The 262,902-nt window shown below is 34.3% G+C and overlaps 19 protein-coding genes and 2 long non-coding RNA genes across 34 annotated transcripts; 10 read left to right on the top strand and 11 right to left on the bottom strand.

Moving 5' to 3' along the window:
- The first annotated feature begins 214 nt into the window (after positions 1–214).
- LOC130656284 (TNF receptor-associated factor 3-like) lies at positions 215–4,781 on the top strand. Of its 3 annotated transcripts, XM_057459113.1 has the most exons (7): positions 215–373; positions 554–652; positions 1,071–1,097; positions 1,560–1,765; positions 2,082–2,235; positions 2,328–2,483; positions 2,685–4,781. In XM_057459113.1, the coding sequence occupies exons 3-7, from the start codon at positions 1,077–1,079 to the stop codon at positions 3,531–3,533; spliced, it is 1,386 nt and encodes a 461-aa protein (XP_057315096.1). In that variant the 5' UTR covers positions 215–373; positions 554–652; positions 1,071–1,076; the 3' UTR covers positions 3,534–4,781. The 3 variants fall into 3 exon arrangements, with proteins under 3 accessions (XP_057315096.1, XP_057315097.1, XP_057315098.1); XM_057459114.1 differs by lacking the exon at positions 1,071–1,097; XM_057459115.1 differs by lacking the exons at positions 215–373; positions 554–652; positions 1,071–1,097 and adding an exon at positions 1,109–1,399.
- Positions 4,782–8,347: 3,566 nt separating this feature from the next.
- On the top strand, positions 8,348–11,521 carry LOC130656285 (TNF receptor-associated factor 3-like). The gene is made up of 6 exons (XM_057459116.1): positions 8,348–8,374; positions 8,494–8,535; positions 8,686–8,890; positions 9,207–9,360; positions 9,505–9,660; positions 9,862–11,521. Exons 3-6 carry the CDS (start codon positions 8,694–8,696, stop codon positions 10,708–10,710), a joined length of 1,356 nt encoding a protein of 451 aa, XP_057315099.1. The 5' UTR covers positions 8,348–8,374; positions 8,494–8,535; positions 8,686–8,693; the 3' UTR covers positions 10,711–11,521.
- Positions 11,522–18,812: 7,291 nt separating this feature from the next.
- On the bottom strand, positions 18,813–27,273 carry LOC130657064 (uncharacterized). Its single transcript, XR_008985057.1, has 6 exons — positions 27,100–27,273; positions 21,992–22,016; positions 21,566–21,622; positions 20,905–20,979; positions 20,684–20,762; positions 18,813–19,249 (listed from the first exon to the last, which is right to left on the bottom strand). It is a non-coding gene; the product is annotated as an uncharacterized LOC130657064 (long non-coding RNA).
- A 2,640-nt stretch (positions 27,274–29,913) lies between these two features.
- Positions 29,914–31,352, top strand: LOC130657753 (tigger transposable element-derived protein 4-like). The gene is made up of 3 exons (XM_057460760.1): positions 29,914–30,441; positions 30,486–30,840; positions 31,285–31,352. Exons 1-3 carry the CDS (start codon positions 29,914–29,916, stop codon positions 31,350–31,352), a joined length of 951 nt encoding a protein of 316 aa, XP_057316743.1.
- LOC130656874 (protein N-terminal asparagine amidohydrolase-like) lies at positions 31,247–32,547 on the top strand. Its single transcript, XM_057459817.1, has one exon. It carries the CDS (start codon positions 31,522–31,524, stop codon positions 32,485–32,487), a length of 966 nt encoding a protein of 321 aa, XP_057315800.1. The 5' UTR covers positions 31,247–31,521; the 3' UTR covers positions 32,488–32,547.
- Positions 32,548–36,007: 3,460 nt separating this feature from the next.
- On the bottom strand, positions 36,008–54,016 carry LOC130656869 (calcium-independent protein kinase C-like). Its single transcript, XM_057459811.1, has 16 exons — positions 53,416–54,016; positions 46,128–46,185; positions 45,710–45,878; positions 44,806–44,840; positions 44,611–44,705; positions 44,074–44,191; positions 42,873–43,024; positions 41,377–41,592; positions 40,844–41,017; positions 40,365–40,456; positions 40,200–40,262; positions 39,456–39,594; positions 39,096–39,176; positions 38,713–38,820; positions 37,667–37,810; positions 36,008–37,471 (listed from the first exon to the last, which is right to left on the bottom strand). The coding sequence occupies exons 1-16, from the start codon at positions 53,764–53,766 to the stop codon at positions 37,328–37,330; spliced, it is 2,139 nt and encodes a 712-aa protein (XP_057315794.1). The 5' UTR covers positions 53,767–54,016; the 3' UTR covers positions 36,008–37,327.
- Positions 46,746–53,405, bottom strand: LOC130656875 (uncharacterized). Its single transcript, XR_008985016.1, has 2 exons — positions 51,040–53,405; positions 46,746–50,178 (listed from the first exon to the last, which is right to left on the bottom strand). It is a non-coding gene; the product is annotated as an uncharacterized LOC130656875 (long non-coding RNA).
- A 6,569-nt stretch (positions 54,017–60,585) lies between the features above and the next one.
- Positions 60,586–68,189, bottom strand: LOC130656872 (general transcription factor IIE subunit 2-like). 3 transcript variants are annotated; one of them, XM_057459815.1, is made up of 2 exons: positions 67,924–68,189; positions 60,586–62,036 (listed from the first exon to the last, which is right to left on the bottom strand). In XM_057459815.1, the coding sequence occupies exon 2, from the start codon at positions 62,018–62,020 to the stop codon at positions 61,139–61,141; it is 882 nt and encodes a 293-aa protein (XP_057315798.1). In that variant the 5' UTR covers positions 62,021–62,036; positions 67,924–68,189; the 3' UTR covers positions 60,586–61,138. The 3 variants fall into 3 exon arrangements, with proteins under 3 accessions (XP_057315798.1, XP_057315799.1, XP_057315797.1); XM_057459816.1 differs by lacking the exon at positions 67,924–68,189 and adding an exon at positions 67,553–67,655; XM_057459814.1 differs by lacking the exon at positions 67,924–68,189 and adding an exon at positions 63,479–65,126.
- A 1,439-nt stretch (positions 68,190–69,628) lies between these two features.
- Positions 69,629–84,780, bottom strand: LOC130656870 (fermitin family homolog 2-like). Its single transcript, XM_057459812.1, has 12 exons — positions 84,378–84,780; positions 73,740–74,346; positions 73,613–73,646; positions 73,360–73,428; positions 72,759–72,956; positions 72,543–72,608; positions 72,403–72,449; positions 72,124–72,248; positions 71,702–71,973; positions 71,036–71,098; positions 70,727–70,876; positions 69,629–70,490 (listed from the first exon to the last, which is right to left on the bottom strand). The coding sequence occupies exons 1-12, from the start codon at positions 84,526–84,528 to the stop codon at positions 70,149–70,151; spliced, it is 2,124 nt and encodes a 707-aa protein (XP_057315795.1). The 5' UTR covers positions 84,529–84,780; the 3' UTR covers positions 69,629–70,148.
- A 5,246-nt stretch (positions 84,781–90,026) lies between these two features.
- LOC130656871 (atypical kinase COQ8B, mitochondrial-like) lies at positions 90,027–103,924 on the bottom strand. Its single transcript, XM_057459813.1, has 13 exons — positions 103,666–103,924; positions 97,678–97,744; positions 97,277–97,345; positions 97,043–97,159; positions 96,390–96,475; positions 95,591–95,731; positions 94,381–94,462; positions 93,508–93,601; positions 92,804–92,945; positions 92,406–92,513; positions 91,160–91,225; positions 90,585–90,671; positions 90,027–90,304 (listed from the first exon to the last, which is right to left on the bottom strand). The coding sequence occupies exons 1-13, from the start codon at positions 103,879–103,881 to the stop codon at positions 90,032–90,034; spliced, it is 1,548 nt and encodes a 515-aa protein (XP_057315796.1). The 5' UTR covers positions 103,882–103,924; the 3' UTR covers positions 90,027–90,031.
- A 4,703-nt stretch (positions 103,925–108,627) lies between these two features.
- On the bottom strand, positions 108,628–125,034 carry LOC130656709 (ectonucleoside triphosphate diphosphohydrolase 1-like). Of its 2 annotated transcripts, XM_057459619.1 has the most exons (12): positions 124,932–125,034; positions 121,762–121,851; positions 117,746–117,846; positions 116,115–116,220; positions 115,633–115,774; positions 112,660–112,816; positions 112,284–112,478; positions 111,686–111,815; positions 110,643–110,788; positions 109,695–109,808; positions 109,416–109,541; positions 108,628–109,235 (listed from the first exon to the last, which is right to left on the bottom strand). In XM_057459619.1, exons 2-12 carry the CDS (start codon positions 121,781–121,783, stop codon positions 108,990–108,992), a joined length of 1,485 nt encoding a protein of 494 aa, XP_057315602.1. In that variant the 5' UTR covers positions 121,784–121,851; positions 124,932–125,034; the 3' UTR covers positions 108,628–108,989. The 2 variants fall into 2 exon arrangements, with proteins under 2 accessions (XP_057315602.1, XP_057315601.1); XM_057459618.1 differs by lacking the exons at positions 121,762–121,851; positions 124,932–125,034 and adding an exon at positions 119,902–120,265.
- Positions 125,035–128,039: 3,005 nt separating this feature from the next.
- LOC130656659 (RNA polymerase II-associated protein 1-like) lies at positions 128,040–152,883 on the top strand. The gene is made up of 26 exons (XM_057459561.1): positions 128,040–128,316; positions 135,782–135,877; positions 136,345–136,388; positions 139,895–140,282; positions 140,933–141,216; positions 141,513–141,731; positions 142,427–142,594; positions 142,800–142,955; positions 144,176–144,457; positions 144,684–144,832; positions 145,642–145,858; positions 146,241–146,312; positions 146,555–146,667; positions 146,953–147,148; positions 147,224–147,295; positions 147,407–147,481; positions 147,980–148,131; positions 148,651–148,791; positions 149,124–149,237; positions 149,415–149,578; positions 149,998–150,130; positions 150,338–150,503; positions 150,806–150,900; positions 151,577–151,658; positions 152,038–152,118; positions 152,361–152,883. The coding sequence occupies exons 1-26, from the start codon at positions 128,139–128,141 to the stop codon at positions 152,493–152,495; spliced, it is 3,972 nt and encodes a 1,323-aa protein (XP_057315544.1). The 5' UTR covers positions 128,040–128,138; the 3' UTR covers positions 152,496–152,883.
- A 1,904-nt stretch (positions 152,884–154,787) lies between these two features.
- Positions 154,788–158,702, bottom strand: LOC130657066 (uncharacterized). 4 transcript variants are annotated; one of them, XM_057460032.1, is made up of 3 exons: positions 157,994–158,702; positions 156,639–156,708; positions 154,788–155,699 (listed from the first exon to the last, which is right to left on the bottom strand). In XM_057460032.1, exon 3 carries the CDS (start codon positions 155,697–155,699, stop codon positions 155,148–155,150), a length of 552 nt encoding a protein of 183 aa, XP_057316015.1. In that variant the 5' UTR covers positions 156,639–156,708; positions 157,994–158,702; the 3' UTR covers positions 154,788–155,147. The 4 variants fall into 4 exon arrangements, with proteins under 4 accessions (XP_057316015.1, XP_057316013.1, XP_057316012.1 ...); XM_057460030.1 differs by having other exon boundaries at positions 158,017–158,701; XM_057460029.1 differs by lacking the exon at positions 157,994–158,702 and having other exon boundaries at positions 156,639–156,934.
- A 1,235-nt stretch (positions 158,703–159,937) lies between these two features.
- Positions 159,938–164,264, bottom strand: LOC130657065 (hatching enzyme 1.2-like). Of its 2 annotated transcripts, none has more exons than XM_057460028.1 (10): positions 164,103–164,264; positions 163,674–163,808; positions 163,218–163,341; positions 162,888–163,011; positions 162,373–162,427; positions 162,217–162,304; positions 161,369–161,499; positions 160,860–160,898; positions 160,140–160,250; positions 159,938–160,047 (listed from the first exon to the last, which is right to left on the bottom strand). In XM_057460028.1, the coding sequence occupies exons 1-10, from the start codon at positions 164,167–164,169 to the stop codon at positions 160,028–160,030; spliced, it is 894 nt and encodes a 297-aa protein (XP_057316011.1). In that variant the 5' UTR covers positions 164,170–164,264; the 3' UTR covers positions 159,938–160,027. The 2 variants fall into 2 exon arrangements, with proteins under 2 accessions (XP_057316011.1, XP_057316010.1); XM_057460027.1 differs by having other exon boundaries at positions 162,370–162,427.
- A 395-nt stretch (positions 164,265–164,659) lies between these two features.
- LOC130657331 (hatching enzyme 1.2-like) lies at positions 164,660–168,336 on the top strand. The gene is made up of 9 exons (XM_057460309.1): positions 164,660–164,774; positions 165,074–165,211; positions 165,431–165,554; positions 166,311–166,434; positions 166,723–166,780; positions 166,860–166,947; positions 167,437–167,567; positions 167,711–167,755; positions 168,190–168,336. Exons 1-9 carry the CDS (start codon positions 164,711–164,713, stop codon positions 168,306–168,308), a joined length of 891 nt encoding a protein of 296 aa, XP_057316292.1. The 5' UTR covers positions 164,660–164,710; the 3' UTR covers positions 168,309–168,336.
- Positions 168,337–168,678: 342 nt separating this feature from the next.
- On the top strand, positions 168,679–171,223 carry LOC130656993 (uncharacterized). Its single transcript, XM_057459944.1, has 3 exons — positions 168,679–169,766; positions 170,080–170,226; positions 170,594–171,223. The coding sequence occupies exons 1-3, from the start codon at positions 169,442–169,444 to the stop codon at positions 170,854–170,856; spliced, it is 735 nt and encodes a 244-aa protein (XP_057315927.1). The 5' UTR covers positions 168,679–169,441; the 3' UTR covers positions 170,857–171,223.
- Positions 171,224–174,109: 2,886 nt separating this feature from the next.
- LOC130656521 (glycine N-methyltransferase-like) lies at positions 174,110–178,458 on the bottom strand. 2 transcript variants are annotated; one of them, XM_057459396.1, is made up of 5 exons: positions 178,157–178,458; positions 176,058–176,185; positions 175,615–175,871; positions 174,951–175,078; positions 174,110–174,864 (listed from the first exon to the last, which is right to left on the bottom strand). In XM_057459396.1, the coding sequence occupies exons 1-5, from the start codon at positions 178,387–178,389 to the stop codon at positions 174,699–174,701; spliced, it is 912 nt and encodes a 303-aa protein (XP_057315379.1). In that variant the 5' UTR covers positions 178,390–178,458; the 3' UTR covers positions 174,110–174,698. The 2 variants fall into 2 exon arrangements, with proteins under 2 accessions (XP_057315379.1, XP_057315378.1); XM_057459395.1 differs by lacking the exon at positions 178,157–178,458 and adding an exon at positions 176,920–178,123.
- A 1,862-nt stretch (positions 178,459–180,320) lies between these two features.
- Positions 180,321–191,931, top strand: LOC130656520 (cilia- and flagella-associated protein 36-like). Its single transcript, XM_057459394.1, has 8 exons — positions 180,321–180,513; positions 181,854–181,918; positions 186,959–187,063; positions 187,451–187,565; positions 188,034–188,232; positions 188,640–188,742; positions 189,117–189,386; positions 190,291–191,931. Exons 1-8 carry the CDS (start codon positions 180,414–180,416, stop codon positions 190,558–190,560), a joined length of 1,227 nt encoding a protein of 408 aa, XP_057315377.1. The 5' UTR covers positions 180,321–180,413; the 3' UTR covers positions 190,561–191,931.
- Positions 191,932–196,228: 4,297 nt separating this feature from the next.
- LOC130656207 (mucin-16-like) lies at positions 196,229–229,946 on the top strand. Its single transcript, XM_057459036.1, has 19 exons — positions 196,229–219,497; positions 219,718–219,882; positions 220,009–220,299; positions 220,436–220,582; positions 220,662–220,835; positions 221,051–221,221; positions 221,552–221,661; positions 221,921–221,979; positions 222,188–222,330; positions 222,595–222,894; positions 223,490–223,777; positions 223,901–224,206; positions 224,452–224,918; positions 226,096–226,193; positions 226,366–226,522; positions 227,420–227,486; positions 227,998–228,269; positions 228,916–229,087; positions 229,361–229,946. Exons 1-19 carry the CDS (start codon positions 196,634–196,636, stop codon positions 229,882–229,884), a joined length of 26,775 nt encoding a protein of 8,924 aa, XP_057315019.1. The 5' UTR covers positions 196,229–196,633; the 3' UTR covers positions 229,885–229,946.
- Positions 229,947–234,670: 4,724 nt separating this feature from the next.
- LOC130657072 (large neutral amino acids transporter small subunit 4-like) lies at positions 234,671–242,392 on the top strand. Of its 3 annotated transcripts, XM_057460038.1 has the most exons (14): positions 234,671–234,825; positions 235,967–236,315; positions 236,478–236,524; positions 236,714–236,790; positions 236,961–237,056; positions 238,139–238,398; positions 238,485–238,607; positions 238,829–238,965; positions 239,133–239,270; positions 239,694–239,932; positions 240,040–240,113; positions 240,331–240,454; positions 241,007–241,150; positions 241,959–242,392. In XM_057460038.1, the coding sequence occupies exons 2-13, from the start codon at positions 235,969–235,971 to the stop codon at positions 241,133–241,135; spliced, it is 1,791 nt and encodes a 596-aa protein (XP_057316021.1). In that variant the 5' UTR covers positions 234,671–234,825; positions 235,967–235,968; the 3' UTR covers positions 241,136–241,150; positions 241,959–242,392. The 3 variants fall into 3 exon arrangements, with proteins under 3 accessions (XP_057316021.1, XP_057316020.1, XP_057316022.1); XM_057460037.1 differs by having other exon boundaries at positions 241,007–242,392; XM_057460039.1 differs by lacking the exon at positions 234,671–234,825 and adding an exon at positions 235,438–235,634 and having other exon boundaries at positions 241,007–242,392.
- A 2,969-nt stretch (positions 242,393–245,361) lies between these two features.
- Positions 245,362–259,229, bottom strand: LOC130656897 (large neutral amino acids transporter small subunit 4-like). Of its 2 annotated transcripts, XM_057459839.1 has the most exons (14): positions 259,081–259,216; positions 258,503–258,634; positions 255,425–255,773; positions 255,239–255,285; positions 255,001–255,077; positions 254,737–254,832; positions 252,129–252,388; positions 251,917–252,039; positions 251,459–251,595; positions 250,146–250,283; positions 249,616–249,854; positions 249,397–249,470; positions 248,472–248,595; positions 245,362–247,993 (listed from the first exon to the last, which is right to left on the bottom strand). In XM_057459839.1, the coding sequence occupies exons 3-14, from the start codon at positions 255,769–255,771 to the stop codon at positions 247,865–247,867; spliced, it is 1,791 nt and encodes a 596-aa protein (XP_057315822.1). In that variant the 5' UTR covers positions 255,772–255,773; positions 258,503–258,634; positions 259,081–259,216; the 3' UTR covers positions 245,362–247,864. The 2 variants fall into 2 exon arrangements, with proteins under 2 accessions (XP_057315822.1, XP_057315821.1); XM_057459838.1 differs by lacking the exon at positions 258,503–258,634 and having other exon boundaries at positions 259,081–259,229.
- Positions 259,230–262,902: the final 3,673 nt, after the last annotated feature.

The following is a 262,902-nucleotide window of genomic DNA, read 5'->3' on the forward strand; positions in this document are numbered from 1 at the left end:
TCTATAGGTTTTCCTTATTAGCACTCTCTGTAGTAGTATTCGTGCAGTAAACAACTTGTTTAAGTAAGGAATAAGTTAAGAAAAGAAACGTGACCCTGAGAACGAAGTTGGTGACCATTTAGCTGGACCCAATATTTAGCACGTGGAGAAGGGTTTTTCCGCTTGCTAGAAAATAATACAACATAATGTAATTTCAACGTGGAGCTGCTTATATAAGCAGATTTTTTTACACAAAACGAAGCATTTAATATGTGTAAAAATTCTTTACACCAACATTTCATAGCGATGCACGTCAGCTAATGGTTGGATGAAAATTTTTTGAAAAAAGAGAGAAAATATTGAAAAGAGGAAAGAATTATGTAATTAACAACTGGTACGTTTCTATCAGATTTATCTACCTGGTCATTACTGGCCATTTTTTCTTTAGTTTTCCAATAAAGGCGCATGGACCAGTAGTCAAGTGATAAAACAGTTATATTATAGTTTCTTCTCACAAAGGCAGTGTTTGTATACATTCTTCTTCGGTGAATTAATCAATCAAAACATTTTTTAGAAGTCACAAAGAAAATGTGTCATTTAAAGGTGAAAAAGAAGTTGGGTATCAGGTTGCTTCTTTACGTTAAAAATCTACAATTAGTGAAAATTTAACCAGGTAAATTCTTTTGAAATTTGTTGACATACAGTACGTTGATATTCATGGTTTTTTAAAACCCCCGTAAAAAATAAAGTACAGGCCTATTGAAAAATTCTGGAATAAATTCATACACTTGGACTTTAGAATGAACGTCATTTGATGTTGCATAATTTATTCATTGTTTAATTATGACGTATGGCTTAACATGTTTTTGTTTTATGGCAATACATAAATAATGTCACGTTGCCCTAAAAACGATCTAACAAAAAAATAAATAGAACACTCCACCGTGCCGTACAATTCACCAATTATCAAAGAAGATTAGCATTAAGAAACGGAGAGTGCAAATAAAAACAACAATTAATAATAAAGGTCTGTCCACATTGCGGGAATATTTTCTAGTCAGGTATTTTATATATGTATTAATATTGTTTAGATTTCAATGAAAATGCAACAAAATAAAGTATGTTATGAATATCACTAGCTTTGTAGGGAAAAGTCTTAAACCAACTGTACAATAAACTTGAACTAAGAAATAGTTTCTTCTTATTATGAACTTTTTAAATGTAAATAGGGAATAACCTTCTACGTCATTACCACGCATTTCTCGATAGTTCCAGACCTCTCCACAAATTATGCGTATATATTTATATACGTAAGACAACGTAACTTACTTTAAGCTAAGAGAGAATAAATTGAGTGGGAAAAAAGGGAATTTTCGCAGAATTCTATACAGAAATTTTATACAAAAATATACACAACCAGGTTCGTCACTTATACTTGAACACTAAAAAATCATCCCACCCTCCCTCGTTACCAACTTCCTTTTTAAACATTTCGAAACCTGCTTAGATTTGTAAGGTTGGTGAGGAAGTTTGTGATTGTATTTTTCAACCAATGGCAGCACGTGTATTTTATATTATAGAAAGTGAAGATGGTGTTGGAAAGCATCAGTCGTCAATCATCAACAGAAGCTGTAGTAGAGAGAAGACATAGTGGTTATGAAGTTCTTCTGGTTGATCCTTTGCCAGAACGTTTAAAATGTCCATTGTGTAAAAAGTTGATGCGAAATCCCATTCAAACATATCGTGGTGAACTAGCTTGTGAATATTGTTATCAACGCTATCAAAAGTATGTTGTTATTTTCTAATCGGTTTTTACATTATTTGTTTGTTTGTTTTGCTTGCTTGTTTGCTTTAAATTTTAATCTTACCTGTGCATTTCTTTGCTGTAACTCAGATTTTTTTATTAGTTTAACCTTCTACATACTTCGAACACACGCTGTTTGCCCTTTGTCAATTCCTCCCCTTTTTTGCATGTTTTATCTCGAGATTTCTCTAACTGTAAAAAACTTTCCTTTCGTTTTCATCTCGATACGGAGTAGCCCACTGTATTTTCTCAGGGGAAGGCTTTTTTGTATTGACTTATTTGTAATTATTTTTTACAGTGATATCAACGTATGTCCGATTGATCATGAAGCCACATCTCCAGAAAGCACACACAGGGATAAATTTCAAGAACAAGTTATCGACATGCTGCCATGCTATTGTACCAATAAACAGCGCGGCTGTGACTGGAGAGGAACTGTTAAAGAAGCCGAGGTAGAAAAATAGTTTAAAATGTTATAGAATATACTTTAGCTTTAACCAACATTTTAAACTTTTGTGCAATAATATTTGATTTTTTTTCTTAGAACCATCAGGCAGAATGTCAATTTGGGCCTGTTAAATGCTGTTTCTGTGGTGAAAATGTCCACGATAGAAGTTTAAAGAACGACCATTTGAAGAATTGTACTGCTTTAATTGAAAGAAAAATCTGCATATACGAGTCCATTGGATGTAAATACAAGGTAGCTACACTTCTAGTGAAGATTCTCACCTTTATTTTAATGCAATCTGACCATTTATCTTTTGTCACTTTACAGCAACCTTCTTCAAAAGTCTTTTTATTTCTGAAAGATCGTAACACATAATCACTTTCTTGTGCGATATTTATATGCAGCAAATAGCAATAGAAATCATTTTTTAAACGATTCAATTTGATTTTTTAGGTTACAAACGTTGAAGAACATGTCCAGCATCTCCTTAATGATTCATATCAACACGTATTTCTGCAGCAAAAAGAGACGAACAAGCAGAAAGAAATCGCACAACATCTAAAGGAAGAACTAACAAAGAAAACCATCGCAATTAAAGAAATAGAAGAAAATCTAAATGACAATGTTTCTTCATTAAAGGAGAAAATTTCCAAGTTGCTAAAAAATGCAGAAGATAGCCAAAAAGCATTTTTACATATAAACACTCAATTACAAAAACTTTCAAATCAAATGGAGCATATCAAATCTGCTGGTAATAATGATTTAAACAATGAAGTCAACACGAGTCTCATGACTGATATTAACGAAAAAATAGCAACTTTGGATTTGAAACAGCAATTAGGTGAAAACACTACATATGATGGAAAGATCTTATGGAAGATTGATAACTTTTCATATAGAATGCAACAAGCTGTAACGGGGAGAGTGACAGCATTGCACAGCGCTCCATGCTTTACAAGTAGATATGGATACAAATTCTGTGGACGCTTATACCTAAATGGAGACGGTATGGGAAAATGTTCTCACGTCTCCTTATTCATGGTGTTAATGAAATCGCAATACGACAATCTACTGGATTGGCCATTTAATAAGCATATGATGTTCAGATTGATCAATCAGGAAGATTACAGCAAAAGTATTCAGGAAAGTTTCCTTCCAGATGGAGCTTCATCCAGCTTTCAGAAGCCAACTAGAGAAATGAATGTAGCAGCTGGCTGCCCCTTGTTTGTATCAAAAGAGAAATTGCTAAATGAAGGCTTCGTTAAAGATGATGCAATTTTTATTGAAATATCTGCTAAATAATTTTAGGTTATTTAATCAAAAGAAAAGTAAAAATGAAATGTAAATGTAAATTAAAAAACAATAAATAGAACAGTAGTAATATTTGTAATTATTTAATAGAAGGTTTATATTTTAATATCTTTGGCTTAGTGTTTATAAAATACGATTATTAAGTTTTTGTTATATGTGAAATTTTCCACTTCAGTTTATTTTCAAAAAGGATGCAACTTTTAAATAAATTTAAGGGTCTGACTAACATTAAAAGTATGTTAGACAACCAGCCAAGGTATCCGGTTTTCCTGGTTCTACATCAAATTTTTAGCCAATAAAATTGCAGGAAACTGATATAGCAGTGAGAAGCATTTAAATTAAATTTTACAACGTATAAAAAAAAGAAATATTTAAAATTTTGATTATTGTTATTATATTAAAATGTATTTTAGATGTAATTTTGCTATTTTTATAGTAATTGATTTTGAATTATATTATCTTTTAATTGACAAATGAAAATCAAAAATAGGATGTTACAAAGTTTTAAGTACTTTGAATTTTGGAAAAAAACAAAATATTATTTTATTCTTTTTACAGTTGCTATGTATTCTTTCAAATGACATTAACAAAAAAACACTGAAATTTGTGTATTCTTATTTAATTTTTTTGCTTGTAAATAAATGCTAATGTACAGTGGAACCTCTCTGAGCGTAACATTCTTTTGTGATCATGATAAAAACGTTTCTTAAATTGTTTAGGTAACTTGCTTTAAAAGAGTTACCTGCACGGAAAATTCTTTTTTGAAGATAAGAAAAATGTTTCCTTTTTCTGAGCCACAAAAAGCTCTGACTTTTATATACATACATTGTTATATTATTATTTTTAGGTTTGCTATTTATTATCAACATTGTAAAACTAATTAAGTTATTAACCATTCTGCTACAGCACATTTTTAGTCAATAAAATCGAAGTAAATTGATATAGCAGTAAGAAGTATTTAAATTAAATTTAGCAACGTTTATAAAAAACGAAATATTTTAAATTATAATTATTGATATATTGTATTTAGATTTATTTTAGATGTAACTTTTGTTATTTTCCTACTAATTTTCTTATCTTTATAATCTTTCAATTGACAGATGAAAAAGGAAAAATAGAATGTTATAATGATTTGAGCACTTTAAATTTTGGGGAAAACAAAATTGTATTTTTATTACTTTTATAGTAACTATGTATTCTTTTAAAGACATAAACAAAAATACACTGAAACTTCATGTATTCTTATTTAATCTTTTGCTTGTGAATAAATGCTAATGTGCAGTGGAACCTCTTTGAGATTTTGCTACTTCCGAGACAGAGAAGGAGAAATCAGCTGTTCGTGAAGAATAATTTGTTAAGACATCCATATGGCGCAATCAATGTCCAAAACATGTTCCAGGATTACATTTAACAGCAGAAGTGACTTAAAAGTTTCAAATACAGATTAAAAGTTTGTAATCATTGCTCAAAAATTAAACGGTGAAAGAATATTATTTTCCTGCAGGCCTAAAATGCCCGTAAATTTCTTTATCTTCCGAAGCTCGATGAAGAGACAGCTGTTATTAAATAATAATTTCCTGCATACTTTTGCTGAAATTGTTTTGATTGATTAATCCAAAAATAATCGACTTGTTAAAGGGTTAATTGCAAATCCATTAGAACCATGGATAAGCATAACGAGAGCTGTTTAAGAACCGCTGCTTGTATTCTATACGAAATTTTATAATTAATCGATCCATCATGCGCGGTGTTTCACCTAATTGTTGTTTCATCTACAAAGTCGCTATTTCTTCGTAAATGTCTCATATCAGACTCATCATTATTTACTTGATCTGTTCCATTTGGTTTGAAATTCCTTGAAAAGAGTTTTCCAACGTGGAAGTGTTCTTACATAATAAAGAATCGGCAAGCAATTCTTGTCCTATTTGCCATTCTGATAGATGCATCTAAATACATTACATAATATTTATGCATAATTTTTGGTGATAAAGGTTTACCAATATTTAAGTTACACCAATATAAAATCTACATAATGAAAAAATATGATTAATTCATGAAACATATCTAGATTTAATAATGACATAAAAAGTTTTGAAACTCATGAAAATTTTAAACTGAGCCCAATTTGCAACTATTTTATGTGTCAAAACATTAGTATTTAAGTAACAAGTAACAACAACAGCACAAGCAACAAAATACCGGATTAAATATTACAGCAGTTGTTCGAGGAATATAACCTATTGATTAGAAGCAGATCGTACCTGTATTGGAAAATATTTTTCTCGGACTATGACATAGTCAGAGAAAAGCAAGTGGCAATAGCTAGTAACTAGCTAGTTACCCGAGAACAAAAGGAGAGGAGTCTTTGGTTTGGTTCTAAAAATAGACTAAATGTATTTAGCTCTTGATAAGGTACAACTCTTTTTAAAACTTTTCTTAGCTGTATATAAAGGCAAGTTTCGACATCATTTTAAATAAATTCAAAGTTATCTTCTTTTTTGCTTATATGTGAGATACTTCAAAGCCAGAAGGACGCATTTAGGAAATAGTTGCGGTCTTTACAATATATTTCCAAGTCCTGACTTTTACAAAACGCTAGCGCATGCAGCTTAGCAGCACCTGCGTCTCAGCCTGCGCACGTATAAACTCTGACATTAACTTGTAAATAGCTTTTTTGTATCCACATTTTGGATTAGCGCTATTTTTATAGGGTCATGGAATGCACCTCAAGGTTAGTAAGGTTAGGGTGCGCAACCCAGAAATTAGCCTATCTGATCGATTTAATGCGTAATTTTCTCAGCGTGTACAACAGATTTTAAAGTTTTTTTTCGCCCAAAATTAGTTTACCTGTTTATTACTGTTTAGTCAGAATTTATAATCTTATTCAAAACATCTTACTAACTTGTTTAAGAGCTTTTAATTTAGGCATTATTATAAGACTTATAAATTTGGGAATATTATTTCTTATGCAAATTGTTTTAGACACATCTTATTTTGTTGTATGTAATTTGGCAACAATAATTTTACAATGGACATCTCAAATGTTCGACCAAAGGATCAGCCATAAGAATCTGATAACCACTGTTACATAACCACTATTGCATTCAGTACTTTGTATGTGTTCAGGAAGATAGGGAATGTCCAAATGTTTATGTAGCTTTCCATTAGGATCCACGATATCTTGATCATATGTGCACCAGAGGGTAGTAACTAGTGCAGCCACAATGCAAGTAGCAAAAGTTTGACTGATAAATAAGTTAACTACACCTTTACCACACTACTTTGTAAAAGAAGAGTAAGTTATTGAAGTATAATTTTGTGAGTAATTATATGTCTACCTGCGCTATAGGTTTTTTCCAAAAAGAAAAAAAGAAGTAGTGCTAGAAAGATTTCTTCTTTCTTTAAAAAAAGAAAACGAGCTGCGTGGTCCATCCTCATCTCCAGGATTTGTTACTTGATTTCAAAGCTAACGCCAGGTCATAATGTCTAAAAGACACGAACCTACAGATCCTTCACAAATTGTGGTGCGTGCATTTCGTTTACGTAAATATAGACCTTCTCTATTATATTGGTACAATGCAGTTATTTACGGGTTTTTATTGTACCCTGCGGGATAATTTTCTCTTGCAGTACGATCCGCCTCAACCTCTGCGCGTTTGCGTGAATTTCAACCTTGATCACGGGGCATGTAAAGTTCTTTTGGTATCAAGGATGAAACGCGTAACTGCTGTTGTTTCCTCTGTCTTTTTTTAAATTACTTTCTTTTTACTTGTTTTTCATCTCACGTATGCGTTTTATCCTTCCCATAGGCCCCTGGGACAAATTTGCACGACGGGAGGTGCTGAGCTGAGGACCCGACCCATTCTACAACTTTGACGAGTATGTGTTTAGCTTCGCACCCGTCCTTTGTATGTTTACTCACGTGCTCGTGATGATCAACGCTGCAAATAGTCTACCGATAAGGGAAGTTCCTTTTGGAATCAAACTTGCCGAGTGAAACTGTAAACAACAAAACTCTGCTTTTTGGGGCATTGTTTTACGTTTCTTACACTTTTACATTTTTCCATGATGGGAGTAACAAAAAATTGCTGATCTTTAGTACCTGTTGAAAGTTCATCTTCAACATCCGTTACAAGTATTAAGAAACAAAATAAAAACCGCCCGGTAAATATAAAACCGATTTGCATGGTAGTTAACATCACAATCCTTCATTTGAAGCAATCTATTTACATTCGGAAAACTAAGAATGTGCTGTTGAGATATGAAAAATGGTGTGTCTGTAAGTTAATCAGGAAAAATCTTACAAGGAGGACACAGGAAAAATTGTTGTTCAGAGATAGAAAAAAATATATGTATAATTTAATCAGGTAAAATCTTACAAATAATGTCAATACATACAAATTACGGAATATTTTACACGTATTCTGTCAAGCGATAAAAGTAAAATCTTCTAGAGTAAGTATATGCCCTGAACTTTATACTGTCAAAGCCATGACGACACGCACAATATATTTGTTGTTTGAGGCTCAATTCATATGACTCATAATTCCTATTGCCTGGTTTCAGATAAATATATACTCTAAGAAAAAGACGCACTCCATCATATTGCCTTTGTTCCGGAATTATAAGGACATGATTGTAAATAACAACAGAGAGCGCAAACAAAGAAAAACATTTGATAGGAAATATTTCAAGTCAAAATCTAAAGAATTTTTAAACGACTAGGCATAATTATAATTTCTATTTATTAAATGTAAATAGAGAATTAGCTTCTCCGTCATTACTATATAAAATTATGCAATAAATTATTCGTCATAATGAGGAAATTTGTGGTTAGTTCCAGATCTCTCTATAAAATTAGTTTTGTATGTGTATATATATGCGTAATAAACTTTACTTAGTTTAAGTCAAGACAAATTAAGTAAAAAAAATTAAATATTTTTTTTCCTAGAACTTTATACAGACATTTTTACACAAACCTATACACGACAAGGTGCGTACATATACTTGAACAATGAAAAATCCCCCTCCTTACCAACTTCTCTCTTAAACATTTCGAAAACTGCTTAGAATTCCAGGGCTGGTGAGGAAGTTTGCAATTGTATTTTTTAGCCAATAACAGTTCGTGTATTTTATATTATAGAAAAAAAGATGGTGTTGGAAAGCATCAGTCGTCAATCATCAACAGAAGCTGTATTAGAGAGAAGACATAGTGGTTATGAAGTTCTTCTGGTTGATCCTTTGCCAGAACGTTTGAAATGTCCATTGTGTAAAAAGTTGATGCGAAATCCCATTCAAACATATCGTGGTGAACTAGCTTGTGAATATTGTTATCAACATCATCAAAAGTATGCTGTTTTTTTTCAACCGGTTTATACATTGTTAGTTTGTTTTATTTAACTTTATAATCTTACCTGTGCATTTCTCTGTTGTATCTCTGATCTTTATTAGCTTAAACTTTTACACATCTCTAACACACACTGTTTGTCCCTTGTTCAATCCCATCCTTTTTTGTTTTGTTTTATCTCGAGCTTTCTCTAGCTAAAATAAACTTTCCTTTCATTTCGAACCAGACATAAAGTGTCCCACTGTATCTTCTCTGAAAAGGAACCAAAAAGTTCTACTTTTTATGTATTCACTTATTTTTATTCATTTTTTTTATAGTGATACCAATATATGTCCGATTGATCATGAGGCAACGTCTCCAGGAAGCACACATAGGGATAAATTTCAGGAACAAGTTATCGACATGTTGCCATGCTATTGTATCAATAAGCAGCGCGGATGTGACTGGAGAGGAACTGTGAAAGATGCTGAGGTAGAGAAATCGTTTTAAAAATGTTATAGAATATACGTTAGCTTTGGCTAACATTTTAAACTTTTATAACCTAACATATAATTTTTATTTCGTTTTTTATTTAATCAACAAAAATTGTGAGATAATATTTGAATTTTTTCTTAGAACCATCAGGCAGAATGTCAATTTGGGCCTGTTAAATGCTGTTTCTGTGGTGAAAATGTCCACGATAGAAGTTTTAAGAACGACCATTTGATGAATTGTACGGCTTTAATTGAAAGAAAAACCTGCATATACGAGTCCATTGGATGTAAATACAAGGTAGATACACTTCTAGTGAAGATTCTCACCTTTATTTTAATGCAATCTGACCATTTATTATTTGTCACTTTACAGCAACCTTCTTCAAAAATCTTTTTATTTCTGAAAGATCGTAACACATAATCACTTTCTTGTGCGATATTTATATGCAGCAAATAGCAATAGAAATCATTTTTTAAACGATTCAATTTGATATTTTAGGTTACAAACGTTGAAGAACATGTCCAGCATCTCCTTAGTGATTCATATCAACACGTATTTCTGCAGCAAAAAGAGACGAACAAGCAGAAAGAAATCGCACAACATCTAAAGGAAGAACTAACAAAGAAAACCATCGCAATGAAAGAAATAGAAGAAAATCTAAATGACAATGTTTCTTCATTACAGGAAAAAATTTCCAAGTTGGTAAAAAATGCAGAAGATAGCCAAAAAGCATTTTTACGTATAAACACTCAATTACAAAAACTTTCAAATCAAATGGAACATATCAAATCTGCTGGTAATAATGATTTAAACAATGAAGTCAACACGAGTCTCATGACTGATATTAACGAAAAAATAGCAACTTTGGATTTGAAACAGCAATTAGGTGAAAACACTACATATGATGGAAAGATCTTATGGAAGATTGATAACTTTTCATATAGAATGCAACAAGCTGTAACGGGGAAAGTGACAGCATTGCACAGCGCTCCATGCTTTACAAGTAGATATGGATACAAATTCTGTGGACGCTTATACCTAAATGGAGACGGTATGGGAAAATGTTCTCACGTCTCCTTATTCATGGTTTTAATGAAATCGCAATACGACAATCTACTGGATTGGCCATTTAATAAGCATATGATGTTCAGATTGATCAATCAGGAAGATTACAGCAAAAGTATTCAGGAAAGTTTCCTTCCAGATGGAGCTTCATCCAGCTTTCAGAAGCCAACTAGAGAAATGAATGTAGCAGCTGGCTGCCCCTTGTTTGTATCAAAAGAGAAATTGCTAAATGAATGCTTCGTCAAAGATGATGCAATTTTTATTGAAATATCTGCTAAATAATTTTAGGTTATTTAATCAAAGGAAAAGTAAAAATGAAATGTAAATGTAAATTAAAAAACAATAAATAGAACAGTAGTAATATTTGTAATTATTTAATAGAAGGTTTATATTTTAGTATCTTTGGTTTAGTGTTTATAAAATACGATTATTAAGTTTTTGTTATATGTGAAATTTTCCACTTCAGTTTATTTTAAAAAAGAATGCAACTTTTAAATAAATTTAAGGGTCTGACTAACATTAAAATTATGCCAGACAACCAGCCAAGGTATCCGGTTTTCTTGGTTCTATATCAAATTTAAGTTTAAAAAAAACCCGAAATATCTAAAATTATGATTATTGTTATTGTATTAGGATGTATATTAGATATAATTTTGTTACTTTCATAGTGATTTTGTTAGTTTTATAATCTTTTAAATGGCAAATGAAAATTGAAAAAATAGGATGTTACAATGCCTTGAGTACTTTAAACAATTATTACTTCATAGTAGCTATGTATTCTTTTTAAGACATAAACAAAAATACACTGAAACTTCATGTATTCTTATTTAATCTTTTGCTTGTGAATAAATGCTAATGTGCAGTGGAACCTCTTTGAGATTTTGCTACTTCCGATACATAGAAGGAGTAATCAGCTGTTCATGAAGAATAATTTGTTAAGACATCCATATGGCAAAATCATTGTCCAAAACATGTTCCAGGATCACATTTAAAAGCAGAAGTGACTTAAAAGTTTCAAATACAGATTAAAAGTTTGTAATTATTGCTCAAAAATTAAACGGTGAAAGAATATTATTTTCCTGCTGGCCTAAAATTCCCGTCTGCTACAAAAGTGTGCTTGCTGTATAACGAACCTCGTCATATAAAGAATTCTACTCAAATGTTGACCGTGGAATTAAATAACAATATAAACCACCAAAACAACTTTGAAATAATTTTAACGATTTGTAAGTAAAGTGGCGAAAGATGGGCCCTCAAATAATTTGGAGAGGGCGTGATCACGAAAGTGTTTTCCCACAAAATATGTTAAAATACACGTCATTTAAATAAGCGTTGTCTCTTAACTTCAGGCTGTGATTATAGATACTTCAACTATTAACTCGACAAATGTTGAGAAAATTAGAAAGTGTACTGATGGGTTGACAGACCTCTTGCGAAATAGCATTTTAAAGGTACAAAAAATGGATAATTTAAATACTGGTGGTGGTGGTGTGATACTGTATGCTCCATGAACAGTAAGCTGGTTAAGTACAACCATTATTCTTTTATGTTTGCCCGTTTCCCGTATACAAAATTACCCCATTTCATAACCTACATACATTATAAGTGTGTCGTGATAAAGTCTATAAGTATTTGAGTTGGATGGCATGAAAGCGTGCACAATAGCACTGTTTTACTCGTTCCAGATCTCTCAAAATTTGTGACGGTTTATACATGTCAAATAAAATTTCAAACATATACCTTCTCAAACGTCGCTTACAAAACTATCATGTTCAAGAAATGATAAACTTTCCACAGCAATATATCTCTTTGTTTGCATGCATGTTGTCAACAAATTTTAAACACATTTGGAAATCGATACTTATTTGATAAATACTTCAACAAAGACGGTATCACCTGTAATATAAATTCCCCTTTGTGCCCAGTAACATCTTACTGGATATAAACAATAGGCAGTTAATAAATTCCTTTAGTTTTATCTGAAGCTAGATGAAAAGACTTCTGATATTAAATTTTTCTGGCCATTTTGATTTATTGGATAAAATCAATAAGAATTTTATTTTTTATTTTCAAAAAATAGGAGTAATAAAAATGCAAAACCTCGTTCCCAGGGCATTTTTTCGCTTTTTTGATATCCGAGACGGCGCTCTCGCCTTCCGAGATCGTCAAAAAGAAAAAAATGGGCCTGGGGACGAGGTTGTTCTTATTTAATTTTTTTGCTTGTAAATAAATGGTAATGTGCAGTGGAACTTCTCTGAGATAGCACTTGTCGCTCAGTCCAGGAAGCTATCCGTCTTAATACTTGAAGCAGTTCATTTTGTTGTTGCTGTGATAAGGCATTACACGCTGCGGAGTGTCTCAAATCAATTCTTTCGACAGAGTATCAGTGAACACTTCGCGACTTTCATCTAAGAGATATTGCTGTATGCGAGGGATAGAAAATAAACAAGACAAGAAGGCGAATTTGGTTGTTAATGAAAAAAAAATTTGTTAAAACATCCATATGGCAGTATCAAGAACATGTTCCAGGCATCACTTTTTAAAGCAAAATGTGACTTGTAAAAGAGTTGTTTGCGACCATTCTTACTTCATGCTTGCTGTATACAAAATAACCTGCATACATTATAACAATAAAAATATTTTTATCATATAGTAACATAAATTTTATCTTGATAACTTTCAGTCCATTAAAACTTGCAATAACACTAGTTTTAATTAATAATTTTGACGATCATTACATATCAAACAAATTTCTGTTTGAATACATGTTGTCAACATATTTGGAAACCGACACTTTTTTTAAGCTAGGAGGGTAGAAATAGAGAAGAAGAACCATCTTATTTTGCAGCTGTTAAGATCTATTGAAATTCTGTATTGTTTTTATTAACGATGAAATGAAATGCTCGTCTCGCTCCTCCGCTTCTTTTTTGCTGAAAATATCATCACAGCCACTTTCTCTTAACAAACTAAGCGCGGGAGAAATTAAACGGTGTAAATAATTTGTATCCTCGTGCATTAATAAACAACATGACTTGCAATTTACGCAGTGTGCAGTGTTAATGGGCCAAGCATCGAATGCACTATCATATTTACGATTATTACCCGTGTGAAAGGGCGGCATCAATATTTTCGAAAATCGTGCAATGTGATTGGTTAAAACTTACCTCATAGCGGGCAATATTCCACGGTATGGCCCGCTACCATAGCAACCGTGCTTATATTTATAATACGGTAGCATTAAATGTAAATAAACACGAAAAACTTACTTTATCTTTTTTTTTGTAGCTACGATAAAAACCTGTAATGTTCACACGATATTCGATTCAAAAAATATATTTTTACTTCAAATATCCATTCCATGGAAATAGTGTCTATGAAAACATCTACATCCTGCTTATAATGTTGCATTTTTTGTAAAATGCAGTACCCGGATAATAATCCATAAAATAACGTTTTATTTCGGGCAATACCTTGAAGTATTGACCTCTGTCACGTATTGCCCTCACAATATTGGGCATTACTTTGATGACGGTCAATATTCTCCGCTATTGCCCTCATAAACAGTTATTATAGGATTAAGATTTAATGATTGACAAATGAAAGACCCAAAACGAACAAGCAATACGAACATCAGTGGCGGATTTAGGGTATGTCAAGCTAGTCGGGTGGACGTACTTAAGTTTCCTCAAAAGCCTTGTTGTTGCAACTTCAAAAAAAGTATTTCGCTTAAGCACAAAAATCTTCTAGGGTGGCTTTCGTAATATGCTCTCGGTTGAATTTGGTATTCTTCGAACTACCAAAAGCGGTAATGCGACAAAACTGAAGCCGTAAAACAATTTCGTCGAGCATGTTCAGTGACAACAAAATAGGCATTAGCGCTATCGTTTTTTCTAGTGAAAATCCGGCTTTTTTCGGCTGGTCACCGCAAAAAAATAATTAAATATGCTCTCCAGCGTAGAGCAAGCCATGCGGTTTACAAAAATTTGTAGTTCTTAACAAAATGCCCCTTGGATAAAGGGTTAAAATACTTAATTGTTTTCAAAGCGTGCAGAAATTTTGACCTCAACACAGGGTGTGTAAACCGGTCACTTTATGAAACATGTCATTTTAAAAGTAAACCGGCTTAAATCTCAGTATAAAACTGGCTAATATATAGACCTGTCCCTGCTTGGTTTTCCACATATTCGCTTTAATGTATATTTAAAATGGGATTTTATGAAAACGCTCTTAAAATCTTAGTGACTTTGTAAAAAAATGGACTAACTTGTTTAAATTCCTGTATCCGCCCCTGAACATATTCAACAAAAGTACGTTGCCTTCTTACATATAGTAGAGTGTAGGTGTTGTTGTTCAGCTCCTATACGTTGGTTGAAGAAAAAGCGCCCTCCTTCAGGCTGTTTATTTTGCGGGAAAGGGTCATGACAAGAGGGCGTGTTTCAGGCGTTGACTTTCGGTGGAAAACTTTAAGGGTTCGTTTTCTTGATCTCTCGGCTTTAATTATATGTGAACAGAACTTCTTACCAAAGAGATTTCCATCATGTTTCCATCATGGATGGATCTCTCTCGTAATATTGCTTTCACAAGGACAAACTCATCCACTGGTGGAAGGTTAAATCTTGCTCGATGGTCCTACTTCCTTTTAAATTTATAAGCTAAATGTGTATTTTTTATTACAAAGAATGCGAAAAAATTTGCTTTATCTGCCCAGATTTAGGCTGGGATATTGAACGAATTTTTGCACTGCACTGGTTCAGCTGAACAGAAAATTTCTGAACTAAAGTATTAAAGGAAACTCCTGGTTGAGTTACTACTTGAATACGATGTACATTAGATGCTTAACTAACTAGTACACATTATCACATAATTTAACAGCAGACATTGCAACCATTCCCTGTTCATTGCAAATATTCCCTTGCTTTTTTCCCATACGACCCAAATTCTGAATTAGTTGTTACATCATTGGAATTTTGAGACTTCTTTTTAAACAGCTGTGTCATTATTTTTTAAACAGCAAACCAAACAACAATACAAACAACTACAATAGACCAGCTGTGTGTCCACACGGACACAGCATACCCACAGAACATTGTATTGGAAGTATTATTGGAGATAGAAAATGTAATGGTTTTGAAAAGGCGGTCACTTTTATTTGCTAAGAAAAGTGGTTTTTATATTTAGGTTCGGCTAAATTTCTATTCTGGCGTACGGGAATGCGTCATGATACTTGTTAAACCAATCACAGGCCAGTATTCAGATGAAGCAGCCATTATGAAATCTTGTACACATGCCAGTTTTTGTGGTTAAACCTTAATAAATTCAAGACTGGATTTTTCAAGGAATTCCTTTTTTGTATCTTAAAATCTTTACTATGTTTTAGATCTTTACCATTTTGTTACATTTTACGCCTTTTTGCTTGTAAGTTTTGTTCAATTGTGTGAAGGGTTGACTGTACACACCAAAGGAGCCACGGAAGAAGAGCATCCCGCGTGCAAAAATATAGGCAGGTTAAAAAGGCATATGAGAAAGGTGAGACCCGATACTCTATGTGATACCCGATTCCCGAGACCCAATACCCTGAAACCGATACCCTGATAAAAACACATTTTGATACAGTATTCTCTCCAATTAACGGACACCCTAAAAAGCGGACACCTCTGATTAGCAGACACCTTGTACATGCACCGGCCATTTTCCTGTAAAGTCTCATAAAAAACTTTCTAATTAGCGGACACTCAATTAGCGGACACTCTGATTAGCGGACAAATTTTTTTTTTCAATGAAATGGCAACTATAGGCTTTTTTTCTCTCCAATTAGCGGACAGTCCAAAAAATTAAGGAGCAGCATACAAAAATAATGAAAAATTTAATAATTTTAAAATATTTATTTTCAACATTTTGAAACCTTACAAGAAATGTAGACATGATATCGTCTATTTTTTCTCCAAGTAAAGTTTTTTTAAAAATTCTTTTCGTTAATTTAGTTGATATCATGTTGATATTTGTTTAGTTGTTGTCTTCTTTTTTCGTGTCTAAGTCCAGCACGGTACCCGCTAATTTTCTTCAAATTTTGAGCTTACATTGCAAAACTTTCCAAAAGGCGGACACCTCTAATTAGCGGACACTTTGTTCATGCACCAACAATGTCCGCTAATTGGAGAGAATATTGTATATATATTTCTTCGTTATACGGAAATATTTGTCGCACCAACCTCGTCCTAAGGGTCTTGTGGCCCCTGAGCCGTTATTACGGAGTGGCCAGGCGCGCTATATACCAAACATACCAACAAGGCAAAACGTCCTGCGAACAAGGTTGTTGTTGCACGTAACATGCAAATATGCTGCTGGCTCAACAATAGTTTTATATCGTCAGGAACTACAATGAAACTAGCATCAAAAAAATTATTTTGTCTCATCAAACATGAAATAATTAAAGTATAATAGACTTCTTAAATTCATCACAGTATGATTGTGTTTTCGTTGTAGGGTCGAAATAACTCCTTTTGGTTTACGAAAACGCGATACAATTTTGTATATTGTCCAAATTTTCCTCAACAACACCATAGCAAGTTGATACATTGTTGTGGGTTTAGTTGAGAAGGAGCAAGACATAACCATTGTTGGTACAGGTGGTGCTGGTTTATTAAGTGTTGTTGAAGGTGGAATAGGTTGCGTTGATGGTAGTATTGAAGATGTTTGTATTGAAGGCGCAGATAAACTATTGGTTGCGTTGAATATAAAGATGTGTCTGTCAAGTAGTTGAAACAATAGTAGGCTGCGATAACGGCAATGTAGATGGTGTTTGTGCAGAAGGTGATGGATCGATTGAATTTGTAATTGGAATCCTTCTTGACGTTAGTTAATCCTTTTCATATCATATAAGTCTACTAAGTTTCTAATATTAGGTCTCTTTTTCGCATTGCTTTAAAAATGGTTCGACCACATTCAACTGGTATGCAATAGCAGACAGTATGCGCACATATTTCAAAACTTTTAAGTTGAAAGCAATTTTCACATGTTAAAATGTTTCTTTTCTTGTTCATTTCAACTGTGAATGGTTGTTCTTCGTTTGTAGCGCGTTTTTTACATAATATGTATCGCCAATTTCTTTAATGAACGTACGCCTTGCTTCGAATAAACCAACATTTCATATCTGATATGTTTGGTTGAAAAAACAAAAAAATTATGAGAAAAAAATAAACTTTTATTAAAATAAAACATCGTCGAAAAAAAATTAATAATAAAAAAAAATCAGGGTATCGGGAGACAACGACCATATAATATTTTAACGACCATATAATATTTAGTCGGTCTAGTTCTTCCAACTCTCTGAGATATTATTGTCTCTTTTATTATATCTCTATGGTCGGATTGAACTCTAACACGAAATATTTGTGGTTTCTGTCAAAAGGAATACGAAAATTGGTTGTTGGCAGAAAAAACAGAAACCCAAAGATTTTACCGACCCGCTGAAACAGGATACTGTACCACATGTAAGGAAACATATCCAACATTGCATTTGCTACGATATTGCCATGCGCTACAAATGTACAAAGCGGTTCTTAAGAAATTACACGTTTGCCATTTTCTGACTGACGACATAAAGTTTGGGTCGCGACTTTTCAACATTTTATTTATGTTTCGACGATATCGGACCAAAAACAGTTAAACTGTACCGATATTTTAAGCTATAGCTACTAGCTAATCACTACACTAATTTGATATAGCTAGTCATGAGCTGGCTAGCTATGAAAACATGCCCTGCACAAAACCAAGGTGTATTGTTCTGCACAAATATTAAGATTACTTCAACTAGCTCCATAGCCTGGGTTACACGGCATGTTGAAACTTCAAAATAATACAGTCAATAATAGTTTTTTGCTCTACCACACGGTGACAACCTACTTTGAACATTTTGAAAGCATATCAAGATCCAGTTGTGGATTGCCTAAAGTCAACAAAATATTAACCCGCACAGGGCTAGTTAGACCTTGGAGGAAATAATTCGGAAGGGGAAACAACTTCATTTCTGCACGCTTTAAATGTATTGAATTTTCTATTGTTTTTAATTTCAAAAGAATCAGTGCGTGAGGTGCTCGACCGAGTCTTTTTCGCAAAAAATGATCAAATTCCATATTCTCCTTTAATAGGGGCTAACTTTTTTCTATTGAAATATGATTACTCCTCGTGACTACTAAATAAAGTTTTAACCGCCAAGGGTATTTCAAATCATCCTCGCTTCGCGCATATGGAAATATATATTATTGTTGAAGGTTTATCATTTCTTGACTAATGTTTGATTAGTTTACTTCAGTGACCGGCTAAATTATGTTCAAGAAATGATAAACCAACAACAATATGAATGAGAAACAGACAAACTATAATAATATCTTTAATGATGAAATATATAAAAAAAAAATTACAAAAACTGAACGTGCAAATGATAGCAAAAGAATTAAAACTGTTGAAAAAAAACTGTTGCAAGAAAGGAAATGAAAGGCATGTTGACAATTAAATTATCATAAATGCGTACTCAGAAAAATGCGCAATACAAAGAGCAATTTAAGCCCTAAATTCACGAGACAAAGATAATATGATTATTAGTATTGTTGCACCTTCTCACTCTTCGTGTTTATAAGGGGTTTAAAAATAAATAAATAAATAACACAATAAAATGTCAAACGAAATTTTTTACAATACCATCTTTCGTAAAACGATTTATATAACATCAGAAGGTTACGTAGTTAAATGTGCAACTTTTTCGTAACATTCGTCATCCAATCGTTTACCAGAAAATGGATTGTGAAATTTTCGTTTAAAATTCCTAAAGAAGTAAGAAACTGAATTAGGTGAAGCTTAATACTTGTATTTTTTAAAATACGTCTCAGGATAAACAATTATTTCGAAAGAAAATCAAAAATTCACGTAATACTTTTTGTTGACACAAGTGCGAAAATAAGGCCACCTTTTTATTGACGCGTTAAGCTTGGTTTCCACTAGTGACTAACGTGAAATAACACAAATTAATTTTTGAACATTTTTTCTCACTTTATGTTTGGAAACAATGGAAACATGTTTAATTTGTCTTATTTCAAACTAACCTTCTTCTTAATTCATGAAATAACGTGGACTTGAAATTTCATTAAAATAATACAACAGCAAAGGAGTACCGATATTTTTATGCAAATTTGAGTTGGAAAGCATGCAGTGCAAGAATTTGAGATAAAACATTTTAAAAATACTTTACGGTTTAGAAAAAAAAAATTTCGTAGATCGTTTCTTTTTTTATTGATTTAAATAAATCATGACTTTTACGTCATTTCTAACCAGAATTTAGTAAAAGGAATAGTACTCTCCTTATTTCACTTTTTTGAAAATGATTCTTATCTGGACTAAAGGTGAGAACGTTTGTTTTGTACGGCTATATTATGCTGAGGTTTACGGAAATTTTGCGCTAAGAAACACTCGAAAACGATGTACGATAGTCAAAAATAACTATGCATGTTTCTATAGAGTAGTAACTATTTTGACTTAAATATTACTTCCATTTTCGTCATATTTTTACCAAAAACAACATTTCTTTTTCAAAAATGTCATGCACGTGTTGGTAAAATTATTTTACCTTACTTTACGTTAGTCGCCAGTGAAAACCAAGCTTTATAGGTAACAGCTCTCACATTTTGGAATGCATATTAAAAACTTTTTATAACAAACAAAATCATTGTCATCTTTAATAAAATAAAAATTGAGCATATTGAGTGCCACTGTTTAAATGCTGCGGTCATAAGCCTTAAAAAAAACAGCCTTGAGCATTGTTACTGTTTTCCATATGGAAACACTAATTTTGGACGCACAACTTAAAGTATAATACAAAATAATGCAATACCGCTACAAAAAAAACGGGGGGATTTTTAATCATTTAAAGGAGATTCCAATCGGTGAAACTACTTAGGTACGGGTTTGGAAAGGGCTATAATACTGACAGGCACATTTTAACAGAGTTTTGGTCCAATTTTAACAAATGTACTGGCTGTAAAAGCACTAAAATTTTTCACGTTGACATATTATGCTTCTTTGTTCCCTAAAATTGTAAAATCCAAAAACACAACATTTAGACATCTAATTGAGTAAGGCAATCAAACACATTCTGGCTAAAGAAGCGAGAAAAGGGAGAGAGAGAGGGGGGTGGGTGGTCATTAATCTTACGCAACTGAAATTACTGCAAAATTACTAAAGCCATTTTAAAGAGTATTCATACCTGCCATTTACATGGTCGCCTTTATGGCAGCGACAATCTTTTCAACCTTTGCTTCTGAGTTTACATAACCATCGCCATTCTACATAAGAATAAGTGTCAAATATGGTGTGGAGTCAAGAAGAGCTCAGCCTTGTAGTATAAAAATTGAAACGCAAGCTCCATAGATTGAATAAAAAAAGTTACTAAAAATATTTCTATAACAAAGATAAAAAAAAGTATACCTTTTTGGAGTGTACGAGTTTTCCATTTACTTCAACCTCAAAGTAGCCTGTGACGTTAGGAGTAGAGTAAAAATCCTAAAAATATCATATATTTTCAACTTGTTATTTTTGGTACTTTTTAATACTTGGATTATAAGCAAAATTTAACTGACAAATTCCGAAGTTCAGTATTCCATTTAAAAATTCTACTTTGACATTAGAAACAGTAAAACAGACATTTGCAAGTAAAAAAAACTTTAAAATCCCTCAATTAGTCAAAACTTTTATTCAAGCAACCCTTCTTATATGCAAGCACCAATATTTAAACAACTGGTCCATCTTCGAAACAGCTTGAATGCATTGCAATTTTTTCATATTTTATTGTAAACCAGCAAGTCTTTCCACATTATTAAACTTTTGTGAACGAAGCATAAAAAATATTTTATATATCAATATAACATTACACAAGTACTTGGAAATACTTTTCAGTAATGTCCAAATGAAAAAACTTTTAAAAAATTGTAAAACCTCAATAAAGTCGTAAACATTGGAAAATTGATGTTAACCACTCTTTTCATTAAAATTCTATAATTTTCCTCCAGCCTATTAGCTGCAGTGATAAGTTAAAAATAGCAAAACAAGTAAATATATCAGAAGGTTAAAATATTACTAAATCACTTACGAACTCTAGAGAACCACTTGGAAAACTTTCCAACAGTTCATTCTTGAGTCGTTCGTACTACAAATAATGTAAATATTATCCCAACTGGTACAAAAAACAAACAAATTCACAAACATCATGAATTACAGATTTTTATAAACAACTGAGTTGCTAGGGCAGAGCATGCGACTAGGGCTAAAAGATGTGATAACTCGTGTTTACACTTTGAAAATCGGAAAACAAAATACTTTTTCAATAAAACACAAAGAACGTTTAAAAGAATTTGATTAAAAAGAACGCAGGAGTGTCAAGAAAAAAAGTGGAACAATGTGAAAAAAGTTTAGCAACTTTTAAGCAATCGGTAGTGATCTAGACGACCTCTAAGGTTGCCGAATATATACCAACTTGTTTTTTTTTTACAAAAAAAAAAAAATTAGTTTTACTTACCCTACTCTTGTAGCCTCAAGCTCCACTAAAAAGAAGAAAACTATTATAGAATTTCTTAAAAATGCAGTAAGTAAGCCTAGCTAGATGTCATTGCAACAATGTGAATGCACAATAATACTAAAATTACCTTTTTCAGGCATATAACCAGAGATCACCTGGAAATTAAATTGGTCTAATTCCCGTAAGAAAGGCTAACCTAGTCATTTTGAAATCAGAAAGTTATTGACATGAAGAAAGATTTCTTACAACCTGGCAAGGAAGTAAGTCTACATACAAGGTTTGCTTCCATATAGCCTGCATTAGTACAAAATTAAAAAACAATAACAACTTTGTTTTTTAGCATTGTAATAAAAGAATATGTAACAGGAAATAGAGCTGAAGAAATCCAACTATTTTACTGAAGCACTGGATCAGTTTCTTAAAACGATCAAACAGTACAAACAAGCTTCTGCTTGATGTTGACAGAATATTATTAAAGCCACACATAATTATTATAGAATAAGAACAAACCTTTTGTTGTAAGAAAGAACACAGAAAGGACCTACAATTATTCATCAAGAATAGACTCTTCAGTTTATACTGGTACTGGTATCAATTTAGGTCCTGCAAAGGATGTCGCAGACAACTATGCTATTAGAATACAACCTAAAATATTAATCCTAATTTCATGGTGAATATTAAACAAAAATGATTTTATAATCTACTAACAGGAACAATAATTGGCAATTTTTGTGTTTTTTACAAGTAATTACAATTTTAATAATTTTAAATAAAATATACGATAACGAGACAAAACATGCTATAAGCTTGTCCCAAGTCTTCTAATTCACAATTGGAGACCTGGGTAAAAGCTGCCCGTTTAAAAAACATTCTAGACTGTATACTTTTCCGACCATAGTGCTAGATTAGGGATGCCCAGTCTACAGTGATTAATGTGCAATAGACAAACATGAGACACAGGGACAAAAAATGCAAACAAGAGACCACCGTGACCAAGGAAATCCAGAGAAACAATAAAAGTTATGCCAAAAATTCTTTGAAAATTATTCTTAAAAATAGAAGAAAACAGCTATAAAATTAATTTTAATTCATTCCATATTTTTCATATTTCTAAACAATACCAATTAAGGCAATTATTAGCCAATGTTTTTCCATGTAGCCCTGTGTTTTCTGTACTCACATATTATATATGGAATTTTGTAATGCATAACACAATCTCATGCATTATCTTTGAAAAAGGTCGTGTCTGCTCCACTTGCGAAAAAGTCCATATTAATGTAGGGAAATCAATTAAGACTCAACAATGTTTAAGGCCTGAATAGTGTTTCCATGAAAGTAAATTTGCTAGAAAAAAGCTGTCTTTAATTATTACAAAAATCAAACCAACAAAATGTCAAGATCATCATCTTTAATAACACACATATAATAGAAATTAAAAGAAACTAAGAAAGGTGTGGATATACTATAGAAGCAAAGTTACAATAATAATAAAAATAATAATAATAAACTAGTCGTTAGCCTGTGGAAAAATCCACGGGTCCGCCCATCCTTTTTATAAAGAAATTAGGTGATCCTCATTAGAATTTGCCAAATATCAGATTAGATTGACAATGAAATGGTTATACCCTAAATAACCATTTCATTGTCAGAAGTCCCGATAATTATCATCAATATTGATATCTGAGAAATACTAGTCCGAGAAACTCTTACAAAAGTCAAAAATACTACTCTGCTTTTAACATAAAATATTCTTCATAAAAAGAAGATTAGTTAAATTTTTGTAATTCTTATACTGGGCTGCGGAGCCATCACTAAAGTAATACACTTTTTGTATACCAACATTGATGAAATAATTAGCATTTTAAGGCTTATAAAAAAAGAAAACACTGCTACTATATCATGGATCTCATGATCAATTATACAAGCATAACAGTGACTACACAGCTGGTTTGTTTTCGAATCAATGTAATAAATTACAAATTGATGTATGGCAGCTGGGCTATTATTTCAATGGAACCCTTGTGCTGCATCTTGTATTATAAATGAATAGTTTTTTTTTTGAAAAACCAATATTAATGCTTGGTTACTTTGATTTAAAATGACAAAAAACTTAAATATTTGAAAGAAATGAATATTTGAAAGTAACAAACACCTTTTAAATTTTTTGTCTAGCACCATCATGTAACTTGACTGTGACACAGTCCTTTTTCCTAGGACATAAACGGCCAACTTTATCATTTTCGTAAAAAAAGATTATCAGTTTTTTTGGTCGCTTCACTCAGTAGTCTGTAACATTGAAGAAACCGAAGTTAACAGCTTAATTGTGTTCTCTCTGCACTCACTCTTTTGAATTTTTTCTCTGATAGCATTCGTAACTCTATCACAATTGCTACAGTTTGATTTATGGCAAGAAGAGGAAGCAAGTTTAGGTTCTTTTAATGCAATAGCAAAAGCATTGTTTAATTTTTTGGCAACCAAGTTTGCTATTCTTCTGCCTTGAGTAATTACTCTGTCTCTTTTGATAGATCTTAGTGGAGTCAAACATTTCCAAAGATTAATTAACTAATTCTGTAGCTGTTTCAACTGACATATGAGCCTCTTTTTCAGAGCTCGTATTATCATCACAAATCTTCTCACTGAAAAGCTTTCTTAAAAAATTTCTGAGGCATAACTAAAACTACAAGGCTACTATTTCCAGCTAATACATGAACCTGGTTCAATTAACCCATCTGATTATCTTTCTCGTCATCCAGAGCAAAAGCAGGCTCCATCCCAACAAGAAAGTGAATTTCCTTTATACTTAGTCACAAATGCTGTCATGAGAAGTGATTCAGCTATTACCACTAATATGATTGTACAGGCAATGTTGGAAGATCCTACGCTTCAATCTCTTGTCATTGCTGTACGACAAGGATACATTGACAAGAGGCAAAAAGAGCTACAACCCTACGAAGCCATCTTTAAAGAATCAGTGTGGACGATTCAGGTATTATATTGCAAGGAGACAGTATCATTATACCGTCACAGCAACGACAGAAAACTGTACAACTAGCGCACGAAGGCCATCAAGGCATAGTGAAATGCAAACAACTCATCAGAAGCACTATGTGGTTTCCAGGAATAGATGCCATGGCATCTGTAGCATTTTGCAACCCGTGTCAAGCTGCAACGGATATGAAGCAACAAGAACCAATGAAAGCTTCTTCACTACCACAATCAGTACTTTACTACCACAATCAGTACTGCGCCATTGATCGCATTTTTTTCACTTTTTGGAATTCTGAAATATCTAGGGTCAGATAACAGCCCATCTTATAGTAGCACAACATTTGCAAACTGTGCCAAATACATGAGATTCAAGCATGGTCCGAAAATACCCTTAGCACCATGGACGAATGGCATGGTAGAGAACTTTATGCACAAGATTCTCAAGAACCTCTTGCAAACGTCTTTGCAGGAACACCTGAACTGGAGACACGAATTACAGCACTTACTACAGGCATACAAGGGCACTCCACATACAGTGACAAGTTGTAGTCCAGCAGAGGTTTTATTCAATGGCAGACAATACAGAACCCGGTTGCCTGCTGCATGCCGCGCTGAAAGGCTAAAGTTCCACACTAAAATGTCAGTCAAGCAGGAAGCAAGACAAACCTTGATAACAGAATATGCAGACCGAAAAGCATATGTTGCAGAGAGCAAGCCATTGGGTGATTGGGTTATGTATCACCAAGAGCAACAAAAGAAGAGTGATACGCCCTACTGTGGAATCCCACATTGCGTTATCAAAGTGGGATGGACATGTCATCACACGGCATAGCACCTTCTTTACGAAAATTGCCAATCACCCAGGAAAACAAAGGAGTCCGTAATTTTTTTACGAAATCAACATCTGTAGCAGACTGCAATATACAACCATTAACCTATGAAAGAGAACGTACAAAGACGCAGTAACCAGTGAAGATGAAAGTATGCAAACTGTGGAGTCAAGAAATTGCAATGGAACAAGATCTACATGTGAAAGAACGAAGTCATCTAAGCTAACAGAATACGAAGAGTCAGTCTTTGAAATAAAAAAGGGGAGTAATGTAGGGTTGGAGACTACATATATACAGACTGTTCTATATTTGTATATATAAGGCACTGCGTGAAGTGTATATAGCCTCTTTGTATTTAACTATATTACAAGACACATGTGTTATTTCTTTTCCTGCTGGTATCTCTCAATGTCTATGTATTCATTTAAAGGCATGGTATGTGGATCAGTTTTTACACTTTTTTTATGGACTTTGAAAGGATTGGAACGCATTTTGAAGTTGTTACTAAATACCTTAATATTGATTTAAATAATGATGAGAGATATCAGTAAAATTTTTAATGCAAGAACAAATTTATAGAATCTCTGCGTCAGCAAGGGTTAAGTCTTCTTTATCAGTAACACTTTTTTCTGCTTACACAACCAGACTGTAAAATTGTCCCAAATTTGCAGCTTTGCATTATTTAATTAAATTTACAAATTTATAACCAAAAATCTGTAATGCTTGAAACGAATCTGCAATACTTTAAAAAAAAAACAACTCTAATCTGTAATACTAAGAAACTAAAAACATTAGAATCTGCAATGTAATGAAATCATCAGATAGAATCTGTAATGGAATCAAATCAATGAAAATAGATTCTGTAACACAATAAAGTCACCAAAAATAGAATCTGCAATGTAATGAAATCACCAAGAAAAAGAAACTGCAATGTGGATCTGCAAAAGATATCAAACTGAAATTTCCAGAATGTGCTTAACTCATGGAAGTGACCAAATGGTGTAAATTTGAAACAATTTCGAGGACCTTTATTCCAGACACCTTTGGTGATTGACCCTAGCTATATATGCCTGCTTCAAAAGGCAAAAAATCGTTTCTCTCATAACTTCTCTGTTATTAGTATTAGTGTCACTGAGATAGAAAGAGAAATTTTAGTCAGCCAAACTATATTAAAAGCTAAAATTATCATGTATTCTAAAGCTTTTGTACAAAAAACAACTTTGATTAAGTGCTAGCTAAAGCCCTAGGAGAAAAAGTTATAAGTAGCTATAATTGGGAAGTTTTTCTTACCAATAAGTTATAAATATCTTTACAGCCATGTTGTGTTGTGTATGGGTGGACCTCAACTCACTAAGTTAAGAAGTTTAATCTTTGGTAAGAACAGTCCAGTTATTGGGCCATAAATAAAGTGCAGAATTTTGAACAATCGCTCAAGCAGCGCGTTAGCTAATTGTGCATCATGGCGCACCAATCATAACATTATTATTCAATCTCGTTCCCAGGTTTAAATGCAAGGGAGAAAGAGGGGAACACAGTTTTAAGACGAGGTTGGCCAGGGGGTGAAACTCATCTTTCGACTGCCTCGTGTGTAAAGCATCGCGGAAATAAGGATAAGAGCTTGTCATGTTTTCTGTTTCTCATATGTAACATGATCGTTGTGGGGGCGCAGCGCGCGAAAAACTAAATTTAGCATCGCACTTTTAAACCACGGTAGTAAAAAGGTCTTTGAAGCGAAAACGGTACTATAATCCGATTTATCCTCGAATTAGTGTTTCATTCAAGTACTTGATTCAGTTCTTCAGTTCTTCGGAGACATGGAATCGAATTCGAATCGAATTTATATAGTTTCACAACTGAAGAAAGAAAATTTGTAGTTTTAAGTTCTTGAAAAAAAAAAGATAGCTAAATATTAAATTATCGAAAGCTGCGTACTGCATAGTGTTGTGACGACCATTCCTACCTTTTTTTTGAGGGCCCATCTTCCCTGTTGGACCCCGTATTTGAGGAGTGTATTATTGGGTAGCAAAATTGCTTTTTCCGTAACGGCTGACACATTCTTCACTGCATGCTGAAAAGTTTCCTTTTCAAATTGGCTTATTATTGAGCGTTACTTTCTAACCTAGGGACAAGGTCTAAAAAACAGGTATTGACTTCCAGAAATTTTGCCCCATTGTGGATTCACCAAGGGTGCTTCAATGATGGTTAACAGAAGACTGGAGATTCGTAGATTTTCTGATGCCACAACTGTCTAGCGTACCCCATGAACACCTGTTCCGAACAATTTAAAATAAAATTGGCCTCCTCAGTAGTAGTAGTAGTATCTTGGTAGTTATTGGCGCCTTAGCTTACACTGGTTAACGCATTTTGTGCGGGGTACCGGGGTTTGATTCCCCTTTGACGACGAGTCAAGTAAAAGTCGACAAAAATTTTTTTGCTAAGACATTTTTCGTGATTGTGCGAGAATAGCTGCATTTTGGTTTTAATATTTTTGTAAAATTAATAAGGCATAACCTTCTCATAATACCCGAAAGCATTTTATTTGGTAAAAAAAAATTATAGCATAAGAATAATGGATTTAATGATGTAGTATTCTGAATTTCTTATGAAACTTTGCTTAATATGCGCAATGTGAAATATTAAGTTGTGCACGGTCAGGGAAAAGTACAATACAGTTGACTCTCTCTATCTCGACTACCCTCTATCTCGAACATCTCTCTATCTCGAACCAAAGTCTCGGTCCCTTGGACATTTGTGTAGGCTCTAAGCTATTTTCCTCTCTTTATCTCGAACCTCTCTATCTCGAATACCTCTCTATCTCGAACCAAAATCTCGGTCCCGTCTGACTGTTTCTCTCTCTATCTCGAACTTTTCCGGATTTAAGAACCTATTCACTAAAAATCGAATTAAAATGTTCCATTTTCGAACGAAAATGTTAGACGTTCGAATTCTAAAGTCACTCACAAAACATTGTTTACAGTGTTTTGAACCAGAAACCTTCTTGAGGTGAAGATGTCGGCTTTAAAAAGAAAACTCAATAACGTTTCTTTAATTCAAAAATGTCAAATAATTCGGGAAATCGAGAAAGGAATGTCAAACAAGGAGGCAGCAGAAAAATACGGGATCCCCAAAAATACAATTTCAACTTGGATGAAAAAAAAATATAAGATCCTACAAAGCTTGGAAGAACAAAAAACCGCGTCTGGTTCGAAAAAGGTTCGAGGCTGTGATTATGAGCAGATAGACAAGGCTGTTTTTAAATGGTTTACTGTTCAAAGAAGCCAAAACATTCCGATCGATGGCAATTTGATAAAAGAAAAGGCACTCAGTTTTGCTAAAAACTTTGATTGTTCAAGTTTCAAGGCTTCCGATGGTTGGCTGGACAAATGGAAAAAAAGGTAAATAACATAGTTATAATTTTCATTTCGTGTATAAAAACAACGTGATTACATATCAAACACTAAAATTACAGCTTCTGTTTTTTCAAAATCTCTACCATTGACTTTTGCCCGGATAAGCTTAGAACACAGGGGACCTGCATTCCATCACCATCTCCAAGATTAACTGCCTTTCCAGTAACGTTTATATCACATCTCCCAAATTGATCAGCACGGAGAAAATAAAATATGGTTTTAGCAAACTTTCCATTTTCTCCTAACGGCAAATGTCCGACTAGTTTCCCATCTTTTTTAACGGCTACAGCGTATTTGTCGACAGGGTTGTGAGGTTCCATTTCTCCTTGTAGTTTTTCTTGTTGGACTGGTGTCCATAAACTTTTGTAAACATGGTACCCTTTTATGTAAGATGTAATGTCAGTGGAAGACAAAACGACGAGTGGCATATTTTCAGTTAATTCAATTTCTTGTCCCAGTAAATTTATAGCCATATTGTTCATTACAGATTCTACTACACTCCACGTGTTCAACAACATAATTTGTAAACAGATAAGAATCGAATCGAACCAATCTTAAAATTTATGTTCGATTGTGTTATGTTCGATTAATATTAAGGGCTGCTTTACACGAAACATTCTTATTTATTTACTTTTTCAGGCACAGCATTTCCTTGAAAGTTATCGGTGGTGAATGTAAGTCAGTTACAAATCAAATGACAAGCTCCTGGAACGAAACCACGCTCCCAACCATTCTGTCGAATTACAAATTGGAGGACACTTTCAACGCAGACGAATTTGGTTTGTTTTACCAATGTCTTCCCGAGAAAACATACCACTTCAAAGGAGAAAAGTGTTCTGGGGGGAAGAAGAGCAAGTTGAGATTCACTGGAATGGCCGCAGCAAGTGCTACTGGAGAAAAGTTGCCAATGTTCGTCATTGGCAAATCAAAAAAACCTCGCTGCTTTAATAACATCAAACATCTCCCTTGCCAATACACATCACAAAAGAAAAGTTGGATGGATAGTGAAATATTTGAAAACTGGGTCCGGAAACTGGACCAAAAGTTTCGTGTAGACGGGAGAAAAATCGTTCTTATAATCGACAACTGTCCAGCACACCCATCGATCTCGAACTTAACAAACATCCATCTCGTTTTTTTGCCCCCTAACACAACGTCTGTGTTGCAACCGATGGACCAAGGTGTCATACGAAGTCTAAAAGCGCATTACCGAAGGAGAGTTGTACGTTTGCTGTAACTAAACAAACCATCATCAATTGTTTTAAGAAATCTGGAATCTCTTCTACAGGACAACAGGATGCTATTGCTGATTCGGATGACCCATTTAAAGATCTTCAAGAAAGTTTGGATGATTTAAGAGAGGCTGATCCATCATTGGTACCAAATGATCTCAGTGCTAATGATCTTGTGACCTTGGATGATGAGGTTATCGCAACCGCCCCTCAAATCTCTAATGAGGATATCATTGATGAATTTCGGAAATCTCAGGACGACGAAGCTGAAGACGATGGCAGTGACATGGAGGATGATTCATTTGATATAGTTGTCGAAAAACCATCAAGATCAAAAGTCGAGTGTAGTATTGATCTTTTGAAAGATCTAGCAATGTGTTGCGAAAAAGGCAATGAAATGCAAATGCTTATCTCCAAATTCGAAAAAAATGTATAATGAAGACAGAGTGGCATCACTTAAACAAAAAGACATAACCGATTTCTTTAAATGAAGCTGTAAATTTATTTTATGTATTTATTTTAAAAGAAGTCTTGTGCATTGAATATTAACATTTTAACATCTCTCATTGACCTCTAACAACTCCCGATACACTGAAGGTTAAAAATACGTTTTTTACGAAAAAATCCAATTTTTGTCAATTTTTCTCTATCTCGAACTTTCTCTATCTCGAACAAATTTTCTGGTCCCTTGCGAGTTCGAGATAGAGAGAGTCAACTGTAGAATAAAGTTTTGAATGAATAAGATAAAAAACTCGAAAGTTTCTTAAACTGGGGTTTTGTCCATCACCGGCCTTGGGTCCTGGGTCTTACTTTCCTTGCCTATAAATTCTTAGAAACGGCACCCGCCTCCCTCACCTGTTTTCGCTACTGCCCTGTATATCTTTGGGAACTGACTGACTAGAAACTGAACTGACGAGATCAGTTTCTACTGTCTACTGGCCAGTTAGTTACCTATAAAGTCACATGAAAAAGACTCACTAGTTTTAACTAGAATAGCTAGCTATGTCTTGAATGGCTAATAAATTCTCCGAAGTTTCTGTTACATTTTTTGTTATAACAATTTTAGCATCATGCCACTGTTTATTGATGGAATATTGATCACAAAAGACGAAAAATTACATGCAGAAAGTATATTAGAAAGCTTTCTAAAGCTGAAGGAAAGATCATCAAAATTTATGCTGGATATTGGATCAAGAAAAGTACATTTAACGAAAGATGATAGAACGTTATATGTGTGTCAACGGGAATATGCTACCATCTCTAAACACCATAACAAACAAAATTTTAAATTCATAGCCTCGGATGATGCAACAACGTGTCACATTATTGTTCTTAAAGAATCAAGTAGTAAATCGGTTAGTTTTGCACATTTTGATGGAGGTAACACAAAAGAAGGATTATATGGAATGTTGGATGAGTTAAGGAAAATATCGGATTGCCCATCATTGGTTGTTGAGTTGTTTATTTTTGGTGGTTTCATTGACAAGAAAAAATATTCAGAGAAGATATTTTCAGATTTGCTTTCTGTTTGTATAAACGTTCAAGATACAATACATTTAAATCTTGCTTGTGTATATTCTCTCAATAATACACTCGTCGATGGCCAATCCTGCCCTATTATATATGGTATAGCAGTTAACATAGAAACCTCTGAATTACTTGTTGCTAGTTCAACTTATCGTGGACCAGATGTAGTTTTAAGGGAGGTGAGACTAATGTATAGTGACATATCACCTATGGTAGGCATATATGATTTTAATGAAAGTATAGTATACATTGAACCATTCACATTTCACAGTCACCAATACGCAAATCAGTTGTTGATGTTACCAGACAGTAAATATTTACAGTTAATGTCAACATCACCTCATTGTGAACCAACCAATTTTGTTAAATCAAGTAAAAATGCTATCATATTTACTCTAAATTTTAATAACAGAATAGATGAATTATTTTGCAGTAAAAGACGGAATTACATTCTCGATGAAAATGGTGAATGGATATTGCAAGACCATAAGCAGTTAAAATTGTTTTAATAAGTAGCATTTATACTGTAAAAACACATTACCAAAACAGTATATATTTGTATCTTTTTACATTTACAGTTTCTTTTTAATTAGCAGACTTCTTTTGTAAATAAGATAACTTATCGGATCCACTGGTATGGTCTTTAGTATATGCCAACATCAGTGGTAGTTTTACAACTGGGGTGGGCAGTCCTCTTCGACTTGTATAAAAACCCCTAACAGTTTCCAAATGTGGTCAAAAAAAAGTTTTTAAAATTGTTTATTGAAGTAGCAGACACTGATTTCTCAGGTAGAATGTTCCATTCATTAATAACCTAAGGAATAAAGGAAAATTTTCTTTTATCCAGCCTACTACGAGGCTTCCATATCTTTTTTGAGATATTATCCACAATTATTAGATGATTGGGAAATTAACTTATTTTAGGCTTATTTTAAAAAATTAAAATTAGCAGTATCTAAGAGAGGTTGAAAGCTGAGGCATGTTCTTTATATATTGCATTTCATGTTTCCATGACACAACTTTTTTCTCATACACATTTCTTGTACAGATGAAATACAGCTATTATTAAAGAGACTTTATAATATAAACTAACCATAGTCTTTAATTTTACTAATTTTCACACACCCAGAAAAAAATCTTTTTCTCACAGGATTAATTTTCGCAAACCTAAAATGTGATTAGAAAAAATTAGATAATTTAAGGCATATCATGTATGCAAGTATATATAGGGTATACAAGGTAAATATATAATATGATTGAAGAAACTCAAAATAACAAAGAAGCACAAAATGCTCCTACTGCATAAAAAAGTTAAAACCACCCATAAATTATTACAATAAGGTATACAGAAGAGAAAATAGTGATGGCACTCTTAATTTTTATAGATCAGCTTATTTTCAATAACTTTTGTTGGAAATGAGATGTATGCTAGAAATTTTTTTGTTGCTTTTTCCCTAATAAAAGAAGGTGTGAACAGTTTTAGTCTTATTACTAAAAAGAGTTGGATTTTTTACATCTTGCCATCATTATAACACAGTAAAAATTACTTTTCGCACTGATTGATTTTCGCAGCTGGGACCAAAAAATACTATTCCCTGGAATTGAATTATCGTACTGAAACAGTTAGGTTACCTTTAAGTTGATTAATCTTCGTGAAGATTAATTTTCTCGAATTTCGTTAATTTTTATCCAAATTCTCGAAAATTTGTCTGCGCCAACCTCGTTCCCAGGGCAATTTTTCGCTTTTTTGATATCCGAGACGTCGCGAAGAAATGATTTCATTTCTTCTCGCAGTCCGAGATTGTCAGAAAGAGAAAAATGGGCCTGGGGACGAGGTTGTATCTGCGCGATTCTCCTGGATATGCATTGATGCGACTGACGGACTTACAGAATAGGACGCAATTATCAAACTTCATAATTTGTATTGTCATACAAATCCAGAAGCAAAACAACAAAATTTGTACAAAATAATACAACAAAATTTTCTTTCGTATAGAGGTAAACAAAAAGAAACATATCTAAGCATCTAGCCACACTACGCAATTAAATGAAAGTAGTATTTTTCTTGACTAAATGATAAAAAAAAGATAAAAAAACAATACAACAAAATTTTTCTCTTTTGAAACATATTACAATTTTCAACGATCAAATAATATCCTTGACTTTAATTTTCAAGAACTCTTGTGAAAATAAAAACAAGAACTGTCAAAAGGCACTCAAATACCTGTATTTCACTGCGTTTTTAGTGAAGATTACTCTGCTGCAAAGAACATTTGAAAAAACTATTTTGATCATGAAAGCCGACGAATATGTTTATACTATATTGTTGGAAGATAAAGATGAATGAAAATGCATTCTATTTTCTTTTTCATATTTTTTATGAAAACTTAATTTCGCGTAAATTAATTCCACGAAATTTGGAAAAAAAATAGTGAATTATCACAAAATAATTTCTGCGAAACTCGTCAATTTTATCCATGTCAAACGCGAAATTTTTCCCCTTAAGTATGTTACAAACATATTTCTTGACTTGTCAAGCAACATCTAAAGAATAAGGAACTTCAAATCTATTTCCCCAGGATCTGTAAATCATTTTAGAACCATATCAAGCACCTCTAAACGGGGAAATATTTTTGACCTGCAACGTTTTAGACAAGTTCTATATACTGTAGTCATGAATTTTTAAATGTTAATACAAAGATATCTGTCCAAATGAATTTAAAACTGTTTACTAACGAGTACCAATCTACTCCAATTTTTTCGAGTCATCGAATCAGTTTCAAGTTCCACGAGTCGTTGAAGTGATTCAAGTAATCAATAAATCAATTATTTAGGGTAAAAATTTTTGAGGGAATTTCTTTTTGCGTGTTTCGTAAGTTATCCTCACACTTGCAAAATTAAATTTCTCGCAAAAAAATTTGAATTTTCTGAATAAATTTTTACGAAAAATCTGTTTTTTTATTTGCGAAATTAAGTTCTCGCATTTTTTTTTCATTAAGGTAGTAAGCAAGCGAATCAGTTGAAGCCCAAAAACTCTTGATTGGATGATACGCCTGGGATAGAATGGCTATTTAAGCGATATTGTTGCTGGAAATCTGGGTAGAAATCGACCAGGATACAATCAGATGTCGAAACGCCAGGTTAAGCCACAAGTAACTGTGTTACCCCGTGTTGAACGCCCGGCAGAGCGATTAATAAACTGTAAACAATCCGATGTTCCGAATGGATGTTTCAGATTTTAAATTTGTCTTAATGAATAACACTTGAGAATTATTTTCTCTAAAGCCAGTAAATCTCGGTGCATTATCGACCCCATTCTTGCTGACGAAATGCTAGCTCTTACGTTACATTGTTTGGCCACTGGTCAATCCCTCAGTTATCAATTCAAAATTTCTTTAATTCGAATGTTTTAAAAAAGTTCGAATTGGAGAAAAACATAAATGTTGAATAAAAAACTGTCTAAACGAATCCAACATAAAAAATCGAAATGTTGGATTGGGTAGAACTTTTCCTAAAAATAATTTTCATCCACCAAGATTTTTTTTACTTTTTCCTTCTTCGAAATTTTCAATATTTTAAGTGAATGAAATGGTGGACTTCTAAACTTTTCTTTATTTTGTTGAGCCTGAACTAACTTAAGTGGCCAACCGCGGAAATAAATTTCTGCCGATAAAGTGTAATCGATCGTTCTTAACACTAAAATTCTCAATCTATAAAAAAATCTATAAGATCGGGGAAACATTCGGCAAATTCTCAATTTACAATAAAACCTACCACATTAGACCGACTACACTTTAACAACACGATTAGTGGCGTACTCACTAAACACGATGATTCAGACTAGTGTGTAACGTAGTCGAGGCTGGTCTACACAGATCACCTCTGGTATATGATCCCACTACGCGCGGATATATTTATATTTAACCCCTTCATCATGCTTCGGTAAGTATTTTAGGCGGTTTATATAGTTTAAAAGTGGGTTCTAGTGTCCACGTAGCATAACAAAAATGAACAATAATAACAAGAAAATTAACAACATATTTTATTCGTGTGTTTTTTATAGTAGATTCACAAGATTGAATAACCACTTTAAGCAAGCCATGAGGTTTAAAAATTTCCCAAAAACTTGCTCAAAGTACTTTTTGTTTATACATTTTTATACTTAACAAATAAAATAAATTCAAAAATCCATTTGCGGTATTTATTCCAAACTGATAAATAATAAACTGATAAATGTACGGCGCCGAAGATTTTAAATTCAATTTATTTATAAAAATAAAAGGGACAAAAAATTATATTTCATAGATAAAAAATAACATAACGGAAGAGTCTGTGTAATACGACAATAAAAAAGTTACATCGTGGTGTAGAAATATTGCAATGGTTGATAACAATGGGAAAATTTGATTTGCTTAGTCGACAAAAAAATTAAATTTACCTATCATAGCAACCTAAAGTAAAGTAAGTAAGCAATTTATTTTCATAAGACCGTTCTAGTCAAATATTTTCTCATACAAAAGAAAAAAAGAACAGGGGGGGGGGGTGGGGTTAGCATTCATACGTTTAACATACACCGCTTCGATAACCCTGAGTATTTACAAAATCCTTCTTAAAAACCGGTAGGCGTTAGGCGAGGATTGGGCGATGGAATAAAGCCGTTCGAATTTTGATAATACTAAACCATCGAAACAATGCAGAACACGGCACATCAACAGATAATTTCATTTAAAACTTTACAATATATACATGCTAAAAGAAAGTGTCGCCTTGAATTCATGACTTAATCATTTTTCCTATATTTTTAAGAGCAGAGTTTTTATTAAGCAAAATGATGGTACCATGCAGTGATTCATTTGAAATAAAGAGCTTATACAATTTTACGAAACTAAATTATTGGCTAGTTAATTCACTTTATTCTTGTTGAATAACAATTAAATATTCTTGCATTTTGAAGTAAATTTGTGATAAAAGCAATGTATCACAGACTTCATGAGTTACAAATACTAGCGAACCATAAATTTCTCAATTTGACGTATTACGCAGTAACTTATGCTTGGTTTTATTTTAAGTATTTCCAGATAGAACAAGTATGATTTAGTACCAATTACAGCAACTCACAAAAAGGCTTGAAGGAGAGATATTAGGCAATAGGTGAATATTCAGATGCTTGGATATCATTGCGTAGTGTTTTGCTACAAAATTATTTTTCTTCACTTGCATCCCATTTCTTTTTATAAAGTCAACTTTTATTTGCAGCGAAGATTGGTATCACGGCGTGGGTAAAAGATCGACGTACGTAATGTTAACGATGTCGAAACTTCAGCACGGGACATAAAAGGACTTGGATAGTTATACAAATGTAGGATTGACGTAGGAGAATCCAGAGAACTCGTCCTGATTGATACTGGTGATCACTTCTTGGTCTGTTGGAGTGAAACATGGGTTTTCTCGAGTGAAATCTGTGTCAAAATTCGCGACATCGGTACGCGATTTCTAAGAATAAAAATTCATGACGTGTTATTTAGAGTTTATATTAGAAGGGTGTCAAAATAACACGGCATCTGTAGTTTACAACTTTACAACAATTTTGAATTAGCAATAACAGAAATCTTAAAAAAGGACAACGAGTCCTACACAATCAGAGCAACCGTTTTTACACAAAAACCCTAACCAACATGAGCTACTTACAATTCTAGGTTGAAAAGGTGGTGGCACATGTCTGTTTTCAAGTTTCCTCCAGTCAATCGAAGCAAAGAAAGGGTGCTTATTAATTGCCACTTCCCCTATTCCTGGTACGCAACCCAATCTCTTCTCGTAATTTTTTGTTAACAGCTATAAGATAAAAAACGCATTGGTAGGGAAGCTTATCCGTGCTGGACGAACAAACCAAAGAAAATCTTTATCGTATGCACGCTCTTTGAAAGATGGCGTTCTCACGTTCTATCATTCGTTTGAGAGTCAAACGAAAGCATTTGTACTTTCATACTTTTAACTTGATTAGTACTTCTGGAGAAATTTTAAAATTAACGGTTTTTTGTTCTGGTTTGTTTAGAATCAACATCATTTTTTTGTAAAAACCGATGTCGATGTGTAACATTGTAAAACAGTTAAACCTTTTTATAGCGGACACCATCGGGACGTCTAAAAGCGTCCTATATAGAGAGGTGTCGTTATGTAGAAATTTTAGCGATTTGGTTTTGCTTCAAAAACCTGGTCCAGAGTGTTGGAGTATAGCGAGATCGACCGTAATTTGTGTCAAGAGATTGATTATGGAAAGAAGAGAAAAGCTAACAAAATATATTGTTCATATGGTATCTTTTAATCGAAAATTTAAAACAGAATCAAGACTTCATAAAAATACTAAGATTTTGCATGCGTCAGAGGAGATACTTCAGCATTTTTGAATGTGTCTAACATAAATCACAGACAAACTCAAAAATTGTTTAAAATACTCGCCGTCTAGGGATATTGGAAACTAGGACCTTAAAATGGCCTCCGTTAGAGAGGCATCCGCTATAAAGTGTTCTCTACATGGTGGAACAGCGTCCACTGTAGCGTTACATGGTGGAACAGCGTCCACTGTAGCGAAGTGTCCGCTATAAAGATGCCTGCCATCAGGAGATGTCACCATGTAAATAACAAGTCACAGGTGTACTGACAAACTTCCCTAAGAGTGTTGCAGAGGTGGCATTCTCTACTCGAGAGTCAGTAGTAGGAAGAAATTAAAAACTTACTCCTTTTAAGATAGATATAGCTTCTCGAGTTAACCAAACTGGATACAATATTTCATCGTGTAAAATGGTCTCGAATAACTCTTCCTCATTATCAGCTTCGAATGGAGGCTAAGAAAAAGACGGTTAATTTTCTTATTTTTAAAGTTTCATGAGTATATAGCTTTAAACCCAAGTAAGAAATAAAAGGAATGACAAGTGTTTGATAGAAGTTTACATTGATCCCTTCATGCTTAGTGAGGGATTTTGGCTCACTAAGGAGTGTTGCAGTTGGTTCAAAACCCTAGCGAGTTGCCAAGATAAAGAAAAAGGTCGTTTAGTTTGGCACCAAAAAAGGTAGTAGTACTCTATGACTGCTTACGATGAATAATTCACATTGCGTTTACCTGACCGGCCATCATTTCATACATAAGTACACCCAGGGCCCACCAATCTACTGATGTTGAGTAAGGGATTTCTTTAACTATCTAAAATAAAATAAATTGACCATGTCATGATGATGTTAGCAAAACACAACGAGCAAATATGATGTATAAGAGCACGTCATTTACTGGGTTTGAGATTATCACTGAATATTTCAGCCCTGAAATAGCTTATGCTTGTCAGAAATGTAATGTCAATAGGAACAAATTCAATAATTGTAATAGGTACCAAAATTGACAACGTCACCAAAGAACACGGATTTCGAAATACATAAAATTTAGGAAAAAAGATGTACAATTTGTTCATGTAGCATTTTAACTTACTTCAGGTGCGATGTAATCTGGCGTGCCACAGAATGTCGTTGTGACGCCATTATTAATCATATTATCTTTACACATACCAAAATCAGCCAGCTTAACATGTCCACCACTATCCAATAGGACGTTGTCAAGTTTTAAATCGCTGATAAAAATAAAAACAAATAAAAAATATTTTTTTTTACCATACATTATATTTTAGACATTGTACATACAGAGCTTCTTTTAGCGCATATTTAATTCTTACTTTTCTCATAACATTAGCTAAGTTGTGTTACCACAAAAAACTATTAAAAACACACTGTATAAAGTAACAAGAGAAATAGAAGTAACAGGAAGTTTTAACGTCCTTGGAGATTCCTTCCTAACAGCCGGCTTTTCCTCCCCTCCGACTAAACAATGAAACATTACCGCAAGAGATACGTATAGCATTGCTCAAACTTGGTTGCCGGTCACACAAGCCAGTTAGCGGTCAGTAGATGGCACCAAATGGGCCGACAAGACATTTAAAGTGTGCCGGAGTGGGGACTCGAACCTGAAGCCTTACGATTACAAGCCGCTAACACTACCTTATGATTACAAGGCGCTATCTCATTGGAAATATGATAAACGATCGCACGAAAATGGTTTACTTTGACATCAAAAACACCAGACACGGCATTATTTCTATTTTTATTCATATATTTTTTGCTGACTGATTTTCAAAGCACGAAACAGCAGTGCCTAACAAGTATGGTGGAAAATATATACCGATATATAACGCCTTGACCGTGGAGGAATTGCAAAGCTAGAGTGATTTCAGCAGCATAAAATCTAAATTAAAATAAAAAATAAGTAAATGTTTACAAAAGTTACTTAGTCACTGTGTGTTTTATTCTCTTTTTTAACAAATCAAAAAAGAAGATTTCATTGTACCGAGATCTGTTCTCATCAAATTTTCGTGCTCTTTGTATTTGAAACATCAAATCTCCGCCATTTACATATTCCATCACAAAAAACAGACGGTCCTAAAAAGAGAAACAATTATAGTAAAAAAAAAACAACACTAAACGTCAAATGTTTCAGAACTAGAAAATGTTTTGGTAATTACTATGCACCACTTTAAAATTGACAAAGTATTTTTTTCCCTGAATCGTTTTGGCGCAGATGAAAAAACATGTGCTTATATGCAATCTTTAACAATCCTTCTATAGTAATGACGCAGTCTTAAAAAGTGTAATATTTTAATTGACCTAAAGTTTCGTTAACTTTTTTTGTCTCTTCTCTGGTTTGAAAGCAATATTAAGTTAAACCTCTTAATACGCACTTGCGTACAACAGATGTTATTCCTTTCTTGATGGTACAACAGGTTTTTCTGTGTCAGTGACTTAACACTTAACATTTATAAAATGTACCTCCGTCTGAAAGCAGGAATGTAAAGAAGTTAAGTAGGGATGTTGTCCAGCGATGGTTAGTACACGTTTTTCAGTCAGTACACACTCCACATCATCGTCTTGTATAATATTAATCTTCTTCAAAATTTTTATAGCAAATAATTCATTCGAACCTTTCCGCTCGGCTAACATGACCTATAAAGCATTTTAAATGTAAAAAAAACTAAAAAAGAGGCTACGAAAGGGCACAAAGTGGGCGTTGTCGGGGTCATTCTTTCCGTTTTCACACATGGGGGGAATGCAATGGTGGACACATCAAATTAAATCATCAATTAAGTGACTTTCCAGTCATAGCAAATAAAACCCTCCCAACGTTTGTAATTGGTTAAAAAAAGAAATTGAGTTAAATTCAACAACAAATCTGGATTTCCACTTAAAACTATACTACTAAATCAAAATTACTATTATTATTTAGCTTTAACATGTGAAAATAAAAGGTGTTTAATTTCATTAAAATCATAAAAAATAAACGGATTGGTTTATTTTTGTCTCACCTTTCCAAAACTTCCCTTGCCAATAACTTTTAAGTAAGAAAAGGATTCTTTAGTATATTTCGTGTCTATGTACAGTTGCCTTCGTTTGAGGCCAGGAGAAATGTCTAATTCTGATATAGATTGGTTTGTATCGATGGTCCTGTTATCCAGCTTCTGTTTTTGCTTTGATGATGTTGGTGATGAAATGGAACCATTGCTTTTAATACTGTCTCGATCCTTAATAGACAAAAAAGGAAATAATGTTGATTTAAACTATTATTCTACCAAAATAGTATTTTTTGAAATGTAGTTAAAAAACAGATAGCAAGTTAACTCAACGCAAGTAAATGTCATGGGTAAAACATAATTATTGCCAATAAACAGCCCATTAAATAATCGCCTATACCCAAAACTCACCCATACACAAATCTAGGGTAGGGTGTAAAACATCTAGGGTAGGGTATTTAAAGGAAAAAATAAGTCGCTAACTCCTGATTGGTGCTTAAAAAAAATTCTCATTTTATCTGATAGCACTTCATCAAAGAAACATTTGGGCTAGTTTTAAACCCTTTCACTAAATGTGACAAAGACATTTAAGAAACAGCTCATTTAATTTAACTTTGCTTCAATTAAACACATAAAGATTTGTTAAATTTTGAAACTATTTCTTCGAGGTAAGATATTACTTCAAGAAACGTTTTTTTCAAGCTATTCCAATTTAAAAATTTGCTTGATAATTATTTATTATCACATACGATAAAATTGAACAATCCAGCAAAAAAAAGGGTATCACTCTCAAATTCTAAGTAGGTTTAATGGTCAACCGCCACTTAGCTGAGTTAGCTTTTTGCTGTCTAAAGAAACATTCCGTTTTACAATGGTTGTTGATTAAAACCGGTGTTTATTTCATTTGGAATAAGGGAGACAAGTGGATTCCCAGGGGGTTGTAGGGTGCAAAAATATCCTTATAACTTCTTTTGTGTTGGGTTGTAAATTGTAAAATTTGATAATGATGTCTCTCCCATGACAATTAAAAATCATGCCTCAATTTCAGCCTTTTTTGATTAAAAGTAGATCTATTGTTTGGCATATAATTCTGACAAGATTTTCTTGACAACACTTAAATATTTCGATACTTTAAACGATATCTGGAAAAAATATAGGTTCGACAGTTTTGATTAATGCTTAAGAATTTGGGCTTAACAGCCATTACTTATGCATGAAATCTTCTTAAACTAGCTCTGGGTGAGATATTAAATTTACCAGTTTTGCAGAAGCATATAGGGTTAAATAGGTTTTTACATTTTACAAGAGTTTCAGTATTTGGTTTCTAATTATTCTTGATAACAGCAATTAAAAAGGATTCTGAAACCAGTTAAATGTTAATCTATATACAGTTATATAGAAAGACCATACAACAGAACATTTGCATATAGTTGTTTGAAGTATTCACACATAAAAACAAATACAATTATCAAGCTACTTGGTAAATATTAGAAGCTATATATACCGCTTACCACAATTTTTTTCATTGAGATGGATGGTTTGATCAAATCATCAACAGTTTTATTCATACTGCTGTCAAGTAGTTCTGCTAGTTTTTTTTTATCAGTGCCACAATCATTCGCAACATTAGCTTGACATCTTCTATGCACATTTCTTTTACAAACTAAGAAAGTTGAAACATAGTTATATATAAGCGTAATATAATCCTTGTATACGTTTGTCACGCAAAATTGTAACTGCAACAGCGACACACACAAAATACGGTAAATAAAAAGCAGGCGAACCCATGGATTTAGGAACGGTCACTGACTAGTATGTATAAGTGTAATAAATAAAAGTTTATGCACCTGAATGATTTCTTTCATCCCTAAAACTTTTAGCAAGCAAAGCCGAAATATAAAAAACAGCCGTAAAAGGCTGGAATTCAAAAAATTTATATCACATTTTCAACGAAAGCAAAATGACAATGTTAATGTAAAATATATTATGGTATGGCAAACAGTTGTTAAGAAAATAGTATAACAAAATTTCGGTGTTATTTTGACAAATAAACTGGCTAAATTAAAAAGGAAAATGCAATGGGACGTTTGTATTTACCATAAGTACCCAATGGGTAACAAATAAATTCCATTTTCTATTTATTTTACACAAGGTTCATGATCAGTTCACTTGACAACTTAATCTGAGAAATAACAATGAAGGTAAACAACCTATATGTTCACTACATCGCTGGAAATTTAAAATAGTCTGTTAATTAACCTTGTTTTCACGTTAGAATGTCTCTGTATGTTGTTGTCTCTGTATTTTGTTAATAAAAATTGGATATTGAAGTTAGCTTACTGTATGTATTTTGGGAACACATAAATCTTACTAATGTAGGGGAGTTTAAGGTACCCTGTTTAAAAATTCTTAAGCAGGTAAAAATGTTTCTGCAAGAAAATACGTTAGCACAACTAAAAAATGAATAAAGAAGTGATTTTATAGATTTTATAGTAATAAAATTGAGGTAATTGCATTGTGTTACTCTAGGCAATATGGCAGAATCAATGTTACTAAAAACAACTTAAGAATGCTTGCAATCAAGAACAAGGTTTGATTTCTAATAAACTTTGATGATGTATAAAATATATGTTCTGCAAAAAGTTACTACACTACAAAATTCATACACAAAAAATAAAGGATTGGCTTAAAGAAACTAAAATACAAACTTACCCTCGCATTGCATTCCTTGTTTTATTATACCATATAACAGTGAACCACAATGCTCACAAAAGGTAGGTCGCTTGTAGTTATGTGTACGAAATCTATGTGGGATGTTTATATTAAATCTCTAAAACGTAAAATATATGTATTCAGCTAGGATAATAACGACACTAAGAAAAATCTACCATTAGTAATGTTTGGGTCAACACACAAGTGTGCACTAGAAGACAATTAAATTCTGTACTGCTCTGCGATCTTTTAGGACATAAATTATGTGTGTACATTAATGGATGAAGAAATCTATACGCTTTGGTGTGAAGTGTTACAGTTAAATAGGTAGAAAAAGATTTTCAAAGTGTTTGGAGCATAGCACAACTTGTAATCATAAGGTAAAGAAAGATAATTGTCAGTTTTAGCTTTGTTTAATGCAAAACTAATCCGCTTAAACTTAAATCTGCTGTTTCAGTATAAGTATATGTACATGAAAAGACATGAATTCCTCTGTCGGTATAGTGTTCAGTGGCAGCAATATGCTTAGAAACTTACTTGCTCCATGGTTTTGTTCTCTTGTGCAACTTTTACACCAGGACATTTAGACACAACTAGATGATGACACTTTTTGTGCGTAACACTACCACAAACTAAAAAAATGCTTAAAAATGTACAAGAATAATCTTCAAAGCTGTCTGGTGGTAAAGATAGATATAAAAGGGTGACAGTTAAACCAGTCAGATAATATACCTTGACATTGATAACCTTGTTTATTAAATAGTCCCCTAAAGACAAAACAAGAACGTGACATTACTTGCACTGTACTTTAAAATGAAGTGAAGGCTTGCAATGGGAAGAAATAAAACAGCTTACAAGCATTTAGTGAACACTTTTTAGTATATTTTGACTAACTTTAAGACAATGCAAAGTTGGAAACTTTACATACAAAACTAAATCGTAATTATTAAATGCCTTACAAAGCTTTACATCCATTGGTAAAGAGCAAAATTTGTTCATGACAAGCCTACTAATTGGCGTAACTGTCAGAAAGCCAAATTACAAAATCTAAAAATTAGCAAAGTTTGCTAAAAAATGATTAAAAAAACAGTTCATGTAGGCTACAAAACTTTAAAAAGCAGAACTTAAATTTTAAAAAAATTATTACTGCATCCCGCATTAACACTCCTGTGCTTTGAATTTTTGTTCTTTTATCTGACAAAAAGTGAAGGAGTAACTCATGCCTAACATTACTTAAGACAAAATATTCATCAGAAATATTAGAATTAATAACAACCTGAAAGTAAGTGACTTGACAATCAGGTATTACAATAGAGTATACAAAACATGTTTTAAAAGGGTTTTTAAACTTATAAAAGATGTTATTGGTTAATTTATTACTTTGTTTTTGCAACAGAGCAAAAAATTTGTAGTGCACTGAATGCAGTAAAACAGTACAATTAAGAAGGGACAAACAAGAAAGATAATAAAAATTGTGAATAGTTTTACTTTGCTTTCCAATTTCGTCTTTGTGTTATAATAAAATAATATCTTTTATCGTTTTGGCACAGTTTGGCACACAAACAAAATCAATTTCCCTATAAAATTGAAATTCAGGGCAACAAAGAATCACGGCAGTGGCAGGAGAAATACATACCATATAAATTCATTGCAATGTGAGCAAAAAGTAAACTGACGAAGATATGTTGCCATAAATTTATGTCCACTAATTTGATGTACACGCCTCCTGACAGCATTTCGTCTACCTCGCTTTCGTAAATACGAACTTTCTCTCTCACGAAAGACTTTAACAGGCTCATTTTTAACTATATAAAAAGAAGATACTACGTTATATTATTTCAAACACATGCCTTTTCTAGAAGTTGTTTATTAAACCTGTAATTATTACCAGAACAAATTCAGAGATTTAGATGTTAATGTTAAAAAGTTTATAACAATACAGTTTTTAGTCAGTGCAGCAATAACATGGTTTATGTAAAATAAAACAAAACAAGAATCACAGCTACAACAAGATAACAACAGCTTCAGTAAATATTAAATTTTACAAGTTTTACCTTGGCCAGCATTTAAATCTATAAAGACATGTAATTTTCCAGCTGGTTCAAGTTGTATCTAAACAATAACTTATACAGGATTACACACAGTCATAAAAAATGTATGCCATAAAAAGCTGATCAAGAATACAATATTTTTAGAAATGGCTATAAAAACAATGCGAGTGCATTGTTTTTAACACCCAAATATAAACTCGTAAAACCCTAAGGGATTTAATTATAACAAAAGACAAACGACTGCCCTCCCCCACGCAAAGGTGTGATATTAGCATGTAAGCGGTAGATTACATTCAGACTGTACTGTAGCTTTCGATTAATTGAAATTTAAATAGGCAGCAAATTAAAAACAGAACCCCTTAAGATTAGCAATGTGAATCAACAATTGCTTGTGAGGTTTCAGTTTGCGATAGCAAAGAACTGCTGTGGATGTTCAGGTCGATTTTATTAAAGTATAAGGGCTGTTACAAATCTACTGTCAAGTCTTTAAAATTCACCTGTACTTTGATTATAATGCACAAAATATATTATTTTTCAATTAAAATTAGAATAAACGTATAAAATGAATGTTTGCAGAGATCTTTGTGTAGCAGCTACCCACAAACTTTAAAACGAAAGTAGTAAAGTTAAATGCTTTATCATCATCATCATTCTCGGCCTAACGTCCGTTTTCCTTGCTAGCATGGGTTGGACGGGGTATATTAATGACCCTCTTCCAATCTGATCTAGACTGTGTTAGATCTAAACTCAACTTCCTCTGTATCAAGTCTGTCCTTATAACCTCCTGCCAAGTCTTTCTCAGTCTGCCTCTGGGCTTTGCTCCAGGAACTATCAAGTCTCTACACTTTCTTACCCAATTATCCTCCTCCATTCTTTCCAAGTGCCCCAGCCAATTCAATCTTATCTGGATAACATCTTTAATTCTACGGAGACTTAGCCTGCTTCTTAGCTCATCTGAACTCTTTCTGTCTCTCAGACTGGCGTTACACATCCACCTAACCATTCTCATACCATTCCTTTCTAAACGGTCAAGATCTTCCTGCTTCACTGCCCATGTCTCACTACCGTACAACATAACACTTCTTACACAGGCCTCATACAACCTACCTTTTACCTCAATTGACAGGACTCTGCTAGTCAACAAAGGAAGTAACTCTCTGAAATTTTTCCAAGCAGAACCTATCCTTTATGTTTAATAATATTAGTAACTCTCAGGAACTTCTTTCTTGTCAAACAAAAACTTATTTATAATAAATTAAGAATATAAAATAATAATCTGCAATAATAAAAGCATTACTTAAGTTTATGCATGGCCATAGAAGGCGACTAATCTATACATTTGACAAATGCTTTCTTTTTCTCTATGTTAGAAAAAGCACTTTTTGTGGGCAACTCGTCTTACAGAATTTCAGCGAAACTGCAGATCTTTCCTTTTTCTGTTGACAAATTGTTGACTGATTGTGACTACAAACGAGTTTGCTGTTGACAATTATATGCTAAAATGTTTTTATGATATCAAGGGCTGTGACAGTTTATTTAAATTTCCAGTACAATTTTGGGTGCTTTAAAAAGGTAGAATTTTGAGAAATTAATTTACGAAATTGCAAAAATGAAAAGGATTTGCTATATTCGCAAATAACAAACTATTTCTGTTAATTTAAAAAAAATTTCTTGCCAAATTTTATTATTTCTTTTGTTAATAAAAGGTGACTACACACTAATTTTCAGTTTTTACTGATAATTCAACAAGTTAAATTTGTGAGATCCTTTTGCCAAATGATTGGTGAAAGAATTCCTGAACATCACCTGTAAACTATAACATTCAACAATGAAATGAAAAAAATAGTTCTGTTTGATAAATTTACTAGCACATCTAATTTCTTTTATTTTAAATCGTGAGCTATATTTCAACAAGGACTTACACATGGCTTTTCAAATGCACTTTTCATGGGAAAAAACGAAAAGCATTTTCGAACAACTCATTGTTTGTGCAGCAATTCTTTGCAAAAATTAGACATGTACAAAAATAAAAAAAAAGGTATATAGTTGCTAATACATGCATCCAAGTTTTTTTAAGTAGTTGCAGTCTTAAAAAGCTAAAACTTTTTGTCCCCTTATTATTAAAGATAAAATACTGTTATAAATGATTTTCGAGAAAACTGCCACATCCCTTCTGAAAAATTCCCAAAAGCAGCAGTTATATGCAGATTTGACTGCAGCTTTGTTTTATTATATTATTATGTTATAATTTTTGTAGACTTTATGTAGGGTCTCTAGATTGGTTAAAACAGCCTTTGTTGTAAATTAAAAACTCAAAATATCTCTACTAAACTGTTGATATTTCCGAGTCAAACTACAAAATTTGTACTTCGTATGTGTTGTTAAAAGTTTTGTTCATTAAAAATTGAAATATGAGTTTGTTCCTGAGCAGGTCTTTGTAATTCAACTTATATAATTTTTGAAATTGTATTCAAATAAAACAATGCAACAACATTTGTTCCTTTCTTTATTAAAAAGTGGTTTCATATTCTTTATGAAAATATATCTTCTCTGTGATTGAAGACTCTAAATCAATTAATTTTCGGCATTCAAAAAATACATCTCTCTATTTTAGGCACCCAAATTTGATGTCCTCAAAATCGGTATGCCAATATTCAAATTGACCTGGATCAGCTCCCCTGATAACCTAAATACTATGCATAATGCTCATCACCTACTTTAAGATATAGGATATTTAAAGAAACCTAATCACCTACTTTAGAAATCACAGGGATTTTGAGTGCCCCCAAAAAATTTATATCTGTTTTATTGTATATAACCATATTTATTCCTTTTACATACAGAATCTATTTTATAACACGAGTTTTTAAATTAAGAAATACGTAACATCTGCTCACACTTAGGATAATGAAGTAAACAAACAAGAGAGAGCATTAAGCATAATAACATCGAAAAAATCCATTGGTGTTAAATAAATAAAAAAGATTTTTTTCCTGATAGAAGAAAAAATCTTCTATAGCCAGCATGAGTTTTATAGTAGTATATGTAACCGCACCTTCACTAGCACAAACAAGCACAAACGTTTATGCCAGTATGAGTAACATGTTGCCTACAGGTAGCCACACCCTGAAAGTTTAATGAAAATGTCAAACTTTAATCCATATAAAATTTGATTTTTTACCCAAGCAGGCACTTGATACAAAGCCTGTGACTGTCATGTTATTATGCATTAACGTCTTATATACATTAGCATTATGAATTAAATTCCAGTTTGATAAAAATACTTGATAGAAAGAAATATCTAACAGAAAATAATTACTGACACAAGAGTTTATAAAACTCATTCAATATCTTTATATTTTGGTTGATCAATAAGTTAAGTTTGTTTTTAGAATTTTTTTGCACATACACTACAGTCACATGTATATGTCATGTGCAACAGTCTCATGTCTAAATAAAGAACTTCCACATATAAACTTTTTTATGCATAAACTTAATTGCTTTCTGTTGTAAATGTGTGCTTGAGTCACAACAAAAAGATTTTGTTCACACATGTAACAGGTGTGTCATTGCATTAAAAGGGTTAATGATCACAAAAGCTATTAAAATCATACTGTTTTTACATACTGATTAAGTAGTAATTGTTTTACTTTCTATAATACAACACAACTATTTTTAGGAACTAAATATATCTCAGACCACATAATTTGGGGTGGCAATCTTTCCATTACCCGTAATCCTAACTTTTAGGTTGTGTGAGTAATTTTTCATTAGTCAGGAGTAATAATGTTTCATGAATATATTTGTAGGATTTACTTGTAAGGATTATTTTTTACAAAAAGAAAAGAAAATTCATTTCACAAGACTTTAGTGCCAGATAGTTTATATGATGGACATGAATAACGTGGTCATACCTACCTCGTCCCAAGCCCACATTATCTTAGTCAAACTACAGAAAAATGCAAGAGACGAGTTTGACCAACCTGCTCAGGGGCGTATAATGAGTTATTAGCACAGTTTTGTCATTCCAGCATGTGCGATTGCACTCACAGGCCTAAAATAGAATTGGGCGTGTTGCTTTAAGGTCTAAATAGCACACATTATTGCTTGTGCAAAAGTTAATTTTTATACGATTTATAAGAAAAGTAAAGTGCTAGAATTATAGCTACATAGGTAGATTATCTATTGCTAAAGCAGTAAAAATACAAGTGAAAAACAAGATGGACTATGCTTGTTGTAACACTCTCCTTCCACTCTCCTTATTATATATGATGATATAATACTGCAAGATTATTGTGAAAATACTCTGACCACACCATAAAAACTATAAAAAATTAGGCAGAATACGCTTGCACACTCTCCTCCTTGATGATTAATACATGAGTTTTTCTTCCTGTTCTTAAGAAAATACAATATTAAAATCTAATGTTACATATAAGACTGTCGTTAAATCGACCACTGTATGGAAAAATATGTGCAAAAAAACAAGGCAGGATATGTTTGCCCTCCTCTGTTATGATTTTTTATATGCCATAGAACTTCCAAAATCAAAATAAAAATTTTTGCTGCTTTCTTCACATAATAGTCTCTAAGCATACAATAGAAGTCAGAAAAACGTTAGAGCACGTACATTTATTTGGACACATAAACAGTAAAATAAGTTTTTTTCTTCCATTATTATTATTTTCAGTAAGTGTTTCATTATTTCTAAATTGATAATGAAAAATCAAATATGGCTATCCTTAGGTAAAATTGGGGCAACTCAGTTCCCCTGAAACGACGTGTTAACAGCCACCTCTTTATAACAACAACTTGCTCATAACAACCACTTTAAAATGCACCCTCTGATTTTAGTATTGGGTAAGCCTGCCTATTGCAACCAACTGCCACAAAATTTAGCTCCTTAGTTGCATACCTGTATATATATATATAACCACCACCAATATAAGATTGCTCACTGCTTTAGTACGTTGTTTTCTTGATAATTTGTTTGCTGCTTTGTTAACTGTAACATCAAAAACTGTCACAGACGGCAAAACTAGAGATGGTTGTTATAGAGAGGTTTAACTGTAAAACGTAAGACTTGTAACACATTGCATGTTATTGTTTGTGTATTCAAAATTACCCTTATATTCTTATATATTTTTTGTTTAACCCTTTACACTAAAATAATTAAATACAACAATGGGTTGCGTGAAGCTTACATAACCTTTGTTACAATCATGATAAGAAATAAACTTGTACAAAAAAAGCTATGTAATTCACAATAGGTTAACAGTAAGAACAAAAGTTATGCTATCGAAGGTGTGTGAAGGTGATAACTATTGGGCACATGTAAATTACATTTAATAATTGGTATTGTATATTTGTATGGTTCTTTGTTGCTTCTTTCTTTTTCACATTTAAAAATTCTTAGAACAACATCTATTTAGCTATCAATTAGTGATATAAAAATTCATTAAACTTATTTTAATAAAGCAAGATGCATTAAGTAAATAAAAATACAATACTGTTTCATTATCAAATTGAAACATATTAACTACAATTTATATTCATTTTTCATATCTTTGTAATTTCACACAAGAGCAATTTTAGAATTAAGCATTTTATATTTTTGTAGGCACTAAAACAGTTTTTTAAAAAACACAAGTAACAACAGAAATAAGGAATCCCTAATTCCGTTTCATGATACATGTATTTTAACAAACTTGGGAAAGCCAACAATTGCAATCAATCATTTATTTGCTCTTTTATGCAACCAAGAACTCATTTTCTAAAACTATAAAATAATAAAGAAATGTTGGTGTCTCAAATCTCAAATTCAAAAGCAAAGTGCTTTTGAATTTGAGATTTGTGTTTCCCCTGATGTATCAAAATAATGTTTATAAAAATCATATTCTTCCAAAAAGAAATGGGAGATCATAGCTTATGTATTACTCTTCGGTGCGCAATTTTAAAAAGTAAAAATCTACAACTGGTGTATTCCACAGGTCACAGGTCAAAATACATATATATCATATATTTTTAGCTTGTTTTCTATATTTTTTAAAGTTCAACATGCACAATCATTTTGGTAGCCCTATCGGTGATGCAGCGCCACAACACATAAATTTGACCTGCCCGTATGTCTCACTAAAAAGATTCCGGGACAAGGTTTAAAATTATCCACAGGCACACGATGATATAAGAAAATAAATTAAAAAATCAGAAACTGGCAATTATTCACACCTATATTGTACTTACAAAACCATTGTTTGAAGGTATTTGATAAGTATTTGGTATTACTTGTTTTACCAATCTTTTGTTTCGCTTGAAGTGACAATTAAACCTTGTCTCAAAGTCTGTATGAAATATTTCCACATTTGATCATTGGTGAATAAATACCTAATAACCTAATAAATACCTATACAAACTTTCAACTCAAATACTTCAACTTTAATATACGTTGCACAAACATAGAGCGTATATTTATATATTCTTATCAAAATATATAAAGAAAAAGAGAATAATTTTTCTGCATTACGTATTTTCTAATGGCACTGCATCACAAAACTTTAAATGGCTAAATTATTTGCAATGTCATCATCCTTTTAAATTTTAACCTGTGACCTGCAACCCAGCCGTAAAAACTCTTTCTGTTATTTGGCTTTGATATTTTTTAGACTTTTTAAGGTTCGAATATTCTAACACACCCATGAAAAGGAAAGCACAAGTTTCATTATGGAAAGGAAAGAAACGCCCCATAAATCTTCCTCCATTATGCTATTCTAAAGACTGTAATTGATTAAAAACTTTCACAAATTTATAGTTATGTTCATAAGGATGTCACAAATATTTGGTGTTAGAGTCACCCGACCAACACTAATTTTTGGTCGAAATTTTTTATATATATACTGAGTCTGAAAAACTAAAGTGACAAAAAAATATTATACGCTTGTTGTCTCCCCACAGCCATTACCCATTATTATTGTTGTGCTTCGCTTTAAAATGCGAAAAGGGTTCTGAGAACTAGTTGAAAAATGGCTGGATGGTTGGGTACAATTTTTCAAATTTTTGAGTTATCATTTGCCGACCAACCGACAGACTCTATTTTTGGTTCTAACACCAAATGACTCTAACACCAGATATTTGTGACATCCGCCTAATTCCTTTTTTACCTTCCTCTAGACAAGATCTCTTACGCATGCTCTAGTATTTTTTTGCCTGCTACGCAAATATTAGTCTAATGGTCTACTGCTTAAAATGCAAACAAAGGATGTCACATGCAAAATATAGAAAAGGACATGCATACCCATAAATCTTGTTGTCCTTCTTCAATGATTTCTTCTAAAGGTACAGTACTATTTGCTACAAAAGAATCTTCTCCAACTTTTGAACTATGAAATATCGTTAAGCTTAACATTTTTGCCTGGTGTAAGTCTGATTTGAAATCCTCCTCCCAAGCAGGAGAAAAAGTATTTATTTTTTTTGAAGTTTTTGCTATATTTTCTTCATCAATATTAACTTGCAAATAAGGGTCTATGGAAGAAACATTTAAGGTAGTAACAACTTGTGATCTAACATTCGTTTCTTCCAAGCCCATTGCCTCCAGAATTCGTAATTTCATGATGCCAGTAAATCCTGACCCTGAGGATCCAGTCATGATGACTTTTTAATCGCTGAGCTAGCTAGCTCTATATTTGTGAAGGTCGCACTATACGCCAGTTCCAAGCTATTTTGAATTAGTAAATACAAAGGACGAGATATTCAAAATATGAGGTACCCATACATACAAAATATAAAACAGTTCTTTCAATTAATTGTTGTGCCTTTCCCAGCTACCGTTTTGGGGCATTTCCAGCATTACAATCATTTGTCAACAAATACACGGGATGAGCTAACCACGTTAGGCGTGAATTCCCAGGAACCCACCATCAGCGCTAGTTTTACAAAAACTTTTCTTTGGTATCACCGGCCAGCCCGATTAAAATGGAATGTATAATGATGGCGATATCATGGCGGAGAGACTTTTTGAAATAGATGACATCATTTCATGACAGTTGACCAATAGGTGACAGTGCTACTTAAATAATAAAGAGATTACTTAATTCATAATGACAACAACATATGACGTTCTTTTTTTGTTTAATAAATTATTCGAAACAACATTATCATTTTCATAGTAGTGTAATAGTTACGTGGAAATAATATCCATTTTGCAAAGTATAACGGGGAAAACTACAGCCTAGGCGAGTTTCGGGTTGATGTAGTGTTTTAAACCTAATACGTTGGGGTTGATGTAGTGTTTTAAATCTAACATATTGAATTTGCTTTCCTAAAAGATTGCGAAAGAATCTTTTTTATTTTTTTGAAGTGTTCTTTTCATAAGAATCATTACGACTTAATTTACAAAATTCTAGAAATATTTTAAAAATAATAGCTCGATCAGTTGGACAGAATTTTTTTGTGTGTAAAATTCAAAATCTGAATTTTTTTTAATTTCACACTATTTTTTTCAAGCATACCTGGAAAATCAAGACGACGTTACTTTTTTGTTGTATACATTGCTGTTTTTATTAAGTATTCATTTGTTTAATCATCTTTTAGTGCGTGCCAATTTTCTAGGAATCGTGAACCTGGAACAAAAAAATACGATCCTTGTGCGTACGCACAGGTAAAGTTTTAAAAGTTCAGTCTTGTTTTTTTTTCATTGCATTTAGTTTAAAACAGCATATATTTTTCTCGTTCGCCCACACGTTTGTTTCTTCATATCGTAGGAGGAGTGACGTTTTCACAGGTCTGGATTTTGTGTGACGGTTTATGTACTGGTTGTTCTTTTTTTTTCTTTTTTAAAGATATATTTTTCTTCTCCTTTTTTTATAAATTCATATTTGACATCTAAAAACATTTCACTTATTTTGTTTATTAACATCCTTTGCATTTTTTCTTTTTACCCTGTGTTTATTTTGTTTCGACAAATTTGTAAGAAAAAACGTCTGTGCATCTGATAAATCCCCTTGTTTCTTAGGTCATTCCATTACCGACACAACATCCTTTCTCTACATGTATTGGACAAGGGTGTTGTGCCGCGTTTTATAATCAAACGGCTGAGTTTGGAATACCTGCCGCGTTTTGTAATAAAAACGTTTTATTTTGCAAAAAGTAGCTTAACTTTTTACGAATGACGCGGTAAAATGAAATGTATTGGCGATTCTGGTGCTGAGTTTCTGATGAAATCATATATTCTGATACTTCTGGTGCTGGAACTGATGTTTCTGGTTCTAATAAAATTAAGATTTTCTGGTGATTCTGGTGTTAGCGAACTAACAAAATAAAATGCTGTGGTGTTTCTAGCGTGTGAATTAATGATTCTAGAGCATATATTTGTGACAGTAATACAATAATATAACTGCTTTACCGTTCGTACCCTCGCCAATTCCGTCCATACTCGGCCAATGCAACCTAATGTGGATCACCCGAGCAGTGTATTATTCAACGTAGAGATTGACATAGTTTCTACGTTTGGATGTCAAGGGCTTAAAAGAATAGAACGACACAATTTTGAATCCGCATATACAATAGCATTTAAACTCGTCCCCAGCGCCTTTTGTCTCTTTTTTTAGAGACAAAAGGCGCTAGGGGGTAGAGTTTGAATAGCATTTGGATATTTTGCTGAAGGCTAAGAATATCATTGCAGCGTGAAAAGTTGATTGAGGAGATCAGTCAAAATAAACAAGATTGATTTAATTGATAATTATTCCTTGTTAAGGCTGTGGCTTCTTCTCTTGAAGAGATTAGGTGTTGAGTTATAGTTCTGCAGCCGTCTTGCTTTCTCGTAATTAATCTAACGCGCTGAATTAAAAGAGTAACTTTTTATTTTTATTTAAAATGTCAACCAATTTTACCAGAAAGTTTCATCTAGGACCATAGCTATCCAATGTATTTCTACAAGAGTTTTACCTAGGACCATAGCTATCCAATGTAATTCTACAAGAGTTTTACCTAGGACCATAGCTATCCAATGTAATTCTACCAGAGTTTTACCTAGGATGATAGCTTTTACTAAATAATTTCATTCATACCAAATTTATCGAATTCGGCAACAGAATTACAAAAACATCGCCAAAAAGTAGCTTTATTACAAAATAAGTCAGCTTCTACATTACAACATGAATAATTTATCACAAAATGCGTCAAATTTCTTATTACAAAATGAGTCCGGCTCATTTTGTAAAACCTGCTGCGTTTTATAATAAAACAAGACGTATGATATACGCAAACAACCTCGCGAATAAAGTTTACAAAAAGCTGTCTATCAAATTGGGATTTTTGTTACGAAGTTAGACACGACATATTTTACTATTCAGATACGCAATAATATTTGTTACACACTTATTTTTCAAAATTGATTTATGAGACCTTCCTGAACGGAAAATTTCTCGAACTTTTAATTTTCGATGGGTCCGTCTTGGGTGAACCGACTGACAGGAAGAAGAAAGACCACAAACCCACAAACCCCAAAATTTGCGAAATTCATTAGTTCAGTTAATTCTGCGTACATTCACTTTTAAAAAGTTTGGTGCAAACACCTTTATTTACTAGTTAGTTAAACAAGTGTTTTGAACACTTGTCTTATCTTTTTAAAAAAGAAAAAAGAAAAAAAAAGTAAAAATAATTACCAAGATGAGATTCGAACACACGACGACTCCCGTGTCGGTGCTCAGAGAGGCAAAAATTTCCATTCTTGTAGGACACATTTGCGTTTTAATACAAGCTCACGAGCTTGTAAAGACGTCATTTATTATAAAACATGGCAAATAGTATCCAATCTAAAATTAAAATTAAGATGAAAGTCCTAGTTCTTGGTCATTAAACATCGATTAGGCCTTAAATATCATTTCAGTGAACAATACTAGAAAGTTAATGGAAATTAATTATGAACTTTATTTTCTTAACCTACTTTATTTTAGACGTTTACAAACTACTGCATTCAATTTATTATTATTGATGTTAAATAGATACTTGGATATTTGGTTTAACATCCAACCTCGTCCCAAGGGCTTGTTAGGTTTTTTATATTTGAACGGCGCTAAGCCCTGGGGATGAGGTTAATTTAGCATCGCTATTCTCTCTTCTCTATCTGACATGGTAAATGAGAAAACTGACAGAAAATGGCGACCGATTTTTTTATTATTTTTTCCACAAGAAAGGCAAATTGGTATAAAAATTTTTATCCGAATACTTAAGTGCAATTACTCACGGTTTACAAAATTCGTAAGAACAAAGAATACGTAGTTTTAATTTTCTAGAAAATACGTATGAGCATACTTTAAAAAAGCATCCAAAGCTAAGCATTCATGTGTTTGCGTGGGAGAAATCAGTTTAAAAACACCCAACGTTTCATTATTCTGCCAAAAGTAATCTCGTATTCTGTTTAAAAGGGTTTACCCTTTCTTTTGATCAGTCAAAGCGAAGTCCTTTTCTTAACACATCGGCAAATTTCGATCATGTGAAAAAGTAAAATTATAAATTCGAGAACAACATCAGTAGTTCCCGTTCTTAGTAACTGTGATAATTAAATATTAGGGCTGTTGATGGGTTGTTCACAGGCAGCGCTGGTCCAGAACGTGGGATGTAATATATATCGTCAATATGTCGTAAATCTGTTAAATTTGTCATTTCTGTCAAGTGTTGAGGTCACGGCAATCTTATTGTTTTCTCTATCAAACATTTTTATTCATTGCACTTTTATTTATTGCAGTATACTTTTATAATTTCTAATTTAAGAAAGATTTTTCTCAACTGAAAGATTTTTTTCAACTTACTTTTGTAAAAAAATTATCTCATGTTACAGCAAAAAGACAACGTGCATGTTTGTAACGCATAAAACACCAGAATCCTAGTTCATCTTACTTCGCCAAAAATATTGCTTAGAGAGTAGAAGAAACCTAGACCGTCTCCTCGTCAGAAGTATTCACTAAAGCTGAGAAATATGCTTAAATAATTTCCCTGAGCCTAAATATGCCGACAAGCGTGAAAAAAATCATGTAGTTTTCGTGCATCTAATCTTCGCTTATTTTTTCCTCGCGCTCTTTTGTGATATCGAGTTTGCGCACATTTTATTTCGCACAATTTCACAACTTTCTTTTCGTCCACACTGAGCAAAAGGAGATAGTAGAAATTTGAAATAACTAGTCGTTTACCCGTGGAAAATCCACGGGTTCGCCCGTCCTTTTTATACCGCATTGCGTGCTTCTCGCTATTGCGCAGCTAAGCTACCATTTTGCGTGACAGACAGACGGACGGACGGACAGACGTATACGGGCATTATAATATAGATGGAATACAATCATTGAAGTTTGTGTTGAGTTTTTATTAAAAAGCATGAAAAGTTGAAGCGATGAACTAAATATTTTAAAGTTGGACGGCACACAAAATACACTAGTGCCCCATTATCAGTCTCGTCCGATGGATTTTGGCGCATCTTCCAAAAGAAGTATTTTGCACGCATCTATTTTTTGCGCTAATTAGGAACTTGGAACGTGCACCGTCTTAAGACTGGCCATGCCAATCTTCTGACAGTGACAAATGAGTATCCAGTCTTAAGACTGGACTGCCCAATCTATTGTCATACATGTCCAATCTTAGAACAATTGTGGAGAACAAAGAGAACAGTGACAATTTTAGACTGTATCTCTCAAAAGGAACTTTTAATTGAAACTTTTTTTTTGAAAAATCAAAAGGCGAAAAAATTATGATATCTATCTAAATGTGTGTAAAAAATTGAAACTATTCAATCATAGCTGTATAGCTAGCTGACTATCGCTAGCTAGCTAGCTAGCTAGCTAAACTTCTCATTTAAAATGAAGTTACCAGCTAACGATTTATCTTTATTTTTAAAATTTGTTCGCTACGAACTGTATATAGCTAAATGCCAAATGTATAATACGTGCTAGCTACAGCTAGCTAGCTACGATTTTTACCGTGCCCAAAAACTTGCCTGGTGAATTCAACAGTTTTTTGTTTTTCGTTTTTTGTTTATCATATACTCCAAATATGATGTTTATTGTGCTTGAGAATGGTTGTTGGGTCTTGCAAACAACAGAGCTAGTGTGGCACATTCCTTCTTTAAAATATAAAAGGCGTCTGAAGATGGGCCTAACATGGTCACCTGCCCAATCTTAAAACGCCTTGCCCAGCCTTAAGACTGGCCGGCCAGTCTTAAGACTTGGCATTTTTATCTCTAAAGATTGGGCAGTGTCCTGAGATTAGGTAGAACAAACCCACCCAGTAATCGCGGCCTCCGCGCAAAAATATGTACCCTATTACCCGCATGATCTTTTATCTAAAATTCTGTCGATTTTGAAACCTTTTGAAAGACACTCTCTTATAAAGCGCCATAGGCCTATAAATATGCCATTAAAATTTTAAAGAATGCGGGAATTGTGCGTTATTTCTGTATATTAAATCAGAGCTATTATTTGTGGAAAATAATAAAACAAAAGAGGGAATGGTTTGGAGGTTTTGTGTAAATATGTTATTAAAGGACAAGAACCTTTGCATTTTTTTATCAGTTTTTCTTTCTCTTAATTCCTCACTTAAAAAAGACTCCCGTAGAAAGGCCCAGTGGGCCTAAACCCGGGTATAAACCCATCGACTTTTAATCTGATGGGGTTAAGTAGGGTATGTGAAAATCGAGTGAATTAAGATAGATATACACATATATATTTTAAACATGTCTTATTAATATACATTTACTATGGCGAAAAGGAAACTACTCAAGATAGCATTAGTGATGCACTTGTCATTTTCTTGAAATGAAATATAGGTAACGTATGTAAAATAAATAAAGGTCAGAAAGTATAGTCGTTTTTTTGCTATGACAAAATAACATGCGCAAAATTGCACTTAAACCCTTCGTTTAAGATTTAGTTACAATTTTTTTACATCACAGATTAAGAAAAAAAACTTAGTGCTAGACCCGGTATAAAAGAAACTTTTAGAACAATAAAATGTAACTATAAATCGATGAAAGAGCAAGTATGTTTTTTCATTACTAGTGGTGGAAGCTTTAAATCAAATCACAACATAGAAACGAGGTTAGTGTAAAGAAAGCTTAAAAAACTAAATTTTTGATATGCTGTTTTGTGTAAGTATGAGCAAGATTAATAGTAAATATTAGATAGTAAATATTATTACTATTAATATTAGAAATTTTAATAAATAAATAATTTCAAAATACAGTAGCAAGCGACATTACACTTTTATTTTTTATCCAGAACGTCAATTTATCCTATATAAAGGACTCTCTCTTTCTCGAACTGGCTAAGGGAATGGAAAATTTGTTTTAGAAGAAAAAAGTCGAGATTAAGTGAGAAAATTAGCTGGAGAATGACAGAAGGGATTAAGGTGCGAGTTCGAGGTGAGTTTGACCTGGATTTACCGCTGTAATTTACACGATCAAAAAACATTTGGAGCACTCTGGGACTCACAACATTTTAAGACTGGAACATTACTACATAAGTACGTGTATAATGACGGTATATATATGAAACAAATAAGAAATGCAAAAAAACTCCGACAATAAAGTTTAGTAACAGAAGCAGGGCTACTTTATACCGCACAAGTACTTCATTACAACGAATATACTTGCCAGTCTCAGTAGAAAATAAATACACGAGTATACCATCACAAATCTTCATCTATAAAAGGTTAGGGCAATGTCCGAAATGTTTAACATCAGAAATGATGTGATGAAAAATAAAAATTGGTTTGTACTTCAAGAACAATTTTAATTCGTCAGAAGTTATCACTGTTATAATCGTTGTCAACGCCGCATTCGAAATTTGGCCGAAAAAATAGGGGTAAATTAGGGTAAAAAATTAGGGTATTTTTGCTATTCTTTACCCTATCCTCACTTTCAGTTTAAGAAATTCAACTTAATTTTCACCAAAATATGATTTATAGCTTTCCCATAGCGTAACATATTTTTATACATATTTCGAATAAGATTTCTATTATTATAATAAAAACATTCAATGTTTTCCTGACTCCGAATAATCCTTTAACATGTCTCCTCCTAAATGAGTGTTCATCAGTTTCATGTTCTTGCGACGTTTGTTACCCCGTTTCTTTTCGTGTCGCTTCTGTGTAGGAGCTACACCCTGCATGGACGTAATACCACTGCTATTCAAGTACCGTTCGATATCCGCTTCGGCTAACCCTTCGACAGCTACGCTTCTCCAATGTTTCTGAAACTCATCATCTACTTGCGAATGAAATGAAGAATCGTAATAAAATAAAATCGCTTTCTTGTCGTTACTTCGCGTTACAAAGGTCACTTTATCGCTAACCGCTTTTATAATTTCATCAGCGTTTGGCAATCCTTCTCGTATATCGTCTAACAGCACACCACCTAAACCATTTTGCTCGTGTTTTTCCAACAGTCTCACTAACGATTTGCGATCTCTCAGTGCATATTTTGGCTTAAAGGAGTAGTGTATATCTTTAAAAGCAATCTTGGGATTGTCTTTCAACGCTTCAGCAAGCCACTGTTTATTATGGTCTTTTATATCTGTGTTGTGGGTCAGGTCTAGTAACTGTTCTAATGTGTACACTTGAAAATCTCTATTCTGGTATTTACTCTTAAGTAAATCAACTATCGACGAGAGGATTGAAAAACGACTTTTTTGTTTAATTTGTGTGTGTATCTTATAATTGACAATTTGACTGGTTGCTTGTTTCTTTGCTTGCTGTAAAAGCTGAGGTGGTAACTCTGGTCTTCTCTTTTTCGATCTTGTTCGTTCTTTCTGTACGTTGTTTGCATCTGTCTTTACATTTCGACGCGATTCAACTACAGGAGTAGCTAAACTTTTCTTTTTAAATGCATTGAGACCTTTCAAAAGAGAAGGATCCATGATGTTGTTGTGAGAGCTAAAAAACAACAGCAAATTTATTGACATTCTTATTGAAAACCAATTTCCAATTAATACCTCCAAAAATGATTTCAATTGAGTCTTTTGTTATTAATTTTATATTTTCAATAACAAAAAAGGTTAACTGTACGTACGCTGGGAAGTCATTTATATCCATGAAGTCAAAGTTTCTTATTTTGTTATATAAATATTAATTTTGATAAGCACGCATCCTCAGTTGTGATCACTAAATATGTGTTTACGTATGGTATACTACCCTTTTTGGTATTCTCAGATCTAAGTTAACATGCTTGAAGAATGACAACATATTAGAATTCAGCACCAAACTTATGAAAACATGCAAATTTTCAAGCTAAAATAAGTATATATCCAACTCCCTCTATCAGTAGCCAAACTTTTAATATTCTATGAAGAAATGACCACACAAAAAAAATTGCAGTGTTGAATATTACGGTCAAAGATTTATATAGTAAAAACTTCAAAATATAATAAATCCTGTGGGCATATGGTCTTCCATTTTCCCTTCCTTTATAGTTTTAATGCTGATAAATCTAAATACGCCTAATCTATTTATACTTCTTAAATTTGACAGGGTGTCGCTTCGTAAAAAATATAAGAGCAAGCTTGGTTGACATTTTGAATAAAATTCGACCTTTTTGATTTATAATCCACTTTTGGTTTAACAGAAGAAGCTTTGATTAAACAAGAACTACAAGTATATCAATTAAAGCAAAGCTAAATTAGCAAAAACTCTCGAAAAATCTACACAATATGGTCAGGCATGAAGTTAGAAAACAAAGATTTTATGAGAAATTCAGCCCTTATACATGAAGAGCTAACCGCACGAAAACTGTGTTTTCCTTTAAAATCATAATGGTTACCCTAAAAATACGGACCTGCAATTAGCTTTAAAATACCATTTACTGACCGAGAGAATAAAAGGATGGTATGCGCTAAAAAACTGAAGTCGTATAACCAATGCTATAGTAAGCTTGCTTTATAGCCTGCCAGCCTGACTCTTTTCTCTTCTACTTTTTTCACTCCTAAAAGAATACACTGATCATGGAAAAAGTCTTTGTTCTCGTTTTTTTCTTGGCCCTGTTCTGCCTGCATTATGAACACTGCCCGGATTATGTATGGCAGCTTGCCTAGTTTATAAACAGGGCAGAAAATACATAATCAGGGCAGGCGGGCTTATGTACGACGACAATTAAAAAATATTATTTGGCATTTATAAAAACGAACATAATAGGTAGGCGTATGTAAGACACTTTTTTTATTATTCCGCACTTATGCCAACCGTTAAAATGTTATTTGGCACCTATAAAACGAACATAATCGGGGCAGGCCAGCTTATGTTTCTATATTATTTTTCACTTATGGAAAAAACATATTCAGGGCAGGCCAGCTTATGTGGGACACTTTTACGTTATTACTCACCTATAGAACAAACATGATCGGGGCCGAGGGACTTTTATAACATTCATGATCACCTCTGACAAGTTAATAGCCCTGGTGGCAAAGTTGTTGTTAAGATTTTCACGCAAAGTTTGCACACTTTTCTCCACAGCAAGTTTTTGTCTCTTTGCATTTTCGATCCTATCTTTCATATGCTTTCTTTTCAAAAAATTTTCAGTTTTAAATTAAGCTTTCTTTTTCTGGTCTTCCAGCTTTTTTTCTGATATGCAAGCTTACAACTTTTTCTCAATTCTGGTGTAATTGGAAACTCCCAAACTTCTTTTTCACTCGGTAACAAATGATCGTACACCAATCTTTGACTGATAAGGGTATTTCTTGCATGTTAACATCTGACACATTTTTGTTGAAACTAAAACCCCTTTCAGTATGACTTTGTCCATGTTGTAAGACAAATACAAGTCTAAATAGGAAATAGCCAAGTGTGACCTTGCAGAGTTTGCAGGAGAGGGGTTAGTAACTCAATTTTTTGTCAGACTTTGGGTACATAAGAAGTGCAGTAGTATTGTTGGAAGGTTAAGAGCTGACATTCAGTTTGTATGCAAGCGTTGCAAAGGTGAGGTTATAGAGAATGAAGTATTTCCAGCTTCAATGATGTACAACAGTGGCTCATTAGAGATAGTTGAGAACTTCTGTTTTTTAGGTGATATGTTGGGCAGTGAAAGGGGTGTTGAAAGAAGTGTTACTTGCAGGATAGGTTCTGCTTGGAGTTCAGAGGGTTACTTCCTTTATTGACTAGCAGAGTCTTGTCAATTGAGTTGCAAGATATATTGTATGAGGCCTGTGTAAGAAAGATATGTTGTACGGTAGTGAGATATGGGCAATGAAGCAGGAAAATCTTGACCGTTCAGAAAGGAATAATATGAGAATGGTTAGGCGGATGTGTAACGCCAGTCTGAGAGACAGAAAGAGTTTAGATGAGCTAAGAAGCAGGCTAAGTATACGTAAAATTAAAGATGTTATCCAGAAAAGAAGATCGAATTGGCTGGAGCACTTGGAAAGAATGGAGGAGGATAATTGGGTAAGAAAGTGTAGAGTCTTGATAGTTCCCGGGGCAAAGCCCAGAGGCAGACCGAGAAAGACTTGGCAGGAGACTATAAGGACAGAGGAATACATATGATACAGAGGAAGTTGAATTTAGATATAACACATTCTAGGTCAGATTGGAGAGGGTCATTACCTTGCCCAACCCATGCTAGCATGGAAAACGGACGTTAAGACGAGAATGATGATAATGACGATGAAATATGCTCCACAACTCTTTGTACTAGGGCTTGATGCCTATATAATCACCGTAAAATACATCAACTCGATCTTTCCTCATATCGAATGATAAAAAATTTTCTTAAGCTGTAACAACCTCCTTTTTCATAAACTGATCATATTGAAATTTGCATTATCAGCAACAGAACAATTGACAAATTTTAAAGAATACAATAGATCTGCTAAATAACCAAATCTTTTTGAAACGAGGGCACCATCCAGAGCAATTTTGTTTGGGTTTAGTGAGGATGAATTTCTCACCAGAGCATATTGAATTGGAGCTTATTCCAGAAGCTTTAGCAATAAATGGATAACAAACAATTGGCACTCTCCACAGAATTTTTGTTTCTTTATTTTGCTCACTTTGGCATTTGTTAAGACATCTTTAGCTGCAGCCCCTATGTCAATTAAAAACTCTTCCTATTGACTATTCTTATTTTTCAATCAATCTTCTTTCATAGATTTGGCAACTGTTTTTGCTCTGTCCATTTTCTCCTCTTTGACATCATTACAATTAAACGCTTAGAAACTTCAGTGAGTCCATCAAACATGAATGGCAACATTGGGTTGTTGGTTGAAATAAAACCAGAAAGGGTTTCACAATACCTGCAATAAAAGCAAAAAAGTGTAATTTTGCTGTCACCAGGACATCTTAATAATGAATGACTAAACTTTTGTTGTTTCTTGGCTTATTAGACTTAGAGACACCTTTCCAACACTTAACAGTTGTTACAACTGACTGCCAGACTTTCAATGCACGTTCAGCAACCTCTTTATCTTCTATCCACCGGGTTTCACAAAATTTCAGTGGGAAATTACACAAGCTTTCATCTTTTAAATATATATCACGATGGGCTGGTGATTCATTGAATATCTTGTACAGCTTTCAGAACTTTGTTTAATTTCCAGACTGTCTTCGTTGCACCTGTCTGGAAGGCACCATGAACATTGTAAAGTGAGCAGCTACCTGTTTTAAGAAAATTCTTGTGACTATTATCAACCATGTGGTTATTTACTAAGTTCAACACATTCCAGTTTGTACTTGGACCATCTATCGAAAGTTGAAGCAAATTTGCCAGATCTAAGCCTTGTATTAATGAAACTAATTCACATTTAAAGGCAGTGATACACAATCCGATTATTTGAATTCGATTTGTAGAAATCATATTAAGCTTTAAAATAGAATCGAAACTTAACAGGTGGCAAAGTGATGATACATGATCCAATCAATCGAATTCGATTTATAGAAATTATATTGAACATTAATATAAAATTGAACAGATTTTTGATAATTTCCTTTTGCTAAAATGTCTTTGGAGAGTGAAGACAGAGTTGAATTCACTGCTGTTACAGTTATTACACATTGTTGTTTTTATAGGAAACATGTTTATAAGAAACGTACAAAATTAAGAACTTTTGTCTAATTAATTCTTACAATTAATTAAAGAAAATGTTACAATCCTCACTATTGTGTTGTTAAGAAACGAAAAATGCTATATTTTTCATTTTTAAAACCAACTAGTCCAAATCAACTGAAAAAATAAAACTCAAGAAATAAAAACGCACCTTCATTCAAAACAATGATTATTAATGATGTAGTGCATACATTAATATTTCATATAATATATATAAAAATAAAAAATTATTAAACTCAACAAAATTCGAAAAAATAGCTGTTTTGTCAGGGAATCACTTAAAAATGTAGCAATTTAAAAAAGCTTCATGTTAGCATTTAAGTGACTGTAAAAGGATATGTTTCCCTTAACCTCAGTTCCAGGTTTCAAGAACAGAACTACATCATGATGTTATAATATTTCCACTGAATTTAATATTATATGAATATTATGAACAGGGTTCGAATTAGAACAGTAAAGTCGGTTCACAAAAATTTCAGCACTCTGTAACGAAGTAAACCACCATCTAGATGTGACCTGGGAACACCTTAGATTAATTACCATTTCTCTACAGCCGTTCTTTGCTCTTAAACTTTTAAAATGCGATCTAAAACAGCATTTCTATCGCCGTTCTTTGTTCTTAAGTTTTTAAAACACAATCTAAAAACGCATTTCTAGTGCCGCTTGAAAATATTTGATTCGCAATATTATTATTTTCTTCGCAAAGTGATTCGCAAAAATGGCATTTCGATTCGCAAATTGCGAACTGCTAATTCGAACCCTGATGAATGTAATATTTTACTGAGTATATATAACTCATAGAACAAAGTTTCTACACGAGGTTATATTACTTTCCTTGAACTTTGTCACATAAAACATTATTACAAACTAAAAGAGAAATATTTTTTCTGGTTTTTAAGGTTTTTTGGCTGATTTTTATGATATTCAAGGTTTTTAAGGCCACCTAAATAAATTCAGAGCCTTTAAGGGTTTTTGGGGTTTTTAGGTTCAACCATTCCTAGTTTTCAATAGTGTTCTATCTTGCAGGAAAAAATACGTCCAGACTTTTTTCTTTCGACATGCCTAGTTTTCAATGGTGTTCTATTTTTCAAAAAACATTTCATTCACAAAAGTTCAAAGAAAATACCAATCACAGCCTGCCTGGCCAGCCATTATATTAATTAATAATTAGGTCACCATGACATAATCAGAGCGAAAACAACATAATTGGGCCATGCGTACATAAGCCGGCCGTCCTGTTTATAAACAGGCTGTATTTGCAATCTGGGCAGAACAGCACTAGATAGCTAGCTTTAAGTGTCTTAAAATTTAATAACTGTTGTATTGTATATAATATAGATAGTATATAGTATTTAAATACTTGTGTCCTGGCTGAAACTTGCGTCAAATGATTCTATTTTCTTTCTCTGTCATAAAAGGATGATTTTGTGTACAAAAGTCATGAAGGTCATGAAGTCGTGAACAAATGAGGTTGTTTTGTTCTGCCCCGGTTGGCAGATCACAGTGAAACTTTTAAATTACAGGTCCATATTTTTCAGGGTAGAAAGCGATCTGAGGGAAAAAGTATAACCAATGCTTTACTTGGCTTTCTTTATAGCCTGTCGGCCTGACTTTTTTCTTTTCTACTTCTGGATCCTTTGTTCTCGTTTTTTTCCTTCCTAGAGCTAGCTAGCTAAGCTTTAAATGTCTTAAAATTTAATTGTTGTATTATAGATAGTAGTATTTACATACTTGTGTCCTTTCAAAGCGTCGGGCTGAAACTTGTGAAATGATCTAAAAAAAAACTGCTTCTACTTCCTTTCCTCTACCATAAGATTATGATTCCGTGTACAAAAGTCACGAACGTATGAGGTTGTTTTGTTCTGCTCCGCGTGGAGGTCTGTATTTTTCAGGGTTAGATTGTATGATTTGAGGGAAAACACACTGTTCACGCGGTCAGCACATCATAAACATAAACCCTTGGTTTTCTAACACCCAACCTGATATATTGTGTACTTTTGGCTAATTTAGCTTTAGGTTAATTCAGATACTTGTAGTTCTTCTGTGAGAGTTTGACCGTGAAACATCGGGGTTTTCCCTTAACCGAAAATTGTGCCACCTGACATTCCCACAGACAGGTAAATTTTCATGTTATGCCACGGGGACACAAGGCAACTTTTTCTGGCGATAATAATTAGATAGAGTAGCTTTTTGTTGCCCACAGCATTTTTTATTACTGGTAACATTATTTTTGTTTCCAGTAACAAGATACAAAATCAAATCGATTTGATTTGATTTTGTATTTTTTTAACAGTAAAGTGGGTCGACATTTCGTATTCAGCCAATCAGAACTGAGAAATTATACCAATTCTTTCCTTGTTAGATAGATAGATGTGCATATTTTACATGGCTAGCCTCACAAATATCAAGGGATATACCCTGTCTATTATTTCCAGGAGGGGCCATGGCTTAGATGGAGAGTCCTAGAGTATTTAATGCTCATTTTGAGCGACGCAGACCCAATTAGGGCCCGCGCTCTACTAGACAACTCCCGGCAACATCCAACGGCCCACACAGTGTGCCATCTTCCCAATTTCCCTCACATGGCTTGGGTTAACCCGGGGCTATGGTAACATTCACTCGCCCATGTTGAATCGCCGTCAAGAGGAATGAACCCCGGTCTCCCGCACAGAGTACGAGAGCTATAACCACTAATCTACGGCGCCACACCGCTAATCTACGGCGCCATTTGTTGTGATGGAATGTTACCTGTTGCACGATGTGTGGCGACAAAATATATTTTTTGGACGACTGTAACAAAATTGAATTTGTTATTATAGCTGATCGATTTGCTGGAAAGGTTCCTACTAAAAATAGCATAGTTAACTAAGCTTTCTTCGAGGTTATCAAAATTCAGTCCGATTTCCTTGTGGTAAAAAAAATCATACTGGCTAGCTAACTGAATTGATAGTTTTCCAAAATACAGGGCTAGTGAAGCTTCATGAAGACCACAAACCCGATACCAGGACTCTCTGTGTGGCGTTCTATTTTTCGTTTTACAATACCTGTGCCTAATTTTTAAAAGGTTAAGAAGCAAAAAAAAATAATTTAAAAGGACAACTACAAACGAGTCGGAAAAAAGTAAAAGAGGAAGAAAAATATTGTGAATGTCTATTCCTAATTGAAAAATGCGGAATTTAATGCCAGAAAAATTAGCGAGCCTTGATTCCGCATTCTTTTCTTTCCTCGGGAAACAGCAAATTTGTTATTGATGTCGATCACACACAAACACATCTACTCTATCCCAGTAAAAATCAGATAAGTTTTTAAGTTTTGATCTAGCTCGGACTAAAGGCTTTAATATTGTTAAATTGTGAATACATTTTGTTTTGGCCTGCTTTTGATTATTTCTGTCTGTCTGTCTGTCTGTCTGTCTGTGTAAAGAGATAAAACACAGTTTCTCAATAATTTTCATTCTGTATTATCAAGATATATGATTAAATCAAGTTTGAGAGAAAAATTCAAATTACAGTTTGATTAAAAATAATTATAAATATGTTATTATTCTTCGCAATGAGATAAGAGAACAGTCAATTTGTTTCGTGCACGCTGTACATGAATATGCATGCATATGTACAAAATTGACTAAGTGTTTACCAAAAGCAGAAATGACCACAAAAATACTTCGACTATATAAAAAGCTGTCTGTACAAAAATTAAAGAGTATTTAATGTACAAGAAAACACGAAGTGCTAAAAACAAACAAAAAATGAACCAATTACGGTCAACAATCTTCCATGTCCATTGTGAGTATTCTGCAGAATCACAACGCGAGACAACCGCTATGTCCAACTGTATTAAAAATTCATATAAAATGAATAAAAAGATAGCTAGCGCGTGAGTACCATGTAGGTATAGTCTCTACCGACCAACTACTAACAAACCAAAACATAAAAAGGGTGCAGCTCTTAACCTTGTTACAGAGCAGGTTTGGATGACCAGTCTTTGCCCTCTCCACCCCCAATAGTGTTCCAACCGCCTGTCAGTTTATAGAACATCTCGTCATCTAATGGAGCATTAACATCCTTGCGCATTGAAAGAAATATGTACCCTCCAATAAACTCGTGCGCCAATCTAATATCTCCACCTACTAGGGAGAATATGACAGTGTTGTTATCTCCTTCGCATGAGATAATCATTTCACGCGTTTCCCAGTTCACATTCCAATTCTTCATGGAGCTGTACCGCCATTGTTTCACGACTTGACGGGAGCTGACATCGAAACGGGTAATTTTGTTGGTCCCTATACCAACTATCTCCTAAAGTAATAAAAAATTTTTGTCAATTCAACAGGCCAAATAATCAAAATATGTTAGATGTTATTTTACAAAGTAACGCCGATAAAAGCCGGCGTGGTCAAGATCATTTTTAATTTGTTGGTGCAAGTTGACAAAGTAATTTCTCATAAAATCGTGCATATTATGTGGTGAGAAATAAGTTGCGGTGAGCTGAACTAATAATCTCTCTTCACCCTACTGAAGGTCAATCATCTCACCTGTTTCTTCTTAGACTCTCTAAATCTCGCATTGAATTTCGTAATACCAAAATCTGGTAGTGACTGCCACTGGCGAATGAAATTCATTTTAGTTTCTAAAAGGCCAAGCTTGGTAAACGACGAGTGTGATTCCAGAATCCGAGCCGCGATCTAAACCAAAAAAAGAAATTGTCAAATTCAACCCTAGCCTGCAATGTTTTCCTCACACAAAGTATCGTTTCTGATGGTACACTTCGCAAATTAATTTTTAAATATGCAATCGAATTTGACATTTGCCATCATCACTCGAAAAACTCCACAATTTATTACCTGTTTACTCTTGTACTTTGATAAAATTCTTTGTGGAACAAAGTCTTCTGGTTGCATTCCAGCCTGATATGAAAAACAAAAATATACAGATACACATAACCATCTGCTTGCGTTGCCATTATATTTCAACTGCTGTTTCGAGAGCAAAAAACAAAAAACCCAAGTGTACGAGTGACCCTCCTTCAAAGTGCCTGCGTATTTCGAGAATAAAAAAGCATAAAACCTAAGTGTACTAGTGCTTGTGTCAGTGGTGGAGTGAATGACCAAGCTGGAAACTCTTATAATGTGGAGCGGATAGGTTGTGAAATCTCCATTAAAAATAATAACAAGAAACATAGCTTGTGGCCAAAAGTTTATTCGACGTGAGATGAGCACCAACAAAACTCAGTTTTACTATCGCGTGTGGAGATTTATACAAGCTATAAATTAAATTCCTAAACAATTATTTACACATTCTTACACGTCATTAAGTCGTTGTGTATAATCAAAAAAGATATGCACATAAGAGAGTTCTTCAAGAAGATTAACAAACAATACTCATTGACAAGTTTTTGCATTCGTGTTGCTTATAGCAACATGTTTGTTGTGTTTATACTCTATTTCAAAGAAAGTACAGATAACCACTACTTATACGATAAGATCAAAACACAAACAAGTGACACATACATGTTCTCCTAAAGAGTAATCTGTATCGTCTCTGGCTAAACCACCATCACTTTGCATACTTAAGAAGGTTCGCACACCAGACATTTCCATTTCATAAGTGTTGTCAGCCATAGTTTTTCCCTTTGATGCGAGGCGACATGCAGCCATCCATTTGACATACTGTTCTGGTGAGTTACATCCAAGCTCTACTTCAAACATGTCAGGACCTGGTATTCTTAATTTGATATGATATTTATCTTTGCTGATGTTAACTTCCGGAAATACCTCACAACCTATAAAAGTGCAGGAAACATTAAAGTTACTTTAATTATTGGCCTACATTAATTTTTACAATTTAAAAATATTCAAGTTAATAAGGTCTCTCTTATAGTAACACCCCCATTTTGTCTGTTCAAAATGGTGACACGCAGTCTACTTTTTACCTTTTAGGTTGAATTTTTGTATCGGTTGAGCCATAGATTCTGATTGCTGTTTATAATAAGATATATGCGTATCTTTAAATAGAAAATAGTAGCTCTTGACACTTTTCATGCCAAAACTTTTGGACCTATAAAAGAAAAGTAAATAATTATGAAATACACAGATCGATGGTTTATATTCCAAATGACAAATCACTATTTCTTTCTAATCTGGTGGCATGCCTGTTTACGTTTAACAAATATAAAAATTAAATTAGGAACAACTGGTGTAACTTTGCTTACTTTATTAAGTTTAGATTGTCTTTCATTTCAGGGATATGTGAAAGAGCCTAAACAAAAAAACATTTATTAAACAAAATAAACATTTATTAGACAAAATAAACATTTAAACAACCACAACTTGTTTCTTTCACGGTACTTACTGGTCGTTGCGAAGGTTGACTAACTCCAGTAGACGTGTTTTGTTGACTTGTACCCTCCAATGTCATCTGCAACAAATAAACAACAGTATCAAGTAATAACCAAGAATATTGTCGCTCTAAAACTTTAAATCTCTTAGTAACAAAACTAAGTAAAAGGTACACTTTCAACTTAAAAGGAGCGGAGTGGCATTTGTTATGTCTGTAAGAACAACTCACCTGCAATTCATTGAGGGCTGACTCTATATCATCAACTTCTTCAGTGGCCGATGAGTTTTGTGGGTTTTGAGCAGCGACTTTTACTTGGAATTGTAATGCAGCAAAGGTGATCGCTTCTTCTTCTGTGCATTCGATTTCTTCTGTTAGTACTTGCCATTTAGCTTGCTCGTAAATTTGGTTGATTCGCACCTCATCAATCTTAAAACAATAATGAAATTTCCAAGAAAGAACATTGTATACTAGAATAAAATTCTGTGAATAGACCATTTTTAAAATAGACCACTGGCTTTAATGGCAGAGTTCGAAAGTTAGCCTTTTCAACTTTCAGGTTCTCCGATTTACTAATCTTTTTTCCAGACATTTTTTAAGACAATAAACTTTTGTGGGTAGGCCTTTGTGTATATTTAATTTACACATTTTTTAGCACCAATGGGTTTTTTCTCTTGTACCTGAGAAAGACAATACCAGTTTTGACACTGAGACACAATACAGTGTAATGATGTATAATGCTACTGAAAGTTATGATTCATTTTGAAACTTTTTTCTATATTTTTTCCATGATGGATGGGACTTATGTTTAGTTGCTAAATTCCAGGCTTACCTTGGGATTTAAGTCAAAGAAGTTGTAGTATTTAAACCTCAGTAACAAGTTGTCATATTCTTTTACTCCCTAAAAAAATAAATATTTTGCTATTAAATAAATAAACTAACCCAATATCATTGTGGACAAGATCTGTTTTGATAACAAGCTTGTTTTGCTTTTACAGCAACTGTGACTAGAGATATACATCTCACTGAAGATATGTTGTGTCACAAATAGCAGTTCAAATCAAAACACTATCTTTTTGTCATACCTGTTGCATAAGTGATTCAGAAGATGCAAACCAGCTGAAAAACAAAAACATTAAAGATTAAAATGCGATAAATGACAGGCTATATTTTAAACATAAAACTAGCAAAACATTAAAACTAAAAATTTACCCAGTATTAAAGGTTGCACGTTCTACGAGTGGTTTTCCGCGTCCAATACCATCTAGTTGTTCAGGGGTGACCGTATTGGGACTGTGAGCTAACATGGGAGACAATGCTGTGGTGTATGGGTTAAGAGCATCACTACTAGAATAAGAATAATCTGAGCCTGATCTTCCACCAGTAGAGACAGGTGAAGTAGTTGGTGCTGGAGTTGTAGGTGTTTGTAGTGTAGATCTATTAAGAGTACCATTTCCAACACTGCCCTGAGAACCTGTCTCATCTGAACCAACAGATCCAGAACCTTTTTTCCCTTTCCTTCGTTTTTTAGCAGTACCAGTTTCAAAAGGTCTCATTAAGGATAGTTCTTCTGGGTGTCTTATGCCAAGTTCTGCACATAATTCTGATACAGTATGAAATACATCAACAGCAAAGTTTACTCTCATATCTAATATCTGAAGATCAGGCATTTGAAGTCTTACACTTTTATGCTGTGGTGTGAATTGAAGTTGTGTGTCATAGGTCATGCCATAGGAGGCTAGGGATAGACGTGGTTTCTGCATCCAAATTTTTTTTTCAGGCCACCAAAGTGCATGATCAGAATAATCTGCTGTAACATCTATAAAGTAGTAAAGTTGAAAATAGAAATAGAAATTGAATAATGTACACAGGTTTAAGCACAGCTACATACTAAACACAAAAGACACAAAAACACAGAACCTTAACTTTGCTACTTTATTTATACTGCATAAATTGAGGTTAAAAGCTTATATTTTCTTTATTTTGAAAAATTTGCATACTTAATTAGAAAAGCCAATTTCAGTAAGACAAAAAGAATTTTAACTCTTTTAATTAATAAAAACCCAATTTTTTGAATATTTTACTATTTTTTTTGTTGTTGTTGTAATGCATAGAAGGCATGCAATCCAAACTTAAAAAGGACAAAAATTTAAATGTTATTAACCACCATCAAACTACATGTTGAAGCACTGGCATTTTTACCACCCCCTACCCCTTGTAACAAATCTAATACCACCCACCAACCCTTCCCCATTGTCATGTAATATTTCGAATCTTGAGACCTTGTCTATTTATTACCTACAGTACCAAAAACTTTCATGTAACAGATAATTAGACATAATTAGACTACTGCTCTAATATGAGCGAAATATATAGCAGGACTATTTATTTAGCACACAAGATGACATTTTGCATTATGTCTAGTAGAGTCGAGAAAAAAATTCAGATCAGACACTAAAATAACTAAAAAATGTCCATAATATATGAAAGTTCTCTGTTACATAACCAAAGTGCTTTGTCCCCTACCCCTCCCTAAAAAAAATAAATTCATAACAGTTCGTAACAAAAATAATCATACCCCTAACCCTGAGGTGTTACACAATTATTAAATGGCCCCTAGTAAATTTTTTTGACTAAAAATCTAAATGATCACATTTTGAACACTTCCTTCTCCCCTTTTTAAATTCTCTTCTTACCAATTATAAATTAAAGATAAAAATTATTTTTGGTGTTTCAATTTCCTTTTTGAGGTTAGGAAAACACACATCTTTCAGGTTTTGCTATATATGGATTTATCAATGAAAAACCTAACAAACAAGAATTCGAAAATTTTGAAAGAAGTCAATGACTCATAGCAAATTAAAGAGTATCATTAATATGAATTGCTAATTTATAAAAATTACTTTCCACAAAAATTATTGGAAAACAAAATTTCATAGCTTTTAGTACTATAAAATGCAGCCATGTATTATTCTTAATAAGGAAACAAGTATAAAAATTCATAAAATATATATTGCATCATTATATTTTAGTTATATATATTTTATGAATTTATATACTTGTTTCCCTATTAAGAATCATTGATTATAGTTTCAAGTTTGACATATATCGAAGTTATTGCCATTTGCTAATTATACATATTCAATACAAAACAATTAGAGAATCCACCCTTAACCAGATAAACTTTTTCTTTGGTCCAATGAGTCAGTATCCCAATGAAGAAGAGTCTATTTAGGAGTTGACTCACAAATGAGATGTATTTAAAAAACTTAAGTTTACCAGGTGTTGTCAAGTGTTCTATATGATAAGTGTGTCCATTTTCATAATCATGCAAAAAATAGCTAAAAAATAAAACGTATTCTCTAAACAACATTAGAGCACGATTTACTTAGGGTAAATTTACTTAGATTTTAACATATTTTTTCATAATTGTTGGTTATTATGCATAAAAGAGAAAAAAAAATTCATTGATTAATAAATTTTTAGAATCGCTGCTCATACAGTGCTGTTTTAGCCATTCCAGAGTATCAAAATCTGAAGAGTTATGTAGCATGTTAGGCCAAACCATGATAGGGCCTCCTTTGTCATTAAAATGTGGCCTCCAATTTTATGTAAATGTTAACAGTCCTGTCATTACACTTTACAATAAAGCCCTATAAGATTTTCAATGGTACTAAAATCGTGGTCAGAGATTACAACTACCGGACACAGAAATAGAAGAGGGTGCCGATAAGCCACAAACGCCCGCATATATAAGGGCAAGTTTGGTCGACTTTTTGAATTACTTTCCCGAACTGGCCCGGAACTTTCCTGAAATGCAATTCCTTGTGTCACACACCATGCGGATGTTCCTGCCGTATTGAAATTTATATTTATTATGTAATTTGTGTTGTCCTTGTGTTGTCCCGTTTGTGCTCTGCTGTAGAGTTAGCTCTGCGGTGGAGTACGAGATGCATTATATTCGTTAGTTTTGTGTTGTGATGTCCCGTGTTAATTATGTAAAAGAATGATTGTAATTTTGGTACTATTTTTAGTTAAATTTTCCCCTTGAGTCTGTTTTTGTTTTGCACATCTTGCACATCCTTTTTCTGTGCTAGCAGTCTTCAGCATGTAGCGACAAGGTCGGACATAAACTTCAGGAATACATTCGCTGTTGAGTGAATTAGTAATTTATATTCGCATATCACAGGAGTTGTCCTGTATCTCAGTTACATTATCAGTTGTTTTCTCTCACTTGTAGTTGGCTTGGCTTACGCCACTATATTTCTAGTAAGTGTTTATTTCTTATTATATTTTATGTCATCTTACATGTGTAATTTGTTGCTCAAATTTCGTCTTGTAATTTTATTGTTTAGCGAGTAAGATTATTAAATACTCCGTTGGAATCGTGTCTATAATTTCCAAGCACCTACAAAAGTAGAAATATAAGTAACACTGGATTCGTTGGAATCGCTATTCAAAAGGATGTCAGTAACGAAAGAGACCCGACCAGAGATTGAAGCATCTCCCGTTAATGATGACGAAGAAAGAAGAGTCGTCAAACTAACAGAAAAGGGAAGATCCTTTAAACTTCAGTGTCTGTTAGAAGAACGAGAAAGAATATTCAGGCGATTGATGAGAAGGTCGTCCGAAATAGACAACTTAGTGGGCTTCGGGAGCATAACGACGATAGAAGAAACGTTATTAAGATTCAACGACTTGGTAAAAAAGTTTGAAAATGTTCACGAACAATGCGTCCCACTCTTTACTGATGAAGAGAGGCGCGATGATCAAAATTGGTACGACGACAAAGACGAAAAAATATTTGATTTCAAACATCGTGCCATCAACCAAATTAGAGAGTTGAAAAAAAAGCAAGAATGTGAAAGTCTAAAATCGCACGATAGCCGAAAGGATAGAGCGTCTAGCAAGTCCCACACAAAGGCATCATCCGAATCGTTTCAAGAACGATTTAATAAGAAAGTGGAGAAAACCGAACGTATGAGTGAAGGAGATTTCAGAAATGAAAGACAAAGATTTGCTCTGGAATCGGAAGAGTTAAAAAACTTAGAGGAGGTGTCTCAACTCAAAGCACGTTTGGGTGTCCTGGACCGAAATCTGAAGCGCGTGCAAAAATGTCAACGCAGCCAACCAGATGTAGAGCGGTATCAACGCAGGATAGATGAAGGTATGAATTCGAGAGTTGATGATGAAAGTAGTATCTTGTTTAAGTTGTTAAAACTACAATCTGCACCAGAAGTTGACATTGAGCCATTTAATGGAGACCCACTAAATTTTAATTATTTTATGGCTATGTTTAAGGAGGTTGTAGAATCAAAGGTAGATGATCCCAGAGGCAGGTTAACCAGACTTATAAAGTTTACAATAGGTGAACCTAGAGAACTTATTCGACATTGCATACAGCACCCCCCTGAGGTTGGTTATGAAAACGCTATTGAACTTCTGACAAAAAGGTATGGGAATCCCCATATTATTCTAGCTAATTACAGAAAGGAAATAAGAGATTGGCCTCAGTTAAAGTTCAACGACGCAAAAGGGTTCAGAGATTTTTTCAGTTTCTTAATAAAGTGCCAGAGCATTGTAATTGGGAGGGACTGGAATGTGTTGGATACCCCTGATACCATATGTGCTCTCGTTTCCAAGTTGCCAGGTTCTTTGACGGATCGTTGGAACCGCAAGGTTATGATAAAACGTCATAAGCACCTTTCAGAACCTAGTTTAGAGGATTTCATTGACTTTATTGAGCAGGAGTCTACCTTGATAAATGATCCGCTATTTTCAAGGAACGCACTTAAGCAGTTTACTAACACAAAGGAAAAGTTACCTGATAAGAGGAAATCTTACAAAAGCTTTGCTATGAATACCAACTATAGATCGTCAAATGACATTAAAAAGCTGTGCCCTGCTTGTTCTGCTAAGCATGATTTAGATGACTGTAAATTGTTTCTGAGTTATACCATAGAGGACAGAAGCAAATTTCTTGGACGAAAAAGATTATGCTATGGCTGTTACGATCCAATAACCGACGAACACAACGCAAAATCCTGTCCACATCGACGCAAATGTACCATTTGTAAAGGAAACCATCCTACTGGCTTGCATGGCTTTAGATTTAGGAAAAGAAGTGACTCCAAGGATAAGGAAGAAAACAAAGAAAGCACCGAAGAGAAGGAATCTGTTAAGAGCAATGTCACTGGATTGTCAAAATCATGCAATTCTTTAAACGTTGGTGAAGTTATCAGTCTTTGCATAGTGCCAGTAAAGGTATCACATAAATCTACTGGTAAGAGTGTGACTACCTTAGCCATGCTGGATAATTGCAGCCAAGCTTCGTTTGTAACGACAGATCTAGTCAAGAGATTGGACGTCAGTGGTGCTGAAACATCATTAGCCATTAAAACAATTAACGGAACAGAAACTGTTAAATCTGAGGCAATAGAAGATTTGATAATTGAAGGCATTAGCACACAATTTGAAAATATCCCGTTCATGTTAACCAAGGCATACACAAGAAGAGAACTGCCCGTAGATAAAGATGATATAGCAACTACCGATAAGTTATCTCAATGGAAATACTTGGAACCGGTTTATCCACACTTTAGAATCCAGAAGTTTGATGTTGACTTGTTGATTGGCGCAAATTGTGCAAAGGCACTTGAACCAGTGGATGTGCTGCCCAGTCAAGATGGTGGCCCATATGCATACCGAACCATACTTGGATGGTGCATTGTAGGACCAATCAAGTCAGAAGGTAAAAATAATTATTCTATCAAATCTTGTCATAAAATTGCTGTGAACGACATAGGAAACAACGGAATTGCTAAGCATCATTTTGAATCAAAAAGTAGTGTGAAAGAAACTCATATTAGTAACATGCTTGAAAAGTTGTACCTTTCAGATTTTACGGAGGCAAGATTGTCGCCTCGCAGCAACATAGAATTTAATCTAGAAGAAATGTCAATAGAAGATAAAACATTTCTAACCATAATGGAGTCAAAAGCAGGCAAGGTTGGAAGTCATTATGAACTGCCTTTGCCATTCCGAAACAAAGACTTGTTGATGCCTGACAACAGAAACGTTGTGCTGAGAAGACTGATGCATTTAAAGGAAAGATTTATACGAAATCCGAAATTCCTAGCTGAATACCAAAGGTTCATGAAGAACATCATAGATAAAGGATATGCAAGAAAAGCCGTGCTACCTGCATCTCCTGGGAAGTCTTGGTATATCCCCCATCATGCAGTTTATAATGAAAAGAAGAATAAGATCAGAGTAGTCTTCGATTGTGGAGCAGAATACCATGGTAGATCATTAAACAAGGAATTGATCCCTGGACCAGACTTTACCAACCATCTTATAGGTGTGCTTAACAGATTTAGAGAAGGAACCATAGCAGTCATGGCTGACATCGAATCTATGTACTTCCAGGTGTTTGTAACGGAACACCAAAGATCGTTTCAGAGAATTCTTTGGTGGGACAAAAACGATAAAGAAATGACCAAACCGGTCGAATACGAAATGAATGTCCACATCTTTGGAGCGACTTCGTCTGCGAGTTGTAGCAATTATGCCTTGAAGAAAACTGCCTTAGATAATCAAGGCAAATTTGGAACTGATGCAGCGGAAACGTTATTGAAGAATTTTTATGTCGATGACATGCTGAAGTCAAAAGATAATCTTGGTGAGACCATTTCGTTAATGAAAAACGTCACTTCTATGTGTAAGGCGGGAGGTTTTAGGTTAACAAAATTTGTCAGCAATAATAAAGAAGTGTTATTGTCTATACCTGAAGATGATCGGAAAACGGGGTTTACTGATTGTGAATTATTGTCTGGAGATACGGATCTGCCGTCCGATAGTACGTTAGGTATCACATGGGATATCGAAATGGATTGCTTCAAATTTAAGATCGAACTGAAAAAGACGCCCTACAGCAGAAGAGGTATGCTTTCTATGTTGAGCACGTTGTACGATCCTTTGGGATTTTTAGCTCCATTTCTAGTCAGAGGAAAAATAATCCTTCAAGAACTGTGCAGCATGAGCCTAAATTGGGATGACCCAGTTCCTGAAGACAATTGTAATGACTGGAACATATGGAAAGACTGTATCCAGCCTCTTGAAGGATTTAGAATACCGCGATGCTTCAAGCCCAAAAAATTTGGTAAGATTGTTCATTCCTCGATCCACTACTTTTCTGATGCATCAGAGTTTGCATATGGCCAAGCTACGTACCTAAGAATAGTAAATGAAAGTCGCAGAGTACATGTTTGCTTGGTTATGGGTAAGGCAAGAGTCGCTCCTTTGAAATTCGTATCTATGCCTCGATTAGAATTAACAGCAGCTACTTTGTCTGTTAAGATAGCTTCTTTGTTGAGACAAGAATTGCGACTACTATGTATTAATGAATATTTTTGGACTGATAGTCAAGTCGTCTTAGGATATCTAAAGAATCAAACGAAAAGATTCAAAGTTTTTGTGGCTAATAGAATCGAGATTATCAGAAGCAACAGCAAAATCGACGACTGGAATTATGTACCGTCGAACGAAAATCCGGCCGACATAGCGTCAAGAGGATCAGATGCTTCGAAAGACAAACAAGTTAAAATGTGGTTTAGAGGACCAGAGTTCTTGTGGAATGATCAGTCTAGTTGGAAACTATCCAAACACGCCGCAGAAGTAGACGAAAACGACCCGGAGGTTAAGAAAGTGAAAGTAAACGCTTGCCTAGTCACAAATGATCTGATGAGCACGCTTGAAGAACGCATGTCTTGCTGGAAGAAAATAAAGCGTGTAATGGCGTGGATCCTTCTGTTTGCAGATAGAATCAAAACGATAAAACCCGGCGATGCATCCACAAAAGGTATCATCGACGTAGAACGATTGAAATGCGCTGAAAGAAAAATCATGCAACTGACTCAAGAAAAATATTTCGAAACGGAATTGCGAAATTTATTGTCTGGGAAAATCAATGTTAAAAACAAATTGTCGAAACTTAATCCCTTTGTTGATTCACAAGGCCTGTTAAGAGTAGGAGGAAGAATCGAACGATCTGGGCTAGATAAAGAACATGTGCATCCTATCATCATGCCGAAAGATAGCCAGACATCCATGTTGATTATTCGATATTGCCATCAGAACGTCGCACATGCGGGCAGAGGAATAACCATCAACAAAGTACGAAGTTATGGGATTTGGATCGTGAATATAAATGCTTTAACACGAAAGGTCATTCATAAGTGCACCATATGTAGGAGTTTAAGAGGACGTGCTGGAGAGCAAAAGATGGCCGATTTGCCAAAAGAAAGGTTCAACGAAGCACCACCATTCAGTTATTGCGGATTAGATTGTTTTGGTCCATTCTTGATCAAGGTAAGGAGAAGCGAGATGAAAAGGTATGGTGTATTGTTTACATGTTTGTCTAGCAGAGCTGTACACATTGAAATCGCAAGCAGTTTAGAAACTGATACGTTTATTTTGGCCCTTCGTCGCTTTGTTGGCAGAAGAGGAAACGTAAGGTATCTAAGATCTGATAATGGGAGTAACTTCGTTGGAAGTGATAATGAATTAAAACGAGCTTTTTTAGAAATGGATCATGAAAAAATCAAGTTTTTTCTAAACGAGTTAAACGCTGATTGGATATGGAACTTCAATCCACCAGCAGCCAGTCACATGGGAGGAGTCTGGGAGAGGCAGATAAGATCAGCCAGACAAATTCTAACCTCATTGCTAAAGACCCACGGTTCAAGTTTAGATGATGAATCATTAAACACTCTCCTCATTGAAACGGAAGCCATATTAAACTCAAGACCCCTAACAGTCGATACCCTCAGTGACGCGAATAGCTTCATACCAATGTCTCCATCAAATATCTTGACAATGAAGTCAGATGTCGTGTTGCCACCACCGGGAGAATTTCCGAAACCTGATGTTTATTCGAGGAAAAGATGGCGTAGAGTTCAACACATAGCAAATGAATTCTGGATTAGATGGAGAAAGGAATTTCTTTCAACCCTTCAGGAACGTCGACGTTGGAACACGATTAAACGTAATTTTGAGGTTGGAGACATCGTCATATTAAAAGACTCAACCATGTTTACGGTTCGAAATCGATGGCCGTTAGCAAGAATTGTGAGCGTCGTGTCAGATAAGCATGGAATAGTGAGAATTGTGAACATTCGAATGAGCGGATCTCGAGTCGTAATGCAACGGCCGATATCAAAGGTAGTTTTGCTTCTGGAAAACGAATAGTCCGATTCCCGACGAGGAGCCATTAGGTCATGTTGTATGCACGAACATGAGAGGAGCCATGTGTTCCTGCCGTATTGAAATTTATATTTATTATGTAATTTGTGTTGTCCTTGTGTTGTCCCGTTTGTGCTCTGCTGTAGAGTTAGCTCTGCGGTGGAGTACGAGATGCATTATATTCGTTAGTTTTGTGTTGTGATGTCCCGTGTTAATTATGTAAAAGAATGATTGTAATTTTGGTACTATTTTTAGTTAAATTTTCCCCTTGAGTCTGTTTTTGTTTTGCACATCTTGCACATCCTTTTTCTGTGCTAGCAGTCTTCAGCATGTAGCGACAAGGTCGGACATAAACTTCAGGAATACATTCGCTGTTGAGTGAATTAGTAATTTATATTCGCATATCACAGGAGTTGTCCTGTATCTCAGTTACATTATCAGTTGTTTTCTCTCACTTGTAGTTGGCTTGGCTTACGCCACTATATTTCTAGTAAGTGTTTATTTCTTATTATATTTTATGTCATCTTACATGTGTAATTTGTTGCTCAAATTTCGTCTTGTAATTTTATTGTTTAGCGAGTAAGATTATTAAATACTCCGTTGGAATCGTGTCTATAATTTCCAAGCACCTACAGCGGACATAGTTGGAAGAAGGAGCTTGAAGATAAAGGAGTTATTAAAGTTTATATATAAGTTATTTATCAGGTAAATCTTGTTATAAACTATCAAAAACAGTTCTTTTAGGAACTCGCTACCACATAGTAAGTTTGTTTTAATTTTTATAGTTTTTTGAATCCTTAGTGTCTGTGTTTTCTTTTTCAGGCATTGTTTGGGTCTATGCGGGTTTATTCTGGCAAATACTTATTCTTTCTAAGAACGTCGAACTCTCCCGAAACGACCGCACTTTTTACGATGTAAGTGGCTTATCGGCACCCCTGTCACAGGATTGTCATTGCGACTGAGTTTGGGTTTAGTTGCCATCAAATCCCATGCCTGCTACTATATAAAATTAAGCAAAGGGTCCTGTAATGATCTTAAAATGTCAACTATGCTTGCAGGAATTGTTTCAAGGCAAAGAGTCAGAACAGTTTTAAAAGATAGCAAATGCGCAACAAGAAATCTTAATTTGATGACAAACAAGGTTGGTAAATGCAATACTTACAAGACGTTCTAGCTACAACATACATGAGATTGCTGTAATTACTTTAATACATATACAATAATTAGCAGTTATCATGACTGTCAAAAGTGGTATAACTGATCTCGTACTTTGTGCGGGAGACCGGGGTTCAATTCCCCTTGGCAGCGATTTAATATAGGCAATTGAATATTACCGTAGCCCTGGGTTAACCCAAGACATGTAAGGGAAATTCAGTAGATGGCGCACTGTGTGGGTCGTTGGATGTGGCAGGGAGTTGTCTGGCAGAGCGCTGACCCTAATTGAGTTTGCGTAGCTCAAATAGAGCATTAAATACTTCAGACGCCCGATCAAAGCCATGACCCCTCCTGGAAATAATAGACAGGGTATATCCCTCGATATTTGTGAGGCTAGCCATGTAAAATATCTATCTATCTTCACATACCAACTAAAACATTTTATTTCCTTACCTAATTTCTCAACAATTTCCAGCATAACAAAACCTACATGACTTTCTTGATTAACTTCGATGCTTTTTTGAGTTTGTAAATCAGTAACATGGATATTTAAGGTGAATGTACGAGTGGTGCTCAACGATGCTAAAGTTTTATTAGCCGCCATTTTCTTACTGAAATTTTTCAGCCACCGAACGTTGATTGAAAAACTGTCACATAAATCTGTTATTTGCTCTGCCTTTACAATAGATTTATAAATGTCCCAATAATAAAGGGGTCTTTACTTATCGCTTTAATTTATAAAAGTACGACGTCTTCGTGTTTTAAGAGTTACTACTTTTGAAACAAGCTAAATAAAATCAAAATTTCTTTCCACTGTGCACCAACCCATTTACGGTGAGTTGTAAAATAATATAAAGGTGGTCATTTTGAATTGCATAATTAGGCGAGGCTCACTTAGCCTCATTTCCGCTCAGTCACCGAACACAAAATATGATGACATAATTATTCTCTTAGCCAATCATGGACAAGAATATTGTTATTTTAAATTCTCGTTTGCTTAAATTATTCACATTCTATTTATAGATTTGAACAATTTAAAACGCGTTGAAAACAACGACACAACAAGAATTATTTTTCCGAACACAGAGGCACTATCCGCAACGTATAAACTCGTCTCGCAGAAATGGGCTACACTTTCTGCTTATCAGAATTACATAAATCGGCCTAAGCCGTCAAGTCGTCAAAAATGAGCCTAAGTATTTTAAGTGATTCTTTATTACCTGCAAAATTTAGTAAGAAAGCCCTTTTTACAAATATCTTATGTCCAACTAGTCACAATTTTTGCCGTGCTTTTTGTTGATAATGTAATCTCCACTTTTTCACCACAATGTTTTACTTTCTTAAATCGCCAGGACGCAAGAGTGAGTTGTTTCTTCTTTTTGCCACTCATGTTATCTTATTCACTCTCTTTCAACAATGTGTTGATGTATTTTGTGTTTTCTCATTCAAGCACAACATTCGAAAGTTGCATATTCGATTTAATCTGTTCTGAAACTTCAGTGTGTAGACGAGTACAGACAAGTTACAGACGAGTGCAGACGAGTTACAGACGAATCGCAGACAAGTATATACGAATCACAAACGAGTTATATACGAATCACAAACGAGTAAAGAAGAGACCCATTACAGAGGAATCACAGACAAATACGAATGACTCAAAACAAATACAGACGTATATAAAGTTTATTTTTCTAATAAACGCCATTCTTCATCAAAGAAGCTCAAGCTAAAAACTGAATCTGAAATTAATTTGAACATAGCAATCGTTGAGTATAAATTCCACCTTGATGTTAAGCCACAAGGTTTACTACAGGATGATGGAAGAATGTCCTGTTTTTTACAGCTATATGCTGGACATCTAAATGGCAATATGCGGTGAAGTCATTAGCGAACGTAGCAGGTCCAGAAGAAGACACCCCTTGTATTTGTCTATCGATGTATCACGTTGTTTGGAAATGTTTGGCATTCGACCTCGAATTGGGACCCATAGCATTGCAACCAAAATTTCCAGGCACCTTCGTAGAAGAAAGGTGACATTTGACTTTACCAATTGTTGATGTGTGAAAAGTTATGGTTGATTTAAAACAAAGCTGTATTGCTGCTGCTGTGAGGACGCAAAGATTATAGAGTTGTTGTTGGAGGAGTTAAGAGTAGGACATTAAACGGGCTGTTAGAAGAATTGTGTGCGAGAGTGTGAGTTTGGAATCACGTGATTTCTGTATACGAATTTACTTTCGTTTTTATTTTAAAATTTATATTCAAAATTTAAAAGACGTAGTATTTGAAAACTTAGGGAAATGATTTTTTATTTAATTTTAACCATGTACATAATATTGGTGAGTATCTTCCAACCTTATTCATCGCCACATAAATTTTTTTGAAATACAGCTTGATCAATAGGCTAGAATGTCCTAACAAAGTTCCCAATTTTTGACCTAGATGTGATCAACCATTTCTTTGCGCCGTCTCGGATATCAAAAAAGCGAAAAATTGCCCTGGGAACGCGGGGTTGAGATGTGATTTAATAGTTTATCCTAGTTTTATCACATAATAGTTCAGCAGTAAGTGTGATTACTATGGCTAAAGTCAGAGTTTGGAAAAGAGGCATGTGCGGTCAATCCCTTTCGCGAGAAGGATTGCGCGGTGAATTTAGGTAACACTAAACCTTGGCCGCCTTTACGCGAGGGGCGACGTAGGTCATGACAGAAGCCATGAAATTCTTTAATAACCAATCCTAGACGGACCACAACAAAAACTATCGAGGATTTTTTATATAATGATATCCTTATTTTTTAAACTTTTACTTGTGGTGACGAGGTATTTTTTATTATTATTAATATTTTATCAGGAAATTCCTTATTAACATTTTGTCTGATGTCGTCTATAAAAAGGGATTATTGTCCATCTTTTAAATAAGTCAATTTGACAATTTATTCCATTAAGGTATGCTAGTATTTGATATGTTGTCATTTGACTTTAAACTTCTACGCCTTTGATGACCGCATCACAGTATTTCTCGTCCCAGAAGAACAAATAATGTAAAAGAGCTCCGAATGATGTTGGAACCTAAACGGGAGGATTTGTTATCTTTAAGCGATAGGAGGTATGTCTTCTTCATTTATCTCCTTGAACAAGTTTTAATATGATCACCCTTGATCTCAATGTCCAATTTTCGGACGAAGTGTTTTTTACGTCCGCTTATTATTTTTTTACGTCCGGTTATTCAGAATGGGCGTTAATCTTAAAGATTAACTTTTCTCAAAAACGGCTCCGGTAATAAAAGGTTGAAAAAGAGGTTGACTTCACTTCGAATTTTACTATTAATAGGCTTGTTAATAATTTAAATTTCTTTCTTTCAAACGATATTTTTCAGGTGTTTTTAAGATCACACTCTGGACGAAATTGAGAACGACCATTACTAACGTTTGTGATCGCATTGAAACCTCCTTATAGCGATCTCGATCTGGACTCCAAGAACAAGTCCGCTGTGGCGAGATGTCTGCTAAATAATGTTCGTCCCAAATTGAATTATATTGCTTCAAATAACTGCTCTGGCATGGTAGTGTACAGTTAAATCGACCATAAAGTGTGTCAAGAGGCTGATTTAGAAAGAAGAAAGAAACTGAAGATAATAAACTGAAAATATTGTATCTTTTATATAAAAAAGTAAAACAGATGTCAGCTCAATAGTAATCTTGTTACGAAGTCCGCTATAAACTGTTTAGTTATAAGAGTCTGACCGTCATTCTATTTCTGAGTGTCCGTTGTAGACAGGTATCTTCTATAAGGAGGTTTCACTATATGTATAGATAACCTAGATAACTGATTATGTATTTTTATACACATTCCAAATATCATTGAATAAATTATAACAGTTGATTTTGGCGCCGAGCTTCGTGCATAGAAGGAAGGCGCCAGACATTTTCCTGTGCAAGGAATACGTTTCGTCAGACGTATATAAAGTTTATTTTTCTAATAAACGCCATTCTTCATCAAAGAAGCTCAAGCTAAAAACTGAATCTGAAATTAATTTGAACATAGCAATCGTTGAGTATAAATTCCACCTTGATGTTAAGCCACAAGGTTTACTACAGGATGATGGAAGAATGTCCTGTTTTTTACAGCTATATGCTGGACATCTAAATGGCAATATGCGGTGAAGTCATTAGCGAACGTAGCAGGTCCAGAAGAAGACACCCCTTGTATTTGTCTATCGATGTATCACGTTGTTTGGAAATGTTTGGCATTCGACCTCGAATTGGGACCCATAGCATTGCAACCAAAATTTCCAGGCACCTTCGTAGAAGAAAGGTGACATTTGACTTTACCAATTGTTGATGTGTGAAAAGTTATGGTTGATTTAAAACAAAGCTGTATTGCTGCTGCTGTGAGGACGCAAAGATTATAGAGTTGTTGTTGGAGGAGTTAAGAGTAGGACATTAAACGGGCTGTTAGAAGAATTGTGTGCGAGAGTGTGAGTTTGGAATCACGTGATTTCTGTATACGAATTTACTTTCGTTTTTATTTTAAAATTTATATTCAAAATTTAAAAGACGTAGTATTTGAAAACTTAGGGAAATGATTTTTTATTTAATTTTAACCATGTACATAATATTGGTGAGTATCTTCCAACCTTATTCATCGCCACATAAATTTTTTTGAAATACAGCTTGATCAATAGGCTAGAATGTCCTAACAAAGTTCCCAATTTTTGACCTAGATGTGATCAACCATTTCTTTGCGCCGTCTCGGATATCAAAAAAGCGAAAAATTGCCCTGGGAACGCGGGGTTGAGATGTGATTTAATAGTTTATCCTAGTTTTATCACATAATAGTTCAGCAGTAAGTGTGATTACTATGGCTAAAGTCAGAGTTTGGAAAAGAGGCATGTGCGGTCAATCCCTTTCGCGAGAAGGATTGCGCGGTGAATTTAGGTAACACTAAACCTTGGCCGCCTTTACGCGAGGGGCGACGTAGGTCATGACAGAAGCCATGAAATTCTTTAATAACCAATCCTAGACGGACCACAACAAAAACTATCGAGGATTTTTTATATAATGATATCCTTATTTTTTAAACTTTTACTTGTGGTGACGAGGTATTTTTTATTATTATTAATATTTTATCAGGAAATTCCTTATTAACATTTTGTCTGATGTCGTCTATAAAAAGGGATTATTGTCCATCTTTTAAATAAGTCAATTTGACAATTTATTCCATTAAGGTATGCTAGTATTTGATATGTTGTCATTTGACTTTAAACTTCTACGCCTTTGATGACCGCATCACAGTATTTCTCGTCCCAGAAGAACAAATAATGTAAAAGAGCTCCGAATGATGTTGGAACCTAAACGGGAGGATTTGTTATCTTTAAGCGATAGGAGGTATGTCTTCTTCATTTATCTCCTTGAACAAGTTTTAATATGATCACCCTTGATCTCAATGTCCAATTTTCGGACGAAGTGTTTTTTACGTCCGCTTATTATTTTTTTACGTCCGGTTATTCAGAATGGGCGTTAATCTTAAAGATTAACTTTTCTCAAAAACGGCTCCGGTAATAAAAGGTTGAAAAAGAGGTTGACTTCACTTCGAATTTTACTATTAATAGGCTTGTTAATAATTTAAATTTCTTTCTTTCAAACGATATTTTTCAGGTGTTTTTAAGATCACACTCTGGACGAAATTGAGAACGACCATTACTAACGTTTGTGATCGCATTGAAACCTCCTTATAGCGATCTCGATCTGGACTCCAAGAACAAGTCCGCTGTGGCGAGATGTCTGCTAAATAATGTTCGTCCCAAATTGAATTATATTGCTTCAAATAACTGCTCTGGCATGGTAGTGTACAGTTAAATCGACCATAAAGTGTGTCAAGAGGCTGATTTAGAAAGAAGAAAGAAACTGAAGATAATAAACTGAAAATATTGTATCTTTTATATAAAAAAGTAAAACAGATGTCAGCTCAATAGTAATCTTGTTACGAAGTCCGCTATAAACTGTTTAGTTATAAGAGTCTGACCGTCATTCTATTTCTGAGTGTCCGTTGTAGACAGGTATCTTCTATAAGGAGGTTTCACTATATGTATAGATAACCTAGATAACTGATTATGTATTTTTATACACATTCCAAATATCATTGAATAAATTATAACAGTTGATTTTGGCGCCGAGCTTCGTGCATAGAAGGAAGGCGCCAGACATTTTCCTGTGCAAGGAATACGTTTCGTCAGGTGGCGGTACCAGTCTATGACTTAACATCACAGGGATAAGGTCTCTAATTTTTACAATAATTTTTTGTGCACCAAAGTCAAATATTTCATTTTTGGCAAACGGATAGCCAAGTATCATAACAGCATCGATATTAGCTTGAATAAACGCCTAAAAAATAATAATAGATCTATCGTTTGAACCTGAGCAAATATGGTCACTTCATTTTATTCTCAGACACATGAGGTAATTCCTTCAGGCAGGATTAAATGCGAGTTTATGTATCTTTCAAAAAAATGCCAGTAAAGAAGATTTCGTGTACTTTTTCGTGTTTAAAGAATTCAAAAATAGCGAATTTAACCGAATTTAATTCTTGTTGGAACAGAATTTAATTTTAAGAAATCATACAGAATCAAGAAAATAATTTTCTCTTAGCATTTTGAGTGCATACCTTGGATTCGTATCCAGTTTGAAATCCCAACTTCGTCAGCCCATTGCTGACAATTTCACGGTCGCCGATCGACGCTCCATGTATAACCTAGAAAAAAATTGTTGCCATTTAAGTTATTTAGTGGGAGGGTCTGGTACCGAAGAAATCATCGGTGAAAAAAAAATAAAATAAAAAAAAAATATTTTACGGAATTTCTTTAAATTATATCCGCTTTCAAAAGGTTTGATTCGAAATTCTTTAAATTTAAGATCCGTTTGCTTACTAGGCTCTCCGCAGCCTTTCTTATTGTCTAACAGCAGAAGTCCAACTTGATATGTCGATACAATCCATTTATTAGATAAACGTGGAAATAATTACTATTCTACACAAACAGTTGTAAAGAATAATAGGTAAGAAGTATATAAAAGTTTAAAATGTCTGCTTCTTTGAAGATTAATTTCGGACAAAATATACACGCAGGACCGAAAAAAAGTGTCTCTTTTAGTGTCCGGTTTATTGAGGCTGTCTGCTGTAAAGGGATTTGTCCACAAGTTACGTTGCGATTGATAGAACTCGTAACGAAGCAAACCTCTTACATTTATATAGGCGTCGACAAACGATTTCGAGTACTCTCGGCTTGCGCCAAAATCCAACAGACACAACTAAAAAAGAATAAAATTCTGATACAATACAATGAAACGATTTCGACTTGTAGCCAGAAGCATTCAATTTAAATTTCTGACTGATTGTTTGGAGAAATAGTAGTAGCTGTTACAATATATCAAATCAATACCATTGTTGTTTAAATGGAAGAAATGCTTGTACAGTTATTGCTAAAAATTAGATTTTGTTTGACATATTTTTGTAAGTGAATTTTTTTTGTTGTTAGAAAAAAGCCTGGTCTGTGTCAGCTGTTATCGTTGACAAATTTAAACCACCCAGGGGTCCGCGGACAATTTTGAACCACGTAGGGGTCCGCGGAAGCTACCAGTGTGGATTGGGTTCTTTTTTAGTTCAGTTATTTAGTTATTTTTTAACATATTACTTTAAATTTCATTCTATCTTTCGCATTTTAGATGAGCTGCAGAGTTAAAATTTTTTGTCAATTTCTAAATTTCTATCAGGATGTCTTTTTTAGAGCTTTTTGCTGTAAAAAATGACCATAAAATTTTTAATTTATTACATAGATTCATCAGATGAAGATTAATTTTTCGAAAACTCCCGTGATTATACTATACATATTAATTGAACACATTAATAAATAGTGCAACTTGAGAATATTTGAAGAGGTTTTAAAGGCATCGCCACGAGTAAAAAACACATTATTTCTATATCCATGTACCATTTTTACGCAATTTTAAAATAAAAATATTGACAAACCAAAATTGAGGAGGTTTGCGGAGAAAGTTGTTCAAAAATCTAATTTCGTAGGAGGGAGCAAAACTACTTCTGCTGAGGGAGCAAAACGTTCAAAACTTTAGGGTTGCTTAACCTCTTTTATACTACATGGGTGGCTTAAATTTTTTATTCCAGTGACAGGTATGCAACTGTGGTGTAAATAGATGACTTTCACCTGTCTTTATAAAAAATAATAATAATAACAGTTGATGCTATTATAAGAGTCACGTTTCAACATTCTCAGTGTTAAGTTGTCAATTCTGCAAACAACATTGTGTAACATTAAGAACATTACCCACATGAAATACTATTTTTAAAGTTGGAGACTGGTAACAAACGCAATGTGTGCAGGAGGGTAGGAATTAAGCACCAACTAACAACAATACCAAAGAACGCAGCAGATTTTCATATTCACGAGTTACTGTCAAGTAGTATTTTTCTCACCTGATCTGTGTGTTGGTTATAAAGAAAGTTGGACCAGTTTGGATCGGTTTGCATGAAATTAAATTCAAATAATTCTCTTAAACACAGCTTCAAGATTCCTGTGGATACCTGGAAGAAAAAATATACGTCATTTCCAACCATGTAAATGCTTAATCGAGACCAAGGAATGTGTAGATAGCTAAGAAATTTTGCGAAGTCAGGCGAGATCACCGCATATGTTTTACAACAGATCTTGTTAACCCATACACTGTTAGGTGAGCTAGCTGCACATTATACTTAAAGCTAAAAAATTTTGCTAACAAAAATATTTTTCAAAAACAAATGGATACATAAAAGCTACTCTTGCCTATTAGTGGCTAAAGCTGGCATGCAAATAACATGGTGATTAGATGCCATACCCTATTTCTTGTTTCTTGATCTAAATCAAAGACCGCATCCAGTGGAACACCTTGCATGAGCTCTGTTGTTAAAACTCGTTTCGTTGTAAGTTCTGGTATATAATCAGCAACATAGTATTCATCGTCATCCTCCAGTAGCTTTCTAAAACAGACAAGAAATGTTGATATATAAATGTTTTACTATGTAGAATAACTTGTTCGAAATTAATTGTTTGAAGATTCAAATAAAGTAAATTGTAGCCTTTATATTTATCTGTCAAGTAGCCTGAAGCTTAAATTTGTAAAAATACATTGCAATGCAAGCTCGTTGCAACATTATGTTGAAGGTTAAAACTGGGCAAGAAAGATTTGAGAATAGACAAAAAAAATCTTTTGTGGAGTTTAGCAAAGGAAAATGAAATATGAGCTTTTTGTTTGTCATGGTTTGCATCTTTCAATTTGAAAGACTCTTAGCAACCAAACAAGCACAAGAAGTCGACAAATATATTATCTCAGTTATTAATTGAACTAGCCCGGGGACCCGGCTCACAACGCCATTAGGCCACAAGTAAATGTGCGATTCAAAATAAAGCTGCTGGGCTGCGGGGATTTTCCGTGAGTCCCACTACTTGCGATAGCTTTTTTCGTGACAGACGGGTATTATAATATAGATAACCAAAAAAAATTAGAATAAAAAGAATATCTGAATTAAAAAAAATGCATACTTAAATCGAGCTGAACAGTCTGCTTCACGTAGATAATCCACTTCCCATGTTAATTCTTTGCGAGCAACATCTGCTGCTTGCTCCAGAAATAAACCTGCAATTAATTAACAACATATCAGCAGAGATGACGTAGTCGTAGCGCATTCGACTTGTAATCATATGGTTACACGCTCCATTTCCAACTCCGGAGTACTTTAAAGTTCAGTGTTAAAAATGCACTCCATTTGGATCAATCTACTGACTGTGAACTGGCTTGTGTTACAGGTAAGCAAATTAGAGCAATGCCATAAGTACCTCTGTCAAATGTCATTAGGGTGGAATCCCCAAAGATGGTCACATAATTACTACTAATATTATTATTATTCAATTTTCTAAAGCGTATTTACACTTGTACAGTCAAAAGAACAAAATATCTTTGCAAATATCTTTAATTTTTTTGTTTTCAACTCCAAATTTTTTCATGTCGGTTTTAAAACTGATGTAGTAGAGACAAAATGGTAAACCAAAAGATTGCATTAACACTTTCAGATCTTTTAGGTGGTGTGTGGGACAATACAAAAAAACGAATTGTTACTTTTAAAAAGCCTGTCAAAATGTTATTTTACTAGTCGGTGGCCCATCCACGGGTTCGCCAGTTGTTTATTTAGCGCATTTTGTGTCTCCCTACTGTGGTAACCATTCTGCGTGACAGACATATACAGGTATTATAACATAGACTAGTCGCTAAACCTAGGAAAAATTCACGGGGTCGCCCGTCCTTTATATATCACTTATTTCGTGTATCCGTAACGAAACGCGGCTTTCGCAGACACACTGACAGACGACGGCTAAAATAGAGTGAATAGACTTTATATATATAGATTTACTACATACCTTCTGGCAGGAGTTTTGACAAAACAAGTATTGATAGCAGTGTATCAATATCACTGTTGATACTTTCTGCCACTCCAGGATACTAAAGAAGGGAAAATAATCTGTTATACAATGCTTTCATTCAACACAAAGATTTTTGATCACCACACATTTGAAGTTGTTATTTTTACCAAAGGGTATGAATTACAAAGAAACATGTCCCTTACTAGCGACATTTAATACCTAGACAATGTCATGTAATTCATTTATTTATTTTTTAACCAGGACCCTCTACCAGTTTGTGTTTCTCTGAGGTAAGTCTTACGTATGACATGCCCATTAAACTCAATTTAAAAAAATTCTAACAAAGAAATATGCGTAGAACTAAAGAAAAATTAAAAAAAAAGAAGAGGAGGAGCTACAGAAAAAATAAAAAGAGAAATATGTTACATCTTAATTTGCGCTATTTAAAAATCAGATACATGCATTATAAACCTGTCAAATGTGCTTGTCAATGCTCACAAAATAGACTTGGTTTAGATTATATATCTAAAATCTTAAACAGTACTCTAATTATTGCAACAGTTGCATGTCCAGTGTTTTCTGGACTCGATGTGAATATATCACTGCCAAGGTGCATGCTATATGTAGTGCAAAAAGAATTTTAAAAGAACAAATAAATTACTTGTTTGTACGCTACTGTCTAAAAATATTTTTAGTTAAAGCTCTTAAAAGGTTAAATAATTTTTTTTTATTTAAGGCTGCTTCCATATTCCTGGCCAAAGAATACTTTTAATTGATGCTGTTTGGGAATTTGGGAAAATGGTGAAACACAATTTTAAAGTCAGTTGTTATAAAAAAGCATGTATCAGCACGACAAGATGAACTTTAAAGTTTAACTTTTTCACCGAAAAATTGTTTCAAATTGATGACAATCCTGAAATACAACATCTATATTATAATACCCGTATACGTCTGTCTGTCTGTCTGTCTGTCTGTCTGTCTGTCTGTCTGTCTGTCTGTCTGTCTGTCTGTCTGTCTGTCTGTCTGTCTGTCTGTCTGTCTGTCTGTCTGTCTGTCTGTCTGTCTGTCTGTCTGTCTGTCACACAAAATGGTAGCTTAGCTGCGAAATAGCCAGAAGCACACAATGCGGTATAAAAAGGACGGGTGAACCCGTGGATTTTACACGGGCTAACGACTAGTGATAATTAATTTTACAGAAACCTGAAACCTGAATTTTAACAGCAATAGTTCTCCCATCCAACGTTTCTCCACAATGAACTTGTCCAATTGATGCAGCTGCAAAAGGCTTATTATCGAAACTCTTAAATTTACTTTTCCATTCTGCACCAAATTCTGACGTCATAACTTTCTAAAAAGAATAAGGAAAAAATAAAAATAATAACATGGGTATTTTGGCAAGCTTCAAGCTTCTAATGATGTTACAAAAAGTGGTGAAGTAAAAATTTATTTTTAAACACACTACAACTGTTCGAAGCTGGTGAAAATACGTACATACTTTACAGGGTAGCCTCACAAATATCAAGGCATATACCCTGTTTATTAACTCCAGGAAGTCCATGGCTTAAATGGGTATTCCAAGAGTATTCAGATGGCTTAGAGTGTGGCAATATTTACTGTCTTGTATTGAAAGGGAATTGAACCCTGGTCTCCCGCATAAAGTGCGAGAGCTATAACCACTAAGCTATGGTGCCACTGATTATAATAATATAAAGGTTTTAGTTGTAAATCAAAATCCTGTTTTTGGTATTAATTTTCATCACAATAAAAGAAATTAAATCTGCTGCACAAAACAATCACATTGTTTTACTAATAAACCCGTTCTGGAAAAGCAACGTGTTTTTTTTTTATACCACATCACTATTATTCCTTGTTGTCATATATCATCGAAATTTCAGACTTGTATAATTCATTTTTTAAACAGATTCGATGTAAAGATTTTAGACAACATAGAAAATATCTCATATGGAATTAATGCTGTTATTCCAATCTAACAACGATTGCTGTACCTGCATTTGCCATTGAGGCATAAAATCAGCATTAGCCCGGACACGATCAAATATTTTTTGCACTTCATCAGGAACAAATGAGTTATCTAAATACAATGCAATGTATAATAAAATTTTCTAATAAGTAGTATATGTGCAAGGGTGACATTAATTGTTTTAGTGAATGCCACTGTCACAAACTTACAGAAAATATAAAATGTTTTTTTTTGTTTATATACGCAAATTAGGATTTGTGGAGACAACAAGGTTACTAGAAAACTTTAACAAAATCAATGTGCATTCCCAGCTTATTATAAGAAAAAATATTCATAGAAAAACGATTTTAAATCACTTGTATATAGTCGCTAAATTATATGGCCTAAAATATGTGACGTACACGCAATTTTAAGTTTATTGTTGTTAAAAAAATATGGTGAGAAATTATGGCATACAAAAAATGTCGAGGAGAAATAACATCACCGTTCTTTGTTTTCTAAATAACCAAACGTTATAATAAACAAATGTTATTAATACACATTGAAATAATGGTTGTTCAATTTTTACAGTATCTTTAGGCAACACTGCATTCATGAGTCATCATGAGCACAAACTCATCTCTCAAACAGGTTCAGTCAATTATACAATTTATAACATGTATATACTAAACTAGTTACCTTGAATGCTCATCATCTGGCCAAACTTCAGTGCAGCACCTCTAACTTTACACAAAGTAGTTACTATCCGCTCAACATTAGCTTCAGTTAGAAACGAATTTCCATACAAAGCAGTTCCTAAAAACGCAAAAATTGCTTCATAGAAAACCTTACACAGTACATATACAGCATATTAAAGTAAGCATAATATTCTTTTGTTGTTTCTGTGAATTTTAAAGTCATACCAAAATTTACCTGAACTTACGCCTAACTGTTTTCTTACACTTTCATTCAATGCACCAAAACCAAGTCCAGCTGCAAGAGCTAAAACACAAGATAATCAATCTTAACCTATTTGGTCTTGGGACTAAATCTGCCCTATTCCTGCATAACTTGTGATAAGCAAATAAAATACAACTCAAATTTCACCACAGTTGCAGTATGTCAAATGTGTTAGCTAATGTCAGTACTTTCATTGTGATGTTGTCATATGTCCAAAGTACCCATACTGTTCTTTATGATAGATAAATAGATAAATAAATCACAATCCCCTATAGATAATAATTCCAGCATTGCAATTCCAATTTGAGCTTTCGATGCAGAGTTGGAAGTTTGGTTTGATTTTGTTAACATAACAAGCATAGCAATGAACTTACTTCCATAACTAATCATGCGTGATATTCTAGAGGATGGAACAGCTATTTCTTTTGACTTCTCTGACAACTATATATAAAAGTAAAATAACTTCAATCCGACACCCATTGATGCATTCTGTTGCTTTACTTTTAGAAAAAAAAGTTGGTATGAAGAATATATAAATCATTCTGTATATCCTAGCAAATAAGTTTGGGATTAAAAGCTCACAAGCTTAGATATATACAATAGTATACTAGTTTACTTTAAACATTATGTTTTACAAAATATGAGAAACAAGTCTAACTAAGTGCCAAAATGAAGATACCTGTGCTTTGAATAATATAAATATTATCATGTCATGAACATGTGAGTTTATTATAGGCTACGTTTCGACAGCTAATTGTCTTCGACAAGCAATGATCGTATTCATCTTTGGCTATTTATTATTTGAAGAGATAATTAGAGGATCGAAATTAACCAGTCAGATCACAGCAATGAAGTAATTAACTTTTTTACGGATCCAGATGGAAGCAATAGAATAAAATCTTTCCATTTTCTAATGTTCGCTTTGTGCTACTTTTGTTCCGAACCATTTTTTGCACTTTTTCCTAAATGTTCACATTCCGAAGTGCAGGTATAATTCTGGACGTTGATAGGAAATACTATTGATATGAGTATTTCTGTCTATACTATTCATGGCTTCTTTTACTTTTCTTGCTGTCCAACCAGACTCTTGGTCTATGATCTTTTTATTGTCCCTGTCAATAACATGATCATTCTTCCCGCTATGGTTCGCAATTTCATTTTTGTCTGTAACTGTGTTGCGTACAGCTCTTTTGTGTTCTTGCACACATTGTTTAAACATTCGTTTTGTTTCATCAACATAAACAGCATCACAATCCTTACACGGGATTTCGTAGACAATACTACATTGACTCTCTAGACACATTTTGTCTTTTGGATGTTATAGTATACTACGTAGCGTGATTTTAGATTGAAACACTGGCTTTATTTTATGATCTTTCAATACCAGACGAAGTATGTTACTTGCCCTGGTATATGTGGCATACACACTGTAGCTACTGGTTCATTTTCGGCATCTTCCCTGTCACTGCTCTAATCAGTCCTGTTCCTGATTTTCCTCTCAACTTTTTTAATGGTCTGTCTCGAGTACCCGTTTGCAAGTAAGGCGTGGTTTATATGAGATAACTCTTTCTTTCAGTCATTCTCTCCACTCACTACATTGACTGCTCTGTCCAGTAACAAGGACACTCAGGTTTCTCATCTTGTAAATATGTGCTTACGTGATCAATCAAGTGCGCCGGTTGACCAGGTTACGCGATTGTGTACCGTACCTAATGTGCTCTGGGTACGCGATTTTTATCACAAATAATATTTTGACAATCATATCAGATCGTTTCAGGATTTTTTCTAATTGTTTCAAAATAGTTTCAAAATCCGTTTCATTTTTACGTAGTTTATACAAAATCGTTGCACAAATAAAATATGAAACATTTAATTTGTTTCATGATACGATTATGAAACGATGTAAAAAAATGTTGAAACGATTTCCATACGATAAAAGTCGTTTCAATTCGTATCAAAACTGAAATGATCTTGGAGACAATCCCTAAGAAAGGAAGTATATATACTGTTCTTCTCGTTTTCAATTGTAAATTGAATCTTTGGGTGCAAATTATTGATATGTTCACGAAATAATAATAATAATAATAATAATAAATATTTAAAGTGGCTAGCCCAGAAAATCACAAAAACCTATAGTTAGTGGATTGTTTCCACTGGGGGCCACTAGAACAAAAAAGAAACAAAAAATGATAAACCTTAGACTGCCTCAGCTCAATCAAACATAGTAACATTTATAATCTGTGAAAATTGAAAAGAAAAAGAATAAAAAACAAAAAATTAAAAAGTTAAAAAGTGATCTCCATTAGAATTTGCCAAATACATTCGAGATGGAAGTCTTAAACGAAAGCAGACTTCCATCACAGGTCACTTGGTCTGGAAGATTATTCCACACTTTTGCAGCTCTAAATGGGAAGGCTTTTTTGCCAAATTCCGTGTTGACCAAGGGAAGTGTGAACCTGTTTTTTGAAGCTCCTCTTGTTTGATGATTATGACAGTTTTTTGTCAAAAGGAATTTTGAGCGCATGTAATCAGGAGCAATGTGATTCATGGCTTTGAAAACTAATATGGCATCGTTTTTGATGAGTAAATTATTCATTGAATATTCCCTCTCTTTCCCAAGAAAGGTACGGACACATTTTAATCGTTTTTCTAGTTTTCCCAATCTACCTTGGGTGGCACAAGCCCATGCCGAGGAGCAGTAGTGGAAATATGGCATGACAAGTGCATTAATTAAAAGGTTTTTTGTGTGAGGTGTTAAACAGGATGCAATGGTTCTAATTTTAGAATATTTAATTAGTATTTTTCTATTTATGTCATTAATGTGCTTTTCCCATTGCATTTTTTGATCAAATGTTACCCCAAGATATTTAACTTTTTCGCTCCTCTTCAAAGGAATACCCATATAGTTGATAGTTTTGTTCTCAACTTTTTTTAACTGGCTGTGGTTGCCGAAAAAGATTGTTTCAGTTTTGTCCGTATTAATAGTCATTTTGTTATTATTCAGCCAGAGGTCGACTTGCGAAAGTTCTAACTCGACCTGGGAGACAAGGGTATCCAAGTTTTTATGAGACGAAATAATTATTGTATCATCTGCATATAGATGGTGGTAGTTTGAATTGATGACAGATTTTAAGTCATCAATATACAAAAGAAAGAGCAGGGGCCCCAACACAGATCCCTGCGGCACCCCAAAAGCGTCTTCATGAAGCAGATCTGATCCTGTGTCGTTTACAAGAGTCAGCTGCATTCGGCCCGTTAAGTAGGACTCGAACCAGTCAAAGGCAGCATCTCTGATGCAAAAACACCATAGTTTTTTTAACAAAATTTTATGATCAACAGTGTCAAAAGCTTTTTTAAGGTCAATGAGCACAGCACAAACAAAGTTATGTTGGTCGAGCTCAGTAAGAATAAAATCAGAGACATCGACTACTGCAGTTTCTGTGGAAAAGAGTTTTCGAAATCCGGACTGTCTGTCATTCAGGAAGTTGTGCTCAGAAATAAAATGAGACATTTGCTCATGCACTAACTTTTCAAAAATTTTCATAGGAATTGGCAAAATGGAGATAGGCCGATAATTAGTAGGATCTGTTTTATTGCCACTTTTAAAAATAGGCGAGACCCTTTTAGTCTTCCAACATTTAGGTACATAACCAGTAAATAAAGATTTGTTGAAAAGACTTGATAAATAAATACTTAAAACTGACGAACCTGCTTTTAGCAGTCGTGAACCAATTCCGTCCAAGCCTGTAGCTTTATTAAGTTTTAGTGAACTAATTATTTTTTCGACACTTTTGGTCTCAATACGAGCCCACCGAAAATCGTGTCCGCTAACAGGTGGATTAACATTAGTAGTGTCAGAAGAAAATTTAGAGGCTAGTTTGGCACCAACACTGACAAAAAATGAATTGAATGTGTTGGAAATTTCTTTTGGGTGAGAAGTTTCTGTACCATCGTTTTGGACTACTCGTTTTATCGAGGTAGTATTGCCTGACTTATCAGGAACCAGTTTTTTTAGGGTTTTCCAAAGTTGTTTTGGCCGTTTTTGAAAGTCCTGCAAAACGTCATTGTAGTACTCGTTTTTGAGTCGATTTTTGAGACCTATTACCTGGTTCCTTTTTTGTTTGAAAGCTTCCCAGTTTATGATGGATTTTGTTTTTGATGCTTTCCGTTTCAAGAAGTCTCTTTCTTTGATGGCTATTATTAATTCATCAGTGACCCATGCCTCAACACGGCCAGAAAATCTATGTGTTTTGAAAGGGGCATGTTTGTCAGCCACTGTTTTAACATTTTTATTCAGTTTCTCACATGCTTCATCAAGGTCATCATAATTATTAAAATATGACCAGTCTAAATTCCTGAGGTCCTTCAGAAAAGCCTCTTTACTGAAGTTCTTGTAGCTACGAACCTTGCATGTTTTAGGTTCAAATTTTGGCCTTTTGAATTTTCTGATCACATAAACTAAATTGTGATCACTGATGCCTAAATCCATGACACCAGTTTTAGAAATACAAGAACTGTTAGAAAGTATCAAGTCTATAAGAGTGCTACTATTTTCAGTAACACGAGTTGGCTCCGTAATATGTTGTTTTAGGAAAAGAGTGGAGCATAATTCCTTTATTTTGGAGGAAAGAGCATATTTTGAAAGCATGTTACAGTTAAAATCTCCCAAGATAAAAACTTCTTTTTCTTTTTGGGAGCTTGTTAAAACACTGTTTAAAATGAGTACACAGGTTTTCGGTACTCTGCAAATCACTACCTCCAGGTGGCCTGTAAACCCCACACACGTAAATAGGTTTAGTTTTTTTCAGGCACACTTTCACCCATAGTGATTCAACATTTTCGAAGTAAAGGTGTTTCAAAAGGTGGCTATCCAAGTTTTCATTAACAAAAATTAGAACACCCCCACCTCGTCTATTCCGATCATTCCTATAACAAACATAGCCATCAATTTTAACGTCATTGTCAGTGATGGTGTCATCAATTTTGGTTTCACAGATGGAGAATACATCAAGTTTTGTTTGATGTAGCAGAAGTTTAACATAGTCTAGTTTGGATGACAGACCATTAATGTTGAGATGGGCCATTTTTAAGCCCTTCCCATTTCTGATTGCCTCAAAATCAAAGTTTTCATCAATAGTAATATTGATGTTGTCCGGAATTTCGTCACCAAATGACTCCTCATTAGCAAAGGGCAAATTACGAGAAAGACAGGGACTGCAAACGAAAAACAGTTTATCTTCAGGAGTCTTCATAAATTGTTGATATTTTTTATCAGAAATACGCTCACATTTTTTATGAGCCCATAATCCACACTTGTCACAAGAAAGTGCTTTGTGTGTTTTTGCCACAGGTTTTAAGCATGAAGAACAGGGATACTTAACAGGACCTGGGTTGAGGCAGATGTCCCCTGACAAGAGGATTAAAAAATAGAAATACTTGTGCCTGCTTGGCTTAAGTTTTGATAAAGCCATTAAGTTTAATTGGAGAGTGAGCTGGCTTTCAGAAACTCTATTGCAGGCATCAAGTGAGGAGATAGAAAAGAAACTCCTATCTAGTCGACTCATTTCGTTGTTGTTGGGTGAGCTACTTTTGAACGAAGGTTTTGTATTGCTCAATCAATGAAATGCGTTTAGATGTGCTCTTTTTATTATCAAAAAGACGTCATCCACAAATCTTTTCCAAACTTTTGGAGCATTGTTAAAGCAGTCTCATTCTGCATATATATTTCAGCTACCACAGAGGATGTTGGGCCACCCATGGCCACACCGTCAGTTTGCATAAAGAAGTTGCAGTCAAATAAATACCATGTTTTTGTAAGCACAATTTGGACCAAGGGCATTAGTTTGTCAATAGGGATGCGTGTTTTGTTCTTATACTCATTATCATTTAGCAGTAATTCCCTTATGATATATAATGTGACCTTTATCGGTACATTTGCGTACAGTGAAGTAACGTCAAATAATACCATACACTTGTCGTCCTCGTCTTATGTTTCTGATAAATTCCGAAAACTCTTTCGCATTTTTACAGTGATCACTCTTTGTGTAATTGCTAAGAATGGAAGCTAGGTATTTTGATAAGTTATGCAAAGAAGTGGTAATATTTTTAAAATACCTGTGCTTTCTTTTCTTGAATGACACAAGAAAAAAGACATGGTGGTGATCACTCATAGATTTAATGTAAAAATGTTCTGTAAAGACTGATTTAATCAAACAAAGACTAAAATCTCTAAAGAGAGATACAACAGCCAATATATTTTCCTACATTAAGTCTTATTGTGTCATATCGCTGCCTTGCCATGTTTTATGTTTTTTAAAAGCATAAAGATGCTTGTAAAAACAGTACACAGAAAACTTTCTAACCTTTTGGTCAGTTACATTGGTTGTTGGTCTTCGCTTTCTCGAATGTAATTTCTGTTTTGTTTTCTCAATCAGTCTTTTTGAATCTTTTTTTAATAAGTTACTTGTATCTTCTGTGTCTGTAGAGAATCTACTGTTCTGCAACAAACTGGAGGTATAACGTAAAGGCATTAACTGGAACCTTTGAAGGTAAAGGCATTTGCAGCAAACTCCAGACATTTTTTACAATTCAAATGTCCCTTCCACAATATATATTTTGCTAAATCCTATAATGTAAAAGAAGGTTAAATATATACCTTTGATGCTGTCTTAGCAAATCAATCTGTGAAGGACATGTTAAAATTATGAATTTCTTCATCAATCATTTGTATCACCTATTTTCATAATGGTTGCTGCAATAAATCAATCGTTAACATAGGATCAGTAGCAAGTAGCCTACAGTCCTGCCAGACAATTATAAAGAGGTTTTCTTCTCTACAGTCAAAACATTTTGGCAAACTGACTTTGTATTTCTAATTCGAACTCTGATGCACACATACATTTATATGATTTGTTAGATTTGTTTGCGTAATTAACCAGCTGATAATTTGTATTACTTCATGCTAAGCCAACAAGATTTTTTTTCAATGATGAATTCGTTTCTTTACATTTTCAACAGTAAGCTCTTTCAGCTCTGGCAAATGCATGGCAGAAAAAAAAGATAGGGCGCTACGTGGAGCAAAGTAATTATCAGTACATTTCGTCACAAAAAGGCATTCTCAGAACTTAATTGAATTCAAATAAGTCAGAAGGTTTTAAGTAGTAGGGTTACTCACCATGCCGTCAGAAAAATTATCATTTTAGAAAACTAGAAATATTCATAATGCCCATCATGGTCAAAGCCTTTAGATTCACTCCTGTTTACCTCTTTTTTTAATACAGAAAATGAGCAAACAACTTAAACTGTTAAGGTGTATTTGTGAGTTTATAAAAAGTGTGGAAACAGTAAAAACAGTGGACCAACAGATTTATATTATAAATTTGGTAAACAATAACCGAAAAAGAGGGTTTAGCTCCAACACCAACACTATAAGTGCTACCATAAAACCAGCCACCAACATTGGTTTCGACGCTTACTCAATCTGGGTCCTGTTACTAAAAAACACGCCCGCGACCCTCCGCCTGATATACCATCCTCATCCCCAGGGTTTGTTGCATGATGTCAAGGCCACTAGCACTTAAAATAATGTAAGAACGCCTGAGGACGACGTTACTTGTATACACCTATTTCTCTAGCGCAGTAGTTCACCAAATCCTGATTATTATACTGTGTTGAAAATTAGAAATTTTTAAAACATTAATTGAGTAATAAAGGCAATATAAAGCCACATTTTCTTATGGTTACAACCATTTTCGTCCCCAGAGCTCTTTGAGATTAAAACCTCAGTTTATCTCAAAGAGCTCTGGGGTCGAGAATGGGTTACAACAGGCGTCAAAAGCCGCCATATGTGGTATTTTTTTCGGATTAAACCCCAAATACGATGGCAAAATGGCCCAATGGACATGATGCCGCAAAACTCATGAAATGAACTTCGAGGAAAACGAAGAGGATTATTACAACTAAATTTAATTTTGTAAATAATTATACATGTCTACTTGTGATACACCTTTAGGCAACAGGAATAAAAAAAAGAGCGCTAAACATTATTTTTCGCCCTCTAACAACAAAGAAACAGCGAGTGGACTCGTTAACAGAGTAGATACTCTTATAAAACGAGTTTTAAAAACTTTTTCGTAAGGAAAGTACCAAACCAAGTTCTTCTTCATCTTTGGTAACTGTTACAAATTCATCCCCGGTACTTGTTATAAATATTATATAACAAAAGGAACAACCGCTTGGTAAACACATAAAACCTCTTTGTATATGTAAAATCCTGGGCCGCGGTTAAGTCATCGAAAATACTATCTAGGACTTACATCACAAGTCTTCCCGCGATGGTACTGCTTTTCGCTCTTCGAAGAAATTTTTTATAGCTCATTCCAGCTTTCACACTTCCCCAGTATTATTTTCATCACCGAATTTATGTTTATGTTTATCAATATCCAAAGGTAAACTTGTTTTTGTTGTGCACCAATGCTTACAATGCTTACAATATTACACCACACGGTCTGTTGATGCGGTCTGGAAAATGCTTATTTTATTTTTAGTGGTTTACCAACAACATCAAAATGCGAGTTGTAGATTTGTATAGATCGGGATTTATCGGAGTCAGAAAGGATGTTTTTGTTATATATTGACGTATTTAATAATATGGATTGAATCCCTCCTACATGACTGACGCTTAAAACAGTATCCGTTAAAATAGGTTTAAATAACATCACAGGGTCTAGTCCTCCGAAAATGGTTCACAAACCATTTTTTAGAGACTGCTACAGAGACAACTTTTGGATAGATATATAGATATATTTCGCCTATAATAAGAAAAAGTTACATATGCGATAATTGTTCACAATAAAATGGCAGAAGAAAGTAGAAAGCATTGAGCCTGTACATTCACATTATTATTTACAACAGCATATAAAATATATATTTATATAAATAAGTCGTCCTCATTTATTAGTAATTCCTACGCACTCTTACATACAAATATTGGCTCACAATATTACTATTACGAATTGTTAAGAAGTAACATACTGTGTAAGTCATACTGAAGTATGACTTACACGCATTATACTCGCCCGTCATGATCAGAGGTCTGATCGGGGTGAAGCATTCTCTGTTGAGAATGAAATACGGATGTGCTATGATAAATATTCACCTATGTAAGAACTAACATGTTGAAAAGTATTATATATTCATAACATTTTTATATCCTCAGTCGAAAATGAATTCCACAACTGGGGTCTATATCAAATTAATTGAAACAGAACTAGACCTTGGAATAGTAAAACTTTTTAATCCATTATATTTTTTTATTTGACCTTCGTCTTTGTACAAGACGTAGGTATATTTTATTGACTATATGCAAAGAATAAGTACATAAAAATAAAATATATTCTATTGTTACTTGTGCAAATGATCACAGATCTTTATATTGTAAAATGCGCCGCTGAGAAGCAAATAGTCCTGGGGACGAAGTTGAACAGTGATGTCATTAACAAGAATACAGATTCTTATGTTCTTATATTTGAATTTGAAAACAAAAAACAGTTTTTTCAGTTTTAAGTTTCTGGTGAATTTATGTAATCTGTTCTGAATTTTATTAAAGATAATAATTTAAGCAGAGAAAATACATTGCCTCTTCCTATCCCTTTTACCCTGCAAAGATATCTTGTTCGTCTTAGTCTTCTCCACAATTTAGAAGATAAAATGACTTTGTTTGCAACAGTTCTTTCATCCACACGTTATCTAGAGTCACTAAATTATTTAATGCATAAATAGAAGAGAAGTTTTTGTAGTATTTGATTTTTAGAAAAACACGATGTCTCTTTTTTCATCAGTTGTAATTTTTGCTTGTTTTTCTCGTACTGTTTCGTTATTACGGCTGTGCTTTATTTGCATTCCCAAAAACCAAAGGATACAAGATGTCATGAGTTTCCCCCTTCCTTGCAGTTTTATAATATATTTCTATTTCTTTTTTTTAAAAAATTTGCGTTTCCAAGAACCTAAGTTAAAGATACAACTGACAAACAAATACGTTATATACGTTCTCATCTTTCTTTGACTCTTCCAATATGTGTCTACCACTGTTCTTGTAGAAGTTGCGGTTTCCTTAAGCATAAGCTGAAGGGAACTTGTTGCAACTAAAGTTGCTTTTGCAGGAACATCGTCTTCCATTGACCTCTTTCTTTTTCGCTGCAATATCGTTTTGCACCCCTCTTGTTTTAAAACGTCGTAGCAACTTACTACTGGAACATTGATTTCTTAATCTCAAATCATGATGTGAAAACACACAAGCATGATGTATTTGTTCATACTCCATTTGTCGTTCATGTAAAGTTTCTTCTTTCTTCATTACAACAACAGCATTGCTTGCCATGCATTCGTTTTATACCACATTGGATGGTGTTCTAGTTGGTGTTTTGTTAATTGTATTTAACAATCATGGCTTTGATTAGTAGGATCATCTTTTGAATCTGCAGACTAGCGCAATGCATTGTCACAGCACATTTTAGCTATAGGGGGAGTCTTTATGGTGTTAGCAGTGATGATGTCCAGTTTTCCTTGGATTTGTTCAGTGTCAGGTTAGGGTAAAACCTTTTGCTTCCATAGAGATGTCATTGGAATGTCTGTAGCAGGGCCTTTACGTTGTTTTATTTCTCAACTTTGTTTCTTTTCAAGAGTATTATATCAAGAATTTATTCTTTATCCAAGCAGGTTACTTTGTCTTCTTAATGTATTGTCTAACTCAAACTTCACTGTTCAGACGTAGACTTGCTTGCTCTGTGATAACTTTTCATTTTCTGCAACGTACTTTTTCCTTTCTTTTTCTTCTTATCAACTTCAATTGGAGCCAACATTCGTTATCTTGTGGCAGAAGAGACATTGGATTTTCTATAACTTACAAGAACTTTATCAATAACCCTCGATCGATCCTTGGTTTTATATGTGTTTCATAAACATTTTTGTTAAATAAATATCTCTCATATACGACTTCCCTCTATCTTCAAAGCTTTGTAAAGAATCACGCTATTTGACGCCAATAAAGGTCCAGTGGTTGCGTACCAAGCTCGATCCCATGACTGTTTACAGCGAACTATGAACTTGCTGTTCAATGAGCAATAATAAAACAGTGGGACAGTTTCGAATTGTACCTATCAATAAACCAAAGAGTTAGACGTATGGCTTCTCACATTGCTTATATATTGTTCTAATCAGCTTGTCCCCAAGGATTCTTCGGTTTTCTACGTCGGTACGGGACTTGATTCTGGACCTGATTCTGGCTGGTCATGTGATTTCAATATATAGTTATAAAAACGAGTAAGTATGAGAATAAATATTTTTTCACGTACAATTATTTTAAAGTGGTATATAATTTGACAAATTAATTTATTCTATTTACTTAATAAGTTTTTAAAAATTACGTGCTTTTTACAGTTCTCCGTTTGATGAGATACTCACGTCTTTTATGGCAACCAATAAGATTTAATCTCCCTAGTAACAACCAGCAAGGGTCGTTACTAGGCAACCAGCAAGGGTCGTATCTGTGTTGAAGCATCCAAGGAGATTCTCGTCTTCCTTTGCGTATTAATATGATACATCTCGGTGAAGGTTCTCTCCCCATGTACGTTCTGTAGACCAGAACATAACAATATCCAAATATTTTATCAATAATTTATCCAATTGTCTATAAATTAATTGATTGTGGATTAACGTTGTTGTTAGAATTGTTGATACTCCATTCTCTTCTAAAGTAGTCACGTGATCGAACTATCAGAACAAAGCCTATTACTATAAATAGGACAGAGACAACTATAAATAGATTGAAGACCAAGCTTGATATTTTTCTTGATCGTTCCACTAAAACAGGCGACATTTCATCAACATGATTCAACATGGAGCCGACTGTCCATACTAATCGTTCGCCATTTATCTGAAGAAACAGAAACAGATACTAACAAGGTATATCAAGTTTAAAATATATTAAAACCATATTAAAAACTTCGTCTCCAGGACAAATATTCGTACCTTTGAAGTCAGGGACGGTGAACGGTCCTGGGGACAAGGTTGTCACAGGCGAACACATAATTTACACCATGCAGTTAACACTCACCTTTCGTTTGAATTGCACAGTTCCTTTTCCGCCCAACTTCAATATATCGTTCATGATATAGTAATTGTACACGTCATTGAGACAGTAGTTAACTGCAAAATCAGTGAAAGATTTCATCTTTTTCAACTACAGAGAAAAAACGTTCTGTATGCTCTGCAATCATGAACATAGTAAGTTGTTGATTGGTCAGAAGAGACACAGCTAACTTTTACAACATTGGGAAAAAACGTGTTAATTTTGAATTGCTTAACATTTATAATAATGCATAAATCTACTTACACGTTGAAATGTATAGCTACATAGCGTCATAGTTGCATTCATGTAGCTCGTCAAAGTGGTTGGTTGTGGGATATTTAAGAAGGACGATGAGAAATATACTCCCCCACCAATGGCCTAAATTGAACCCAAAAAATAGTATAACATTTCTCTATATTAATGCTGTATTTTAGGGAATAAATCATGTTTGCGTTAACCAAGCAAGCAAGGAAGCAAGGAACAAATTTTAAACTTAAAAAAGACAGTGGTGGCGAAGGGGGAAGGGGAGAGGGAAGTTGTTTTTGTACTTCGACTTTTTAAAACGACAACAAAAACGATAAATGAGCATCTATGATTTTTTTAAAATTTTGGCCCCTCTTTTTAAGAATTGATTTACTGTCTTTTAACGATTCTAATTATGTATAACGATGGAAACATTTATATGCTGTATTTTCCGAATAAACATCTCCAAAAAAGCCTTTAAAAACAGATTTTGAATACAATCGTTCCTCGTGAATAAAATCTCTTTACAACACAGTTCAAAACTCTTCAAATGCATTATATATTTATCGGAACGATTTTATAATCACGAAAATTTCAAAAAAAAGGAAAAAAAATAGACGAGCAATATGGGTGTGTTGAAACTTTTCTGCCTTTTTGTATTAATACCTCCCTTTTCTTTAATTAAACGCTCTTAGAATATGTTATTTTTATGGTTTATTTTTAAAGAACGCCTGGGCTTCGTACACGAGAAAATAAAGTAGTCGGATAAATGGTTTTTGTTCAGTAGTAAGGTTATTCTTATTTTGCTACTATTTTTTTGAAAGGAGAGAACAGATTCAACTTAATAGCCACGAAGCTCTATTGTTATAAACAATTTAAATGTCATACGAACAGTAATATAAAAATCCACATCGATTGTAATAGGTATGTGTAATTTTGCACATATGACGATTGCGTAGTTAAACTTACTGTAAACAGTCCTGCAGCATGTTCTTGTAAAAAATCATTCTCTTTGCACTCGTCTTTAGTACATAAGCTTTCATTGTGCATCTTTTTGATAGTGTTAAGACATTGTGTGTAATTGCTTGTTCCAACCAACGTGTACGAAGTTGTTCCTACAGAAAGAGAGAACAACCTAAACTGAGACTGAAAGCTTTTCGGAACGCTTGTTTCAACACAATCATGATTTAGACACATTCTCAAACAATGTTCCGCTCTTCATGCACCTAGTGCAATAGTTCTAATTTTCTTCAAAAACGTCATTTCCAGGAGCGCTCTTTTAAAGGATTATCGGAAAAAGTCACCAGGGATGAGGTTGATATTGTTTTCAAACAGGCTTTTAGAGGGTTTCATATCTCCTATGTCAATCACTAGCAAACGCGCAAAAAATAAATCTTCACGAATCTTTTGAAGGATTTTTTTAATTTTTCTTCTCTTATTTTTTTCAGTAAATTTCCTTTTTGTATTCGTTGGAAATAATGGCCACCCTAATAGGCTCGAAATAAATTAAAATTAAATTTAAAAGATACTAATACATTGATGGAAATATTTATTTGCAAAAAAAACTTAAAATAGTTCATTCGCGAAAAAAAAATAATCGCGAAATATCTCCGTATGACAAAATCGAAAATATACTTTGCCAATTTTTTTGGACCTTAAACCGTAAAATACGTCTTTCAACTTAATGTATAAGATAAATCCAATCGATCCTCATACAACAGAAGACAACAGTTAGTTGGAACGAGATTGAGCTAGCACATCCTTCTAGGTCAAACAACAAGTTGTCATATATTTTGCTTGGGAATGAAGTCTACTCTGTTTTATGTCACATCAACTTATAACCTTGTCCCCAGGATCTTGTAGCCCCCGAGCCATTATTACGGAGCGGCTAAATCTCCGCCACTATCAAATTCATCGAAAAGGTAAAACATCTTGCGAACGAGGTTCATCAACTTAGCTCCCAGTTTATTTATTTATGCATAATACTAATAGATACTTTGATGAGAACTCACCGTGCGCCGCCATGGCTTTGTCATCAACTAACATCCGCACACATGCTTCTTTCCATATGCTGGATTGTACTGTGACGTTGTATCCTTGAAATAAACACGGATCTTCTATTGTTGATGAAAAGTTGGCTTCCTAAAGTAAAAGTAAGTACAGTATTTTGCACTTCGTGATCGATTCTGATTAGCATAATTGTGACAAGCGAAAAATAGGGTTTTACGAGACACAAAAAATTGATTAGGTAGAATCTGAATGTTTGGGTAGCACGGTAACATCATTTCTACGCCGCCATTATTAAACTGACTAGTCATTAGCCTGTGGAAGTATTTTGGTTCACAGACCGACTGAAAGACAGACAGGCAAGCGAGGGTACAAATTTTATGCGGTTGCAAAAACGACTTGCGAGTTTGTAAGCTGTTTTTTTTTTCTTCGCATTAAAGTAAGGCACCGTACACATTTGCGAGTAACGCTTACGTCAAACAACTGCACAAACTAAGTGTTTCTGTGATTAATCCTTCACGTATTCACGTCCTTGCTTTTAGAAATTTTTTATAGGGATAAATAACAAAGTGGACATTACCCCTTTTTAAATCGAAACCGTACCTTTATGACAAAAGCTCTATATTTTTTTATGAACTCTGTAGCGCCAAAACAAAGATACGAATGTGCATATATATTATACTTCTTTCCGTTAAACTTTACTTCATCTTTATGCGCAGATGGTATAGCCGCAGGTGTATGAGACTCGAAAGACAATTGCAAGGATGTGCTGCCTAACTCCAGTAAGCCAGAAGTATTCTAAAAGAAAGTTTTGTTGAATAACTTATAATCACAACGTCACAACACACAAAAATTCAGAATTAAAAATGAGATATTCAGAAAACAACTCAGATAACGAAAGAAGAGAAGATGGTGGAGTATTTCCTCAACTTTTAAGTTTTTCTCGGGATAGTTTATTTTTGTAAACATAAAATTCTACCTGCTTTGTTTGAAGTAAAGAATTTATAGTTGTCCATGAGTAAGCTGCTTCTTTTTTTCCTGGTAAAGTTCCAACCATTTTAACAAGGAAACTTCCATTATTTAAAACCCCACGAACTGTTTTCCATATGTTTTTACTGCTACTTTCGTTAAGAAGCCTACAAAAAGAAGTAGCAAAGAAATGACGCTGCATTGTCCAGTAAGATTTTTTAACTATGTCAACAATTCTCGTACCAAAGGAGGAAGAAATTTCATGCTCTACCATTTTCTTACAAGGAGACAATTCAACATTTCTTTCTGTACCATTTTTTTTTTTGCTTTTAATTTTTTAGAGAAAGAGGTACTATTTCTTTTAAAATGAAAAGCAGGATAATAACAACTTCGGGCAAAAAAGGCGCCCCTAATAACTTTCAAAAAGTGAAAAAAAAAAACAATAAAAAAACACAATATTCCTTTCGCTTAATAGCCGCAAGCAACAACAAGACGTATGATATACGTAAACAACCTCGCGAATAAAGTTTACAAGAAGCTGTCTATTAAATTGTGATTTTTGTTACGAAGTTAGACACGACATTTTGCTAATCAGATAGGCAATAATATTTGTTACGCACTACGCAGTTATTTTTCAAAATTGATTTGTGAGATCTTTTTGAATGGAAAATTCCTCGAATAGTCAATTTTTGATGGGTCAGTCTGGGGTAAACTGACTGACAGAAAGAAGAAAAACCACAAGCCCCACCTAAAATTTGCGAAATTCAATAATTCAGTACTCCCCCCCCCCCCCAAAAAAAAAACAAACAAACAAAAAAACAAAAAAAACGGGGAATAAGAAAGTCACTCAGTGAGAAAAAGCAAAATAAAAAAATAAAAAATAATGTATGAGTAAATTTTAATTGTTCGAAAAAAATAGCTGCAGTTAAAAAAAATTATTACCAGAATTGTCACAAAGAATCCTGTGCACTTTTCGCGCGGAGACAATTAACAACAAACGGAATCGGAAAATTTACGTTCTTTCGGAGTGTTTCCGAAACCATATTTCTCTACGTTGGCGTGTCATTAGCGTAGCAAAAAGAATTTCGTTCTTGTTATTATTAATATATGGTGGAGCGTCTTCGTTTTCCTCTTAAGTTTTGTTGTGGAAATTTAATTTTTCGCAGACTACTTTCCAGGCATTTGAGGAGACCTTAATTTTGCCTACATTCACTTTTGAAAAATTTGGTGGAAACACCTTTAATTTACAAGTTAGTTAAATAACGCTTTTGAACACTTATCTTATCTTTTTAAAAATAAAACAAAAAAAAAAGTAAAAATAGTTACCAAGATAAGATTCGAACACACGACTACTCCCATGTCGGTGCTCAGAGAGGGAAAAATTTCCATTCTCGTAGGACACATTTGCGTTTTAATACAAGCTCACGAGCTACCAAGATAAGATTCGAACACACGACTACTCCCATGTCGGTGCTCAGAGAGGGAAAAATTTCCATTCTCGTAGGACACATTTGCGTTTTAATACAAGCTCACGAGCTTGTAATGAGTTTTGGTAATACAATAATTAAATCATTTTTAGATGATTTAACATTCAGAAAGTGAGATTTGCAAGGCCAACCATGGTAGCCTTTTAGGTAGATACTATTTTATCGCTCCTTCCCCCGCCTAATTGTGTGGTTTTCTATAGGTTTAACAGACTAAAAGAATTGCACGGCTCTGTGAATTTTCAACTTATTCAAAGTATTGTAGTTGTTTTGAAGAGGTTTATTCAGTATTAAAACAGAGTAAATAAAAAATTATTGAAGATATAATTTCAGTTTGTCTGTTCAGTATTCATATTGCTGTGGAAAGTTTATCATTTCTTGAACATGATAGTTTAGTAGGCGACGTTTCGGGAGATCGTTCTCCCATCATCGGGAAAAGTAAAATGATGTTGCGCATGTATTTATATAATTGCAGAGGATCGGAATTCATGAAATTCATGAAAATTAACCAATCAGAAACAAGCTGATAATTACAGTTAATTACGGTAATTAACATTTTCGGACCTAGATGTAGGCAACTACTTCTTCTGTAGGGCTGGTAACCAAATCTCAGGACGTTTATACGAGATGCTGTTAATGTGTTTGTTACGTGCTACACTGTTGATGGTTTCTTTAATCTTCCTGACCGTTGTTTTGGACTCTCTGTCAATGATTTTCTTCTCATCCCAATTAAACTGATGACTTCTGCTCCAGCTGTGGTTCGCAATTTCGTTTTTCTTCACATCTCCGTTTCTCACTGCGCGCATATGTTCTTGTACTCTTTGCTTAAACTTTCTTTTTGTTTCGCCTATGTACACTGCATCACAATCTTTACACGGGATTTCGTAAACAACATTGCATTGTTCTTCCATGTTTATTTTGTCTTTTGCTTTAGACAAAGTGCTTCTTAGGGTGTCTTTAGAGTTAAGAATGCATTTGATCTTGTGTTGCCTTAAAACTCGACGAATGATCTCGCTAGTACCTGGTACAAAGGGTAGGAATGGTGATGCGATGAAATCCTCTGATGTTTCCTTGTTGTCTCCGTTGCATCTTCTCTTCATTTTATTTTCTACTTGCGCGATGACTGTATCCATTTGCGATTAATGCATTTCTTATACGTCGAATTTCTTCTTTCCTCTCCTGTTTGTCACTTACTACGCTGTTGGCACGATTCAGTAATGAAGATATGACACTTTCTTTGCAAGATTTCTGATGGTTTGATTTCCTGGACACTTTGGTCAAACGCAAAAATGGTTCCATTTCAGTTTCAGTGAATCGTAAACCAACACACACTGACCAGTACCTTTACTTCGAATCAAACCATTTTACTTTGCCCGATGATGGGAAAAGGATCTCCCGAAACGTCGCCTACTAAACTATCATGTTCAAGAAATGATAAACTTTCCACAGCAATAAAGAAGAAATTTTAATTTCAAATGGGAGCAATTCCAAGAAGCTACCTCATTCCAGCTGTTCCTGACATGTAAATTGGTGTTGAACCTTCAACTTGCAAAGGAACCTGCTTTTCAGCTTTTTCCAAACAACGGTTTAGTGGTGCAGCGATTTCATTTTCACGACCAACAAATTTTGCTAATCCGTTATCTACAGGTAAACAAGACAAAAGTAAGCAAGACAAAAGGACGAACGTACATAACATCCTCACGTGGAGTTTCTGTAAATACCAGTATTCGTATGTTCATACAAGAACATGAGATTTTGTTTCGAAACTTACTATCCGTAAATGAAATTGTAATTAAACTTGTTGACATAAAATAACATTATGTTTAACAAGCGTTTTTTTTTTACATATCTGTGCGTATCTATTCAAAAATATGATTTACAAGCCTTAGGATTGTAATAAACAGCGCTTTAGTTTCTTCGACAGTAAGCTTCTATTTTTAAGCTTTTTAAATGTCGATCTAAGATCATTAAAGAAACTTACCTTCGCATTTGATATATTCCAATTCTTTCATCTTATTATCCGTGTATTCGTACACTGCCATTCGTGTTCCTGAACCTCCAGCATCAAATATAATGCCAAAGCGACCCTAAAAAATCATGTTAATGCAAATACCTTGCCGCACCTCGATGTGGTGTGGTCATCAGTTAGTTACTTTTCTTCGCAGAGTCATCTCTACGCCCAAATGCTTGTAAGGATAATGCTGCTGAGTTAGGTGAGAACTATAATCTTTTTACGGAAGAAGGAAGGAGAATGGCAAGACAGAGACTTATTAAGGCAGATGGCGAAACCTGCCTCTTAGCAAAATTCTAATTACTCAAAAAGAAATACAAAAAATACGAAAATGAAACTAACAAAATAAACACAAATGCTAGATATGAGAATAATAAAGTTCAACTGAACCGAGCACCTTATTTTGTGTTTTATACAGACAACTTTGGTTTTGTTAAACGATTGAGTTCAAACATTTTAAGTTAGACACTTTCACTGTTAAAGAGTTTTCGCTCGGTAATTCTTGATTGCGAAAGTTAAAAATTCGCGACATAACCCTAACAAAGTTACAAAATTCGCGACATAACCTCTTATAAAGAACGCTATAGGCCCTACGTTAGAGTTAGCACGTGTAAGTCATATAGTGAATTATATTAGCCCTAATTTTCATGTATTCTTATGATTTTTATATGTCGATCTGTGGTTCTATCAACATATCGCAGATTGAAGTAATCTCAGAATTTACCTTAATATTTGGTGTGATTTAATTTTTTATAGTCAAAATACGACATGAGAGCTAGTTGTAAAATTTAGTCCATTAGACTAAAGGACAACTCAAGTTATATACTACTTGGAATAAGAATGATATAAATAAACAGGCAAAATATGTAAACGAAAGTAAAACCCTAAAAGTACGATCTGGATTTATTTTCTAATCTTTCATTTTCTACTTTCATTATTTAATGAGAAAATTTATTGTGATAATTGTTACGTGAAGAACAAACAATGCAGTTAGTATGATAACGTTACTTAAAAGTATAGCTTTTAATTATTAAATGTCACGATTAGTTTTTTGTATACGTGGTTTATTTTAGCTCAGGATACCCTTTCATTTCCTGCTAACCGCGGGTTGTCTTGGTTACTATTTTGGAAAGGCTATATTTGAGATCTAGTCATTTTCGGACACTGCATGTTAGATTTTCTAATTTTCTACAAGATCAAGTGGTTTTGTGGCTGCCAGTGAAACTTTAACTTCGTCCCAAGGGCTTTTTAGGTATATATATTAGTACGGAACCTGAAAAAGTCCCAATATAAAAAACCTAAAAAGTCCTGGAGACAAGGTTGAACGAAACTTATGCATTACTAAAATAGAATAAAAGAATAAAAATTCTTCAGAACTGACCACACTAAAAACCTATTTCGGATTGAGAGATTGAACAGTTTTAAACCAAACAAATATGTTTTGGTCATACGTTAATTTTTTTTTCAAAATAGTCTATTAAGTCCCGTTTGGGCTTTCGCTTTTTTAGGTTAATAATATTTTTTGTATTTACTCAAAATTATACAAGTTAAAGTGATTTTGGCATTCATGTTTCACGAAAAAGAATGAAATGTATACATACCCTGAGTATCTTTGTGTCTTCTTTGGATCTATACACACCAAGTAGTGACGCAGCAAGTACACCCAATAAGATGAGGAAGATACCGACAGCAAGAAGTTTCCCTAAAATATTTTTTTTAAATTTTTAAATTGATCTAATATTGAATTATAGTCAGCGGGACGTTGCGTGACCTTTTGTAAAGTATGTATTAAAATGTCGTTAGCGTACCCTAAATGGTAATAAAATTAAGAAAAAAAACATATGACCAGTGGTTTATATATATGAAAACGAGATTTTATTTTTGTATTGGCGGTGTCAACCTCACTGAAAGAAAATAGAGGCAGCTAAGTTGATTTACGCCTGTTTTTTTTGGCATTTACCGGATAAAAGCAAATTTATTTCAAAAAACTATCATTATTTTGCATTCTCGATCCCAAAGCTCTTTATCTCAAAGAGCGCTGGTGACAAAATTGATTACTTTTTTCATGCTAATTCCAGCACACACGCACTAAGTTTTCTTTTACACGTGCACATTATACGCTTTTAAGAAATTTTCATGCATTTTTTAAATCTTATTTATTTTATCTCTTTAATAATAGCCGTCGTCTGTCTGTGTGTCTGAGAAAGCGGCGTCCCATAACGGAAAGACGAAATTTTTAAAATGCTCACAAATATCAAATGGGAAATATTTTTATCCACTTTGTTACGACGGGTAAATTTAAGGAACGAGCGAACGCGACGGGCGACCCCGTGGATTTTTCCACGGGTTAACGACTAGTCTCTATAATACTAGCCGTCGTCTGTCTGTGTGTCTGAGAAAGCGGCGTCCCATAACGGAAAGACGAAATTTTTAAAATGCGCATCAATACCAAATGCTATATATTTCTGTCCACTTTGTTGCAACGTGTTAATTTAAAGGACGGGCGAACTTGTGGATTTTTCCACGGGCTAACGACTAGTTTATTCAAATAAATGAACAGTCAAATAATTTTTAGTTTGAAATAGCTATTTGTTGGAAAATAAATTTTAACAACATCCACTCGCGTATGATATTTTAAAATTCGTGGTAATAAACGAGGACAATTTATAAACTAAGAAAGACGTTATAAATGGGCGTGCTTGTTACTTCGGTCTTCTATGAAATTTTTGTTTTACTATTCAATAGGAATGACAATAAAAAGAAAAAAAACACACGACAACCGCAACATATTATGATATTAGTAACATATGGAAATAACACGACATTCTCATTTTAAAATGTTTAGCTAAAACAGCTGTAAACTTTCTAAGACTGGTGACTTAGTTAATCAGCATATCTGTGTTCTTTTTATCCCCAGGGTCTCTTGGCTGTTTTTACGGATTGGCCAACCCTAGTGTGAAATTCATTTGAAAGGCAAAATGCGCTGGGAACGAAGTCGAATGTTTAATTTATTGAGACTAAACGGGGTACTGTTTGTTAGGATATACAATATCTTTACAAGTGCGGTTTTGGTCATTGTTAAAGTCCTCATCTCCTTCGTTAGTTGCATTATCAACAAATAAATGAATAAGAGGCTGATAGTCATCAAACAGAAGTAGAAAGTTGTTTAACATAACGTGATTTTTTAAAAACATGAAAATTAATCGAATTTTAAGCAAACAATATTTATTTACAACATCAAAAAGTTTAATTGTATCCATTTTCCATAAAGTTGAAACGAAGTTCACAAGAATAGTTACCTATAAAGAATAAACATTGGGGAAAGAGTACAAAGTTTATATATTCAGTTTGCTGGATTATTGTAATTTTCAGGAAAGAGGTCTGCTACCAAATCCCAATTTCACCCCCGCCCTAAGGTGGTTTTTTAATTTGGCGGAGATTAAGCATTAGAGCTCAACTGGGCGCTTTCAAAACGCTTAAACCGCCTTGTGTTTCCTCCTGGAAACAATTGACAAGATATATCATTATAAATAAGTACGGTCAACCTCATATAATAAACGATACTACTAACCCTAGTCCCCAGCGATTTTTGCTTTTTTTAAAACGAAAAAGCACAAAGCTCTGGTGACGAGGGTGTCGTACTCCTTTTACTTTCTTAGTTGTGTTATATTTGTCATGTATAAATTTATAAAGAAGTAAAGAGTTCTAGATGCAAGGTTGTTAATAAACATAATAAAAATGGAGTTTGCTAATCTACCTTTACCACAAACTACGCAAGGTTTAGAGCTTGGATGGGAGTCTTCTGTAACGAGTCTTTGTTGCATGTTTGTTTTGTTTTTATATCAAGTTGAATCGCTTTTAACCTTCGTTATAGTATGTGGTTAATATATTCCTAACTTCACAATTTTTCTTACACCATCTCTGTTACTTTCAACAAGTATTTTTTTTAAAACAGTAAATCTGTCACATAGATTAACGTTAATTCCGACTTCCCTGCTTTTTAAACATCTTTAATCATCCTTTTTAAAAATCTCATTTACCTGATATAACGAATATAAATACATTAGCATCATAAATCGCATAGCCGCATAGAGCTCTCTCCACCGTAGAGGTTAATAAAGAAAAAATACAAATGCAACAATCAAGCAATTCTTGTCAATTAGGCTACCTATTTTAATTATCTATTATTAAATTATTTTGTTACAATATATCTTTCCCACTGCTTTTTTATAACTTTTTCTAACAAAATGAATGCGATTTTTGAAATCTGATTTTTAAAATCCTCCCCTAGCCTAATTAATTGCAACCTCGTCACTAAGGTTTTGTGACCCCTGCGTCGTTATTGCAGACTGGCCAAAAATTTTTCGTCACTTCATTAACAAGGGAAAATGCCCTGGGAACGAGGTTGAGTTAACTAAGATTTCTTCGAGGATATCAAATTCAAGTATCAAAGAATAGTTAGGGTTAAGAAAGATTATGTTGTGTCTCCTGGCTAATCCTTACCTGAAACTTGATAAATTTGCAATCTTCAGGTTCATACAACAGACAAATAATCTGTTACAACAGTTTTTTTTTATTTGTAGTAATTAACCTCTGCTTGAAACCGAGGCTTATTAGTACAAGTCGAAAATTAAAAAAAACTTTGATCGTAACATTTAATACCACCCAAACAGCGTTTTCACATGGTAAGTTAAAGTATCTACGAAACGATCCCATCAGCTCAATCCCCGCATTTTAAAAAATAGCGTGTAATAAACAGACCACTCACAAAAACAGAGTGCAAGAAATGATACACTTTAAAGCCATCTAGACGGACAGAAAACCTGAGTATGAATAATTACTTTTTTATCATCACTTTGCTACATTTTTTCAAGAGCATCTTGTATCTTTTCTGACATCGGGACGATAAAAAAGAGACAACAGACGCTGAGAACGAGTTTGTACGCAGCACTATGAAAGATGCACACGATTCCGTAATATCGCTGTCACAATTTTGTTATTTATTTTCCAGTAGACTGTCGGTCGCATTATTAGCATTTTTGACAAAGACAACTTCTTTTCATCCGGCCCGTAAAATTATGTCATTGAAGAGCGGAAAAATTATTAATGAATATTAACTGTTTCTGATGTTGTGCTGAAAAATACAAAGTGCGGGTCAAAAGTGCAGGCACATCATCATATCTGATCAATATCCGTTGAGGGTGACATATCGTGGGATTGTGATGAAGAGGCGAATAAAATCTGCCTTGGTCAGAAACAAGTGACGTAATTTTCATAGGACGACGAAAACTTTGTCGTCCAGGGAAGATTTTCAAATGAGACACAATTATGAAGATTAGTCAGATTCTCTGTTTTCTATCGGAACAGAGTCCTGAAAATGTGAAAATGAACAAAAATGGCGTCGAACAACCATTTATGAAATCAAAATCGGGATAACCTGAATTTTCTCTTTTGAAAAAGTCTCAGGTTTCTTGCGAATCCGCGATAGAAGGAGTGCCAAGTGTATGTTCTTAGTAAAGGACTTTCTTACAGGTGAAGTCAAAGTTGATATATATTATAGAATTGACAATACAATGTTAGCTAGTATACGAAAATACATAAATTGCGAAATACATACTTTGCCAAGTTTCTTTCATCATTTGATGGGATATTTTCTTCTTGTTTGCTCTCTATATGATCCCGTTTGTAAATTTCAACTTTCATAACACTGAAAAACAAATTACGAAATTTTATTTTTTTTAATTGATAAAAAATGCATTTGTCAGCACTTTCTTACCAATTCAAAGTCGATGAAAATAATAACTGACTTGTCATTTTTACATATTGTATTTAATCGACTGAGAAGACGGTTCTAAAACTTTGTTTTTGTTAAATAGTATTCCAAACCTATGCTTGTCATATACTTTCTCATATAGCTACTTTATATGCTTTATCATATGCTTTTTCTTGTCTGGTAAAGAAAAAAAATCGATCAGAAAGCTATTTACAACCTACAGTAATTAAAGAAAGAACCGCAACTTACATGTTGCAGTAAAAAGTTAGTTTAGGTATGTTAGAAAGAATTTTTACACTAGATCTTGTGTCAGAATAATCGACAACAAACTGAAATACAATATTATAGCGTGTTAAGTTTAAAGATGGTTGACATTCCAGTGAAATATTTTCGACTGAAAGCTGTAAAATAATCCATCATCTCGCTTCTTGATACAAACCAAAATTAACTACAGTGTTTTAATTGACGTAAAATCTCGATAAGCGGTGCAGTAAAAACGTTTACACGATTCAAACTGCCAGTCGAAGGTTAAAGCAACTGTGAAAACATTAAAAGTTGGTGCAAAGTTTACATGATTTAACTACCCAGCTGAAGCAAGTGTGAAGATGTATCAGACACACGTACCGTTCAATGAACTGTTACATCAAGAGTGAGAAAATAAAAGCGAAAGGTAGCAAAATACAACAAGTTAATTGAAAATTAGTCACTTATTGTCCTAACTAGGAAATGACGTGCGAAGGTCAGTTAATTTGTGTTGATAACTTAGAATTAGAAAATTTAAAAAGCTCATAAGAAGAGACGAACACTCCAGCTATCACGCTTCGACAAAAAACTTTATTAGGTCCTCAACTTTTCTAGTAATCTAATCAAAACAAGGAAAAAAATTACGAGGCTTTCATTTTACGACTTGCACTTTTAAAAACTTTCGTAGACATTTAAGTTAATTGCTTTAAATGACCGGACTTTTGTAAGTGAAACATGTTTCGAGATCTCTGATGTCGTCATCAGTATGTCATCATTTTCTTTTTTTCTTAAAATTGTTTTAAACTGCAATAACTACAAAGTGCTCTTGCTACAAAAACTTCTTCCTTTTAGGTAAGATATTCAATTCTAAATAAAAAGATCTACTTTTTAAGATAGAAGTGACTCAATGACCGAACCATAAAACACAACTTGATGTGATGGAGGGAGAAGAATCATCTTTTGATGAATATTTTATACTATACAACATTGATTAGTTGAAAAGAGAGTATTGGACTGATTTAACATTCACGCACGCTTCACAGTGGTATATGTCTGGATGGTTGAGATGTCTGGGTGGTTGAGATGTCTGGGTGGTTGAGATGTCTGGGTGGTTGAAATGCCTGGGTGGTTGAAATGCCTGAGTGATTTGGATGTCAGGGATTACCGGTGCTCAAATATTACAATTTTTGATTTCACCGTTTAAGACATCGAGAGGAGGCAGGGAGTAAAATGTTAACATCGGATTCACGCTTACAGAACACTTTTCAATATATGTGTCCTCCCTTGAACAAAAGTTCCCTCGGTGATTTATGCCATACCAAGTCACGCCTTTTTTACCATGTGTTATATTTAGAAAAAGGCATTATGTGTGCTTGAAACAATTACGTGTATATAACAAGTATATTATAAGACGCAGAATGGTATAATTTACCGCGAGAATTACTGTGCATGCCGCGTTATTGGGTTAAAAGTGCATCACAGTATTGTTCTGAAGAAATCATAACGCTTATTAAGCACGACTATTTTAACAGTGCGCATTTTTTTACGTCACGGAACAACATTCATTGAAAAATAACTTCACCTCCAAAAAAAGTTAATCTATAATTTTTTATTAATATTTTCTCGGAACCTCCTCCTCCACATATAGCTACACGTTTTTTATAAGAAAGTCTAAATTGGGCTTGAATGTTGTGCCGTTTTATGAGTTAGTTTTATTTAACTTCTGTATATATTTTGCGCATGTGCATATTTTGTTTTTAATGCCATGTCGTGCGAGAGCTGGCAGTTGAACAACAACACGTAAAATATTTTTTATCTTATCTAAGGTTACTATTTCAAATGTGTTCATTCTCACTCTCTTTCAGCCTCACATGATCTTATTTGTGTTCTTCTAAAAATGGATATAGACAGTCAGATTAACAAATGGTAAGAATATTTCTAGGATTGAAGGCAGTAGACGAGGTGGAAATCATTCAGTCATTTCGAAGAAGACATGCATTGTATAGCAATACAAAGAAAGGAAAAACTGCGCTAAAACAATTGTTTACTCGAATTAATTTGTTCTTTATATGAGGAAATTTAGGTGATTTCGCTAAATCTCAGCCTCAAAATTCTTATAAAGAAGAAAAGTGTGTAGTTAGACAAGCGAGATGAGAACAAATACTAAAACTCCAAATAAAACAGTTTAAGGTCACTAATTTATCGTCCAAATAAATTCGATTAGAAGCTAAGGTTAGTTTTAAAGATATTTAAACCTCTAAAATAGTATCAAGATCTACAATAGGTATGAAATCCTCTTGTTTTTGTAGCCATTACCAAATTTGCGTTCTTGGATTCCAATTAACCCTGTGTTTTATACCTTTACCACAAAACTCTGAATAGTCATTCATTCGAACGATATTTCGTGTCCTTTTAATACCGACACTTTCTATACATCTTATTCAAAAGTTAAAGTTTCTTATTTTTTGTAAATAAAAACGAAAAAGCTTCTCAGTTTCACATGCAGATAGGTGCAACAATGGTACAACTGACTCCACGTCCTGTTCGTCTCTGTTGGATATTGAACTGGCTAGATAATGGAATTTTATTTTAATATTGAAGTGAGAGAATGAAAATAAAAAAGGCTCTGGGAAAAAAGTTAAAGCTAGGTCAAAGTAAAACAAAAGCAGGACCATAAAATAAGTTTGTTACACAAGCTACAAACAAAATTTTAGTTTAAACTCGAATCACGAAATTAATGCATTTTTTAAATAAAAATCGCATGTCCTTACCTTTTTCACATTAAAATTCATAACATTAAATTCATAAAATGGAAGTTCATATTACTCAATGACATTAACGGTATTTTTTTACTATTTATTTTTCTTTCTTTATCTGTTGACATTATATTGTGAAGTTTTTCATAATGATCTTTAGTTACCATTATTTGGATCAAATATGTGTTTTTAAAATATGTCATCATTACGATCGTATAGTACATTGTTGGAAGATATGATAGCACTTAAAGGCTGTTATAAAAATTGGCGCCAAAACCAATTGTAATATATTGTAGTTTTCTGTTGACCCTTTTGTTTATGTGTACTGAAATAATACTTTTGTATATTCTTTTTTGTCATGTTTAAAATGTATGTAAGTTTAAAGTATTATTTATTAAGTATTCTTAAATACTATGAAAGAGGCTTAAACATATCATTTTCCCGCGGAAAAATACGCCGTCATCCAAGCCGTCATCTACTAAAAACTATAGTATCTTTATTCTTTTTTTCTTTAAAGAGTGTCACCCGCAATATATTATAGACTCAGAAGAGCCCTAGGTCGAGGTTGCATATGAACCAAAGTTTTAATGGATTTTAATTAAGATCAGAAAGCAAGTAATTAATACTTATTGGTTCAAACCAATTTCCTTTCCGGGGTATTGTTACTCCCATAATGATTTGTTGACACAGGACGGCTCTCTTGAGCGTATCGTGGCAGCAAAAGTACTCTGGATAGATGCTAATATTAATATTATTTTATCCAATCCTCGTCCCCAGAACTCTTTAGGATAAAGCTCAGGTCAATTTCAGAGCGCTCTGGGGACAAGGATAACGTCGACTCATTTTATTTTTGACCATTCAGGAACGATAACCTCACACAAAATTACTAACGCTAGCAAAATTTTATGAGCAATTCATGTTAGTTCGGGTATTCAGGTGATGTATTGATTTAAAAAAAATAAAAAAAAAATTTGAGTGGATGTTTACATTATATGTAAAAGATTTACATCAATATATTGAATCAACAATACAAAGGGAAAGAATTTTTGCTTCCTGCTGCTTAGATACCTTCTTAACACAGAACTGTGAACATCATCTTCGTAGGTATGTACAAAACACAGACGCAGATCAATACTCGAACGCAAGTCAAATCACCAAGAAAGTACAATAAGGTATTATGGCTTCCATAACTAGAGTAAAATTCATTGTGTTCGGTAGGAAAAGGAACATGCGATTTTTCAAAAACTTTTCGAATTTGGATCGATAAGCACACACATAGGTATTCAATTCAAAGCTATAAAAAAAGAGAAAATAAATACACAGAAAAACACAACGCATATAAATAAAAATCAGATATAAACACTTACTATTTCGAGGTATCGCAGATTATCACCATGCTCCACTATCCAGGCCTTTTTTACTTGCTAGGAAATTGGAATAATAAAACATACGATACGTGAATCGATTTGTCGTCTTTCTCGATCACGATATTTTTCTTTCGATCCTTTCTGGTCTGTTACTCAACGGCAACTGACAGTAGTCGATTCCCCTCTCATCAGTGGCGTGGTGCAGTGGAGCGCAGCGATAATTACTGGAGAACTATCTAACATACACCCAAACAAAATACAATACAATAAAGCCTCTTTTCAGTGTCTATTCATTACTAGAGTGGAAATCTCTGTGTGTGACGCTGATTGAAACCCGAAGTTTGAAAAAAATTAAACGAGAACGGACATGTTCCGACGAGTAGTGAAAAGGAGAACCTCATCCCCAGGGTTAAGTAACCTAACAAGCCCTGGGGACGAGGCTGTAGAAAGAAATTTTATAGAAGCACAAATTTGCCTTACATCTTGGAAAAACTAATTTGTAGAAAACACCCAATAAACGGTGTACATTTTAAGGCGGTGATACACGATTCAATTAATCGAATTTGATTAGTCGAATTCGATTAATTGGATCGTGTATCATGGAAAAATCGTATGCTTTCGGTATGCTCAGACTTCTTGAATTCGATTTTTAAAAAGTCGGACCGGTTCAACTTTTTCGATTATTCGAAAGGTTTTTAACGAATCAAAATGCACATCAAATGTGCATTTTAATTCGTTAAAAATCTATATTCAATTTAAGAGACAAAGCACACCAGAAAAAGCGTTTACAATGTGTACTTTGATTAACTTTTAATCTTTTTTCTTTTTTCTTACAGATATTACAGAAGTAGTGATGAAAAAGACTTAAAATCTGTACATCAAATGTGCGTTTAAAAATATGTGAGTTTCTATACAAAAATAAACATCTTAAATTTTTAGTTGTTGTAATAATAACTGTAACAGCAACTCTGTCTTCGCTTCTAAAGACATTTTATCGAAAGGAAATTATCAAAAATCTGTCCAGTTTTTAATAATGTTCAATATATTTCGATAAATCGAATTCGATTAATTGGATCGTGTATCATCACCTTGCCACCTGTTAAGTTTCGATTTAATTTTAATGCTCAATATAATTTCGACAAATCGAATTCGATTAATCGGATCGTGTATCACCGCCTTTAAATAAACATAAAAATGGCGCCTGCTATCTTTATACGCACGATTTGCGAATAATTCTATAAAGAATACGGTACAATGCAACCTCGTCCCTAGGGTCCTGTGCTGAGCCCGTTATTACGGAGTGGGCCAACACCGCTATCAACTTCATCAACAAGGCAAAATGCCCTGGGAACGAGGTTGGGTACAGTGACACGTCTACGTCAGTCAAACGAAATGAGCTCTTGGAAAACGAACTGAAGAGCATGATCGTGTCATCAGATAGGCCTGTACTAAGGAGATTGTTGCACGGCAGACTACAATGCAGTCTGGATATGAAATAGGGTACACTAAATAGGAAATCTTTTTACGCACAGAATATTAGGCACATAAACGTAACGTTGTTCTTCCGTTATTTTCCTTTTGATTTATGATTAAGTTTTCGAAATCCGAAATAAAACTTGTAGATGACTTGTAGAAAAATAATAAATCCTAAATGTCTGCGAAAAACCGCTGACAAAAATAGACCTGGAAACGAGATTACTGTTTATTACTTGGGGGCAGAGGGTATACGGTCACTATATTGTTTTTTGCTGATTGACCGCTAGTGGTTATTTGAATATTGGTGCGATTTATCACATTTCCAAAACATGCATGCCTTTTCAACGTGTTTACGTGTTTACATTGCTTCCTTGCTAAAATGATAAAAAGACCTTCACCAAATGAAAATGAAGAGGATATATTAAAATTTCAAGAAGAATACTTTACCTCTCAAGAAAAACCTTCGGTTACCATTCATTCTAAAGTAAATTCATCATCAAAAAAGTATCAAACTCAACAAGATGACACTAAAAATCGAGATGTAGTGGATTTAGGAGGTTAGCTAGCTATTATAACAATGAAAAGTTCTATCATTCTTTTTTTTTAGGTTACAAAACCCTCTAGGTTAAGGTTGTTATAATCGGATCCGGGTTAACATGCTTGAAATTTTTTAATCTTTTTCAACAAAAATGACCAACATATTTAAATTCAGCACCAAAATTTATGGAAACATGCAAATTTCAAGTTTATACACTAAGTAAAAACACCTCTATTAGTAGCCAAACTTTTAATGTTTTATAAAGAAATGACCACACAAATTAACTGCAATGAAAATTTTTATGGTCAAATTCTATAAAATTTAAAAACTTTAAATTACAATAAATCCTGTTCTAATAATCTTTTGGTATTCTATATTTCCAATGTCATATAATTTTTGCTGATACATCCAAATATGCCACTCATTTTTCTCAAAAGTTTCTTGTTTTCTTTTCCAAAATAAGAGGGTGCCGATAAGCCGCAAACGCCCGCATATATACGGGCGAGTTCGGACGACTTTTCGAATAAAATTGGCGTTTGCCCCCTGAAATCGCCCGCACTTTCCCGAAATCGCCGGAACATTCCCGAAATGCAATTCCTTGTAACAAACCATGCGGCCGATATTTGGGAAGAAGGCGCTTGAAGAGAAAGGAGTTAATATAGTTTAACTATAAGTTATTTATAAAGTAAACTTTATCAAAAACCATCAAAAACAGTTCTTTTAAGAACTTCACTACCACATAGTAAGTTTATTTTAATTTTTATAGTTTTTTTGAATCACATTAGTGTCTGGTTTTTTTTCTTTTTCGGGCATTATTCAGGCCTACTCTGGTTTTTTCGGGCGAATCCTTATATTTTTTTCAAAACGCCGAACTCGCCCGAAAACGCCCGCACTTTTTACGGCGTATGCGGCTTATCGGCACCCTCGTTCCAAAATTTGATAATGTTAACCCAGATCCGAGAGTATCCAGTTATGGTTGAGCAATGGGCTATATGTTGCTAGATATTTAAAGAAATAAAAGACACAGATAACAGCAAGTATGGGGTGTTAATGTACAAGGTCTGTGGTCATGTTAGTAACTGACCATATACTATTGTGTAAATAGTGAGTCTCGAGCGACCCATAACATCCTCACTCGATGCTTGAATGTTTTACCATGGTTGAAAGTCTTTCAGGTGTTTTGGTTGTTTGATTTTTCGACCAAATCTTGTTGTTGGAGCAGTTGGAGTAAGCGGTTCGTCATATGGTATTGTTGCGTCTGAGTAAACACTTTATTCATTGGGTGTGTCGTTTTCAATGAGGCTTCTCGTTGTTGAACTGTCAGACAAGTGGTTGAATGTCTCAGCTGTTTTGAGTAAGTGGTGTGGTTTGCAACGGATGGCTGTGTTTTTATCGGTTTGTAACAGGTATGATCGAGGTTCTTCTGTAAGATCAATGATTTTTCCAGTGCGGGTGCAGTGAGTACCATTATGTATTCGCACACTATCTCCTTGTTCCAAAGGCTTGAGAGATTTTCCTTGCTTTATTTGACGTAGCTTAGCAGGAGAAGCAATGGTACGAGTTCCTGCGTTGTTACTCCAGATTGGTTAATGATGTCGTCGTTTTGTTTCAGCGCTTTCTTTAAGGTTCATTTTACAGTATGGATGTTGCGTTCAGCAAGTCCATTACTTTCCTGGTGTTCTGGGCTGCTGTATGTATAGTTGATGTCCCAAGCTTTACAAATTTGTTTGTATTCTTTACCAATGAATTCTGGTCCACCGTCAGAAATTATTTCTTTCAGTATACTGTATCTTGACAAGATCGCTTTAGTACGTTCAGCAACAGTGTGGCTGGTACAATTTGGTATTTCACTCAAGTCAAAGTATTAGGTTGTGTAGTCCACTATAATGACAAAGGACTTTCTTTTAAGATCAAAAAAGATCTGTTGCAATTTTTGTCCAAGGTGTATCTGGAACGGAGTGATGGAGAAGCGTTCTTTTGGCTGGTGGTTCTTAAACTCTTGACAGGATGAGCAAGATTTGACAGAGTGCTCAAGCTGATTGTTGATGTTCGGCCAAAATAATGATTCACAAGCTATTTCTTTGATACGTTCAATTCCAGAGATCATTTCTTTCTGCATCGCGCAGGCTGCATCATATAAAAAATGGTATGTCGCACTCTTAAAAAATGTTTTCAGAGATTTTGGTGGTGATTTATCACTCGCCTAAGCAGTCCTGGTCTTTTGAGGTGCGCGACCGCACCTCAGCACGCTCCTGCAATAATGGAGCAGCGTTTTCAATCATGCACCAAAAACACCTTAGTCACTTCAATAATGCACACCTGAAGTGTCTTTTGTATAAAGTAATTATTTACTATACTAATAATCAAAGAAAAAAATGGCTTACAGTTTGGAATTTTAATGAAAAGCATGCGCGTTTAAAAATGAATTATTTATTCATTAGTTTAGGGCATCATTAGGTTGTATATCACAGAAGTCGCCAGTGGCATGCTTCGAAAATGCTTGTCACTGGCACAGCCTAACATGAAGCAAAACTGTACAGGAGACTCAATTGTTTGAGTCTTCGCACAACATCTCTTCTCACAAAACCAAGGGCAGGGCGGACTTATTTGCCTGCTGTGTCGTGTGGGAGACAGAACTTCTGGACTTCTTTTTAATATGATATACAATTTTTTTGATTATTATTACTGAACATATTTGATTTCTCTTTCCCCTTTTCAAAATTTTTTAAACTTTATTCAACATGTTTTTTCTTTGGTATTACATCACAAGAACATTCGTCCGAAAGCTGTAATTAGTTACAGGACACCTAACCTCTCCCATGTTCTGGTTATATTTAACTTGCATGGGTGCGCACTCTTCTCGCAGTATTCTATGTGATGATGAAGGTCGGACTGACTTGTGGCGTGGTTCTAAATGGTCTTCCGTCTTTCGTTCAAGTCTCAGTGTAATGCACCAGCTGAGCATAAGAGTGTCGGCATAAAAGAAAGGGGCTGACTTTAATGTTCTCTATACCTTACGTTCTTTATAATAGCACCAACCATTTTTGATCGTGGCATTCAAATTTCACAACAAAGTTACATCAGCAATTTTTTTGCCGACGTAATCATACCAATAAAAAAATAATGCATATCTGATACTTCATCACAAAACTTGTTCCTTCGATATATGCCTGCATTTCGGTTTTTGCTGTCCCTTTTATCGTAGAACAATTTTGTATCTCCTTTTTAAATTTGGCACAGATCTTACACCACACAAAATTAACAACTTTTGTGCCGTCTTTTTCAATGGTTTTATAGCCAATTACATCTGACATGTTATAATTTAAAAAGGTTTTAAAGGCCAAACAATTTCCCTTTACAGTTGTCATCTCTCCACGCTACTCGCAATTCTGTACTCTAAAGAAATTTATTTCTGCTTCTTTTTCTTTTGAAAGAAGTTTTACCGTTTTTACTTTTTTATTCCAAAAAATGACCAATGGGTTTTACCTGTTTATTTAAAAAGTGATCAATGAGTTTTCCCGATTTACTTTCGAACACGCAAATCTTTTTTTTCTTTAATGTTCTAGACATCGCGTGACCTTATTTAGAAGAAAAATTTTGCAGTCTCATATTTTTTTTCTTTTTTCTTTCCGTAATGTGATTTCTAAGAATTATTACTTGCTACAGTTTTATTTAGGAGCGTTTTAGTTTTAGAGTTATTTTTCACTTGTCCAACACAATTTAGGAGCGTACCAAGGTGCGCGCACGCGATCACCCACCAAATATGACGCAGCCTGATCGCGGTTGGTACGACTATACGTTGACCTTTCAAGATTAAGTCGTTGTAAAGGGTGAGCTCATCTCCATAATTGTAGAATGGTGTGAGTGACTTATGCCAGGTCATTTTTGCTTTTATTCCATCCCAATAGAATTTGATCTTTTAGGCGTTGAAGGATCAGATCATTTTTTGTTTTTTCCTTGAACTTGGAAAGAATGGAAGGGATGATTGGGTAAGAAAGTGTAGAGACTTGATAGTTCCTAGGGCAAAGCCCAGAGGCAGACCAAGAAAGACTTGGCAGGAGGTTAAGGACAGACTTGATACAGAGGAAGTTGAGTTTAGATCTAACACAGTCTAGATCAGATTGGAAGAGGGTCATTAATATACCCGTCCAACCCATGCTAGCATGGAAAAGGGACGTTAAGCCGAGAATGATGATGATGATGATGAACTGATTTAAGCGGTTATCACTAATTGGGAGATTGTCCATGACGGAATCGACAAATGCTGTGAGATCTTCCTGAGAACTTTCAGTGGTGGTGTCTTTCAGGGAGCTCTGCTAAGTGTGTCTGCTCCATACATGTGCTTGCCTTAGTTGTAGGTTTTGGTGAAGTTATATCGCTGCAGTCAAAGTTGAAATTTCTGCAGGCAAGCAGGTGAGCTTAGCAAGAGGTTTGTTGAGAATCAGTTTCAATGGCATATGATCGCTGAGAATTTCGATGTGATGTCCATAAACAAAACTGTGGAATCTTTCACAGGCGAAAAAATTGCTAGTTAGTGTTTCCTTTTCGAGTGGACAATAATTTCGCTCTGCGGAAGTCAATTAGCGTGATACATAGGCAATTGGGTACCATGTATTATTGTGAGACTGTTCAATGTTAGCACAGAGTCCTTCTTGAGATGCATTACAGGAGATACGGATTTGTGGATTTGGATCATAAAATTGAAGGGTTGGACTTGTGGTGACAAGCTTTTTGAGTCTTCAAAAGCATCAATTTGTGGTTTATCCATTTTCCAAATGATGTCCTTTTCTAAAAGTTTACGGAGATTACAATTTATTTTGCTAAACTAGGAATAAACTTTCCTAGATTTTTCAAGTTTGTGGGCGAAGGCATGTCAACGATTGCAGCTACTTTTTGAAAATCAGGTTTAATACCTTTGGCTGAAATCGAGTGTCCTAGAAATACCAGTGATGTCATGCCAAATTGGCATTGTCTTTTTTTAGTTTTAATCCACTTTTTCTTATTGCAGTCAAACACAGATTGGTTCTTTGTGACAGTTTATCTTTGGTGGAACCCCAGATAATTATATCATCTTGGCTGTTAGCTTTACCCGGAATGTTTTCTATGATTTCTGATATATGCTTGACAAATCTCGCTGGCGGAATGAATTTCATATGGCATTCGTAAAAATCGATATTGTCCGAAGGGTGTGTTTAAAGTTAGCAATCGAGAGCTTTCTTCATCGAGTGATCCCAGTCATTTGGGATAGGATTTCTTCAGTTGTTGGTAACTGGTGATGATGACGACGAGTTGCTTTGTTGAGGATCAAGAGAGACACGTAAGGATCTGTTCTTCTCAACAAGTACAAGAGAACTGACCCATCTAGTTGGTTCAGAGGCTGGTGTGATGATTTTCATGTTTTCTATACATTTAAGTTCCTCTTTGAGTCTGTGCTGGAGAGCAACTTGTACTCTGCGACTTACATCTATAACAGGTGGTACTGTTGGGTCCAAACCGATATGGTAAGTCTGATTCAACATTCCATGTTCACCAAAACAGTCAACAAATTTGGTGAGAAAATCTGGAGAAGTTGTGAGTTGGTTGACGCGTTTGATGAGGTTTAATCGTGAGCTGGTTTAAAGTCCAAGGATTGGAGTAGACTTGGTGTCTGCAACTATGAATTGGATAGGATTTACCATTGTATCAAGTTTTCTTGCATTTAGCACATTGTTTTCCATACACTGTGCAAGAGCCACGGCGATGAAAGCCAGCACAAAATTTACATTTGTTGATCTGTTCATGTTGGATATGATTGATGGTAGAATTGACATGATTAGAAGCAGGAGAGGAATTCTTTTTGTGAAGAGCCTTAGTTTGCTGATTGGAGGCTTCGGTTGCACGTCCATTTTTGAGTACTTTTTCTAAGTCAATGTCTGATATCTTATCTGATATGCCAATAATTTTTATGTCCTTTATCAACGAGTTTCGGAGTTCTTCAAGTTCACAATCTTCACTAAGTTTGCGGAGGCAAGTGTAGAATTCATCAAAAGTTTCATTGTCAGTTTTTCTGGCAGTGAGAAAGTTAAAGCAGTTAAAGGTCAGATTTTTTTGTGGAGAGAAAAAAAAGAACTCTCAAAAATATGATTTGTTAGCATCATCAACTGACTCTGACTGGTGAAATTCGCTTTAAAAAGTGGAATTCGAGTTTGGGAGTTATTAAGTTTGTGCAAGTGATAAACCGAACATGTGGTTAAATTTGTTTCGTACTTTTTTCTTATCCACATGCAGAACCAACAAAAGCCATTTGCCTTTTGCATTGTCATCTTCGCACATAGATCAAAGTGAACTGATAGCTTTATGTATTTTCCACTAAGGACAAAATTCTACTTTGATAGCAATCGACATAATTAGTGTTGTGTGGTCAATAGCCTAAGTTGTACAATGTCACTGGAAACAAAAGTGTTCTCACAAACTCAAAATGACAGCTATTCAAGTATACTCATTTGTGAAAACAAGGGGAAACCATGGGAATGATGTTAATTAACAAAAACAGAACCGGAGGCTAAAAGTAAATAGAGTAGAAAAATGATAAAAAAATATGTCAGGGGATAATAGAATTTTTTTTTATTTTTGGGGAAAATTTAAGTATAGATACATCTTATGACGCTCCTAGATTTTCTCTATATTTTAATTTGCAAAAGTAAATTCATTCCAAGGTCAACTTAAGGGCCAAACCTCATAATAAGGGCTTTTCTACAAATGGTAATATGCTGACAGTATATTTGCACATACTTAGCAAGTCCGCAAATTGGTGTGACCCTCACACAGATTGTTTCGTGATTAATATTTAGCGATAAATCTATCTATGACATCTTAAAGTTGGACCCAATGCTCTTTTCCTCTTCTGATATCTTGGTGTTAGGTCGCAGCTATTTTACTCTTCCAAACAACACCTTATTGTATTCATACATTTTTGTGCCTAATCGTTATAAAAAAAAGGCAGTTTAAAACCTTTGATTAAATAAAATATATCACAGCCTTCTGATTGGCTCATTTATGCACACTGCAAAACTTTAACACTATTTTGACTTAAATTGACACTCAACTTATGGCACAATCCCCAAAAGTTATGTAGAAAATAATGACCATATTATCATGGTCTTGATTCTTGATTTTTTTGTGTTTATTGATACAGCATCAGTTCCAATCTTATAAGTTGTATGAAATTGCCCAAAGGCACTTTTAAAAAATTTTCTTGCTAACAAGCACAGATAACTGATCATGGGTAGTGTTATAAATGTAGATTTTGAGGTCTCAAAGTGTGATTACCAGGCTGAAAAACCCCCAAATTACACAAGCAATTAAAAGAGCTTAAGTATTGTTGCACCATTGTATTATACACTGCCCCAGTTATATTTATGTATATATTTGTGTATTCTAAAATTTAATTTGCTGGACCTACTATACTATCCTGCTACACTTAATTATATAACTTTGTTTTTTAGAAGTGAAACAAACTACAAAGGTAGATACACATATAAGAGAAGGAAGGAGATTTATGTTGAATGAGAAGGATTTTGATGCTGCCCAATCTTTGCATGGTATAAGAAGTTATTCTAGAATGTCTTTTTATCAAGGACCGGCCCAAGCCAATTTGGGCAACAGTATACTAACTTTGGGGACATTCCTTTTAAATATAGTCAAGGTTTCAGTTATTGAACTTGTTAGCCATGCTTTTTGACTCCTTACTATTACTTTAAATAAATTATAACCTGTAAAACAGACATTAAAATAAGTGATTCATATACTATTTTAAGATTTTCTTAAGGTTATACATCCCCAGACATAATTACTAAAAAAAAGCCAAATTGTAACATTAGTCCCCACAAGAAAAACTTAGGACCTGACAATTTTCAACATTAGCAGGAAATTAAAAATAAGAAAAGGCATACTTAAAACAATTATATCTCGGTGGCTACCAACATGCAAATTAATTTTTTGATTTAGCCTCTAATGATGCAAGCAATGCATGCAAGTATTGTGTTTATCTTTCAATTCTTATCTCTAGAAAAAGATAAAGACCATATTGTTGATGTTTTAACACAAATCCAGGTATCCATTTATGTCCTATTAACAACAACTTTCAATTTGTTTTTATTCGCTTGGAAAAAGTTCAGAGAGTTACTTCCTTTGTTGACTAGCAGAGTCTTGTCAATTGAGTTAAAAGGTAGGTTGTATGAGGCCTGTGTAAGAAGTGTTATGTTGTACAGTAGTGAGACATAAGCAATGAAGCAGGAAGATCTTGACCGTTTAATAAGGAATGATATGAGAATGGTTAGGTGGATGTGTAGCGCCAGTCTGAGAGACAGAAAGAGTTCAGATGAGCTAAGAAGCAGGCTAAGTATCCATAGAATATCTTATCCAGATAAGAATATTGAATTGGCTGGGACACTTGGAAAGAATGGAGGTGGATTATTGGGTAAGAAAGTGTAGAGGCTTGATAGTTCCTGGGGCAAAGCCCAGAGGCAGACCGAGAAAGACTTGGTAGGAGGTTATAGGAAGACTTGATACAGAGGAAGTTGAGTTTAGATCTAACACAGTCAAGATCAGATTGGAAGAGGGTCATTAATATACCCTGTCTAACCCATGCTAGCATGGAAAACAGACGTTGATGATGAATGATGTACATTTTTGAATAATTCTGTCTAGGTAGGTCAAATAATGACTGTCACTTTCTACTGTTAATATGGTGCCATTTTTTGTTTAAATGTATTGTTTTCATTCCCAGTACAACTGTCTGTTTGATAGGACTTGCAATCTTTCTCAGTTTTTGCCAATGTTATGTAAGGATCTTGCATCGAAGATTTTAACCCTTTTTTAAAATGGAATAAAAATAAATGAAAAAAAATTGACGCATTCCCAAAAAATGTTCAGCGATAAAATTTTCATGCTTCATATTCTTAAAGGAGAAATAATGATTGATAACAATTTAATTTTTGTTAATTTTTTATTTTTTGTGAGCTTTGATTCTCAGGATTTTTAAAGTCAAAGTATTCCTACGTCCTCTGACATAAGAGTGTTGATTAGGACATTTTGTTCAATAAAATACTAAATTGTGTGACGGTAAGTCTGCAAGGATGTAAACAAATGCGTTCTGGATGAACCAAGTGAGGGAATGCTAAACTGTGCCCCTTGTGATTGTCTTAGAGTAATTTTATTTATCATGTTTTGAAATAAAAATCTTCAGCAGAATAGAATGATGTTTCGCCATTATGGATTGAGTTTTACAGTTTTAGACATAACTTATCAGTTGGAAAAAATAAATATTAGCTATGTGTATTCAAATTTATTGGAAAATTATTTTATTTTATTTTTGTATCAAAACATCTTAAAAGACAACAGGTGGTTCATTTAATTTGCTAAATTTGAAAACAAAACTTCAAATGACTATGCACAACAAAGTGTACTTAAGTGCTTATGTTATAGCAAAACAGAACAAAAACAGTCAAAAAGTTTTTCTCTGTTTACCTATTTTTGTATGTTGCTAAATTTTTAAAAATTATTATTTCTACGGTGGTGTTGTTCTACTGGAATTTAGCTTATCTTCTTCATTGCCTAAGTTTTAATCACTCTAGAAAAGACCAAGAAGTAAGTGAATCTTCACAAGTGATGTTGAGCTTTGTACCCCTATGACGTCACAAATGAACAGTATATGTATAAACCAAATAGACTTTTATTTGATAATGATGTCGGCCAGTAATGTAATTTTCATTTTTGAGGCATGAAATTTTGATACAAAAAAAGGAAAAAATGAAAAAGTTTAATGCCATGTTGTTTTGGGATATGTAAGAATGTTTAACACACTCATCAACAAATAGTTAAATATTTATATATACATAATCAAAAAGTCAGTTTCCTTAATAAAATATATTGCATGTTCTTATTCTGTTCTTATCAAGTATCATCATTTGTTTGTATTTGTAACCTCATACAAACACTTCTTTTTATTGCTAATGTGGTATTATATGGATTGATGACTTGATTAAATGAAATTCAGGCTGCTATCTTTTGTGTAAAGTACATTATATCAGTGAATTGTTGACTCCTTTTGTTTATTTTTCTTTCACTTTAAAAATACTTGTCTTCTATGATTTAAGCAACTTTCTTCTGTACTTTCATGCTTTTTCTCAATATTTTGACACCTCTTTTTGCATTTAACACTTCTCTTCATGTTGGCAGAGACTTCTCTTTACAACTGAAATCCCCAAATCTGCCCTACAAATTTGCACCTGTGGTTTGTATATTTTTTAGTTTGAAGTTTATACAAGACAACTGAAGTAAGCATGGTCATGAATGCAAAAATATCTTAATTTAATGCTGCCTGTAGAAGTTCCTTAATATAGACTAAATAAAAGGAAAAATACAGCTTTTTTAATTTATGTTGGCACACACCAATTGCCGATGTGTAGTAAGCAGGCAGTAACTAACATTTAAAAAATTAAAAAATTGCTGATAAAAAAAAAATTAAATTGAAAGTTTGATATGAAGTCATGGAATGAATAACTTAGATGCAATACTGCGATGTATGTAAAGTTTATGCTCCCAGGTACACATAAATTTTGTGAGGCATTCTTTTTATTTAGATTGAATCTTTTTTATTATGTGATTAAAGAAATTAGATGGATTATGTGGAAAATCTCAAAAGCAAATTCTTAGCTAGGTCTGAAAGGGTTGGGGTGCCAGTGTGTCACTTATTCAAAAATGTGTAACAAAATCCAGCTCAATTTTTATTAATTTTTAAAATTCACAGAAGCGTTTTACACTTAAAGGGGAGTTTTTTTGCACTTGGCAAAAAGGTGTTTTATTCACTTTTGCTTTATAAGAAACATACCAACTTCCAATAAATCACTCCAATTCGGTTGATTAATTAAACTTCACATCTGACTTGTTTGTACCAATCCTAAAATATCATGTGTAGGGGAACAAATATAAATAAACTTGTGGGTTAGAAAAGAAGTAACGAAGTAGAAAAGCTAAATAAAATACTTTTACAAAAAAAACATAACTAATAAGGAAGCATTGAAGCATTTTTCCATAACTAAAGCATGTCTAAAAAATTTTTACTGAAAAATAACTGCTCATGAATCGCTCATTATCAATATTCACGCTTGGTAAGAGGTTAATGTCTGTAGCTTTATAAGTTCATTCTCAAGAAGTAAAATATCCCAATATATCTAAAATATTATATTTGCCAGTACTACAGGACAGTCATCAATAAATAAAGAATGTACAAGAAATAAACAAAATGTTGCAGACTTTTTAGACTTTCTGCACATTGTGACATTTGATAGTTGGTTAGTTAGTAATCAATTTTCTCAAATTTGCAGGACCTTGAAAAATTAACAAGCTAATAATTTGATTTTGTAAACAGTAATCGAAAGAAAAATTTAAAGTTTACTGCAATAATAGCCTTATCAGTTCAAAATGATAGCCGATTCACTACTTTGTATCGTATACGTGTGTATGATGTGAAAAAATCTGTGGACTAGAACATGTATATGGCAGGCTAGTATTTAACCACTTACTAATTCTGTGAAAGTTTAAATTTTATGTTTTAGGAACATGAGGTAAAAAAGCCTTACAATTTCTCGGCCGGTTACTATAAAACAGGATTTCCGCTAGCACCAAAGTTAAATAGAGATCAATTGAGTTGTGAAAGAAGAACTTATGATGGTTCTTCTAAGAAGAAATCTCTTTTTGCACAGCAATTCAATACTTTCAAAAGACAAGAAAAGTTAGGAAAAAAACAAAGCGAACCTGCAGCATCGTCATCAGCCGATTATTCTCCTAATATTAGCAGTAAAGAAAACCATTCTTCTATTGTTAATGTTGACATAAAAAAGGACCCAATGTATGAAACGATACATGAAGAAAATATACAGAGGTTAAAAGAAATGGGTGAACAGAAAATTTTAGAAGAAAAAGCTAATTTAGCTTCTTCTCTGGGTAAGATATGGTTATTTATAATTCAGTTCTTTCAATTTTTCTTTTTATGAATTTCCTTTCATTTCATTTTTCATTTCTGTATTGAAATTTTTTTGATGCATTTGTACTTTTCTATGTTAGATTTTTAATGGTTCATATTTTGCCATCCAGTGTGACAAGAAAAAAAATACAACACTGCAGCACAGCAATATGGTTTACAATCATATTTGCCTTTTTTCAAATTAATTATTTCATTTTTGTTAATTTTATAAACATGTGTAACAACCAGTTTGTAGCTTTTGCTGTTTGTTAATTTTAAAAAAAAGAAAAATTAAACAACAAGAAAAACAAAGGCAACAACTTTATGCTTAAAGAGAAACGTTCACAACTCATTGGTCATTGGTGAGGCACATTTTCGTGTAAATTCAATTTGTTGAACAAATGTTTGCAGAGAACTGTAAAATAATATGATCATAATGTATAAAGAAGACGGAGTATGTCCTAAATTTAAAAATAGAATCATATACCCCTTTACATCTTATGATTAATCATTAATTGAGTGCAATGTTGCAGCATCTTTAAATTCTCTTGTTTCTCATTTACATAGTATGTATGAATTTTGAACAAATTGGAGAATACGATTTTTGTTTACATTGTTCTATCTGTAATAGATCCAAAGCTGTTGTCATTTCTACGTAAGAGAGCTGAAGAAAAGCAGAATAATATTAAAATAAACAACACAGACTCTGCAAAAGCATCAGACACTGAAGAAAATAAAGATGTGGGTAAAAGAAATGCTGATTCAGAGCCAACACATCAAAATGGTGATGTTAAGTCACTTGAAGTTGACCCCTATGTTGAATTCAACATAAAAAAAGATTATGTGCATATGTCTGATGTGGAAAAAGAAAAATTAGCTTGGATGACAAAAATTCCCTCTGTTAAATTAAAAGAGGTAAATGATATTTAAGCCTGATTAGCATGTATCAATTACCATTGTTGCCAGTGGATTTACAAGAAATAATTTAACTGTTTTATTAAACTTTATGAACGAGAAGAAGCCAATGAACTTGTAATCATTTAAACATAAAATAAGAAGACGTGATGCAAGAGGACTGAAGATTTTGTTACGATAAAAATAAATAAAGTTAAGATCATAAAAAGCGGGCTTGGAGTGGGCTTAAAATATGTCTGAACAAATTGCTATAAATGTACATAAAAAAGCTGTAATTGTTTTCACTGTTGTTTTAGGACAGTGTAATACCTAGGTTTGATTTTGATGGAAATCTCCTGATCATTGAACCATCTTCTATCGAGACAGAATATCCCATATCCAGTGGTCTTTATCACCACGGCGATGATCCTCAACTTCCAGGTTATACCTTACAAGAACTGTATCATATGGTTAGATCCAATTTTCAATCACAACGGATACTAGCTCTTCAAATGCTGGGAAGAATAATAAAAAATGTTTGTATTCATTTCTGTTTTTTTTTATTTTCTTATAATCAATGTTATACACAATACATTTGTTTATCATTAGCATGCTAAATATATCAAACGTAATTGGCTAAAAGTATTGCTACTTTTAGCCAATCACGTTAGCATTGAATAGCTTAATATGGTGATAAAAATTCAGAGGAAACAGGTAAAAACGAAAACATGAAACGCTAAATAAAAATTTCAAAACAACTTACTGAAGCAAAACGTTTTGTAACTCTCAACATGTCATTAAATTCCAAAGTTAAACAGTCAATCAAAGAAAATAAATGTAATTCGTTTTAATAATTGTGAGTTGTTAGTTTACAGTCACAAATTGTCACGAGCAACATTAAATTAAAATTATAAACACTCCTCAAAATGCACATGCGTGGCGATTCTCCACAAAACTTTGGAATGTTATGTACATTTTAAAGAGTGTTTCATTTTACTTGCTTAAACGCTGGTAAAATAGTTTTCTGCAAATATACGCCATATTGTATCTGCATCATGCAATAACTAGTTTGTAGTGTACTTTTCTATCTATGTTTATTTTTTCACAAGTAGTATGAAGCAGTACCTCTGTATATTGTAAAATGTTTATTACCAACCAATGCAAGTAAAAAAAGGGTTTAAGCAAAAAGCACAAAGGAAATTTTAGTCCGTAACTTTTTGTTTTGTTATAGTATCATCAACAAACATACCATGGCAAACTGACAGAAGATTTATTAAACCAATGTCTTAATGCTGGTTTGATATTTATTCTGCGATGGTCACTTGATGAGCAAGCTGAGCAAATATATAGTGCCGCCGTGGCTGTTTTGGCAAATGTTGTTTATGTTAAAAGTGACATGGTGAGGCTTAACATCTTTTACTTGGTTTCATTGTTTTCTTTTGCTGTAATCCATTAGACCAGGACATACTTAAGTTTGAATATTTTAATTGCATTATCATCTGGTTTATTTAAAAAAAAATTTAAGAATTAAATTCTCTATGTCTTTTTTATTCAATAGGACCTAAATCAAATATAATATAGTATATTATAACATTCGTCAATAGGATATGATTGAAAATGTTATGTATGCCGAGGAAGGATACAAGATTCCTAGCTTATGTACATTTTATAAGAAGAAAAGGGAAGAAATGACGCAAGAGGAAAAAGAGCAAGACCGTGACTTAACAGATGCTGAAATAATGCAAGCAGATGTTGTTAAGGTATATCTTTATATGAAATGATTACTCAAAAGACATTGTCCAATGAAAATACTGATACTCACATTTTAATTCAAACGTAAAACTGATACATCAATATATGTAATTTATGCAGTGGCAGTTAAAAAGTTTGTGTGTAGTGTTATCACCATGTCGTAAACAGAAACAAAAAAGCATCATATGGTGCTATCCCCTATGTCACCCATTGCTTGTATAGCTAAAACATCTGGTTATAGGATATTGTTGCTGTAGTATTTTTATGAACACATCTTTCATGCTTTTACTAAAAGACAGGAAATTTTAGAACCACAACAGTTGATGGTATCTTAACCATTGTCTCTGTTTAGAAGAGAGCATCATATCATTAGGCTGTTCTGTTACATTTTTTATTTTAAAACAGTAGTTTTAAGCTGTTATAATTTACAAAGATTGTTAAAGGAATTCCTGCATATTTTTTAATGTGGAGAATAAAAAGTTGTTTATCAAATCCTTTGGAATTTTGTAAAATCTCGAGTTATTCAAGATTAAATTTTTAAAATAATTTTTGAAGAATGTTGGATCACATTTCTAACTTTAATTGAAGATAGGATATTTAAACAAACTACAAAACTTAACATATGTCAAGATATCAACAAGAGCATAGGTCCATACTGCTTCGAAAGTTTGGATATTACCTAAATTTGGAAGATATTTCAAGTATTAAATTATGCGTACTACCGTGTTTCATAAGATCATTGTGGAAAGCTGAATATCTTAGAACGAAAAAAGATTTTTAAAAACTTTCAAAAAACTTGATGAGCAAGTTTTGTGCTCTATAAAATACAAAAATATCATTTTTAATGCAGGAATACATTCAACCATATTAATCAATACTCTCGTTGATTTTTAGTTTTTTCTCCACATTTGCTTCACATACGCTTTTCTCATATGTGGAGAAAAACCTGGTTGATCAATTTTCAACGACTATACTTCTAAATGCGGAACATGTTCAACATTAACGATTTGTTTTACCAGCCTGGAATAATATTAAAAACATGCATATTCTTCTGTTTACACTATTTAATAAATCTTGTCAGACAATTCCTAAAATAATTTTGATGTGGTCAAGAGTTTCTTTGACAAAAAAGCAGCACAATAAAATTTTCCATTTGGTAATTTATATTTCATCATATTACAGTCTAGCACATTGTGTTGGATTTACAAAAAGGTTTTGTTTTTTATAGGGCCTAATCCAAATTCAAACCCTTCCACGCCTACGTTACATCATGGAAGTTCGCGAACCATCTGACAATTGCATCAAGAATTGCTTGTTTGTGTTGACCAGGATTGTCCTGCACAATAAAGAAACTGCTTATGAAGTATTCAAGTGTTCAAGGCTGATCGAAGTCATCTTTAAAATACTTAGCAATAGCAGCACAATATCGAGCAAACAAACTTACAAAGTACATGCTTTGCGTTTTCTAAAATTTATTTGCATTGCTGGAAAACACATGGCGGCTACCTTGGTTAGTTTATTTTATATTTATGTTTATGCCCAAAAAGCCTATTTTAATGTAAAGTATAAAATCAGGTCTTTTCAGCATATTTTATTTTAACGCAACACCTAGTAATTTTAAAAATTAATTTTTTGAGAGTGATAAAATTAAATAGACCATGCCTAAACTGACCCTGGTATCATGATATTATACTATAAGCATGATGAACATATCACAATTGTATTCAATTGTTTAGCTCTCCACTTATAAACTTGAGGATGTTTTGTCATCAACATTTTCTTTAAGTGATAACCTCACTAACAAGTCAACAGTTGAAAGTTTTGTACAAACTTGCCAAGTGTGGAGAATATTGTTGCTGCATGGATTATCAACAAATTTAGCAAAGTAAGTGTTTTTTGCTTAGTTATTTTACGAATGCATGCAGGTGGCTTAGGTGATATATTGGTAACTCCCAATGGAATAAACTGTATCATATTTTTAATACATTTAAAAATCGGCGGCGGTTATTGTAGCAATAGTAGAATCTTGCTTTTTAGCTCTCTCATTTTTAACATTTTTAACTTATTTTTTTAAAGTTTTTTTTTTAGTTTTCAGAAAAACCATTCAAATGTTGTAGTCAGTAAATGCTAAAAAAAAGTTAAAAATTAGCACAACGTTTTTTTTCGGCAACTCTGTCTTGTGAAGGTTGACTCACAAATCAGAGAGAGTAACCGAAGAATAAAAAGTTATTTGAACTGATTTGTCTCATGAAACAACAACAACAAATATCTTGCTCAAATAGTCTAGACCTAAATTTCTAAGATATACTTTGTGCATGATGATAACTTGTGCCCAAACTTCCACATTGGATCACTGTGGAAAAGGTTAAAGATGAATGATCTAAGACGTTCAACAAAAGTTTTTTTTTATTTTTGCATTTTTCTGATATGAAATACATTATATTGATTAGCACTAATACATAATGATTCTAATCCCTTAAACCTTTGCACTAAAGTTCTGTAGTAATACATACAGTAGCAAAATAATTTTGGTGCGTAGCGTATGCGTGATTACATGTGATTTCAAAGATTGGCAGTACAAAAATTCTACATTTTTTTTATTTTGACTTTTATGGCATGAAAATTGGATTTATGTTAGCATGCACTTTTTAATCTGTAAGTCCCTAACACAGCTCAAACTATTTTATCATGTAGGAATTTGTACCCAATCATCATAAATCATTTGCAGCAAATATCGATAAACTTCAAAAGGTTTGATGATAAATCTGTGGCTAGTTTGATTACTGTCATTGACGCAATATTCTGCAGTGCTATAGATGGTTGCTTTGACATGACGATTATTGATGGTTTGTTTGAATTGATTTTGCATTGCGTTAAAACTGTGCAGAAGGATTTATTCGAATATAAAAAGGTATGATTGATAACAACCTTTTAATAATTTACATCAGAGATCAAAATAGCAGTGAAACTGATTCTAAATGTGAATATTTAGAAACATGATTTTAGATAAGGAAAAATGACATTCAGCTGATGTTTCATTCCCTTCATTGTTTTTGATTCAGTTGCAACGAAATTTAAAAGGTTTCCAAATATGCACAGCTTTGAATGTCCAGTCAGCATAAAATGTTTTATAGCCAGTAAATTAATGCAGCAGCACGAAGTGTGAAAGATTATTGCTTATTTTTATGAAAAAATTCGCTGAGCAAACAAAACTAGAAAATACTTCAACATTTAAGCGAAAGAATCTGACTCTTGTCAAAGTTTGAATTTTGCCCTCTTTAATCTCTTTCTAGGTGACATATCCTTTCTTTCTATCTTCATTGCTGGTGTGTTGTTCATCTTATTATTCTGCTAAAAATAACATGGTGAGTAGATTTTAAGTAGCCCATGGTGCTAAAACCAGAATTCCGATTGGCTAGCAGAATATACGGTTCTGCTCATATTAAAGAAATTAATTAACGTTGATTCTATGCTTCCGGAGTACAGATAGAATGGCAATACAATATATCAACCTTAATTTACTAACATGTGCATTAATGTTAATTCCTGGAAAATAGAATGGATAGTTGCTTTTGTATATATTAAAGTTTTTCTTCTTTTACTGTAGGTATTACAAGTCAACCCAATTTTACTGCTGGACGAAGTTGAAAACTTTTGGACTTCCCACATGCAACCAATCCTAAAGTCTCCATTTCTTAACATACTCTTTGATGAATTAAGGTATTGTGAAAATAACGTGTAGTTTTATTTATACAGTCAACTCACTAAATGCATAGTTATTGCAAGAATGTTTCCAAAGCGATATCCATTTTCTATGATGTTTCATTAAGCACCACACTGTTATTTTACTTCAAGTTAAACTTAAGTCGCAATGCCATGCACAATCCCATGGCTTCATCTAAATGCATCAGGTGTATGTGGTATTCAGTATGCAGATCTTTTGAGGTATGATACACTACCACAAGCAGCAATTATGTTTGCTATCCAATGTTGTTTTTTGTTTAGAGTGTATTCAGATTTCAAAACAATGAAGAAGAGAGATGTTTTGCATCACCCTCCTCCAGACTGTCTTCCCACATTTGGCACTAGCTATCTACTTGCTTCTGGAGGTTTCACTTTTGAACCAACCATTATATTGATGCAAGCAATTCTAAAATTGAGTTTGCAGCTGATAAATATAAATAAAAATCTAATTTCCCAAGTAAGTGTTAATGATTGCAATTATTTCAAGCTTCATTCTGTTTGTTTATTTGTTTACTTGTTTTTGTTTTTGTAGGCAGCCAGCATTCTTACATCAGCAGGAAGTGTTGCGTTCATCACTTTCATTCAAAGCTCTTCACATGTAAAGGTACGGATATGGTCAAGTGTTCTAGTTTTTTCACAAAAGTTAACAGCACTCGTAGTTTCATAACCAATCAAATTCAGGATTCGTATTATTGACCAATCAGGTTTTTTTTAGCGAAGTGACATTCTACTAACGACACGTATGGAGTTGTTGATCATTTCGCATATGTTAGAGATATTTCAACTTGTGGTAGGTGAAAGTTAAACATTTTGTCAAACATTTTTACTAGCAACAACTTTGTAATGATAGCAAAAAGAATGGAATAATCTTTTCAATTAATAACTTAAAACAAAATCGTCTTACAAAATGTAGTTCTTAAAAAAATATCAGTAGCAGTATATGATGTAACTTAAAATGTAATATCTATCCAGCTGAAGGTAGGTAATTGAAGTTCCAAATTTTTAAACGGAATATTTGTGCAATTCTGATCTTTGAAGGAGACTGTTTTTAAATCTTTGTACAGAACATATTTGGAATGTTATGTGTAATAATAATTGGTTTTTTCAAAAGTCAAACTAATTTGGAGTTTTTTTAATCGTTTTGCAAGCTTGTTAATTGTTTACTATCTTCCCAGCTTCTGAATCATGTTTATTTTAATAAAAGCTGTCTGTTTTAACCATCTTATTCACCATATGCCAAAAAGTCTCAAAAGAAGCGTTGCATGTATTTTTATTTAAATATTTTTAGGGTGAAAAATTAGGATATGCGATGTTCGGTAGTGCAGTTGTGGAATCCTTCCAACAAGTTGCATTCTGTTTGCTGTCTTGGCTACAACCTGGTGATGAGCAGCATGTCGTGACATTGTATCAGAAGATTATATTTAACTCTAAGATTTTCAAGTAATAATTTTATTGTTAGATATTGTTTTAAAACATGAGTGGTTATACTTGCATTTTCGGTCGACATACCTTGCTTCATAACAGTTATTTTGCGTAAACTACCAGTTCATGACTGGTATAAAATACTAACAATTCTTGTTAGTTATGCGGAGAATGATACAATCTCTTGTGTTTTCTCATGAACATAAATAATTGAACCCGGGAGATGATATAACAAACTTTTATAATACATGTATATTCGCACCAACCCAACATTTTTGATTATAAGATTATATCCACTTCTTCCTGTGTACTGATCACAACCCTTCTTATGTGTGTGAGGTAAGACTTATGGCGATCTCCCTAGGTCATCATGGTGCAAGAAATCAAATAAGAACATAGATGCAGTGATATAATACAAAAACTGTATACTTAAAAGCGGCTGGAATAAATAAATAAATTTTTCTCTCTTGGTTGCATATTCTCTTCTCTGTTTTTTCTGCATTTTTTATACCTACCGTCTTTTTATTTTTGTCACAGGAAGCAGAATTATATACTTTGGGTTGCTGAACATTGTGACAACAATGTGGAAGAAATAATGAAGCAGCAGCTTTCTGTTTCCAGAAACAATCTAAAGCACATTGGTAGCATGTATGAGACAGTCCTGCTGAGAGCTGAGAGGTAAATTTGGCTAGGCATGTTCATCTCGAGATTGATTGATTACCAGATTTTTGCTTGGCACAAAAACAAACTTGAAAAGTATTCGACAAGAATGGTGAAAAGTGCTATGTAGTAAAAGAGTTTATGAAAATCAGGGGACTTTTGGAAATGGTCCTAGAATTCTACCCAGCTGAAAATGTTACATATAATGACCTATGCTACAGGGACATCATTCTTTGCATTATTTTGAATTCAAATCAATGGAAATATCAATGTGAATTTCATGTATTCTGCATTCAGAAGATAGTACACACACTTCTTGTCATCCAATAGAAATTTTTTATATGTTTCAGATTTCAAAAGAAGGGATTGACTTCGTATATGACAGCATCAAGGACGGAACAGCTTATACCAACCGATTGGATGTTTCTTCCCATTGTTCAGCTGTACAATTCTTCAATGAAACTGTAAGTATAAAACCACGGGTTTTTGTGCACAAAACTAAATATGCTTGACTTCCATAATTCTAAATGGGTAGTCACATGAAAATTGATATAAATCTATGTTCGTTTGAACTGCGTTTGCAAGTTTCTCCTATAATACTGGTAAGGTGTGATAAACATTTTTTTTCTTCGTCTTTGTAGTGAATCTTCTGGTGGAATAATTTCAACGGCTAGTGAAGCATCTATTGCTACTTCGAAACGTTGTCTACAGTTTATCTTGCTGTTGGAAGTGACGAAGTCATCTGTACTTGCGAACATTGACGAGACTTTGAGATTGACAAGATTATTGTGTTTATTTTTAACAGGTAAAATGAGTGGTATGATTGTGCTTTCTGAAGTGTATTTTTCTGGTTTCATTCGATCATTTTGCTGTGTATTTTTCAGCTGTTTTCTTTGCTACTGAATTTCTCACATGAGAGTTTTAAACACACTTTTAAGATAACAGTCATTAACAGCAGACATGTTGTTATTGGGATGGTTGCACATCGGCAGATAATCGTAGTAATAATTAAAAAAACAACAACAGAAAAACGAAACAAACTAACGAATAACCAGTAAATAATAATAAAAATAATAAGAGCTTGACCCCAGGCTTGGCGCAAGCGTCGATATGTATCTTGCAATTCTATTTTCTGCAACGTAAAAGAAATATAAAAACTCCATTTGAGTCAGCAAAAGTTGACAATTTGTTTATGCGTATCTTTTTCGTATTTTTTATTTTTAGAGGGATGTTTGTTCAACGAGGGAGAGTTAAAAGATGTATTGTTATGCTTGTTGGTGACATATTCTTCTCCATCATTTCAATCATACTTGAACTTCGAAACAACAATTCCTGGTGTCACCTCTTTCTACGACATGTAAGTACATTACCTTTTGTTCAGCAAGTCAACTCTTCTTTTGTCTTGCTGCTAGGTTAGCTCTGATGGAGAAAGTATTTATTTTATGTCATTCGAAAATCATCATTTCTCCATGCATTTATTAGGATAATAGGTTTGTTACTCGTTGTCAAATTGGCGGTAATTAAATTAATTTTTCTTTTTTATTTTATTTCCATTTCTTTTTAGATACTGTTCTTTGCTCGACCAGTATCTTTCTTCTTCATTTGGTGATTATACCTTTGCGAACTTCATCTTATTTCCGATACAACTGCGGCATGATGTTAAATTTCGAAGAGCTGTATGGACGGAATATTGCGAAGTTCTAAGACAATTTCCAATACCGTTAACGCAGGTTAGTAGCTCCTGGTTGCATGTTTATAAAAAGTAATTATTGCAGATCTCTGTAATATTTATGTGCCTTGAAACAAACCCCTTGAGAAACAAGAGGTCCCGAAGCATAACATGAGTCTGGTCAAAACGCACATTTTGTAGAACCATGTCATGTGACATTATTAGCCCGAAGAGATATTTTGGATTTTTAAAAATCCAAAATTGAATTTTTGTTTACATTCCTTATTAGAACTTTTTAAGAAATTTAAATGATGAATTGTTGAGTTTCTGTTGGTTGGTGATCATAACTTATGTTGTGTTTAGGTTACATGTGACATCAAAAGATTTCTTGCAGCAGAAGAAGAGAATTTTGAAATGGTCAGGTTGTACTTTAAGGCGCTTATTACAAAGAAAGTCAGGTAAATAAAATTTTGTTTTAATAACTTTTAACAAAGTTGGCATCTTTAAAACAGGATTGATTCTACTACTTCTACTTTTTGGTATATTGATATTAAGGATTCTCCCCATGCTTTATAATTTCTCACTAGCGTTGTGTGCTTTGGAGAAAATGTTATAAATTTTAGAAAAGAATAAATTTTCAACCAGCTCCTGTTTAAAAGAAAAAGTTAAAAAAAGAAAGCAAAATATTTAATAACCAAATGACGTTACGTACCATGAACATACATTGTCTGTCAAATAATCGTCTACAAGCAAAATTGTTTTCCACCTATAAACGTCAAATGAGGGAAATATAATTCAGTAGTAAGGAAATACATCAATGTACGTGTGTTCATTTCCACATCAATTGCACTTTTGTTACGTAACCTCTTAATATCTTAATGAAAATTGATAATTTTATGGTTCCGTGTCTGCTATGTTGTTGAAAATAAATTTGCGACCATTTCTATCTATCAGCATAACACCATCAGTGGTCTACTGATAGACATCATGCTATTCTGTTATCTAGCCCTACATAGTATAAGGCGATATCAATCTTTTCTGTTTTCTAGGCCCACATGGTATAAGGCGATATTAATTTTTCTGGTTTCTAGGCCCACATGGTATAAAGCGCTATCACTCTTTTCTGTTTTTTAGGCCCACATGGTGCCCTGTTTTTTATCTGATTGCTGTCCATCATGTGAACCAGTTCATATTTGGTGACGAGAGAAAGAATATGGTAATCTACTAACACGGAAGCAAAAATTTTTTTAGTTTTTTTTAATGTTCGCGTGGAATATAAATTACTTGCCGCTTTAATTTAAATTTTTCGTGGAGTCTTATTTTTCTGAAAATAAAGAAAATATGCAAAATAGCGAAAATTTTCATGTCTAAGGTACAGTGTTTTTATTTGTAACTAACAAAAGATTTTTCTAAGATGTTTCCTAGCACATCATTTTTTATTTATATTTTCTTGTTTTGTTTTATCTTTGTCATCCCTTTTTTCTCGAAGTATAAGGCGGAAGAAACATTTAATTCTTGATTGATATTCGACAACCTGTCAAAAGACCTTTTGACGATTTGATATTTGTATTTTTTACTGTTGTTGATTTTTTTAGGATGGCAAAACTGACCAAAGTGGAGACATTGAAAAAGCTAGAACGGATTTCTTAGACGAAATACTAACCTTAAATAACCAGGTAGCAAAAACATTTGTTGACATTCCTCCTTGTACTGATTGTGTTCATGTAGCACTTCTGAAAACTTGAAAGCAGTGCATAATAGCTTATTCAAAGTTATGAATGCTTTGAAAGTTCGAAGGCTTGAATATATGAAATCGATGAAAAGTGTCAACGGTGGATTGTGTTAAAACATCTGAGAAATCTGAGTTTGAATAAGTGAAAGTTTGTGATGTTAAACAACTTCGTTCTTTTTTACGTAGGAATGTAAAGACGATGTGATAACTTATCAATGTTTTGACTTCAACTCACCAAGAGGTATATCAAAGTTTACCCATCTTCCGCCATCAAGAGAATTATTGTTACGGGAGCGCGGCGTCTCGATGTCACAGCGGTAATTGTTGTTACGAGAGCGCAGTGTGTCGATGTTACCGCGATAATTGTTGTTACGAGCGCGCAGTTCCTTGCTTTCATATCCATAATTAGAATCTTTCCTCTTCTTTGGCGATCTACACTTGTCCGAAGAATAATGTTTACATTCGTGGCAGTTATAAACAGTGGAAAATGACGTTTCTCAGAAGACGCATCTGAACTGGTATGTCAACAACACACCGTGGGAGCAACTCATTAGAAGGGATGTGAACACACGTGATATTTTCGCATTCAAATTGTTTACGTTCGTAAGGATAGGGTTAAGCTATCCTATAGATTCAAAAATGAAACAGTAACTCTAATGGGATGTAGTTATACAAGAGATTCTATAATTCTTAAAACATTTTGAACTAATGTATGTTGTTTTTCATTTGTTTGCTTATTTATTTATTTTTTTCTTTACACCTTTCTCAAATTTCACATTTTGTTTTAATACCACAGTTACCTTCAAAAGGGAATTTCGCTAATTTTTGTTAATTTGACAAAAATTAGTTCCAGTGAAAATTGCTCCTTGCGTAAATCAATTCTCGCGAAATATTTTTTTTTTTCTCTTTTTCGAAAAACGATACTATTTTATACCTTTTAAGTTACCAAGATATGCGAATTTCAACTCCGACAGCCTTGTTTTAATGTTACCGTGAAAGGCCCTAAAAACACGGTATCAATTAAGAACATATCTCATCTAATCCTTGTTTCTTGAAATTAGATCTTGCCAAGTTTGCGAAACTTAATTCCCTTGAAGTACATTTTGATCTTTATAAAACATTTTAGAAAGGAAGCTGCATCAAAGAAAGTACATTTCGTTGCGTCAAATCACGTACGTACTTTGATGACCTGCGCTAGCATGTGGAGGCGAGTGAAATGTATTTCGCTTGTGTATCAACGCTTTTTCATTTTTCACATTTTTTGCGAAGAAAATAGGTTAAGGTTACGGTTAAAACTTCCGGTAAAACTTGCGGTTAAAACTTGCGATGTCATAGCGCCAAAAACAATGTTAATGTTGTTTGAATGAATGTATAAAATTGAAATTTTTAAAATAAAATCAACTTGAGATAATATTTTGATTCGTGGTTAAAAAGTAAAGTCTCAAAGAATGAAATTCACGCGATGGAGGCTCGGGCCAATTATTTCCCGCAAGTGAGGCGAGTGTTCTCATAAACAAAAACATCTTATCATGTTTCGTGCAAACGATTAACCTCTGTAAGTCTGTTTTAAAAAACAGTTTATCCTCAGTAATTTTCTTCTCCACTTTCGCTTTTCATGCTGTTTTCATAAGAAATTTGTATAAAAAATTATTTTTTAAAGCGCTTGAGATTATGCGCTGCTGAACAACTACAGGCAAAATATTGAATGGATATTTACCCCTAGTGTTTAAAAAGTCACATACGAAACCTCTGATACTAAATTTATGAAACAATTAAAAAAGCTAGGGTACAGGACCCTCTGCTTTGGTTTTTAAATCACACGTACGGAGTAGTGTGATATATCGGTTTGCCCTTTCTTTGCGGCGGTCTTCAGGAAATTTTCATCACACTGGATTCGACTCACTGTTATTGCTCATTTCACTGGATAAAAGATTCTGTACTATATTCTGGCGTATAAACGGAAAGCTGGTGTTGCGCTTTCTTGATATAAAGTTAAGGAACAAGAAATTTATCTTATGGCTGTTTTTATTGAAGCATGGGCCTTAGTTAAGGTGAAGAAAGAAGCTGTTGTTGCTGAAATTATTCAAGTAAAAATGAAGCGAAGTTATAATTTTAAAACCAATACTTTTATGACTTAAAGGGATGCATGATTTAAAGTGTTTTTATGTTACAATACATAATATTTTCTCTGCTTGCAAATGTAGCCAGAATAATAGCCAAAATAATAGCGCCTCCGCCATTTTTAATTACGCGCTCAGTTGGTCGGATTTTGTTAGTAGTAGGAGGATAGTTTGCGTATCAACCTCGTCCCCACGGCTCCTTTTCTCCTCCTTACACGGACTGTAAGATCTCTCCGACCGAAATTGTGAAAAAAAAATCTAATGACGAGGTTGCTTGTGTACATGACACGAATAAAAATCGCTTCTTACATGTTTTTCTTTTGAAAAAAGAAATTTTACTGCTCAAGTACTTTGCTGGGACAGGAAGAATTCAGCGTGTGGCGAGAGATCCACTTCTGTTTATCGTCAGATTTTATTTTCTTCAACAAACGGTTGCAAACTGTTTGTCTAAATTATTGATTGCGTCATTGAACGAGGGTTATTTGTTAAAATATACTAAATACGCTCATTCGCAGTATTTACAATAAAAATACAATATTTCTTTTTTAAAACAAAAGCTTCAGACAGTGTTTGATGTAACAATAACAAATTTTTTAAGAAGTTGAAATGTTTTGTTTCAATTACACCAACTTCAGACGCAGGGGTCAAGCGTATCCTCAAGGTAATATCTCGGGCGGCGAGAAGAAAAGGGATTCCAGGAACGTGATTAAGCCAGCACTTTTTGTAATTCTTCGTTCTTGCTCCAATTTGAAAATTCTGCTCCATTTTCGTCACCATTAGCTTTTTGAGGTAAACCTGGAGAGGTTTCTCTCAAAGAGCTCTGGGAACTCCATCTACTCTAGGAACTCTCCATCTACTCTGACCACGCCCTTGGTCTATACATAAAACCGCCATGCGAAGGAGTGCAAGATGTCCCCTCTTGTTCTGCGTCAGTTTGGTCCGTTTCTTGTAACGTTTCTAAATCCAGTTTCATTTTTAATTTTCGACTTGTTCGGGGCGAATGAAAGTCACAAGGTACAAATATATCTGCGTTTTTTAATATGTGTTGTTGCTTAGTGGTCCTGTGTGATTTGCTTTCTCGTAATTGTCGACGTTGTTTTTTCGTTAACGAGGGGAGTGTCCATTTTGACGAGTACAATATCGTATCTTCATGTATGTCTGGTAGTAAAGGAACAGTTTTTGCTCGCGCTCTCCGAACTTCAGACGGAGAATAATACGAAAGATCGTGTTGCGAAGAAACGCACGATTTATGATTTTCTTCAACGTTTATTTTGGTTTTAACTTCCGTGTTATGATTTCTAAATAAATCTTCAAAACCAACTTTATCAACCTTTTCATCTGTTTTCGTGATCATGTTTTTGATGCATTCGTAATCTTTTGTCGTATCTGTCATGAAACGCAACATCTACAAATACAAACCGTCTAATTTCATTTACCGACTATTTGAAAATAAACTAAAGCACTCTTCAATTTCTCGTGGTGTGTGTGAACACAAATACGTGGGCAGATGAATTACACAGTTTGGCAAATGTTTGAAATTCTAATTTTTTTACGTACATCATCAAATGTAAACAATAAAAAAAATTAAAAACTGCTTTCCAAGAATGAATGAACACTACTTTTGAACGCTACACCAACCTCGTCTCCTGGACTCTCTGTCTTTACTTGGGCAGCCAGACAAATAAAGGCCGCAAACTACCACTACGAGCTTACCTTGCAGACTTTTCTCGCTCCAACCTCCCCCCTCCCAAAGAAAAGTGTGAGGACAATCTTGTGTGAGTCTAGACAACCTCTTTCCCGCTTAGATACTAAAAAAACACGGCGTTTAAAACAATATAGCGGCGTAAATTTTTGCTTTAACGCTCTTATCGAAACCGTTTGCCATTTAATACAATGTGATCACAGACCTCCCCAACTTCCTTTATTTAGAATTTTTAGAGGGCGAAATAGAAGTTAACTAATGCAAATTGGAGGGGTGAGTTTGTATAACCCAGTTTTAAGCTTTACCAACTAAAATATTTTGGCAGGGGTTGTAGAAAAATATCATAATTTTTTTTACTCTGCTAAAAGAATATCTACACGTTTTATTAAGAACCTTCATTATAAGAACGCTGAGATTGCTATTTTGCTAAAAATCTTCATCGCCACTAGTGAATCTGACCATATTATTCCTAATCTCAGAAGAACACGAATAAAAACATTCGAAGCTTAAAAGGTTGAAAACGTTCTTAATGTTTTCTTCATCTTTGGAAAAAATTAGCCTGCACCTTCTTATAAGCTATGTTCTTATATAAAAACATATACAGACGACACAAAACGTTTAAATGCTTTTTTTTTATCTCACCTGTGATTCATGTACAAATCTCTCTTGATCAATTCACAAAGTTCGTCTCGTTTGCTTTTGATTGCTATCTCTAAAAGAACAAACGTGTTTGCAAACGTCTGCAAAACTTAAAAACACACGATGTTATGTTGTATTTTTTATAATAATATCTATTTCTTTTATGTTGCTTAAATATACACTTAAAGTTATGTTGTCGATTAGCCTGACGTCATATTGGAGCAAATAATTGCTTATTTTTATCCCTTTGTTTTCAACAAGAACTCCTCCACATTTCTCCCTTCCGTAGTAACCAAACATTACAGAAGTAAATATGTTTCCAAGGCTTTTGGGTATTTATATCAAGAGCTCCGGGGGCGAGAGTATATGGTATCAAGCACTTCCTATTGGCTGTTTGGACTGTCGCATAAAATTTGATAAACTTTTATTCTGAAAGATATTCTGTATAGCAATGTAGATTTTTTTGTAAACTAAAACGCAGATGGTTTCTGTTTTTGTTTTAGATATTTCAAAAAATGACTTGATGCTCAACTCGTATAAAAAGAACTGGTAAAAAGTTTGTTTACTACGCTCGTCTCTGTGGATACTTAATCTATGATTAAAGTATCTCTTAACTTCGTCATGCGACGTAGTAAGCAGAAGGCTATGGGATTTCTGAGCAATTTTTCTTTATAACTTCTTTTGTGAGTGCTCTAATTATTTCTGGGACAACATTATATCACATTATGAATCATTCGAAGCTCCAGAGACCTTTTTCGTAATTAAGTTTCTTTGAAAAAACAACACAATGTTTATAACATTGGTGACGCAGCTAGTTAAAAAATAATAAATAAAAATGTATTTGCTTTTAATCTGTAAATTTTGATCTTTTTTTTTTTAATTTTAATCCATAACTACAGCAGCACAATATAATTTTTTTTCTTATTTAAACCCATACACGATAGATGATACGCCCTAAACGCCTGCACACTAAGTTGTGTATTAACGCACGTAAAGTGGGTAATCAAAGAAACTAGCTGGAAATCCTGACGTTGCCTGCCCGGTGTAGAGTGCACACGTAAACGGAGACTAGCCCTTTGTGCAAGACCATACCAATTATTCATTTCTGGTGGTCCATGTTGTTTCATAGAAATCTTGATTCTGGTAATACAACGAACAATTAGGATACAAAGCCAACAATATGCGGGTTTATATTGGTCATGAGTTATGGAACAACGTAGACTTCACACAACTTTTGTAAAAAAACATGAATGGACAAGGTTTCTTTTTACGAAGTTATTTGTATTCAATAAAAACTTGTTCAACCTGTTTTTTTTATTTCTCCTTTAAAAAATTTGAACACAGTTAAAAAAGAATACCTTTATTTCAACCAATAACTTACTTCTGAAACTTTCAAAAACGTTCTGATCACTACTGCTGCAAAAAGACAACAATTATCTTTCCATCAACATCGCGTTTTTTTAATCAAAGAAAGTGTCGTTTAAAACATTAAAATCCCTTAATTTGTTCTAAATTGTTTTTTACGATCGTTCAACAGGATGGTTTAGGTAACGCACGGATATGATTACATAAAAAATGTTTGGATGATTGAGTCAAGCGTTTTGAATGACTGAGTCAGACATGACAATTTTTAAGGCAAGGCTAAACGTAATCGGTGGGCTGTTCACTTTTTTTGAATCTGTTTTTATTTCTGTCATGCATGTCTAAATACATAGCAATATGATTTATATTTTCCAAATTGACTCTACCACACCCTTGTGGTAGAGCGTTCGCTTCTAGTGCGGAAGGTCTTGGGTTAAATCCCGCTGAGTCATGCCAGAGACTATAAAGTGTGAATTTATTCTTTCTACTTGGCGTTCAGCATGAGAAAAGGATTGATATCTTAGGGGTTGTCTAGTTTGGCGATCGCTGTGTTCGCACGACTTTCGTTGCTCAAATGGGAGCTTTAAATGCACTAGGACACCATTGTAGGACCCTCGTTAATAGCAGTACGAAAAGGAACTGAAGCTCCCCCCCCCCTACTTTAAAAAAATGAAAAGCAATGGGGATTAGGTTGGAATTTCTGACTACAACTTGGCTAACTATCGATAAATTATTAATAACAATAATTAAAACCGTGCGAGTATGAACTTACTTCATGAGCTTACTTCTTTATAAATTCTTTCTTGCGATAAAAAATGAATTTTACTTTTCATCTTTAGTTATCTGTTGATGAGCAAGAAAAGTCAATGGAAACATCAATTTTCAATCACAAATACATTAATGTTTTCAAATTCAACGAAAAATAAAAATGCATTTTTAATAACATTTCTAACATTTTTATTTTATTCGGTAAAACACATGAGAAAATTTTGTGTCGCCGTGATAGCGTGACAAGGATTATGGTTCCCATAGAAACATAGGTAACTTACCCTCTACTTCAACCTCGTCCCCGGGGTCTTCTGGCCCCTGAGCTGTTATTACGGAGTGGCTATCAACTTCATTAACAAGGCAAAATGCCCTGGGAACGAGGTTGGCTCCTCTAATCTGATTTGATATTATATTATACAGAAAAAAAATAATTGTATTCATCTGTAATGATAATTATATTCAATACGCACAAGTAAACATTTCTCTCCAACTTCCTTTTCCAAGGCTTGAATAACCGACTTAACCAATGTTTTTTTATAAGAACGTACTGTCAACCTTATGTTTAGACTTTTCGGCATGTAAGAAGTCATCAGTTAAGCTAGTTAAACACAAAATTTAGATACAATTTAAAAAAGAAAATTCACTCGGTATGTCGTGGGGGAAAGTGAAGAAAGCCATTAGAATGAAATAGTAAAAAGCTTCTCAAACTTTCTGTTACGATGCAGTTTGGGTTTTCTACCAGATAATTGAGAAAAATCTTTAGTACTTTCAACACACCAACACGTTAACCTTCTCTACTAGACCTTTATTTACGAAATATTTTGCAATATTTCACTTGTTGCTGGTAGCTAGCTATATTTCTTTCTTACAAACGTTCATCATTTCTTTTTTTACTGTAATAACAACAATATCTCTTACACGTGGGCTGTGATGCGTCACTGCGACGCGACAAATAACCTAGTCAATCAGATTAACATATCATCCAATGATGCTGACACGTCAACAAAAATTAACATCAACAAATAATAAAAACACCGTATATTGCTGACTAATAATGCATCCATGGTGTTTGACATAAATACAACGCACGTGTTTTGATAGCAAGTATCAACATGCAGCGTGTTCAGAGATGGCTGCATAATCTGCAAGTAAACTTTATAAAAACAAAGATATTTGCAATAAACGCCTTATTTATGTTATGGATGATACATGTTAAGCCTTGACGTGTATTTAACAATGGTGTTTGCTGTCAAATCTTTTCTTCAACGTCGTACTTGATCTCCTATAAGTAAAATCAAGACAATATTGCGGAAACCAGGAAACCAAAACAAAATATGTAGTAATGGGAACTGCATTGGACGAAAAAACACGTACCACAAAAGCCGCATGTCTTTTTACAATCTTTTCTCAAAAACGATTGCCATGCTGAGGCGCTGCAATATCGTTTGTAAGACGAGCATCTGTCATAGACATCCACGCAACCAACTAAACGATATGATAAACTTAAAAACCAATACATGCTTGTTATATAAATATCAGGACTTTAGGTTAAAAGCAATAGGTCTATGCAAATAAGAATAATGGCCAGCCTGATTAGAATTTGGTATTCTTTTTAACAAAAGCTAAATGTGGTCTCGTAATTTGTTTTCACACATACAAAAAGTGACGATTCTTATTGCCTGGGTTTTAACTGAGTCTTCTTTTCTCATTTCTGAACTTGTGTTAATGCTTTATTGTTTGCCAAACCCTCTCCCCTCCCTCCCTTTTATTTGAATTCTACTTACGGGGCGAAAAAACTAAAACTTTCCTATGCTCTTGAATAATATTTTACCTATTTTGAAATCAACTATAGAATCTCAAATCTGCATTAGCTATATCAATCTCCTGGATACAAAAAGAATTCTGGCTTGGCAAAAGTATCCTTAATTACCGCCTTTTTTAAATTAATAATTTTGGTAAAGAAGTGTTTCTTGTTTGGACCTCGTAAATTCAAACAAAATTTTAATATCTACTGACATTAATAACCTGCAAATCTACACGATTTTGGTTAATACATATGTAAACAGTAAAAGAATGTTTAATTTGCACACTTACGGGGTTTGATAGCTGTTATCGGAGTTTGAGTTGTACCTCCTATAACAGAAAAAAACGTTATCATTTTGCCTGCTAATTCAAATTAGCGACAAAATCACTGTTTTCAAAATATAGTCATTTATTCCGCTTAATCTGTACTGGTTTCGTGCGTAATATTATTTTGTGCAAGACCAATTTAGTTTAAATATATTTTTTCTATTTTATGACAAAGGAAAATTAAATATTTGCTTGGTGGGGATGAGCTTTCATGTAAGCAGTCATACGAACTGGCGCATGAATATGTTGACGAAATGTGTGAACAAAAATATATCATGTTTTGGTGAAATTATCAATCATCCATCTCGTCCAGGGCAACTTGTATCTTTTCTGACATCGAGACGGCGATACCACGTCCCGCCGTCCCGGTTATAGAAAAGAAAGAACAGGCGCTGGGAACGAGGTTTATCAATCATGTTTTGATGCAATTATCATCATCGTGTTTATAAAAAATTTTTAAAGAAACTTCTTACCACATTTGTACATTTTATTTACTTGCTGGATATCAAGTTTGCTAAAACCTTTTCTTTGTCCAATCTTATCCATAAACCTGCGATCTAAAGTTTCAATCGTGTTTGTACCTCGCTTAGCAAATCCATCTTTTCTATAGTAAAAAGAAATCTTAGTTATTTGAACATTTATGCTTTGTCAGCCCATCTCAAATTTGGGGTGGGACAAGGAGCGGCCGCCCCCCTCCACCCAAAAAATATAAATACTAAGTTCTTTACACAAAACATGGTTGTTCCATACGCAAATTATTGTTATTTTTTCGTCTGTCTCAGTGTAATTTCATACTATGGTTCTAAACTTTGAAATTAAGTTTAGCTTATCTAGAAGGTTTAAGTTTTAAACCAATTCTTCTGGCTACACCCCAACCTCTGCAATGTCTCTTTAGTCTCACCTAACACAAAGAAAACCCAGCCTCTCTGGAACTTTCATTGCTAACAAGTGGATAATATAAAGACGAAATATTTATGAACTAGTCTTTGCCCGTTGAAAAATCCACGGGTTCGCCCGTCTATTATATTTACCAGTCGCAACAAAGTGCATAAAACTCTATGGCATTTGATATTCGTGTTTCCGTAACATCATTTTCTAACTCAGCGGGGGGTTCCGCGCAGAGACAGACACACGACGGCTATTATTATAGAGAAGTGGGAATGGAGCAACTTGGCTCGGACTACCTTTAAAATGTTTTGAAATCAAATACCTCCAGATTGGCTAAAAACCTAATTTAAATCTGTTTTCAAAATTTGTGTGTATCTTCTTAAGGGTTTAGTTAGATTTCGAAAAACATAAAAGTTTATCAGGACCAACTTACGGGTAATGCATGATGCTGAGATAATCATACGGAGAGCCGAGCGAATCAACATCGTCATAGGTACGCTTTAGAAAGTTGTCCTTCATATCTAGAAAGATGAACACGTTTCAAAAAGAAGAAGAATATAATGTTTTGGAAATTATTATAACTTACTACTTGGGTTGATGTTGTTCCACAAGATTCTGATGTACTTGTCACGATCAGGGCGTGACTAAAACAGAAACGCAGAAAATATTAGATTGAAGGTAGACACGTGGGTCGCGCCGCCAGTGAGGTTGGGGTCGTGGGATTTGGCGACGAATGCAGTGGTAATGCAAGTAATGAAGATTTTCCTGGTCTTTGACCAATTTATTAGCAATGTTACACCAAGCCGACATGTTTCATAGTTGATCAATTAGTTTCATGAAACAAAAATTATTTTTATTTTTGATATACTTTGATCATGATGGAACGAGACGATAAAGTGCTACCATTATTGGGTCCAAGGGTAGAATTTTTTTCAAAATGGACTGTTTAGATAATCTGCTATTGATTTAGTTATGTATTATAAATTCTTTTTTCTTTGTTCGTTTAAGGAGAATAAAAAATGCTTCCTTGTTTCCAGTCCACTCATCTTCACTAAATATATCCAGAGTGCTAGAAAATAACTTGAGAATATTTTTTCATTCTACCTGTTCATGGTAGAAGCCCAGATTATGCATCACTTCATGAATAATCACTCCTTTTTGAAAACAGCCTGGTCCTTGTAAACTGATTCTGTTCTGTCCTGTGTGATAACCAAGTGGGGCGCCGCATCTAAACAAAAAGAACCTTGACAGTCAGCTTGAAAATCAGGGATATTTCAGTTATTATTGAAACATTTTCCTATTTGAAACAAGTAGGGATCTGTAGGAGAGTTTTGTGTTGCTTTTGAAACAATAGAAAGTACAATGTAAAAAAGGGGCGTCAAGTTTCTTAATAGATTCAAAATTAATAAAGTGTAAAAAGTGATTGAAGTATACCCTTGTCCCTGATAAAATAAGATATACGTCACTTCGTCTGTTCGACGTTTGAATTGTAAACACGTGTATTTATGATAATCATTAATCGCCATGGTTAGGTTAGCCAACGCTGCAGCATCGTTTCCTGATAGGGAAAAATTTGCCAGTAAAAAAAAAATTGTGGTATTCCATTCATATTCTATTATATGGATTGGAAGGACAAGAGTGAGAACGAAACCAATTCTCCGCATTCGTGGCTAGGATTATAAATTGAGTCTTAGTTATGGCGATTTAATAATACTTATACAAACTAAAGTCAAGATTACCGACTATTATCTTTCCTATTTTTGACTTTTTTCATTGCCTATTTCAAAACGCTAAAAAGGTTTAAAAAACGTCAAGTGCGTTGTTGATAGAAATATACTCCCAAGATAGAAGTGATGTTAATAACGTAGAGATGTTATCGTAAAATCTTACCAAAGCTGGGATGAATATCGAACGGTATAACATTGGTTGGCCATCGAGATTTAGTTGAAGCGAACCTATTACTTTTGTAAATGTTTTCTCGTTCGTATGGTGTCAAAATAATGTCGCCTTCAAAGTACGCAGTGTCTAAAAAAATAAAATTAAATTAAATAAATATATACAAAATAAAAGTGGACTGCTTGCCTAAAAAACGCGGTGTTAGTAACTTATAGCTATATACATAAATAGTTAATCAAAAGGTGAACTAGGGTAGTGTGCCCACTTCAACAGGAAAGATCGAAAATTCAAACTCCCAAAATAACAATCAAATGGCTATCTAAGCACAAAACGTGGGAAGATGACAATTTGTGAAATGGTTGTTAGGGCTAAGTACCTTATAAACGGGTTTGTTATGGCTGCTAAGGTGACAAAATCACTCACTTTCCAGGATGCTTTTGGCTACGACAGTTTTCATGAAGAGAAAAACCAACCAACTTGTGAAACCCATAGCTTTTGCAATGTATTTTATTTTTAGACAACCGACTGCGCGAGGCTTGTAGTTATTTGTCTACTTCTCAACAAAAACGCACCCTAAACTTTAAATTTTAAATAAAAATTAATAATAGTGAGAAACACCTGGTTAAACAAGACAAAGCTGAGATAAGAGGTATACGCCGAAAGTGATGTATTTGCGTACGTTATTTAATCATCATTGTCTCACAAAGCAATTTTGTTGCTAGACCTTCCCTATTTAACCATGTTTTGTCAGCAAAGAAAACTGGGTGCGAATTGAGCGCATCGTAAACACCCTTGATAAAATGGTAATTCTTCCAACAGACTGTAACGAATAAAACGTGATAATATTACCAATCTGCTGATCTATACCCCCTGAGTAGTTAAGTAAATTTCTAACCATCCACTTGGTGATTTTAAATTAAGCAGGGTGTAGGTAAGAAATTTTTAATTAAAGTATAATATTTGCATGAAAACTAAAAAAAACAGCCTGTAATTTCATTTTTATTTTGTGACATTTGGTCTGTCAAGCAAGGATGAAGTTTCACTTTGCATTTCTGTTTGTCTGTTTCACAGCACTACAAGCCAGGATCATATTGAGTAAGGTTTTCTTCTAAGAAAACGTAACCCTTTTTGGATTTCCCTGGATATTTATTGCTAGACTAACTGCGCCCGCTATCTAACGTATGGTGATGCCCTTTGGATAATTTAAATCCTTTTATTCGTGATTTAGGGTAGTGGCTAGTTGCTTCAAGGTGATTCGAAAAAAGTTGCGAATGCTAAATTTACTGACTTTCATGAAATAATTTGTAATTTCTTGTTGTACGTCAGAAGAAATGTCGAAACGATTCTTATCCCATTCAAGCAAGGTTCATAATTATTTACTTTCTGCATTTTAGATCCAAATTATTTTGAAGGAGATATTATCTTATCTCCAGAAGAAAGAAGAAATATTTACAAACCGAATAACAAGTTTGGTGCTTCTAAGAAAAAATGGCCTTCAAAAACAATTGTGTACGAATTTGCTGCAGATATCGGTGAGTAGTTAACTTAAGAAGAAATTTAAATCTTATGTTCTCTCCTGCTATTTCTTCTTTGAAATATTATGTTAAAATGTTGCTGTCAGTTTTTAACTCCCAACAAGACATTTAAGAGCAAAAAAACGGTTTCATAGCCTTGCATTGCATCTCCATTACTACTATTTTACCGAACAATTTCTTTTCAATTCTGTTATTAACTTTTTCTTTGCATTGTAGAAAAAGAAATTGGCGCGAAACAAGCCATTTATGCCGCCATTAATGAATATCATCGCCATACTTGCTTAAAGTTTGTCAGACGTACAACACAATCAACCTACATGGAGTTTTATAATGGACAAGGGTAAAGGATCTTTGTTTAACACTTCTAAGCTACATAGCTCTGTAAAAAAGAAAGACATTCTCTTTGAGATAAACTTTTGAGGTTTTAATGTCAAAGAGGTCTGGGGACGAGGATGGACGAAAGACTAATATCTGTAAGTGAAGGAGAATAATTTAGTACTGTATACCATGAACTTCCAATCAGAAGGTTTTGGCTAATACCAGTCCCTTAACCCCTTATGATGGACATACAAAAGGGTGATAGGCTGATACAGGGATGAGCTTTAGGGGGAAAAAGCATTGAAATTACACGAAAAAGAAAAAAAATATCCAAGCATTGATTTTACTTCTAGTCATTTTCCAACAAAAAACTTCTATCAAAACCTTAGTATCAGCATCTAATTACTTATTTCCAATGATATAGGATTTGTACCCTAAAAGAACATTAATGGCTCCATATCATATTTCAAACAAACTCTCTGCAGAGGTTCCAAATTTCACTTGATGTTATATTTTTTTTTTGTGCAAGGACATTTACACGGGGAGCTTATACACTTGGTAAATGTTAGTAATGGATGAAAAAATGGGCTTATGGTTGGAAGTTGACGGTATTGGAATTTTAATTTTCTATCCAGCAACGTGTGTTTTACCTTTTACAACGAGTGTTACAAAAGTTTTGGGTCATAAAGTGTCTGTATGTTGAAAGTTACTACATTAAGAAAAGGAAATATATATTGAAAAAAATATTTTTTATGTAATATATGAACTCTGTCTTTAGGTGTGGTGCACCTCTGGGATATCGCAGTGGTCGAAGTAAAATCTCCTTGCAAGGACCAGCTTGTTGGAAGAAGGGAAGTGTCATGCATGAAATTATGCACAGTCTCGGATTTTACCACGAACAAGTACGAAAACCTCTTTTTTGTCTTCCTTTTTTCATTCCTTTCAAGTTTCTTTTTTACGTTCCTCAAAATAATAAATATATCATTTTAAAATTATAAACAACCTCGCTACCCATTTTATCCAAGTCAAGCAAATGTAAAAGTTAATATAATGTCATCCGAACAGTGCTTCCTGCAACCAATGTAATTTTTACTCTATCACCATCACCTCTTCTTAATGCTATTTCTACATTATAATTTGATAAAACACAAGTTACATATTATATATAAATGTTACATGTCACTTACCAGTCTAGACCAGACCGTGACAATTATGTCAAGATACTGTGGGACAACATCACGCCTAAAGGTCAGCATTTTGTATGTAATTTCGTGTCTTTTCAAGTTTATTTTATTTGTCAACGATAGTTCTTCACTTTTTTCTGTAGATATGAAAAGTAATTTTCAGAAGCAACCGTACTCAAACGTGGATTCTATGAACAGTCCGTATGATTATCTCAGCATCATGCATTATCAGTAAGTTTACACCTGATTATAACCCCAAGCCAAAACCAATCAAAGTGAGATGAAAAAAATATTTATTAATTGTTCTGCTAAATATTTGTTTGGTTTGATGAAATATTTATCTGTCCAAAAACAAGTTAAAGTGATATAACCTTTTAACTTTAAATCGAAAGGCAAAATCAAATCAGTCCAATCAGCTGTTAGAAGTCAAGTGCTTTTGTTTTTCTTGAAGTGTCGAATAAGGAAGCAAGTAACCATCGAGTTAAATGGATACCACCAACGTTGTATAAGACCAAGTTTGTCAGTACTAGAACAATCCAGCATCCATTTACAACCAATATAGTTACACAAATTCACTTATGAAAGTTAAAAAGATGGAATTTAAACCGGCAGGACTCTTTGTTTTATTTTATATCTTGCCTTTTTTAAAAAACATGAAGAAAACGTATTTTTAAAGTTCTAATATTTCTTCTTCGCTATGCTTTTCTCCATCTTATTTAGTAAAGATGGGTTTGCCAAACGGGGAACACTGACCATTGAAACTTTGGACAAACGCTTTCAAGACAAGATTGGACAGCGAGATGGTTTCAGTCCATCTGATATAAAACAAATAAATAAATTATATAAATGCGGTGAGTTTATTTTTCGACACAAATCTTAGCTGGTAGGGCTCTCTTCCGTTTTTTGAAAAAATGTCGCAATTAATTCTTTGAAACAAACGTGCTTCACTAATGTTCAATATTTTTATAATACTTGTGTGTTTATGTTTATACAGGAAAAAATTTTGTGACGCAGCCACCACTAAGAACGCAGGTTCCAGGTAAATAAATTCTTTAACTGAAGACCCTAAGGGAAAGATGGTTATCTTTTTTAAACCTTGTTCCCAGGTCGTACTGTCTTTTTTTGCCGCTTTGTAATAACGGCTTAGGGGGCAATCAAGTTATTGTTTTTCACATTCAGCAAAAGAAGAACAAAATAATAAATAATGTTATGATTGCTGAACGTTGTACAAGATGTATCATATATATTTGTTTTGTAAAATTAAGAAAGTAGTTTAATAAAATCAATATGTTGCTGGGGGAGGGAAAGGTTCGAGGGTGAGGTTTGATAAATGAAATAAGTATCGTCTTAATGGAACGAGACTTCTTCATCCATATTTGCAAAATTATTAGTAATATCAATAAACCGAAACTCTTTCGTTGTTAACTTTTCAGTTAATTATATATTTTATTTATTTATAACTTTGATTTTTAGTTTGCAAAGATAAAAATCCTAATTGTGGATTTTACCTTCGATTTTGCAAGGATCCTTCTTGGAGAGACAGCATGAAGAAAGATTGTAAATTTACATGTAGTTTTTGTGACAGTTCATAAATAATTAACTGCTCATGTTTTTAAGCAATATTTTTGTATTCTTTGAAAAATATCCCCACAACTTGAATGTTTGCCAATTTTATGTGAACTTAAATAACCTTCAACTCGAGTTATAACGTATGACTCGAGTTATAACTAGCTAATAACTTCGATAATAGCTGTAACTCGTTTTCAAGTTATAACGCGAGTCATAACCTAAAAACGAGTTAAAAGTTAATATAAGTTGAGGTGGCACAAATATGCCAGTGTATCAAAAGCACTTATTTTTTTTAAGAACACTTAACTTCAAACCAGCCTTAGATGTTCTTAACGTTTTCAATGTGAAATCTAAAAGATTTTTCTCTTTTTTGTCACTTTTAAAGTTTAAAAAGAAATTGTACATGTGCTGGATGGTGCAATAAAACTAAAAAGAATTAAACTAAAAAACTTTCAAGTAACTTTTCTGATATCAAGGATGCAAAATCCCTGGGAACGAGGGTGTTTAATAATAAAACTTTTTCTAAGCAAACCGAAACTGGCATGATGTCTTAAACTATTAAATTATGATAATCTTCTATTTATTCTCTCCAATATTGATCAGAGACATAAAAATTTCAACCCATCAACCGAAATATATCAAAAGACCGGATTCTGCAGTCCACACAAATTGCCGAAATAAGCGCACTGTAAATTTCACACCGTTAGAAATTGTTGGATCAAATGGAGATACGCAATCGCCAGATCAAAGTTGATTAAAAAATTTAGGTTGAAAATTTCTATTCTTAAACTTTTATAGATTCCATATTTAGAGATTTCATATTTCAAGTTTATTTATTCATTCAGGGAAAAAATACCCAGTAAATTGTCAGGAAACACGAATATAAACTGAAACATATATATAAACATATATAAACATGTAACCTCGTCCACAGGGCATCTTCTTCTTAACTGGTATAAAAAAAGAGGCAAAAGGGGGTGGGAACAAGGTTGATATAAATGTCTTCTCAAACTTTTACATGGCTGTTTAGTGTATGAATAAAAACATATCATGAATATTTAAGTCCATTTAACAGTTGTATTAAAGAATTCAAATTAATACTCTTTATCAATGAAAAACTAAAAAGGTGAAGTTGAGACGAAAAAATTAAAACAGAATGTTTTTCTTTTTAAAATACTCACTGTATATTTTATTAACTCTTTTAATCGCCTCGTGGATATGCATGTTGATTTCTCTTGGGAGTACGTCCTGGTTGAAAATAACAGGCATTGACAAAATTACTTTACATGAAAATGTAAATAACACAGTTACTGAACCGTCACATCTTCCTGGATTTTTATTGGATATCACATTCACGTTTGGATTGTCAACATACTGTGTCAACTCCTTTAACAACAAACTGAACGTTACAACGGAGAGATGCAAGAAGATATCACAGACACATCCAGATATACTAAAACAACTTAACATAAACGAGCAAGGTATGTACGAATTACCAACCTCGTTCTCAGTTTTTTTCACCTCCATGATGTAACTGATAAGACCATGTTGTTACGTTAATGTGGTACGAGAGTAGGCAATCTCGTTTCCAGGACTCTTTGTTTTTAATCGGTGCTGTGCTATTGACAACTCTGTCCGTAAGCGCAGTCTTATGAGAGTAGAGAGGGCACAAGGTTGTGGGTAGAAAGTGTCTGAAAACGAAGATGCACACTTGTAACGTCTGTGACAGTTATCCAAATGTTTCTTGCTGATGTTGCCCCGCACAAGATAAGGACACTTATAAATTTTTTTTAGTGTTTAAAGACGTCCAAAGATTTTTGACACTGGCTATAGTGTTCAATGCGTTTGCAGTGATTATAACTATATTTGCGAAAAAGTTTGTAAAGAAATCACTGGAAAGATACATGAATTATGCAGCCATTTTGTTTATTGCTCTTTCAGGTAAGAACTTAGTGTAATAGCATGTTAGATTTTAACACAACTTTGTTTCCATTCTTTTGTTTGCTTTTATAATGAGTGATGTAACGGGAAGGTAATTTTAGTCGACTGTTTCGAAAGTTTTAAAATGACGGATATTGCTTGAGAAATTCAATATTCTTTGTTAGTATCATATTTATGAATGCAATGGTTTAGGTCTTTATAACAGCAAATAAGAAATGGCTGCTGTACAGAAAAAGCTCAGTTATGAGCTGTTACGTGAATCGTATTACTGACGACCCACCCCCACCTCCGCCAAGTTAACGTAATAAAGGACTGGGGAGGAGATCGTTAACAATGTTGTTGAATATCGTTCTGCCTCATTTTATAGGTATTGGTGCCAGCGGAAGTATTATAATCGCGTACCGGTCAATGCATGGAAAATCAACTGTTTTTCAATCTAAATTTGGCGTCTTTACTGTGACAAACGTAATAACAGACTTTTCATTTCTATGTGCGTGCGTTGGCAATGTGTTTTTGCTATTGACGTTAGTCGTGTACATTACCGAACAAAAAAGTGCAAAGAAGACAGTTCAAAGTGAAGTTATGTCGTATAGAATGCTGTCACAGCATTCAGAAGTAGAAGTAGAATAAAATTACTGCTTCACAGTAAAGAAAACGAGTCCACAAGATGCATGGTTTTTGAGAAATATTCTCTGATCGCAGTAACCAGATGTTTCTTTAAAATGGTAACACTAAAGTTGCTTAATAGCAGACACCTTTTTACCACAGACAATTTACTCAGGGCGAAAGAAATCCATGTAAAAGACATTTTATAGCAGACATCTCTTTTTATCACACATCACTTTAAGTTTGGAATTTATATTACCCCTAGAACGGAAATTTCTGTAGCGAACTCGTCCAATAATGTGTCTTATTCACCATATAAAACAATTTCTAGGGAGATCTTACTTGAATTTATTGCTTTTGTTTTCTTGATTTATTAAATTTGAATAAAAGATGGCAATATTTTTTTCCTCTTCTAAAACCGCCCTCTTGGCGTACTTAGCGGTTGAATTAGCTATACCCTAGCACCCCAAACCAGGTTTTTGAAGGAATAAGAACTTCTGATCTTCATAGCGGCCACTCTTTTAAGGTCCCAATGGTGTTTACTATAGAGAGGTTTCACTCTTACATTAGGGAAAAAGAAAAATAGGTTGTGCGCATGTAATTTCCCAATTTGAGGTTTTGGTAAGGTATTTATAATATGCAAACCATGTTCTCAGTGTTGGATTTTTTGTGAGGTTTGACCTTGTCTTCTAGAAAAAAAAACTGAGTACACGTTTAACACACTTCAACGAGTTCATGCATAATATTGGCAACGCTGTTCTTTAGCAGATATTTAATTTTTCGGATAAAAAATAGGATTATTCCCCGTTTAAAAAATACTGCTCGTTTTCAATTTTCGCGATTGATAAAATATTTCTTTGGTACTTAACTCACAAATTTGCTAAAATGTTTTTTTTTTGTTAAATACTATAGTGAATAAGCTAAACTTTAAAATTTACTGAAAAATTGGAAATCATTGTCAACAGTCCTTGCTAACGTCAGGGTCGGATCCAGTTATAGGCGAAGTAGGCTAAAGCCTACATTGAGTAGGGGCTTTATTAATCCCGCATATAGTAATTTTATGAAGAAGCACCTTGCCAGAGAATCGACAAGAAATATTCATAACAGCCCTCCGAACACGCGAATAGGTGTAAAACAATTTTAATGTGAGAATTTATTTAACTAGTCGTTAGCCCGTGGAAAATCCACGGGTTCGCCCGTCCTTTTTATACCGCATTGCGTGCTTCTCGCTATTGCGCAGCTAAGCTACCATTTTACGTGACAGACAGACAGAAAGACAGACAGACAGACGTATATTATAATATGGATGCTTTGTTTTTTCTGTCATAAAAACAATTTTATTGTTGTCATTTTTCCACATATTTAAAGCCATTTAAGGCATTTAGAGGGCTCTAGAAATGTTGGCTTCTAGAACCCGTTGAGGGATCACAGTTGTTCTAGATTGAGCTCTAACGGCGCAATGCAACGACACATTGGAGCCTTGTAAATTCGCTGGTTAAAAATATTAAACTTAACCCTACTTTTAAAAAAATTCTGAATCCGACCCTAAATGTAGGGACGAAATGTCACAATGAGTGAATTTATCGTAGACTGAAACAGAAAATAATTCTTGAAAAAAGATTTCAGCTATTTTCAAGCCAAATAATTACCAAAAGTATAAAAAAACAAGAAAAGGTTCTTTTCTTGAACTTTTCCAGCCAGTAACAACCAAAAATCTAAAAACAAAGTTTTAATCAAAAAGCTGACACTCTCCTAGTGGTCTCTTTATGTTAAAAAAAATTATTCGTAGCAACATGTTAAAAGAAACTGGGATGAGCGTCGAAACCTTACCCCCCTGTAAAACTTTAATTATTATATATTTCTCGGAAGTTGAAACGCTGCTAAGCAATCCCCAAGGTTTGTAAATATATGATTTATGAATTAGCATTTAAATAGAATAGAGAACAAAATATAATATATAAATTACTGTCTAATATTTTGGACAAAACTTAACCTAGTCCCCACGGCTCTTCTACACCTATGATCTCCAGGATTTGTGAATGCATGATATATTAGAAAATTCAAAGTATACACAATACGGTCTACCATCTTTACAAAACATTTGTGGTCAGAAAGGCGAATTTTAGAGCTCGTTCGCACAAATAAAAAACGTCGATTTTAAAATGTTTTTAAAGTTTACTCTGTTGATATTCCCAACGGCTTCATTATTAAAGGTTATGGTTAGATTTGCAGTCGTGAGCATTGCTAATTTTTGATGACTCATCCGCCAATTCTTATTGATACGTTGATACGAAGGTTTTTAAGTTTTTTTATTAATTTCGGTTGAATTTCTTTTTTGCCAAACTTTCGGAATAATCCTCCAAAAGCGCAAAGTTTATAACCCAGGATAAAAAGTACCAGTCATATTTCAACGTCTTCAAGATTTCATTCAGAGTGATAGATATTCATGGTTTTTGGGATCTCATTTCAAGGTTTGATTTTTAAAGTCTGGCAGACATCTCTAAATTGGTTGTTCTGTCATAGGTCCAATAAAATGCTTCGGAAGAAAACGCCGTTTATCTGCTTCAGGTTCTTGCAAAAGCAGCGCCCCATGCAGAGTTCTGGTCAATGCCGTATGCCCATTTCAAAAAAGTAAAAATTACCTTTTTGTTGTCCAAGAATATAAAATTTAGTTGCTCTTTTACATAATAACCAGTTTTGTAGCAGGAAACATCACAAAATGAAATACTGTGGAACCTATTTAAAGCGGACATCTACGGGACCACATATTTTGTCCGATTTAAACAGGTGTCTACCTTGCTTAGTTTGGCAAAAAACGCAAAAAATGTTTTACTTTACAACCGGAAATTTATTTGGCACGTTTGTATTTCCCTTTACCACTCCCCAGTTAGGCAAAAAAAAAACATTGTTTAAGGACAATTTAACCTTTTTTGCTAAACAGAGACGTTTTTAATTTTAAGTAGTAACACGAATGTATTGTAAACAGAAGTTCAAAAAAAATAAAAAACTTTCATTTTTTCTTGGTGTACAACCTTATCGTTTGTGGCAAACTTTTTGGTCCGTCCTACGGAGGTGTCCACTGTATATAATCGCCTAAATTAAAAGGGCTTGATAAAAGCAGAATTTTTACTAAAAACCATTGTGTGACGTCACGTTGTTGTTGCAGAGGATATCTTAGAAAGTTTTGTTTGACAGAAATAGACAAAGTTTTTCGATCTCCGGCACTTGCGGATAAAGTCTGGGTGTGCCTTAACTCTAAAACATGGAGTTATGTGAGTTGTCTGTTGGTTACTAAGCTTACATATATTTCATATTTCACAACAAAAGCACTTTATACATAACGTTATATATATATATAGTTATTAATTATATGCATTAGTAATTTTTCAAAAATTCAAACTAAGTAAAAAAAAACAAATTTAAAAAGTAGATACCTTACCAGGGAATAACAAATCAGGGTTATAAAAGGTGTGTTTAAGTCAAGGGTGAATTCAATCCACTACTAATGTAACAATTTGCAATTCACTTGTAAAAATTCACTTATACCTGCTTGGGTCCTATTCCCTGTAAAGTACCAGTGGATCTATGCAAAAAAATTTTTTTCACATTTTGACTTCTAGAAAGAGAAGAAAATGATGACATCATCGTTTAACGTTAGAATTACTGCCACGTGTCGGCAGCAAACAAAATTCATTTACACTAAGCATTCCTTGACAAACACGCACAAAAAAAAAAAACAAGAGAAAAAAAACACTAAGGAAGTTTCTCTTTTTATACATATATATAGAACTAAACAATAATAAAAAAATCTGTGAAATATTAAATTTTTATATATTTACACAGAACTGAGTTACGTATTTTCAGGATTATTTTTTCTTCTCGCATATATGAATAAAGTACGCAGGATTCTTCACTGCATCTAAAGGTTCGAAATCAGCCAAAACTGTGTGACTAGCATCTTCGCCAAAAACATCTGTGATAATAGCATTGAAGTTCTTCAATAAGTGAGGGTAGTATGACAATCGAAATTTACTAAAAAAGGATTGAACATTGTCACAAAAATTTATTTTTATACACGTTTTTTTTTTCAGTTATACAATACCAAATAATTTTTATACCTCTCCTTTCCTTCTGAGGGTACATCTTCTGGAAGATCATCAGGATGTACAACATAATCCAAGGTCACCATTTGGTACTTGCCGTCAACCATCAATACAGACGTTTTTATATCAACTTGCGCATTACTCTGCAAAAAAATTATCCAAGTCAATCAAATCAGAACAGAAAATGTTGACAATGGTTAAAAAAATGCAAAACCAAAGGCTGTGCAGTATCAATGTCAATATATTAAATGTTAACGACTGTTATATTACGATGTATTTGATTTATGCATTTTTAGGTTTTATGTATTAAAAAGTTTTTCCTTAACAAAAAACAACTTTCTTTTTCTTATCCTAACATTGGCACTTACCCTTTAAAACGTAACAAGAAGAGGTGTTAGTTATCAGTTGCAAAATTCATCTTGAACTGCAACAAAAGTTTCATGCTTAGAATTTCCAGTAGGAAATTTAAAAATGCATTCCTGCATGACAGATATACAAAATAATTTTCCTATAGCCATTTAAAATTTTTTGGTAAAAACAAAAGCAGAAACAGGAAAAGAAAAAGAGATTATCATCATCGTCATCGTCGCCGTTGTCGTCGTCGTGTATCAAGTCTGTCTTTATAGACATTTAACAAACAAAAAAGTGAATTAGCTAATGGAATCCACTGATTATATACCTGATAATATATATTTTTCATTGGAGCTTTTCCACCATTAACTATATGATCATAGTTGCGATGGTCTATAATTAATATGCCACCAGGCCGCAAAAAGCCGTGAAAATTACGAATGGCCAAAAAATGATTTGTTTGGTTTCCATCAAAATCTGGAAGATGAGCGAAAGAGTTTCCCATGCATATTATTGCATCAAATCCATCACCTGGTGGAGTGATATTTGCTTCGTTTAAGCGCAGCCAATTTCCTTCTTCAATGACTAAAAAATATACAAATACTTAAAACAAATTCGATTACTAATAAGAATCACTTGGTGGTGGGGTTTTAATTGTGTTGAACCAGTATCAGTAATTTGTTGTGTTAAAGTGGTCACACTAATTTAGCATTGTGTTATACACAGAAAGAACTATTGCGAAGATATAAAATAACTTATTAAATTACAAACCCCATTTATCAAAGGCTTCTTCTTTTCGCCTTTCCCATCTTGTTTTCAAAGCATACTTTAACATTTTATCTGAAGCATCACAGCTGGTGACACTGAAACCTTCTTCAAGCAAAAGCACTGAGTCGACACTAAAAATATTTGATTTTACAGCATATTTTACTTCCAGAGAATATTCAAAGATAAATTAAAATAAGGCCTGGGTGTGGCTCATGTCAGCAGTTGCAAATACAATAGTTTGAGCATAGCTGGACAGAGATTGGTATATATATACACATATTTTTTATGTTTGTGAGATTAATTATCACCAAGGTTTCAACAAAACCAATTTTTCTACCGTAAAACAATTTGGGAAACTTGCAACATCACACTTTCCCCTACCCTACCTGCACGATTTTACAGGTGTTTACTTAGGTTGCAGTTATTTCTTGCTTGCTCATTAACTATACTGCTAGCTATGCACAAACTTTACCAAATTAAAACCGCAAAAAGATGATATATTCAAGTAGCTATATATTTAATATATAATATATGTATATAACATAACTCCTTCGTTCCTAAGAAACCACATAGGAAAGGTTGACGTTTTGTGGGAAAAGCTACTAACCCACCGTGGACTTTTCAACACTTGCCCACGTGGGGAAACAGCTATTGTCATCTTAAAAAAAAGCTGACAAAAAAAACTTTCGTATGGGATGTTTTTTTCAAAACACGTAGCTATCTAGCTAGCTAGCAAGCGGCATTTTTTATAATACAACTGGGCATCAGATTGCTGTGCATTAGTATTATAATTATTACTATATTCTTGTTGGCGTAGGTAATAAAGTCTTATAGCTAGCTAACTAGCTATACAAAAAAGTCCTACCCAGTGCCGCAAGCAACATCAAGCACATTTTTAACGTTTCGAGATCTCAGCAAGTTTAAAATTTTTTCCCTATAATACCCAGTTCTTTTCTGCTGATCTCCAATATATTTTTGCCATACTTGAGCAGCTTTTCCGTCAGCGTATTGATCTGGAATACCTCGAGCAGCGATACCTAAACTGCGGGTTCGAAAAACCCCATCCACTCGACTGTCTGCCATTTTGAATTTTCTTACAAGCGCAAAAAAGGTCAAGCAAATCAAAGGACCGCACAGGAGAGGGGAAAACATTTTGGTCCGAAAATCTTTTTGCGCACTGGAAAATAATTTTCACTTTTCTCTCTGACGATGAGACGAAATATTTTATTTGCAGAAACTAATTTTTTGTTCATGTGACAGTCGGCCAATATTTCATTCTTAAATCCCAAACCAGAAATAGAAAAGGTATTAGTAGCATGGGTTACTTTTTGTATTCTAAGTAATTTGCGAGAAAAAAAATTCTAAAAAAAATCCTAATTCTCGTGCTCGTACTCTCTTGATATTTTTGTGTAACTGTTTCTAAAAAATAATTTTTGTCCTTTAAACAACCGAAGAATGAATTAGGCAAAAAATGGGAAAATCAGCAGGAGCTAAAAAGGAACTGCTGTAAAGACGAGAGAATGTGTCAAAAAATCAAAAAATTTAAAAGGAATTACGTCATCAAAAAACAAAAACTTTCCTTTCGTGTGGTTAGGGAGTCCCTATGGGTTTACTACTTTCTTTAAAAAAAACAGTTTTGACTATTTTGAATTCTATTCCATTGTTTCTTATTTGTTACTTTTTTTGCTTGCGATGTCGTCAGTTAAACCAGAGTGAGTTCTAGCCCAGAAACCTCTCCAGTATAGAAATAGCAGAATTAATTTGGGTTGATTAGTAACATCAGCAACAACAAGAATGCAAAAAAAAAACAACCGGTTTAGTTTTTACGGAAAAGCCTGTATGTATCTCGCTCCTTCCCAGTCTTCAGTCAGATTACTGAGACGTCCATCACGTCACGATTGTCTGATAGACCGTCTATAGAAACAAAGCCTGGGGGGACTAGGTTGGTTTCATGATTCACGTTTAATATTCATTTTAATATTCCTCCACAGTCCCTATTTCATATCGCAACGTTTGGTAATAAGACAATCAGGTTTTCGCGCGTGCAACTAATGCAATAAATTAAACTTTTTAGTTTTTTCTTTCTTTCTTTTTTTACTTACCCAGTTCCACAGGCAACATCAAAAATATGTTTACAGTTGCGTTCGTTCAAAACTTTCAGCAAATGATCTTTATAGTATCCGGTGCGTTTTTGCTGGTCTCCCACGTACGTCTTCCAAACTTTGGCTGCCTTTCCGTCAGCATACTGATCAGGAATACCTCTTGCTGAGATTCCAAGTGACCGAGTTCGAAAAACTCCGTCGACTCTTTCCGTTATATTGCTGGGGGATGTCATTTTTTAAAGTTTCACTTTTAATCTTTCTACAGTTCTGGCTTCGGATGTTTTGTTTACAAACCGTTCTGTTCGACAATTATATCTTCATTCAGGGAACATGACACTTATTTGTTAAACATGATTGGATCAGGGGGTAAACTTATTTATTTATAACAATCTAATGGTTTATTAATTAGAGCTTTGTGGTTTGAAAGGAATACAGTAAAATCACGTCAATATTTTTTAAGCAAGCTTATAATATACTAGAGCTGGGAAACCCTTTCCTAATCTATTTTAATATAAAGCAAAACTTCACTGTCCTTTTTTGAACGCAATGACAATTAAAACAAATCCCCCTGAAAGTTATGCTTTGACGGTATATAAGCAGTATATCTGACAGACAGACCGGAACATCAAGATAGACCGGTAAGGTCCATCGTCCATAGTATCAAACAAATTAATTTGTTTTATTTTTGTTTGTTTACATTTTGATTGGCTACTGGTGTGACAAAGTTTTCTATTATTTTGCAGCTCCTTGACCCATCAACCACTCGTCATCAGATCTTCTAAAATTTATTATAACACTGGAACGAACACCCCCAGTATAAAGTTGCTAAAAAGGTCCGGGAACGAGGTTGATCAATGCAATTGGTAAACATAACTATTTGACTTAAAAGATGCAATAAAAAAACTCTGAGGTAGCTAAGACTTTTAAGTTCAATGTTTAGAAGAGTTATAGAAAAAAAACAAATTTGTTTCCATTAGATATAATACCAACCTCGTATATAGGGCTCTTCTACGACTACGATATTCCAACGGGGACAGGTTGATATGATAAACATTTTAGAAATAAAAAAACCCGTTATAGCGGTTAATACTATGCTTTTTTAAATATAATAAAATTTTAAAAAATAATAAAATAATATTATTTTTTCAAATTTTTTTTGCAATCTATCCACTCTCCCCAAAAACAAATTAGGAAGCTTTTAGAATTAACGATATTTTTCCACTAGTTTATTGTGGTATATATCAAGTTGTTTTTGTGTATGCTCAATATTTTTTCAATTTTTTGTTTTGTTTGCCTGTGCCTACACAGCGTGAGTTTAAAAAGCGGGAAGGGTTAAACCCTTCCCGTCCTAGAGCTCTTTGAGATTAGAACCTACTTTTGAATATATTATCTCAAAGGGTTCTTCGATTGAGAATTGGGTTTAACCAACTTCGTTCACAGGACATAATGCCTTGTTGATGAAGTTGATAGCCACTCTGTTATAAGACTCAGGGGCCACAAGATCCTGGGACGAGGTTAGGGTTTATCATTTGAGAGAGTCTACAACACAATGGTTATTCTTTAATCTATTTAGTATACAAGGCTGGTGTTGCTTTTGTGGGGTTCGTAGTCTGAATGACTTGAATTTCTAGAGCATTACTTATATTTCTTAACTTACAAAGTGACACAACCACGTCCCCATGATTTGGTAGGCTTTTTATATTTGTCCTGAGAAACGAGGTTGAAAGAGAGACATGAAAAGGAAGAGAGAAAAGGCGAAAAAGTGCCAATCTAGTGTTTTATTCACGAAATAAGAGTGGCCTTACTAAAGACGGGAGTATCGGAAAAGCGAGATTATTTTTTAATTATTAAGAACCGGGTTAGCATTGTATTTTTAACTAACCTCAGTAAGTGTTTACAGGTCTCAGAATTTTTGCGCGAAGAGCATAAAAACTAAAAAAGCAGTTGTTCGCGCGTAGTGGAAACAAGAAAACAGCTCTGAGAGTGATAAGTTGATATTAAAACACAGCCTCGTACCCAGGGCATCCTGTATCTTTTTTCCCGGGCTCAAAAAAGATACAAAGTGCCCTGGGGACGAGGTTGATAAAAATATTCTCTAAAAATTCAACACAGGGTTCCGGGTCCGGTGTATTTCCGCACCTTCTTTCGTGTTCATGGTACACGAGTGTAAACATTGTGGTTACCCCCGACGCGATTTGTGAATGGATTATTCATGTAACCTCAAATTTTCACTGCAAAAGAAACAAACGGCTGCAAAATGTCAGACTGGGAATTTATATTTGACGGAGTATTTGGATTTCTTACATCACCACTATGGGAGGTTCCAATAATGTCCTTTATCGAAACTCAGTCTATTGGTAAAGTACTTTTGTCCTCATCTTCTTCTTTGTTTTGTGCTCTCTTTTTCTCAAGTACCAATATGAAGTTTGTTGATAGCTAGCTAGCTAACCATTTTAGGAAATTAACACCAAAATCGGGGACTTTTAATTCTTTTCAGCATTTTTTGTTTCCAGATGTAAAGATTTCCACCATAAACGAATTTAAAAAATCTCAGAGTGTTAAGCGGAAGAAAAAAATGAACCCAGAATCAAGATTTCAATCACTTTATTGTTTTCTCGAAAACAGCACATAATTGAGTTTTAATTGTAAAACCAAATGGTGAAGACACATATAAAATCCAAGTCGCTATGAGGAACATCAATTTTAGGTTTTTTTGTGTGTGTGGATTTTAAAATGTAACGTTTTTCTGTGGCAATTGGACTTTTAAAAACCATTTTCCTAAAAAATTAAAACATGCAATAAACTCGGCTAAAAGATATTTTGATGCTTCTTTCATATGGTTGCAAATGTCCATTTTGAATTGTTCTTGTTCTTTATAAAGGCCACTTCAGAAGTGTAAATTGTTGTGAATACATTTGTTTTTATGCCCTATAAGATATTTTTAATACAAAACATTAATAGAATATCCTACGTACACAACCTAGGAAACAATAATAGAAGAGACCAACGATCAGGGAGTTGAGAATATTTTTGTATCTAGACTTTCAGAACCTCAAAAACGTGTTGTGCAGTTGCCATTGATGTTTCTGCTATGTGCCTTTGGGTTTAGGGAAGAAAGGTAAAATTGATGTTTCTTGATAGCAAAACAATTATATGTTGTCCCTTTCCCTCATAATTTACACAAACAATTTAAGTTGGTTTGCTATATTTGAATTATGAAAGAAAAAACTCATGCCAGTTGCCAACGAAATATTATTATCTCCAAAACAGGGGACAATAAAAATGTCTGTTTCCCCAAAACTAGAGACAGTTATATCCTCCTGTCACAAATACTTATCAAACTCATTTCCAGGGAATGTATTTTATTGTTGTGTGTATTAGAGCTTTAAATTATTGTGGATTGTATTGTGTCCCTATAAAACACTCTGGTCTGTATTAAATGGTATTATGAATCATGGCCTAAACAAGTTTATTTATTATATTAAAGGTTTTCAAGTCACTTGAGTATAAGGTTATTAAAACATACCTTCCACTTTGAAACAAGTTTGTTTCATACAAAAGAGCTTAAAAAGTTGTCTAGGAATTTTTATATCCTTTTGAAAAATTGTGATGAAAATATTTTATAATAATATGGCTTGGTTTTTAATTTGCAGTTGAAAGAAATTGTATATATATATGTATTTATTCTTGCCTTTAGTATTTGAGCCATCCGAGGAAAACAATGAATCATGGGTAGAAATTCATGGAAAGTATAAATCGCTGGTGGGATTTTTTTTAATAACTATAACTCTGTAATGTTCCTTTTTTGTTGCTTTTGTTTTTTCAATTTTTTTTTCATAAGAATTAAATCATAACAGTTTACTTTTAAATTACTTAATAATAGCCGTATTCGTCTGTTTGTGCGCAAGAAAAAAGCTGTGTTGCGAAAACACAAAATACAAACTATTTTAATATCATAAGGAGGAGATTTCATTTTATTTTCCCGCTATCAGCACATTTGGGCATCTTAGATAAGATAACACAAAAAATAAATAATGTTATCTTAAATATAAATGAAGAAATTAGCCAAATGGAGTTAGCTGCAACCAAATTTTCAATTAATCATTCTTATATTAAATCCAAAATTGCGTAGTGATATTTTAGCTGGGCGGGAAATGACGGGCGATAAACCGTTATTTAAAAAAGGATATTAAGCCTAAAATTTTTGTTAAAGAGTTTACCTGTATGAACTGCTCTCTTCTGTGTCTTTACTAATTTTTAAACTTTCACAGAAACTTATTCTGCAAAATGAACAATGTTGGCCAATTGTTTTTGGTATATGACTGGGTAACAAGGGTGGGAAACTGTTTTTATTGGTGATTTATCCATGGTCCACCTACTAGTCTGTTTATTAACAGCTGTATTCTGTCTGTTATAGATGCCATTACATTTTGTTTTTATATTTTTATATTGTTTTTATGGTTTACATATCATTTTATTCAAGTGACGATTGTTAAAGCATGAAACTTTGTATTAAATCAAAAAAAAGCTTTGTTTCTTTCCTGTGTGTAATATCACTTTATTTATTGAGCACTTTGTGAAAAACAACAAAAGAAGAAGAATATATGATATTATATATAGAGAGGGTTAGAAGTTCATAGAAAAGTACAGTTTGACAAGTTTTAATGTATTATCTCTTTGTCAGGCAAGTAAAACATTAAAGTTGGAGGTATAAATATTGCATGTTACACTTAAATGAAGACATAAATTATAAAATTACAATGCAGAAAAACATATGTATTAAAAACATATTTCACATAAAACATACTTACATTATTTGCAATATCTTAATTACCTTATCTTAATTAATTTATTCAAAAAAGCAGTTAAAATTTGAAAAGTTAATTGGAACAATAATTGGAAAAAGGAAGGAGAATGTATATGCATATGGTACAAATAAATGTATATGCATATGGTACAACACCCAACATCTCACTAAAGCAGAGATGCGGAAAACCCATAGTGCAATCCACACTAAGGATTTGACAACATATGGATTGTTACACTAAGTGCTTGCCCGTAACATACATGCTAAAGTAACAAAGTGTTTGTTAAGTCCTGATAGCAGAAAAGTTTCTATGCTGCTTTAAAATTACTAGCTTACAAATTAAAATATATGAGCAGACCACCCAAAATTAGCATACATAACCTAAAGTTGCCTGAAGGTACCTAAAACAAGAAAAAAAGAAAGGAAATAATTGCTTGTCAACTTTATTATGTAGCTGTTTTTCCATTACAGTTGCGACTAATTGAAATATATTTCTTTGCTCAAGCATTTCCCAATTGTGATAATATATGTCCCCATTTACCGTGTTTCTGACTTTCCTAATTTCTAACTAGTAAAGGGTTTAAAAATTGGATGGAATTTTATATTTAGTATACACTGGTTATTTATGTTGTACAATAGTAACCAACAAAAACACTGTAAAAAAGGAGCACTTAATGATCAATGCAAAAAAAACAACCTTTAAACAATAAAATTTAAGCTTTGGTAATGCAACAAAAATATTGATATTATATTTTACAAATAGGGTTAAACAACTAACAAGACTATGAAAAGATTAATAGAAATACAATAATAAGGAACATGCAACTGTTTCTGCATTTAATTTTTTCACTTAAATTGGAATTGGAAAATTAAATTAAATTGGAAAACCAGTCAGTTTGAGCACACAATCCAATCTTATAAATCTTAGCCAAAATATGGTCATGAAAATCTCTCGATGCAAGAAAAAGAACATGTAAAGTAAACAATTATTAATACACTATATTAAATATTTTAAACTCTATGTTATATTAGAAATAAATGAGCAGCAAAAACTTTTGTACATTCCATGCATTCTTGTATTGGGCTCTATGGCCTAAATTTTAAGAATTTGTATGGTGAAAAGGTACATATTGTAAAATAATCAAATAGCTTATTAAACGAGAAAAGGTAATTTCTAAATTTATAATTGCAAAGGTCACACCATTTCAACAGCACTGTATAAGAATTACTCAAGCACTATTTTAATAGATTTATGGGTACATACCATTTGCGTACGTTAGCACAAGAAGAAAACAAACAACAGATCACCAGATCGAAAAAATCCAGTTAAAAAAACTTAAGTCAATTTCAGTGTTAAATAATCTATAAATAAGGAATTTAAGCTATATGGTCCTGCTTCTACAAAAATTTTCGCGGTCGGATTGTCACGTGGTACAATTTTCTCACCTAAAAAAAACTCACCTAAAACTACACAATATGAAAAGTTTGAAGTTAGAAAACAAAGGATCTGTGAAAAATTCAGCCCCTTTTTTTATGAAAAGGTGACTGAGTGAACGATGTGTTTTTACCTCAAATCATATTGGCTACCCTAAAAAAAACGGACCTGTAATTGGTTTAAAAGTATCAGGTGACATTTCCCGCCCTGGAGAATGCCTGAGCAAGCACAAAAAGGAAGATGTAAACCAAAACTTGCTTATAGCTATATATGTATACAATTTATAAATATTATATACACATGTAAATATGGTTCCATTACTTCTAAATTTAGCTAAAGTCAGCAGGATTCTCCAGTGTTATTTCAACTTCACATCATATTTCCAAATTTATCATATATAAGACTAAGTTCTGCGCCGTAGCTATATACACAATTTTGGAAATGGGCGATATTGGTTCTTTTTCACTTATTTAAGCGATTTTATGTAGGTGATTCAAGCCACTTACCCTTTAAAAGTGGTGGAAAACAAATGATTTGCCAAAATAGGATTCCATGATTTGGAATTTGTTAGCATAATTAGGCATTCGTCATCCAAATTAGGCTAGATTTTTCTGCTAATTAGGTGTAGTATAGTTGGTGTTGTATAGTTCACAAATACTAGCTAGCTAGGCTAGCAAACAACTAATCAAAAAATACAAAAACATTTCACCCGTTTAACAAAATATATGTGGGCAATATTTATTTGCTAACTAGAGCTCTACAGAAAAAATATAAATAAAGCATGTTCTCACCTTACCTCACCAGTCTAGTCTTTTTCAACTTTCTATAAGTTTTTTGTGGATTTTGGAACAAAACCTGGCCTCGAAGTAAACGATACTTAGCCAGTCAATGTAAATAAAAAAGTTTTGGGAAGTTAATTCAGGGAAAAAAAAGAATATGCTAAGAACTTCACGTATAAACGCATAAGAACTGGCTCTGCTTGAAAGATTCACCATTGTGTATAAACGCATAAGAGCTGGCTCTGCTTAAAAGATTCACCAATGTGTTCATAAATTTTCCAAAGACAAAGAAAGGCTAAACCAAACGCACATTCCTGCGGATTGTGTGAACAATAAAGTTTTTGAATAATTAGAAAAAAACCTCATTTTTACAGACTGTGTGTGATAATTATTATGATTTTTACACAAAACCTATTTTTAAAAATAGAAAAATGTTTTTATCATGTTTTATTTGTTAAAATGGGTGAACTGAATGATTTTAACTTTTAAATAAGCTTCAAGATATACATCACACCTGGTTAAAGAGAATCTTCTATGGCATGTATAAATGTAGGTGAGTATATGTCATATATAAACGTGTGTCATATCACGCACCATTTGCAGCTAAGCCAGTCCTCAATGTATGAATTAATAATTCCAGCAATGCACGCTGAAAAACAAAACTTAACTGGGTTATTTTTTTTTATTTTTCAACATTATAATTTGAATAGGATTGAATAGGGTTAGGCAGAAAACATGTACTGGGTTACATTAAAATCGTTTTTAATATATGTGTCGTTGGAAAAGTCACTCATTTCTTATGCTTGGTGTATTAACCTTGTAACGCTTCTACCTTTAAATCCAGCCTCTGTTGTCCAAGATAAAACTATGAGAAGTTAAATATAACCAGCACATGTGAATGATTGCCTGCTTTGGCTCTAAGAACTGCTATTGAATAAAAGCTTCTCTAAGTGAAAGTAATAAAAACAATAAAAATCAAGACAACACTTCTATTCCAGATTCTTTAAACAGTATCTTTTTGTGTAGTAGTAATCGCTACCTTTACTGCCCTTGAGGTCTCGTGGTGCTTCCTATTCCATAAATTTCAGCCCAATCTTTCATTTACACTATTGCAAAATAGTCTAAATGCAGTGTAGCCATAAATAAGTTCACAAATATTTGCCAAAAAGAGATTTTATCTGTTTACAGAGATTTATATTTAAGATTAATTTAATCGAGCTATGCCAATTTTTGGCAAGATTTGACAATCAAGAAAGTTTATGATGGAGTGATAGACAAAATAAAACTGGTTTATATGAAATTTAAAATGTGGTTTCGCTCATATTAGGTTTTTTCAACTTCATTTTTTAGGCTAACACATTTAAGTAAATATTGATATTGATCATTAAAAAATGGTTCCATTCGAATAATTTTGTCAGTGTAATGGTTCTAGTATCTATCAATACCTGTATGTGGGATTTTGGTCCGAGATGGACTTCAAAAATGCTCGATATTCTTTTCTTAAATTGCAAATTCCAGTGCTTTGATTTTTTGAAGTTTTGTTCTAATGTACAAATATAAAATTTGTCAAGCTCAAGCATACACATTATTTTTACCAGTAATACTTCAAGGGACCGAAAAGAACGATTGATTGAAAGTCATTTATGATTTTATTGCACTCTGCTAATGTCTTGTGTAGTTTAATGTAGAGTATAATTGTTCATTATCTTTCAGTCTGTTTTCACACGCTACTAACAAAGTATCAAATAAAATTAAATAATGTTTTTTTATACTTCTTGTAGGTGGAGTCTTTGTTATCAAGTTATTTGAATGATGTTGGAATTACAGAGCAACAGTTCACCAAGGCTTGTGGCTCACCATCTGCACAAGACAATCCAGCAATGCAGGTAGAATTTTTTAACACTGTTACATGCTTTTTAAATGGTAAATAAATTAAAGCATATAATAATTTTTATAACAAAAGAAATTGGTTCATACAAGTTAAAATAAAGTTCATTTTGCTTACTGGGATATATGTCACGTCTCGAAGTATAGCTTAACCTGTATGTGGAGATTACAGATGGTAAAAAACATAATGTAAAAAATGTAAAATGTTTTGTCTATGGACCAGTTCATCAAACAGGTTCATGCAAATAGATCCTAAAAACTTTTGAAAACAAGCAATTTTGTCAATCAGTAAAATGAAACCTACATTTTGTGCTAGTTACTTTTTTTCTAACTAACTCTTATGTGTTTTTCTTCGTATCCACCTGACCTGTTGTTTTTTAATATAGGCAATATATGAGCAACTTTATGCTGCAGAAAGTTATGAAACTTTTAAAAGAATGATGATACAACGAAATGTTGAATTGCAATTACAAGCTTTAGAGTTGATCAAGAAAAGACAAGGTGAGAACACTAAAGGAAAATACTAAGCAAAAATTTATTAAAAGCTATAAGAAAAGAAAGGTGATAAAAACAAACACAGTGGGAAAATACTAATCAAAAAATTATGAATTATTATGAATTTATTTTGGTTGAATTTTTCTGTGTTGTCATCCCTGTAAGTAATCACATAAAATATAGAACTGTAGCGTACTTTATTGATATATCGAATCATCTGCTTTCAACAACGAAGGGAATGTTTTTGAGAGAAGAAGGGTTTAAGACTGTTTTCTCTCTCTGATATCGGTTTCGTTGATTGTACAGCTAAAATGAAATTTAATAACTTTTAAACATTTTTTTAAGAAGGTATTGTAAAGTGTATTTTAAGTGACTAAAATTTTAAAGTTTCTCATCAGTAGCCTAAAAAAGGTTGTGTTTATTAAACCAATTTTGGTTAATGTCATTATAACTTTATTTGGCACTCCACCTTAGGGATTGCAAAGAAAAAATCCAAAAATGCTACCAAGCCTCATCAGCCTATATCACAAAGTGAGGAGGAGATCCTAGCTGAAGTGATGCGTAGATCAGAAGAAGAATACAAAGAGGCTCAAAAGAAAAACAAGGCTGAAGATGATGTGTACAACAAATCAATGGAAGAAATGATATCACAATCTCACGATGTTAATGAAAGGTGGTTCAAACTATATTCTTTTATTTACTTGATTCTGAATCTTTACTTTGTACTGGTTTGATGAGAAACCTGCCTATAAGTCTGATGTGTGTTTGATTTTTGTGCAGTACATACGTCTTGTGTAAAAGAACGTTTTAGTACACTTGCCAATCGTGTTCAAATTGATCAATTTGATGTGGTTTTTTTTATTTAATATGGCGTTTAAAAGTGTCTCAATAGGAAATATTTATTCTTGACCAATATCATACTGCCCATTCGCTCGATTAAAGCCAAGAGGATGATTTTATTTGTGCTGCACTTTATATAAAATTCTGTGCGTCAAATACAGCTTATCTAAAGTATGACTTAGTTCTTTTTTTGAAGAAATTTCAAAATCAAACGTTACTTTTTGTGTCTCTTTGACTTAGATTAGAGCAAGAGGTGTTGGAGAAACAAGAAGAAACCAAACAAAGTGTCAGTCAATCTATTAATGGATTGGAGGAACCTCCAGTTCCAGTGATGGCATCCCAGGTAGGGTTAGCAACATCGTTATTTTATACCTAACGGAATCAAAATTTTAACCTTACCTAACAATTACATCCTTTGAAAGCGTACTAAAAACCATCCTTCTGCTTATTTTTTCTATCCTATCCTAATTTGATTGCTAATTTTTAAAACACATCTTTTGGTGATTCAATGTAATCCAATATCTTTATTTCTGTACGAAAAACTTGCCCTGTCTAAGAATTGTACGAAAAACTTGCCCTGTCTAATTAAAATTTTGAAGTGTTCGTAAAATACTTAACATTCAATTTAACAGTCAATTTTATGAACGTATTATTACGTTGAACTTTAAAGTCTAAAACACCTTACGCATATTTTTCACGTTCTTATACTGTTCCTAGCTTGGTGACCATTTGCAGGACTACGAGCCTGCTCCAACAAACTCCCAGGCCGTAAAAAAGCGCGAACCACCAAAGGCTAAGCAAGCTGAAAAACCGAAGCTTGCACCATTAAAAAACGAACCTTCTAAATCAGTGACAAAAGAAGGAAGCAAAGATATGCCCAAAAAGCTTTATCCCGATTTGAAAGAGAAAGCAAGCACGGATGCAGCGGCAAACTGGATTTCAGATGCGAAGCGAGAAAATGCGTCCAGTTCTCCACCGAAACCAATGGTAAGTTTCCTTGTTTGTTTTCGATTTGAACTACACTTTTTTGTTATTAATCAACCCAGTTTCTAAGGATCTAGGCCTCAAAATGTATTAAAAGTTAAGCAACTTGTGCAGCAACCCTCAGGCTTGCCATCCGTCCCCTGAGCACTTCTCCTCCCTTCGCGCCATAGCGGACTTTAATAAAAATTTAGTTTGTGTTAGCTCAAATAAAACAATCAAAGTTATAAGAGTCTATTGATAAGAATCATGAAAAAAGTTTAAATTCTTTTCAACAAGTTAAGCAACTTGAGGACCAAAAACGCCCTTTACCCTCAGCAACCCAAGCTTTATCCCCTAAAATCGGGTTGTTTATGTGAAGGAAATGCATAATCGCACAAAACGAATGAACTGCAGTGCTAAGAAATTTAAATTGTCTTTAGAAAAGTTTTATGTGTGCAAATTTTTTTCTGACATCGCTGTTATTGCTTTTATGGACATGTTTTATTTTTTTTCTTTATTATATTGTTCATCAATGTTGATTTGCTGTACGTTTTATGCTGTATCATCATTTATTATCATCTTTTAAAAACAAATCGTGTCAATATAAGTAGTTTTAAAGAATATTTTAGGTGTCTTAAACACCTAAACACGTAAAGTTTTTGTCACCGTGAATAACGTCTTTTGTGTGTTTGTGGTTCTAACGCGGCGTAGTTACATACTGTGCGCAACGTAACTAATGAACCATAAAAGCCTTCTAATTCACGTCAGCATACGGTGATTGTCGAAACAAATGCCGACGTGTAAACAAAGCGTGTCGCAAGTCGGATTTTTGCTGACGTGAACATAATCGAATTAGCTGTTGTAAGTTGGTTGTATAAAAAGTTAGATAAATAAGATGTGGTAGCCGAGAATTTCGTCATTGCTCTAGGCACAAGCAACAGAAGAAGATTTGAAGAAACGAGCAGAGTACTTGAAACAGCAACGAGACAAACTGCTTGCTATGAAAAAACAGGAGCGCGAAAAACAACTTTCCGAATACACAAAATCGCAACCCAAGCGACCATCATCGGCAAGAGTAGCCAAACAAGCGGTGACAGGAGAAATAGCGGCGCCTGCTCCGTCGGCTGAAGATCAAAAGCGCATGGCGATGAGAAAAGCACTTGCTGAAAAGTTGAAGAAAGAAGTGGTGTATAAATAAAGAGAAGTTAGCAGACATATGACGTCGAGTAAACGAAACATTCGCTTGCTTGTGAATAATATACAATCTAAAAAAGTGACAAAAAATTAGGAAAAATATAAATATAGAAATTTATTGTAGGATATGGCACACCTAGTTTGCTCAGTGTACACATTGCACCAATATTTTAAAGGGAAATTTTAGTTAGTTTAATTTACTTCAGTAACAACTCTAAATCTACCATTTTAACCCCTCGACTTACTTTTTAAAAATTTACGGACCAACACTCTAACACAAATTCCTTCCGCCCGCCCGCCAGCCATCGTGCGAAAAAGTGAGGCTAATAAAAGCATAGCGTTAAATTATTCATTAACTACATCTATGTGTCACTTTATTAGAATCACCAAACTTGAAAAATCTTAGAAGTTTGTAATTATAAAAAACAGTAAAATAATTTATTTTTCAATCTGTAAATTTTCGTCATTGGGTGATGACATGATGACCATTTGTTCCCTTATGTTTTTTGTGTAAATAGGATTCCATGTTTTACTTCTATGGTTCATGTGTCATTTTTTGACTTGTATTCCACTCGAAGTGGCCATCCTGGGTTTGTTTAGAAAATCAACAGGGTTCCACAATTCTTTAAAACACCTCCAATCTCGTCTAAAATTAGACATTATAACAATTTTCTTCTCAAATATCTAAAAATTTATTCTTTACACAGGTCATTACATTAAAACCTCCTCACATGTTCTCAATTTCTGTGAAAAAAAATATGGAAATGTTCTCAAATGTTCTTAATTTTGTTTTTGTAAAAATACCGTCATCTTCTCTAAAAAAGGCTAAAAATTCTCGTCAAAACTCCTCAAATTTCAAATTTGAATCTATAAAAGGTGGAAACTCTGAGCCTTCTATAAAACCACCACCCATGGAAGTTCACCATACCAATGTAAAGTTTAAGACGAAAATAAAACGAAAAATTAGTATATCAGCATAGCGTGACAAAAACGTGTGTTTTTATTTATTTCATAATTTTTATCTTAATTTCAGAATGTTTGTTATATTAGACGAGGTAAAATTACTGTGTTTTATTTGGATATAAATTTTTGTCGCTTTAGTAATTTTTTATGTATTTTCAGTGAGTAAAATATTTAAAAAAATATTTAGTCCGGTTGCTAAGATACGAATGTGAATAGATTAAAGAAAGCTGTGATGACTGAATCGAGTCTTGGTGAATGAATTTGTCTTACCTTACTTTTGCCAATTATTTTAACCTATTAAATTATTTTAAAAATAGTCGAAGTTTTTACTTTTTGCTTGAATGTTGTGTAAATAGAAGATTTTTATGAATTTCATTGTACATTCATTTTATTCAATAAAAACAGAAATAATATATATATAAAAAATTATATATGTATATTCTGAACTGGAATCGCCTATTAAATTTGTAATTTCCAGACTTTACTCTTATTCGTAAAGCGGGGGAATTTTTGCTTATTTAATTAACTACAAAAAAATAAAAATAAATAGAGAATTTGTATGTTTATTTAAATTTATTTTGCTATCATGGACGCTGTTTGAAAAGTTCAAACATTTTAGGTTACTCTGTCTGAAGGGAAGTTATGGAGTTGTCAACTTCACCTCCATGTTGTCAAGTTTCAGCATATTCAAAATATGCTTGAATATCTGTACAGTTTTAAATTACAATAATGCTTCGGTAAACTTGCGTGTGACAGTACAATGTATTATTTTCTTTGCTAATGAGATTATAAGATACCACACCTCGTTCCCAGTAAAAATTGAGGAGAAATAGTACAAAAATATATTCTTCTTCTTAGACTAAAAACTGAAGCCTAAAAAATATCAGCTGAAAACAAATTATCTTTTAAAATATCAAATAACTAGTCGTTAGCCCGTCGAAAATCCATGGGTTCGCCCGTCCTTTTTATACCGCAATGCGTGCTTCTCGCTACTACGCAGCTAAGCTACCATTTAGCGTGACAGACAGACGTATACGGGCATTATAATATAGATAAAATATATCCTTAAAGGTCTTTATTGTTAGTGTTTCTTGCCTCAATGCCTTGATCACTTGTTCACCAAACATGGCTTAGCAACCGTTTAGCGAACAGATGTCCTTAGATTTCAGTTTATATTAGATTTTGGGTATGATAAATTGCGTTATCAGCCAACGTGTTGAAAACTGCTCTTTTCGAATAACTCTTTTATATCCTTACCTCGCTTATACAAACTAGTCCCATTCCTTTAAACCCGCAAAGAAACTCGATTTCCCCTTTCTGACAAACAGTTGAAATTCCGCTTACCCTTTCTCTAACAAATCATGAAGATTTAAAGACCCGTTCAATCATCAGGAAGAAAGTTTTTCCTCTAAGTGGGAGTACACAACGTACTTCTACGCAGATGTTGCTGCTTGTTGTTCGCATGGTTGTTTTAAGCCGAATTTCCAAAGGCGCATAAAAAATTAGCCAGGAGACCCAGCGTAATATTTCTTACCACCGGGAAATCGGAGTAGTTAAGGTGGGAAAAATTACGCTGGGTTTCAAACGATTTTTCTGCGGCCAAAATCTGGCCGCACTTTTTTATTGCCTAATTTTATTGTTCTTTGCTCACGTGGTCCATGTCAGGGAAAGCCCTTTTCATCCGACTATTCCAGCGAGTGGTTTCACTCACCCTAACAAACATTAGTAAACTATTAAAGTTTTTACCATAGTAAGATGTGGCCAAGCTTGCTAAACAACTCACAGATAATTTAAAATGGCCTCCGAAACGATTAGTCACATTGTAATATTTAAACTCGGGGTTTACGGTGAGTCATTCGTTTGCGTCCAAGCTTTTGTTTGAGAAAAACTCATTTTATCAACTCGAAGAAGAAAGCTTAGTTAACTAGGCTTGTAAAAATAGGATCAAATTCAACTTCATTTGTAGCTCACGTATTAAAAATTATGTAAATAAAACAATAATCAGAAAAGTTTTATTTTGAGCCATTTATTGAAACTAAAACGCTGCGCAGCACTTTTTGTTGGAAATCCGCCTTAAAGAGAAATTAAGGGATTAAGTAAAAACAAGTTTTCACTTTTTAGAGTACAAAATTAATTTTTAGATGAGGTCGAGATTTAAAATTGTTTAGTAATTCAAGTCTTAAATTGTTCTATTTTCTGCAACAAAATTTTAGAAATCTCATTGCCACCCACCTGTGTTATTGCACAGTTCTTTTAAAAATATTTTGCACTGAGCTTGCGGTTTCATTTTTTTTGTTTGCTTAGTTACCCTGTAGTATAAACAAGTAAAAATATAATCTATGCGCGTCAGTACTATCGTTCTCCGTCAATTTGGCAATTATGTTTAAGGTATGACGTTGATGGTCATATATAAAATTTATTATTTTTATAACGTTTTTATGAATGAAATGTTTATATGGCGCCATATCAACTCCATTCTCACTTTTGTCTCAGTAAAAAAAACATGTTGCAGATTTGCGATCTTCAGACGGTAAATTTCGGACAAAAAACTCGTGCGAAAATGTTACTGTTTCAAAAGTTTTGTTGTCCAAAATTTATGTGGTAGCCAGAGAAGAAAGGTATTGCCATTAAATGTCGAATGAAATGTGTCCTCACAGGCCGTGAGATTTTTTTGTTGTTTTAATTTTGCTTTTTACCAGCTTCCAGCTTGTCTTACAATTCATATTTTAAATTTATTTTAATATAATTTTACTAATTTAGATTAAATTTCTAACTTTCTTTTTTGGTCATTTTCATTTGGTCATCTGGAAATTTAGTTCCCGCGATAATTAAAAATGCACGCAATTATTCGCGAAATTTAGCTCTTATAAAGTGAACTACGTAAAAAAAGCAAAATTTATTTATCGCAAAAAATTTAAATTAGCAGCTGTGTCCTATTGAAGTATAGTTACTAATGAGAGCATTGTTTGCACCCACCCGGTTACACCTGGTTACAAATTGTTTTTGGTATCCCATAATTATTTAAAAGATATTTTGCTGTTACCATAGCAACTTCACTTCTATCCTGACAGTTAAACCCTGTTAAGTGTGTGGTATTTTGCAGACCAAAATGTATATAAACAAACTTTATATTTCTCCCCCGTCATAATGAATCCACTCTTAAAGAACTACTTTCACCACCGGGCATGGCTTGGACACAGGTTGACAAAACAAAATTGTAATATATTGTAAATTTACTCATTATATTGCAGTCCTTAGGGTCTTTTTATATGAGACCGGGAAACTCGGTCCACCAAGATATCCCGCATGACCGAGATCTCGGATATTTGCGAAAGAATACTGAAAATTTAAATCGTGTTTATATAGTGCATATTCATCTCGCCCCGGTTACAACGGGAAACTCGGTTAACTGAGATCCCGGGCAAGTGAGCCGGGATCCCGGTCAAACGGGATGGATATTTGTCCATGTAAACAAAAAAAAAGGTGGCAAAGTACGGAAAAAGTTTATGTAACCTTGGAGGAGGAAATAATTATTACTATTACTACATATCAATAGACATATTTGTTTTTGTATCATGGTGTATTTGTAATAAAAGACAACAAAACCATGAAACATGCTCTGAAACACCAGGTTTCACTAAAATTATAATTGAGAATGATCTAAGATTAACTTTTAATCTTGTTTCAAGCGTGTGGGAGATTTTAATGAATAATATATAAATTGGTCAGAAATAATTGAATACTGGAATTTTGAAAAAAATTTGATAAATAATTAATAGTGATAACACAATTGTTTCAAGCCTTAACAGTATCGCTATCATCTTTTTTCTGATAATGGAAGCCATATTTGTTTACATATTCACCCCGCCACTTTTAATTTCCCGCTAATTTTTCTTCATATAAACCCGGGATTGAAAATGACAAATTTACATTAAATTCGAGTTGAAAATAGCCCGCTCTACCGGGAAACTCGATAGGCGAGTTTCCCGGTTCTCATTGCAGTCCTTAATGTGGAAAGCGCTCTAAATGTGATATTTTATGTGCTAATTATTTTTTTAATAAAAAAACGGAATTATAGAAAGAAAATTCAAAAGTATTTTGAAAACACTTTTTTTGATTTTTCATTTCACGATGTGTGTTTCAGACGAAGATATTTTTCATGTTAAAGTTATTGCCGCTAAAATGTGCTGACTCTGTCTGTCAGAGTGACGTCTGACTTTCTCTCATTTATAAATAGATTTATAAATAAAATATTACAGAAAGTTCGTTAAGGTAAGATGGAAAATTCAGCCACTAGTATTTTGAGTGGCTGTTTTAAATGGATTGTTTGCAAAAAATATTGCATATTTGATTTCGTGAGATAAAATGAGATATTTTGTAGGTCAAACTTTCGTGCACAAAATAAAATAATCAAACAAAAGGACATCTCGTGAATTCACCACCCATCTGGAGTGCAGAGTTTCTGTATTCAAATTACCATATGTGGCTTAACCACAACTGCGCTGGCTGCGAGGTTATATTCATTTACTATTTAGAAAAATATATGAATTTTAAAATACTTGCTTTCTTAAAGCCTAAAATACACGATCAATATTAAGTTGGAATTTTCAACTCAACGTGAATGATTTCTTGATTTTCAATAGCTTTTTTCTATTCCAATACCTTTAACGATAAATATTTGTGATATGTGCAGTACCTATTCTTGAATCTCGAAACAAGTGTTATATTGTGTAAACGCAGAAAAGGGAGAATATTGACGTCAATTCAATCTTGTCATGTATATCAAGCTTTAACAGGGCGTTGCGTAGAATTAAATAGTTAGTTAAAATAAAAATTAAAAATTAAAAAAGTGGTGACGTATTGCATTAGAAGCAGTAACCAAAATAGCTATTGGTGTAGCTTCATAATTTTCATGTTTAATACCAATGCAGTCAGAAATTGACTACTTTTTAAACAAGAGGTTACAGATTGCTTTAGAAATGTTCCGTTTTTGCTATAATGGGATTACTATGCGAGTTTTATCTTTACACACACGTTTCTACAGTACTTTTATTGAGCAGTATGTATCGTCACTAATAACATTATAAATTTTATTAGTAACTCTACTTGAGACTATGTTGTTTCATCGCATTATGGAAATAATAAACAGATTATTATTAACCTTGTTTCTAACATACCACTTAATTCGAAGTGACCAACTAACATTTACAGAAGAGGAAGGTGTGAGTATATCCAAGTCTCCAAACGCCACATTGTCGCCTTCAACATTACAATTTTCTAGTCACGATACATTGTTTGATAAATCCACAACAACTGCAATGCCATACACAGGAAAGACAAGTACAAACGAATATACCAACACACCAAATACTATGGATACTAGGTCACCAATAACGGATATTCCTTACCAAACTACATATTCACCAACATTAAAAAGTTTAAAAACTGGATTACATAGCACTTCATTCACTGTTTCCGCAGGTGATGTCGTTAGTTCTACTGATGTCACAGTAAATACACGACAAACAACTGCTGCCGATTATTCAATCAAGGATGATACCACACAATCCATTTCTGAAAATGAAATGAAGACATCTGTAAAAATTACAATAGTCACTAATCCACCTAAAGGGGATGTATCAACTACAAATATTCCTTTTAGAGAAACGTCATCGAAAGGTAATGTAATTATTGCTGGTTCAGTTGTGTCCACGGATGGTGTCGATACACCTCGTAGCACAACGTCCGTTACCACTGATGTTACATCTTCTGTCGGATTCATGGCCACTCAAATGGCAACATCAAATAATGTTCCAACAGAGTCTCCAACATTTGATTCCACTACAACTACATCGACGACCTTGGAACCTACCGTAAGTGACAAGAACACCAAGTTTACTACAAAAATGGGAATCCAAGTTTCCACTACCGAGGAAGAGAACACCACACCAAGTTCTTTAGCAACTACAGTTTCTGTTAGTGAAGCTGTATCATCATCAAATACTCCTTCGAAGTTCAAAACTTCGCAAGTTCTCAGTTCCACAGACAACCCCACTGAGACCAGTGGCAATATTGACACTACCTCAAGCAGTTCCACAGTTCTTACTGCTAAGCTCACGTCTTCGACAGTAAGCACGCAGATAAAGATGAGTGCATCACAAGAACTAGAGACGACATCACCAGTTGTAACCGATGAGGCTGTCCTTAGTACTACTGACGCAATCTCCACTAAACAAAAGACACCTTTAATAACTGATGTGGAGTACACAACGAAGAAGGCTACCATACATTCTGCCCATGTCAATACCGGCGAAGAAATGAACAAAACTATCGCAACTACAATAGCCACTAATACTGCTAGAGGCGATATGTCAACTACAAATATTCCTTTTAAAGAAACGTCATCGAAAAGTAATGTAATTACCGCTGGTTCAGTTGTGTCCACGGACGGTGTCGATACGCCTCGTAGCACAACGTCCTTTACCACTGATGTTACATCTTCTGTCGGATTCATGGCCACTCAAATGGCAACATCAAATAATGTTCCAACAGAGTCTCCACCATTTGATTCCACTACAACTGCATCAACTACCTTGGAACCTACTGTAAGTGACCGCAGCACAAAGCTCGGTACAAAAATTGGAAACGAAGTTTCCACTACTGAGGAAGATAACACCACACCAAGTGCTTTAGCAACTACAGTTTCTGTTGGTGAAGCTCTATCATCATCAAATACTCCTTCGAAGTTCAAAACTTCGCAAGTTCTCAGTTCCACAGACAACCCCACTGAGACCAGTGGCAATATTGACACTACCTCAAGCAGTTCCACAGTTCTTACTGCTAAGCTCACGTCTTCGACAGTAAGCACGCAGATAAAGATGAGTGCATCACAAGAACTAGAGACGACATCACCAGTTGTAACCGATGAGGCTGTCCTTAGTACTACTGATGCAATCTCCACTAAACAAAAGACACCTTTAAAAACTGATGTGGAGTATACAACGAAGAAGGCTACCATACATTCTGCCCATGTCAATACCGGCGAAGAAATGAACAAATCTACCGCAACTACAATTGTCACTAATACTGCTAGAGGCGATATGTCAACTACAAATATTCCTTTTAGAGAAACGTCATCGAAAAGTAATGTAATTAGCGCTGGTTCAGTTCTGTCAACGGACAGTGTCGATACACCTCTTGGCACAACGCCTTTCACCACTGAAGTTACAAATTCTGTCGGATTCAAGGACACTCAAATGGCAACATCAAATACTGTTCCAACAACGTCTCCAGCATTTGATTCCGCTACAACTACATCGACTACCTTGGAACCTACCGTAAGTGACCACAGCACGAAGCTCGCTACAAAAATTGGAATCGAAATTTCCACTACCGAGGAAGAAAACACCACACCAAATTCTTTAGCAACTTCAGTTTCTGTTAGTGAAGCTGTATCATCATCAAATACTCCTGCGAGGTTCAAAACTTCGCAAGTTCTCAGTTCCACAGACAACCCCACTGAGACCAGTGGCAATATTGACACTACCTCAAGCAGTTCCACAGTTGTTACTGCTAAGCTCACTTCTTCGACAGTAAGCACGCAGGTAAAGATGAGTGCATCACAAGAACTAGAGGCGACTTCATCAGTTGTAACCGATGAGGCTGTCGTTAGTACTACTGATGCAATCTCCATTAAACAGAAAACACCTTCAATAACTGATGCGGAGTATACAACGAAGAAGGCTACCACAAATTCTGCCGATGTCAATACCGGCGAAGAAATGAACAAATCTACCGCAACTACAATAGTCACTAATACTGCTAGAGGCGATATGTCAACTACAAATATTCCTTTTAGAGAAACGTCATCGAAAAGTAATGTAATTACCGCTGGTTCAGTTCTGTCAACGGACAGTGTCGATACACCTCTTGGCACAACGCCTTTCACCACTGAAGTTACAAATTCTGTCGGATTCAAGGACACTCAAATGGCAACATCAAATACTGTTCCAACAACGTCTCCAGCATTTGATTCCGCTACAACTACATCGACTACCTTGGAACCTACCGTAAGTGACCACAGCACGAAGCTCGCTACAAAAATTGGAATCGAAGTTTCCACTACCGAGGAAGAAAACACCACACCAAATTCTTTAGCAACTTCAGTTTCTGTTAGTGAAGCTGTATCATCATCAAATACTCCTGCGAGGTTCAAAACTTCGCAAGTTCTCAGTTCCACAGACAACCCCACTGAGACCAGTGGCAATATTGACACTACCTCAAGCAGTTCCACAGTTGTTACTGCTAAGCTCACTTCTTCGACAGTAAGCACGCAGGTAAAGATGAGTGCATCACAAGAACTAGAGGCGACTTCATCAGTTGTAACCGATGAGGCTGTCGTTAGTACTACTGATGCAATCTCCATTAAACAGAAAACACCTTCAATAACTGATGCGGAGTATACAACGAAGAAGGCTACCACAAATTCTGCCGATGTCAATACCGGCGAAGATATGAACAAATCTATCGCAACTACAATAGCCACTAATACTGCTAGAGGCGATATGTCAACTACAAATATTCCTTTTAAAGAAACGTCATCGAAAAGTAATGTAATTACCGCTGGTTCAGTTGTGTCCACGGACGGTGTCGATACGCCTCGTAGCACAACGTCCTTTACCACTGATGTTACATCTTCTGTCGGATTCATGGCCACTCAAATGGCAACATCAAATAATGTTCCAACAGAGTCTCCACCATTTGATTCCACTACAACTGCATCAACTACCTTGGAACCTACTGTAAGTGACCGCAGCACAAAGCTCGGTACAAAAATTAGAAACGAAGTTTCCACTACTGAGGAAGAAAACACCACACCAAGTGCTTTAGCAACTACAGTTTCTGTTGGTGAAGCTCTATCATCATCAAGTACTCCTTCGAAGTTCAAAACTTCGCAAGTTCTCAGTTCCACAGACAACCCCACTGAGACCAGTGGCAATATTGACACTACCTCAAGCAGTTCCACAGTTGTTACTGCTAAGCTCACGTCTTCGACAGTAAGCACGCAGATAAAGATGAGTGCATCACAAGAACTAGAGACGACATCACCAGTTGTAACCGATGAGGCTGTCCTTAGTACTACTGATGCATTCTCCACTAAACAAAAGACACCTTTAAAAACTGATGTGGAGTATACAACGAAGAAGGCTACCATACATTCTGCCCATGTCAATACCGGCAAAGAAATGAACAAATCTACCGCAACTACAATAGTCACTAATACTGCTAGAGGCGATATGTCAACTACAAATATTCCTTTTAGAGAAACGTCATCGAAAAGTAATGTAATTAGCGCTGGTTCAGTTCTGTCCACGGACGGTGTCGATACGCCTCGTAGCACAACGTCCTTTACCACTGATGTTACATCTTCTGTTGGATTCATTGCCACTCAAATGGCAACATCAAATAATGTTCCAACAGAGTCTCCACCATTTGATTCCACTACAACTGCATCAACTACCTTGGAACCTACTGTAAGTGACCGCAGCACAAAGCTCGGTACAAAAATTGGAAACGAAGTTTCCACTACTGAGGAAGAAAACACCACAGCAAGTGCTTTAGCAACTACAGTTTCTGTTGGTGAAGCTCTATCATCATCAAATACTCCTTCGAAGTTCAAAACTTTGCAAGTTCTCAGTTCCACAGACAACCCCACTGAGACCAGTGGCAATATTGACACTACCTCAAGCAGTTCCACAGTTCTTACTGCTAAGCTCACGTCTTCGACAGTAAGCACGCAGATAAAGATGAGTGCATCACAAGAACTAGAGACGACATCACCAGTTGTAACCGATGAGGCTGTCCTTAGTACTACTGATGCATTCTCCACTAAACAAAAGACACCTTTAAAAACTGATGTGGAGTATACAACGAAGAAGGCTACCATACATTCTGCCCATGTCAATACCGGCGAAGAAATGAACAAATCTACCGCAACTACAATAGTCACTAATACTGCTAGAGGCGATATGTCAACTACAAATATTCCTTTTAGAGAAACGTCATCGAAAAGTAATGTAATTAGCGCTGGTTCAGTTCTGTCCACGGACGGTGTCGATACGCCTCGTAGCACAACGTCCTTTACCACTGATGTTACATCTTCTGTTGGATTCATGGCCACTCAAATGGCAACATCAAATAATGTTCCAACAGAGTCTCCACCATTTGATTCCACTACAACTGCATCAACTACCTTGGTACCTACTGTAAGTGACCGCAGCACAAAGCTCGGTACAAAAATTGGAAACGAAGTTTCCACTACTGAGGAAGAAAACACCACACCAAGTGCTTTAGCAACTACAGTTTCTGTTGGTGAAGCTCTATCATCATCAAATACTCCTTCGAAGTTCAAAACTTCGCAAGTTCTCAGTTCCACAGACAACCCCACTGAGACCAGTGGCAATATTGACACTACCTCAAGCAGTTCCACAGTTCTTACTGCTAAGCTTACGTCTTCGACAGTAAGCACGCAGATAAAGATGAGTGCATCACAAGAACTAGAGACGACATCACTAGTTGTAACCGATGAGGCTGTCCTTAGTACTACTGATGCAATCTCCACTAAACAAAAGACACCTTTAAAAACTGATGTGGAGTATACAACGAAGAAGGCTACCATACATTATGCCCATGTCAATACCGGCGAAGAAATGAACAAATCTACCGCAACTACAATAGTCACTAATACTGCTAGAGGCGATATGTCAACTACAAATATTCCTTTTAGAGAAACGTCATCGAAAAGTAATGTAATTACCGCTGGTTCAGTTCTGTCAACGGACAGTGTCGATACACCTCTTGGCACAACGCCTTTCACCACTGAAGTTACAAATTCTGTCGGATTCAAGGACACTCAAATGGCAACATCAAATACTGTTCCAACAACGTCTCCAGCATTTGATTCCGCTACAACTACATCGACTACCTTGGAACCTACCGTAAGTGACCACAGCACGAAGCTCGCTACAAAAATTGGAATCGAAGTTTCCACTACCGAGGAAGAAAACACCACACCAAATTCTTTAGCAACTTCAGTTTCTGTTAGTGAAGCTGTATCATCATCAAATACTCCTGCGAGGTTCAAAACTTCGCAAGTTCTCAGTTCCACAGACAACCCCACTGAGACCAGTGGCAATATTGACACTACCTCAAGCAGTTCCACAGTTGTTACTGCTAAGCTCACGTCTTCGACAGTAAGCACGCAGATAAAGATGAGTGCATCACAAGAACTAGAGACGACATCACCAGTTGTAACCGATGAGGCTGTCCTTAGTACTACTGATGCAATCTCCACTAAACAAAAGACACCTTTAAAAACTGATGTGGAGTATACAACGAAGAAGGCTACCATACATTCTGCCCATGTCAATACCGGCGAAGAAATGAACAAATCTACCGCAACTACAATAGTCACTAATACTGCTAGAGGCGATATGTCAACTACAAATATTCCTTTTAGAGAAACGTCACCGAAAAGTAATGTAATTAGCGCTGGTTCAGTTCTGTCCACGGACGGTGTCGATACGCCTCGTAGCACAACGTCCTTTACCACTGATGTTACATCTTCTGTTGGATTCATGGCCACTCAAATGGCAACATCAAATAATGTTCCAACAGAGTCTCCACCATTTGATTCCACTACAACTGCATCAACTACCTTGGAACCTACTGTAAGTGACCGCAGCACAAAGCTCGGTACAAAAATTGGAAACGAAGTTTCCACTACTGAGGAAGAAAACACCACACCAAGTGCTTTAGCAACTACAGTTTCTGTTGGTGAAGCTCTATCATCATCAAATACTCCTTCGAAGTTCAAAACTTCGCAAGTTCTCAGTTCCACAGACAACCCCACTGAGACCAGTGGCAATATTGACACTACCTCAAGCAGTTCCACAGTTCTTACTGCTAAGCTCACGTCTTCGACAGTAAGCACGCAGATAAAGATGAGTGCATCACAAGAACTAGAGACGACATCACCAGTTGTAACCGATGAGGCTGTCCTTAGTACTACTGATGCAATCTCCACTAAACAAAAGACACCTTTAAAAACTGATGTGGAGTATACAACGAAGAAGGCTACCATACATTCTGCCCATGTCAATACCGGCGAAGAAATGAACAAATCTACCGCAACTACAATAGTCACTAATACTGCTAGAGGCGATATGTCAACTACAAATATTTCTTTTAGAGAAACGTCATCGAAAAGTAATGTAATTACCGCTGGTTCAGTTCTGTCAACGGACAGTGTCGATACACCTCTTGGCACAACGCCTTTCACCACTGAAGTTACAAATTCTGTCGGATTCAAGGACACTCAAATGGCAACATCAAATACTGTTCCAACAACGTCTCCAGCATTTGATTCCGCTACAACTACATCGACTACCTTGGAACCTACCGTAAGTGACCACAGCACGAAGCTCGCTACAAAAATTGGAATCGAAGTTTCCACTACCGAGGAAGAAAACACCACACCAAATTCTTTAGCAACTTCAGTTTCTGTTAGTGAAGCTGTATCATCATCAAATACTCCTGCGAGGTTCAAAACTTCGCAAGTTCTCAGTTCCACAGACAACCCCACTGAGACCAGTGGCAATATTGACACTACCTCAAGCAGTTCCACAGTTGTTACTGCTAAGCTCACTTCTTCGACAGTAAGCACGCAGGTAAAGATGAGTGCATCACAAGAACTAGAGGCGACTTCATCAGTTGTAACCGATGAGGCTGTCGTTAGTACTACTGATGCAATCTCCATTAAACAGAAAACACCTTCAATAACTGATGCGGAGTATACAACAAAGAAGGCTACCACAAACTCTGCCGATGTCAATACCGGCGAAGAAATGAACAAATCTATCGCAACTACAATAGCCACTAATACTGCTAGAGGCGATATGTCAACTACAAATATTCCTTTTAAAGAAACGTCATCGAAAAGTAATGTAATTACCGCTGGTTCAGTTGTGTCCACGGACGGTGTCGATACGTCTCGTAGCACAACGTCCTTTACCACTGATGTTACATCTTCTGTCGGATTCATGGCCACTCAAATGGCAACATCAAATAATGTTCCAACAGAGTCTCCACCATTTGATTCCACTACAACTGCATCAACTACCTTGGAACCTACTGTAAGTGACCGCAGCACAAAGCTCGGTACAAAAATTGGAAACGAAGTTTCCACTACTGAGGAAGAAAACACCACACCAAGTGCTTTAGCAACTACAGTTTCTGTTGGTGAAGCTCTATCATCATCAAATACTCCTTCGAAGTTCAAAACTTCGCAAGTTCTCAGTTCCACAGACAACCCCACTGAGACCAGTGGCAATATTGACACTACCTCAAGCAGTTCCACAGTTCTTACTGCTAAGCTCACGTCTTCGACAGTAAGCACGCAGATAAAGATGAGTGCATCACAAGAGCTAGAGACGACATCACCAGTTGTAACCGATGAGGCTGTCCTTAGTACTACTGATGCAATCTCCACTAAACAAAAGACACCTTTAAAAACTGATGTGGAGTATACAACGAAGAAGGCTACCATACATTCTGCCCATGTCAATACCGGCGAAGAAATGAACAAATCTACCGCAACTACAATAGTCACTAATACTGCTAGAGGCGATATGTCAACTACAAATATTTCTTTTAGAGAAACGTCATCGAAAAGTAATGTAATTACCGCTGGTTCAGTTCTGTCAACGGACAGTGTCGATACACCTCTTGGCACAACGCCTTTCACCACTGAAGTTACAAATTCTGTCGGATTCAAGGACACTCAAATGGCAACATCAAATACTGTTCCAACAACGTCTCCAGCATTTGATTCCGCTACAACTACATCGACTACCTTGGAACCTACCGTAAGTGACCACAGCACGAAGCTCGCTACAAAAATTGGAATCGAAGTTTCCACTACCGAGGAAGAAAACACCACACCAAATTCTTTAGCAACTTCAGTTTCTGTTAGTGAAGCTGTATCATCATCAAATACTCCTGCGAGGTTCAAAACTTCGCAAGTTCTCAGTTCCACAGACAACCCCACTGAGACCAGTGGCAATATTGACACTACCTCAAGCAGTTCCACAGTTGTTACTGCTAAGCTCACTTCTTCGACAGTAAGCACGCAGGTAAAGATGAGTGCATCACAAGAACTAGAGGCGACTTCATCAGTTGTAACCGATGAGGCTGTCGTTAGTACTACTGATGCAATCTCCATTAAACAGAAAACACCTTCAATAACTGATGCGGAGTATACAACAAAGAAGGCTACCACAAACTCTGCCGATGTCAATACCGGCGAAGAAATGAACAAATCTATCGCAACTACAATAGCCACTAATACTGCTAGAGGCGATATGTCAACTACAAATATTCCTTTTAAAGAAACGTCATCGAAAAGTAATGTAATTACCGCTGGTTCAGTTGTGTCCACGGACGGTGTCGATACGTCTCGTAGCACAACGTCCTTTACCACTGATGTTACATCTTCTGTCGGATTCATGGCCACTCAAACGGCAACATCAAATAATGTTCCAACAGAGTCTCCACCATTTGATTCCACTACAACTGCATCAACTACCTTGGAACCTACTGTAAGTGACCGCAGCACAAAGCTCGCTACAAAAATTGGAAACGAAGTTTCCACTACTGAGGAAGAAAACACCACACCAAGTGCTTTAGCAACTACAGTTTCTGTTGGTGAAGCTCTATCATCATCAAATACTCCTTCGAAGTTCCAAACTTCGCAAGTTCTCAGTTCCACAGACAACCCCACTGAGACCAGTGGCAATATTGACACTACCTCAAGCAGTTCCACAGTTCTTACTGCTAAGCTCACGTCTTCGACAGTAAGCACGCAGATAAAGATGAGTGCATCACAAGAACTAGAGACGACATCACCAGTTGTAACCGATGAGGCTGTCCTTAGTACTACTGATGCAATCTCCACTAAACAAAAGACACCTTTAAAAACTGATGTGGAGTATACAACGAAGAAGGCTACCATACATTCTGCCCATGTCAATACCGGCGAAGAAATGAACAAATCTACCGCAACTACAATAGTCACTAATACTGCTAGAGGCGATATGTCAACTACAAATATTCCTTTTAGAGAAACGTCATCGAAAAGTAATGTAATTACCGCTGGTTCAGTTCTGTCAACGGACAGTGTCGATACACCTCTTGGCACAACGCCTTTCACCACTGAAGTTACAAACTCTGTCGGATTCAAGGACACTCAAATGGCAACATCAAATACTGTTCCAACAACGTCTCCAGCATTTGATTCCGGTACAACTACATCGACTACCTTGGAACCTACCGTAAGTGACCACAGCACGAAGCTCGCTACAAAAATTGGAATCGAAGTTTCCACTACCGAGGAAGAAAACACCACACCAAATTCTTTAGCAACTTCAGTTTCTGTTAGTGAAGCTGTATCATCATCAAATACTCCTGCGAGGTTCAAAACTTCGCAAGTTCTCAGTTCCACAGACAACCCCACTGAGACCAGTGGCAATATTGACACTACCTCAAGCAGTTCCACAGTTGTTACTGCTAAGCTCACTTCTTCGACAGTAAGCACGCAGGTAAAGATGAGTGCATCACAAGAACTAGAGGCGACTTCATCAGTTGTAACCGATGAGGCTGTCGTTAGTTCTACTGATGCAATCACCATTAACCAGAAAACACCTTCAATAACTGATGCGGAGTATACAACGAAGAAGGCTACCACAAATTCTGCCGATGTCAATACCGGCGAAGAAATGAACAAATCTACCGCAACTACAATAGTCACTAATACTGCTAGAGGCGATATGTCAACTACAAATATTCCTTTTAGAGAAACGTCATCGAAAAGTAATGTAATTACCGCTGGTTCAGTTCTGTCAACGGACAGTGTCGATACACCTCGTAGCACAACGTCCTTTACCACTGATGTTACATCTTCTGTTGGATCCATGACCACTCAAATGGCAACATCAAATAATGTTCCAACAGAGTCTCCAACATTTGTTTCCACTGCAACTACATTGACTACCTTGGAATCTGCTGTAAGTGACCTCAGCACAAAGCTCGGTACAAGAATTGGAATCGAAGTTTCCACTACCGAGGAAGAAAAAACCACACCAAGTGCTTTAGCAACTACAGTTTCTGTTAGTGAAGCTGTATCATCATCAAATACTCCATTTAGAGAAACGTCATCGAAAGGTAATGTAATTACCGCTGGTTCAGTTGTGTCTACGGACGGTGTCGATACACCTCTTGGCACAACGCCTTTCACCACTGAAGTTACAAATTCTGTCGGGTTCAAGGACACTCAAATGGCAACATCAAATACTGTTCCAACAACGTCTCCAGCATTTGATTCCGCTACAACTACATCGACTACCTTGGAACCTACCGTAAGTGACCACAGCACGAAGCTCGCTACAAAAATTGGAATCGAAGTTTCCACTACCGAGGAAGAAAACACCACACCAAATTCTTTAGCAACTACAGTTTCTGTTGGTGAAGCTGTATCATCATCAAATACTCCTTCGAAGTTCAAAACTTCGCAAGTTCTCAGTTCCACAGACAACCCCACTGAGACCAGTGGCAATATTGACCCTACCTCTAGCAGTGTCACAATTGATACTGCTAAGCTCACTTCTTCGACAGTAGGCACGGAGGTAGAGATGAGTGCATCACAAGAACTAGAGACGACTTCATCAGTTGTAACCGATGAGGCTATCGTTAGTACTACTAATGCAATCTCCACTAAACAAAAAACACCTTCAATAACTGATGTGAGGTATACAACGAAGAAGGCTACCACAAATTCTGCCGATGTCAATACCGGCCAAGAATTGAACAAATCTATCGCAACTACAATAGTCACTAATACTGCTAGAGACCATATGTCAACTACAAACATTCCTTTTAGAGAAATTTCATCGAAAAGTAATGTAATTACCGATGGTTCAGTTGTGTCCACGGACAGTGTCGATACGCCTCGTAGCACAACGTCCTTTACCACTGATGTTACATCCTCTGTCGGATCCATGGCCACTCAAATGGCAACATCAAATAATGTTCCAACAGAGTCTCCAACATTTGTTTCCACTGCAACTACATTGACTACCTTGGAATCTGCTGTAAGTGACCTCAGCACAAAGCTCGGTACAAAAATTGGAATCGAAGTTTCCACTACCGAGGAAGAAAAAACCACACCAAGTGCTTTAGCAACTACAGTTTCTGTTAGTGAAGCTGTATCATCATCAAATACTCCATTTAGAGAAACGTCATCGAAAGGTAATGTAATTACCGCTGGTTCAGTTGTGTCTACGGACGGTGTCGATACACCTCTTGGCACAACGCCTTTCACCACTGAAGTTACAAATTCTGTCGGGTTCAAGGACACTCAAATGGCAACATCAAATACTGTTCCAACAACGTCTCCAGCATTTGATTCCGCTACAACTACATCGACTACCTTGGAACCTACCGTAAGTGACCACAGCACGAAGCTCGCTACAAAAATTGGAATCGAAGTTTCCACTACCGAGGAAGAAAACACCACACCAAATTCTTTAGCAACTACAGTTTCTGTTGGTGAAGCTGTATCCTCATCAAATACTCCTTCGAAGTTCAAAACTTCGCAAGTTCTCAGTTCCACAGACAACCCCACTGAGACCAGTGGCAATATTGACCCTACCTCTAGCAGTGTCACAATTGATACTGCTAAGCTCACTTCTTCGACAGTAGGCACGGAGGTAGAGATGAGTGCATCACAAGAACTAGAGACGACTTCATCAGTTGTAACCGATGAGGCTATCGTTAGTACTACTAATGCAATCTCCACTAAACAAAAAACACCTTCAATAACTGATGTGAGGTATACAACGAAGAAGGCTACCACAAATTCTGCCGATGTCAATACCGGCCAAGAATTGAACAAATCTATCGCAACTACAATAGTCACTAATACTGCTAGAGACCATATGTCAACTACAAACATTCCTTTTAGAGAAATTTCATCGAAAAGTAATGTAATTACCGATGGTTCAGTTGTGTCCACGGACAGTGTCGATACGCCTCGTAGCACAACGTCCTTTACCACTGATGTTACATCCTCTGTCGGATCCATGGCCACTCAAATGGCAACATCAAATAATGTTCCAACAGCGTCTCCAACATTTGATTCCACTACAACTACATTGACTACCTTGCAACCTACTGTAAGTGACCACAGCACAAAGCTCGGTACAAAAATTGGAATCGAAGTTTCCACTACCGAGGAAGAAAAAACCACACCAAGTGCTTTAGCAACTACAGTTTCTGTTAGTGAAGCTGTATCATCATCAAATACTCCATTTAGAGAAACGTCATCGAAAGGTAATGTAATTACCGCTGGTTCAGTTGTGTCTACGGACGGTGTCGATACACCTCTTGGCACAACGCCTTTCACCACTGAAGTTACAAATTCTGTCGGATTCAAGGACACTCAAATGGCAACATCAAATACTGTTCCAACAACGTCTCCAGCATTTAATTCCGCCAGAACTACATCGACTACCTTGGAACCTACCGTAAGTGACCTCAGCACAAAGCTCGGTACAAAAATTGGAAACGAAGTTTCCGCTACCGAGGAAGAAAACACCGCACCTAAATCTTTAGCAACTACAGTTTCTGTTGCTGAAGCTGTATCATCATCAAATACTCCTTCGAAGTTCAAAACTTCGCAAGTTCTCAGTTCCACAGACAACCCCACTGAGACCAGTGGCAATATTGACCCTACCTCTAGCAGTGTCACAATTGATACTGCTAAGCCCACTTCTTCGACAGTAGGCACGGAGGAAGAGATGAGTGCATCACAAGAACTAGAAACGACTTCATCAGTTGTAACCGATGAGGCTGTCCTTAGTACCACTGATGCAATCTCCACTAAACAAAAAACACCTACAATAACTGATGTGGAGTATACAACGAAGAAGGCTACCACAAATTCTGCCCATGCCAATACCGGCCAAGAAATGAACAAATCTATCGCAACTACAATAGTCACTAATACTGCTAGAGGTGATATGTCAGCTACAAATATTCCTTTTAGAGAAACGTCATCGAAAAGTAATGTAATTACCGCTGGTTCAGTTGTGTCCACGGACGGTGTCGATACGCCTCGTAGCACAACGTCCTTTACCACTGATGTTACATCTTCTGTCGGATTCATGGCCACTCAAATGGCAACATCAAATAATGTTCCAACAGAGTCTCCACCATTTGAATCCACTACAACTACATCAACTACCTTGGAACCTACTGTAAGAGACCTCAGCACAAAGCTCGGTACAAAAATTGGAATCGAAGTTTCCACTACCGAGGAAGAAAAAACCACACCAAGTGCTTTAGCAACTACAGTTTCTGTTAGTGAAGCTGTATCATCATCAAATACTCCATTTAGAGAAACGTCATCGAAAGGTAATGTAATTACCGCTGGTTCAGTTGTGTCTACGGACGGTGTCGATACACCTCTTGGCACAACGCCTTTCACCACTGAAGTTACAAATTCTGTCGGATTCAAGGACACTCAAATGGCAACATCAAGTACTGTTCCAACAACGTCTCCAGCATTTGATTCCGCCAGAACTACATCCACTACCTTGGAACCTACTGTAAGAGACCTCAGCACGAAGCTCGGTACAAAAATTGGAAACGAAGTTTCCGCTACCGAGGAAGAAAACACCGCACCTAAATCTTTAGCAACTACAGTTTCTGTTGCTGAAGCTGTATCATCATCAAATACTCCTTCGAAGTTCAAAACTTTGCAAGTTCTCAGTTCCACAGACAACCCCACTGAGACCAGTGGCAATATTGACCCTACCTCTAGCAGTGTCACAATTGATACTGCTAAGCTCACTTCTTCGACAGTAGGCACGGAGGAAGAGATGAGTGCATCACAAGAACTAGAGACGACTTCATCAGTTGTAACCGATGAGGCTGTCCTTAGTACCAGTGATGCAATCTCCACTAAACAAAAAACACCTACAATAACTGATGTGGAGTATACAACGAAGAAGGCTACCACAAATTCTGCCCATGCCAATACCGGCCAAGAAATGAACAAATCTATCGCAACTACAATAGTCACTAATACTGCTAGAGGTGATATGTCAGCTACAAATATTCCTTTTAGAGAAACGTCATCGAAAAGTAATGTAATTACCGCTGGTTCAGTTGTGTCCACGGACGGTGTCGATACGCCTCGTAGCACAACGTCCTTTACCACTGATGTTACATCTTCTGTCGGATTCATGGCCACTCAAATGGCAACATCAAATAATGTTCCAACAGAGTCTCCACCATTTGAATCCACTACAACTACATCAACTACCTTGGAACCTACTGTAAGAGACCTCAGCACAAAGCTCGGTACAAAAATTGGAAACGAAGTTTCCGCTACCGAGGAAGAAAACACCGCACCTAATTTTTTAGCAACTACAGTATCTGTTGCTGAAGCTGTATCATCATCAAATACTCCTTCGAAGTTCAAAACTTCGCAAGTTCTCAGTTCCACAGACAACCCCACTAAGACCAGTGGCAATATTGACACTACCTCAAGCAATTCCACAGTTGTTACTGCTAAGCTCACTTCTTCTACAGTAAGCACGCAGGTAGAGATGAGTGCATCACAAGAACTAGAGACGCCTTCATCAGTTGTAACCGATGAGGCTGTCCTTAGTACTATTGATGCAATGTCCATTAAACAAAAAACACCTTCAATAACTGATGTGGAGTATACAACGAAGAAAGCTACCACAAATTCTGCCGATGCCAATACCGGCCAAGAAATGAACAAATCTATCGCAACTACAATAGTCACTAATACTGCTAGAGGCCATATGTCAACTACAAACATTCCTTTTAGAGAAATTTCATCGAAAAGTAATGTAATTACCGATGGTTCAGTTGTGTCCACGGACAGTGTCGATACGCCTCGTAGCACAACGTCCTTTACCACTGATGTTATATCCTCTGTCGGATCCATGGCCACTCAAATGGCAACATCAAATAATGTTCCAACAGCGTCTCCAACATTTGATTCCACTACAACTACATTGACTACCTTGGAACCTACTGTAAGTGACCTCAGCACAAAGCTCGGTACAAAAATTGGAATCGAAGTTTCCACTACCGAGGAAGAAAAAACCACACCAAGTGCTTTAGCAACTACAGTGTTTGTTAGTGAAGCTGTATCATCATCAAATACTCCATTTAGAGAAACGTCATCGAAAGGTAATGTAATTACCGCTGGTTCAGTTGTGTCTACGGACGGTGTCGATACACCTCTTGGCACAACGCCTTTCACCACTGAAGTTACAAATTCTGTCGGATTCAAGGACACTCAAATGGCAACATCAAATACTGTTCCAACAACGTCTCCAGCATTTGATTCCGCTACAACTACATCGACTACCTTGGAACCTACCGTAAGTGACCACAGCACGAAGCTCGCTACAAAAATTGGAATCGAAGTTTCCACTACCGAGGAAGAAAACACCACACCAAATTCTTTAGCAACTACAGTTTCTGTTGGTGAAGCTGTATCATCATCAAATACTCCTTCGAAGTTCAAAACTTCGCAAGTTCTCAGTTCCACAGACAACCCCACTGAGACCAGTGGCAATATTGACCCTACCTCTAGCAGTGTCACAATTGATACTGCTAAGCTCACTTCTTCGACAGTAGGCACGGAGGTAGAGATGAGTGCATCACAAGAACTAGAGACGACTTCATCAGTTGTAACCGATGAGGCTATCGTTAGTACTACTAATGCAATCTCCACTAAACAAAAAACACCTTCAATAACTGATGTGAGGTATACAACGAAGAAGGCTACCACAAATTCTGCCGATGTCAATACCGGCCAAGAATTGAACAAATCTATCGCAACTACAATAGTCACTAATACTGCTAGAGACCATATGTCAACTACAAACATTCCTTTTAGAGAAATTTCATCGAAAAGTAATGTAATTACCGATGGTTCAGTTGTGTCCACGGACAGTGTCGATACGCCTCGTAGCACAACGTCCTTTACCACTGATGTTACATCCTCTGTCGGATCCATGGCCACTCAAATGGCAACATCAAATAATGTTCCAACAGAGTCTCCAACATTTGTTTCCACTGCAACTACATTGACTACCTTGGAATCTGCTGTAAGTGACCTCAGCACAAAGCTCGGTACAAAAATTGGAATCGAAGTTTCCACTACCGAGGAAGAAAAAACCACACCAAGTGCTTTAGCAACTACAGTTTCTGTTAGTGAAGCTGTATCATCATCAAATACTCCATTTAGAGAAACGTCATCGAAAGGTAATGTAATTACCGCTGGTTCAGTTGTGTCTACGGACGGTGTCGATACACCTCTTGGCACAACGCCTTTCACCACTGAAGTTACAAATTCTGTCGGGTTCAAGGACACTCAAATGGCAACATCAAATACTGTTCCAACAACGTCTCCAGCATTTGATTCCGCTACAACTACATCGACTACCTTGGAACCTACCGTAAGTGACCACAGCACGAAGCTCGCTACAAAAATTGGAATCGAAGTTTCCACTACCGAGGAAGAAAACACCACACCAAATTCTTTAGCAACTACAGTTTCTGTTGGTGAAGCTGTATCCTCATCAAATACTCCTTCGAAGTTCAAAACTTCGCAAGTTCTCAGTTCCACAGACAACCCCACTGAGACCAGTGGCAATATTGACCCTACCTCTAGCAGTGTCACAATTGATACTGCTAAGCTCACTTCTTCGACAGTAGGCACGGAGGTAGAGATGAGTGCATCACAAGAACTAGAGACGACTTCATCAGTTGTAACCGATGAGGCTATCGTTAGTACTACTAATGCAATCTCCACTAAACAAAAAACACCTTCAATAACTGATGTGAGGTATACAACGAAGAAGGCTACCACAAATTCTGCCGATGTCAATACCGGCCAAGAATTGAACAAATCTATCGCAACTACAATAGTCACTAATACTGCTAGAGACCATATGTCAACTACAAACATTCCTTTTAGAGAAATTTCATCGAAAAGTAATGTAATTACCGATGGTTCAGTTGTGTCCACGGACAGTGTCGATACGCCTCGTAGCACAACGTCCTTTACCACTGATGTTACATCCTCTGTCGGATCCATGGCCACTCAAATGGCAACATCAAATAATGTTCCAACAGCGTCTCCAACATTTGATTCCACTACAACTACATTGACTACCTTGCAACCTACTGTAAGTGACCACAGCACAAAGCTCGGTACAAAAATTGGAATCGAAGTTTCCACTACCGAGGAAGAAAAAACCACACCAAGTGCTTTAGCAACTACAGTTTCTGTTAGTGAAGCTGTATCATCATCAAATACTCCATTTAGAGAAACGTCATCGAAAGGTAATGTAATTACCGCTGGTTCAGTTGTGTCTACGGACGGTGTCGATACACCTCTTGGCACAACGCCTTTCACCACTGAAGTTACAAATTCTGTCGGATTCAAGGACACTCAAATGGCAACATCAAATACTGTTCCAACAACGTCTCCAGCATTTAATTCCGCCAGAACTACATCGACTACCTTGGAACCTACCGTAAGTGACCTCAGCACAAAGCTCGGTACAAAAATTGGAAACGAAGTTTCCGCTACCGAGGAAGAAAACACCGCACCTAAATCTTTAGCAACTACAGTTTCTGTTGCTGAAGCTGTATCATCATCAAATACTCCTTCGAAGTTCAAAACTTCGCAAGTTCTCAGTTCCACAGACAACCCCACTGAGACCAGTGGCAATATTGACCCTACCTCTAGCAGTGTCACAATTGATACTGCTAAGCCCACTTCTTCGACAGTAGGCACGGAGGAAGAGATGAGTGCATCACAAGAACTAGAAACGACTTCATCAGTTGTAACCGATGAGGCTGTCCTTAGTACCACTGATGCAATCTCCACTAAACAAAAAACACCTACAATAACTGATGTGGAGTATACAACGAAGAAGGCTACCACAAATTCTGCCCATGCCAATACCGGCCAAGAAATGAACAAATCTATCGCAACTACAATAGTCACTAATACTGCTAGAGGTGATATGTCAGCTACAAATATTCCTTTTAGAGAAACGTCATCGAAAAGTAATGTAATTACCGCTGGTTCAGTTGTGTCCACGGACGGTGTCGATACGCCTCGTAGCACAACGTCCTTTACCACTGATGTTACATCTTCTGTCGGATTCATGGCCACTCAAATGGCAACATCAAATAATGTTCCAACAGAGTCTCCACCATTTGAATCCACTACAACTACATCAACTACCTTGGAACCTACTGTAAGAGACCTCAGCACAAAGCTCGGTACAAAAATTGGAATCGAAGTTTCCACTACCGAGGAAGAAAAAACCACACCAAGTGCTTTAGCAACTACAGTTTCTGTTAGTGAAGCTGTATCATCATCAAATACTCCATTTAGAGAAACGTCATCGAAAGGTAATGTAATTACCGCTGGTTCAGTTGTGTCTACGGACGGTGTCGATACACCTCTTGGCACAACGCCTTTCACCACTGAAGTTACAAATTCTGTCGGATTCAAGGACACTCAAATGGCAACATCAAGTACTGTTCCAACAACGTCTCCAGCATTTGATTCCGCCAGAACTACATCCACTACCTTGGAACCTACTGTAAGAGACCTCAGCACGAAGCTCGGTACAAAAATTGGAAACGAAGTTTCCGCTACCGAGGAAGAAAACACCGCACCTAAATCTTTAGCAACTACAGTTTCTGTTGCTGAAGCTGTATCATCATCAAATACTCCTTCGAAGTTCAAAACTTTGCAAGTTCTCAGTTCCACAGACAACCCCACTGAGACCAGTGGCAATATTGACCCTACCTCTAGCAGTGTCACAATTGATACTGCTAAGCTCACTTCTTCGACAGTAGGCACGGAGGAAGAGATGAGTGCATCACAAGAACTAGAGACGACTTCATCAGTTGTAACCGATGAGGCTGTCCTTAGTACCAGTGATGCAATCTCCACTAAACAAAAAACACCTACAATAACTGATGTGGAGTATACAACGAAGAAGGCTACCACAAATTCTGCCCATGCCAATACCGGCCAAGAAATGAACAAATCTATCGCAACTACAATAGTCACTAATACTGCTAGAGGTGATATGTCAGCTACAAATATTCCTTTTAGAGAAACGTCATCGAAAAGTAATGTAATTACCGCTGGTTCAGTTGTGTCCACGGACGGTGTCGATACGCCTCGTAGCACAACGTCCTTTACCACTGATGTTACATCTTCTGTCGGATTCATGGCCACTCAAATGGCAACATCAAATAATGTTCCAACAGAGTCTCCACCATTTGAATCCACTACAACTACATCAACTACCTTGGAACCTACTGTAAGAGACCTCAGCACAAAGCTCGGTACAAAAATTGGAAACGAAGTTTCCGCTACCGAGGAAGAAAACACCGCACCTAATTTTTTAGCAACTACAGTATCTGTTGCTGAAGCTGTATCATCATCAAATACTCCTTCGAAGTTCAAAACTTCGCAAGTTCTCAGTTCCACAGACAACCCCACTAAGACCAGTGGCAATATTGACACTACCTCAAGCAATTCCACAGTTGTTACTGCTAAGCTCACTTCTTCTACAGTAAGCACGCAGGTAGAGATGAGTGCATCACAAGAACTAGAGACGCCTTCATCAGTTGTAACCGATGAGGCTGTCCTTAGTACTATTGATGCAATGTCCATTAAACAAAAAACACCTTCAATAACTGATGTGGAGTATACAACGAAGAAAGCTACCACAAATTCTGCCGATGCCAATACCGGCCAAGAAATGAACAAATCTATCGCAACTACAATAGTCACTAATACTGCTAGAGGCCATATGTCAACTACAAACATTCCTTTTAGAGAAATTTCATCGAAAAGTAATGTAATTACCGATGGTTCAGTTGTGTCCACGGACAGTGTCGATACGCCTCGTAGCACAACGTCCTTTACCACTGATGTTATATCCTCTGTCGGATCCATGGCCACTCAAATGGCAACATCAAATAATGTTCCAACAGCGTCTCCAACATTTGATTCCACTACAACTACATTGACTACCTTGGAACCTACTGTAAGTGACCTCAGCACAAAGCTCGGTACAAAAATTGGAATCGAAGTTTCCACTACCGAGGAAGAAAAAACCACACCAAGTGCTTTAGCAACTACAGTGTTTGTTAGTGAAGCTGTATCATCATCAAATACTCCATTTAGAGAAACGTCATCGAAAGGTAATGTAATTACCGCTGGTTCAGTTGTGTCTACGGACGGTGTCGATACACCTCTTGGCACAACGCCTTTCACCACTGAAGTTACAAATTCTGTCGGATTCAAGGACACTCAAATGGCAACATCAAATACTGTTCCAAGAACGTCTCCAGCATTTGATTCCGCTACAACTACATCGACTACCTTGGAACCTACCGTAAGTGACCACAGCACGAAGCTCGCTACAAAAATTGGAATCGAAGTTTCCACTACCGAGGAAGAAAACACCACACCAAATTCTTTAGCAACTACAGTTTCTGTTGGTGAAGCTGTATCATCATCAAATACTCCTTCGAAGTTCAAAACTTCGCAAGTTCTCAGTTCCACAGACAACCCCACTGAGACCAGTGGCAATATTGACACTACCTCCAGCAGTGTCACAATTGTTACTGCTAAGCTCACTTCTTCGACAGTAGGCACGCAGGTAGAGATGAGTGCAGCACAAGAACTAGAGACGACATCACCAGTTGTAACCGATGAGGCTGTCCTTAGTACTACTGATGCAATCTCCACTAAACAAAAAACACCTTTAATAACTGATGTGAGGTATACAACGAAGAAGGCTACCACAAATTCTGCCGATGTCAATACCGGCGAAGAAATGAACAAATCTATCGCAACTACAATAGTCACTAATACTGCTAGAGGCGATATGTCAACTACAAGCATTCGTTTTAGAGAAACGTCATCGAAAAGTAATGTAATTACTGCTGGTTCAGTTGTGTCCACGGACGGTGTCGATACGCCTCGTAGCACAACGTCCTTTACCACTGATGTTACATCTTCTGTCGGATCCATGGCCACTCAACTGGCAACATCAAATAATGTTTTAACAGAGTCTGCAATATTTGATTCCACTACAACTACATTCACTACCTTGGAACCTACTGTAAGTGACCTCAGCACAAAGCTCGGTACAAAAATTGGAATGGAAGTTTCCACTACCGAGGAAGAAAACAGCACACCAAATTCTTTACCAACTACAGTTTCTGTTAGTGAAGCTGTATCATCATCAAATACTCCTTCGAAGTTCAAAACTTCGCAAGTTCTCAGTTCCACAGACAACCCCAATGAGACCAGCGGCAATATTGACACTACCTCCAGCAGTGCCACAGTTGTTACTGCTAAGCTCACGTCTTCGACAGTAAGCACGCAAGTAAAGATGAGTGCATCACAAGAACTAGAGGCGACTTCATCACTTGTAACCGATGAGGCTGTCGTTAGTACTACTAATGCAATCTCCACTAAACAAAAAACACCTTTATTAACTGATGTGGATTATACAACGAAGGATGCTACCACAAATTCTGCGCATGTCAATACCGGCAAAGAATTGAACAAATCTATAGAAACTACATTAGTCACTAACACTGCTGACGGCGATATATCAACTACAAACATTCCTTTTAGAGAAACGTCTTTGAAAAGTGATGTAATGACAGGTGGTCCAGTTATTTCCACTGAAAGTGTGACTACTTTTCCTGGAACAACTTCCCCTAACAGTGCAAGTACCACTACCTTGAGAACTACACAAGGTAATGTTGCATCGTCCAAAATTGCTCACACTTCATCGGTGTTTAGTGTTATTTCTACCAATAGTTTTCGTATTATGTTTGTTGGGATTCCAATATCTCGTCAATCTACTACTTTTACTGCGACTGCAGTTAATATTTTCGTTAAGTGGATATTCTCCTTTTTTATTTCCTTCTCAATCCTGACATTGTGTTGATGACAGATTGTTATTAATGTTTTTAGTTGATGGTCAATGGAGTGAATGGTCCGTGTGGAGTTATTGTAATGCAACTTGTGGAGGGGGGATATCATTTCGTACGCGAAATTGCTCTTTCCCGACCAATGGTGGTAAGGACTGTACTGGAGACATAATGAGTTTAAAGCCTTGTGCTTTCGATTCTTGCTCAGGTAATCAAATTCTTCAGAGTGGCAGTTACATGTCTTACTTTTTCCTACAAATTATTCAAAAGTTATTTAAGCGTGTATTGTTTCTTCTTTCATTTATTCTTTAAGTCATTCTTTACTGTTTTTCAGGTTATTATTTGACTGAACGTGGGATGCTCGATTGCAAATCCTTTTGTCTTAATAAAGGCTTGATCTGTGCGCCTGTAATTAATACAAATAATGAAACGAGGCTATTCGAAAAGCTTGGTGCTTCTTGCTCCAGAAGAAGTACGCAGGATTATTATTCAGAGAGTTACCATCCATCTTACAATCCTTTACTTCGAATATGTGCAGGATATATTGGTGTTCCAAATTCAATTATTTGCAAAGTTACCGCAGGACCATCCAACATACAAAGGGTATGCCAATGTCTTGATAAAGGTAACTTTTTAATTTGATCTGTCAAATTATTTGTTTCTTCCAACATGTGTTTGTTAGCAAAATGTTAATTATGTAGTGTGTTCACTTTTAAATTGCATGTAGATCCAATATTTTTGTATTTGTCAAAAATGTTTAGCTGATTCTGGCTTCACGCAATGGGCGTCTTGGAGTCGTTGCTCCGCAACCTGTGGAGAAGCGGTGAAAACTCGAAAAAGGCTTTGTTATGGATTTTGCTCTGGTGCATACAAACAGACAGATAAATGCGACGTGCCTCTTTGTCCAAGTATATGATTTGATTCATTTTTGTTTTACTTTGAGTCGAACTTCCTTTATATTTAATGCATCTTTCACGTTGTTTACAGTCGATGGACAATGGGGTGAATGGACCGAATATTCGTCCTGCAATCAGACCTGTGGTTATGGTTACAGAGAAAAAACTCGAGCGTGTGATCAACCAAAATCTCAGTACGGTGGTATGAGCTGTCCAGGACCAAGTTCTCATCTTATAGGCGGCTGCAATCCGGACCCGTGCCCAAGTATATAATTAGAATATATTTGTAATTTTCTCTTGTTCCGTGGCACTCTCAATTCTGTAATTTTGCAACTTGATAATGGGTGCAAATTAAGAGAAGGGTCATCTCTATACATTTTAGGATCATTGAAGACAGGCTTTGATTTAAGGGAACCATTTTTGTCAAAAAAAATTGTTAGTATATGGCTATTTGTGCTACAATATTGGTATTCCTTCTAGTTCATGGTGGAGTAAGTCAGTGGGAGTCCTGGGGAATCTGTGAAAGTCCATGTGGTGCATCAACTGCAACCAGAAGAAGATATTGCAACAATCCATCACCTGCACGTCGTGGTAGACCATGCAATGAATCTCTTGAGGATACGCGTGTTTGCAACTTAACAAAGTGCTTGCGTAAGGCTGAATTTAGCTCTTTATTGATGTATCCTTGCAATTCCAGGACTGTTTTACACTTGAAATAAGCTTACATTAATTTAGAGTCAATACATGTGAAATTGATGTAAAAAGATTTTACACCTAATAACTTATCTGTTTTTTACTTTCCCGCAAAGTCTTTTTTAAATTCATAAACAGCACGGTGTGACAAATGCCAGTAAAAAAAGTCATTAGCAATACAAATGCAACGTGCTTTTAGCCTATTGTAATAGCACTGATGATGGAATAACTTCAAAAAGCTTTTTTAACTAATTACTTATATCTCGTGTTATTTTTCTGTGTTTTTAGCCATTAAAATGTTTTACACATTTCACTTTCCTGATGAAGAATGGTATTACAAACTAGTTTACATAAATCGTGCAGAAGCGAAAGAAATGACTACAAAACTAAAAAAGAATGTAAGTGTTATGTCCTGTTTAAGTTAAGTATTTTTTTGTATTTGTGGTGTCGAAGTATTTTTTTCATCCGGCTGATTTTATTGAATTCATTTTCTTTTTTTAATCACTAACTCTGGTAAGGAGCAAACGTATTTTTAGAGAATTTGTATAAAAACGACATTTTTCTGAAACGTTTCAAGTCTGTGTAAAGTTTAAGTCATAGCACAGAATGAATTGTATTGTTAATAACTAAACGTATCGTTATATTCTTCATTTATAGATCATGAAAGCTTACAATAACGCATCTTTCATCCATGGTGTAACTGTCCACAGATTTACGTAAGTCACGTATTAATATATTATTAGACCTTTTACTTATATGATGTAGATAAAAATTATGGATTCTTTCACGATACAACCGAATACCCAACCAAAAAAATTTTATAGCCCAGATACGATGGGGAATTTTGCTCTTCTTTTAGTACTGGTGTACACTTTCCTTTTCTCAAGCTTATATTTCATCCAACACTTTCCGTTTTTGTTTCAGACGGGGAAGTGTCATTGCCGATTTCACCATCTTATATGAACAAATCAACAGTGATCAGGTGCTCTCCTTCATAGATGAAGTGTCAGTAACAAAAAAACTAGGAAATATGACTGTAGATAAACATGAATTTAATTCAACGACAAGTATGAATGTACTTATCTTTTTCTGTATGATATTTTGTGGAAACTGTACTTGACTATTAATAGGTCATTCTTATAGCGTTATGTAATGTTTAATAAAAAGCCACTGGACATTTTCCCTTTAAAGAAATTGTGCGCCCTACAATTACCTCCAATTATTTTTTTCTTTTTATGCCTTCATTTTATTACTCTAAACTCTTATAATTTCGTAAAAGATATATTCGATATTTTCATTCTTTTGTTGTCACGATACACATGTCATTTTAGTCACCTGCATGTCACCTCAAGATGTCAGCGTAGAAGAGTATGACAAAACAAGTGTCAATATCTCATGGACAATTCTACCTTGTTATAATGAACACATCGCAACCTTTGTCTATCTATACTACCGCGATATGCAACGACCAAATATCACTTGGTATGTTCAAGGGGTTGACGTTGAACAATCTTGGTTGCTTTTAAAAGACTTACAGCCTGCAAATGAATACAAAGCGTACCTTCTTATATCTTCAAACGTTGGTAATGGTCCACCAAGCGATATGTTTTTGATTAAAACACCTGTATCTCGTAAGTTGACGCGCTGAAAGTGATTTATCGCTTCTGTGTGGTTAACCACTCCTAAAAACTTCGCTAACCTCTGCGCATTGTCCTCTGGTAGAAATGTGATTATTTTGACACCTGGTTGTTTATTATAAACAATGTGATCATCACTGGTTGTTAATATATCCCCAATGTTAAAAGATACCAGTTCTCTTTTGCTAATGTAGTCATAAAAATCGCCAATTATTTGGCAAATGAACTGAGTAATTGACATCTACTTCACATGTTATAATGACGTATTTTATCATTCAGAAAAAAATAAATAAATGTTTTAAGGAAGGAAGTGTTTGCGAAATAAATTTTCGCAACTTATGCGTTTTGGAAGATTAGCAAAAGTTTATTACCGCAAAGTGTTTCAATTAAAAAAAAAAATTTCAGATAATTTCGCTTCTGTAACACAAAAATTGTAAAAAGTAGTCGGAACTAGAGAAAAATTCTGTAGAAACCCAAAAAAATTTGTTCGCAAAAGTGAAAATTTTGCGAATAAGCGGAATTTCAGAAGATTCTTCTCTTGAAATATCGAAAATTGGAGTATTCAACCATTTTTATTATTTCTGTTTAGCTCCGTCTCTTCCACCACAAAGTCTTTCTACAATCTCCACTGCACCGGAAGAAATCTTCATGGATTGGTTAAATATCCCAGAAAAGTACCAAAATGGCGAATTATTAGGTTACCGCGTGAGATACAAAAAATATCTGGGAAATACCTGGCATACAAAAGTTGTCGATTTAACAACAACTGTATTAACTGAACTCAAGCCATACACTGTGTATTATATTGAAGTTGCAGGCTTTAATACCGCTGGGGAGGGACCTACTGAGTACAGCATCATTAGGACGCAGGAGGGAGGTCGGTAGCTTTCTTTGTTCACTTATTTACTTCTAATTCTTGTTACATTTTAGAAAGTCATTCTGGATAAACTTTACATTTTTTGAAGCATTACATTTTAATAACAATTTCATTCTTTCACAGTACCATCAGTTCCCGTACCAGATGTTATCGTCAATGACATGGAATCTGTCAATTGGTGGTCTATCTCTTGGGATTCATTACCTTCAGATAAAATAAATGGCATCCTTTTAGGCTACAAACTAGTCTATTACATCGTTGAAAAGTCAGGATTGGAAATAGGCGTTGGAACTGAAAAAACTGAGCTGGAGTTGGATGTATTTACATTTTATTATAAAGTCACTGGTTTGGAGAACTATGCAGCATACAACGTTAGTGTGACCGGATTCACTGCTGTTGGAAATGGACCTGCACCAATATATCTAGCTAGTAAGTTCTTATTAAGATTTTGAAGGTGAGTACACGCAAACGAGTACAAAATGTAGATTGCATGGCCATTTTATAAATAAAAAAGACATTGAAAGTACCTACTGGAAATAAATCTCTGAGAAATATAAACCAAAATGCAAGTGCATAAAGTAAGTTGGTTATTTTAGAAACGGAATCAAGTTCAAGCAATCGTTAAGTAAAAACAAATAAACTACGATTCAAATCAACATGCATTTTCTTCATAGAAACTTGCAATTGTCGAGAACATTTATATGGTAATTGGTATGAGAATGCTCCATACACAGAGCTGGATAGTCCTTCAAATCTCAAAGGCCTTATTCCTACCATGCTATCTAAGTTGATGATTGAAGCATGTGGTACTTGTAAGCCGTATGGTCAATCCAAAATTCACTTTTTTACGTCAAAAACAGGAGAGTCTCCGCAAAAAGAAACAGAGTTGGACTTAAAAAACAGCATATCTAGCCATGTTGATGCAAGTTTTCCTATCTATGGAGATAAATTTCGTAAAGTATTGATTCCAGAAAGCCTTTATACGTTGGTCATACCTTCGCCTGGATGTTCAATTGTGGTGAGGGACTCCAAAAGTGCTGATACTGTGAACCGGATGATTTTTAATGTTTTGAAAGTATGGCCGTTGTTGTTGGTTAGTTACTGCATTGCTACATTGTTTGGGATTCTGATATGGTTTTCGGTAAGAATTTGATGGATTCTTATTATTAGTTTTGACAAATAAAGCCCTTGTTTTTATTTAGACTTCCAGCATACTTTTATTTACGTAAAGCAATAATGTAAATCCTGGTTAATTTTTAAAACCCTCCTTAATTTTGGGACTTTGAGCAGAGGCTCTCGTTTAATTTCAATATTTTTGCTCAAATTATAGAAAGATAAAATATAAACACTTAAATCCACAAATATTATTATTTTCAGAAAATCCGTTCAAGACAAAATTACAACTTAAAATAGTCCTGCAAACCAATTTAGTTGTGTATTATAGTTTGTCATGGAACATGTGTGTGTCCATTCTCTAAAGAGAGTGGACACACGTACGTAGTACTTTTAGTTTAGGAGCTGCGAGTTGAGTCTCGCTGCTAAAAAATGTGTTAGAGAATTGCACAAAGTAGTTCTACTTCTATACAATTTTGTTTTCTATGTTGAATTGAATATACAGAAAGTAGCATTTATCTCGATTCCCATATCTATTTGAAAAAAGACTGCATTAGTAGTAGTGACTGAAATCAAGTATTAAACTTTTGTTGTTACGGTGTTGCACTGACTGATGGTGTTATAGACCGTGAAACAAAATGCTTGGGAACCATGGACATGTGTACTCATTCTTGTGCGTAGAAAACATAAATTAAAGATCATAGAATCCAAATAGGTTCATTTAAAAAACAAAACTTTTGCTTAAAATTCGTGCAACTTTTTTAAAAAGAGAGAATGTAGTTAAGAAATTAATTTAATTGCATTTTGGATTTTGTCCTTCTAAAAAATCTATAATGAATTTCAATAAGAGATTAGGATTGCATCCTGACGGCTGGTTTTTCCTTTACTCCGACTGTATTACGTTACATTACCGCCAGAGATACGCATACATTTAACTTCCCTGCCTGCCACACAAGCCAGTCAGTAAATGGTAGAAATATTTATGGTGCGCCGGAGTGGGGACTCGAACTGGAAACTTTAAGATCACAAGCAGAATGCGCTGCCACTACACCATCTCCACTGTAGTGTAGCCATTATTCCCCATATGATCCTGTTTTGTTACCTATAAGAATAGGTGCGTATGTACAGAAATCCAAAGTGTTCTTTGTAAATACTGGCAAGTGATCTATAGTTTTCGATTAATGTCTCTCACTACATCCATTTAGGATCAATTTTCCAATCCAGAAGAATTCACATTAGGCAGAACATTTCGGGGAATGCTTGCTGGATTTTGGTTTGCTTTTGTTACCATGACAACAGTTGGGTATGCTCATTTCTTGAAATTCACTATTCATATTTGTTTGTCCTGCACGTTTTGTTCTTTACGAATTACAGTTAAAATGGATTGCTAATTTACATATCATATACTACATATTGTTCATTCTTCCATATTTTTCAACTAATTTTTACTCCTACGCAATATAATATTCTCTCAGGTACGGAGACCTAGCACCTCGTTCTGTTATTGCTAAAAGTTTATCAATGCTTTGGTTCCTGACTGGTTTGGTATTGAATGGTATTATTATTGGATTTATTACAACCGCTCTGTCAACACTTAACACCCCTGAAGAAGTGAAGCTCTACAATACGAAGGTAAATAAATAAAACAAGTACAAAAACGCGCGTTCTCTACTCGATACAAGAACAAACCAATCAGAGATGCGGAAAATAATTAACCAACCAATCGAAATTAAGTTACACACGTGGTGGAAAAGCTGAGTAAATTAAAATGGTGTATAAGAATTCTGAGTTAAGGCTGAAATACACGATACGTATAATTGGACCAATTGATTGGAGAGTAAACGGTTATACCTTTCAACGCAGACTGCGCACCTGTTTACACTGACAGTTTTTTCTTACAACTAATTGGTTTAATTAAAAAACTTATCGTGTATTTCAGCCTTTACAAGGATAGAGATCCTCGTACTTGCTTTTTTTTGTGAAATCACATTTTAAAACAACTGCAATCTTAGATTAAGAAACAAATGCGAAGAACAACAAGCAGAAGTCCCTTTCATCATTTTGTCATTTTTTGAATTTAAAAAAAATTAAAACTAAGATCAGTCTTCTTTTCCTGAAAATTTACGAAATGAAAAACCCATCAAAGTTTTCATTGAAAACCCGCTAGTATATGGTAGGTTCCAAATATCTTTCAAATCTTGTGTAATACAAACTATTTCGGTTGACTGATCATTTATGCCTTTTGTATTCACCTAAATATTGTACTGACATTGAAAGTATATTTTGTTTTAGCGTTAAGCTTTGGTGCCGTGCGTTAAGCAGCTTGACGCGAGTTAAACTTATCGCGTTAGTGGATACTAGGTTTAACCTTAAGGATATAATAATATAATTAAAATTATTTTTATAATTGTATTCAGGAAAACGTAAGAAAACCATAAAATAAAAAATAAGTATTATAAATAATACACAGATTGTAAATATTTAGTAATTGGTTTATAACTGTTAAAATATCTTTTAAACCGTTTTTAGGTTGCTGCTCTGAATAATTCGTTTGAGTACCGATACGCAGTGTTGAGAAATGCCAGGCTTGATAAAAGTAAGTAAAATACAAATCATCAAAATTCCAATTTATTTACATGGTTTTCAGAAACGACTTAAAGGACACCTTTCACTGTGTGTCCTACGTTCCTGTGATGATTCTTGTCGGTATGTCCCTTCGTGTTTAATCATTTGGGCAAAAAAATTCTCGCAGGTACTACCTACTCAGCTAGACAACCGGTTTAATATCAATCTCATTTTAGTGATAAGCAGAAAAAAGATTTTAGTTTATATGTGTCTTTAAAAGTCTGCCTAAAATTTCATTTCAAGAGACAATAAATATTTAATATCAGTCTGTCGACTTTGTGTTTTTGTGGATACTTCATTGATTGGTTTGATTTCATTTTTTCCCCTAAATTCTTGATGCAGACAGGCTTTTCCCTGGACTAACCCTAGTGCAGATATGCTGAAAGCTATTGTGAAAGTGTATCGAGGGTGAACCTCGGATCCATTAAGAAGGATCCATAAAGCCTACCTTATTTATAACTTTTTTAATCTGAAATATTTAGATAAACAATACAAAGATGTTATTTCGATGTTAGAAGCATTAGAAAGTCACGTGGTTGATGCAGTATTGATAGACACATACTCGATGACGTCAGTAAAAAGTATCATTGAAAGTAAAAATCAACGAGTAAAAGCGTTAATAAAAACAAATACTGGTTTTGGTTTTATACTGTCTGGTTTGTCACAAGCACTACAAGCTGACCTTGAAAGTTTAATACAGGGTCGACAAAATGAAATAACAGAGTTTATCGCTTCTCTGAAGCACAAAATACCAGTATGTTCTATTATGTAACTTCTCAATATTGTGGTGAAGGAATTTTGATATAACAAATTAGGTCTAATGTTTGGAAGAAGTCTGGGGTCTATTGAGTTCGTTGTTCTTTCAAAAAGCAAGTAAAGAAAACAGTCCACATATTGCAATGAAGGAAAAACGAAACATTCTGCATTGATGTTTATGTCAAGTTCAATGTAATAGTTTTTTTATTGTAAGGTAAAAAAAGTGATTTTAACGGAGCCTATTCTTAATTTCGCCGATAATAGAACTTTTTAATGACGTCATCAGAAGTTTTAAAAGCACAAACAATTCATGTACATTAATCGGGGAAAACGGAAAAAATGGGGAAAGTTTTTAAATAATGTTTTTAATAACAACAACTTGATCAAGAAATGCGAAAAAAATTAATAAAAAGATGTTAAATAGAAGTCATAATTCTCGTTACAAAGTGCCAACGCCTGATTCAGAGCATGTTTGTTTTAAAAAAAAAAGCCCAACAAAGGAGCGCTCATGCCCCCAAAATCCTATTCCCCAGCTTTTAGGGTTAAGGGAGTGCGTATTTCTCTAACGTTTAAGCTATTGTTATTTAAGGACTAGAATGCAGTGAAATAATACACGAATCTCCACACTCTGTATTATTTTTTAGAATTTGAATTTACCTGTAACTGGAGAAGCCACACAAGATTTATTCAGTGCAAGCGGTGAACCTTTCCAGAATTCTGTCCTGTATATGGGAGCTATGATTGGTATTACAACTTTCCTTGGTATTATATGTGAAGTTTACAGAAGAAGAAGAAAAAATAAAGTCAAAAGTAAATGTAAGCGATGATTTGTGTCCAGTTCCGTAAAAGAAGAATGGCTGGAGAATATAGTTTTAAAAATAAACTAATCAATTGAATACGGTTGACTCTCTTTCCCAGAACTTTTTTCGCATCGACCTTATGTCAGAAAGCGAAAAAGTTTTTTTTTGTTTATTTTGTTAAATGTTTCCGCAAGAATTTGTTGACGTCAGCAGTGTTATTAACTCTCGTTACATGAAACAAAACGCTTTTGGTCGCATACATTTAAGATCTACGTTCCCTTTTATTTAGGTATACAATGCAATGTCAAGGAACTTGGCGAGATGATAAAAGATTGTCGCAATCGAATGGTTAAAAAAAGTGCAGAAATTGAGAAAGTTCATTTAAAAGAACTTCTGCAGTTACAAATAATGAAAAAACGCTACAAAAACAAAATTGAAAGCAAAGGCCAAGTAAGCGTTGATAATATGATTAAAATTTCTTTTGGTGATGAATTGAAGAGAAAAAAGTTGTGCAAATTTAGAAAGGTCCACCCAGCTCCTGAAAGCTTGGGTAGTATCCCATCTTCAAGTAAAAAAACTGATGATCCACAGTCGAATAAAAAAAATAACCAACAACCAAATGGAGATGCAAAGAAGGGAACTGCATCAAATGAAGTGGCAAAGAAAGGTCGCCAACAGACAACAAAACCAGAACGTACAGCCCAGTTAAAAGGCAAAGCCAAGAAAAATGCAAACAATACGCAACCAGCGCAACCGAACTTTATTGTTTTTAACCCGAAAGAAGGAAACCAGCTAAATTTTACTAATGTATAAGTAAATAACTGTATTCAAAAAAAAGTATTTATATAAATTTATAAAGATAGTGTAATTTGTGATGTTGCTTTGTTTTCTGGTATCTGGTAGTAAATGGTAGCTTTAAATGAGTGTCTACAACATCCTTGATTTGTTTATATTCAGTGTACTAGTTATTGTTTTGCATCTAGCTGAGAAGGATTACCTGTACCTTTTGTCATACTGGCGGCCTTATAGATAATTTGCTGGTTCATGACATCATGATGGTACAATTCTGTTAGTTGGACCGTATAGTAGAATTTCTGTCAGTACCCGAACTGCCCGAGGATGTTTTTGTTGAAGTTATTGAGAGTAAACAAGGGTGTGTATTTACTAATATATATAATATATACAAAATCACTTAGAAAGTTGGAAAATGACAATTCTACAAAAAAGCAACACCCTGTAAGCTGCAAAATTTTATTTTTGGCAAGGGCTTAGACCGAGTCACTATCGCCACAATGTCCGAATCATGGAACAATCTGCTTCATGACAACCCGGAAAAGTATGAATTAACGGGAATTGAATCATTAAAAAATTTTTACAAAGGTCGGAGTGCGTGTTACGCACAGTCTACTCAATTGCGTGTGTCTCAAAACTTTGAAATTCTGCCCTTATTTGCAATAATTTCGAGGGTTGCGTCTTTTCATCATCGTCTTGTGTCAAAAAAAGATTAAAGATGTCCTGAAGGAACATATTACTGAAGAAAAATTAAAACGAAATGCCGAAATATTTTCCAGAACCTCCCAAAATTGGTATTGGTATTTTTTTCGCTTTTAAAATACTAGTGACCTCACACAAAAAACGATCACATCAGCAAGAAACATTTTGCACATCTATTTCGGGTGTTCTTTACTAAAGTTATGCCAAGTTCATGTCATACGGAACTCTGTTAGATTTTTCGGACTATGCCTAAAAAGCCTATATCAAAACTAATATCACGTTTTCTATTATTTTCAAAGCCTAAGAAGTTTTGTAGCTTGTAAAATTAATTAAGCATGTTTTCAAAGAGTTCTTGTTTTTGGGCAAATGCTTTTATAATATAGGTTTCAATAAATAAAAACATGTGCTCGTAACATATGAAGCTTGGATTGATAAAGAAAATCTAGCCTACTGAATCAGGTTCATCTGTCCACAAAAAATCTTAAGCAGTAACCATGAAAGCAAGCATGCGTTCATAATAATAATAAATATCTACGGCTTTAGAGAACCTGCTTGACGGCTTGCAGTTATATCTTTGTTTTCGTCTTATTTCACCATCAAGCTTAACAAAAGAAACACCTTCGACGTGCACAGAGCTTAACGGTAATATCCACCAGACAAATATTTATCTAGTTCTGTTTACTTTTGTCATTTGTTTACATTAAATAAATATAACATCGTCAATACCTCTGTACCTACCAGGCTTCTAAGGCTACCAATTAAAACGTGACAAAAAGAAGCGAATTTCTCCAGGAAAGAAGAAATTGCAAATATTTTACTTGTTTCAGGAAAAGGAGCTCCGCAATTACACAAGAGTTGATATGTGCAAATTTAAATTCCAGATATAAATCCGAAAATTTGAGAATTTTAATCCGTGTTTCAATATTACAAAATCCGCATTTAAAAGTTCAAACCTACTTTCCAATGATGAAATCGCCATTTCCAAAGTTTTTTATGTTTTATACGTGTTTAAAATTTTATTCTGGAAAAAAATAAGTTTAAAACCCCGGGCCGAATAGGATTAATTATCAAACAAGATAGCTGTGCAGCTATGAAGCTATGAAGCTGTGGAACCAATGGTATAAAGATGCTGGGTTTTTTTGTTACTCTAGGATAAAGGAATTCTATTTCTAATCATCGACGTGTCGCAAGCCAATAAAAAAACTTTAAGCTTAGCTTGCCTAGCATTTGCAACAGGTGATGCTAGACTAATTACTAAAAATCCTTTTTATTACTTTTTACGAACGCAAGACTGAAGTATCGTGAAATAGAAAAGTTACAACATTTTTTACGTAAATAATGTTTCGAATAAAAGTTAAAAGTTGTACCAGTAAAAGCATGTTTTAATAAAACAAAATCCCTGCATAAGAGCTGGTTTATGTCAATAAACTATATACAGCATGGAGAAAACACTTTAAAGCTTGGGAGATAAGAAATTCATTAAGGCAACAAAAGGTTGACTTTGCAATTTAGGTAGCATAACTAATGCTTGGTGCTTGTTTTACAGAGGAAAAATTAAACATGGTGCATATTTTATTTAAACTGGTAGCCGAATAGTTATTTTGTGCCAAGGACGCCTGAAAAAGGATGACAGGGAGATATATCATGGCTGAAAATCTAAAGATATCTCCGATAGTCAACCGTTGTTTTATGGGTTGAAGGCTAGTCCAATAGAACACCCTTTAAGACATGGTCTGCAGAAAATTTCTACAAATCTGAGCAATTTCAGACTAGTTCCATTGTGATGTGGTGTTGTATATATTCCAAAGATCTTTTGCGCAAATCGACAAGCAAAATAAGCATGCGATAAGCCGTAGACCGACCAAACTTTAATTTTCAGTAAAGATAACTTAATTTGATCTTAAAATTAGAATCTAGTTTTTTGCATGCAGATTATAATTTATATGCATTATACATCAGTGAAAAAAATGCTACTAGATACTTTTTAACCATAACTTGACCTGTCAAACTGAACTGATAATTGGCTTTTAATTTTAGTTAGCCATTACAGGATAATTATACGATACATGCAGTAAAATGAGCTGCTTGTGCGGCTATTTATAAGGTAGAGATCTGATTTGCATAAATTTTTTTACTTTTCTTCGATATCGATATTCCAATAATCATACTACAGTCCTATTACTTTGTGGCTAGCTTCAGGTTGATAAAAAAACAACACAAAAAGTAACAATGGCTAGCCCAAAATGGACTCATACCAAACTAAATGGAAAACTTGAGAGAAAAGCACAAAATACCTAGCTAGCTGTCTGTATGTATATATTGCCATCTAACTGAGTTCGTCTACTATATACGTCTGTGATAGCCAAAAAAATAAAAAAACATTTTACTAAGATTTGCATAGGTGTGATAGCATAGAAAACATACGAAGCATTTACAAGACAAAAAGAGATCTTTTCCAAACCTGAGATATGCAGCTTTTAAAATGGCAGATTAAACGTCAATTTTACTAACCGCGTCTGAGATACGCATATCTTCACTTAAATCCCAGAAGATCAGGATTTTGTTCGAGCTTTCAGCCGAAACTAAAAGCTGTGTGTTCCACAGCTAACAAGAATATTGTTTCTAAATTTTACCCACAACACTATTAATTTGCAAAAACAAAAACTCGACTATACTAATTACAAGCTTTCTGAATAGGCTTAGCCATACTCATAACATAAACATATCTTTGAAACTTTGAACTTTCGTCAGTCGTTTGAATATTTTTATTTATTTATTTTATGTAACCAAACTACGATTAAGTTCCATCGTAGAAGCTAAATAATATTAGAGTTATTTATTTTGCATAACTTACGATAAAAAATAAATGGCATTCCACGTTCTGTTTTCATAAACATATTTGTTTGTGAACCACGTTTCGTCTAACGCTAACGCACCGCCATTTTTTTTTAAATGTGTGCCTTCTTGATTATCTACTTCTTCGTGGTCACATCCGCCTAAATTAAAAGTGCGTTCGGCCAATCATCACAAGTAGGGAATGGTAAGCAATAAAATTTTGCTGCCTAAATCAAACACTCACATTTTTCTTTGCAGAGAGATTAATAAGGTATTAATTAAATACGTATATCAAATATGATTATACTTATCCGTTTGATTTCTACTGTCCAAGACATACCTACAGCCGGAATGGTCATAGAACTGCAAATTTTCATAGAAATTGTCCTTCAATTAACAAAGTTTTGCAAATTTTGTAACCTGCCAACTTTAAACTGATTTGCATTATTTAATCCAACAACTAATTAGGTGTTCATTATTTTTTGTTAAAGTAAATAAACTTCACGAACAGAATGCATGCAGTCACATTTTTGTTGCGCAGAAGCACGAATCTAAACTTCAAGTTCAGTGGGTTCACATTAATAGGTATTTATGTATCCAGCGATCGAGAATACATAAAATGCGTGGTAAACCAACAAGCACGACTGCTTTATCAGTGAAACAACACAACACTAATTACAACCTCTTAGAGGTCCAAGCACCCATTTTTCGGCTTTATAAAAGTCTTAGACTGCGGCAAACGACTTTGAACATCGTGTCCCGTTGATACAAGAAAAGCAATACCCATGTCTGCCTGTTTAAGGGAGTTAAACCACTTCATTACGTGTAGGGCCCTTATAAGGCAGTGAAATAGGCAAAACTACGGCCTCTCAAGAGCTACTTCCTGTCTATGAAAAAACAAATATTTGTGTTTTTATTGATTAGTGCGACGTGTTTTTAAGATGTGTTTATTTACATTTTTCTTGCAGAATTTATTTAAAAACATTTCCTAAAATAATACCAATCATCCTCTGGTCTGATGTGACAATCAGGGACAATCAGTTGAAGGAGGTGACCACGGATAATGACAATCACTTTTGAAATGCTATTCAAATATTGTGCTGTTATAAAAAGTAGCGACAAGAAAATTAATGTTTCAAAAATAAAAAAAGAATAAATAATCAATATATCAAATTTTTGCAGAGAGTATTCTCTGCACAGCTTTGAGCTCATTATTTTGTATTTTATTTCACCCTTGCATGTCACATGAAGATCCATTTCCTTGTTCAACCGGTTAAACAAGTTTGACCAGATATTTAGTGGTTAAAAGAAACCGTTGTCATTTTATTTTGTCATTCAGTTTCATCATCTGTTACGCAGCGTCAACGAAAATTTTAAAACGATACAAATATTTTTTCAATAAGGAGATATTGTTCACATGACCAGGTATGTCTTAGTGTCAGGGCGAGTTTTTTTACCACCCCTCTCTTTAAATCGCTTTGTTTGTTTGTTTGGAAACTATACTGGATACTTTCATAATAGAAGATTCCATTCAAGTTGACAATTTAATATCTTATTCATAAAATTTTGACGCGAAATAAATTTGGCCAAATTTACGATTTTGGTGTGAGTTAAGTTAATTTCGCGCCAATATTTAGTTATAATATAGTATGGCGGGAAAATGATTTTGGTGGGTATTTAATTTAGCAGATGCGCATTTCTTTTGCATGCATACATAATTTTCCAAAAAATAAAATCAAAACCAAAACAAAGATAGTGTTGATGTTGTCAAACCCACGTGGTGTGTAGTGGTAATCTTTGATACAAACTATATCCGCAAAAACATGTTTATTTTTATTGTGGTTTTTTTAATTATAACAGTTGGACATATTACGTGCCATATTTGATACGAATTTCCTGAATAACATGTTTTTTGAAACCTTAAGAAAATGTTTTGTTATCAAGATGACGTTTAAAATTTTGAAGTGCTTCGCTTTTATGAAACATGATAAATAGCTCTTTTTGTTTTTTAAATGTTTTTTATACAAAGTATATTCACTTTAAAATAACACCATTTGTGAAGACTACATCTACATTATAAGCTAATTTATGAGTTCTTCCTTGATATAAAAACTCTCTTATACTACAATAAGGCGCTGTACACGCTGAATCATTGGGAACACACTTGGGTACACGCTTGGGTACACGCTTTTGACATAAGGCCGGCTGTTGTTAATTTCTAGTCCTTTTTTGGGGTAATTTATTCTTATTTTGTTCTTAAGCAAAAAGTTGACTTGGGGCTGAGGCTGCTCTTATCTAAAAACACTTATTTGTCTTCGGTGATTCACTTTAGCAAAGCGTCGAAAAAGAATTTTTAAGGACAAAACATTTTTCCGATTATGACATTTTTCGTAAACAGATCCGAGACTCGTATATTGTAATTTGTGACGTGATTTTTTTTCCTGTTGACGTCATCGAGAAAATATTTACCAGGAAAGAGATTATGACATAACTAGGGTAATTTCTTCGTTCGTTTGTTCTTTCGCTTCACAATTGTTTATTAAGCTAATAATTTTTTTAATTACAGTTATGGCACTTATACCACCGTCGCAGTTCAACAAACCATGGTTTTTAACACTCTTCCTCATAATCGCAGTTATACAACTTTTTCTTGCATCTTCTCCCATATTTGGTTTTTCCTCAATTCTTGTCATTTTTAAAAAAATGAAGTTTTATCATTATTTATGCGAAACGAGAAATTTTACAGCATCACAGAACGAAACAGTTGTAGTAAGCGAGACTCAAACATGTAATGATCAAGACAAAGCCCTAAATCTTTTGTTTGTTTGTGGTTGGCTGTTTCACAACATGGTCAAACTGGTTGCTGGTCCGGTAGTGGATCGAATTGGACCACAAATTTCACAATATATAGCATGGTAAGTAAGTCTAATAGCGAAATGAAAATCTTTTTACTTTACTCTGAAACCTTTTTACTGTTGGAAAAAAGGAAGTTCTGTGAAAAAAGAACTTTCGTTTCTTACATAAGACTAGCTTGCTTCCCTATTTTTCTTTATTAATCCCATTTTTTTTTCTACTAGCGTCTTCCTCCTGCTTTTCGGATTTACATTGGCATACGCAAAAGAAGGTTCTTTTAGTTTGTTTATTTTTTTGTTAATGTCACTTGTAATATAATATAGCAATTTCATGCCCAAAACGCCTCCATGACGCATATAACACCCGTATCGGGTAGTAAATGATACTTTCTACATGCAGATTTTCGGCGGGGCTTACCTAAATTGCAATATAGATAATCCAATATGTTTGTTTTCTGCAGGTTTAGAGTACTTAGTGTTTCTAGCATTCTTCGAGTTGGCAATTGGTTCGTCAATTGCTCTGTTAACTTGTTACCAGGTAACAAATTACGTCCTTTAAAATCAAGAACTAAGGCGGAATAAATTTTTACGAGTGATGGTTTGGGTGGTAGCTTAGACAAGGAAGGGGATGGAGTTAGTAATAAAAAAAGAAAATATATATATATTGCAGGTTTTGTCTACATGTTTCATATTTTTATCATTTTAAAGGCAGTCAACATCCTATGCAAGAAAAACAAAGCGTTCTACATTTGTCTTATGAGTGGCGCGGTTGATTCCTCCACAGCCGTCTTCATCCTATTCTTGGTAAGTTCAAAATTTTCCCTTCACTAAAATAACATTAAAAATAATTTTAAATCCCAAAGAAAGATTTCGCATATATTTTTTTTTTTTTTTGATAATTTTTAATTTATTCTTCTTTTTGAAAAGCATTATTTTTGTTCTAAAGTTTTGTGTTTTGCAAAAATAGAGAAAGAAAATATTCGTTGTATTCCTTTGTTTACGTATTGCACTTTCGTTATAGTATGTGGGACCAACTGTGGATAAACTGTAAAGCGTAGGTTGATTTATAAAGGTCACCAGCAACCGTTTGCCATTTCTCCAGGCTATAAATTAAACAACCTTTTTGAATATTTGAATCAATTCAGCCATCTCGATTGTTTTAAGACTCGGTAGATCACCAAACGTTTGCACACACGTATGTGTTACTGTATGCTAATGAAAGGTTTCAAGTTTCGATTTAATTAAAATACATTAACATTTTATTAAAATAAAATAGGTTTCTGAAGTAATGGCAAATGTTTGTCTCTCTGGTGCACTATTAGTCGTATTTCATATTTGCTTGAAAAAGTGAACTATATGTTCATGTATTAATTTCAAAGTATACGACCATGTGAACAAACCATTTACCTATGAATCGACATTATAACAAAAGTTAAGGCCTGATATCCACAGAATAGACGAATATAATATTTTAGAGAAGCTTACTTTTCGAGTACGCATAAACATATTTGCGGGTTATTCGTATATATATCCAAATAATGCAAGAGGAAAAGCGCTCAAATCTTTTTTTGTTTGCTGTTTTCTTGTAAGAACTGCTTACGCGACCCTTTCAAATAGTAAGCATACAGTAAGTATAACTAACGCACCAAAAGTTAAGTAAACCAACTATCAATTTGAACTTCTGGTACTTTACCCAAGCATATCCTACACCTTCGGTTTACCAATCCAATTACAAAGTTTTATCACTCTCAAGTACGGGTAAGGCCTACCAAAAAAATCATTTACATGGAAGTCTAAAAGTCAAATGTTGTAGGAGACCTGGGTACAATACCAGAGGTACAGCTTGATTTACAGTTCTAATTTTTATTATTTTAACTTAATTTTAGGCCATTTTTGAATCCGGCTTACCGTTATCAACCATTTCAATGAGTTATGGTTGCTTAATGGTTGTGTTTATGGTAATGGTGACAACAATCTTCTTTCCGAGCAAATATGAACTCAGTGTTGTTATCGATGAGGATGTCAAAGATATGCTTAATCCCAACACAAAAAACAAGGATTTTGTGAAGTTTTTAAAGGAATTAACGGCGAGTTATCAAGGCGTAGTAACGTCGAGTTATAGTGCTTACAAAGACTCGATAGAAAAGTAAGGAATGTGAATAAACATTTGATTATAAATTTGTAATTTATTAAAACATATAACTTTATTAAGGTTATCATACTTTATGTTAGGTGGTTGATGGAGATGTCTGCTGATGAGCGAAGAAGCGAGTTAAGTTTAAGTTTGTCGCGTTCAATGGGATTTAGTTGGTCACAGTCGGAACTGTGTTCTTCAATGGATTCTGTTGATAAAAGGTATTATTTCGTATAAATAATGTGAATAAAATTGTCTTGAACGTCTACCTTAGTGTGTACGTGATAGCATTTATGTCTGGTTTACTTTTAACAGAGTCTGTAATCGTTTAATTTAGATACATTTGTTTTGTTTACTTCTGTTTTTATGCTCATGTGAGCTACAAAAAGTATCAAGTAATCTTTCCAATCAAATAACATGCACGACTTGTTCTGCCATGTAGGGGACCATACGGTGTCATTCGAGAGAACATATACGGTTACGGCTCCGATGAATACGGAGTTCAAAATCTTGCCAATAGAAGTGGCGAAGAAAGTCCATTAATATCTTCTATGGAAAAACATTTTATTTCTAATCCAGGTTTGGAAATTTTGTCAACATTTTCGAGTTTTATACGTTTACAACAAATTATAATAAGATATGGAAGAAATTTTCATCTCTGTTTACGAACTAAACAATATGAATTTCGATTTTCTTAAGGACATAATACGTTCCTTCTGGTCATAATTTGTATTTTTTACCTTTAGACAAGACCTTATTTCAGTGCATCTTTTCCAAGTTCAACTTTCTGTGCATTCTGACCGTTGCAATAACAATGCTTAAATTGTCGTATTTTGTTGGAAATATTGACAAGTACCTTCAAGATATAGTCAGCGACGAAGAAGGTGTGTCTCGGTGTAAAATAATATAACATTTGAAACTGGTAATGCTGTCTGCCTTTCCTCAGCTTTCGTTATGGCTCATTTATAGGTTTTAGACATTTTTTAAAGTTAGATACTGGAGTAAAATGTTTGGTCAATTATTTTGCTGTTGGTTTCATTAAATGTTAAAAAGAACCCTGGAAATAATTACCTCCCACAAACGGTGCAGAAGGTGCCCAATTGGGATTTAATCAGATGTCCCAACTTATTCTGTGTTTTGTTTTGATTTAAAAACAAAAACTCAGGCACGTATATGGACTGTGCAAAAGCTTTAGGAGTAACAGTCCGCGAGGCTAAGAATAAAATACCCAAAATACTACGCAGTAAACTTCTTCTAAATTTCTGAAATATTTGACTTTTTATACTATATCTGTTTTCTGTGTTTAGCTGTAACGTACGTCAAATATTTTGGCACAATACAATTTCTTGGTATATTAGTTGGTCCTATCGCTGGCTTGTTATTTATGCATAATAAATTATCATGTAAAAAAACTGAGACAGTTGCTAGAACAATTGAAGAACAAAAATTTGACGACATTCGAAGTTTAATTATGCCAATACTAGTCAGCATCATCGTCATGCAATTGTTGAATGGTTTGCAGTTATTTGAACAGTTGTATCTTTCGGTATGATGAACATTTTCGTACATATATATCGACATTTTTGTCGAAAATCGTACATCGTTTTATTGTTGAGACAATTTAAGATAACATATAGTTTATCAATGTTTTAGTTTCCGATTTTCCTGCTATATTTGCTTGGAAACGGTCTGATGTGGTGCAATGTATCTTATTTTTACGCCTTACTGTAAGTAGCTACTCCATCTATTCCCATCTTTGCTGAAACGCTAAAATACAGTACAAACGCGAAGGTTTTTGTTTGTTTATCAGTCTTTGACTCACATAGTAGACTCATTTTCCAACATTCAGCACGATTTATCTGCTTCTGATGTGATATAGGAAGTCCTGTTACATATAAAAAAGTTGAAATGCAGTGAGTTCTTGGATAAATTTTCTTTTTCCAGATTCCCACCACAATATTATTGCTCTCTGTACGGATGCAGCAGTGTCGTATGTGGTTTGTTTTGTCTACTTCAGTATCCAATGTTATCCCTTGAGCAATCGTATTTCGAAAATCAACAATTTTATGTAAGTTTTTTTGTTCATACATTTTACCATTGCACGTCTAAATCTCGGTTTATTTACGCCAATGTTACATTCCTCCTATTCAAAATGGTGTACAAAGATGCCGTAAGCTAGCATAATGTAAGACTCGTCCAGACTATTAAGTAGGTTTATTTGCAATTAAAAATGCATGCGCAGTTGGACACAATAAATTGACCAAGAATTTTTCAGACTTTTCAATTGCATCTATTGCGGTTATTTTTGGCTAGGTCTGTTATATTCTAAACAGGATTACCATAAATAAGAAATCCCATTTATTCCTTCCACTAGATTTAACTGAATTATTCAGTGCAAATGTTTTGTCAAAATATTTCTATTTCCTACTTGTTTGGTGCGCTCATAATCGGAAATGAGTAGAACTGGGTTAATTTAATTAGGGGCCCTAGGGGAGGATGGTTATTTTCAGAACACTTCGAGACTCTATAAATAAATCAACGTCTTAACGTGAAAGAATTATTTGTTATTTTGTTATCTCCAGCAAAAACAAAGCAGAAGTTTGAAAAATTTCTTTTTTAGACAAATGTTGTTTTTCTTGGCTTGCTCGTGTTACCATTTTCACTACCCGCATATTTAAAATATTATTGTTGGCGATACGAAAAACAAGATGAATCACTTGTATTGGAAAATTCACACGAGAAGTTATAATTATGTTGAATATCATTGAATTTCCGCGCCCGAAGGCGTAGGAAATTCTTTAAAACCGTCGTTTTTTCTTTCGGAGCATTTTTTGAGAAAAAATCGACCCTGGGATTTCACGTTCCTCTGTCACAGATGTAAACTTCGTACCCAAGCTCCCTAACTACTGGGAAGTCATCTAAATGACGTTTCAGGCCAAAATTGGTATTTGTTTGCGACAAAATCTGGCACAGTTAGCAAAAAAGGTATGCTGAACATAATGGTGACATAATAATTTTGATTTTTGTCACCTAAATGTCATTTTAGGCCAAAATTGGTCCAAATATTAAAACTAATTTATTTTTAACAAAATTTGGCACAGTAAACAAATAAAGTATGCTGAACATGATGGTAACTTCAAAATTTTGATTTCTTGTTACCTAAATGTCATTTTAGGCCAAAATTGGTCCAAAAATTAAAACTACTTCATTTTCAACAAAAATTGGCAAAGTTAACAAAGAAAGTATGCTGAACATAATGGTGACATCAAAATTTTGATTTTTGTCACCTAAATGCCGTTTAAGATCATAAAAGTTTCAATCGCAAGACTTTCAACCATGAATGATAGGCTGTATTTTTTGTTAGCAATTTCTTTTAAAATGTGAGTTTATTACGACACGTTTCGTTTTGTTTGCGTTTGTTGTAAGATATAATGTCACTTGTGTGCTCTATCTTCAGAGGTTCATGCACAAAACCTCCTCGAATGTTTGGCACAATAACACAACGAATTAGCAGGTTTTCATCAAATATTTTTGTAGTGAGTGGAAATTCTTAGAGCCCCCAGGGCTTCTTGTTTATGTAACATTTAACTCAGCTTATGTATTGTAAAATGTTTTTGCTTGTGCAGTATTTGTAATTAATAAATCTATATATAAGTAAATATATGTAAAACAGTAAAGTTTTTGTTTCGTCTTAAGCGTAACTTCAGTTTCGTTGTGCGTGTAATTCGCTTTTCGCATTTACAGATGAATCTATTTGCGCACATAAAGGGTCCCTGTCAACTAGTTTTGCCTCAATGGTGTAAAAAGTTTTTGTATATTTCCTGAGAGTTTATTTTAGTCATGTGGGTGTTTTATGTACAGGAAACTGGACCATTAAAATATTTAATGTATAAAATATTGGTATTGTTGTCAGCTCTTTTATTGTTAAAATAGTCACATTTCCACATGCTAGTGAACCTTTTTTGTTTGTTTACATATTCGAGAATAAAACAACGTATACACAGGATTAATATCTTTGTAAATAACGCTCTGATATATCGCATTATATAAACGGCTTTAATAACGGTGTAATGGCTCATGATGACTTCTCAGCTGACTTTGTTCGCCAAAATCTTTTATCCGTCCTAATTATTGTCACCTCCTTAAAAATTTTATTACTTAGTCATAACTATGGTCAGTCCAAAGTTTCGGATATTTTATGTGTTAAATACAATGAGCAGACATTCTTTTATTTTGGTACTTAATTTTTAGCCAGTTTATAACCGTTAGACTGCTTTACTTTTTTAAAAAAAAAAAAATATTTACAAAAAATTGTTTCTTTTTCCAACTGAAGTCCCTTGGTACACTTTTCGACCTAACCAGAGCATATTTTTAAGAAATATAGGCCAATTTATTTAAAACCTTTTATGTAACGGACACCTCTTTTTAGCGCATATTACTTTAATGTCCCGATGGTGTCCGCTATAGAGAGGTAAAAATATATTTGCTTAGATTAGATTATTAGAGATTTTTAACACTACGAAGGCTTTTACTATGGTATGAAATAATTAACAAAACACAAATAAGAATGTATTCTTTTTATTTCCATTTGTAAAATATGACTTAAATATCGAACAACGAATATGGAGGGAGAAAGGTAGTGGCCCTAACTTTGCAGATGCTGGGCCTTTTCGATAATAAGGTGGACTGTCCTTCTCAAATGTTATTTGTAGAATCATTTTAATTTTCCTGGCGGTAGATAAGGGGTGATATCGAGTGTTGATGAGTTCTTAAACTTTTCATCTTCTCCTGACTTTGGATTTTATCACTTAGATTATTTCTTTACAAAAATTTAAAATAATTTGACGTGGAATTAGCGCCTATTTTTCATCATTTCTTTCTATTACCGCCCACCCTCACTTTTACTCTGTTTCTATTACATTACTAGTAAGTAAAAATTCTGATTTCGACATGTGTATGCTTGTTTGGATACACGTATTCTATAACACGGTTTATATTGACAAACTAATACTTTATTGCCGACTGCCGACTGGTATAAAGTAAGCTAGATTGTAGATGACATAAAGTGCTTGCCCATGTCATTGTCCCGGATACATATGTTACAACACGGAAGAGATTTAACCATAAATTGACATGCAAATCAAATTTTTGAAGATATCAGCCAAACTAGTTTAACCAGTTCTTTCTCATGTGTTCATTTAATGATATTTTAAAACAACACAGTGTTAGCAAATAGTTTAGATAGGTTGTAAATGAAATTGAGATTAACGGACAGTTTGATTTAAGCAAATTGTGTTGCAGTCCGCTGAGTAATGCATCCCTTATTACTTACTTCTTGCCAAAAAAAATGTTATACAAGTAAAAAATGCCAATACTGTTTATGGAAAGACATTAAAATTCGTTCGGCACTACTATCTAGTGGTCTTCAATTTTTTTAATGCTTATTCTTTCCATAAGGTCGTAATTTTATTTTGTCTAAGCACTTTCCTTTCTTCTCCTTATCGAAAAAAAAAGGATAACTGAAGTCATTGTTGCAGAAAATGCATATTAAATTTCTCTCATCATTTCTTCCTCAGCCATAATTATGTTACTACCGGGCTACCGCTTTCTGCATGTGGACAAATATAAAAACTGGAAATTTTGTAACTAAAAGTTGCACCTGTAAATATACTAATAACATCAACCAATTTAATCACAAAAACGCGATGCGGGAAATATTTTTTTGGGTGGCGATTCCCTATGGCATATACATACAAAATTTAAAAAGATATATCTTAGATAATAGAGGGAAGGGAAAAAAAGGAAACTGAATCTGATCCATTAATTGCCGTTATACTGAAATCGTAACATCGTATCACACGAGCATGAGGAATACTTATGAACCTAAGTACGTTCGACCGACAGTTTCATAATTTGATCAGTTGGAAGGCTCACAAGAATGACTCATGTGTAATTAGGGTGATGAGAAAATTCAAAGTTAACCATTGATGTTTAATTCTAAAAGTTATGACACAAGAATGATCACTTTTAATTCTAGCAAATGTTTGCGAAATTCCTGCTTCACAACAAAAGTGAGGAGCGGATTTTTAGATGGACTGTTTGTTAACGGTTGAGAAGGTAATTGCATTTACTATTGTTGACGTGTGCAAAACAGAAGCGCACAAGGAAAGTTCGACTCCAACATTCAATACTTTATCCCGTTGGATTTACGCTGCAAATCGTTTGTGCACCTATTTTAATGGTACTTCAGATGTTGAAAAGACAACTGAATGTGACAGCAATTCTACGAGTGAGGGCGTTTTTCTCGCTGCGCCCTTGTTTAATCAAGCCCACTGAGTTTATTACAGGCAAGTGTGTGGGCGAAATATCTGAATTCCCACCACAACCTCGCCCTTATCTTTTTGACGACGATACGAACATTCTGGTCGTCACGATATATAAGGGAAGGAACGTAGGAACGAGGTAGTTCCCACCGAGCACGCACAAAAGTCACATGAAGCTATCTGCTTGTGAAACTTTCTGCTCGTGAAACGTTCTGCTCGTGAAACTTTCTGCTCGTGAGGCTTATTACCCATGAAACTTTCTGTCCTTAAATGAGTTAGCGATGAGGAACCAAATTTAACGGACAATTTCTTGATTACCTAAAATCATTAGCTATTTTTCACGTAATTTAACTTTGCAGAGAGGGATGTCGTAAAATTCTTTTCCCGGTCAGTCGAAATTAAACATTTTTGCAGGGATTTATTTTCGTGTATTGTAACAAAAAACGGGTTCTACCTGTTTAGAATTTCCCACTAAGACTGGCAGGGAGGCAAACACTAGTAACACGATAAACAGATCTAAAGTTCTGCCTTATGGCGTATATTGACATGGCGTTAAAAAGTTGAACGTTTGTAAAACACATTTATTGATACATGTGGCCATCTTTTTTAGATTTGTAAGATCTTTTTCCGCTCATACAAATAATTTAACAAATTTAGAAGAAAACACTGATTTTTAAAAATATTAATGTACAAAAAAATAAGCTACACATATAAAAAGAGTATATAAATACTACACCAATAATATGTCGTAATTAATAACAAACCATGTAAGAACAATAGGTTTTGCATAAATACTACTCCACCAAGTTGTAACTTCTCGTGTGAATTTTACAATCCATGAATACATATAGGCTGTTTTAAATCCTATATAAATACTACTCCACAAATTTATAATTTCTCGTGTGAATTTTACAATCCATGAATACATATAGACTGTTTTAAATCCTATATAAATACTACTCAACAAATTTATAATTTCTCGTGTGGATTGTACAATACATAGGCTGAGTTAAATCTTATATAAATACTACTCGACCAATTTATAATTTCTTGTGTGAATTTCACAATACATATAGGCTGAGTTAAATCTTATATAAATACTACTCCACCAATTTATAATTTCTCGTGTGAATTTCACAATACATATAGGCTGAGTTAAATCTTATATAAATACTACTCCATGAATTTATAATTTCTCGTGTGAATTTCACAATACATATAGGCTGAGTTAAATCTTATATAAATACTACTCGACCAATTTATAATTTCTCGTGTGAATTTCACAATACATATAGGCTGAGTTAAATCTTATATAAATACTACTCGACCAATTTATAATTTCTCGTGTGAATTTCACAATACATATAGGCTGAGTTAAATCTTATATAAATACTACTCCACGAATTTATAACTTCTCGTGTGAATTTCACAATACATATAGGCTGAGTTAAATCTTATATAAATACTACTCGACCAATTTATAATTTCTCGTGTGAATTTCACAATACATATAGGCTGAGTTAAATCTTATATAAATACTACTCCACCAATTTATAATTTCTCGTGTGGATTGTACAATACATAAAGGCTGAGTTAAATCTTATATAAATACTACTCCACGAATTTATAATTTCTCGTGTGAATTTCACAATACATATAGGCTGAGTTAAATCTTATATAAATACTACTCCACCAATTTATAATTTCTCGTGTGGATTGTACAATACATATAGGCTGAGTTAAATCTTATATAAATACTACTCCACGAATTTATAACTTCTCGTGTGAATTTCACAATACATATAGGCTGAGTTAAATCTTATATAAATACTACTCCACCAATTTATAACTTCTCGTGTGAATTTCACAATACATATAGGCTGAGTTAAATCTTATATAAATACTACTCGACCAATTTATAATTTCTTGTATGAATTTCACAATACATATAGGCTGAGTTATATCTTATATAAATACTACTCCACCAATTTATAATTTCTCGTGTGAATTTCACAATACATATAGGCTGAGTTAAATCTTATATAAATACTACTCGACCAATTTATATCTTCTCGTGTGAATTTCTCAATACATATAGGCTGAGTTAAATCTTATATAAATACTACTCCACCAATTTATAATTTCTTGTGTGAATTTCACAATACATATAGGCTGAGTTAAATCTTATATAAATACTACTCCACAAATTTATAATTTCTCGTGTGGATTGTACAATACATATAGGCTGAGTTAAACCTTATATAAATACTACTCGACCAATTTATAATTTCTTGTGTGAATTTCACAATACATATAGGCTGAGTTAAATCTTATATAAATACTACTCGACCAATTTATAATTTCTCGTGTGAATTTCACAATACATATAGGCTGAGTTAAATCTTATATAAATACTACTCCACGAATTTATAATTTCTCGTGTGAATTTCACAATACATATAGGCTGAGTTAAATCTTATATAAATACTACTCGACCAATTTATAATTTCTCGTGTGAATTTCACAATACATATAGGCTGAGTTAAATCTTATATAAATACTACTCGACCAATTTATAATTTCTCGTGTGAATTTCACAATACATATAGGCTGAGTTAAATCTTATATAAATACTACTCCACGAATTTATAACTTCTCGTGTGAATTTCACAATACATATAGGCTGAGTTAAATCTTATATAAATACTACTCCACGAATTTATAACTTCTCGTGTGAATTTCACAATACATATAGGCTGAGTTAAATCTTATATAAATACTACTCGACCAATTTATAATTTTTCGTGTGAATTTCACAATACATATAGGCTGAGTTAAATCTTATATAAATACTACTCCACGAATTTATAACTTCTCGTGTGAATTTCACAATACATATAGGCTGAGTTAAATCTTATATAAATACTACTCCACGAATTTATAACTTCTCGTGTGAATTTCACAATACATATAGGCTGAGTTAAATCTTATATAAATACTACTCGACCAATTTATAACTTCTCGTGTGAATTTCACAATACATATAGGCTGAGTTAAATCTTATATAAATACTACTCCACGAATTTATAACTTCTCGTGTGAATTTCACAATACATAGGCTGAGTTAAATCTTATATAAATACTACTCCACCAAATTATATCTTCTCGTTCGAATTTTCCAATACAAGTGACTCATCTTGTTTTTCATATCGCCAACAATAATACTTCAAATATGCGGGCAGTGAGAGTGGTAACAGGAGCAAGCCAAGAAACACAACATTTGTCTAAAAATTTAAAATGAGTTTTTTTTGAACCCCTCAGTGAGCGAATGTTGTGTTGAGAATTTGATTTTAAGGATTGCTATTGTTCCGTATTTTTACGGTGTAAAACTTTATGAAAACCAACTCCATATTAATATAAGATCAAATGGTAACAGTGATTGAACTTGTTTGTCACTACCTCGTTTAAATTATAAGTCGTTTACCAAAAGTTTCTTTCTAAGAATGCGAAAATGTTAAGGTGCGAAAGAATCTATTAATTTAGGATTGTCTTTTTGTGATAAAATGTTTTATAAATCGTTCTAAAAGCTGTTGGATATAACCTATCTGAAAAAGAATGACTGTCCACAAAGCTCATTTTTTTAGAGGGATTAGATAATCGTTTTTCAAGAAATTCAAATTTTTAAACCCATTTTTACAATTCTGACAAATGCAAGAACAACACTTTAGTTATCAGTAAGTGCATTTTTAGAAGAAAACTTACGTAAAATTGTTGATTTTTGAAATACGATTGTTCGATGTACAACATTGGATATTGCATAAGGCAAAACAAACCGCACATGACGCCATTATATCCATACAGAGAACAATAATATTGTGGTGGAAATCTAAAAAAAATCGCCGCAAAAGTATAAATAAAATCCACGACAACAACGATAGAAATAAAGTGAAATTTCTAATAGAGATAAATCCTGGAAACCAAATGTAGAATTAGGTTGTACAATTTAACATTTGTATGGAGTTTTTTATATAAGAGTTAGTTTAAGGGCAGAAAATGTCGCGTTTTCTTGGTTGTTTTCGCGAAAATTCATGCCTTTGGAAGTTATAAAACAGTAAAACACGAAAGATTTTCACGCGAAGTCATAGATATTTTTTTAAGACTCCAAAGTTTCTTCACCAAAAAAATAATCAAGGAACGGGGGAATCTTAAAGTTAGTGAGTTATTTCTTCTTTAATCATCAACTAAAATAATAGTTTTCAATAACATTTAGTTTTTCATTCTTCTTTGGTACTACGATCATTTCTCGGATATCCCGATTCCTTAAACAGTAATGGACGCACACTTTTGATAGCTAACAATAAGAAAAAAAAGAAAAAAAGAAATTGTTGCTATTCGCAAAAGATTTTCCCTTGAAAATGAAGGGATTTTTGATTTTCGCGAAACTTACTACCCGTGAAAATTTCTGCCCCTAAAGTAGAGTGACTGAGACAGAATCTTAATATGATATAACCGCTATCAAATGTTCATCAAAGGTATATACTTTCCTTTTAGTTGAACAGTAAGGAACATAGAAAGGAATAGGCACGACGTCACGTGATGTCGGTACAGAAATAACACTACAGGGCAATGCAAGAAAAACTACCACAGTGAAGAACCATAATTATGAATGTTTGGAATAACTACTTACAGTAAAGCGTAAAAATAAGTGACAGTACACCACATCAAACCGTTTCCAAGCAAATATACCAGAAAAATCGGAAACTAAAAAAACAACATTAAAAATAACATTTGATGACGACGACGACGACGATGATGATGATGATGATAACATTAACAGCAACGTCAACGACTCTGGAAAGGACTTCGACAACACTGACGAAAGAAGGGTAAATTCAAAACATCATACCGAAAGATACAACTGTTCAAATAACTGCAAACCATTCAACAACTGCATGACGATAATGCTGACTAGTATTGGCATAATTAAACTTCGAATGTCGTCAAATTTTTGTTGTTCAACTGTTCTAGCAATTGTCTCAGTTTTTTTACATGATAATTTATTATGCATAAATAACAAGCCGGCGATAGGACCAACTAATATACCGACAAACTGTATTGTGCCGAAATATTTGACGTATACCACGGCTAGATAGAGAAAAAACAGATTCGACATAACATTCTAATATGCGTTTTAGGAAATTCAATTTACATCGCAAGGAAATCTTTACTTAAAGTTTCTTTTAAAACATTTTTGGGACTATTAGAATCTAATTTCTAATTTATTCTTACGGATTTTAATGGGCAACAAAATAACTTAAAATGTGCTTAAACTTAACAATATTGAAGGTAGAAAAATGTGCAATAAGTATTAAATAAAAAATATCTAGCAAAAAGGGTGGTGTTATACAATTAATCTGATGTACCACCGAAACACACCTTCTTCCTCGTCGACGATATTTCGAAGGTACTTGTCAATATTTCCAACAAAATACACCAATTTAAGCATCATTATCGCAACAGTCAAGATACACAAAAAGTTAAACTTGGAAAAGAAACACTGCAGAAAAGTCTTATCTAAAATAAAGTTTAAATGCAAAATCACAAACAATTTACGCAATGCAATCTCTTATCGGTTATAGACGTTGTCCAAGCATATTTCTCAAAAACCCGTTTCTTAAAGTAGACGAACGTTTAAAATTTAAGATGCGTATAGTTTGAACAATAATAAAAAGCACTATTTCTAATTGTTATATTTTAACTATATAATAGTTCTGATTAAATAAATATATATTTATATGTATTTAATCAGAACTTCTATAATTTTCTATTTCTATAAAGTCCATTTATTTTTCTGTCCATTTTGGCAACCTTACCCGTGGAACTGTAACTTTTCAATGCCAGCATTTCAGACATTTTTATTAAATCTATGTCGAAATCATATCAACGTGCTTTCTTTGCAAATGCTTGCACGAAATATTTCGCGCAAGCGTTTGCAAAGAGAGCGCCCTCAGATAAGCGCATACAGGAAAAAGAGATACAGAATACAATGTTTGTTTCACTTAAAATGCGAGATTTTTTCTGCTTCTTTAATTTTGTTGCGGATATAGTTTTTATGAATTTTTGCAGCATATATATAATATGTACACAAGATTAAGGAATATAAAATGTACAAAATGATACACAAAAAAGAATATACATTATCGAAAAAAAACTATTCTATTTTTCTTTCTTTTTTATCTTTGCATTTTTTTTATACTCGTTTATAAGCGCACCCGTCGATAAGCGCACCCGTAAATAAGCGCACCAAAATCTAGCTATCACCACTGATAAACAAACTGCGCTTGATTTTGGCATTTTACGGTATATTAATACAAAAACTGTATCTGTCTGTCTGTCTGTCCGTCTGTGACCAGAAATTTGATTATATTTTCCTTAGAAGTGCCTATAACATGCTCCAAAAACCACGTTCTTAAAAAAACGATTTAATGGAATGTAATTGCTTTGTTATACATAATTAATGTCAGGCAAAGTCACGTTCTTATTGTTGATGTCTATTCTGTTTAAACATTTTATTGATGAAATTAACAACAAACCGTTTTCAGATAAGCACAATTAATTTTTAAGTTTTTATAAGTGCATTAAATAACTGCTATAAATATTTCTGTGCAATCTCCAACAAAGAATAAATTTATGTATAACATGTATGACTGGAACAATTTTTTAATATACTGCGTAATTTATTTATGTACCTGGATCACACATGAAATTTTTCTCCACAGAAGATATCAATGGACTTTCTTCGTTACTTGCATTGGCAAGTTTTTGGAGTCCGTATTGATCAACACCATAACCATATGTATTTTCTTGAATTACACCATATCTTCCCCTACAAGATAAAGAAAGAATCCTTGTATCCACGTGGTCCGCAATGTTTATAGCTGCCTTAGATTGTGCGAATGAAAATTAGATGAAAAGCAAGGAAATCGCATAAGCTGACGATGCAATAAAACAGAAGAAGTGATAAGACAAAGGAAGATCTATCGTAGTTTACAGCAAATAAAATATATCTCAAAAGCCTAGGCACCACAAATTATGATACGTGAATTATATTTAAACCGACAGGTAAATGGAATATGATTCCTTCTTACATGGATTGCTCGTGACAACATGAGCAACTGCTGAAATATTCATGTCTCTTTTATCATACCTTTTGTCAACAGAATCCATTGAAGAACACAGTTCCGACTGAGACCAACTAAAACCCATTGAACGCGACAAACTTAAACTTAACTCGGTTCTTCGCTCATCAGCAGACATCTCCAACAGCGTTCTAATGTAAAATATATATTTAAAATTATTATAGTTAAACGTTTTAATAAATTCAACATTTTTAATCAAATTTTCATTCACATTCCTTACTTTTCTATCGAGTGTTTGTAAGCACTATAACTCGACGTTACTCCGCCTTGATAACTCGCCGTTAATTCCTTTGAAAACTTTACAAAATCCTTGTTTTTTGTGTTGGGATTAAGCATATCTTTGACATCCTCATCGATAACAACACTGAGTTCATATTTGCTCGGAAAGAAGATTGTTGTCACCATTACCATAAACACAACCATTAAGCAACCATAACTCATTGAAATGGTTGATAACGGTAAGTCGGATTCAAAAATAGCCTAAAATAAAGATAACTCACATAAAAATTAGAACTGTAAATCAAGACTGATATTTTACCCATGTTTCTTCAAGCACTGTTTTTTCAACAGGAGCTTCAATTTAAATTAGTTTTTATTCTTACTTACTTACTTACCTTTGCCTAATCATGGAATGATCAAATCGGAAAAATTTTGCGAGAACTAATTTTCGGGGTATTTTGCGGATTTTTTTACCAACGAAGAGTATTATTTACTGCCAATCACAAAAGGAAATTAATTCAGATAAAACCCATTTGATTTTGATGTCGCGTTTTTAATTGAAGTATGTTACAAACGTTATAAGGAAAAATATGTAGGACAGAAACCGTGACAAATCAATCAATTTGTAGTTCTTCTATTCCATCTATTAATTTTTCTATCAGCCCTTAGTGGCGTTAATTTTTGCTGGGTGGCGTAATTAAGGCCGGCAAAAAAGGACCGGCGTGTTGAAAAAAAATCACAAAAAGCGGCGTTAATTTTCTGAAGTCAATTTTTGCCATGTTTGGTGTTTCGGATATTTTTTCTTAAAAGAACATTAATTTCAGACCTCTTATTAACATGCCTGGCATCAGTAATCAGGGTATATTGGAAATATATGGGAGTATTGAAAGAAACTAATAAAAACTTGGATATATAAAATAAAATTGACGTCAATCTTCCTCAGAAATCTTTTTTATTATAAAATAATATTAAATCAATATAAAAAAAGTGGGTCCCATACCGCGAGAGTTATCCAAATTCGTATTTTATTTCATTTACGAAGGAGGTTGAGTTACAAAAACAGTCGCAAGTGTAACCCACAGGTTGTCACCCATCCCAGAAGAGGGACTTGAAATTCTGATTCAAATGCAATTTGCCCATGCTAATAAGACCAAATTTGAGCAAATAAAGGTTTTAGTTAATAAGCATTTTTAAAGGATGACGGAAAAACTCGATTTTGAACAGAAAAGTCGATCAGAAACAAGATAAGAAGATGAAAAAGTAGACAAATTAAACGCAAAGATGGTATAGAAGCTCAGTCGGATGAGGAGGAACACAGAAGTAAAAATATTTTCATTGATTAAACACAGTTTTTTCAAAAAAAAATTTGCAAACATCAATTTTTATCTTTTTGCTAACACAGCAGTGTAAGCAACGGCCCTAAGTTGCTAATTCGGGACTGGCGGAATTAAGGCCAGCGTAAACACGGCCGGCATTGAATATAGGATATCCCTGGGTAAAATATCAGAAGCTGTATGATGGATTTAAGTTTAGATATTTTCGATTTTTATTTTTATTTCTGATTTATAGTAACTACTAAGAAAACAAAAAGTTCTTCACTACAGAAGTAATGAAGCTTTTTGAACTGTGAGCTGCAAATATTGAGAATACTTACCAACAGCACGCAAAGGCAAAACATGCGTGCTCATAGGATTATATATTAAAAATATTCATTTGTCTATTCTGTGGAAACCAGACCTTAGGAAGATGTTTTGTTCACATGGTCGTATACTTTGAAATTAATACATGAACAATTTGTTTACTTTTTAAAACAAATATGAAATACGACTAATAGTGCACCAGAGAGACAAACATTTGCCATTACTTCAGAAACCTACGAATGTCTTTCAATGAAATCGAATTACCCTAGAAGGTTTTGAATTTATATATTTCTTTGTCCTTCTTATTTTATTTTATTTTTGTTCTGCATAAGTGTGTGGTTATTTTTTAAATATCTCAGAATGCGCAAAAAAAATGCCTGAAGTGATGCAAAAATTCAAAAAGCTTATTTTAAGTTAAAGCCTGGAGAAATGGCAAACGGTTGCTAGTGACTTTTATAAATCAACCTACGCTTTACAGTTTATCCACAGTTGGTCCCACATACTATAACGAAAGTGCAATACGTAAACACAGGAATACATAGAAGAGATTTGGAACTATATTTTCTTCTCGCATATGAAGCATAGAAAAAACTTAAAAAAAACAAAAAATAAATAAATAAATAAAACATGAAAAAGGAAAAAATAACCAAAAAAATTAAACAAAGTCTTTCTTTTTAAATTATTTTACCGTATTTTCTCTTTTAACCACATTTTGGTCAATTTGGATCATTTATGCGCATGCGTGCAGTACAATTACGATTCATTTCGTCACTAAGAAGTAGGAGAAGTTTCTACTCTCAGCGAGCGAATTAAAATAAAGAAAAAACGAAACTGCGCATGCTGAGGCACCTTTCGCCGGCAAGTTTGCGTCCAATTTATTTTGTTGAAATCATCCTTCAGAGTGGGGTTGAAAAGAAGAAATACGGTATTCTGATACATCAGTATTACGATAGAAAATTTGGAACTTACCAAGAACAGGATGAAAACAGCTGTGGATGCATCAATCGCACCACTCATAAGACAAATAAATATAGCTTTGTTTTCCTTGAACAGTATGTTGACTACCTTTGAAATAATAATGAAGTAAAAAGAATATTATGAGCACCAATCCTCTACTTTTCCCCATCTCAATTTTAATAAGCATACTATTTCTTTTATCTTGCAATAAAATTCCTAAACAGAATTAATTTTCCTCTATTTCGTTCCTTCATTTTAAATGAGGCAATTTGTTACCTGGAAACAAGTTAACAGAGTAATTGATGAACCAATTGCCAACTCGAAGAATGCTATAAACACTAAGTACTCTAAACCTGCAGAAAACAAACATATTACATTATCTACCGCCCTACGAACTAGGTATAACAAGCCTACCTTACTAAATTTTCACATGACACATTGAAACGAGGGTTAAGTAGTTTGACACCAGCAGCAGTACTACACAGAATTTTTATAAATATGTAGCAAATCAAACCTTCTTTTGCGTATGCCAATGTAAATCCGAAAAGCAGAAGGAAGACGCTAGTAGAAAAGGTGGGATTAATAAATAAAAATAAGGAATGGCACTAAGCTAGTCTTATATAACAATCTTTGTTGTACTTATGTATATGTGTTGGTTATTATTTACTATCGTCTTTGTTGTTGAAATGAACCTACTCACCATGATATATATTGTGAAACTTGTGGGCCAACTCTATCCACTAGCGGACCAGTAACAAGCTTGACCAAATTATGAAACAGCCAACCAAGAACAAACAAAAGGTTTAAAGCTTTGTCTTGATCATTACATGTTAGAGTCTCGCTTACTACAACTGTTTTGTTTGGTGATCCTGTTAAATTTTTTGTTTCGCATAAATATTGATAAAATTTCATCTTTTTAAAAATGACAAGGATTGAGGAATAACCATAAATGGCAGAAGATGCAAGAAAAAGTTGTATAATTGCGATTATGAGGAAAAGTGTTAAAAACCATGGCTTGTTGAACTGCGACTGTGGTATGAGCGCCATAACTGTAAAAACAATAATAATTAAGAAATAAACAAAGCGCAGATTTCTAACTGTTTTTTAGTTGTGGCAAGTTGTATCAACATAAAAATAGAGTCATCAGCATCATATAGACTCCTTATACGCTTTTTGTAATATTTTTACCCAATACATATTTTTTACAAGAAAGCTAGTACGAGGTCAAAATAAGTCTAATAAATCAGTTTTTTAATCATACGCATGTATGTTGATAATAAACATAACAAAAGTACAGCTCCAATAAAATGTTTCATGGATATATGATGTTTATATGAACAGGAGGGTTCGGTAATATAAAAATATGTAAAACTTTTAACGAAATCGAAAAAAGACACTGGGCATTAGATCCTGCAGCTGGCTTCTAAAAATAAATAAGGAGAAAGCAAAGGGTACGTTTTCTAACAACTGAAATTGTTTTGTGTACTCAGTAACTTGAGAATCTGAGGTGAAAATACCAATACTAATTATAACTGGGGCCGGCGTACAATTTTCCCTATAAAGCTGCAAGCAAACCCAAAGTTACAATGAAAATTTAGAGGGTTTGGTACGAGTAAACTACCGACATTTTGAAGGTTTTTTTAAAGTTCTTCATTTTGTTCTATAACGCATCAGGTACGTTTAGACGCAAGCGAAAATGGTGGAAGAGAATTCATATTGATCGACAAAGAGTAGAACGCAATCACATGCTTTTGCAATCGATCGATCGACGTAGATTTGATTTTTGTCATTTTTTTCGAGCAGTCAAAGTTTATAGAACATCACCTTAACATCAACTAAACAGTATCATTTACAAAACTTTGCTTCAAAGCCCGGCCGAGCCAGAGACTATAAAAGTGTGAATCTGTTATTTTTACTCAGCAGGAGAATAGGATTGATGTCTTAGACAGTTCTCTAGTTGAGCGATTGCTGTGCTTGTATGACTTTTGTAGCTCAAATGGGAGGTTTAAATGCACTAGGACCTCCTTCACAGGACCCGCGTTGATTGTAGTGCCAATAGGAACTAAAGAGGTTATCCTGGGTAAATAATTTCAATAATAATTATAATAGTCTCGGAAAAATATGAACTCATTCCATTGGATGACCCACTTAGGCGAAGTTTTTGCTCCAAGGGACGGCGGAATAATGTAATACAAAGCGGGCGTCCTGCTTACCCGGGGTCCCACCTAACGAGAGTATACTGATATATATAATGCAATATTAAAATAACACGAGTAAATCAATCCGTTTCGAGATTAATAGGTTGACGACGCTATCTATCCTAAAACCCCTTACCTGTTTTTTGAAAACACATCAATCACATTCAACAGTCAATGATCGCTCTTATAATTCGTTTATGTGAGTGAATTTTTTCACGGAACATACAACTAGTCTGTTATGATAATACGCAAACTGTGTGTCTATTATATCATATTGGCTACACAAAAAGCAATTTTTTAAAATTTTTTTCCACTTTAAAACTACGTAAAACCAAATATAGTGAAACTAAATATCTAGGGGCCATTTGAGACCAAAATTAGTCATATGTCCTGAAGCATGGCCGGCCCAGTTCTTTCAGGACAGAGTATTTATGACCTCATCTAAATGCCTTTAAACCGCAATGTCACCTTTACAGTTTTTCAAAAAACTTACTATTCTATACATTTTCTTTATCAGCGTTTCAAGTTGTACGCGATGAAGGTAATTCTTCTATTAATGTTGCAAACAATAATATTTTGGATATTAAAGACAACATCATAATTTTGTTTCTGTATATGCTTAAATTTCTACTGCAAAGTAGATTGATTTTTTCACACACTATACAACTAATCTAATTACGATATCGATTAAAAAAATTGAAACCCAAAATAACAGTTGACACGTGTTGACAATGTAATGACGTCAATTAAGCGCGTCAATAGTTTAGCCACAAATTTAAAGTTACAAAGAAATGGATATGGTATTCCACATCTTTAACTGTATGTTATGTACTAAGTACTAATGTTCAAACACCCACATCTCCAAACATTTCGACATCTGGGTTGACATGGTGTCTTTTCACGACTTTACAAGATATGCTTATTTTTTCCTGTATTCATTTACTTAAGAGACCAAGTAAAGAATCGCAGCTAAAATAACGATTGACATTTCGAAACCATAATGACGTCAATTTATGTCAAAGCATGTGACGTTTAGTCACAATTTCAGAACCACAAATATACTAACTAGGTTAAAGCTGACTTTTTGCCAACAAAAATGCACTAATCTCGTCCCAGAACTCTTTTTCACTTTTTATATAAATGTCAACAAAAGTGCACCCAGCCTTATTTGAAGTTGAGGCAGCCTTTACCTGAAGTTTTATTTCGGGGGGGGGGGGGGGGGGGGAATGGAAGTTAAATCTCGGTCTCTTGTTTAACCATATTTACATAACTCCAGGCGAAATGAAATTCATTTTGATGTTAATTTCGTGTCAGTCTAAAAGACCGACATGAAATAAATCACAAAATGTAAATGTAAACACGATTTACCCGAAATAAAACTGTTTTCCAAAAATAGATACATTATCTTTCTTCTTTTTTGGCGGTAAAATAAGCTACAGTCTGCAGAATACAATACATAGTAAAATCGAAATTTTGTTTTGACGAGACCGCGTAGACAACACGAGAGACTATATTTGTTAAAAATGCTCTTCTGAAAAGTAATTAATACCTATGGAATATTTTTAAGTCATTGTTGTTACCTCAACTTTCGTCATATGAAATAATTTCTAAAGTCTCCAATGTGATGTGTCGTCGTTGCTTATAAACTTTCTCCCCGCCTTAAGCTCGACTTTTGAGGAAGTCACTAAAGTCAACAGCTCGCTCTGCAGCCCCTATAAAATGCGTGTAAATTGGAAGTGCCAGCTTGTATATCGTTGTATTAATCTGATTAACCCTTTCTTAACCAGAAAGACGTGCATTTTTCGAAAAAAAGTTACTTTATAAGTTTCGCTGTGTCGTCCAAAAGTCACTAGATTTTGAGATATAGCCTTTCCGAAATGGTAGCCAAGACCACTCGCAGGTAATGACAGGATTAAATGAAAAAGGTCACAATTGATGTTTTACAAAATAAGCCATAGTTCACCTGTAGAAATTATTAAAAGGCCGAAAATACGAATATACGTCGACTTGATTTGAAATTTCCCCGATATTAAATAGCATTGATGAGCATTTCCTGACAAAACGAGCATCAAATTAATATTTCAAAAAAACCTTAATTTAAGAAAGGAAAATAGAAAATGACCCTTACCTGATCAAGTGTTTAATAAATGTCCCTTACCTGACCAAGTGTTTAATCTTATAATTCTCTTTCAAAGGTAATATTTCTTCTACTGATATAGCTTCTAAATTTTCGTTGACGCTGCGTAACAGATGATGAAACTGAATGACAAATTCAAAGGACAACGATTTCTTTTAATCGCTAAATATCAGGTCAAACTTGTTTAACCGGTTTAACGAAGAAATTGATATTATTGAGACTTGTACGGTGACTAAACAAATATGGCGATTTTCATTTGCATATTTTGTATAATGTGAAGAATGCTTTATGCAACAAATCCGAAGTTTTGTTATAATTTTTTTGTTTATTGTTAAAACTGAATCAATTTCAAAAGTGATATTGACATATTAGTGACGTCGGTTTGATTACAACTTTTTCAGACTCATGTTTTGTAAATAAGGAACATTCAAATTTAATACTGAATAAGTAAATACGAAATGCGTGAATAAAAAAAGGTAAATTTTAGTTCAATGATAGTTTGTTAAGATTGTGTTTTGTACACTATTGTCATGTTTACACGACCGTCTGAAAAATTCTAAACCGCTGCATTTTATGGGCAATGGTTCAAATCCACTGAACTTTTAATTTGACGTTGCAAATCCAGTGAATTGCTAACACCGATAACTTTCCCGCAACTATGGCTAAAATGAAACCACAGTTTAAAATAAGTTTCTGTGATAATTCAAAAATTTATCGTGTTTATAAATTTTCACAACTTCGGTTTAAGTAAAAGCACAGGCAACAGCCTGTCTTCATCCCGTACAACTAAGACAGTTACCCGGATGGCTAAAAATATTAAATTTAGTAGGAACTTAATTTGCTTTGGCGGGTATTTTTCTTATAAGAGTCTTAGTTCCTTACAAATCAGATTTTTTACAATTGACGGAGTGAAAAAAAAGTAATTTTGGGACGAATTTGACAATGAAAATTTTTTTCGTTAGTTTGTTCACAGGCTGGTTTACCCAGGTCCCAATGTCCCAAGCTAGGTTTATCTACGTGCAGCTTAATCAAAAATCAAATTGGTGCAAATTAAAATTAAAGAAAAAGTAGTCGTTAGCCCGTGAAAACATCCACGGGTTTGCCGGTCAGCAAATTACATACTCTGTGGGGGACCCGGAGTAAAGCTGCGCGTAGCTACTGTGGACATAAACAAAACGGGTATTTATCTCTTTAAAAATACCCGTATTTTGTCTGTGTGTCCGCGAGATCCGCGTCCCGTAACGGAATCACGAAATTTTTATAATGTGCACCAATACCAAATGCGATATATTTTTGTCCACTTTGTTGCGACAGGTGAATTTAAAGGACGGGCGAACCCGTGGATTTTTCCACGGGCTAATGACTAGTCTCTTTAATAATAGCCGTATTTTGTCTGGCTCTGCGCGTAGAAAATCGGGCTACAGAAACACGAATATCAAATGCGATATATGCTTATCCACTTTGTTGCAACGGGTAAATATAATGGACCGGCAAACCCGTGGATTTTTCCACGGGCAACGACTAGTCTATGTTATAATACAAGCATACATCTGTCCGTAACGCAAAATGGTAGCTTAGCTGCGCAAGTAACGAGACACACGCAATGATGTATAAAAAGGACTGCTGAACCCGTGGATTTTTCCACGGGCTAACGACTAGTATAATAGAATGCTTCCCAGAATAAGAAGCTAGAAGAAAAGTTGGCTAGACTTTCTGACTGCATTTAACATAACTAAGAATGGATATTTAAAAATGTTGTTGCGGCAGTTATATTTTCTTACTTTAACTTTTTAGAAAGAAGTAGCTAGCCACAGCAAGCTGCAAGTTAGTGAAATGAGACTGGTTTAATGAAAACACAGAGAAACAATAATGTTAGCTAAGATAAAAGTTTTTAACAAACAAAATTAACGACATAAAAAATACAGAATAGCTACAATTCCGGACATAATATTGTTGCAAAAGGCCATTTTTTGGCTACTTTTCGCTGACGAAACGGCACCACTTGGTTAGTATGCTGCAGCCGTTTTACTTTTGAAAGGAGTGTAGGCGGAGTAACCAACGTCGAAAATACGCTAGTTCCTTTTTTTGCGTATGAAACAATCCACTCCAACATCAAAAAAATCTGAAATACGTTGAAGTCACGGTGTGCTGACGTTAGCAAAAATTAATGCCCTCCTCAAATAGCCTAAGATCTTAAGTCCACAGTCGCCGTAAATCGTAACACCTAAGTTCTAAGTCTCCTAAGTCCGCTGTGAATATTGACATTGACAGTTTTGCAGTGCACGTTATTTTTATAAAAACGACGTACTTAATTGTTTGTGGTTGCGATGTCTGAAATTCCGCCTTTTTCCCCAATATATTATGTACGGAGTTATAGACGTTAGCAAAAATTAGTGATTTTTAATAATAGATTATTAAAAATTATTATTAAATACACGTTTCCCGAATTACATGTTTTAAAATTTTGGAATTTTGATGTTTTGACCTTAACATCATTTTCAGCATCAGTAAATTGGTTAATGTATAAATTTTCAACTTAATCTGCCATTGGAAAGTGCTGTTTTGGTGGCATCATTGTTATGGTCAAAGCCCTCTTAATTTTCGACTTGTACTAATAAGCCTCATATTCGAGCAAAGGTTAATTAGTACAAAATTAAAAAACTGTTGTAGCAGGTTGTTTGTTTAATGTATGAATATGAAAATTTTACGATTTATCAATTTTTATGTGAAGAATACGAAAATTACATTCATTTTCTTTAAAAAAAAAGAAAAGAAAGACCTGCGGCATATCAAAGACAAAAACATTTTCGGGAAAGGTGTATTATTAAAGATTATTCAATTTTAGATCTAACCAAATAACATAAGACTAGCTGTAAATCTGTTGTAAATATTGACAAGCAAATTTTGACAACTAAAGAGCGCGTGTTAATTCTATAGAAATGGCTTTTTCAATTGCTTGCTGTTCTGATCTCTTAATAATTTATGTCGCATTGTGGATCTAAGTTTGTAGTTACATTAGGTTATAGCTAGCGTGGCTAATTCTTTCTTAAGCTAGCAACTGCCTCTAAAATTTGAGATAGCACAGTCCATCTTCAGACCAAAATCATTAATAAATTGAACTTTTCTCCCTCTATAAACTTGCTATCAACGCCATCAACAACATCATTTGCGTCATGAGAAAATGGTGGAAAATTGGATCTAGTGAAATGCATATTAGAAAGGTGATTTAGCAACAATGAGTTTATTTTTTATCAATATATTTCGGAATTTTCTTCCATCATCAATACAATTTTTTCATACTTTAAAGTAAAAAGCAAAAAACAATTTTTACAAAAACACATTTATATACAGTAAAATCTATCAACTTTCAAGTAAGTAATAAAATCAAATGTTAAATGCATATTTGTCGTGATTCGAATCCAGTGTGTTGAAAACGGCCCCCGACCGCCGCCACTGCGACGACGACAGGGGAAACCAACAAAACAGACTACTTTGTATGCGTGATTTAATAACTTTTTCCGTATTGGTATTACATACCGTAATGCTTTGAATAAACGCCCGGGGCGCTTATTAAATTTTTTGACATTTTTGGGGGGCGGCTATTCGAGGAGGGCGTTTAAAAGTTTCCTGCATCCTTAGCACGAAGTATTGTCTCGGTAGTCATTTTGAACACACAAAATACACAGGAGTTGCCGGTTCGCTGCAATGTAACCATTTTAGGCAGAGATAACGAAAACACTACAACTCAACGTAACTCGCCGATAATTCATTCACAAAATCTTAATTTTTACAACTTCCTTGTTTTTCGTGCTTGGATTTAGCATATCTTTGACATTCTCATCA

The sequence above is a fragment of the Hydractinia symbiolongicarpus genome, chromosome 9, assembly GCF_029227915.1.
Source record: "Hydractinia symbiolongicarpus strain clone_291-10 chromosome 9, HSymV2.1, whole genome shotgun sequence".
Lineage (NCBI taxonomy): Eukaryota > Metazoa > Cnidaria > Hydrozoa > Anthoathecata > Hydractiniidae > Hydractinia > Hydractinia symbiolongicarpus.

Coding starts and splice junctions, on each gene's coding strand:
- LOC130656284 (XM_057459113.1), top strand. CDS start 1,077: ATGAAAATGCAACAAAATAAA. Junction 1,098..1,559: donor TGAAAATGCAACAAAATAAA/GTATGTTATGAA, acceptor TTTATATTATAG/AAAGTGAAGATGGTGTTGGA. Junction 1,766..2,081: donor TGTTATCAACGCTATCAAAA/GTATGTTGTTAT, acceptor TATTTTTTACAG/TGATATCAACGTATGTCCGA.
- LOC130656285 (XM_057459116.1), top strand. CDS start 8,694: ATGGTGTTGGAAAGCATCAGTCGTCAATCATCAACAGAAGCTGTATTA. Junction 8,891..9,206: donor TGTTATCAACATCATCAAAA/GTATGCTGTTTT, acceptor TTTTTTTTATAG/TGATACCAATATATGTCCGA. Junction 9,361..9,504: donor GAACTGTGAAAGATGCTGAG/GTAGAGAAATCG, acceptor ATTTTTTCTTAG/AACCATCAGGCAGAATGTCA.
- LOC130657753 (XM_057460760.1), top strand. CDS start 29,914: ATGACAAGCTCCTGGAACGAAACCACGCTCCCAACCATTCTGTCGAAT. Junction 30,442..30,485: donor CGCATTACCGAAGGAGAGTT/GTACGTTTGCTG, acceptor AATTGTTTTAAG/AAATCTGGAATCTCTTCTAC. Junction 30,841..31,284: donor AGCAATGTGTTGCGAAAAAG/GCAATGAAATGC, acceptor ATAAATTCTTAG/AAACGGCACCCGCCTCCCTC.
- LOC130656874 (XM_057459817.1), top strand. CDS start 31,522: ATGCCACTGTTTATTGATGGAATATTGATCACAAAAGACGAAAAATTA.
- LOC130656869 (XM_057459811.1), bottom strand. CDS start 53,766: ATGACTGGATCCTCAGGGTCAGGATTTACTGGCATCATGAAATTACGA. Junction 45,879..46,127: donor AGATTTAAATGCTGGCCAAG/GTAAAACTTGTA, acceptor CTTTTTATATAG/TTAAAAATGAGCCTGTTAAA. Junction 40,263..40,364: donor TTTGATGAGAACAGATCTCG/GTACAATGAAAT, acceptor ATTTTAATTTAG/ATTTTATGCTGCTGAAATCA.
- LOC130656872 (XM_057459814.1), bottom strand. CDS start 63,648: ATGAAAGATAGGATCGAAAATGCAAAGAGACAAAAACTTGCTGTGGAG. Junction 62,037..63,478: donor CGATCATGTTTGTTCTATAG/GTGAGTAATAAC, acceptor GTTGTTTTTTAG/CTCTCACAACAACATCATGG.
- LOC130656870 (XM_057459812.1), bottom strand. CDS start 84,528: ATGGCGGCTAATAAAACTTTAGCATCGTTGAGCACCACTCGTACATTC. Junction 72,450..72,542: donor GTCAACCTTCGCAACGACCA/GTAAGTACCGTG, acceptor TTTTTTGTTTAG/GCTCTTTCACATATCCCTGA. Junction 70,491..70,726: donor GAGAGTCTAAGAAGAAACAG/GTGAGATGATTG, acceptor TTATTACTTTAG/GAGATAGTTGGTATAGGGAC.
- LOC130656871 (XM_057459813.1), bottom strand. CDS start 103,881: ATGTCTGGAGTTTGCTGCAAATGCCTTTACCTTCAAAGGTTCCAGTTA. Junction 97,745..103,665: donor CCAATGTAACTGACCAAAAG/GTTAGAAAGTTT, acceptor TTTTATATATAG/TTGTCAGAGAAGTCAAAAGA. Junction 92,514..92,803: donor ATCAAGAAACAAGAAATAGG/GTATGGCATCTA, acceptor TTTTTCTTCCAG/GTATCCACAGGAATCTTGAA.
- LOC130656709 (XM_057459618.1), bottom strand. CDS start 119,968: ATGCAACAAAGACTCGTTACAGAAGACTCCCATCCAAGCTCTAAACCT. Junction 112,817..115,632: donor TCAGGAACAGCTGGAATGAG/GTAGCTTCTTGG, acceptor TTCTTTTTGTAG/GCTTCTTAACGAAAGTAGCA. Junction 111,816..112,283: donor ATAGAGCTTTTGTCATAAAG/GTACGGTTTCGA, acceptor CTTTTACTTTAG/GAAGCCAACTTTTCATCAAC.
- LOC130656659 (XM_057459561.1), top strand. CDS start 128,139: ATGATAAAAAGACCTTCACCAAATGAAAATGAAGAGGATATATTAAAA. Junction 145,859..146,240: donor ATTTATTCGAATATAAAAAG/GTATGATTGATA, acceptor ATCTCTTTCTAG/GTGACATATCCTTTCTTTCT. Junction 148,132..148,650: donor TTTAACTCTAAGATTTTCAA/GTAATAATTTTA, acceptor TTTTTGTCACAG/GAAGCAGAATTATATACTTT.
- LOC130657066 (XM_057460032.1), bottom strand. CDS start 155,699: ATGTTGCGTTTCATGACAGATACGACAAAAGATTACGAATGCATCAAA.
- LOC130657065 (XM_057460027.1), bottom strand. CDS start 164,169: ATGGGTTTCACAAGTTGGTTGGTTTTTCTCTTCATGAAAACTGTCGTA. Junction 163,809..164,102: donor AGCCAAAAGCATCCTGGAAA/GTGAGTGATTTT, acceptor TTATTTTTTTAG/ACACTGCGTACTTTGAAGGC. Junction 160,251..160,859: donor GATAACAGCTATCAAACCCC/GTAAGTGTGCAA, acceptor CATATCGTTTAG/TTGGTTGCGTGGATGTCTAT.
- LOC130657331 (XM_057460309.1), top strand. CDS start 164,711: ATGAAGTTTCACTTTGCATTTCTGTTTGTCTGTTTCACAGCACTACAA. Junction 165,555..166,310: donor GAGTTTTATAATGGACAAGG/GTAAAGGATCTT, acceptor CTCTGTCTTTAG/GTGTGGTGCACCTCTGGGAT. Junction 167,568..167,710: donor AAATAAATTATATAAATGCG/GTGAGTTTATTT, acceptor ATGTTTATACAG/GAAAAAATTTTGTGACGCAG.
- LOC130656993 (XM_057459944.1), top strand. CDS start 169,442: ATGTTTTTCTTTTTAAAATACTCACTGTATATTTTATTAACTCTTTTA. Junction 169,767..170,079: donor ACTTAACATAAACGAGCAAG/GTATGTACGAAT, acceptor AATTTTTTTTAG/TGTTTAAAGACGTCCAAAGA. Junction 170,227..170,593: donor TTTGTTTATTGCTCTTTCAG/GTAAGAACTTAG, acceptor CTCATTTTATAG/GTATTGGTGCCAGCGGAAGT.
- LOC130656521 (XM_057459395.1), bottom strand. CDS start 177,206: ATGTTTTCCCCTCTCCTGTGCGGTCCTTTGATTTGCTTGACCTTTTTT. Junction 176,186..176,919: donor GATGTTGCTTGCGGCACTGG/GTAGGACTTTTT, acceptor AAATATTTTTAG/TGTCGACTCAGTGCTTTTGC. Junction 175,079..175,614: donor TGAAAAATATATATTATCAG/GTATATAATCAG, acceptor ATTTTTTTGCAG/AGTAATGCGCAAGTTGATAT.
- LOC130656520 (XM_057459394.1), top strand. CDS start 180,414: ATGTCAGACTGGGAATTTATATTTGACGGAGTATTTGGATTTCTTACA. Junction 180,514..181,853: donor TATCGAAACTCAGTCTATTG/GTAAAGTACTTT, acceptor TCTTGCCTTTAG/TATTTGAGCCATCCGAGGAA. Junction 188,233..188,639: donor TCTCACGATGTTAATGAAAG/GTGGTTCAAACT, acceptor TCTTTGACTTAG/ATTAGAGCAAGAGGTGTTGG.
- LOC130656207 (XM_057459036.1), top strand. CDS start 196,634: ATGTTGTTTCATCGCATTATGGAAATAATAAACAGATTATTATTAACC. Junction 221,662..221,920: donor CTACAAAACTAAAAAAGAAT/GTAAGTGTTATG, acceptor CTTCATTTATAG/ATCATGAAAGCTTACAATAA. Junction 228,270..228,915: donor CTCTGAAGCACAAAATACCA/GTATGTTCTATT, acceptor ATTATTTTTTAG/AATTTGAATTTACCTGTAAC.
- LOC130657072 (XM_057460037.1), top strand. CDS start 235,969: ATGGCACTTATACCACCGTCGCAGTTCAACAAACCATGGTTTTTAACA. Junction 236,316..236,477: donor ATTTCACAATATATAGCATG/GTAAGTAAGTCT, acceptor TTTTTCTACTAG/CGTCTTCCTCCTGCTTTTCG. Junction 239,933..240,039: donor TTGAACAGTTGTATCTTTCG/GTATGATGAACA, acceptor TCAATGTTTTAG/TTTCCGATTTTCCTGCTATA.
- LOC130656897 (XM_057459838.1), bottom strand. CDS start 255,771: ATGGCGCTCATACCACAGTCGCAGTTCAACAAGCCATGGTTTTTAACA. Junction 255,286..255,424: donor GTTTCACAATATATATCATG/GTGAGTAGGTTC, acceptor CTTTTCTACTAG/CGTCTTCCTTCTGCTTTTCG. Junction 248,596..249,396: donor ACTTATTTTTACGCTTTACT/GTAAGTAGTTAT, acceptor GATTTTTTTTAG/ATTTCCACCACAATATTATT.